The sequence below is a fragment of the Cyprinodon tularosa genome, unplaced genomic scaffold, assembly GCF_016077235.1.
Source record: "Cyprinodon tularosa strain WSP-4 unplaced genomic scaffold, ASM1607723v1 ctg497, whole genome shotgun sequence".
NCBI classification, from domain to species: Eukaryota; Metazoa; Chordata; class Actinopteri; order Cyprinodontiformes; family Cyprinodontidae; genus Cyprinodon; species Cyprinodon tularosa.
This window is the reverse complement of record NW_024039226.1, coordinates 9,016-240,012: the sequence shown is the minus strand read 5'-3', so window position 1 is coordinate 240,012 and position 230,997 is coordinate 9,016. Positions and strand designations below refer to the sequence as shown.

Sequence of the window (230,997 nt, the reverse complement as noted above, 5' to 3'; positions counted from 1 at the left end):
GAATAAAAAACAAAATTTATAAAATGTTTCAAAGGACTGGGTGCTGCATAAACAACAGGATCAAAGGATGGAAATAAATGGATAAATTAATCTCATGATTCACTGAGGGTCGTAGCAGATTGTGGACAGCAGTGGTTATGGTGAAAGACTGACAACAAAGAGCAATATTTTACACTTTCTTTGACATGAAATTACCTTAAGGCTACAATGTGTAATGATCCACAACATCTAATGGTCAGATTACAGTTACATGAACCGCTCCCCCACACTGCCTCACCCCTCCAAGGGCTTCTGCATCATAATGCAAAATCCTGCATTAAAGCTTGACGTGTTGTTTACCTGTTTGTATGGAGGGTCTGTTCCAATATGGGTTGTTCTTTGTTCCACTCCCTCTAGTGTTCTTAAGCACCACTATTTTTTAGAGAAACATTGCTGCTCTTATTGTCAGGACTTAGAATGTAGGACAAACATTTACTAAGAAGTTTTTTTAACACCCTCCTCCTGCTGATTCTCTCTCCTGAACAGCAGGCATACATTGTATGATATTTTCAATCTTTGTACTCAGCTACAGTTAAAAATGTAAGACGAAACTGAAGGGTTTAAAACCTTACAGCTCACGATTAATGTTCTCACACTGTAAGGCCCGATGCTTTGAAGTGATCTAACTGTTTACACTTTACGTCCAAAAACCACAAGAGATGCTGCTGGTTGGACTCGTCAATCTGGAAGAAGAAGAAGAATTCCCTTGTTTGCACATAAAAGTTCATGTAAATCACTGCCCCTGCCTCTTCATATTAAGAACCTGGGCTGCATGGAACAAGTATTTAAAAAGATGCAGCCCAACAATTTGTAAACTGGTGACTCTCTTCTTCTGCTCCTCTTTAATCACATCCCTATAAGCCTTTGGGAACCACAGCAGTTAAACCTGTCAGCCATGCCTGCAGCAAAGAGAACACAGGGATGCTCACATACATTCACAGGTTCTGCACTTAGTGCCACATTTCAACACAATCTACAATGTTTTTGTTAGAAATCTAGTTTGTGTGGGTTGTTTGTGTTTTTCTCTCTCCACCACCAGGTGTTGCCCTGTCCTCGTTGGGCCTCCCTGTACACCTGCGGCTCGTTAGACCATTATTGGAGGAGTATTTGAGCAGTCGACTGTCACTATTTCGACGCCAGAGTGTTAGCCAGTTTTGGGTACTCTAGCCAAGCTAAGATTAGCTGAGTCTAACCTAAGTTTGTTCCTCTGAGACTTATCAAGTTTTTGTCTTTGCTTTTTGGCAGGAAGCATTCCTGAGGAACTGGATACCTGGACCTTCTCCCCCTGGAAGGATTTACTGAGAACACACTGAGCAGGGGAAAACCTCCACATGATCCGTTCAAGTCCTCTTCGGAAATCCAAGAGACAGTCCGCTCCTTTACTCCTCTGGGTCCAACGCTTGTCTATCTGTCCGCCCTCCAACGAGTTCCCTCTTCTCTGGATTAACCCACACAAGCTGGATTCAAGGATTGACAAGAGCACCCTCATACGTGAGTCCCTCTTCTGTAATATTCAAGCCTCAGTCAAATTTCCTACGGTTCCTGAACTGTTGTTCATCTACATTTAGTAAATCTGTAAAACTTTTCCCCTTGGTCTCTGAGTGGTTCTCTGCATGTGGGTCAGATCGCTTAAACCAATCATGACAGTTTTAAGATAGACTTTTAGTTTAGGATTTGCAGATACAGTTTTCCTAAAACCTACAAACATCCTGCTCGTTCTAATTATGAGGCGCTGCTTATTTTGCAGGTGCTGCTCACACCTTCATTGCCTTAGTTCCCCTTAGGGCAAAAGCAAGGCTGCATTTGTTTTCATTTGCCGTTTTACAGGTTGTCAGTGAGATTACTCTGCTAACCCTAACTGTACTCTGCTATGAAGTCACACTCTATAAAATGTGTCCCCCTCAAAACAGTAATTAATGGCGTGTTATTCTCTTGACCCAGGCTGAAAGGTAAAAAAAGAAAACAGGGGCAAGAAAAATCTGGCTACATCCTGTTTAAATTCCCACCTATTGTTTCTCCAACACACATTCCGGATTTGTTAGGGGGAAAAAAAGTACTTAAAAAAGGCGTTAAATAAACTTTTTTTTTTTTTAAGCCCTGTAGATCTTTGCATCTGTTTTTGATTAAGAAAAAAATGTACTTGCATTTTCTTCTCATGCTTTCTTATGGAGGTAGATGCTGTAAAAGATCAAACCCTGCTATATTATCATTTTCGCCAAGCTAAATCCCCCAAAATGTGATCATGTGGTATATGTGGCCCAGGAGAGGTACACAACCAAAGAAAACATGTCAGTTTTTGTTTGACATTTGTGCATCTAAATAACAAACCTGACTGTTCTAGCTTGAACAGTTTATGGCCTCCAACAAAGTCTCATTATATAATAAAAAAGATTTATGCTTAAGGGCAGTGGCCACCAACTGGCACAGAAAGACAATACTTGTTAGACAATGAATATTTGTGACTGTTTGTGTGATTTATATAAAGGAGCCAATTAAAGCAGGTTTTAGTGGAGTGGCTGTATAACACTGTGCATGTTCCTTTTTTTTCTAGTTGTTCAAATGTTGGCTTCCCAGGTCTGTGTTGTTTTGTTCTCTTTTTACGTAACCCAAACACAAAGGCTTACAGTCTAAATGATGGTGTAGCGGTAAGCAATGTTACCTCACACTGGGTCTCAACTCCTGATTGTTGCCTTTCTGTGCAGAGTTCATACTTTCTGCTTATGCTAGTGTTTTTAAGAAATCAAAGATTTCTACTCCATTAGAGAAAAACACTTCCTAACTGGACAATGTAGTTTCTTATAACCTTACATTCCTACAATTCAATTTAATTAAATCAAATTCAGTTTATTTATATAGTGCCAATTCACAACATGTCATCTCAAGGCACTTTACAGTTCAACCAGACCATACAGTCAAATTGATTCAAAGTTTTTTGTCTAAGGAAAACCAGTTGATTCCATCGAATGCAATCCCTCACACTAAGCATGCTTGTAGCGTCAGTGGAGAGGAAAAACTCCCTTTTAACAGGAAGAAACCTACATCAGAACCAGGCTCAGTGTGAGCGGCCATCTGCTGAGGCTGACTGGGGTTCAAGGAGACAGAAGCAAAGATACAGAAGGCAACTGTAAAAGGCCAGCCAGGCAGACGAGCTCCGAGCCAGATCCCATGTCAGAGGATGAAGAGAGCGCATCCAGCCAGTCACGGTCAGAGAAACAGGACTACACTGGAAAAACAGGCTGATCTCCAGCATCTATAAACAACGGTGTTGATGGTAGCAGCACAGCTGATATTTCTCTCCAGGATGGCGTCACAGCCAAACAGGACCAGATGAGGCAAAGCTACTATGAGAAAAAGCATAGAGAGCATAACGTTAGAGATTAAACTAACAGATTCTGCAGAGCGGGAGAACAGAGATAGAATGAAGCAGAATGATGAAATGGGGGTCCCTATATCCTCCAGAAGTCTAAGCCTATAGCAGCATAACTATAGAGACAGCTCAGGATGACCTGAGCCACTCTAACTATGACCTATAACAATGAAATACCTCAATTTCTGTAGCTAGCCATTGAAAAAAAAAAGAAAAAAACAACACATTCTCTCTGGACTCATTAGAGGCTGCACATGTTGAATAGCTTTTTAATGATATGAGCAAATCAGCCAATATATGATGTAACTCAAGTTATTTATGAAGCACAGTAAAAGGGACCAGGTCATGTACTGTATTAGGTTTTAAAGGATTTCTACACCAGTAGTTTACACTTGTTCCATACAAATATTCTAATTTAATCCTCGCAGCTTGTTGTATCATTTTATTTGAATTCTGTTTTCTTTTTTAAAATGCTTTGTTTTTTGTAAACGTATATGATATGAATTCTGGTGTAATTAATGCAGACGTTAAAGCCATTAAAGCATTTTGATTTTGAACCAAGGGTCTTCAAAGTTTTCCAGGCCAAGAACCCCCAAACTGATGGCGAGATGGAGCGGTGACCCCCTAATTATATATATTGTATGAAATTGTGTCATATCAAACTGGTCCTATAGTCACTCTATTACAGATGGAGTAATGTAAGGAAAGTAATTCCCCCCTGGGATTCTAAAAGTATCTCTGATTCTGATTCCTTGTTGATGGGACAGGTGTTGCGAATGAAACGGTGCCCAACTTGAAAGAGCTCCTGTGTTTCGCTGAATGTGAGCATTGATGACTGAAAGACATCTTCTGCTCCATTTATCTGTTTACTACAATGTGTTGAATTCATGTTAATGTGTATTTAAAGACATTTCAATTAGTGGAAAAAATTGCAGGGGGAATATAAAAAAAACCCAATCAACCAAAGCTTTCGCAACCCCCATGCAGTACCTCCATTGACCCCCTAGGGGTTGCGGACCCCCTGTTGAAGACCTTCATGCTAAACTGATGATGCAGAAACACACTTATATACTAATACTGATACAGCTGATAGAAATAGACTCTTAGTTATAGTGACACACAGTATGCATAATATTTTCCATTGTTCATGTTTTAATTTTGGTAATATAAGAAGAAGGCTGATGGTGCTCAACTATATATATTTCTGCTGATCATGCCTGGTGCAAAAATTCTTCTGATGTTTTAAAAGGACTAAGTACACACTATCAATATATTGTTTTAATTGAAAGGGAATGCATGGTATTTAGTGATTTTCTGACAGCCATGATGTGATCAGGGCCTTTTAGGAATAAATGAAGCTGATTAAAGTGTTGAACAATTGTTTGGAAATCAAAAGCAAAAAGAATGACATTGCAGATTTAGGAGGTATGCATTTGTTTGTCTATATTTAGATCAATAAAAATAAATGCCATCTAATAATTTACTTCATATGAAGACTAAGATAAGGTACTGGCATCATCAGCATACAGATTTATCTGTATGTAAATCTGTGTCGGCATAATAATGAAATGTGAAGCATGGCTATCTAGACTTAGAAACCAAATGGAGCATATGGAGGGTGCGTTGATGATGACTTGCTAAAGTTCAAACCTGGCATCAGAATCGAGAAGAAAATGGATCTAAGTGACTTTTAAAGAGGTACATTTAATTATGCAAGACTGATCTGTGTATTTCAGAGACCACAGATCCGCTGAAATTCTAGGCACAAAGTCAGCTCTGGTTTAGAGAGAATTTTCAATAAGCTGTAACTGTGTGCAGAAAAGTTTGTTGATGTTTAGAGGAGAATGGATCGAGATGACAGAAAGGGATCATTAGTTCAAATAACAACTTTCTACCACCAAGTCATACATAATACTGTTTATAAACGCACAACACATCTAACCTTGATACAGATGAGACACAGCAGCAGAGGACCACACTGGATGCCACTGCTGGTAGCTAAGAACAGGACACAGAGTTTACAGAGGCTAACCAAAGTTAGACAACAGTTTGGAGAAATGTTAGCAGGTCCCATGGGTTTTCAGCTGAAACATTTACATGGCTGGATTGGAATTCATAAACAGCATGAAAGCATGATTTATCCTGCCAAGCAGCTTTCAATATTTCATTCTTTTGGGGATTCAATATTTTCTTTGCACACATTTGTTACCAAGCTAAGTGTAATTAAAAGATCCCAGCCCATCCACATTTATATGTCCATACATGTCCATCCCTTCATGAACACAGTATGCCCATCTCCTGCTGGAGTTGCCAGCAGGATAATATTTAATGCCACAAAGGCCAAAGTATATCAAGAAAGTTCTGGTTACTTAAATGTAGTAATTTTTGATTGCTTGAATTCACTATGCTCCTACAGTCACTATTCGGTTTATTAGAGCACCTTTAAAATATGGTGGAATTTAGCATCTCACATATGCAACTGACACATATGAGTCAATTAAATTATGCTGGCGTCTCAGTATGGACCAACATTTCCAAGAATGTTTCTGAAACTCTATCAAATCCATAAGATGAAGAATATAGGCAGTATAAAATGGGTCTAAGCCGATACTAGAAAGGTATTAATATCTGTAAGGTAGCCACTGTGTGTGTACAGTTTGACATCTTTGCTTTCTTTCATTTCTAAATTATAGGATTCTTGGTGGCCAAAACATGAAAGATAAGAACTTGCTGTAATCATTGAATTTGGGGACAGACTGGGGCACAGAAACACCTTATGAAAACAAGCTTCTGAACAGTTGCATTAGCTGAAATAGAGAAAAATAAATAAAAAAAATTGATAAAGAAAACTCATGGGAAAGTATCGCATTCAAAAAACAAATATTGGAAGATGATCAATGACTAAAGTAAAACCGTTGGAAAAAATAGTTTTTTTAAACACCAGTTTGTGATTAAAATACGCCGTTCTGGGATTCTGTGAGGTGCCTTGATTGAAAGCTCCTGTTAGTGAAGGACTTCTAATGACCAGCTAATCTAACGTCTCTTCTAAAGTGTTGGCTTCCTGCTTATAGTTACTTTTGTAAACATTTATTCCTTTTTCCTGCTAAACAGCTGAAATGCCCAAACACCGACTTTTAAATTCGTCAGCAACAACACTTCTCTCAGCACTACAGATAGCATTAAACGGGCTAAACAAAAGCAAATGAACACATTCATATTTCAGATCAGATTATTATTTGCTCCAAGCAGAAATCTGCGTAGACATGGAGTCCCCTAGATGTGTGAGGCATAGGAAGTGGGTGGAAAGGCACGAGTGTGACCTTTGCTGGCTCAAAGAAAAAGGATTACGCCTCACTTTTATCTACCTCTGCTGTCACTGCTAGCCCACCAATCCATACTCCCCATGAAATGAATAGAGAGTGCTTTGAAGATCTCAATTTTGTTGTGAGGGAAATCCCAAACTAATCATTCTTTTGCATTCCTGTTTTATTAAAGATATTCTAATATACTTTCTGCTGAGTAGAGCACAAATGTATCACCTTAAAGGCAGAATGGAGGCAGGGGTGGATTTACCATTAGACAAAATTAGGCCATTGCCTAGGGCCCCAAGTTCCTGGAGGGCCCGTAAAACTCCTTTTACATGTATGGTTAATACAGCTATTACTTATCTGTGCACATTAATTTTATCTTTGATTAAAATCCTTTTGTTAAAATGCCTCAGAATGCTTATAATATTAAATATGTCTCTGGGCCCCCCTTCAGTGTCCACCACATTGGATCAGTCAATTTGCTGCGCATGTGCAGAAAGGTCCAAACAAACAGCAGCAAATCATTTGAAAACAATCAACGGGAAAAGCAATGTTGTGAACTTAGCGCTTTTGTCGCTATATTTAGTGACTTTCCAGACCCCTCTAGAACTTTTATTACTAAAAAGCGCCTAACGCCAAATCTAGTGACTTTTTTCTGCTACTGGAGACTTAGGCGACAACATATAAAAGCACCGAACTCTGCTCTCCAGAGCGAGTAGATTGGTAACCCCGCCTCCTGCTCTCCTGTATCTTCTCTGCTCCCATGATTCATGCAGCTTTAGTTTCATCCAAATGAAAACTGGAGAACAGATAAGTAGATCATGGCTTGTCTACAGTGAAAACTGGATTATTTACTTTTGCGGTCGCCTTTTTGGAAACACATGAAGGAGCAATCAGTTAAGTGAGCTTAGTGCTTGGAAAAAAATCTTTCATTCCTTTTTTTTTAAGTTTCAAAAATTTGCGAAAATCCTCCACAATAAATTTAGGTGATATTGTTGAATAATGTTCTTGCCATTGAAAATGTATTATTCTGATAAGAGCTAAACACAGAAGGTATATTTTTCACAGTTATGATCTATTATGCCTAAAAGCCATGAAACACTTGTAGTTTTAAATATTTTGTTTGTTGTAGATGTTTAATTCGATCTACAAAAGTAAAAAATGCTGGTAGCTATTTAAGCTGCAGCTTTAATTGGTGAAATTGTGCTTGTTATTTTTTAATCAAGTCAACTTTAACATTACATTCAGCAATACTTTACACTATTTAACCCAATCCTTTGTTTTTTTGTTGTTGTTTTTTTCAAAATTGACTGATTCTTTGAACATGTGGGTAAAAAAATTTTTTCATGTTATACAGGTGCTGGTCATAAAATTAGAATATCATGAAAAAGTAGATTGATTTCAGTAATTCCATTTAAAAAGTGAAACTTGTATATTATATTCATACATTACATACAAACTCATATATTTCAGATGTTTATTTTGTTTAATTTTGATGATTACAAATGACAACAAATGAAAATCTCAAATTCATCATATCAGAAAATTAGAATATTACTGAAGACCAATAAAAACAAAGGATTTATAGAAATGTTGGCCAACTGAAAAGTATGAACATGAAAAGTATGAGCATGTACAGCACTCAGTATTTAGTTGGGCCTCCTTTGGCCTGTATTACTGCAGCAATGCGGCGTGGCATGGAGTCGATCAGTCTGTGGCACTGCTCAGGTGTTATGATAGCCCAGGTTGCTCTAATAGTGGCTTTTAGCTCTTCTGAATTGTTGGGTCTGGTGTATTGCATCTTCTTCTTCACAATACCCCATAGATTTTCTATGGGGTTAAGGTCAGGAGAGTTTGCTGGCCAATTAAGAACAGGGATACCATGGTCCTTCAACCAGGTACTGGTAGCTTTGGCACTGTGTGCAGGTGCCAAGTCCTGTTGGAAAATGAAATCTGCATCTCCAAAAAGTTGGTCAGCTGCAGGAAGCATGAAGTGCTCTAAAACTTCCTGGTATGTGGCTGCGTTGACCCTGGACCTCAGAAAACACAATGGACCAACACCAGCAGATGACATGGCACCCCAAACCATCACTGACTGTGGAAACTTTACACTGGACTTCAAGCAACGTGGATGAAGTGCCTCTCTTCTTTTCCTCCAGACTCTGGGACCTTGATTTCCAAAGGAAATGCAAAATTTACTTTCATCAGAGAACATGACTTTGGACCACTCACCAGCAGTCCAGTCCTGTTTCTCTTTAGCCCAGGCAAGACGCTTCTGACGCTGTCTGTGGTTCAAGAGTGGCTTGACACAAGGAATGCGACAGCAGAAACCCATGTCTTTCATACGTCTGTGTGTGGTGGTTCTTGAAGCACTCACTCCAGCTGCAGTCCACTCTTTGTGAATCTCCCCCACATTTTTGAATGGGTTTTGTTTCACAATCCTCTCCAGGGTGCGGTTATCTCTCTTGCTTGTACACTTTTTTCGACCACATCTTTTCCTTCCCTTCGCCTCTCTATTAATGTGCTTGGACACTGAGCTCTGTGAACAGCCAGCCTCTTTAGCGATGACCTTTTGTGTCTTGCCCTCCTTGTGCAAGGTGTCGATGGTCGTCTTTTGGACAACTGTCAATTCAGCAGTCTTCCCCATGATTGTGTAGCCTATAGAACTAGACTGAAAGACCATTTAAAGGCTTTTGCAGGTGGTTTGAGTTAATTAGCTGATTAGAGTGTGGCACCAGGGGCCATCAATTTTGAACCTTTTCACAATATTCTAATTTTCTGATATGATGAATTTGAGATTTTCATTTGTTGTCATTTGTAATCATCAAAATTAAACAAAATAAACATCTGAAATATATGAGTTTGTATGTAATGTATGAATATAATATACAAGTTTCACTTTTTAAATGGAATTACTGAAATCAATCTACTTTTTCATGATATTCTAATTTTATGACCAGCACCTGTATATAGTAGATGACTGCCTTCAACGTGTGAAATAATATCAATTGAAATAAACTACAAATTATATTCTCCTGTTGCAGCTCATCACCACAAACATGACATCAAAATATCTGTAGAACCTTGGAAAGAGCTTCCCAGTGGTTGAAATACAGAGTTTGATTATTGTAAAGCCAAGATTTCTCCTTTGTTTATTGGAAAAGCACACGTCCAAAACATTCACGTCCTTAAAGCCCCAGTTTGTAGGGTTCACTCACATCTAGTGGTGCCAAAATGAATCACAATCAACCAGAAGCTAGTTACAGTACCTCCCTTTTATGCTCATAATTACTAATGTTGTAGCTGTGTAGTGTTATAAATGGGATGATGTAAACATTATCCATGGATTAAAATATTCTGTCCGTTGATGAGGTACTGAACAATGTATAATTCTGTTGTCTAATTCACATATTTTGTAGCATAGTTTTTGTAGCAATAGTTCTTCTCTTGTGATTAAACGACAATGAGAAACTGGTATTATTTTGGTATATTCTTTTTGGATAGAGGGAAGACATCAACGCCTGTTACCCTCAACAAATCTGATAAAAGAAACTACGACACACATTGAAAATCTCTCAGAAAATACGTCTAAAAGTAGAGTATGGTTTCCTGCTGGTATGACTTCTGTGAGAAATAACAGCAACTGTTGCAACAGAGCTTGTCGTGTTCAGGCTAAAGAACTACTGTAGCCGTCCCTGCTTTGAGGGGAGAGTTGTGCTACAATGCTCTGTTTCTAACATAAAGCCAAAATAAGTTTAACTGTTTTTTTAATTAACTTACTTGTCATGCAAATATTGGAGATTTTGAATGCAGACTCATATTATGTTTCTTTTTATTCTTGTAATTAATGTATGTGTTACTTAGACCCTTATATCACATTTTTGTTAAGTATAGTAGATGCATTAAATAGTTTTCCTACCCATGGTTTAGCACTATACAGTATAAAGGTTAATTCTTAATAGAGAAAGCTCTTGCAGTATGCATTTGGATTGTCCTTGACCTAGAACACAGTGTATTATCTCATTATATCTGGAGCCAGTGATTGAATTCAATTCAATTTCTATAGCGCCAATTCACAACGCATGTCATCTCAAGGCACTTTACAGTTCACCAGATCATCCAGTCAAATTGATTTAAAGTTTTCTATCTAAGGAAAACCAGTTGATTGCATCGACTCATTGACTCGAATGCAATCCCTCACATTGTCCAATTATTTACAAATAAGGTTTATTATAAAATTAATTGTGATGTGATGATGTGGCAGGGTGTGACTCTGACCATGTATAAAAAGTTTCTTTAAACTGTTGTTCAGTACCGCCCCTTCTGACGAAGTAAGCCATTGTGTCCATGCAACTTATCTGGTTTGAGCAAGATCAAATTCTGTTAAACCTGCCATCATGTTTTATAGTCATTTGATATATATAGTGGAAGTTTTGGTTTGGGGTGATCTTTTCACCGAAAAAAAAAAGAGAGAATGAAAGCTTGTAGGTGTAAACACTATTCTGTTTTCATTTTGCAGCTAATAACAGATTGATTTTTGATAACAATATTGAAATCAGGATATCACTAACTTGAAGCAAACCCTCACTACTGATTTAAAGGCATTGTGGAGGAGCTTTATTAATTTGGATAGATCCGTCCTCTCCGCTTTAAAAAATGCACATGCACACCCCTGTACCTGCTCCCAAGAGAGAATGCTTATTAAATACATGCAAGAGCCCATTTTTACTTGTCCACGCTCAGTTTAAAAGTTGTTGCTCTCATAGCTCATAGAAGCTTACTGTGCCCGGACGTCTGCCCTAACCCCTAAATCCCCTAATCCCTATATAGAGCGAGGTCTATATAGTGGACTTTATAGTGAACTCAGTTAACTTTCCGTTTGGACAGTTGATCACTGCTTTTTGCTCTGTTGGTCACGTAACTCCTCCTCCTTCACGTGGTGCCTGCGCCATCTTTGTTATTAGTTGCTGCTGTCGGGTAGCGACAGCCTATGGCGACAGCAGACCCCTATGACAGCAAATCCCATAATGCTTTGCGAGGAGAGCTCTTCGGCAAAGCTTTTTGGGATATATCTGCCTCTTCTGAGGCCTTTCTTTTCTTCCCATACACTTCATAGACACTTTTTCTCTTAAGACCCTCTGCCATTTTCAAAGAACCGCGGTGAGAAAGGTGAGCTGCAATGACTGTCTAAAACCTTAGCTCACCACACATATATGCAAAGTGCACATCCGCAGAAAAAGGTAGCTAACGGGCACATAGGACGGCCTTACATAAACATATCACCAGAATAATTGACAATTAGCAGGACCACTTATTTAGATGATCCACCCGGAAATAAGAGATCGTCCTCTATTCCTTTAAACAGTACTATTTACTGCTACATAGAGCTGGATTAGTTCAGCTTTCTTGAGGAGCAGAAAGTCAGACTGCGTTGAAAGTACTATTTAAAGGCAATGCAGCTGATGAACTGTACTATTTTAACAGGTTCATGAACAAAGATGGTCATGGTCTTAATCTTTTTCTTTTAATTTAAAAGGAAACTATATTTTAGGCTGTATATGTTAGTGGTGGTGTGATGTTCCAAACATGGATACACAGCATCAAAATGACAATATCATAGTTGATTTTTATTCCAGTGTTGTTAAAAAGGAAAGCCTTTTAAATCATGAGGAGGGAGGAAGTGACTCGTGGGAGGAGGAGGTGTCGTGACCTGAAAAGGAGATCATAAGCCACTGATGTCCTTCACCCGACATCAAGGCTTCAAACCCTGCGGCCTCCCTTTAACACCTACTCTCACTGTACTCCTTTCATGACGGACACACTTGTGAGTCACATTTAGAGTGGGCCAGTGGTTTGTGCGCTGAAGAAATAAGATGCTTTATCTATTCCAGTTTTAGACATTAATTTGTGTTAGCAGAAGACAATTCCACCAAGTTCATAACTATAGAGACAAACTCTTCCACTCTTTAGGTGATTAATACTAAAAAAGTACTTTTGCTGCTCCACTATCACCCTCCGCTACACACTTGCATGTTCAGTGTTACATAAACCTTAAAAATTTCAAACAGCCAATCCCAGCCACTTCAACAATGAAGCCATTGAGAATATAATATAAACACTCGAAGGTGAAAAGGTTTTTGGAAAACCAACAAATAGCTAATTTATGGGACAATCTGAGGACCTTTTAAAATTCTACCGTAATACAAATTTTCTTTTAAGGAAACATTTGAATATGTAATCTTCATTTATATTTTGTCCACATGCTTTAACACATTAATTCAAATGAAAACACTGAATGTAATTATCTGTTGACCATATGAACAAACCATTAACCACTAACTTGAAAGACAAACATAGCTACAGCCTGTAAGTCTAGGCTTAAAGCTTAAAGCCATAAAAGACTACTTGTGTAAATTTACTTGAGGGTGAGTCCAAGGAATGTGACGCAAGACGTTGTACTAGGACGTCTGTATTTATGAGGTGTAACTGAAAAGTTCCTCTGGGCAATTTTTTCCCCCTATTCCCTAGTCAGAGATGGTTATTTCATAAACTTCAATCGCCTTATATAAGCCTTTCTTATGGAGTCTGCTTGGCAAACGTTATGAACTATTCGACATGGAGCTGGTTTTAGGATGACAACGCACACTTTAAAGAGTTCACTCAGACATCACAGAAATGCATGAGTTGTTTTAGGATATAATCATTACTCTATAATATTATTCCTGAGGATTATTTTAAAATATGTTCCATCAATAAAAATAAACTGACAGATTTATTATTTTGTAGCTACTATAATATAAAGCCGCTTTAATGTGTTTTCAAGGAAATTCTTATATCAGCTTATTGGAGAAGTCGGGACTAAGACTAAATCCTCCTAACAGATTAATATGTACTGATCAACACCTTTCATTTACTGCTCTTGCTGTATGGTTTAAGCTGTTGTCTTGCTAGAAAGTGGAACTCTGTTTAATCTAAAGTCTTTTTTCTGAAGGCTTTAAGCGTTTCTGTAGTCCTGCATGATACATTTTAGTAATGAAAAGAAATGAACCAGCAGGCAGTTATAATGTTTAATGGAAGAACCGAGTGGGGAGTAGAGAGAGGACGGTGGGTAGAAAGGCATAGAGGGCAAGTAAAGGCTGATTTATACTCAGAAACCAGGTTGTCTGCGTGTTTGTCGCAGTGAATGCAAATGTGCTCCTGCCCCTTTGGCAGACACGCTGGTTCACCTTTTCAAAATTGTAGGTAACAGCGGATAGGAGGCCTCTGATTGGTTAAATCTTAATTCGCTCTACACTACGCGTATTTCCTGCTTGGTACCTTACTGGCAATGGCGTAATGACAGAACAATAAGTAAGCAACATTATCTGGATGGGCCCCATATGAAGTACAACACCCCAAACAAACGACCCGAAATGTGCCCCATACATACACACTTCATCATTCTTCACCTTCACAAGACATGGATATACTATATTCTGCTTTAAAATTAGTCTTATCAGGCTATATCACTATATCACTATAGCAACAACGTCCACCTCTCCCTCTTCGGCTCTTTGAAAGAAAATGTTTATTTTGCGAAGTTTTAGCTGTTGTTCCAGCAGCTCTTCTTTGCTTTTTCTTTTCTGGAATCTGCTTAAGTACCTCTTTTTGGTATCCATCTTCGCTAACACATTGTACGTAAGGGTTATGGTTTTAATCTACGCTCTGGATTACCCATAATTCCAAGTCGTATTGTAAAAAATTCTTTTAAGATCTTTATTGCGGTTTGAAACATATTATATGTGTATATTTTTTATAGACAGTTATTAACATAGTAATTAAAAGTACCACTGTCTGCTTCCCTATTGGTGCCGTGTTTCAACGGCTCACCATTTATAAATATGGTCGGATCACTCAATCTAGTATCAGGTGGGTTTAAGAGGAATTTTTCACACCATTACTTCTGCAAAGAGACGTCTTAGTCCACAATTGAGTTGGGGGCCAACCAGGTGTCAGTGATGGAACCCCTATGTGGTCGGGGGCCCCTAAGCAACTGCAGTCTCTGCTTACCGATAGTTACAGCATTATTTACCGGGTTGTTTTTTTTGTATGACCGCCATTGTGGAAAATTACTCGTGAAGATGGACCAGCTAGTAGAGCGAGGTGTCTGAGAACGCATCGAAAAGTTCCTACCCTTTTTCCACCTGGATCCCCGCTATTTTTTGCCCTCATTGTCCCTCTGTTGTCGCAAGAACTTTTCCCCACAGCTAGTTCGTAATTGTCCCTCTTGCGTTGTGGTGTGGAATAACAAAGCGCAGACCTCGCTTCAATATTGGGCATAATTCAAAAACCCCTGCGACAAGCTCACTAAGACATACTACTGCAGGAGGATAACCAGCCCTAAAGGGGAATCAGATGAAAATGAGGAACAGCTTAGGATGAAAAATAGAAAAAATGAGGCGGGTAGACTAATTAACACTAGAGGAGCAGAACTCAATGAAGTAAACTTGAAACCTAAGCCTAGATGAACTGAATTGGCAAAAACTTGAACTTGAATGTAAACGAAATGAACGATGAGGCAGAATATATTTCTAAAAGAACACCTAAGGACACTCCAAACACACCAACACATCCACACACACAAAACAAAAGAGTGACCAGAATCAGATGGATGGTACCTCTGAAAGAGGAGAAAACAAAGTACAAAACAAACTACTGTTCATGTTGATGACCTGAAGGTTCTGACAGTGTGGGTTGGATCAATGCCTCCATTTTCTTTTTTTTTTTTTTTTTTTTTTTTTATTGGTACATCGAAAAGCATTTTCAATGTACAAATGCAAAGTGAGTATCACAAGATGACAATGATCCCAAATTCAATTCAATTCAATTCAGTTTATTTATATAGCGCCAAATTCACAACACATGTCATCTCAAGGCGCTTTACAGTTAAATAAACATAAAAACGGGTAAACAGAGAGTTAAATCAAGATAGCATCAAGTTTTGGTAACAGTCCCAACCTTGAACCAACTGTAAGTTTGTGCACCATGTTTACAGGCTGATTTTAACTGTGGAGCTCTAACATTTATATAGTATATTAATAGCTGTTGGTGGATTGTCAGATAAAATGCTAGGGACTACCACAATAAAAAAAAATACAATTTTGCTTTACAATTTAAGGATTTAATTTTCAAATACCACCAAATCTGATTAATATAATCATTTTAAGTGGCTCAAAGAAGATTTGGCATCAGTGTGTGCCATTGCTTTATATCTGTAGCTGAACAATAAAGGAAGGGAAAACCAATGTTTGGGCAGGTTTCCATCTCTGATGGGAGCATAATCTCCCATTCTGACCCACTTTCCGTGCCTCCATTGGCTCCCTGTCCAGCAATTGTCAAGATAGAGAAGGGTCACCAGCTGTCACTCAGCCATGTGTTCACTGGGATGAAGTTGAGATTATCAGCATGCTTATCTTAGTGAGTGAAGACGTGGTTTAGTCAGTATGGTGTGGATGAACCTGACTGGTTTGCACAGTGCCCATTAAAGAGCTTTAGGATCAGCTGGAATGCCAACCTAAGGTCAGTTATCTAATATGTGTTGATCAGATGGAGGTTTAGAGTTGAAAAGGCCCTCAGAGATACAAGCAAAATTGATAAACGGCTCTCAGAATCACGCTTTACATCCCTTGTCTTTAATTTCATTTAATAACTCTGGCACCTCATGGCTGCAGACATATTCAATTCAATTCAGTTTATTTATATAGAGCCAATTCAAAACACAAGTCATCTCAAGGCAATTTACAGTTCAATCAGATCATACAGTCAATGCTTACATATATCTTTTGTAACTAGAATGCAGATACAGTCAAAGGCTAAACATTTGTTCACAAATTCACACTTCCATGAATGCATTCTTTTGGTGATGTTTGGTTGATTAAGCAACCAACGGGAAACAATTATATTAAGAAGCATTACAGAATATTGGTGTTTTCAAATGATTTCTTTACAGCTTAGTCATTTTATCTGTCTAGTTCCTGGAAAGCGAAATGATGCAACAAGTAAAGGTAACATTAAAACAAAAGCATGCCAGAAAGTACATATTTATTTGCAACATTCAGACTTTTTAATGAAGCTTAAGCAAAAAAGCCAATCTGGAAAACAAAAAATATTTAGATTCCCTTTAATTAGCTCTTAGCCAAGATTCTTTACCGCAGGCCTGGTGACTTTCACCCACCTCTGCCCCATCTCTTCTCTCACTCCCCCTCTGGCTAATTCCACCACTGTGTCCAGGCCCCGGGGAAAATTCGATTCACAGCCTCAAAGTCTTCTGCTGGGGCTCATGCGCCAAAGAACTTTTTTCATTCATGTCAGTATCTGTTTTTGTGATTCTGTCTCCTTGAACCCCAGTCGACCTCTGCAGACGGCCGCTCACACTGAGCCTGGTTCTGCTCTGAGGTTGCTTCCTGTCAAAAGGGAGTTTTCCTCTACACCTTTGCTGCATGCATACTCGATGTGGCATTGCAGAAGAGTCAGTGAGTCTATGCAATCAGCTGGTTTTCCTCAGATAGAAAACTTTTGATTAATCTGACTATGATCTTCTCGGCTGATTGGGGCCTTTTTCTGTGTGAGTCAACAGGTTGAATTTATTTCAAAACCATTTCAGAAATTGTTTATTTGCACTAAAATGTATTTCCTTATTTGACTCACAGATGGAGAGAAACGGTAATAAAAAGGGTTTGGAAAAATATGTTCTAAACCTCCCATTTTTATGTTTTTTTATAATGCTTATATTTCATTTGCAAACTTTCTGAAGTATAGCATGTGTGCACCACAGTGCTGAAATAAAATAAAGTGTTTTTCCACATGTAATATAGTCCTTGGAGGTTCTGCAAGGGAAAATTAATACTTGGCTCACTTGGAGTATTTTGTGTTTAATAGCGGCAGGACGTAGGACCGCATGCAGTGTTCAGTGGGAGTATCCCTATGAAAAACACTATAGATAATCTGTTTCTTTTCATGTCCTGATGTTACTCAATGTCTTGCTCTTCTGTCTGAGTGTATGCTTGAACTTTCTCAGACATTTTTGCAAGCAACACAAGATAACAGACTGTATCTCTGAAGAGGGTGAAAAAGAGGAAAATGACTTTCAAGGCTTTTCGAAATAAAGGTCCCCATGTATGTCTTTAGCCGTCTTTATTCACCTTATTGATAAAGTCTAATGCAAACAAGAACAAGCAATATGAGAGAGAGCCTTAAAATTAGTACAATTAAAAATGTTAGAGGCTTCAAATATTTTTTAAAGAAAACATAAAGTTCTGCTCCAAGAAAAGATGACAAAAAAAGTACAGATGTAAAATAAATGTTGATTGATGGTACTAAATGTAATAAGAAAAGATTAATTTCAATTTCTTAGTTTTCAAAAATATTCTTACAGTAAGCATCAATTATATTCCTTAATTTGTTAACAAAAATGTAAAATATTGGTTTATCTATCATTTTAAATGTCAATCTTAATGTTATTTGGGTTTTGGCGGTAAAAAAAACCCCATCAGGAATTCAGTTTCTTACAGGAATTCAGTTTTTTACTTTTTTTAAAAGCCGACTTAAACAAGATATAAAAGCTCATATATAAAGCCAGAAAAAAAGAAAAACTTTATCAGACTGAAAAATGTTTAGTTTGTATTCATTAAGCAAAACACATTTCTGGTTCTTTTCTTTCTTTTTATCTTTTATCTTTTATTCTAGATTACACATAATAATGGAGAAAACTGAATCTTATTTTTCTCCCTTCCACAGCAGCCAGTTCGCCTTAAGGAAACATCAGCAAATAGCTTTTTACTTCTGTAATATACCAATTTAGTAATCAGTAAATACTAGTCTAAAGGAAAACGGATGATATAAAATGTGCATTCTACTTTACAAAAAAGCCAGCTGTTGAATATAAGAGAATTGTAAAGAAAGCATCAACCTCTTGTCTAATCCATTATACTCTACAGGTGCTGGTCATAAAATTAGAATATCATGAAAAAGTAGATTGATTTCAGTAATTCCATTTAAAAAGTGAAACTTGTATATTATATTCATACATTACATACAAACTCATATATTTCAGATGTTTATTTTGTTTAATTTTGATGATTACAAATGACAACAAATGAAAATCTCAAATTCATCATATCAGAAAATTAGAATATTGTGAAAAGGTTCAAAATTGATGGCCCCTGGTGCCACACTCTAATCAGCTAATTAACTCAAACCACCTGCAAAAGCCTTTAAATGGTCTTTCAGTCTAGTTCTATAGGCTACACAATCATGGGGAAGACTGCTGACTTGACAGTTGTCCAAAAGACGACCATCGACACCTTGCACAAGGAGGGCAAGACACAAAAGGTCATCGCTAAAGAGGCTGGCTGTTCACAGAGCTCAGTGTCCAAGCACATTAATAGAGAGGCGAAGGGAAGGAAAAGATGTGGTCGAAAAAAGTGTACAAGCAAGAGAGATAACCGCACCCTGGAGAGGATTGTGAAACAAAACCCATTCAAAAATGTGGGGGAGATTCACAAAGAGTGGACTGCAGCTGGAGTGAGTGCTTCAAGAACCACCACACACAGACGTATGAAAGACATGGGTTTCTGCTGTCGCATTCCTTGTGTCAAGCCACTCTTGAACCACAGACAGCGTCAGAAGCGTCTTGCCTGGGCTAAAGAGAAACAGGACTGGACTGCTGGTGAGTGGTCCAAAGTCATGTTCTCTGATGAAAGTAAATTTTGCATTTCCTTTGGAAATCAAGGTCCCAGAGTCTGGAGGAAAAGAAGAGAGGCACTTCATCCACGTTGCTTGAAGTCCAGTGTAAAGTTTCCACAGTCAGTGATGGTTTGGGGTGCCATGTCATCTGCTGGTGTTGGTCCATTGTGTTTTCTGAGGTCCAGGGTCAACGCAGCCACATACCAGGAAGTTTTAGAGCACTTCATGCTTCCTGCAGCTGACCAACTTTTTGGAGATGCAGATTTCATTTTCCAACAGGACTTGGCACCTGCACACAGTGCCAAAGCTACCAGTACCTGGTTGAAGGACCATGGTATCCCTGTTCTTAATTGGCCAGCAAACTCTCCTGACCTTAACCCCATAGAAAATCTATGGGGTATTGTGAAGAAGAAGATGCAATACACCAGACCCAACAATTCAGAAGAGCTAAAAGCCACTATTAGAGCAACCTGGGCTATCATAACACCTGAGCAGTGCCACAGACTGATCGACTCCATGCCACGCCGCATTGCTGCAGTAATACAGGCCAAAGGAGGCCCAACTAAATACTGAGTGCTGTACATGCTCATACTTTTCATGTTCATACTTTTCAGTTGGCCAACATTTCTATAAATCCTTTGTTTTTATTGGTCTTCAGTAATATTCTAATTTTCTGATATGATGAATTTGAGATTTTCATTTGTTGTCATTTGTAATCATCAAAATTAAACAAAATAAACATCTGAAATATATGAGTTTGTATGTAATGTATGAATATAATATACAAGTTTCACTTTTTAAATGGAATTACTGAAATCAATCTACTTTTTCATGATATTCTAATTTTATGACCAGCACCTGTATATTCAACCTTGAAAGACTCACACAGAAGACAAGCAACAATTATAGAGTTTTATTGGCCTGAGAAATACAGACTTCGCTGCTTAGGTCCTGGAAACCTAGTCATACAGAATTATAGATATGTTAAACAATAAAAGACAATAAAAATGATGTTTGAGATGGTGGGAGAGGGGCTGCAGCTCGACAGGAACCCAGGGAAAACCATGAGTGAAGAGGCTTTAAAAGCGGTCCTGGATGATGATTGGCTACACTGATAGGTTTACAGCAGGAGCATGGCCGATTCCAGACAGGGGCCAATGGGGGCCAGAGCCCCTGTAGATCATGTCCTGGCCCCTATTATGGCCTCTACGCTAAAACAGACATGGTTACTGATTGGTCCTCTGGATCTATTTCATTTTGTTTCTTTACAAATTCTGTTTTACTAATTATATAAAAACAATAAGGTGATAGCTTCAGAAGTATTGAGATATGTTCCCAGTTTTCAAAAAAGCTCTAATTCAGATTTTATACAAAATGGTAATTTCAACTTAAATTAAGTCAGAAATATGTAAAACTCCTAAATTATGAATGTATATTGACCTAATAAGAAATATAATTTTAATTAAACCTAGTTGAATTGAAATTTCCCTTCATGCAGCTATCTTAATATATTTGAATTCCTTGCCCTGTTTTTTATTTCATGCCATGAAAACACGCTGGCCCCCCTCCTGGCCCCCTGGTACATTTGGTCTAGAACCGCCACTGAGCAGGAGGTTGTCAGACCGGGACTGGATGAGATGTTAAATTGAATTAAGATTTTTTACATTGCATTTTTTCACACTTTATTTATGTTTCCCATTATATGTATGGAAGACGTTACATCGAGCTTATGCGTGTTCAAACTATAACATGGAAAACCAGAGAAATTTAATACTTTTTGTTCTCAGTCACCGAACTTATTATTAGAAGCAGAAAAAAGATATTTTATTGCATTTTATGCTTGCAGTCATTACAACAGTATATTCTAGTGACAAGGCTATATGGAAATAAATATAAGGAAAACAGCTGAGATGAACATTTATGACAGCAAGGCTTTAAAAATCAAGCAGCTATAGTGCACTGCAAAAACGTTAAAACCAAGTAAGCCAATTTTTCTTAATATAAGTCAACTTCTCTTTGAATTGAGCAGGAAAGTGAGATACTTTGCCAATGGAATAAGACAATTTACATTTAAAATAAAAAATAAATAAACTACCTACTCAAATTATGGGTAAATACACGTAATTTAAGACATTTTGACTTATTTCTAGGTTGTTTTTTTGCAGTGTGGATTTAAAAATCAATTTTGGACAGAGATCTCAGATCTTTCTTTTGAATTTACAAAGCATTCAGGTTGATTTATCTGATTTGGAACTCGAAAAGCCCAACTTCTAAATACAAACAAAGCAAAGCATTATGGGTTATCTTGGTTCCTCTTCACAATGAATTAGCAAAATGCTTTTCATTTATTAACTAATGTTTAACCATATCTGAAGGGTGTTTTTTTGTTGAAATTTACTGACCTAACATCTTTCCAAAAGCTCATATATAAAGCCAGAAAAAAAAAAAAAAAACTTTATCAGACTGAAAAGTGTGTAGTTTGTATTCATAAAGCAAAACATATTTCTGGTTCTTTTCTTTTTCTGCTTTATCTTTTATTCTAGATTACACATAATAATTGAGAAAAAAATGGATCTTATTTTTTATCCCTTCCACAGCAGCCAGTTCGCCTTAAGGAAACATTAGCAAATAGCTTTTTACTTCTGTAATATACCAATTAAGTAATCGGTACATACTAGTCTAAAGGAAAACGGATGGTATAAAATGTGCATTCTACTTTACAAAAAAGCCAGCTGTTGAATATAAGAGAATTGTAAAGAAAGCATCAACCTCATGTCTAATCCATGTGTTTTTTTGTTGAAATTTACTGACCTAACATCTTTCCAACAGCAAATTCATTTCATGCAAATTTACACTTGTTTAGTCTTCAGAGATGAAACACTTTGCATTTGCAGAATTTACTACTGTTACTGACATTTGCTTTAAACATACCCTCAAGCGAATAAAATTTGTTTCCCAAAAAGATTTTACATTAGGAGTGTTTGTTGATTCAGATATTGCAACATTGGAAAGTTGCGTGAGGCTAACTGGTATTAATCACATAGTTTTAGCTCAGGAGTCATATGACAGAATAAAGTCTAAACATTAACGAGCCAATCAGTATCAGAGGTCATGTGTGTTACAAGACGAGTTATGCAAATCACTTGGCATGAAGCTAGAATGTAGCTGGGTTTTGATTAGCTCGTGCGTTGATTTAAGAGGTCAAATGAGGCCCTCGTGGCTTCAGTCTGTGTTTAACAGCTTTCATCTGGTATTTGAGCTCTGCTGTTTGTATTTCAGTCTACAAGATGAGTCAGTATATAACAATTGTAATGTTTTACTTTATCATTTAAATAAACTATAATGGCAATATTTAATCCATCCTGGAATTACACCCATGAGATCAATGAAGCTTTTTCACTTTACAGGGTTGGATCATGTTCTAATTGTCTATATTTGAATAAACAGTACACAAGTTAATCTTTAATTATCTTTAAAAAAAAACCAATGATATCAACTGGGTTTCTAAAAATTTTAAGTCAACATTGACTCAAAAGGAAAGTTTTATTTTTTTTAAGGAGTCATTGCCTGGTACTTCAATTTTACAATCGTTCTGAAATAGTATTCAAATTCATTTTTTTATAATTTTTTGGAGGAAAAAAAAGTTTTAGAGCTAAGTAAGATTTCTTTTGATATACAGGTGCTGGTCATAAAATTAGAATATCATGAAAAAGTAGATTGATTTCAGTAATTCCATTTAAAAAGTGAAACTTGTATATTATATTCATACATTACATACAAACTCATATATTTCAGATGTTTATTTTGTTTAATTTTGATGATTACAAATGACAACAAATGAAAATCTCAAATTCATCATATCAGAAAATTAGAATATTACTGAAGACCAATAAAAACAAAGGATTTATAGAAATGTTGGCCAACTGAAAAGTATGAACATGAAAAGTATGAGCATGTACAGCACTCAGTATTTAGTTGGGCCTCCTTTGGCCTGTATTACTGCAGCAATGCGGCGTGGCATGGAGTCGATCAGTCTGTGGCACTGCTCAGGTGTTATGATAGCCCAGGTTGCTCTAATAGTGGCTTTTAGCTCTTCTGAATTGTTGGGTCTGGTGTATTGCATCTTCTTCTTCACAATACCCCATAGATTTTCTATGGGGTTAAGGTCAGGAGAGTTTGCTGGCCAATTAAGAACAGGGATACCATGGTCCTTCAACCAGGTACTGGTAGCTTTGGCACTGTGTGCAGGTGCCAAGTCCTGTTGGAAAATGAAATCTGCATCTCCAAAAAGTTGGTCAGCTGCAGGAAGCATGAAGTGCTCTAAAACTTCCTGGTATGTGGCTGCGTTGACCCTGGACCTCAGAAAACACAATGGACCAACACCAGCAGATGACATGGCACCCCAAACCATCACTGACTGTGGAAACTTTACACTGGACTTCAAGCAACGTGGATGAAGTGCCTCTCTTCTTTTCCTCCAGACTCTGGGACCTTGATTTCCAAAGGAAATGCAAAATTTACTTTCATCAGAGAACATGACTTTGGACCACTCACCAGCAGTCCAGTCCTGTTTCTCTTTAGACGCTTCTGACGCTGTCTGTGGTTCAAGAGTGGCTTGACACAAGGAATGCGACAGCAGAAACCCATGTCTTTCATACGTCTGTGTGTGGTGGTTCTTGAAGCACTCACTCCAGCTGCAGTCCACTCTTTGTGAATCTCCCCCACATTTTTGAATGGGTTTTGTTTCACAATCCTCTCCAGGGTGCGGTTATCTCTCTTGCTTGTACACTTTTTTCGACCACATCTTTTCCTTCCCTTCGCCTCTCTATTAATGTGCTTGGACACTGAGCTCTGTGAACAGCCAGCCTCTTTAGCGATGACCTTTTGTGTCTTGCCCTCCTTGTGCAAGGTGTCGATGGTCGTCTTTTGGACAACTGTCAAGTCAGCAGTCTTCCCCATGATTGTGTAGCCTATAGAACTAGACTGAAAGACCATTTAAAGGCTTTTGCAGGTGGTTTGAGTTAATTAGCTGATTAGAGTGTGGCACCAGGGGCCATCAATTTTGAACCTTTTCACAATATTCTAATTTTCTGATATGATGAATTTGAGATTTTCATTTGTTGTCATTTGTAATCATCAAAATTAAACTAAATAAACATCTGAAATATATGAGTTTGTATGTAATGTATGAATATAATATACAAGTTTCACTTTTTAAATGGAATTACTGAAATCAATCTACTTTTTCATGATATTCTAATTTTATGACCAGCACCTGTAGATCAACTGATCTGAAACTATGTTAAGGAAAGAGTGAAAAAAACACAGGGCAGTAATATTGGATGATTCAAAGAACCATTTGCAGCTTTGGATATATATATATCATATTTCAATACGACCCAAGCTGAAAGTGCAACACCTTAATTTTTTAATCATTAAAATCACTATAAAAAATATATATATTTTTATTGTACCGGTAAAAATCATCATATGTACTGCAAGAAATGTAGTTAGCATTATGTTTTCAGTGCAGGGGCCATAAAAGCGGCCAGGGTCAGTTCTTCAGGGACACCAGTCCCAGTGGGCCCCTGTTTAGAACCTTCCATACATAAAAATATATTTTAAATAAGATTAACTACCAAAGGAATAAGATAATGTGCACTTGAAATAAAAAAATTTCCTATTCTAATTCTACTTTATCGTATTTCATTTGCAAGATTTCTTACTTACCCGCTTAAAACAAGGAAAAATACTTTTATATTAAGAAAAATAAACGTACATTTCTTATATGTTAATTTTTACACACTAGTCCAATTTTGTAAGGGTAGACCCAAAATTAATGTGTGTGTTTATTAATGTGGATGTAACATTAGCAACATTAATGACTGCAATGGGTCATTTACCATAATTTAGGGTGACCAGACGTCCTCTTTTTCCCAAACATGTCCTACTTTTCATACCTAAAAAAAAAAAAAAGTGTCCTCCTTTTCAGAAACCCAAATCTGGTCACCCTACCATAATTTTCAAGTCTTCACAATAGGTAAAAAGTTATAGAGTCAGCAACACTTATTGCCTATCTGCAAGGTAACCCTCATTGTTGGAATTGGCCTTTATGGTGGAACGGAGAGAAGACAGGTTAATGTTAGCATTCCTCCAGAATTAACATCAATACAGAACGTGGAACAAAATCATCAGCTTTAGTTTTTCTGGTTGGACCAACAAACCCCCCGAAAAAAAGTTAGTTTCACACTATGGATTTTTTGTCAGGTTTTAACTGAAGCTCAACACCAACACACCTGTTATTGATGATTCATGATTAAAGTTATGCAAAAATGTTCAGGTTTATGTTTCTTCACATCTTTTAATGCATATAGAAACTTGGATTTGTGCTACATGTACATTAAAAAATATAAAAAAATAAAACCTTTAGAGTTTATTGTTAGGATAATTATCATTGATGAAGCGTGAGTTTATTACACCTTGGTATTGGCTGCCTGTTGTGTGTCAGAACTGATGTTGTCAACAATAGTTAATCTAATTAAGACAGTTCCTCTGTCTGGATATACAGTTATAATCTCCATTCTGTATGTGGCAAAGATTTGGAAATGGAATGAGAGTGGTGTTCTTCAGCTAAGTGTGATATTTTGATAAGGCTGGAGCCATGATGTCTACTGATCTGCTACGGTGTATGATGTAAAATAAGACGATGTGTATGTATAAAATGCCTTTTTTACTGTCAATCGGGGCCACTTCCTGAGAGGTGCCATTCTGTAAACTCTAACCAATTTATCTGATCCGAGTAAGATTACAATTTATATGAAAAATCTGTTGTCATGTCTCCTGGTTATTTAATACATATAAGTTATGAAGTGTTATTCAAAGATTTGTCCCGAGTGATCTCTTTTCAAGGGAAAAGAACCGGAGAGATAGAGCGTAAAGGTGCAGACACAGAGCCTTTAACATTATACAAAGCCAAAAAAAATTATAACAATGAAGAGGAGCCATTTCATTTGAATTGCAATGGTTGAATATTTTAAAAATGAAATTGGAATGGGATTCAGGGCATAAAAATGATCAAAGGGAAACAGAACTCTATAACCTAAAATAAACATTAAATCACTTCATTCTAAACAGCCTCCTTTGTTAACAAAGTTCTGCAAAAAAATAAAAAAATATCCATTTGGAGCCAATATGGCCATACAGATTGACCTGAGTCATTAACTAAAGGTGAACTAAAGACGGTAAAAATGACTGAGAAGCATCAAACATAGAAAACCAGGTGGTAACAGTGAGGTGCAGTCAAGTTTTGAAAATATTCTTGTGTTTGGCAAATATGCAAAAAGACGTTAAGTCATCTTAGGTCTTAGTGGTGGATACTGAACATAGGTTAACCTTTAACTTGAACTCTGAGTCCTGTCATCCAAGGTCCAACTGAATTCCAGACATATTCTTTCTTTGGTAATGAATTTTTCCTCTGGCTAGAAGCAGCTTCTGATTATCTGCACATCTAGACTTCCTTCATTTCTGACTGTATCGGCCTTCCATCTGCCATTTGGTTCTGGATGTTCATCATCATTATCTGTGTTTAAAACGCAGAAGGGATCCAAACAAAGATATAACTGAGGTGCTTTCAGACGTCTATGTTGTTTCTCAGATTATTCCACAGCTACCAGGCCAGCAGCTCCCCAGCCTGATACAACAAGGACAATAATACCTGCTTCAGCTGCCTTCTGTTTCAAAGCACCTACACTGCCTTTGCTAAACAGATAACACAAGCAACTCTGATGTTACAAATGAGAAACACCAGTCATTACAAGCAAGGAATGTGGCATATGATATAATCTCTGAAAGCAAAACACATCAAACCTTGAAGCAGATCAGCTCCAGCAGCGAAGGACTGTGGTGCTTCGCTGCTGTAGCCGATCTGTTTACACTGGATTTTAGCAACAACATCACCCAGTAGGGTCTGTATTTGGTGTATTAAACTGTATTAAAGCTTGAATCCATAGTACTTTGAATCAATGGTTTAGAATGGAGGTCTTCAATGGGGGTATGCAACCACTGGGGGGTCCACAGACGGTACTGCATGAGGGTCATGAAAGTTTTGGTTGATTAGACTACTGTCTTTAAATCCACATGAACATGAATTCAACACACTGTAGTAAACAGATAAATGGAGGCAGAAGATGTCTTTTAGTCATCAATGCACACATTCAGCGACAAACAGGAGCTCTTTCAAGCTGGGCACCGTTTCATTCACAACACCTGTCCCATCAACCAGGAATCGGAATTCAAATTAGAAATACTTTAATAATCCCAAGGCGAAATTGTTTTCGTTACATGACTCCATCAATGCGATGTATTGTGATGAACGGTTTGTTATGAAACTGAAATCTCGATTACAATGTAAATTGTAGTTGACAATAAAGATTGATTGATCTGTAATAGAGTGACTATAGGACCAGTTTGATAGAACACTATTTCAGACAATATACATAATTAGGGGGTCCCCGCTCCATCTCGCCATCACTTTGGGGGTCCTTGGCCTGGAAAACGTTGAAGACCCTTGGTTTAGAAGGTCGTGTACTATTGTGACTGATGGGATGTAATCAAATAACGGCAGACACATGTTGTTCTGTAAAAACACGCCCAACTGGCTGTGTGTTAGTAATACAAAGAAATTTGATTCAACCTAGAATCATGGTGAAAGGTCATTCTACACTCATATAAAACCTTACCACAACTTCCATTTAAAATGTGAGAATTTTATTAATAAAAATCATTTCTCTCCAAGTCAAAAATATTTTGGTTAAAAACTCTTGACCAAACTACTGAAAAAAACATAACATGGATTTTATGTACATCACAATGTACCTGTAACAATGTCTAACTTACATAAGAAATTCTATTAAAAATGTTTAGGGAATAAAATATTATTATGACACAGAGATAGAAAGAGGATGAGAAAGGGAGAGGATATTATTTAAGAGGAGAGAGAAAAAGATAGAGACAGGAAAAAGGGAGGAGAGGCAACAGAAAACAAAACATCCATCCATTTTTTTCTGTCACGCTAATCCCAAACGGCGTTGGCGAGGGGTGCTGGTGGCTATCTCCAGCTGTCTACGTGGCGAGAGGCGGGGTCCACCCTGGACAGATCACCAGTCCATCGAAGGGCAACACAGAGACAAACAGGACAAACAACCATTCACACACACACTCACACCTAAGGAAAATCAAGAGAAGTCAATTAACCTAACAGTCATCTTACTGTGGGAGGAAGCCGGAGTACCTGGAGCGAACCCACGCGTGCTCAGGGAGAACATGCAAATGCCATGCAGAAAGACCCTGGGCCAGGAATCAAACCCAGAGCCTTCTTGCTGCAAGGCAGCAGTGCTACCCACTGCTGCGCTGAGCAGACCAAAAACAACGCAAAATAGCTTAATAACACAGAATATATATATATAGGAACAGCAAGAAGCATGTTTCCACACCTGTATGAGGTGAGAGAGAAAGAAAACAGAACAAACCAAGAGCAAAGGTAATATAAAAGAAAACCAAAGTAAACATTGAAGTAGCTTCAGCAGCAGTGGGTATCCCTTAGATATCCAGTCAGAACTTGCTTGTAGAAAGCAAAACAAATTGCCATTACACAACTGTAATCAGGAATGCTTATTTCTATGCAACTTAGTATTTAGTATCAGTGTAACCGGATCTTTTCTGCGTTGTGCTGGTTTTATTAAGTGATCAGGCCGTGACACACTTTGTCTTTAAAAGGGCGATTATCGATTTATTGTAACTGACGAGAGCAAATGTCCAAGTTCTACACAAAACAGAAGTACATAACAAAAATTGATTTAATAGATCTATAAATAAACTGGATGTATTCAGATGAAAAAGAAATAGCACACACCTCTTCCGCAGGACAACATGACAGAAGGGGAGGGTCTAAGGGGTGCAAACAATGAAAGCCAATACCATAGAAGAAGAAATAAATAGGAGGTGCTTCCACAATTAAAGTAACACAGTTAAAAGAATGAGAGATTTTCTAGAGGTGTTTCAGCCAGGTGCATAACTATATACATAACCTAATAAAAATATTTTGTGTAATTATAACAAAAGAGAAATACAACCAGGTTACATCAGAATGGCCTGAAGTGGACTCCATCTTCCTCACACAGGCCCCATCCTGCTCGGATGTAGTGTCATTGCCTGTTGGGCTGCTGCATATTTAAAAACCTGAGTTAGGGATGGTCACCATATTTAACGGAGCACCTTTCAGACACAGAGTCACATTAGATATTTGGTGGAAACACATGAGCAGAGATTCTATTATCTTTGAGGAATATTTTGGACACATTATTGGATCTATGCTAAGCAGAAGTGTTTTCAGTAAAGCTTTATTCAAATTTAATGTGTCCTATTTTATCAGACTTTCCTGTCAGTCAGAGTCTCTTATGTTGATGCACACAAAATCAAATCTCCGACGTGTCTACACCCACACATTTCCCATGTTCATGCTGTGAGCCACACTGCAGACATAAACATTCTCACTATCAACAAATACAGCAATCACATCAAAACTAAATATTGCATTGTGTTGATCATTCATGTTATACTAGAGTAAACTAACACAAGAGGAGTTTCTGAATGCACTAAAGTGCAACGGTGACCTGCAATAGATTATTTCTGCCTCTGCTTCAAATGCATAGAGATAAATAATATTCCTCTCACACAAGCAGGGTACTCAAACTGCTGACTGGACTTTGAAAGAAAACACAACTTTCTCTTTCTCTCTCGCTCAATATTTTCTAGGTTGATGATGCTAAAAAAAAAAAAAAAAAACATTTTTCATCACCACAAGACCAAAATAAGCCTCAGGAGAAAAGGAGGATGGGTACATGAGGCTGAAAGGCCAAGGTGAGAGAGGCGGTATGAAAAAACTACTTTCTGGAATGTTCAGTAAAGGCAACTGGACGTGAAGTTTTCTAGAAGACGTTTTGCCTCTCATTCAAGAGACTACTTCAGTTCTAACTGGTGATGTGGATCACTGATGTTAATATACTGCAGGTGCAACAAAGAATTGGGGGGGAAACAAAAGGCGGCTCTGATCCCTCCTACTGGATTGGCAATGGAGGTCTCCTGTTAATGGCTCTTAGAGGTACTGATGGGTTGTTAGCGCCCTTGTTACCTCCCTAACCATGCCTCATTGAACAATGAGTTAGGTGAGGGCAGGTGAGAAGTGAATCTTCTGGGTATTGCTCCTCAAAGTGCTTTGTACTGTAAGTAGGTTAAAGCTTATGTCTAAGAGCACCCTACCCCTGCTAACGAAGAGGGCTTCCTTAACCCCTCGCTCAAACCATCTGACTTCCTTGTCCAGAATCTGGATGTTGTTGTCATAACAACAAAGTCATTCATAGTAGAGAGGAAGCCTCTTGGACGACGTCCTGTTACCTAAACGGAACTTTATAAGCCTGACCATGACCTGGAGGACTGAGGACATTCTGGTAGTTCCTGGTACAAACAGATAGTTGTGTGTTTTTTTAATTACATTAAACAGAGCAAAGTTGTTTTGTTTTTGTTTTTTATCTGGAAGATCTGTAAGGGTGAAGAAAAAATATGGAGACATTTCACTCTTTAATGGACTGTTACACTTCTTTAGGTTTTAAATGCATCAGAGAGGAAGAAGATCCTCCCAGCATGAAAAAATGAAAGCAAATCAGCATTCATCTTTATCTGAGCATAGAAGGAATTCAAACATTTAAGGCCCTTACTATCTTGGCTCACAAACTGGATTTCTGGTTTTAAATGCATTGAATAGAAGAACACATAGGGGATGAATGTAGGAGAGCCAGTATCTCCAACCTGACTGCTGAACTCTGTTTTCTGTCTTGGTCATAAAAAAATAAATAAATATTTGTTTTATTGTCAAAATGAATGAGGTTAAATACTGTGAAAAGCTATGCCACCTTTTTCAGACTCTTTACTAAAATGTAAAAAACTATTTTGTTATTAATCTACACTGTGTTGCTGGGTTACATAAAATCCCATTAATTGTGGTTGCAATGCACAAAGATGAACAGAGCTTCTGAAAAGAACTTCTATAAATAACCCCTAAAATATCTGTATAGTGATGCTCACACACTGCAAATCTAGAAAAGTAATCATTCTCATTTTTTAATGAATTCAGTTTATTTATATAACGCCAATTCACAACACACATCATCTCAAGGCACTTTACAGTTCAACCAGATCATACAGTCAGATTGATTCAAAGTTTTTTATCTAAGGAAAACCAGTTAATTGCATCGACTCATTGACTCAAATGCAATCCCTCACACTAAGCATGCTTGCAGCGACAGTGGAGAGGAAAAACTCATTTGTAACAGGAAGAAACCTCCAGTAGAACCAGGCTCAGTGTGAGCGGCCATCTGCTGAGGCCGACTGGGGTTCAAGGAGACAGAAGCAGAGATAAAAAAAGGCAACTGTAAAAGGCAGGAAACACACAGCCAGGTAGACAAGCTCCAAGCCAGCTCCCATGTCAGAGGATGAAGAGAGCAAATCCACTCAGTCACAGTCAGGGAAACAGGACTAAACTGTGAAACAGGCCGAGCTCAAACATCTATAAACAAAGGTATTGATGGCAGCAGCAGAGCTGATATTTCTCTCCAGGATGGAGTCACAGCCAAACAGGAACAGAAGAGGCAAAGCTACTATGAGAAAAAGCAGAGAGAGCAGGACATAGAGATTGAACTAACAGATTCAGCAGAGTGGGAGAATAGAGATAGAATGAAGCAAGATACAAGCCAGAGCAAGAATGATGAAAAAAAATGTTGGCCTTCTCCTAACCATGCCATGGTAAACAAGCTTTCCATCTCCTCTTCATCAGTCTAGCTTACCTTCCAGGTTATCACTGTCTTTGCAGCGTCATCACCAATAATTAGACAAGTAATTACATTATTCCTTCATTTTAACCTCATAATGAAACCTTCTGCATTTCACTTCTGTGTGTTCTTGGTTAAATCCTGTGATTTAACCATATAATGGGAAAAAGGAAAGGGTCTTTCACTGACATACTTTAGGGAGATAGCAGATGAATGGACGACCATCAAAACGACATAAACAATATTTCCTATTTGATTTTTACATTGTAGGGCTTTTTGATGGTGTTGCCATTTAGATTTTTTCAAATAAAATTAACATAATATCCTTTGAATAGAAAGCACATTTTTTGGCAGATGTACAAACGGTATACGATGTAATATTAAAACCACACGAATGCCTTATTGTGCTGGATATAAAATTTATATTCATTTATTTTAATTTGGCTGAGATTAATTTCAGCCTGTTTTTTTTTTTTAGGCAGCCCTCTGGTGTAACACAAAACACATGTTCATCAGTTCACTTTGATTTCTGTCCTCTTTTTACATCACAAAGGAGCCTTTTGCCTGCACTGGCGCTGAAATGAAAACAAGAGGATCTATGATGAGGATCAGCATTCTGTCAGGTGCTGCATGCACAACTGAAAAACTGAGGTCAGCATGACAGCGTGATAAATATAAAACCTCAAGAATAACCCCAAAGAGACAGATAAGGATTCGATATATACTTACTTCCACTGGCCACTATTGGCCAATCAATTCTCCTCCATCAGATGATATTTTGTTCTCATATTTCAACACCTCTGGAACAAGCAGCTCCTCTCTAAAACACAGGGTGGCAGCAGTGATGCTTACATGTGGAATGTTAGTGTGTAACCAAAAACTAACAATAAAAATACAGCAATTATTTATTCACAACAATACTACATATCAGGAGGACTAATACACAATGCATGCTTTTTGAAGCATGAGTTTGTATGTTTGGAATCTTTTGTGTGATAAAAGATTTAGGGAAACCACTGATAAAAACATGTGTGTAGCTTAATTTTACAGGACCTCATGAAAATATGATCTGTCTACAAAGATTTATTTGAAAGATATAGATTCTGTGTTTATTGGTTGGCCTGCTGGTTAACTGTGATCAATTGACTCTGAACTAGTTCTGGTGCATATTAGTTTTTGACCACCCCTCAGTGCACATTGGTCCCTACCTGTGCTTTTTTTTTCATCCCCTGATTGATACCTTTGTAAGATGAGATAATTCTAAACATTTTGACATTTAATCTGAAAAACTCACAGAGAGAGAAAGATGCAATTAGAAGAGTTTTATTGATACAATAGTTTGAACTTTGGCGCTCAGGCCTCGGCAGGAAACATAAACGCTGATTTATACTTTAATGCAGATAAACTGATGTATGAGAATAAGGATATTCCCCCCGGGCCTGAAACTGGTGGTGGAGTTTAGATGGATGAAGTTTGGTTAGTCCATAGAGGCTGGTATACAGGGTGATGCTTGAGTTAGATGTCACTGAATGAACAAAGTTTGCATAAACTGTCCATGAAGAGCAAGCATGAAGCGACTGTGGAGAGAAAAAAACTCCCCTTTGGGAAGAAATCTCTGGCAGAACCAGGATCAACATGGCGGTCTTCTGCCGGACCGTTTAAAGTGACAGGGAACTCCATGAAAGTCTGGAGCTTACTACAATGGTGGAGAAGGGGATGAAGGTGGGTTGTCTGAATCAAAGTCCGACATAGGTGCGACGGATCTTGCGCTTGTTGAAGAGCAGGCCTAGAGATGATTTGGAGTAGCTTTTAAGGTGAGTGCTGGAAGAGGATTTGGCATCGAGGAGATGTAGCTTGAAGCGGATTGGGTGCATCGGAGGCGGATCAGCCTCAGATTGAATGGAAGTAATCAGAGCTTCTTCAGTTAAATTTCCGCCTTAGCTTCATATCTGCAAACTGATGTTTTCACCAACCAATGCAGAGGTATAGAACTGAGTCCAACTGAGAAGCAGAACTTCCTTCCAGAATAATATGGTTTCATGTGATTGCTGGAAGGGAACGCAACAAGACTGAAGGCTAGAGCTAGAAAATGTGCTTTAAAATAATATTAGATTAAGGATTGTTAGCAGAATCAATGTTCAAACGTCACAGCATGAGACTCAGTTTGGCTTTTGTGTTGTTCCCTCTTTGTTTGAAGGACACACCTTTTATTGCACATGACTGTGTTCAATCAGACAGGTCACATGAGGTGATAATCCAATAGTAAAAATAAACAAAAAAAAATCAAATCAGAGCAACATGTCAACAAGGATGCACACTCATTTATGCAAAAAATGCATTGCAACTTTTTTTTTTTATTTCCTTTCTTTTTTCCTTAGTTGAAATGCCTAAAACTGATGCAACATTATAGGTTTTAATTGCTTTGAAATGATTTTCAGGGTTTCACTCTTTAAAGCTGCAGTCTGTTACATTGAGAAGAGAGCAGACTTCGACTGAAAATTTGAAGAAAAACAGGTTTCACGCCACTCCCCCACCCTCTCTGCTTCACTCATGCCCCACCTCCAAGCTCCACCCCTCTCACAGCATCTGCGCGGCTACCGCATGCGACCAGAAGCATCCAAGCAGCGTACGCGGCAGCTCTTCCATTGTCATCTTCTTTTTTGAAGTCTTTGCCGTGTAAGCAGTTGTCGGCAGGGGCAGTAAGGGCAGTTTCTCTTTCGCTGGTGGCTGTCGCTCCGCCATGACTTCCACGCGCGTCCTCCTGACTGCAGCAGCCGGGCGGCAACGGCAGGTTCAGCGGTGAGAGGGAGGGGGCGGGATTCAGCGTGTGTGAGCTGTGATTGACACTCCATCAGACGCTCCTCTGGCTGTGATTGGTTGTTTTGTCTCGTCCCGAAATATTCTTTCCAGATTGCAATACAGGCAGTAGGCGGGACCAATTGAAGCAGTTTTTTTCACAGGTTACATATCACATGTACTGCTGTCTGGGCATAGGGACAGTTTTAGCCAATATGACAAAAAAGTGATTTCTATAAACTTACAGACTTCAGCTTTAACATCAGCCTAACTTGGTACTTTATCATTTTTAGATCCTCTATGAATTCAGACAAGTGATACCTACAAAAAATAGATGAAATAAGAAATAATTGTACATTTTTTATTTAGTTCCACACCTATATTTAGCCATGGTAGAGTGGATTTTGAGGACTCAATGTAGAGATCAGGAGGCAGAGGTCTTGTAGATTTAATGAGGCAAAAACCAAAAATCCAAACACAAAATGCTAAGAAGCAAAACATCAACAGACTTCAGGAAAAAACTCAGCCAGAGATGAAGAAGCAAAAGGGGGCAACAGAGAGTAACTCAAGAACTAAATACCGCTAGAAAACAAATACAAAGAAACTAAAAATAAACTTAAGCAGAGGGCAGAACCCTGACAAATTTAGTATCAACTAGCATGAGAACAATGTGCTAAATTATGTTCCACCTTTTCTCTCACAATTTCTATATTTGTGCCTTTTCATCTTTCATGATGTGTTGAAATAATTGCAAACCATTTTTTAATGGCAATTGCATAAGGTATTTTATTATTTTTGAATAGACTTAGTTCAGATAAGGTTTCTAAACAGAGAAACAAGAATGTAAATGTTAACAGTTCAGAGGTTTAAATTACAGTTATAAATGGGTTTCATATTTTGTGGTCGCAGAACTTTTTCACCAGCATAAAGTGGCAGACCAGCTTCAAGTGTAAACACAGGCCATTGTGAGCTTTGGTGTACTTTTAAAGAATTCCCAAGAAGCAGGATGATTATAACCGCATGCTAAAAAAAAACTGGATTTGTGTTTGCTTAAAACTTGAGGGAGTAAATAAATGGAAAATGCCATTAGCAAACATCAATATTAGAAGGTACTTCTCTCTTGGGCATTAGAGGTGATGGAAAAATCCACAAGCTGGGAAAAGCATTAACAGGTGATCTGATGCCCTCTGGTGGCCACTGCAAAAACTGCTAGTGTAATTTGATTGATTTGGAACTTTAATGATTTCCGTAATTTCAATAAAAACTACAAAATTTGTCACTGTATACCTCCTTAAAGAAAACATATTTTAACATAAATTTTGAAATAGGATACTCAGGAAGAGAAGGTACATTTTTGCCTGGCTCAGGGATCGCTTTTTAAATTATCTTTAAAAAAATTAAAATAGAAACAAAATTTTCAGAAAACTAAGCAAATAAGCATTTTTCATCTATGGGAACATCAGGTTGCATGAGTATTTGGTCAAAACAGGGCTAAGAGAGCTACCACATGGAATTATGTTTTTTATTATTATTATTATTATTATTATTATTATTATTATTATTATTATTATTATTATTATTATTATTATTATTATCAGTAGCTGCAACCAGGACTTAATAAAGCATAGACCCCTTAACAAACTTGTTGACCAAGAAGTTTATCTTCTGATGAACAAATTAATGCTCATTCCCCAAGATAGGATAAACAAACGGAAATATGCTTACAGGACTGCTTCTTAAAATATATGGCAATGACATCCCACAACAAGCGACTAAAAAGTGGACTAACTATTGCACATATAAATATAAACAGTCTAAGAAACAAAACAAATGATATAGCTGAATTGTTAGAAGAACATAAGCTGAATATACTTGCTATTTCTGAGACTCATTTAGACTCCTCCTTTGAAGATAGTGAATTACATATAAAGGGTTACAACATTTATAGAAACGATAGAAATAAATATGGTGGTGGAGTAGCTTTTTACATTCAAGTTCATTTACCTGTGAAAATGTGTACTGACATGAAATATAATATTGAAATATTATGGTTACAAGTTTATTTTCCTCACAGAAAGCCTATACTAGTAGGCTGCTGTTACAGACCTCCAAGTTCTAACAATGAATATCTTGACACAATCTGTGAAATGTTAGCTAATATGAATGTGGGTCTGGATGTCTATTTACTTGGAGATTTTAACATTGACTGGTTTGCTCATAACTGTCCACTGAAGAATAAGATACAAATTGGAGCTAATGCAGGTGGATTTGATCAAATTATGAATAAGCCAACAAGAATATGTGTAAAAAAAGATGGCACTAAAACAGCTACATGTATTGATCACATTTTTACAAACTCTCCAGAAACAGTTAACAAGATATCATCGGTCCCTATTGGAAGCAGTGACCATAATCTGATTATAGTAGAAAAAAACAATAAGGTAGATAGGCAAGGACCTACAATAATTTTTAAGAGATCATATGCATCTTTCAATCCTTATTCTTTTGTTGACAATGTGAGAGAAATATGTTGGTCTAAAGTGTTGACTGAAAGAAATCCTGAGCTTGCACTGTCAAAGTTTGATGATTTATTTCTACCTGTGATTGAGAAACATGCACCTTTGAGAAGGTTTACCGTCAGAACATCGAAAACACCCTGGCTGGACAAAGAAATGAAAGAAGCTATGAAAATGAGAGACCAAATGAAAAAAACTGCAATTATAACTGGGAATAAGGAAGACTGGTGCCTCTATAGGAAAACAAGAAATGCTGTGACCAAGCTAAATAAAAAGAAAAAAAAAGAATTATTATGAAGATAGAGTAAAGAAGGCGGGGAATGATTGCAAAAAAATATGGAAGATAGTTAATGATTTGACAGGTAGGAAAAATAGAACGCATCCATTATTTCTTGAGACAAACGATGGCTTCATAACTGGACCTAGAGAAATTGCTAATTATTTAAATAATTATTTCATTAGTAAAATAGCAAAACTAAGAGAAAATATGCCTAACCTAAGTAATGAAATATCTCACTTATTAATAAGAAACGAAATAATGAAAGGGAAAAGGTCCAAGTTTAAATTAGAAATGGTTAACTTGCAGAGGGTAAAGGATTGCCTGAAAGAGTGCAAAGATAAACCACCGGGTGTTGATGAACTGGATGTCAGACTTCTCAAATTGGTTGCTGATGAAATCGCTCCTGTAATTACTCACATTATTAATTTAAGTTTTATGTCTTCAGTGTGTCCACAAGCCTGGAAAACAGTCAAAATAATCCCATTACAGAAAAATAAGAAACTGCCCTTTTCCAGCTCAAATAGTCGTCCGATAAGTCTACTACCTGTGTTAGGAAAAATAACAGAGACCATAGTATATGAACAAATTAATAATTATCTGTCGATTAATAACATAATTTGTCACTCTCAACATGCTTATAGAAAGGCTCATTCTACAGCAACAGCACTAATTAGTATGTCTGATGACTGGCTTAGGAGTATTGAAATGAAAGATATGGTGGGAGTTGTGTTTCTAGATTTTTCAGCTGCTTTTGATTTAATTGACCACCCTCTACTACTAGAAAAACTTTCCTGCTATGGTTTTGAACAATCTGCACTTACTTGGTTTTACAGTTATTTAACTAACCGGTCGCAAACGGTATATTTTAATGGTGCATTTTCTGAAAAACAAACTGTAACATGTGGTGTACCTCAAGGGAGCTGCCTGGGTCCTTTATTATTTTCAATATTTACTAATGACTTACCATACATACTCAAAAGAACTAAAATAATTATGTATGCAGATGATTCCACTATATATACATCAGCACGAACAAATAATGAATTAGAAATTATTATGAATAACGAACTAGTGGGAGTGGATAAATGGGTGAAAGCAAATAAGCTGGTATTGAATACAGCAAAAACTAACAGCATGATTGTGAGGTCAAATTACAACGTAAACAGTAATCATATATTGAATATTAATATCAATAACGTCTCGATAAGGAATGTGCATGAGTCCAAGCTTCTGGGAGTGACGGTGGATAACACGTTATTATGGAGAAAACATATTAATAACATGATTGCAAAGATGGGTAGAGGAATCACAGTCATAAGAAGACATGCAACCTTTATGTCCCCACATATTCTTAAAATGATAATCCAATCATTGATTTTTTCTCAAATGGATTACTGCCCAGTCGTTTGGTCAAATGCCCCTGGAGAGATGCTACATAAACTACAACGTGTACAAAATAGAGCTGCCCGAATAATATTGAAGTGTGATTTAAGGACAAATATCATAACAATGCATAAAAAGTTAAACTGGTTGTTGGTTAAAGACAGACTTTCATACTCATTGACTGTTATGATTAGAAACATATCTGTATTAAAAACACCTTATATGTTATTTACAAACCTTACTTTTAGTTCAGAGAATCACGAATACAGGACTAGGCATGCGACTGAAGGAAACTTTAGTTTGCCTAAAGTAAAGTCAAATGCCTTAAAAAGAACTGTTATGTATAGAGGTATGAAAGCATGGAATTTACTGCCGAATTACATTAAACTGATAACTGATTTAAGGAAATTTAAAAAATCATTGAAAGAACATTTATTAACTAGAAAATTTCTAAAGAAATTTTGAGGGGGGCCACCTACTGCCCGTCTGGGTAACTGGGCCAATACGGCCCTGGCAAGTGACATTGGGGCTCCCCAGACCAACTGCTTACGCCTTTGAGGGCTGCTGAGGGAAGGAAAGAGGGCTAGGTCATGGGCAAAGAGAGCTGTGTGCCACTTGTGCTGAAATCTGGGAAATAGACGTGCACAGCATATGATGCACAAGGGTAATATGGGTTGTCCATATTGAACCGCAGTGGGTAAAGCGCAGTTGGCGGGCGCTGCCCGCCTGCTAGGAGCCCTTGCAGCGATGAAAAGAAGCACCAATGGCGGGCTACGCCCGCCTGCTAAGAGCCATTGCAGTGATGAAATCACCATTGGCGGGCTTCGCCCGCCTTCTAAGAGCCATTGCAGTGATGAAATTACAAATGGCTATGAGCAATATGCCAGAATGTATGAGTGTGTATAAGGAAGAGGCTTTTATTCTGTAGAGTCCCTGTAGTGTTATTTTGAAAGTCTATCATGGATGTGCATCAAAAGATGGGTCATGCCCAGCAGTGATATAGAATCCATTTCCAAATGTTAAATCACTGGTTTTTCATGTTATTAGGTGAATAGCTGCTGTATTACAGAGTAAATGGGAGACTTTTATTGTGAAATTTGCTCTGGGGTGTGTTTTGAAAAGGTCACTAGAGTCTAATAAAAACAACCTGGAAGAGTTTGGTTGGTAATGTTGAGCCATTTGCATCAATTATTGCATTAGTATAATCTAGAGGCTTTTATTTTGTAGGGTCCCTGGAGTCTTATTTTGAAAGTCCAACAGAGTTGTGTTTAGAGAAAATGTTCAGACCCAGCAATGATAGTTGATGACTTTCCAATCGTTAAATCACTCTTTTTTCCATGTTATTAGGGCAGTAGATGAAGATGAAATGGGAGGCTTTTATTTTGAAATTTGCCATAGGGTGTGTTTTAAACAGTCTCCTAGAGTCTATTCTCTAAAATGGGGTTGAGTTTGGGTCATAATGTTGAGCCATATAGGGCAATAAATATATGTAAAAAATATAGAGGCTTTTATTTTGTAGGGTCCCTGGAGTCTTATTTTGAAAGTCTATCAGTGTTGAGTGGCAAGGGAAGTGTCATGGACAGCAGTCATATAGTATCCATTTCCCAACGTTAAATCAGTGCTTTCACCCTCCATTAGATTAATATGTGCTGTTTAAAACAGCAGAGGTAAAATCTGTTTGAAGCACGGTTACCTTGACAACGCTTAACGAGCCTGTCTGTGACAGAGAGAAAAGCGCAGCACTATGGTTCCTTCGCTCTCAGGCTTTTTTGAATGTGAGGAACAGCTCCGAACAAACGACTGCTTAGCAAAAACCGTATGAGTTATTCAAAAAATTTCTTCACCGTGAGCATCAGCAATACTTCGACTCCAACTATGCCAACTTTGGTGTATGTGTGTCATTCAGAACAATATTTATGACGAGTTAAATACACATAATGTCATTCGTTTTTCTCCCCAATGCTGCTCCAAAACCAATGGAAAAATGCTCTGATTGTCATCGACTTTAGGTCGGTCTGGAGGGTTTTTAAGGAAAAGTATTAATCCTACCGTAATTCCGAAGACATTGTGTGGGTCCCGACGTTTCAGCCTACAAACTGACCAAAAATGGTGACTGTAGCTCCAAATATGTGGCCGTGAGGCAAGAACAAAATGTTTTATCTTAAAAAAAACGGCCGCCTCACACTAAGATGTCAGCAGCTGCACTGAGGCAGGCTGCTGCAGAAGCTAACTGTCAGCTAGCTTCCAGGTGCTTAGCCTCCGAACAAACGACTGCTGAGCAAAAACCGTAAAAGGTATTTGAAAAATTCTTTCAGTGAAAGAAACATCTATCCTTTGTCTCAGACTGGGGTAACTTTCATGTCTGTAGGTCTTTCACAACCCAAAACGAAGCACAAACAAAATGGTTGATCCCACCTGCTCCTCCCTTTGTTTTAACTGCAGGACCTCACTCTCACTAACCTTTAAGCTGCTAAAGCACCCCTCCGAACAAACGACTGCTGAGTAAAAACCGTAAAAGGTATCTGAAAAATTATTTTTATCTAAGCGACAGCTATATCTTGTCTTCAATTGGAGTAACTTTCATGGCTGTAGGTCATCTACAACCTGAATGGGAAGAGAAAGAATAAGAAAAAACGGGTCCTCAGTCCTTAGATTCTAACTGCTAGCTGCAGCAGCTCACTGTCCCCTAGCTTTAAGGTGCTTAGAACACCCTCCGAACAAACGACTGCTGAGCAAAAACCGTATGAGTTATTCAAAAAAATTTTTCACCGTGAGCGTCAGCCATCCTTCGACTCCAACTGTGCCAACTTTGGTGTATGTGTGTCTTTCAGAACAATATTTATGACGATTTGAAAACACATAGTGTTGTTCGTTTTTCTCCCCTCTTCTGCTCCAAAACCAATGAAAAACGGCTCTGATTTTCATCGACTTTAGGTCGGTCTGGAGGGTTTTTAAGGAAAAGTATTAATCCTACCGTAATTCCGAAGACATTGTGTGGGTCCAGAGGTTTCAGTCTACAAACTGACCAAAAATGGTGACTCTAGCTATAAAAATGTGGCCGTGAGGGCGAGTTTAAAATGTTTTTGGGTCTTAAAAAAACGGCTGCCTCACACTCTAAATTTTCAGTTGCTCCACTCTAGGAGGCTGGATTTTGCTAAAACTTTGTGGCGCTTGAGGTCTGATTATACAAAAACCGTAGCAGTTATCAACATACCGTCTTCAGTTTTAAATAGACGAAGGATTTATCTACAAACTGAGCTTTAAACTGTTTTTCTACATGAATGTATGCCGACACAGTGAAGTGCTGTTTTTTATGCTTTTTTTTCCTCTCCCCATTCATTTCCTATGGGATTTTTTTTGCGACGTTTTCGCTAATAATTCGCGAACCTTCGGACTAATGAGAAAGTTTTATACAAGCACGCATCGCACCATTGGTCCCGACGCGTGTGCCAACTTTGGACCCGATCCGACGAATGGTGCGTGACTAGTTACGCGCCGAAGTTTTTGGTGGCGAGGAGAACTATAAGCTATAATAAAAATAATACGCGGAATAAATATGTGAGATAGTAGTAGGTGGGCCATGCCTTCGGCATGTGGCCCCCCTAACTAGAAAATTTCTAAAGAAATTTTGAGGGGGGCCACCTACTGCCCGTCTGGGTAACTGGGCCAATACGGCCCTGGCAAGTGACGTTGGGGCTCCCCAGACCAACTGCTTACGCCTTTGAGGGCTGCTGAGGGAAGGAAAGAGGGCTAGGTCATGGGCAAAGAGAGCTGTGTGCCACTTGTGCTGAAATCTGGGAAATAGACGTGCACAGCGTATGATGCACAAGGGTAATATGGTTTGTCCATATTGAACCGCAGTGGGTAAAGCGCAGTTGGCGGGCTCCGCCCGCCTGCTAGGAGCCCTTGCAGCGATGAAAAAAATCACCAATGGCGGGCTCCGCCCGCCTGCTAAGAGCCATTGCAGTGATGAAATCACCAATGGCGGGCTCCGCCCGCATGCTCAGAGCCATTGCAGTGATGAAATTACAAATGGCTATGAGCAATATGCCAGAATGTATGAGTGTGTATAAGGAAGAGGCTTTTATTCTGTAGAGTCCCTGTAGTCTTATTTTGAAAGTCTATCATGGATGTGCATCAAAAGATGGGTCATGCCCAGCAGTGATATAGAATCCATTTCCAAATGTTAAATCACTGGTTTTCCATGTTATTAGGTGAATAGCTGCTGTATTACAGAGTAAATGGGAGACTTTTATTGTGAAATTTGCTCTGGGGTGTGTTTTGAAAAGGTCACTAGAGTCTAATAAAAACAACCTGGAAGAGTTTGGGTCATAATGTTGAGCCATTTGCATCAATTATTGCATTAGTATAATCTAGAGGCTTTTATTTTGTAGGGTCCCTGGATTCTTATTTTGAAAGTCCAACAGAGTTGTGTTTAGAGAAAATGTTCAGACCCAGCAATGATAGTTGATGACTTTCCAATCGTTAAATCACTCTTTTTTCCATGTTATTAGGGCAGTAGATGAAGATGAAATGGGAGGCTTTTATTTTGAAATTTGCCTTAAGGTGTGTTTTAAACAGTCTCCTAGAGTCTATTCTCTAAAATGGGGTTGAGTTTGGGTCATAATGTTGAGCCATATAGGGCAATAAATATATGTAAAAAATATAGAGGCTTTTATTTTGTAGGGTCCCTGGAGTCTTATTTTGAAAGTCTATCAGTGTTGAGTGGCAAGGGAAGTGTCATGGACAGCAGTCATATAGTATCCATTTCCTAATGTTAAATCAGTGCTTTCACCCTCCATTAGATTAATACAGGTGCTGGTCATAAAATTAGAATATCATGAAAAAGTAGATTGATTTCAGTAATTCCATTTAAAAAGTGAAACTTGTATATTTTATTCATACATTACATACAAACTCATATATTTCAGATGTTTATTTTGTTTAATTTTGATGATTACAAATGACAACAAATGAAAATCTCAAATTCATCATATCAGAAAATTAGAATATTACTGAAGACCAATAAAAACAAAGGATTTATAGAAATGTTGGCCAACTGAAAAGTATGAACATGAAAAGTATGAGCATGTACAGCACTCAGTATTTAGTTGGGCCTCCTTTGGCCTGTATTACTGCAGCAATGCGGCGTGGCATGGAGTCGATCAGTCTGTGGCACTGCTCAGGTGTTATGATAGCCCAGGTTGCTCTAATAGTGGCTTTTAGCTCTTCTGAATTGTTGGGTCTGGTGTATTGCATCTTCTTCTTCACAATACCCCATAGATTTTCTATGGGGTTAAGGTCAGGAGAGTTTGCTGGCCAATTAAGAACAGGGATACCATGGTCCTTCAACCAGGTACTGGTAGCTTTGGCACTGTGTGCAGGTGCCAAGTCCTGTTGGAAAATGAAATCTGCATCTCCAAAAAGTTGGTCAGCTGCAGGAAGCATGAAGTGCTCTAAAACTTCCTGGTATGTGGCTGCGTTGACCCTGGACCTCAGAAAACACAATGGACCAACACCAGCAGATGACATGGCACCCCAAACCATCACTGACTGTGGAAACTTTACACTGGACTTCAAGCAACGTGGATGAAGTGCCTCTCTTCTTTTCCTCCAGACTCTGGGACCTTGATTTCCAAAGGAAATGCAAAATTTACTTTCATCAGAGAACATGACTTTGGACCACTCACCAGCAGTCCAGTCCTGTTTCTCTTTAGCCCAGGCAAGACGCTTCTGACGCTGTCTGTGGTTCAAGAGTGGCTTGACACAAGGAATGCGACAGCAGAAACCCATGTCTTTCATACGTCTGTGTGTGGTGGTTCTTGAAGCACTCACTCCAGCTGCAGTCCACTCTTTGTGAATCTCCCCCACATTTTTGAATGGGTTTTGTTTCACAATCCTCTCCAGGGTGCGGTTATCTCTCTTGCTTGTACACTTTTTTCGACCACATCTTTTCCTTCCCTTCGCCTCTCTATTAATGTGCTTGGACACTGAGCTCTGTGAACAGCCAGCCTCTTTAGCGATGACCTTTTGTGTCTTGCCCTCCTGGTGCAAGGTGTCGATGGTCGTCTTTTGGACAACTGTCAAGTCAGCAGTCTTCCCATGATTGTGTAGCCTATAGAACTAGACTGAAAGACCATTTAAAGGCTTTTGCAGGTGGTTTGAGTTAATTAGCTGATTAGAGTGTGGCACCAGGGGCCATCAATTTTGAACCTTTTCACAATATTCTAATTTTCTGATATGATGAATTTGAGATTTTCATTTGTTGTCATTTGTAATCATCAAAATTAAACAAAATAAACATCTGAAATATATGAGTTTGTATGTAATGTATGAATATAATATACAAGTTTCACTTTTTAAATGGAATTACTGAAATCAATCTACTTTTTCATGATATTCTAATTTTATGACCAGCACCTGTATGTGCTGTTTAAAACAGCAGAGGTAAAATCTCTTTGAAGCACGGTTACCTTGACAACGCTTAACGAGCCTGTCAGTGACAGAGAGAAAAGCGCAGCACTATCGTTCCTTAGCTCTCAGGCTTTTTTGAATGGGAGCAACAGCTCCGAACAAACGACTGCTTAGCAAAAATCGTATGAGTTATTCAAAAAATTTCTTCACCGTGAGCGTCAGCTTCCTTCGACTCCAACTATGCCAACTTTGGTGTATGTGTGTCATTCAGAAAAATATTTATGACGAGTTTAAAACACATAATGTCATTCGTTTTTCTCCCCACTGCTGCTCCAAAACCAATGGAGAAATGCTCTGATTCTCATCGACTTTAGGTCGGTCTGGAGCGTTTTTAAGGAAAAGTATTAATCCTACCGTAATTCTGAAGACATTGTGTGGGTCCAGAGGTTTCAGCCTACAAACTGACCAAAAATGGTGACTGTAGCTCCAAATATGTGGCCGTGAGGCAAGAACAAAATGTTTTATCTTAAAAAAACGACAGCCTGCTTCACTGCAGCAGGCTGCTGCAGAAGCTAACTGTCAGCTAGCTTCCAGGTGCTTACCCTCCAAACAAACGACTGCTGAGAAAAAAACGTAAAAGGTATTTGAGAAATTCTTTCAGTGAAAGCAACATCTATCCTTTGTCTCAGACTGGGGTAACTTTCATGTCTGTAGGTCTTTCACAACCCAAAACGAAGCACAAACAAAATGGCTAATCCCACCTGCTCCTCCCTTTGTTTTAACTGCAGAATCACACTCTCACTCACCTTTAAGCTGCTAAAGCACCCCTCCGAACAAACGACTGCTGAGTAAAAACCATAAATGATATCTGAAAAATTATTTTTATCTAAGCGACAGCTATATCTTGTCTTCAATTGGAGTAACTTTCATGGCTGTAGGTCATCTACAACCTGAATGGGAAGAGAAAGAATAAGAAAAAACGTTTTCTCAGACCTGATCTTTTAATTGAGCTAGCTGCAGCAGGTCCCTCTCACCCAGCTTTCTGGTGCTTAAAATGTCCTCCGAACAAACGACTGCTGAGCAAAAACCGTATGAGTTATTCAAAAAATTCTTTCACCGTGAGCGTCAGCCATCCTTCGACTCCAACTATGCCAACTTTGGTGTATGTGTGTCTTTCAGAAAAATATTTATGACGAGTTGAAAACACATAATGTCATTCGTTTTTCTCCCCACTGCTGCTCCAAAACCAATGAAAAACGGCTCTGATTTTGATCGACTTTAGGTCGGTCTGGAGGGTTTTTAAGGAAAAGTATTAATCCTACCGTAATTCCGAAGACATTGTGTGGGTCCAGAGATTTCAGTCTACAAACTGACCAAAAATGGTGACTCTAGCTATAAATATGTGGCCGTGAGGGCGAGTTTAAAATGTTTTTTGGTCTTAAAAAAACGGCTGCCTCACACTCTAGCTTTTCAGTCTCTCCACTCTAGAAGGGTGGATTTTGCTAAAACTTTGTGGCGCTTGAGGTCTGATTATACAAAAACCGTAGCAGTTATCAACATGCCGTCTTCAGTTTTAAATAGACGAAGGATTTATCTACAAACTGAGCTTTAAACTGTTTTTCTACATGAATGTATGCCGACACAGTGAAGTGCTGTTTTTTATGCTTTTTTTCCCTCTCCCCATTCATTTCCTATGGGATTTTTTTTGCGACGTTTTCGCTAATAATTCGCAAACCTTCGGACTAATGAGAAAGTTTTATACAAGCACGCATCGCACCATTGGTCCCTACGCGTGTGCCAACTTTGGGCCCGATCCGACGAATGGTGCGTGACTAGTTACACGCCGAAGTTTTTAGGGGACGAGGAGAACTATAAGCTATAACTAGAAAATTTCTAAAGAAATTTTGAGGGGGGCCACCTACTGCCCGTCTGGGTAACTGGGCCAATACGGCCCTGGCAAGTGACGTTGGGGCTGCTTACGCCTTTGAGGGGTGCTGAGGAAAAGCAACAGGAAGGGCCACATGGGAAAGGGCCGTGTGGGGGCCACTTGAAAAATGGGAAAAAACCCGGAAAAAAAAAGGGCGTGCACAGCATTGAAGCACCCAAGGGAAAAGGTTTGTCCCTATTGAACCGCAGTGGGTAAAGCCAGTTGGGGCCCCTGGGCCCCCCCCCCCCTTTTTAAAAACCCCTTGCGCAAAAAAGAAATCCCCCAATGGGCCCCCCCCCCCCCCCGGGCCTCCCCCCCCCCTCCCCCAAAGCCATTGCAGGAAAGAAACACCATTGGGGCGGGTTCGGGCCCGCCTTCTAAGAAGCCATTGCGTGATAAAAAAACCCCCAAAAAGGCCCCGGGGCCCCCCCCAAGCTCCCAGGCCCTTGGCCAATTATTAATTTACAAAGGGCTTGGAAACAATAAGCCAGAATGTAATTTTTAAATTTGTTAAGGGAAGGGGGCTTTTTTTCTGTAAGTTTCCCGTAGTTCCTTATTTTGGGGGAAAAAATCATGGGTGTCAAAACCCAAAAAAGGGGGCATGCCCCGCGTGATATAGAATCCATTTCCAAAAGTTAAATTACTGGTTTTTTCCCTGGTTTTTAGGTGAATTTGCTCTGTATTACCCCCGGTTTAAAAGGGAACTTTTTTTTGTGAAAATTTTGCTCTGGGGTTGGGGTTTTGAAAAAAGGGAAATAAGGTCCAAAAAAACAACCCCCCCCAAAATTTTTGGGGGCCCCAAAAGTTTAGCCTTTTCCCCCCCAAAATTGCATTTAGTAAAAAATTTGAGGGTTTATTTTGGGCCCCCGGGGGTCTTATTTCTTGAAAGGGGGAAAAAGGGGGTTTTTGGGGGGGTTTAAGGAAAAAGGGGTTTAGAAAATTTTTTGTTTTGATGGGAAAAAGGGTTTTAAAAATTTTTTATTTTAAATTGGGTTTTGGGAAAGGGGTTTTTTTTGGGGGGGTTTGGGAATTGGGGTGTGTTTTTTAAAAATTTGGGGGTTTTTTCTTGGGGGGAGTTTGGGTTTGTGAATTTGGGGCCTTTTAAAAAGGGAAAAAATATAGAGGCTTTTATTTTGTAGGGTCCCTGGAGTCTTATTTTGAAAGTCTATCAGTGTTGAGTGGCAAGGGAAGTGTCATGGACAGCAGTCATATAGTGTCCATTTTCCAATGTTAAATCAGTGCTTTCACCCTCCATTGGATTAATATGTGCTGTTTAAAACAGCAGAGGTAAAATCTCTTTGAAGCACGGTTACCTTGACAACGCTTAACGAGCCTGTCAGTGACAGAGAGAAAAGCGCAGCACTATCGTTCCTTAGCTCTCAGGCTTTTTTGAATGGGAGGAACAGCTGCTGAACAAACGACTGCTGAGCAAAAACCGTAATAGGTATTAGAAAAATTCTTTCAGTGAAAGCAACATCTATCCTTTGTCTCAGACTGGGGTAACCTTCATGTCTGTAGGTCTTTCACAACCCAAAACGAAGCACAAACAAAATGGCTGATCCCACCTGCTCCTCCCTTTGTTTAAACTGCAGCACCACACTCTGTCACCTTTAAGCTGCTATAGCACCCCTCCGAACAAACGACAGCTGAGTAAAAACCGTAAAAGGTATCTGAAAAATTATTTTTATCTAAGCTAAAGCTATATCTTGTCTTCAATTGGAGTAACTTTCATGGCTGTAGGTCATCTACAACCTGAATGGGAAGAGAAAGAATAAGAAAAAACGGGTCCTCAGTCCTTAGCTTCTAACTGAGCTAGCTGCAGCAACACACTCTCACTCACCTTTAAGCTGCTAAAGCCCCCCTCCGAACAAAGGACTGCTGAGTAAAAACCATAAATGATATCTGAAAAATTATTTTTATCTAAGCTACAGCTATATCTTTACTTCAATTAGAGTAACCTTCATGTCTGTAGGTCTTTCACAACCCAAAACGAAGCACAAACAAAATGGCTGATCCCACCTGCTCCTCCCTTTGTTTAAACTGCAGCACCACACTCTGTCACCTTTAAGCTGCTATAGCACCCCTCCGAACAAACGACTGCTGAGCAAAAACCGTAAAAGGTATTAGAAAAATTCTTTCAGTGAAAGAAACATCTATCCTTTGTCTCAGACTGGGGTAACCTTCATGTCTGTAGGTCTTTCACAACCCAAAACGAAGCACAAACAAAATGGCTGATCCCACCTGCTCCTCCCTTTGTTTAAACTGCAGCACCACACTCGGTCATCTTTAAGCTGCTATAGCACCCCTCCGAACAAACGACTGCTGAGTAAAAACCGTAAAAGGTATCTGAAAAATTATTTTTATCTAAGCTAAAGCTATATCTTGTCTTCAATTGGAGTAACTTTCATGGCTGTAGGTCATCTACAACCTGAATGGGAAGAGAAAGAATAAGAAAAACGGGTCCTCAGTCCTTAGCTTCTAACTGAGCTAGCTGCAGCAACACACTTTCACTCACCTTTAAGCTGCTAAAGCCCCCCTCCGAACAAATGACTGCTGAGTAAAAACCATAAATGATATCTGAAAAATTATTTTTATCTAAGCTACAGCTATATCTTTACTTCAATTAGAGTAACTTTCATGGCTGTAGGTCATCTACAACCTGAATGGGAAGAGAAAGAAAAAAAAAAACGTTTCCTCACACCTGAGCTTCTAATTGAGCTAGCTGCAGCAGGACACTGTCACCCAGCTTTCTGGTGCTTAAAATGTCCTCCGAACAAACGACTGCTGAGCAAAAACCGTATGAGTTATTCAAAAAATTCTTTCACCGTGAGCGTCAGCCATCCTTCGACTCCAACTATGCCAGCTTTGGTGTATGTGTGTCTTTCAGAACAATATTTATGACGAGTTTAAAACACATAATGTCATTCGTTTTTCTCCCCTCTGCTGTTCCAAAACCAATGAAAAACGGCTCTGATTTTCATCGACTTGAGGTCGGTCTGGAGGGTTTTTAAGGAAAAGTATTAATCCTACCGTAATTCCGAAGACATTGTGTGGGTCCAGAGATTTCAGTCTAAAAACTGACCAAAAATGGTGACTCTAGCTATAAATATGTGGCCGTGAGGGCGAGTTTAAAATGTTTTTGGGTCTTAAAAAAACGGCTGCCTCACACTCTAGCTTTTCAGTCTCTCCACTCTAGAAGGCTGGATTTTGCCAAAACTTTGTGGCGCTTGAGGTCTGATTATACAAAAACCGTAGCAGTTATCAACATGCCGTCTTCAGTTTTATGCAGACGAAGGATTTATCTACAAACTGAGCTTTAAACTGTTTTTCTACGTGAATGTATGCCAACACAGTGAAGCGCTGTTTTTTATGCTGTTTTTTTCCTCTCCCCATTCATTTCCTATGGGAATTTTTTGCGACGTTTTCGCTAATAATTCGCAAACCTTCGGACTAATGAGAAAGTTTTATACAAGCACGCATCGCCCCATTGGTCTCTACGCGTGTGCCAACTTTGGGCCCGATCCGACGAATGGTGCGTGACTAGTTACGCGCCGAAGTTTTTGGTGGCGAGGAGAACTATAAGCTATAATAAAAATAATACGCGGAATAAATATGTGAGATAGTAGTAGGTGGGCCATGCCTTCGGCATGTGGCCCCCCTAATAATACGCGGAATAAATATGTGCAATAGTAATAGGTGGGCCATGCCTTCGGCATGTGGCCCCCCTAATAATACGCGGAATAAATATGTGCAATAGTAGTAGGTGGGCCATGCCTTCGGCATGTGGCCCCCCTAATAATAATACGCGGAATAAATATGTGCAATAGTAGTAGGTGGGCCATGCCTTCGGCATGTGGCCCCCCTAATAATAATACGCGGAATAAATATGTGCAATAGTAATAGGTGGGCCATGCCTTCGGCATGTGGCCCCCCAATAAATATGTGCAATAGTAATAGGTGGGCCATGCCTTCGGCATGTGGCCCCCCTAAATATAGAGGTAAAACACGATTAGGACTGTCTTCTTCACTTGCTGTGCTTTGTAGTTTGTTTTGATTAGTTTGGATTGTTTCTGTTTATGTATATGGGTATGTATATGTATGTGTATATGTGTGTATGTATATATGTATATGTATAGATTATGGGAGATGTTGTTTTAATGTCCACATAATTTTATTTCATTTGTAATTTTTTTATTTTATTTCATGTTTTGTTGTTGGACCCCAGGAAGAATAGCTGTAGCTTGCTACAGCTAATGGGGATCCTAAATAAACTAAACTAAACTAAACTAAACTGGGAACAGTTTGGGGATGTTCCAAAAATGCTGCAAGAGGAGAAATCATGAGTTGGATGCTGTCTGATGGCTTCTGGAGATCTGTTTGGAAGTTGTTTTGCAGTTTCTCTCAGCTTGATTGTCACAGGGCTTTAGAACCTAAAAAAAAAATTACCCGGGATTTCTATTATAAAATTCCTTGTTCTTTAAATCCTGGGTCTTCCGGGGGAATAGGGGCTCATGACATCAACAGGTCTATAAAAGCATGATTCTGGTGTGGAGGAACTTGAATGAGTGGCACAAAGTCCTGACCTCTGCCTGAAAGAGCTCCTTCCAGGTTGAATTAAAGCTGAGATTACCAGCCCGACCTTCTTATTCAGCATTGTCAGTAAAGCGCTCCTAATGAATGGTAAAATAAAAAAAATCCCATAACACTTTAAGAAGAGCTGCACTGCTATGGCTGGGTTAGACGCCATGTTAAGGATTAAGACCGAAATGTATCTCAAGTTCCTGTTTCTGGAAAGGCTTTGAAAATATTAAGGAAAAACATAAATCCTATGCACATCATTTTAAACCAGCGCATCACCTCATGACTACACATTTACAAAGACTCAGTAGACCCTAAAATCACAAGAAAGGAGTGCCTGATAGCTTCTGCAAACAAAACATTACACACGCAATTATCAGGTTTGTTTTTTATCATCTACGAAGTTCATGAGGAAAATTGCTCCAGAACCATCCTATATAAATAATGAATTAGTTTTGCTGTCACCAGAGTTTGGGAGAGCAGATAGCAGGTTTGAAAGCTACATACGCAGAGAAGATTCAGAAAAATATGGCGAGAAAGGACTTTCCCTTTTTAAATTATAACAAACAACACGTATTATCAGGAGTTACCGCCTATAAGATGGCTTAAAGATTCACCTTGATCGTTTCAGCTGTTACAAACATTCATTGTTTTATACCAGAAATGTCACTTAGACACTCATTACATGATCATCCCAGACACATTTTCATCCCATTTTAATCAGAGCAAGTGGAAAAGTTTTTTGCAACAATGTGTGTTTTAATAACTGGAAAAGTTAAAGGAACAAAGATGCTATTTTTCCCTTAGAGGTTCAGAAAATGAAGCACATTATTGTTTTGTGGTTTTTATGTAAGTTTTGCTCAGACCTCAGAAAGCTCAGAATTTGTCCCTATCTGCCTATTTAATAACTGGCAATACATTTTCTTAAGGCAAACATTTTTAAACATGTGTTCCAACTTAGGTTGAACATAAACTGAATTATTTGGGCCACTGAGATTTTATGTCTCCTGAATGTATCAATCAGGTGATCAACAATTAAGTTTTACAACCAGGAGGATGATGACACTGCAGGTTTTTTAACTAATAACACAACAAATTTATTCATGTGTGATTTTAGTTGCATTTTTCATGGTGATTGCAAAATTGTTGGGTTTGACATTAATTGTATAGTGCTAATGTTTTGCACACATTTGTGCTGGAAACACAGCTGGTGAAATATTGTCTAAGAAAAAAAAATAGAAATTTTTGAACAGGCTACTTCTAGAAGCAAATCTGCACCTGCATTATATTGCATTGTTGAAGATAAGCAATTAAGTTCAATATTGGGTATGCTGTTCTGCTGATTTTAGTGGTCAAGAGGATCAGTCTTGTTCATGCTATTAGGTTTGCACAGCTTTTGTTTAACACTTTTACTGTAGAAGCAGTGGAAAAGAACTGAAACTGTTCATCGTCTTTACCCTCCATAGAAAGAACCAAACTTATATCTGCAACACAAAACCACAACCTAGGATTTGCTCAGAAACTATTCCATCTATTTTGAAAAAATGGTAAATGGTAAATGGCATGTACTTATATAGTGCCTTTATTCAAGTTAGGAGACTTGACCAAAGCGCTTTACACTACATTCATTCACCCATTCACACACACACTCACACACTGATGGTGGCAAGCTACATTGTAGCCACAGCTGCCCTGGGGCTCACTGACAGAAGCGAGGCTGCTGTACACTGGCGCCACCGGGCCCTCTGACCACCATCAGTAGACAATGCAGGTGAAGTGTCTTGCCCAAGGACACAACGACAATGAAAGTCGGAGTCGGGGCTTGAACCGTCAACCCTTCGATTACAGGGCAAACTCCTCCATCCAACGCCACTGTCGCCCCATTCAAAAAATAGATATGATAAAATTGCCAAATACATGGATTAGAGGATGTGCATTTCTGATGTCTAATCCAGTCATAGCTGAGAAAATAGAACCGGAAAGTCGCCTTAAAGGTACACTATGCAACCGGTGTTGATTTTCCAGCGAGACTCCCCCCAGAGGGCGAAAGTAAAAGTGCACTGTCGTAAATATGCACAGCTGTTCTCCTGGTTTCTCCGTCAAGCCAGGCGCGGTTGTTTTGAGCTTAGCAGACAGGCGAACGCAACGAATGACTAATGCTGCGTTCACACCGCAGCTGGCGCGACAGAAGCAGCGAGTTTACATGCAAAGTCAATGGTTGACGCGCGTCAAGGCGCAGCAAAAGGTCCCGCGGCGCGTTTTGAGCAGCAGGCCCAGCGCGTCTGAGCAGCTGAAGCAGGGAGAGAGACACAGCGCTGATGATCAGAGGCTATGATCTCTCCTCTTAAACAGTTTATTGACGCCTAAATTAACTTAAAATGCAGAAATCTGCCGACAGAATATGCAGTTTGGATTATTTAGATCAAAAACACCTACCAGCTGCCGCGGTGAACCGCGAGGACGTGACCTGGCCAGAGGCTGCTGATGAACAGAGATGACAAAAGTACTCACTTTCAGTACTTGAGTAAAAGTACAGATACTTTTACCAAAAATACTCTGGTAAAAGTGGAAGTACTGATTAAACTTCTTTACTCAAGTAAAAGTAACAAAGTACAGGCTTGTAAATTTACTTAAAGTATAAAAGTAAAAGTAGAAACCAATTTTTTCATGCCGTTGCCTACATTTTAAATGGATGTCTGCCAATAGGACTAGATCTCCGTTGTGTTCATTTTCAATCATCTCGTCGTCCATACTACTATGCTAACGCCACCGCCACCAAGCTGCAATGATTTGCCGCCAATGAATACCGCCGAATCTGTCGATTCACCTTGTAGTGGTGCGTCAAATGCAACGTAGATTCCCATCCAATTAGATTGAATTTGGTATTGATGAGGTGAAAAAAAATAACGGTAACTCCATTGAAATGATTCAAAACTAAAGTAACGAGACAATTTTTTAAAATGTAAGGAGTAGAAAGTACAGATATTTGTGTAAAAATGTAAGGAGTAGAAGTAAAAAGTCGCCATAAAAATAAGTAGTAAAGTAAAAATATTAGAAAAATCTACTTGAGTACAGCAACGAAGTATTTGTACTTCGTTACTTCCCATCTCTGCTGATGAAGGGGTTCCTTCTGTCGGCGCACCGCTGGTATGTGGGGGTCTGAGCGGCTCCTACAGAAAAAATATTGAAGGCAGGATAATAATCTGAATGAACTGACGGCACTGATTACGTTTTCAGGTGTATTTTCTCATTTAAACACATATTAAAACTACTTTATTCCAAATGATCACAGCAAATATAGCTGCAAGGCAGAGAAAGGATAGTGAAGCTCCGCCCAACGCGCGTCAGACACACTTTTGCACCGCACAGCCAGAGCAGCAAAGCTGCTTCAGCGCGTCAGAACTAACTGGTTCAAGCAGCAAAAATGAAGCAGCAGACACGATTTTGCTGCGTCCGATGTGAACGTAGCATAACTGCACAAAGATCGCCACTGTGCTAGCAACGAGCATGCTTTTAACTGGGGGGTGTAGCAGTTCTCGGCTGTAAAGCAAGACTGACTCTCACGAGACTTCTGAGCCTGTGGGTGCGGGTCGGTGCTCCTGCAATTGCAAGTGCGGTTTTTCCCCCCACAGACCACCAGGGCGGCCGAGAATACCTTTGTTCAACCTGAAATGACTCATTTAATCATCCAAAACGTTATGGAACACATTAATTAACTGAAAAATGTTGCATAGTGTGCCTTTAAGCAGCCGGAAAGTTCATTCAGAGATAAAAATAAATAAATAAATAAATCACTAGATGAGACAAAAAAATTTTTTGGTATTAATGATCTCTACATCAGTCCTGAAATCGAAGGTGTTGGTCAAACTAAAATGGAATACGTGTTTAAAATGTTGCTTTTGTGTTGTGAAAATTGGAATAATCCAGTTATTAAAGAATCAGACAAAAGTCAAACTAGAGTTTTGTTCAAAATTTTGACAAAAACAAGCACAAAATCAATTCAATTCAGTTTATTTATATAGCGCCAATTCACAACACAAGTCATCTTAAGGCACATTACAGCTAACCAGATCATACAGTCAAATTGATTCAAAATTTTCAATCTAAAAAAACCAGTCGATTGCATTGACTCAGTGACTCAAATACAATGCCTCATACTAAGCATGCTTGTAGCGACAGTGGAGAGGAAAAACTCGCTTTTAACAGGAAGAACCCTCCAGCAGAACCTGGCCTCTCCTAAATCCATCTGTAAAATGGCTATACTGTAATAATCAGTATTTGAAATGCATATTTTGCCATAAATTGTGACCATATGAAGCTATTCCAAACAGATATATCTTAGGATGATTATGTAGCTTTGTTGCACTACGGTCAGAGTCATAAACAAACTACAACACCCAAATAATTAAACTATGAGCCAATTAAACAACAAATAGAATGGATACATCCAATAATAACACAACAATAATATATGGACTGTCCTCACACACACAGACATGCATCCAATACCACTAACACGCACTTCTCTATAGCTATATCTAATCTGAAAATCTTTTATCTGCTCTTTTCTGTCATATATATATAACCCATATCCTAACTTTTATGTGTAATCTTTATATAGCTTCCATATTTATTTATTTTATAGCCTCTTACAATTAATCTCTGTGTATACATACCATTTATAGTCAATGCATACAGTTTCTCTACACATGTAAATAAATATTTGTATCCTGTGAAGCTATTCTAGATAGATGCAAACTACATTTTGTTGCTTTGTACTTGTGACAGTGTAATGACAATAAAGTTGAATTCTATTAACAGTAAGGGAACAAAATGTCTCTTCTGTGTGCAACCTTAGGATGAACATAAACAGTCTAAATATATTGCTGAAGATGCATGATAGTAATTGTGAGAGATACATTTCTGAAATCTTTAACGGTTTTCAGTTAACTAAATAAACATTACCTGTTAATATTTTTGTCTAGAGGTTTTTGCAGTGTTTTCTCCAGGTACTCCGGCTTCCTCCCACAGTCCAAAAACATGACTGTTAGGTTAATTGGCTTCTCTAAATTAAGATGTGAGTCTCTGTCTGCATGATTGTATGTCTTTGTGTGTCTCTGTGTTGCCCTGTGACAGACTAGCGATCTGTCCAGCCTGTACTCTTGCCAATGGACTGCTGTAGATAGCCCCACTGTGAGCGGAATAAGTGAGAGAAGATGGATGGGTTTTGCAGTTGGATTTCTAAGGTTAACATAGTACCATAAATGCGTTCCATGTAGTTTATTCATGTAAGCATTCCATAGCTTTACACCTAAGCTGATCTTTAAATGGGGATAAATGGATCAGACTTATTAGCAACCACACAAAACAAAGTATAGCAGACCATGACTTATAGAAAACAGATATAGCTTGAACTTTTTTTTCCCTTCCTTACTATCTGGAAAGGATCAAAGACAAGGTTTACTCTGTGGCGTTTTTATATCCCAAGTTTCCATTGAGATTAATAAACAGCTGTTATATGGTACTTGGCCAGAAGATGTCCGTGTTGCATAGTAGAAAACCTTTAATATTTTACAGCCTATTTTTCACCAAGAAAATATCAAATGACAGTTTAAATTGTTACAAATGTACTTTAGTTTTATTTTTATGCTAGTTTGTCACATCTACATATTGACATGTGCTAGAATTACTGTAATGTGTGTATTAGTGCAACATATGGGTGTGCTTTGGTGGTGCAGTGATTAGCCCCCATGTATGGAGGCCCTCGACTGGGCAACCGGGTTCGAATCTGGCCTTTGCTGCATGTCTCTCCCACTCTCTCATACCCCCTTTCCTGTCAACCTACTGTCCATACAAAAACGAGCCACTCGTGCTGTAAAAAAAAAAAAAAAAGTAAATTTATTTAAGAAGCTGAATGCATTACATGGAACATGTAATATAGATTATTTATGCTATTTCCAAGCTTGCACTTCTGTGGGTCTCAATTCTTTCCTGCCAATAGTTATTAAAACACATTAGTAAATGTGTTTTCCTGATATGCTAATACTGTGAGATAAGAATTTTGGGGGTTTCATGAGCTGTATGCCAAAAACATCCATATTAAGACAATAAAAGACCTGAAATATTTCAGTTAGTGTGCAATGAATTTAAATATATGAATGTTTCAGTTTTATCATTACATTGCGGAAAATAATGAACTTTATCACAATGTGCTAATATTTTGAGAAGGACCTGTACTTACAGGTTAATTATAATCAAATGAGCTTCATTAGAAAGTATATTCTTGTTCCTGAAATTGGCTGTATACTGGTTTAGGGGTTACATTTTTGAATGTATAGATGTTCTTAACTTGATTATCATTTTCCTTTTACTTTAATAACGTCAATAACTATCTGAGTGCTGTGCAGAGATTACTGTAATCCCATTTAATGTAATAGATTGCTTCCTAAAATGGCTGACAGAACACACACAAGAGAAAGCAAGAGGTTGTGGCATTGACAAGACGAAGACAAGAAAAGGAAACGTGTTGAAAGAATGTCTACAACATTAAGAGATATCAGGCAGGGAAGGTTCTGAGCACCTCCAGCTGCTGGATAACTGAGGGCCACATGTTCTGCCCAGTCTACTGACAGCTGCCATGCAATCACTTGTAATGGAGGATGGCTGCAAAGTTGTCCGCAGTTAGAAATACCATGTTTTATATGTGGTAACACTACAATAGAGTATACTACATTTATTTAACTGGGAGAGAACACCTAGGGAACTAATCAGGAACAAACAGGTAGTTAACCATTACTTACTGGGGAACACCTGGCCCTCATTATGGGACTGCTGCTTAGTTACCTGGTAGAAACAGAGCAACTAATCAGGAACTGATGTAGAGCTACCAAGGAATGAACCCTACACCTTTGAGGAAAACCAGTTTCCTGTCAATAACTTATTTCACTGGTTCTCATTTTTGTGAATCTGTTGATAAAAGACATGTTCAGTTGGTCATGCACTGCCCTCATCTTAACTATGTCTATAACTTACTGAATACCAAACTATTGCCAAGTTTATTTTATTGAATTAATGGAGTCAAGCATCATACCAATCACTATATGGCCATTAACTGATGATTTTGTGTACCTTTAATTAAAGTGAAAATAATAATTAGTTCCTAATAAGTTACTAGTTGTTTTCTTGGTAACTAATTAGTAGTCCCATGATAAGGCTAGGTGATTCCCTGTAAGTACTGGTTAAGTACCAATTAGTTCCTCATTAGTTTCCTAGGAATTCTCTAATATGCAACCAGAGATTTGTTTATGACCAATTTAATTAATGTTTTAAATATAACTGCAATCATGTTCTTTAAACAGTTCCTATATTTAGTCAGATTATAACAATCCATGTAAATGTATTTTACAAGCATTATTTAAAAAAGAACTTCATAAATAACAAATGGGTAAAACGCCAATAAGTAGACTGTATTTACTATTTTATTGACAAATTTATTGCAGTTGATATTTTTAGCTGTATAAGAGAAAGGGGAGCTGAATTAAACTTTCACAACAATAAACTAGTTTGTTGGCTGGTTCATCACATTAAATCTAAAAAATAATGTATTGTGGTTTGTTAATGTAAAAAGGGGCAGAAGTTCAATTATTTGAATCATTTGTTTTCTAACAACATGTTTATTTCCTTCAGTCTCAGTAATGACGGAGTTACAGATATTCAAATAGAACACACACAGATAATTCAGTCCTCCCATGATGCTCTAAGCTCTACCAACTGCTTTCAGTTTTGGTTTCTATTTGCATTGCAGGTGAAGTATCATACATTCCTTAGAACTGAGATAAAAAATAAAATCTCTAGAAACATTTTAGAGATCCCATATCGTCTGTGGGCTTTTGTTCTTTATCATGTGTTCAGGTTCAGGCAAGCTGCATGCTGGTGACTCACAGCCCAGAGATGATACATTCTCCTCCTCACAACCACATGGGTTCTGTTTAAAGCCTTTATTATGATGAGCTTCTGCAAACAATTCTACATGTAGATGACCTGTGCCGCCTTCTGAGTTGAGGAAAAAAAACATGAGAATTAAAATACGTTTGATCACTGTTATAATCTGTTTTTGAGCAAAATGTCACAGCAATAAAACTGCAGCAGAAAGAGTTGCCAGATACATTTTGGAAGGGCGCTATAATTAGAGAAGGAACCAAAAAAGTATCTAAATTGTTAAGTTTATATTATATGAGTTATCTTATTGACTTTTTTTCATAATTCTTTAACTTTAAATATCAACAGGAAGCTAGTTTTTAGCTTAGCTGCCGAACCCCATCTATTTTTTTTGATAACCTTTCAGTCTAATCTATGTTTGCAAATTAAATCATATATATATAGGGAGACGACAGTTGCAATGTGACATCTCTTGCATGTACCAACGCTCTTGGATCTCACTCACATTCTCCTGGACCTCTGGAGTACAGTCTGCAAAGCCCACTGAATCAAACCCTACAGGTCCATGCTGCCTCCCCTTCATCTCTCAAGTAAGCAAATCAATCAGTCATCAGTTCTCATTAACCAGCTCCGTCCTGATCAGTCAGTTTTCTCCCCTTAGAACAATCAGAAACTTCAACTGACTTCCTGCAGTTCTCTGCTTCAAGAATTGTTGTTGCTAGAACATTAAAAATTCACTGGTTCTCTGTGTGATTCTGCATGTGGTTAAAAAACTACAAACCAACATGGCAGAGTGTTGGCTTACTTCTTTCCATGTCACCTTGATTTTGGCTTCTAAACTTTTCTGTCATGGTGGATACAGTTGTGCTCTATAGGGGTTCTTCACTTTACTTTTGCAATGCAACATATACAGTATATACATATTATGCTATTAGAGAAATACCAAGGTCTCAGGAAAGAACTACAAAGAGACCAGAAGGCAACTGTAGTGCAACTGTAGTTCCCGTGGTTATGTAAGCCCTAGGGGCATTAATCCTCTTACTGGAGTAGCTCCAAAAGAAACATCAGACATTTCAGTCCAGAAATGCATAGTTTTAGGGAAGGCTATATTACTGTGAAGAACCCTTAACCACCTGGTAGAAAACCCAAGATTGAAATGAAGAAGCCACCTACCCCGCCCCAGAGTACAAGGGGTGGGTGAAAGGATTGGTTTTCGTATATTTTTCAATTTTTATTTATGTATTTTTATTTTTTCTGGCAGCAGGAATATAGAATCTGTCCAAAGTTGATTGGAGGATGATTCACTCTTGAAATGAGTTAGGACCATGAAGCAGTATGCTTCCTAGCGTCAATGCATTTAGCATACAGACGACCTGATGTCCTTAGCTGCCACCAGAACTATATGACTTCCCACAATCCTTTGCTCTACTAACAGAATAGACTCCTTACCTCACGGAGTTTATAAAAAGGACATAATTTTGTGAGATGTACTGTGTGTCGCACAGATGTAAACACCTTCACAGGTTTTAGTTTTTGTAAGAGAAAGCCTCTGCAATTCCCTACATTAATAACAATTTTTATTTTTATTTTCTCTAAGGCTGTAGTCAGTGGCGGCTGGTGAAAACTATTTTTGGTGGGGCTGATATAGCCTACAACTAGTCTCCAACTAATCCGGAATAAGAATTCAAATAAACAATTGGACAATACATACAATTTAACAGTAATGATTTAATTTACTATATAATAACAGTAACAGTAATGATTTAATTTACTATATAATAACAGTAACAGTGATGATTTGGGTCACTGTGACGGGGTTCTTTGGCCTCCAAGAATCCAGGCTCAGTCGGGTTACCGGTGTTGGTGATTTATTGTGCTCAAAAACTCAAAACAGGGTGCAAAAGGAACTAAACATATACAAGATACTCTGGGCCTCAGCCTCCCTCCAGTTACCAGCAATGTAACAAAGAAACAGAAAACAAAAATGGCCGCTCTTCTTCCCACAGCCCTCATTAAATAGTTTAAGCCCCTCACCTCAGGCGCTCTTATTTCTGATTTCTTCTCATAAATCTGTTTTGTCCATATATTACCTCCACAAACAATTGATATACAAAAACAAATAATTTTTACAGCTTAATTCTTTTACACAGATTCATTGACTTATTCAATTACACCAAACTGGGTTTGAACCCGGCAAAGACGCAGCCAGACTGAAGATGACAAGTCCCCGTAGCATAAACACGTACACACACACACACACACACACACACACACACACACACACACACACACACGGCTAACCCCACTGAAATATTACGTATGCACCCTCAATACGCCAGCAGGTAACCAGGAACAGCTTGTGTGTTTTAAGTTAATGGAGCTACTGGGCTCAGCGCGAGCGGATTGGTCCTCACAAGCATAGTATAACAGGAATGTGTGTGTGGCGCGCAGAGTTAGAGGATGTTTTAAGCGACGAGGTGGATTCGTCACAGTCACAATAACCATGACATGAAATTTTCATACCCTACAACAGGGATGTTCTTCTGGCAAACGGGTAGATAAATAAGGATCTCACCGAATTTGGTGGAAGCTGCATCTCGCTCGTTACGTTCGCCATCGTCCCTCTAATTGTCTGCACCTGCGCATTGGGTTCAGAAGCCTGTTAAAGCGCAGTATTTTCAGCGCCCCAAGACCATAAAGTTCTGAGACGCTGATTGGCCATTAAATTATTAAATTCACCTAGCAATAGTACATGATTGGCAGATTCTCTGCAAATGAGACGGTAGGAGTCTGTCTGTGGAAACCCACAAATGAATGACAGTAGATAGGGAAATGTAGTTTATATAATTAGTTTTGCTTATAGGTACACACTCTAGAGAGTAAAACGGAGATTTATGAGTTCATTTCTAAAAATATATTTTACGTTTCTCTCTTCTTATCAGGGAGGGCGGTGCCCCAGCGCCCCCTATGGGCCGGCCGCCACTGGCTGTAGTATTGATTTGACCATCATGCATGTACATGCCAACCTTTTATTAATGTCCATAAAACTGAAGGTTATCTGAATTTATCATAGCAGTTTTCCAACCTTGGATAGCGTGTTTACTGTTGATCCCACGAAAGGTGAAGGACAGGAGCTCAGAGCTTCAGTTAGAGATATTTCAATCAAGGCAGGTTTTTCTATCTTGCTAATGGTCTGATTATTTGACTCAGTTATGTTAAATCAGAGAATTACCTAAAAGGTGTAGAAAACGGGATCTCAAAGGCTGGAATACTTTCTCTAAATATAGAATCATCTTGGGAAAAAAGTTTCAGAAGACTTGAAATCCAGCCAGGCGCATTCACTCACTCATACACCTATATGAAGATTTTTTTAAGGCAACTTAGGGATAGAACTCTAAACACACAGTCAGATCTAAAGTATTATGGATTAAATGCAAACACAATTGGTTTCGACAAACATTCATGACTTAAATAAATGTGGAAATATATAATTTGGAATAAACAAATGTAAATTGTAAGAGGATGTTAGAGGAATAAAGAACAATAGTGCAATGTTTTGCAGAGGAAGAGAACCATGGCAGATAGTGGCGGGCGCTGCAGCTGGTATTTAGGCCTTCAGTATGCACCACTCTTCTTAACCCCTTGATGTCTGAATCTATATATAATGTATGAATATTTGTGTATATGTATATGGGTATATAATAATGTACACTTTGAGAGACAAGTTCTAAAAGAAACAATAACTTGACAAAGAGTTCTTTTCACTCAAAGTGCAATAACTGGCACTGAGGGAATGGACATGCTATTTTAGTAATACAAAGTGTTGCATATTTGCAAATTGCAACAATATGTGACACTTTTACATATTAATAAAAGAAACAAACAATATTATTTAAATATGAAATATAACAAGCGCAGGTATAACCAAGAGGAAAATTAGTGCGAGGGTAAATATTGAGGTCAATTAAGCGAGAAGCCCAGTTAAGACAACTGCAATTCTCTACTATATAACCACAGCTCCACCACAAATACAGGAGCAAGAGCTGTTCAGATTAAATAGGCATTGATTTACCAGATAGAATGGTGCATAAAGCATGGAAATACAATATATCACACTCACCAGAGTTGATAATTATTCATGAACAAGATCCATCCCTCTGTCTTTGTAGAAGTTCTTTAATGTACATGTTGACAACCCTGAAGACAAAGATGCAAAAGAGGACATATTTTGAACCTGGTCATTAATAAAGGTCTAAATATTTCTAATATTTCTGTAACTGATGTCGCCCTATCAGACCATTTTTTTCTGTTAACTTTTAAACCCTTTTCCAACTGCTTTAATTACCAAAAGAAATGTTATAAGAAGGTGTTTGTCATGGACAGTACAACAAAAACTTTACCCAGATTTACCCTTCCTCTTCCAGTCTACCCTGTAACTCAGTAGAAGAGCTGGTTGATCATTTTCTTTCTAAAGTTGCAGGCATCATTGATTCCATTACTCCAGTTAAAGTGAAAGTTGTCTCTGGGAAGATTAAACCTCTATGCGGAAATGCTCCAGCAGTGAGAAATTAAAAACCGAACAGATGTGAAGACAGAAAGGACTCAAAGTCCACAATGAAATCTATAAAGAGAAATCTTACACATTTAATTTACCACTAAAAGATGCAAGAGAATCTTTCTTCTCTGAGATTATCAACAAAAACATCAACAATGTCCATGCCTTATTTGCCAAAGTCGACAGGTTAACAAACCTTTCTATCACACAAGCTGATAAACTCATTAAAAAGAGCTGCAAAGACTTTGCAACTCTAAGTATGGTCCCTAGAAGCCAAGCTTTTTTAACTCTTATAAATGTACAATCTGCTGCCAGTTTTAGCTGAAAAAGGTCTGTATGTGTAATTAATGGATTTTTCGGTGGCATCTCTGATTTTTTTAACCAACCAGTCTCCTAACTTTTTTTTAAACATCGGAGTAGCTGCCAGTTAAAATTCACTGAGTGCTGCTGCGAATTTATGTTAAAAGGCTTGCCATAAAGGGTCAGATTAAATAGCCTGTATGTTAAACTGGCTTGCTATATCAGGTATCTCTTCTCATCCTTGTAGCTACTCTGTACGCAGTGAACGTCCCAAAGCGACAGATCTGATGATATTTCACCTAAAGGTGGGAATCGAGAGCAGCGGCAGAGCGAGGAGAAAACACGGACTGAAAACTCTCTGAACACAGACAGCTGCAATCAACCCTAGTTACTGCTGGCTGAAGCAAATCAGCGGAAAGGGGGAAAAAAGTGGAAATTATTGGTGGGGACTGTCCCCACCATGCCCAAAGTTGGTGGTCCACACCAGTCCTTCAGAAAGTTAGGCCAGTTCTCCGACTCTGGAAGATTCACAGCGCTGGTTTTATTGGACCTCAGTGCAGTGTTTGATACTGTTAATCGTTTGATTAACAGTATCAAACACTGGAAAACAGGCTGGAAAACAGGCTGATCTCAAACATCTAATAAACAAAAGTGTGATTGATTGATTGAAGAAAATATTCTTCAATATTGTTAAGGTAACATCAGCCAGGACTGCAAATTCTGAAGGCCCTGGGCAGATTTGATTGACATAGCAACACACTTATGCTGAAATCTGATTGGGCAAAAATATATATGAATGGAAGCAGTGCAGCCAAGAGAAAGTCTACAAATAAAGAGGACGGATTGTTTGGAACGGCTGCTCAGAGTCGCAAAAATCTAGTAGCTATATAAATATCTAAAAGATCATATAAAGCTATTATTTGGAATGAAAAAAAACATTTAGCACTGGGATCCTATCCCAAAACCACTGAAGCTATCACCTTATTGTTTTTAAATAATTAGTAAAACAGAAATTTTTAAAGAAAAAAAGTGGTATAGATCCAAAGGACCTATCAGTAACCATGTCGATTCGAGCGCATATTATCATAAGAATTTCTTTGAGTATAATGTCTTCAGAACAGGGGCCAGGACATGATCTACAGGGGCACTGGCCCCCGTTGGCTCCTGTCTAGAACCGCCCATGTTTATACCACCCTGGATATGATCACTGATATTAGGGGATTATGCCTAATTCTAGAGTGCTATTAACTACACCTCCTCCACCTCATCTGAAACAAAAAAGCTGCACACTTCTGAATGATTACCAAATAGGACAATTATTAAAGTTTATATAGTGATTCACTCAAAACTTAAGTAAAGAGTTACAAATTTCATAAAATAAAAGGGTTATTTTCTTCAAAATAAATGTAGCCAGGGGCGCCGTATTAGGGGGACAAGCTAGGAAGATTCTAAAGACCCTTGATTGAGGGAAAGGGAAACAAAGCATGAATAAATTCACCATTCAAGTTTTTTTTAAAGGTTTTATTTAACATATATCTAACGGTTTCTTGTTCTGATAATTTTCGTTTGTAGAAATTAAAAATTACATTGAACATGTAAATGATACTCTACAGTGCATCTTTACAGCAGTTTTAAAGCCTGCATACATTTTTTTTTGGGGGGGGGGGTATTAATGTGTTTCATGGGGCCACAAATTCCTGGCAGCGCCCCTGCATTTAGCAGAGGGGCCAGTTAGGTGTAAGTCTGTCCTTATTGGGTATGAGAAAGTTTGCAGCCCCTAGTTTACAGCCAGCAGACCTGCAGTTTGAGCCACCGGGTAGAGGGAGGGAGGGTGAATCTGCAAGACTGAGCTCACCACGCCTCAGCGGTGAGTTTGTCAGCCATATTGCCTGCCTCCTCTGCTGTCTTGGGAAACGGGTAGAGGAATTAGAGCGGCCGTGCTGTCACTGAGCTCTCGTCAGCGCTCCTCATCCAGTAAACAGCGCGGGGGGGCGGGGGGTTCTAACGGGAAAGCGAAGGCTCTATTTTTACCCGCCGAGGAAAGAATAAAGCAGCAGGAGGGGGTGACAGCGCCTTCCATCCTCCGCGGAGCCGGTTGGCGTGTAGAGGTGAGTTTGATCTGCTTACCGCCGCTGATATGAGCGGGGATTCAATGTTTGTTCTTTGAGGTTTTTACAAGTTGTTTGGCAGAATGTAACCGCTGCCTGTTTTAGTGGCGGCGGGTTTGGATGTGGGTTTTTTTTCCCGCCTCGGTGTCTGACCGGCTTTCTAACGGGGGGAGCGCAGCTTTAATCCCAGGTGGTGTCGCTTGTCTCTCAGGTGTCAGCAGACGTTATGCAACAGAGTAGCCTCGGTAATAGGATGCTGGAGGCTCCGCTCCTAATCACTAAACTCTGCTTCATTACAACACCGGTTCCTCTGGCTTTTATTATCTCTATAAACTTCTTTGGGCGTTTTTTTTTTGTTTTTTTTTTAATTATAGAAACTTTCTGTATTTGGTGTCATTGCGTTGTTTGAGTAGTTCAGAGAAGAATTCATGTTTTAGGCGTTTTTTGCAACTTTTGGAGAGAGGGGGAGTTACGCCCCCCGCCAATTGCGCAATTTAGATTCCGCTTCTTTTGAACTGTTTCCCCCTTTTATTATTTAAAGCCGAATATTCCATTTATGGGAAGTTTTAAATCGTGAGATTAAGGGGAGCTTACATAATTTTTTTTATTAAGCCTTTATTTTTATTTTTTTTACTGTCAGTCATGGAAACCCTATCCAGGCACTCGTTAGGATTTTGGACGTAAACCTCGGTCCTGAATACGGTTCCAGCAGCGCTGCTACACCTGAAAATCTCTCCGCCGCCGGCGCGAGATAAATAAGCAGCCGCTGATTGGCTGCATTCAGGGAGATGAGGCCATTTATTGGTTCGTTTCTCTGTAGGTGAAGTTTTTCCTCCTGCTGCCCCTGCTGGCAGTGGCGGTCCTAGACCAAATGTATGAGGGGGCCAGGACGGGGCCGGTGTTGTATTTTTTTATGGGGCGCAGAAAAGCATGAAATAATAGAGAAAACAGGGCAAGGGATTCTAATATATTAAGAGGGCTGCATTGAAGTAAAACAAAACATTTACATTCAATTAGGTTCAATTAAAATGATATGTCTTCCAACTGAAAATATTTATATTTGGCTTGAAAATGTTCATTTGGAGTATCGTTAAAATCAAAATCCAGTTGCTACATAAATATCTAAAAGATCAAATAAAGCTATTATTTGGAACGTTGGGTCAATATACATTCAGAACTTATACATTTTTCATATTTCTAACTTAATTTAAGCAAAAAATATAGTTTTTTTTTTATAAAATCAGAATGAGAACTAAAAAAAAGGATAAATTAGTCTGTAAAAGTTAGACTATTTGTTTTGAAAAAAAATTTAGCTAATGAAAACTGGGATCCTATCTCTTTTCATGGGGGCACAGAAAAGCATGAAATAATAGAAAACAGGGCAAGGGGTGAAATATATTAAGAGAGCTGCCTGAAGTGACATTTCTATTCAATTAGGTTTAATCACAATTCTGTTCTTATCAGGTCAATATGCATTCAGAATTTAGGAATTTTACATATTTTTGACTTAATTTAAGTTAAAAATGACAGTGTTTCTATAAAATTCTGAATTAGAACGGGAGAAAACTGATCAATTCAGCTGTAAAAATTATTTTTCATTTGTTTAAAAAAAAAATTAGCAGATGAAAACTTAATTTAAGTTAAAGTTAAAGAACTAAAAAAAACAGATAATTTCAGCTGTAAAAAGGAAAGTATTTGTTTTTGTTTTGAAAAAAACATTTAGGAGATGAAAATGTTATACATAGATGATCCTATCGCAATACCATTGAAGCTGTCGTCTTATTGTTTTAAATAATTAGTAAAACAGATTTTTTTTAAAGATAAGATGTCTGTTCCAGCGCATACCATCATAAGAATTTCTTTTAGTATTATGTCTTTAGAACAGGGGCCAAGACAGGATCTAAAGGGATACCAGCCCCTGTTGGCCCCTGTCTAGAACCGCCCATGCCTACTGGGACCGAATTACAGCCAATTCGATAAAGAGGCTCTGTGGGTGATGATTTGAGTTAGGCTACCTTTGATGGCTGGTTTTGGACCTCTAAAAGCTGCGCTATTTTTTTTATTTATTTTTTTTTCATTCCAAAAAAGAAAAAAAAAAACAATCCACTAGACTTTGTATTTTTTTCCCATTTTGGTTGATTTTTTGAATAACCCTGATGAAGAAAAGAAAAACCAGTTCTCCTTGGTCTGCTATTAAATTTCTTAATCCAAAAATAGTCCGTGATCCCTCATCCATACATCTCCACATTTAGATGCAGTGGCTTCTCTGGATTTTGTTTTGTCAGGGGGCAGAGAGGGGCACCGTCTTTGACTAAACGGCTTAAGACCTCCCTCAGCACATTATTTTTTGTTATACTGTACTGACAACCATAGGAGAAAAAGGATTAGATTATTTTCTTTTATTTGATTTGATCTAAAACCATGGCAATATTTTACGATTCAAGGATAACTCTTTTTCCATATTTAAAGGTCTGTAGAGTATCAACTTTGCTGCCTTGTGTTTTCCATGCTCATTCTTACATGCCTTGATTTGCAGAACCCACTGTGGCCCTGGCAACTGCTGCTCAGTCCCTCCCTGATTCTTTCCTTATGCTTACTGGCTGCATACAACACATTTTCTGTCACAAACAACTAATTAGATATAGAACTAGTGCTGCAACTAATGATTATTTTGCAAATCGATTAAACTGTTGATTAATTTTTTGAGTAATCGATTAATAATCAGATAGCCAAAGGTCCCTAATGAAATTATGAAATTAAATAAGGTGAAACTAAAACGTTTTCATTTAAGGAGTTCTCAATAGAGCACACTGACAGATGCAAAATTTTTTATTTTTATTTTTTTCTTAAATGCAAAATGCTTAATTTTTTTTTTTTAGCAATTTTGGTATAATTGCCATTCAAGATGCATTGCTCAACTAAAGCTACAAATTAGACTCTCTATTCTCCAGTTAACGATTAATCGGTTACTAAATGACTTGACGATTATTTCAATAATTGATTAATCATGATTCATCCGATTAATAGTTTCAGCCCTATATAAAACCTTTACTATTCTTTGGTAATTCGCAAGTCTGGTTTAAATGTCCCTAATTCAACACACCCGATTCAAATAAAAATGATCCCCTAACATTTGGGACAACAAGGAAATGTCTAAAACAAGGATCACCAGAGATGAACGTCCCTGTGATGCCTCTAAACATATCACACTCATGTACTAATGATACCTTAATACCTTCTGTGATACTTCTGATATTTTTTTGAAAACTCTGCTTTTCTTGTAAATCAAGTGTGCATGAAGTAAATAAAATGTATTTCCCTTTGGTCACTTTCCAAAAATATAAGAAAAAGTCAGGAAGACAGACAAAACGACATGCTATACATCTAGGGGAACACTAAATCCACATGGACCAAATATTTTGAAGTTCCATACAGCAGCTTATAACATGGATGTTATTTTCCTTTTCAAGCATATCATGGTAAACATTATTTTAGGTCACTTAAGGTTGGGTTGTGCTTGAGGCACGTGTAATCCAGTTGGAAAATCTTATGCTCATCTCAATGTCTGCAGCTTTTATTCTCTGTGCAGCTTTTCCACCATTCTGGCCGTGTCAGAACAGCATACACTGTCAGATCAGCATACGCTTAGTTTTTTTAAATCTAACTATCTGAATTAATCCAGAATCACAATATAAACCACAGCCAATGTTTTCTACGATTTTAAAATTAAAAACAACATGTAACGAAATTTAAAATCCTGCATTTATTTTACTACTAAAGTAACTTATTTTAAATTTACTGATATGATTTTATCTATAGAGGCTTCTTCTCTCAACATCCCCGAAACCTCAAATTATGTCTGGCCATTTCAACATCCTAGAAATAACAGTATAATTAAAGCTGATTTTCCCTTTTAAAAGTTAAAATAAGACATGTTTGCTGGTCGGTACACTGCTGCTAAAATTCAGTGTGGCAACAATTCTCTGTTGCGCATGTGTGTTAGAACAATATATGCTGATCTGACATCGTATGCTGTTCTGACACAATAACAAGCTGACAACACTAAACTACACAAGGTCGTAGAAAACACAGCTGATTACAACTTTTTCAAAGGTGGGTCTAGGTGGAGTAGTATTTTTATAAATAAAATCCAAAGTTTTGTAAGCCAAACATTTCCTAGACTGTGTTATTGGCTTGACTTGTTCCCATTATGTATTCTATTGCAAAGTTTTCCTCCAGGTAAGGCGTGCCCATTAGGGGTGGGTATTGCCAAAGGAGTCACGATTCGATTCGAATCACGATTCACAGGCCACGATGCGATTCTATCACGATGCATCACGATACTTGAATTATTGCGATGCATTGCAATATTTTCTCCTCCATGTTTTGTTTTTGAATGACACAACGCAGTAGAAATGCTTGTGACACAAGGCAGTGTGCATCAACACATCAGCAGTGACATCTACTGGACTGGAAGTTGTATTACACTTGTTTTTGGCTGATGTTCACCAACCATTCATGCAATTTTATTTACTCATTTTTTAAAATTAATAATCGATACTTGGCGTCAAGAATCGATGCAGTAGATCATGAAAATTAGAATCACGATGCATCATCATGACGATTATTTTGCACACCCCTAGTGCCCATGCACCTGACTCTGCTGTCATAATAAACATGATTGCTCAGACTAGGTCCAAATCTAACTACAATCCACAGTGGATTCTAAAGGCTGGTTTATACTCAGAAAACAAGTCGTCTGCGCGTGTCTCAGTGAACGCAGATACGCCCCCGCCCATTCCTCAGACACTCTGCTGCACCTCTCCAAAACTGTAGGTGACCTCGGACAGGAGGGCTCTGATTGGTCAAATCTACATAGGCTCTACACTATGCATATTTCCTGTTTGGTACCATACCGGCGAGATGCGCGAGAACACTGGGACCCTTTTTCCACCTGGATCCCCACTCTTTGTCGCCCTCATGTCCCTCCGTTGTCGCACAAACTTGCCCCCACTTCCTAACCGCCTAGGCCGTATCTAGACCCACAGCTAGTTGGTGATTGTCCCTCTTTCGTTGTGGCGTTGAATAACATAGTACAGACCACGCTTCAATATTGAGCATAAATCAAAAATGTCTGCATCATACCTGCGACACACTCCTGCGGGGAGTATAACCAGCCCTTAAAACCTTCTGATCAGAACCTTCATTATATCTTCAGTACCCTGAGCTACACTAGCCCATCTACTGACGGACGCATGCATCATAGAATCTGCTGTTTATTGTCTTATGCTTATGATATTATGCCTGATTGGTAACTGTTGTATATCCTCCCTGACATAATCCATGCAGAGTGGGAAGGAAAGGATATCATTTGTCTGCAGACTTCTTCTGTGAAGCTGACTGATTTTAGTCCTCACACACCAGCTGCCACTTTCTGAAGCTTCTCTTAGTGTTGGTTTTATTCTCAAAGTGGGTGAACGTTTGTCTTTGATCCTACTATTGTAAATTAGTGACTTCAGCTTTTGTTTTTTCATCATAAGATCTAGTCTTTCACAGGTTTGTGCCTTATGGTTCTGAATATACACAGAAACTTGTATTTTGTTTACACGCCATCCATGCTGATGAGCCATAAACTGGGGAAATGTTGGGCACAAAAGGAATTTATGCATCACTCAAAACCTTTTACCAGATTGCAAAAGGGAACCCATGCATAAGTAATAACACGAGGTCTAAGCTAAACCTGGATGTTGCTCTGCTCTACGGTCATTAGATAACTGAATAAAGTGTAAACCCTGGAGGCCTGTACCAGGTGGAACGAGGTTCATCTTTCAAAGTACAAAACATGCCACATTTAATGATTCATATTTCAGTTCTGAATGTGCTTATACCTTTATTTCTCAGATAATTTTAATTACCCTGTTGTTTAAGTTTAGACACTTTCAGATCACACCCTATTTGGGCCATTTGTGCTGCCGTACAAACACTCCATTCTTACTGTCAGGAATCAGTGGCGTTTTAGTGGTGCAGCTAAAGCTGCCAGGCATAACGTAGTAAAGCATCCTGCTGGATGAACAGCTGTTAGATGTCGACTGTCACAGATTTGTAAGAATAAGTATGATTTGAAAAGTCTTGAATTTTATTGTCTAATGTATTAAAGAGACATTATGTACATTTTTGCTGAAAGAAATCTTTTTATTTGACCTTTCACAACTAAAACATTGTTTGATAAGCAGACTGACACCTCAGTAGTTCAACGCTGATGTATCTGTAACCTCTTAGCCCATTTTCCTTCATTTACTGTGGAAGTAGGGCTGGGCGATATGACCTCAAATCAATATCACGATAAATTGGGCAGTTTTACCTCGATAACGATAAATGCACAGTATGCTCCTGCTCCTCTGTCAGAAATAATGGCATGTGCAGGAAATGCAACTGAGGTATCTATAATTCATTTATTGAAGAAATCACATCACACAGTACACATTACTTTCAATTGTTCGATGTCTCATCGAATAGGAGAATAATGTCTCTCTTGCAAACATTTTTGCACAAAGATAATGGAGCCTTTTGCACATCTTTGAACTCAACAGTGTGGTTGTGCTGTAGGTGGTGGAGGTTGGATGTGTTACTTTGGATAATACCCACAGTTTCTGTTCGCTCAGCTTAATCTCTGCTGTCTCTCAGCTTCACAGGGTTAACTGATGTGATTTCGGTTACAGGTGTGTTAAACGCTTCTTCACTGACCTCATCCGCCATTTTCTTTGTTTACCCCTCTGATTGGATCTGTGGATTCATGCTATTAGACACAATGCTGCAGTGTCTTAAAGAGAAAGAAAATACAAGCCACCCTCACACAGGCAAAACAGCAGAATTAAGTTAATTTATTTTAGCAACATGCGAAAATTGTTGCCGGTAATTGTAGTGAATGATGGTATGGGTAGAAATCTGGTTTATCGCAGAGGAAGTTCCTGCGCTGTTTGGCGCAGGAAGCATTTCTGTGTTAAATGGGTCAGATCTAGCAAACAATCTATATGTTTGGCTATTTGAATCCTGATGCATGTGCTTGTGTAATTTCTCTAAAATTGTGTTTCAAAGAGAACAGATTGCTTGAAAGAGGGATGAAGGAAGCCATCTTTTTTAAAAGGGAAAAGCCATTGCTTCCAAGCATCTACCATTCGGTCCTGAAACTCGTTTCAAAGAAATTACACAAGCACACTCATCATGATTCAAATGGCCAAGTATATAACCCATACACAACAAGAGACTTCAACAAGCCAGAGGAATAGTGCGTGGGTCTTTGCATCTCATTTGGGTTCAGGACATTTTAAAGATCAGGGCTAAAGTTCTCTTTTGAGATCAACCTATAAGACTGAAATGTCTTGTTCTAGTCTAGTCAAAAGTTTACAGTGAAATAAATAGTTGTTCTGTGTTTTAAGCTTAAACTTCTGTTTACATTAACTAGTCTCTAAGTGAACTGGCTCAAGTTAAATTCAAGTCTGGTCATTGGAAGAAAAGTCCAAAATGGAGCGGACAAATGGGTCCACCCCTTTGGAACAGGGGTTGTTTGGCTTCTTTTGTTTGCCTGCAATGCCCCATAGCCGTCTATGTATCTGAAAGGTCGGTCGTTAAAATTTGGCCTGGCTGAGGCTGGGGCTGCGATGATGTGGAAAGAGATTAACTCAATTGCTGCATTGTAGGTTCTCAAATGCTGAAATCTGTATTTGGTACTGGTCCCTAAGGTCTCTGAATATGGTGTGTATCATTGGTTGGACTGAAAATGGCATATTTGCTGTTCTATGAGCCCTAATGCAAGCCTGGTTATAAGCCTCAGAATGAAACGACAGGTTTGCTTCCTTTTATGGTATGCTCATGAATATTTAGATGTACTGTGCGCTGATTGGTTGGTTTACAATGAGCGAAGCTGCCGAGCAAAGACGCATCATAGCAGCAAGCACTCACTCACTGAAACATGAAATTGTTGATATGGTGGGGTGACCAGACGTTCTCTTTTTGCCGGACATGTCCTACTTTTCAACCCTAAAAAAATGTCCGGGGGGAATTTCTAAATCGTCGGGGTTTTGGTCGACTACAGTGCAGCACGTAGTCGAAACACACCAGGCATTGAACCAAGCCTTCAGCTCCGCGGCTTGTCGCTCCGGGACAAAGCGACAGAACCCGACCCTACACCAGTGACCCCATGCTACCTCCCGCATGCCTTACTGGGCAGGTGCGGTGAAGCATGCGCTGGGTAACATACCGTCCCCGGGTCGGGTTTGGTTGCTCCGTCCCAGCCTGGCTCCTTGCCCCCGTCCACCGGGGTTCCCGGACCAGCCCCGGAGCTGATGGCTTGGTCGAATGCCCGGTCCGGTCCAGTCAGCGGCCCAGCAACTCATTTTCAATAGAGAAACTGCCTGCTTTGTAATTCTTGTAGAAGTAAACTTAACTGTAGGCCAAACGGCTAAACTGGTGTCTTACATCTACCTCTATTCATGTTCTTGGGCCGTGAACCAGTGGGCTGGTCTGTATGCCAATTTCGGGGCTTGACAAAAGTACAGGCCAGAACCAAATAAGGCAACATACCCAACTTGATGTCAACTCGGTGCTTTGTTTGGATTCGCCCGTTTTATGGTGGAAGTTTAGAATTGTGAGATTTGCAGAGAAAGGAGGTGTTGATGGGGTTTGAACTTCTCTGTATGTCCATTTCACCCACTGAACTATTATTATTCATTTATGACAATGTAAACTCTGCTTTGCACTCCAAGACCCCTTTGAAGGTTGGTTTTTCTTCCTTAACATAGATGGCTTCCTTTATGTGCCTCTCAAACCACCGATTTTCTTTGTCCAAAATGTGCTGCAGAGCACTTGGAATAAGACAATGCAATTGTGTTTTCTTATTTTAAATGTAAATTTGAAAAATGTCTCTTTTACCTTCTCAATTCAAGAACAATGCACTTATTTTAAGAAAAAATTACTTATCTAGAATTGGATTTTTTCCAGTATAATACTCGCTCACCTGAAGTGACAGTTCTGGGTGGTTGTTTAGATTCAAGTGAAGTTTGTTTTTTGTCTGGTTATGCTCACTGTTAACAGAACCCCTCAATTGATAACTGAGCTCTTTAAAGCGTTGGAAAACTGTACAGCAAACTAGAGACGTCTGCCACATCATCAGAAATATGAACTCTCCACCCCGCTGACTGAAAACCCAGCAGGAGGGTTTTGAACTTCAACATTCTGTCTTATAACCCAGTATTCACTCATTAGTTCGGTCTGGCCTGCTTTAGAGAGTCGTTCCTTCTACTTGTTTTCTTTTGGGGATGCCTAATGAGTAATAAAAACCCATGCATCAATCTTTTCCTTGCAGTGTATACCTGCAGGTGACCTCTGTAACAAGACATCTCTGCAAGAACAGAACTTTTATTTAAATACTGAGATCACTTGATGCCATTGATCAATATGTCTATTTATTATTTGAGAACATTCACAATTCAACATTTCCTAAAAACTGAAGCAAACAATGTAAATGGGAAGAGGAAAGGGTGTAGATGGGACTGAGTAGACTGTAAATCAGAGAGGAACCAGAGTAAACCTGTGGGTGAAATGTTACAGTGATACCTTTGAGAAAACAGGATGAAAGAGCGCTGTGTGCTTAGAGTGCAGAGTTTCTTTCTACATGAATGGTAACCTGGAAGCTCGATCCACTGGGAGTGACCTCCTGGCCTCCCTCGCTGAACGAATAAACACACCCTGAAGGCTTGTGTGTCCAGGTTTATGGGATGGTTCATGAAATACAAGGAGCAAGCCTGTGCTCTTTTGAAACCTTTATGCTTTACAGAAATCATCTACCAGGCATAGCCAGGATGTCGCAATGTTTTTGCAAAAATACTTCACATTTTTTCAGATTTAGATTTGACTGATTTTGTCAAAATAAAATACAACTTTTACTAATTTTAATCATTGTGTGGAAGATGCATATAACCTAATTAGGAGATCTATTTATCTAATCTTTTATTAAATGAAGCCATTTTCCTCTTTGGACTCACTAAATTTCTTAGTATTAGTGCCTTAGTAAAGGAAAGCAATAGAATAAGTTTGAGTCATTTTACCTTTCAGGCCCTCTTCATATCTCCTGGCTGCAGGTATTTGGGTCAAGTCAAACTTTGAACACTTATATTATCCCTTCACTTAATTAGTGACAGACATTTTTCCATCTCTGCTCTTCCTGCTGTCTGTGATAATGAGAAAGGTGAATTAGGTAGAAGGACATTTTTGCCGACACTTTCGTGGCTGCGTGTATTTTAAAGTTTGGTGTGTGAGAGCAGCTGGTCCATCATCAGATTGGATCCTATAGTTTAAGATAGGGTTGTCACTAGGGCTGCAACTAACGATTATTTTGAAAATCGATGAATCGGCCGATTATTTTTTCGATTAATCGATGAATCGGACACAAAATATTTTTTTTATATTAACCTCTTTATTCCAAAATAAAAATTTTAGACAGAACAAACAAGCACACAAGTACAGGTTTCTCATTAACTGTACTGGTGCAATATGAAAAATAAATGTTTGTTTTAAAACTACGCAAACTTACATGAGAAATGTAGCTGTACATCCACAAAATATAGGGTACTTTGTTTCATAAAGCGCAAAAAGAGACAGGCATTTTTGTTTTTAAAAGCCCCTAAGGGGTTCAAACAATAGGTCCCCCCATTTCAACAAATTAGTTTTTTTTAGACTAGAAGAGTTCTGCCTTTTAAGACAGGAAAGTATAGCAGTTAAAGTTGCTACTTGAGAAAATACTGAACCATAGAGATAAAAATAGCCCTGTGATTCAAATTATAAATTGTATTTGGAATAAAAATGAGAGAACTAGGGGTGCTAAAAAACACATCCTCCAAAGACAGATATTTACATGGGAATGTGGCATATAATTAATTGACATATTACTGATCTTGCTGGATTTTATTCTGCTTTACTTCCATAAATTGCAGGATCTTCTTTACTTTATCTTTGCCAGAAGATTTAAACTTTAAAAGCATTGCCCTCATAATTTGCAAATTAATTTATTTATAAAGAAAATATAAACGCTGCTTAAGCTAATTCAAATGAAATTAAAAGTAAAATAAGAAGCCAACCTTATCACTGTCTGTAACCTACTAACAAGGTAAGGAAAGCATCAGATGAGCTACCTGAGAAACTAACGTTACGTTTCCCCACTTTAAAATGAAACAAACATGGTTACTCATCCTGCTGATCAGCTCTCTTCACTGCCATTGAAGGCTCCAACGTGTTTTCTTTTCAGGTGCTGCGTCATAACAGTGGTGCTTCCGTGCCATGTTCATTTGTTTTTTACAAAAGTTGCATGTTACGACTTTTTTCGCTTTACAAAGGGCAGGTTATTTTAATTATTGTGATCAATTTGCGCCGTCAATCCCGGGGCATGCGCGCTTCATTTGCAGTCTGGACGCTGAGGGTAAACTCCTCACTAAAATCCTGCGGCTCGGACTGCAGCGCTGGGAGGGATTCCTGAGGGAGAGGGAGAAAGGCGTTGGGATGGGGAGGCGCCCCACGGCAGGCAAATGCCGTTGGAGGACAAGAGTAGGAACGATACATGCTTTCACGTAAGAGTCTCCAAAAGCCGCCAGTGACACCGTAAAAAGTCGCCAGATTTGTCGCTAGTCGCTTTTTAAAAAAATAGTCGCTGGAGGGGTCTGAAAAGTCGCTGAGTTGGCAACACTGCAACTGCAGCGCTGACTCGCTCCGCCATATTTTTTTTTCTTCCCCGGGATGACGGCGGCGGCGGATGACGCATTAATCGCGCGACACAACTAATCGATGATTAAATTCGTTGCCAACGCTTTTAAAAGTCGATTTTTATCGATTTTATCGATTCGTTGTTGCAGCCCTAGTTGTCACGGTACTAAACTTTTCAACTCGATACCGATACTAAGGAAAATATTCGATACTCGATACCATTTTCGATACCACAAGGATAAAAACAAAGACTCCAAAATTCTACAGAAATATTTTCATTCATAAATAAAGTACAATAAATAAGTACAATAAAGGTTGTATGCTGTGCACAATATTAAGCAAGCTTGATGAAAAAACTTACAAAATTAAAATTAAGTGTTCCTTCCTCGGTTATGCTTTGCACACATAGCAATGACACTAGCCAAACCAGTTAAGAAACAAAAATAATTCTCAGCAGCTGCACCTCTTACAAAAAAAAAGTGTGAAACTGAAAAGTGCACAGAATTATTCAATCACACAGTGTTCAGAAAGTGCATTTTCCACTATTCTGCACTTTAGATGAATGACTGTTTAGGTGCCACTGGTGGTAGCACTGTATCGATACTTTTAAAAACGAGTATTTTATCCGGATACAGCATTTCAGTATCGATACTTTTTTGAGTATCGATACTTTTGACAACCCTAGTTTAAGAATTTAAGATGTCATCAAATCTCATGTCTTAATATAGTGTACGAGTATTTTGACTAATAGTGCATGAAACTGTAAACTATCTTAAATAAAACATGCTAAGTTATAAAAAGTAGCGATGCACAGCTGAAAGATTCAGGATCACTTCTTCATCTCCAGTGTTGTAAAGGCCAAATCAACTGATACTTTTTTATTTTTTTCCCTACAGAACCCAATTATATTGAACTTATTAACCGCATTTACAATTTTGTTTTTGGCCTTCCTGTCCTCTGTGGCTATTAATAAAATACCTCTCCAATGTTTGGAGGGGTATTTTAGAGTCAACTTTCTTGGGGGAGAAAATCTTATTTTTATTTTTATAAACCTTTAATTTGGAAATCATCTCTTTAGGATGCATGTCCTTTTTTTTTTTTTAAATTTCCTTAAAGTATGTATACCCTTAGTTTTAAAAATGGCTACCAACATTCCAAAATGGCTCGTCTTCAACAATGTTTAGATGTGTATAATGCAAACAAACTTGCATCCTTGTATCTGAAGGGCCGTCAATGGGTAAAGTTGACCTATGCCTTCAGCAAAAATAGTTCATGAAAATACAGATGCTGTAAGCAATGTTATCAGGATTGATTATAATTACTCTCTGATTTTAATATGCCACTTTTCTTTACTTCTCCACATTGTTCCCATGCTACTCATTAGCTCCAGCATCTCACACACCAATAAATACTCAGCCATTGAGAGAAGTTAAAGTCCATTCAGGTAGTCAAATGTATTTTAGCCGTGCAAAGTTGCAATAATACTGGAAATATTACCTCCTCCCAAATATTGCATCCAAACATTCCCTTGATTGCATACGCTGATATTAGGATCAGGGTTGGATGTATTGTTCAGCCCTAATTTGCTCCATGCACAATTAGACAAAACATGACCTACGTTGACGACAAAGTGACCAAAACCTAGTGTACAAAACGGCAAAAAAGCCAAATAGGCAAACACTGAAGTTTTAGCTCTCTGTGGTAGCAACATAAAAGAATGGCTAACATGTTGTAATTAAAAAAAAAAAAGTTTTTGCACATTAGTGCTTTTTCAGACTTAATTTTAAATATCCCAAACTGGACACAAGCTCATTTAGAAGTTTATCAGTAACAACTTACTCACTGAAGAGTGTTGTCTGCATGAACTAGTAGCCCTTACGTATGCTGCATTAACTGAACGAATGGAGATCTAGTTTTTGGCTTTTTGACTAGCAGTTTAAGCTGAACAGTGTCCAGGTCCTATAATCACCTTAAGTCCCAGCTTATTACAGTGTAAAAAAAAACAAAAAAAAAACTAAGAACTTGAGTGTCATGAAATACAATAATTATATGAAACATAAAGCTGAGAACGCTCTTTTTTTTAAGGTTTTGTTGTGTAAACTAAATAAAATACCAATACAGTATTGTGTTCTAAAGAGGAAAAAAATTAAACTGTATTACTGAAAAGACCACAGTAGCAGACCATAAATGCATTAACTGATGTTAATTTGTTGATTAGTGAGGAGAGCAAGAATAAAACAGCTGAAGTTAAAAAGAAACTACAGAGATTGGTATACATGAAAAGCTATTCAAAGATAGAACGCATTGCAGCTGTGCTTTAAAGCTCATTATTCCCAATGACCTACAGTACAGTTAGTCCATTAGGTCATGACAGAAGAGTTGATTGATTTTTTTTTATATGTGGAAGTTCATAGGGTAGTTCGGGTAAACTGTTCTACTTTAAACAGGGCAAGCTAAAGTTCAAACATTTTGCCTGGTCTGTGTCAAAATTTTCATTTATTCAAACTTTGTTTTTCCTTCACACTATGAGCAGGAGTTGAATTTAATAGATTATTTTGCCGTTGGTGTGTAACATCTGGAAAATGCTTTCTGGGATCATAGGAAAAAGGACGATCATTTAGTCAGTTTGACAGCTGCTAAATGGGTTCAGCTCATGCCGTTGTTAGTTACTTGGAACAGGGGTGCCCAAACCTGGTATTTATGGACCAGTACGCTGAAAGTTATAAATACATCTACCGGTAAATTAAATGTTTTCCTGTTGTGATTCAGGTGTGGTGCACCCTTGAATGATTTAAAGGAGGCTTGATGACTGCCTCGTATGACTGACTTTGTTCGACACTGATCCAAAATATATATTTTTCTTATCCCTACAAGGAAAAAGAGTATTTGGAAGCTCGGATATGGACTTGCAGTGCATGACCCTGAGTTATATTTTACTAAAGATTAATGCTATGCAGAAAGATTTTGATGACATTTATATTTGTTTTCAGTCAATGCATATTCAGCTTGTGTTTCCAACAGTCCAAAAATGCTCAGTCAATTTTTGTGTTTGTAAACCATTTTCCAAACTGATGCTATGGCAAGAAAATGGAAACCTTGAGGACAGTAAGAGGAGTTATTAAACCTGTGACCCCCTATTGAATCTAGTGACTATATGGATAATGTTAACACCTAGGTGATAGGTCTGGTATTCTGGTCTGGTATTAATCTTGATGATTCAAAGCCTTTTGATTCCCCACCTGGTAAAGCAGTGATTTCTAGGTACCACCTTACTTTTGCTTAAAAAGTGGGAAAACAAAACTGGAATGGCTTAAAAATGATGTGTGTTTAGAAGGCTTTACATCTTTGTTTGTTCTTTCTTTTATGTTTCGTTTTATTCAGGGATCAGCATGGACGTAATTTCATGGTGTTGGGGACATGTCCTTTGCACTTTTTCAAACGTCCGTTTTTGTCCCCTGCAGATTTACTGTCCAAAAACAATGTTACGCTACAGTACACAGACATTTGTCGAGCACTAGGACCAAGCGGAAAACTGCAGCCCTAGGTGTGTGAATAATAATCGTTTTGTATCGATGCATCGATCCAACAGCCGACGATCCGATGCCTCGACACGTCCGCAAGAGAATCAATTCATGTTTTATTTTTTCCCTCCGGTCTCTTTTTATCCTTTTGCTCCTGAACACCTTTGCTACGACTGTTCATTGCTGTTGTTTCTCAAATAACAAGCATAACGATATTACAGCTTTTATAGATTTATATCAAATTTGAAACATTGTCTAACCTTTAGGGTAAAAAAAAAAGTAACCAATTAATCGAATCGAAGTGTATTCTTGAGTATCAAAAATAATCGAGTCTTTGAGTCAGGATATTGACACTGAATCAAATCGCCATCATGTGTGTGATTTACACCCCTATGAAGCCCAAGCTGAAACCCGCCTCCCTGAGTTTAGACCGCCCTCAAGCACCTGATGGGCCCACCACATTTTCTTACGTGATTGGCTATCACCGCTGTCGCTCCTGAGAAGCTCACTCTGCAAACATCTGATGCGCCACTGAATTGGGTCTGTGATTGGATGGTCACGTCATTTAAGTTAGTTATATTTAAATATACTTGTGTCCCCCCATTTCTGAAATCAAAATTTCATCAATGGGATGAAGAGACGACTACTGGCATCATTGGCAATGCTTTGTGCACATGTGTTAGGAGAGGTTTCTGCAGTACAGCCAAAGCGAACCACCACGCCGGACCAACTTCCTTAAGAGGTCAGCCACCACACTGCAGCCGCCGTCACGCATTTTTGCGATTAAACAACGAGATTTTCAGACATTAAAACAACAGCAGCTCTCTTCCAATGCTTTTCTAGCAATTAGCTTCCATGCTAAACTAGATCCATAAAAAGTTTTGGACTTTTTGGGAGGTTGGCTTGATGAGTAAACACTATATCCCATGCACTATGCTGGTGAAGATTATCAGTCATCCAGGTCATAGTCATCCAAAAAAAAAAAAAAGAAATTAAAAACAATCCACTGGACTTTGTTTCCAAGTTTGAAGACGTTTCACTTCCTATCCTAACCTGGAACTCGAAGCTATTCCTGACAATTTGAATTAAAAAAAGCTTGGGATGGGAAGTAAAACGTCTTCAAACTTGGAACTTCATTACTGCCCCCTGCAGGTTATATTAGGTACATCCATTCAACTGCTGGGTTTAAATGTGAAGAGCTGACCCATTAATTTACTTGTATTGATTATAATTTTAGGTGTATGTGTATATATAGATATGATTGGACCAATAACCAACAAAAAAACTTGTGGTATGCACTAAAATGTTACTTATGCTGGACTAGGATTTTGCAGAAGTTATTTCAGCTTTTGAGATTTTAATCAACTGCTGCTGGTTGTTTCCTTTCTGCTTTACTGACTTTTGCATAGATCTGATTTTATATATATATTTTTAATGTATCCCTGTCAGTTACATAGATTGTTTTTTGTGGTTTTAATGTAACCCTATTAATCGCTGTATTGCTGGTACAGCTTTTAGTCCAAATGTTCAAGCAAAACACCAGATTTGATTGTTTGACTCGCCTGAAAGGGAACGAAAGCTGGTGACTGAGCCTGGTTTAATTCTCTGCACTGACACTTGAGAGACGTCTATTTCGGGCTCAGCACATTACAAAAGATCCGGCACCTTTGGGACACCTACTAACTCATCTCTTTATTTTATATACACCGTTTTAGGCATCTTGAAGGTCGAGATAAGGCTGCAGTGAAAGGCTTTTTTTTCTGTGTGTGAAAAGCAAATCAGAACAAAGGAGAGGTGTTTGTTTCCTTCTTTTCATGAAGCTGTTTCGGTTTCTTCCTGTGTGGTTTCTGCTACTACATTTGAGGTTTTCTCTTAGATACAAGCCACTTCCCTTGCCTCATTTTTGCCATCAACAAAACTTGGCAGGGAGTCTTAGAAGCTGCTTTCTCCTGGACGCCGTTCTCTCTTTTTTGGATGGACTGGAAGTTTTCTGCTGCAGCCAACAACACTAAGCAGCAGCTGAATGTTACAAGGGACTGTCCCTTTTCTGTGGTTGAATTTTAAAAAACACTTTCAAAGAGATTAGATCTGTTATTTCAAATTGCTATTTCCATTTTGTTCTCATCAGTAAAGCACTTTGCATTGTGGGTGGGAAAATAATTGGCCTTTTCTGTGTACTAGTCATTTGTTCAATAAATACTTTCCCCTGTTTTGCTGTTGTCTTACAATGCAAAGAACATATATCAGGAGATTCAAGTAAACTGATTACATTATCTAATTGACCCAAATTAAAACATGTCAGGACAATCCAACGAATCAGCTATTTTGGTAATATCACCAAAATTTATGTCGGTTTTGATAAACTAAAAGCATCATCGCATATCAGCTGGATTCAGTAAGATGATCGTTTTTAGCTACTTTTTATTTTATTTTATTGCACACCTACTATTAGGTTACAAATATTTCACTACATCAATAAGTTAATTGATTTATATAGTTCAGATTCTTACGCATTGTTCCAAGCTGTGAAAAAGTCTGTGAAACGAACATATCGCTGGTCAAAGTCAGCTTATTTTTTTTTTGTTTTCCTTCCTTGAAGCCTGACCTGTTGGGTTCCACTTTAGTTTATTCCGATTTTATCCTATGGATTATTACAGCTTTGCATTTATTTGTTTTAGCTATCAGTGCTGCAGATACTTTGAAAGTGGTTCCAGTCTGGAATAAAAAAAAGATAAACAAGATTATCCTTTTATTTTTCAAGCATCCACACATGTTGCTAAAATCTGTTTAATCTTTTCAAAACTTGAAACAGCATCCATCAGAGAATCTGCAGCCTTTTTACTGCACATCTATATATTAATTTTAGGAGAATAAGTGTTAGTTTATTTTGCTATTAGTCTTTTACCTTTGGACATGGCTAGGGATGCACGATATTGGGATTTTGGCCGATATCCGATATGCCGATATTTTAAAACTCATGTAGCCGATAACCGATACCGATGTTAAAGCTGGACAAAAAAATGGTAGTCATTGAAAATAGCAGTTTTGTTAGCCATTTCTGACACTTTGAAAAATAATATACTCAAATATATTTTCATGTGCTGACATCAAATCGATTTTTAAAAACGCGGTATCGATCTATTTTACTTTCAAAATCTCGTGAAATTTCATCGTTCTGTTACAAACTCTGGTGATATTTTGCAAATTCTTGTGAGATTTTGTTAGTGAAATAGATTGATACCGCATCAATATATGAACATATTAAAATATGGCAAAATTTCGTGAATTTTCGGGGGATTTCGTAGCATAACGATGACATATAGCAATATTTCATTAGTAAAAGAGATTGATATGGTGTTTTTAAATGGCAATATATCAGCATATGAAGATATTGTGATATTTTAATGTATCAATATTTTTTCCCTCGTCTTTAGAAGTTTTTAAGTCTGTAAAAAATAAGTTTTTGAGGAAGAAGAAGTAGTATTTTTTTTTTTTTTAAGACTTTAGAAACTCAGAAGCTGATCAAATATCGGGTTAAATATCGGTGGGGTGGCCGATGTCCGATATTCAGTTTTAAGGCCGATACAGGCCGATACCGATAGGGGGCCGATTATATCGTGCATCCCTAGACATGGCGGATTGAGGGAGATTTTTCTGGTTATATTCACGGGTTCAGTGATTGCATTTTAACCTATCTGTTTTATCAAACCTTTTTTCCTCCATGTGCAAAATCTAAACACGGTTTTCAAACAGTTCTGTACATGAGGGAAAACAATGCACATTTTATTTTATTTTTTTGCACACGAGAATTAAACTATCACTGCAGCCATGCCAAAATACTGCTGGGCAGCGGGGCTGGGATCTACATCCAGAGCATAGGGCCGCCAATAACTCAAATTTTTATTGTAGATTTTACATTATAAAAACAAATGACACACTGATTTAACATGATGTGCAAAACACTTTATTGATCTAAATGATTTAAAGTTTGTTTGATTTTATTTTATGCGCTGCATAGATTTTCCTGTGCGCTGAGAATGGGCAATCAGCTTAGAGGGAATAATAATGCCATCAGGCAGGTGCTGATCTACTGACAAACTGCAAACCCACACCTGTCAATCAGATTGCCATTTGGAAAAGCCTGTTTTTGTTTTCCCTTCTGCTGCTCTATAGCAGCAGAGGTTCCCAAACCTTTCAGCCTGTCATCGCTAAAATAACAATGCAACACATTGACAACCCCAAAAAACACATATAGGTACTTCACTCTATATTTATTATGTTTTTTTTGGACAGTTGTAAATTGAATTGCCCATTTTAATGTTTAAATTTATATTTAAATATTTAAAGGGATGGATTACAGTATATCTGTTTATCTAATCTTTTATGTATTGAAAAAACTAAATGTTAAATTTGCTTACTTCATGGTACATTTATTTGTTTGATGTAAGAGACACGTTTATGAATTTAATTGTATAATTTGGTCCTCCAGATACCTCAGGGATTGTTAAAACAATCTAATGGCACCCAGCTTGCTATGTGGTTATCTCCTGGGTGGGGGTGGGGGGGGGGTTAATTTAATTCAGTTTAATTTATTTATATAGCGCCAATTCACAACACATGTCATCTCAAGGCACTTTACAGTTCAACCAGATCATACAGTCAAATTCATTCAAAGTTTTCTATCTAAGGAAAACCAGTTGATTGCATCGACTCATTGACTAATGGAACCCCTCACACTAAGCATGCTTGTAGTGACAGTGGAGAGGAAAGACTGCCTTTTAACAGGACCTCCACTAAAGGAACCCCTGCTTTAGAGTCCTGTTGTGCTGTGCTTTTCACTACTACACCTAAAGTTTAACATCAACACGCTGCTTCTCAGCCATTAAAACCCGTTCAGTGAAGCTCTTACCCATTTACACTACCCTTGAAAAACCGATCCATGCCGAGACCGGTCTGAGCTCGGATCAGTTTACCAGGCCGAGCTCGGTTCTGATGTCCGTTTACACATCATGCTATCTTGGTTCCTCGACTCCTCGCCTCCTAGTGACGATCTGCGGTATTACTGCCAGTATTGAAGAAGGAAATCAAGCAGATGGTGGCGGTAATGCACCAAAAGTTTGCCAGCTGCCATGAAACACAAGAAGAAGAAGATGAAGAAGGAGGGAATCAAGCAAATCAAAATGGCGGCGCCCGTCACATTCAGAAAGTTATGCTTGATTATTATTGCTGTACTTTGGTGTTTTTTCTCTTTTGAAGCCATTATTTAAAATGTTGCGTGGAGAAGATTTCGATTGTTGTTTATAGTTGTTCTTCCTCTTCTGTTTTGTGTTGGTTGGCAAGCAACTTCTGGAGGGGGATTACCGCCAATTACTGGAATGGAGTGTGACTCTGGATGTGCAGCCAGACGGAGATGAGGCGTTCTGGTCATGCGCTCTTGTTATCAGAGAACCGAGCCAGGAAAAAACCGAGCCGAGCCCACCTCTGGAACTGGTCTGCAGTTAGCGCGGTTTGGTTGTGTCTAGCTTGGTTCAGTTCAGTTTGCTTTCCATTTACACACGATAAGTTATCTCAGTTACTGAGCTCGGACCGGTCCTGGCACGGTTTTTCAAGGGTAGTTTAAATGGGGTATCTGTTGGCATCCTGCTCCTCATGCTCGGATTTTCTGTTACCTACCTCTTTACTCTGAAGTTGGTAGGTTATTCCCATTCCTGGTGGTTTTCACTTGGTTATAATACTAGAATATACTACTTTAAAAAATACTACTTTAAAGTGGAATATTAACCATTCTTATTGCATCATGATGCCATGATAGGTTTTTTAAGCTCCTAAAAGTGACCCATTCTTTCAAAATGAAGAGGTCTGAATGATGACTTTTATACACCAGGATTGGAAGCTCTGAATGATTTGTGGAGGTGAGGGAGAGTTTTGCCAGTCTACGGTAGCCCTGAAGGAGAATGTATGCGTTTGTGAAAAGCGAAGACGAAAAAGGTTCATCCTTTTCGAAAAATTCATTGCGTTTGCTTGTGACCTTAACAGTAGTGACCGTGATCTTTCTACTGATATAGAATGGACCTAAATAAATGGCTTGTTTTTTCTGTGTTCACTGCAAAAACAATCCAGAAATAAGTAAAAAATGGCTTAAATTAAGTATATTTAGCCTTAATTTGAGCAGGTAAATAAGATGATTTGCCAATGGAATGAGTATTTTCACTCTTAAAATAAGATAGTTAGATAATATTTACTTGAAATAAGACGATAAAATAGTTTTTTCTTATTTTAAAAGGAAATTGTCTTGTTCCATTGGCAAAGTGTCTTACTTACCTCCTCAAATCAAGGAAAAACACACTTATTTTAAGAAAAAATAACTTATTGAGATTTATATTTTTTGCAGTGAGGTGGTGGAGCCCCAGAGAGCTGCAGGAAGACGGAGGACGACTTATTTGTGTTTCATCAGCAAGAAGGAAGTGGAGGAGAGAGAAAGATGCCCAAACCGGTTGGTACCTGATGTGCTGGGATTATTACAGAGATTAACTGATGCTCACAGGAAGCCCTTTGCACTACTGACATGTTAGAAATCCCTGCATACGCTGCTGTTCTCTTGCAGATAAAGTGGGGGGGCGTAATGATGTTTAGGATAATTGGATGCAGAAATCTACTGTCTGGAGAATAAAACACTGTAATTTTAAAATGATACTTCCACAGAATAGTTCAGCTAAATTCCGGATGGCTTTCCACATCCTGAAGGAAAAACCAAGAGAAACTATTCCAGCTGGTGTCATGTTAGGTTTTCAGATGGGAAGCAGTATTACATTGGGTTTTACTGGATGCTTGTTTTTATACATAATTTTTAGGGGTTAATCGTCATTTATCTATTTCAGACATCCTGATCCATGTGCACATATGCTTTTGTTCATTTCTGAATGAATTGTCCTCCTGAGGCTAAAGTATATTAGCAATGAAAATAATTGTTACACAGGATGAGCTGTAGGTTCTGAGATTAAAGATGGAAGTAATTATCTCCTGTTTATCTCCAAAGTGTACCATGAATTAGGTCACTGGTGCCATTCTTAAATGCTATGAGGTCTCAGTTTTATGCCAGTAATATAAGCCTTCCCAGTGGTAAGAAGAGTGTTGTTTGAGTGCAGAGTTTAGGGAAAACACACGGAGTCACTGAGAAGCAGACAGTGCAAACCTTTGTGGAGATCTCCTTTGAAAGGGACGAACACAAAGAGGCTTTCTCTGCTCTATTTTTAAGTTGAGGGACACTGAAAGCTTTCATGTGGCCGTGACACACACATTCTAAGACTGCACTGTAGCCCTGGATAACAGAATTTTACGCCGATGGTTCAAAAGTCAATTATACCTTTAAACAATTTAGTCCTGAATTTTCACCTGCTCAGCTGAAAACAGCTCAAGCAGACTGCATCTGAAATCGGCTTATTAAAGCCCCTGGCTCCTGTTCCTTCACCTTCATGAGGTGGGCAGTAAGGACTGCATCTTACTAGATTTCACGTCAGAGCACATAGACTATGCTCGTCTAATCCTGGACTACAAAAGCAAAAGTTACAGAAATGAGGTGAAAGGCTGAAGTTGTCCATTATACAAATCAGAATGCTTAAATTACATGCAAACACATTAGCATGTGTCACACACTGTACACATTAAAAACAACTCCCTGCTAAAATGGAGATGAATTGTTTTAATTAAACAATTCAATTCAGTTTATTTCTATAGCGCCAATTCACAACACGTCATCTCAAGGCACTTTACAGTTCAACCAGATCATACAGTCAGATTGAATCAATGTTTTCTATCTTAGAAAAACCAGCTGATTTCATTGACTCATTGACATGAATGCAATCCCTCACACTAAGCATGCTTGTGCGACAGTGGAGAGGAAAAACTCCCTTTTAACAGGAAGAAACCTCCAGCAGAACCAGGCTCAGTGTGAGCGGCCATCTGCAGAGGCGACTGGGGTTTGTGTTTATACCTAGCTTTAGGGGAAAAAAAGTAGCCTCAGTGGTGTCCAAGTATTAATAGCTCTAAAAGTTACATGTGGAACAGCAAATGTTCAGCTCTGAAAGCAAAGCTCTACTGTCATAGTTCTGCTTCTGTTTTCAGAAATTAAACTTTTCCATTTCTGTTTACAGCAAACATTAAGCTCTTAAGTTTGCCTTGTATGCCTTGTTGCTGTATATTTTTTATATGATATATAATTAATGTTCATGACCTTTCAGTTCTGCAGAAGTTGTTTTCCAAAGTAGATGCATTAAATATCAGGTTTTTTTTAAAAAAGTAAGTAAAAAACACAAAATAATGGATTTAAAATGATCAACAGAGTTTTTTATTAAAAAAAGTTGTTTTTCTTGCCATTATATGGTTTTCAATTAAAATACAATTAATCAAGATTAGTTAATTACAGAACCTGTAAGTAACTTTATTTAAAATTTAAATTAAGTCACACTACTAGTTAAAATATTATGGTTTTTCTTTTAATTTCTTAAAATGTTTAATGATGACTCTAGTTAAAAAAAATTATAGACAATTTTTTGGTGGTTCAGCGGTTACATGGCTAACGTCGTACTCAAGCATCACATGTACTTTCTTTTGCTATAAGGTTATTTTAGTTTAGTGTGTATTTGTGCATGTTTGTTTAAAACAGGGGGTGATGATGCCAAATGGTCTGTGACTGGATATTTGTTCATCGGTTATTTCTCACCTTGATGGATTTCAAGGGAAACGATCCCACTACAGAATTTTGCAGAACTGTTTCATACAGAAGTGGTCCTAGGAACGACGGAGTGAGGAGTACGTAACAGAGAAATGTGACTACCCCGGAGGAGGTGAATGGTGCGAGACTGAAAGCGAAAGTTGAAATGAAGAGCTTAAAGTGTAGATTATCTAAACATAACTTAGAAAAAAAACAAAGTGCACAAAGAGGATTTGGGAAGGACTGAGTGACAGGCACTTTGTTTGTAACCAGTCCAGAAAAACGATATCCCAGCTGCCCTCAGGGGGTGGGGGGGAAGCCCCACTCCGGTTACATCAAACTGCCCTTTGACATTAAGCTTTACATTTGGTTAGTGGAATCATTAGCACTTTTACTGTTTAGTTTGTGGACGGTGTGTTTGTTAAAACCTAAACATCACTTGACATTAAAGAAAGTGCGATGTTTGCTATGCAAGCTGCTTGGTCATCAAATTCTCCGTTTGCTTCATTAACTTGCAAAGGAGGATTAACAAAAGTAAACAAGAGCTGCAACATTAGTTCTACTTTATTGAGCTCTATATAAAGCTCTGCTGAGCACAGGGAAGCACTACAAGACGTTACGAGCATGCAAGCCTATAAAATTGAATTTACTCTGCACCTTAACCTGCCCCAGGGCTGTGTTTTAATGGTTTATGTGCACACTCACCTCTTTGAAGTGGGGTTTGTACAACTGGGTTTTATGTAAGTAACCATGAAAAGCTTGTTTTTGCAAAGAATTGATGATGGAATTGAAGGGAGGGGCTAATTATTATTATTTTTTATTTCCTACAATTTAATTATGTCGCACTATGCTCTGCTATAGTAATTAAAAATAATGCAACAATTGATGGATTGAAAGGATGGGAATAATAGGAGGGGAAAAATATCATGGGTTAGATTTTAAAATCACTGAAATAATACTGGAAGTTATACCTTATGTGTCTTATTATGATTAATGAAAATTATACTCCTATAGGAAATTTGCACTATCCTTATTTTTTGAATAGCTATTAATCCCTCTTTGCTGGAAGGATTTTCTTTTGTGTAAGAAAAACTACGGAAGCCATGGAGTGACATTCTATTTCTGAATCGAGGGGACAAATTGACTGCCATAACCGTTGTCAAATAAGCCAAAATAGAAGATGAAACCCATGAAACATTTCTATGAAATCCGGACTGAAATTCCGCGGGTAGGAATTGTGAAAAATAACAGCAGCTCTCTTAAAAGTTGCAAAGGAGCTTGTCCAGTATATTCTAGGAACTCACCGTTTTTATAGTTACGACAGAGGTGGCTTAATAACCTTTGTCATATCGCATAAAACAAATTATGAAACTTATGCAAGATCTCTTTGAAAACAGCTGAAAAAGCATACAGTCACACGCTTTTATGACTTTTATAGGAGCTCATCCAGTGTAGCATAGAAAACAAACCAGCCATATCTGCCAGTGGACAGACTAGTCGCTGGATCACACTGCCCAGTTTCTAAAATAATGCCCCAACTTCACTGATCTATTGAATCAACTCACCTGTCCAGTAGAAAGCTTAGAGCCCCCCTCCCTCATACATTGTCCCGCCTGGTAAAAGCTGCGCTGATGTCTGCAGGGATGTTGTTCGCTTCTCACTGCACAAAGAGCACAGATGATCCTCTGCTGCAGCAAAAACTAGATGATCTAGATATTTTGTGTCTTTTTACTTGTGCTTGAATTTTTCCTCTCAACACTTTTTCAAATAAAGTTAAAATGCATAAAGCTGACAAGTTTGTCCCCTTTCAGCTACTCTGATGGCAATCCAACATGGCGTGTCCCATTGGGTGCAACCCCCCATGTATGTGTAAACTAATTATTATAAACTATAAGAAAGCTTTTTTTTTTTTTTTTTTTTTTTTTATCTATACCTTCGAAGAATATATATTCATTAAAGCAATACTCGGTTTTTGCTAATAAAAAGCCAAATTTGCTGCACATTGTCCCTTAAAGAAAAGGTTTGTTGCATGGGGAAAATATGAGAAGCAAATCCATTGAAACTTTCAATAAATATTGTTGTTGTTCCTTTTTTCTTTTAGAGAGAAATTGATCAGATTATCTAGAGTGTTTGTTTCAGTGTATGTTTTTATCCTGCTTGTGTTTTAGCCTTTTTTTTTATCAGTGTGTGTCAGATCCTTTAATCGAGGGTGTGAGAGTTGATGGGGCATCGTGCATTATTGATTTATTGCTGCGTTTTGCACATGTTGCCCCTGTTGGCAATGGTGTCTGTGAGAGCCAGGGCTTATTTAGACCTGCGTGGGGGTAAAGCACTGAGGCTTTGCTGAATGGTTTAAATATTTCAGAGCTCCATTTTCATCAATATAATGGGAATTATCCAAGTCACTAATTCTAATTATAGGCAGGGTGAGAAATTCCCCATGACGCCTGTCTTCATTGAATTTCATTACATTCTCTCGTCGTTTGGTGGTATGTGTTTAAAAAATCAATGTAGGAAAGTATAGCCGAGAAACTGCTTTACTTGTATCACTGAACTGATTTTCTTAAAACAAAAAAGCAATGTGTGCAATAGAGTTGAAGTGACAAGGTCTGCTACGAAACTAGGTTTTCAAACCTGATACCAGTTCTATAAACTGGTATAAACTCTATAAACTAAAAATATAAGTCAGTGACACTACAGTATTTATACAGCAACACTGTTTAATGTTTCTGCTTCCTGGACTTTTGCATCGTATATCTTTGCCAGTCAGCTTCAAGGAGGGGAGATGGGTTTCATGGATTCTGTCTAGTTTCTGTTAAATTCACAGTGAGTCCAAATGTGAGTGTTTTTTAGGGTCATTAGCTACATCCAGGCTGAATTACAGTTTCACTTTGGGGTCTTTTTGGGTGGCGCCCAATTCTTAAAGTTGAAGGGAAATCATATTTAAATGTCAAATCTTTCTGGCTTAAACATGTATATAAATGCACTTTTTATCAGACCATATTGTCCCAAAATTTAGAAAATTTCTATTTAAAAAAAAATCCTGTCTTAAAATCTTTGGGGGTTTTTCTCTCGTTATTCTATGCAGGCCAAATTAGTTATAAGTCAGCTGTACACCTAAATTTGGCCAATCATATATCAACGGTCATCTGTCAATCAAATTTTTTCGGTCATAGCATCTTGATTCATATGTCGCAGCTAATATACGCAACTGTTGAAATAAGAAATAAGAATCATTTCCTTTCCCACTGAGTTCCGTCCCAGTGTTCACGGGGATGGACGTCTGTGTCTTCAGCAGGCGTAGAGCTAACAGAACTGTTAGCGTTGTGAAGCAAGGGCTCAAACATGTACGGCTGTAAGCCTTCTACACCAAACCAAGCTTCTGCCACCCTGGCGTCCTCTTCCACTACATCTTCATCCCCGCTTTCCTCCTCTAAATAAAAATTGTATGACGAAGGAGACTAATCCACAACCTCCGACACTAAACTCTCCTCCTCTTGCATGTTTCCTCTGTCCATAGCATTCCTTGACAGTGTCGTTTCTAAGTCACCAATTTAGTGCTACTTAGTCCCAATGGAATTTCCCATTCGGAACCTACTAGCACTAAGTTGCTAACTGATTAACAAGATGCTTCCGACAAATCGGCCACAATTAAACTTGCTTGCGAAGCTCCCGCCAGAACAATCCCGCCCCCTTGCTAATCGACCAATCACATTCACTTTATTCACTCGTGTAAAGTCGGGTACCGCTCTGGAGAATTCAGAAATGCAACGGTTTGAACAGCTGTTTCTCTGCGACTTTAAGATGTGCTCTAAGAGCTTACTTAAAGCTACAGTGTGTAATAACTACAGGGATATACAGTCAGAAATGTAATATATTATACATAACTATGTTATTTATCATCATCTACGAGCTCAGCCTCTTAACCTTAATATTTGCGTTGCCTTAGAATTCGTTATTTATAATTACATAGGAGCGGGTCTTGCAGCCATGGAGGCAGACATCTTTGCGCTACGGCAGCGCAGAGCCAACAAACTAGCGATTGCGAGATCGCCCATTACGCTCGACAGTAACTACGGCAAGTTGAGAGAGATGAACTGAGACGGTACTGAACAATAGATGGCAGTATTAAAATTATCTATGTAAACAAACCTCATCTCTTGAGAAGGTAGGTGATGCGGACGTCGTGGAAGACATTTTGTCCCGTAACGCTCGCCGTACTGTTGGGGGGGGGGGATGCGGTGGGGGGGAGATGTTCATGTTGCTGCGGTCTGCAGTCTGGACGTTAGATGTCGCTGAAAATTACACACTGTAGCTTTAATGTTTACGCTGGTATAGTGTTCTCTGAAAATACAGGTGGCAGTACACAACATAACCAGTGAAAAAGTAGTGAGAGAGAAGAAACTCTTAATACACACCAAAATAGCTGTATTCATTATTGCAACAGGATTTTTTAAATTGTATAAATTTATCTCGGTTTCTTGCAAAGTTTTAGACTCAGATTAAAACAATGAAAAGGGAAACAATAAAGAAATGATTTATGTGAAAGTCTGCTTATTTTTTTCTGAATGGACCATTGTATGTGTTCTACACCAAGTCAAGGCTGGTCCACACTGCCAGATTACTATGCTGATTTCTATCCTATCTTGTGTCTCCTAGAGCCCTGAATATTGGGAGCCTATTAGGACCAATAATCAGGGAGAAAATCCTGTGGTCTGTGGTGTCTTTAGAGGGATCGGGTCTGCTCTCCCAACAAGTTTGATTGTCTTGGCCCGATTCCCTGTGTCGTGTCATGTCCACAGAGCCCTTAAACAAATCAGCAGCATATATCTAGGATGGATTTGTCTGATGTCAAACATAATCTGCAACAACGTATTAAGCATTCCAGCTAACATTGGTTTGATTTTTATATTAGAATATTTAAAGCCTTGTAACACACTCCTGTATAAATCTCAGCTGAAGGATAAATTAAGACAAAAAGTGCCTAATTGTAAACCAATGGTCAGAAGGAAACATGAAAAATATATATAAAAGAGGTGGAAATTACCAACTCTAAATAAAAGGATTAATACATGTACTCATCACACTTCTGCAGTAAATTTATTCTCTGAAACTGTATCTGCCTTGCTCATTTTTCCAGTCAAAATCAGCCCACACAGCAGAGATGTTTCTTAGATATGCATCCATCCCAGGAGCTGGCATGATGTTAACTGCATCTTGCTACATGTGTTGTTGATGCCCATTGAAATGTTTAGCATACAAAGAGCTGTTTAGGCAAGCTGAAAGCCTTCATCAATAATGAGGGAGGGAACATGTGCTTTTTGCAGAGCAATAGATGTGGAATGGGAAAAAGTGTGTGGAAAAGAGGGCCAAAACAAACAGCATAGCAGATGTGTGGAAATGTTAATACAGTAATAGTGAAAAACTGATAACAGACAAGGTTAAGAAGGCTATGTGACTGTTTGGCATTAAAGCCTTTATAAAGCACCTCAGCCACCAACAGCTTTTAATTAGGGTTGTCTCTGCTTCTTCCATTCATTCTGAAACACAGTCAACAGGTGGGCTGTGCTGTGTGGGCGGCCTCAGCCTGTACAAACAAGCCTAGTATTTAGCTGTCACTACTTGTAAATAACATGGAGTTACCAAAGGATGCTGACAAACCCTGACAACTGCAAGCACACATTCTTCAGTTTTCTGTGAAGTTAAACAACTACAATTTCCGCATTACGGATCTCTGACAGAAAACTAACGTCACAAACAATCGGTGACAACAGGCCTCCCCGCTGCGCTACTTTAGGCTTATTGTTGCTGAGATGGAGAAAAAAAATGCACTCAATCAAACCCTAAAGAAGGCCTCCATCTGCCACCCCAGATTTACTCTGTTCCTGTACAGTGGGCTTGCTTTTGTGTTCCTTTTTGAAATGATTTTTATTCACATATTGAATTAACTCAGTGTTTGGAAACGTCATGTTTGGATATTTTCTTTCATCTGAAAGATTCACACCTCTGCCTTCAGTAGCTTCATAGAAATAAATAGTGCTGCATTTAAAAACACAGATTCAAACTAATAAATACTCATGTTGCACCATAATTCATTCTTATTTTTCAGTTTGTCTTCTAGTGCTTGGAGTACTTTCATTGTCCTGCCCTAAACATCTGTAACATAAAATGCTTGGGGGAAGGGTAGTTTGTTTAAGAATAATTTGTTTCCCTGAGTTTTGCATTGGAGTGCAAATTTAACCCTTACCACTGTGGTTGTGTCAATATGTGAGACTTCTGGACTATAACTCAAAATTTATTTTTACAAAAAGTTAAAGAAGAAAAGCCCAGAATCGCTAAAATCCTGCATTTGCTTAAACAAAAGCCATACATGTTTTTTTTTTCTTAAATGTTAATAAGAATAGGGTTACAAGAAGTGGGATTATAGCTGCCAAAACGATCTAGAAATAAGTAAAAATGTCTTAAATTAAGAGTATCTACCTTTAATCTGAGTAGGTAAAGGAGATAGTTTGCCAATGGAATGAGTATTTTTATTCTTAAAATAAGATAATTAGAAAATATGCACTTAAAATAAGACAAGCAATAAGGCAGCTGTGTTTTCTTATTTTAAATGTAAATTGTCTTGTTCCTTTGGCAAAATGTCTCCTCCTCAATCCAAGAACAAATGCACTTATTTTAAGAAAAAAATGACTTATCTAGATTTTGATTTTTTCCAGTGTACATGTGTTTGTAATAAAATCGCAATTTAATAAAATGCGATTTTCAAATCACTAAGTCCCAAAATTTTGGTCACATTACATTAAGGTAAAGCCCCTTTCACACCTTGACGATTTAGACCAGCATATGCCTGACGTACGAAAACATCTGGCAAAAATGCGGGTATACATTGGATAAGTTATGGGTCAGTTTTGTATAAGTTATGGACACGCTGAAACACGTTGGCACACGACGACATATGGCAAATACGTCAAAAATTTTGAGTATTTTCAAACTTTTGAGCATGCTCACAATTTGACTATACCAGCGTGTGCTCATATGTGGGTCATAAGTTACTGGTAAGTTATCTGATCGTTGACATACGTTAAATGTAGGTTACTTATAAGTGATGGCGTCTAGCTTATCTAAAACCTATGAGTAACTAGTGAATAACTTAGGTAACTTATCAAGAACTTATTTCCAACGTATATCAACGTATCTGATGTGTTCCAGACGACCGCTGAACGTGTTTCTAACTTACAGCTACTGTATAATGGTATATTGGCCGCGTTTACAGTTCACAGGAGGAAACCATCAGTTCTCCTCCAGGCTTCATCCCTGTCATAGGCTGAGCGAGAAAGTGAGTATAATGGATCTTTCCTGGGTTCACGTACACGACCAATAAATTTCCTAGCAGACATGACGCTGAATCTCCTGCAACTGTGGAGCTTCATTCTTTCTTTTTCTTTTTATTTATCCCTTTTTTTTTTTTTGGCAGGCGGTAAACAGCAGCTAGGTTAATAACGCAATCAAAGAAATCTTTGGGCACCACCTCGCACATTGCTGCCCCCCTCAGGACACTTACTTTTGAAATTTCATGGACATCAAGCTGCCGTGCGTTATGCATAAGTTAGGCTGTCGTTGGACACAGGTTCTGAACACGTTACGAATACGCTTTATGCCCAAAAATGGAAAAAAAAATACATAGAAAGTTCAGGCTGTGCCAGCATTTTATTTTTATTTTTATTTATTTTTTTACAGTGTCCTGTCTGGCAAGGTGGCAATAAGAATAATTGTCTTGATGCCAAAAGGAGCCCAACAGATTTTACTTTCACAAGTGTAGCGGTATGGCAATTGCCATACTGCTCCACTTGTTTCATGTATATAAATTGCTTTATTATAATTATGCAAGGAGTTTTACAGTTCATATGGACACTGCAATGTAAGTAGAGCAGAAAAACAGAAGAAGAAGAAGGAAAAAGAAAAAGAAAAAAAAAGGACAAAAGATGAAAGAAAGAGGAGATGGGAAGGAGACAATGACAAAACATTTTCAGTCTGCTTCATCACCTGCAATGAGATGAAAAAAAGAACAGCACAACCAAAAGACATGGTACGAGATATACAATAAAGCAACACCTTGAAACTATCGCTAAAGTAATATTATTAAGTCTGACATGTACTCTGTGTTACCTGAAGATATGAATGTGGGGTTTCTGTTTGGAAGTGAATCTCTAAGTACCTGAAGCCTAGCACCTGTAGTTGTTTGTGAGGGTGAACTTGTGCAGGTAAAGTTTTAACCATAGAAAAAATGCTCAATAGTGGTTGTGGAGAGCCGGAGAGGCACACCCCCCAGAGCACTGAGTCCAGCGCCGGGAGACCCAAAGCCCCAGGTGCCCAAAGGGACCCCAGAAGCGAAGGCACCAAGGAGGGGCCAGCCCCGGAAATCAGACCCCCACCGAGGGAGGAGGAGAGACAGCCACGAAGAAGCCCCCCAGCCACCACCATGCCGGCGCCCCGGGGAGCCGCGGGGACGAGTCCGCGGGCCCCGCCGGCAGCCGGCCACCCCGAAGTAGGGCCGGGCACCGAACACCAGCCCCCCCACGGCGCCGACCGAAACGCCCCAGCCCCACAGAGCACCGAAACACGCCCCGCCCCCCGGCACCAAGCCCCGGCAACCGGCCGCAACACCCACCGCGACCGCACCACCCAGGAAAAACACTCAGGCGGCCCCACCCACGGCCGGGGCCCACGCGCATCCACCGCGAACCGGCCGCGAGCACCGCGGGACCCCCCCCCAAAACGCCGCCCCCAACACGCGCTGGCCATAGCCACTCCAAGCCCCCACCCGCCCCGCAGCCCCACCCGCCGCGATCAGCGGGAACAGAGCAGCTCCGCCATGCCTCCAAGAGGGAAAACCCACCCGAATACCCAGCCAGCGCAGCCAGCCCGCCCACACCGGCCCCCCAACACCACCCCCGCCGGAGCCGCCCGGATCCCCACACACCAGCGGTGCGCCGCCAGCAGGACCCCCACCCAGCAGGCCCGCCCGCCCCCCGAGAAAACAGACATGCCAAACCCCCCCCCAAAAAAAAAAAAAGGAGCCCCCACAATGCGACACCAGACACCGACCCGTCCGCAACCGCTCCCCCCCACCGAGGAACAGAAAAAAAAAAACATAAATAAAAAATAAATAAATAAATAGGTTAATAAATTAATTAATTAATAAATTAATAATTACAATTAAAATAAATATGCAAGAGGAGAAGTGCGAGCGGAAAAACCGGAGCCCAAAACAGGACCCAAGACCCGCACCCCACCATGCCGTGCAGCCCCCCCCCCCCGGAACCGATACCACAGAACCGGCATAGGAAAGAAACACTGCCCAGGAACCGGCATCGTAGCGAAGGCACTGGCAGCGACCCCGAAAATCCCCCAACAACAGCCAGCCCCACCCCGAAGCGGATCCAGTCCCAGGCCCCAGGGATCCGAGGCCCCAAGGGCACCCGATCCCCAGACAGGAGCCCCAGCAAAGCCCCGGCCGGCCGGGGCCAGCGGAGAGGCCGCCAGGAATGAGCCAGCAGGGACATCAGGCATATGCTGGCTAGTGATCAAGGTGTGACCGAGGCTTAAGACACTGAGTTCCTCACTGCAGCCATTTAGGTGGTGGTAATGGGCTTAAAGAGGGTATGCTGCAGCTGCTACATTCAAGGAAAGAGAGAGTGGCAGCTAGCACACTGCAAATTTACCAGAAGATTTTTATTGTATTAAATAACTAGAACTGGGAGTTGTAGTTAATTAATAGGTCCTTAATAAACGGTAAAAGGAATTGATGGCTATTAGTTAAATGATTATAACTATATTTTGCTGCAACTATATTGGCTGTTAAAATCCAGGTGCCTTAACAGATTTAATAATTTAGACTATGGATATCGGTAGAGTTATTGATCACCAACCAAAGACTTTTTCTGTTCATTCAAATGTTACTCAAAGGAGGGTGGATCTGACATCACTGACTCGGTTTAAAATAAAACTGAGTCAATGATCAAAACAGGTTTAATAATTTTGTTATAAAACTTCCAAAATCAATAGTAACAGTATGTGGAATAGACTTAGACAAACTTCAATGTCATTTTGTATACACAGTGTATACAAAACAACTTTTTTATGCATCCAGCTTTTCAACAGGTTAAATTACAATAAACTTTTTACTGTAATATCGCTCAACCTCCAAATAACGGCAGACTCTGCAGATGGAAAATAACATTTAACCGAAGGGCCTTGAGTACAAAAAATAAACTTGTGAGGTGAACTTTAGATGAGCCTGAAACTATCCACTGTTTAATAGGACCTGGTCACATACCAGGCGGGTTTCCATCTGCTGTTTCTAATGAGCACTTTCAAGTATTGGATCCAAAAAGCTGGATGAAAATTATAAAATTTGAATTAATTGAAATTTGAAAAATATTTTTGGCTCATTTGAGGTGGTTTTTGATGGTCTTGAGGTTTTTGAGGCAACAAACTTTTACTCACATGGCCGATTAGCTGTTTGTTTCTTCGTGGATTTTCCTATTATCCTAAACATGGCTGTAAGCAGCCATTACTAACTGACAAGTCAGAACACTGCAAAAACAACCCAGAAATAAGTAAAAAATGGCTTAAATTAAGTATATTTAGCCTTAATTTGAGCAGGTAAATAAGATGATTTGCCAATGGAATGAGTATTTTCACTCTTAAAATAAGATAGTTAGATAATATTTACTTGAAATAAGACGATAAAATAGTTTTTTCTTATTTTAAAAGGAAATTGTCTTGTTCCATTGGCAAAGTGTCTTACTTACCTCCTCAAATCAAGGAAAAACACACTTATTTTAAGAAAAGATAACTTATTGAGATTTATATTTTTTGCAGTGAACAACTTCCCTGATCGCATCACATTTATTAAAACCTTCCTCCATTACTGACACGTAGTCCGTGCTAGATTACCGTCTCTACTTCCTGTTTACTAGGTGTGACGACGTTATATGAATGAAGACGAAGGACGACAATACCCTTTGTGGTGCTTGTTAATTCAATTCAAACCAAATGGAAACATCACAAATACCAATTTCTTTTTTGTCAAACTTTTAAAAGTTTGCTTAAAATTCCAATTTTTGTAAATGAAATCATGGCTATCGTGAACTAAAAAAACACTCTACAAAGAGCCTACAAAAAAAACCAAAAAAACATTTATTTACAGATTAATATAAAAAAACTATCTCCAGTATTGGTCCTGATGGTGTTTTCTAAGTCCTCCTTCAGACTTTTTGCACCAGTTCAGATTAGCAAACATAAATGGTTTTGTACACAGTTTATTTTGAAATTGGAAACTATACACTTAACTATACACGTAAACTTCTCTGTTACTATACATTAAAAACCTAATAAAAGTGTCTTATCACTAGTATTGATAAGATTGTGTAGTCAAACATTCATCAACATGGCGGCGAAATATAAATGCTTCGGCAGCTTTAGTTCCCGCTTCAGTCAACACTGTCGTATACCGTAATTTTCGGACTATTAGCCGCACCTGAATATAAGCCGCAGAAGCTAAATTGCATGATTTGTACATATACAAGCCACACCGGACTATAAGCCGCAGGTTTTTTATGTTTAATGTCCATCTTTCTGGCTGTCGTTCTGTCTCGTACCACTCGCGGTAGAAGTCTGCTTCCGGAGGACTTCCACATTCCGCCGCGCGCGGCTACCGTACTTGTGTGTTGAAGCAAATGTGATGTATACATGGTGGTTGGTAAAATCCATAGATTTAGGTATTACGCTAGTGGCTGTTAGCTGTAAAAGTCCATAGTTAAGCCACATTGTTCTATAAGCAGCAAGGTCGAAAAATGGGAAAAAGTCGCGGCTTATAGTCCGAAAATTAGATATTGTATTTTGAATCTGTTGACTTTGCTGCCTTTTTGTGAGTACAGCATGCTAAACGGCACAAAAGATTTGTATTTTTTTCAGCAATTCTTGTATCTGCAGCTGATCTGTGCAACCAGCAACTGTCTACATCAATAAGATATTCTGGTAAATTTCATGATTGTGGACAGTTTAAGTATTTATTTTGTGTCAGAAGGAATCTATCTGACCAAACGCCTCATCAATCACAGAACGCATACATAGCATAAGCTTATACAAGCAACACAGATCCACAAACACAATGTGTTTAACATTAATCTGGACGGATAACTAGATTTGGACATTCCTACGTATCATATCAATAATACCTCACAACAATCCATCAGCCTGATTTGGCCGCACTGAACGTCCAAATAAAAGCATGCAGTTACTGTAAATAATTTCTGACTAAGACAGAAAAGCACAGTTACTGCAGACCTTTGCGTTTCTCTGGGAATCCCAACCATTTCTTATTATGACACTGGTGATGTTTAGTAGTAACAGCTTATCCACCACATTTCTGCTCTGACCTGAACGGAGCAGGGATTCACTTGTTGATTGAATGACTCAGTGGTGTTGAAAATTTGCATAACTATGAGCACATATGAGCTGTGACTTGCTCTCGTTTTTTTTTCTTTTCTGCTTTACATTTTAATTCCAGTGAAAACAATCTTTGAGGGTAAACATTTGTTGGGCTCCTGTATCTTTTTGCATTAGTGCGACAGACCAATATTTGGGCTTCTTGTTTATGTTCTGAGGTGTTACTTATCATCTGAACATATCTTTGCAATTTTATTTAGTTTTGCAGAAACTCTGTTTTCTTTTAGTCTCTAGCTACTTTAATTGCTTAAAAATGTATTTAAGATTTGATTTTGAATTAGAAACTTGAATAAACAGATGGCTTTTGCTTCATTTTATGCCAAAAGCCATAATTAAATTGGTTAAAAACATGATAGTTTCTCTTGATCTCAGAGATATTTCACAGGTCCCTCAGTAACATTCTATCTCTGTGTGACATGAGCAAAACCTTTACTCTGTAGAAGTTATTCAGCAGTGACTATGGGCCTAGGCTGAACTTAAACCACCATCTTTATCTTTTAACGGAATTAGTTATCAGGGGGAAGACATTGCTCTGTTTCCTTATCTGTGCCGTCCTCAGCACAAGTTATGCTAAACATAACTTGTGCAAATGTCGGGACACGCTTGAATCCATCTTATTATCTATGCTTCAAATGGTTTTGTTACTTTGCTTTAGAAAAAGTTTTTCTTTCATTACAATTTCAATAATGTTCTTCAATTTTTCAAAATTAGCAGGTTAATGGCACAAACGACAAGCATTAGGTAACAAAGTGAAAGCATCCCAGAGGGCTTTGAGCCCTTTAATGTTTCCCCAAATCTGCCAATTTTAACTTATTTTAATTTGAACCCAAAGGTGCAGTACTTCTAAATTTAATCCTTTTATTGTCACAAGAGATCAGAAAAAAGCTTTCTACCGACTCTAAATGTTTCTATACTTTGTTGTCTATTCATTATCCACCTAGAATCAATGCTTCTGGTTTTCATCTGTATTCGGCTTGCTTTTAAAAGTAGAATGTTTCCCTCACCAAGTTGCAATCTGTTATCTGCCGTGCCCTCCTTCAGAACATTTTCTGCATGAAAATGAAATTTCTCCAGGCCAGCCTTCACAGTGTTAAAGGATGCCACGACGCTTTCTGGAAAATTACACTAAAATCAGTCCCAAGGACGTTGCTATGGAGATATTATGTCATACTTCAGAAACTCCACATGCAACACTGTGTGCATAAATTACTGAAACCCTGACTGTGTATGTTTTTCTGTGCTTGTAATTTAAAGCAACCGTATCGCTATGTGGGGGGCCAAACTTAAATAAGGACAAAAGGTGTTCAGAAATTTGGGGAAAAAAACACCTTTCATTTTAAAGTGTTAATTTATAAATAACATGGATTTGGGCCCAACTGAACTGAGGTCAACTGAACAGGAGCTAACTCAAACAAAAAACTGACCTACTGATAAAGAACAGATGCTGCTTAAATAAGGGTGGAATGACCTAAACTTGCCACATGAGGGAGGCACAATATAACAGAGAAGCAATAAATAAATAAAAAGTCAGTACAAAAGTAAAACGTAATAAATAAAACAACTCTTTAACTTGGCACAATCAATTGAATATTAGGGTGACAAAATAACTAAAGGCAACCTAAACAAAATTCCCCCCTCAGTTCTTGGGAAAGTGGTTTGTTCCTGGCTGCTTCCACCTCCAGCTGATCTGCATTTGCAGAACTATGAAATTACACAAACTTTGTGGTGGAGGTAGAAGGATCAACCACTCGCTATGCTGCACCAAACAGGTAAAGATTCATCAGTACCCCAACCCCATGTTGTTTCTATTGACTTCCACTCATACTGCATTGATTTCTATGGCTTTATTTAGACCCTTACCTGAAACCTTAGTCCTAAACCAAGCACCCACCACAAGAAGAGAATTTCTCCTCATGTGGGACCAGTCGTTGGTCCCCACAAGTCCCTATAACTCCCCAAAATGTAGCATGTTTCTGGGAAATTAACAGCAACATGGACACACAAACATATCCACACACTCATGCACTGCTGCCACCACCATATGGTTGTGGTCCCATACTTTCCTGACAGCTACTCAACTAGCAAACCCTCATACTCTTGGTTTGTGCATGTTGGGGCATATGCTTTAATCTGTCTCGGGTCACTGCATGGTTTCTTGTCCAATTCAATTCAGTTTATTTATATAGCGCCAAATTCACAACACATGTCATCTCAAGGCACTTTACAGTTCAACCAGATCATACAGTCAAATTGATACAAAGTTTTCTATCTAAGGAAAACCAGTTGATTGCATTGACTCATTGACTCAAATACAATCCCTCACACTAAGCATGCTTGTAGCGACAGTGGAGAGGAAAAACTCTATTTTAACAGGAAGAAACCTCCAGCAGAACCAGGCTCAGTGTGAGCGGCCATCTGCCAAGGCCGACTGGGGTTCAAGGAGACAGAAGCAGAGATACAAGCAGCTGTAAAAGGCGGCCCCGTCCAGGAAACACACAGCCAGGCAGACGAGCTCCAAGGCAGCTCCCATGCCAGAGGATGAAGAGAGCACATCCACCCAGCCACGGCCAGAGAAACAGCACCACACCTGAAGACAGGCCGATCTCCAACATCTACAAACAAGGGTGTTGATGGAAGCAGCACAGCTGATGTTTCTTTCCTGGATGACGTCACAGCCAAACAGGAACAGACGAGGCAAAGCTACTCTGAGGAAAAGCAGAGAGAGCAGAAGGTTAGAGATTGAACAAACAGATTCTGCAGAATAGGAGAACAGAGAGAGAATGAAGCAGAATGATGAAATGGGGGTCCCTATGTCCTCCAAAAGTCTAAGCCTATAGCAGCATAAATATAGAGAGAGAGCTCAGGATAACCTGAGCCACCCTAACTATAAGCTTTATCAAAAAGGAAAGTTTTAAGCCTAGTCTTAAAAGTAGACAGAGTGTCTGCCTCACGGACTAAAACTGGTAGTTGGTTCCACAGGAGAGGAGCCTGATAACTAAAAGATCTGCCTCCCATTCTACTTTTAGAAATTCTAGGAACCACTAGTAAACCTGCAGATTGAGAGCGAAGTGCTCTGTTAGGAACATAAGGAACAATCAGATCTCTGATATAAGATGGAGCTTGGCCATTTAAGCCTTTATATGTGAGAAGGAGGATTTTAAATTCTATTCTTGATTTAACAGGAAGCCAATGAAGAGAAGCCAGGATAGGAGAGATATGATCTCTCTTTTTAATTTTCATCAGAACTCTGGCTGCAGCATTTTGGATCAGCTGAAGGCTTTTAACTACAGTTTGTGGACTTCCTGATAGTAAAGAATTACAATAGTCCAGCCTTGAAGTAACAAATGCATGGACTAGTTTCTCAGCATCACCCCTGGACAGGAGATTTCTAATTTTTGCAATGTTCCTCAGATGAAAGAAGGAAATTCTAGAAACCTCTTTGATCTGGGATTTAAATGACAGGTCCTGATCAAAAATAACACCAAGATTTTTTACTTTATTATCTGAAATCAGTTTAATCCCATCCAAATGAAGTGACTGGCTAATCAGCTTCTTTTTCAGAGACTCTGGTCCAAAGACTATAACTTCTGTTTTGTCTGCATTCAGAAGCAGAAAGTTAAGAGTCATCCAGGTTTTTATGTCTTCAAGACATGCTTGTAATCTATGTAATGGGTTAGCTTCATCTGGATTTATAGACAGATATAGCTGGGTATCATCAGCATAACAGTGGAAATTAATCCCATGCTGTCTAATAACTCTACCAATTGGGAGCATGTATAAAGTAAAGAGAATTGGTCCTAGCACTGATCCCTGTGGTACTCCACAGGTAACCTTTGAGCGTGTTGAAGATCTATCATTAACATGAACAAACTGAATTCGATCAGATAGATAAGATTTAAACCAGTCTAGTGCTGTTCCTTTAATTCCAACAAAATATTCAAGTCTTTCTAAAAGAATATTATGGTCAACTGTATCAAATGCAGCACTAAGATCCAACAGGACGAGCACAGATACAAGTCCATTATCTGAGGCCATGAGAATATCATTAGTGACTTTCACAAGAGCTGTTTCAGTGCTATGATGAGCTCTAAAGCCAGACTGAAACTCTTCAAAAAGTTCATTATGGTGTAAGTGGTCGCAAAACTTGTTTGGCAACTACTTTCTCAAGAATTTTGGATAAGAAAGGAAGATTGGATATAGGTCTATAATTAACCAAGTCATCTGGGTCAAGAGACGGTTTCTTAAGCAGAGGTTTAATTACAGCAACCTAAAAGCTTTAGGTACATATCCCTGTAACAGAGATAGATTAATCACATCTAAAATGGAGGAGGAGATCAAAGGGAATACCTCCTTAAATAACCTGGTTGGAACTGGATCTAACATACAAGTTGAAGGCCTAGATGAAGACAATAATTTTGCTAATTCAGAAAGTTCAACTGGATCAAAGCAGTCTAAACCCGGTTCAGATTCCATGACTACCTCAGGTACAATCGCGGATAGAGGAGTGCTTATGATCTTATTTTTAATAAGATCAATCTTATTTATAAAGAATCCCATAAAATCATTGCTGTTAAGAGCAGGTGGAATGGACGGTTCAACAGAGCTATGGCTCTGGGTGAGTTTGGCAACTGTATTAAAAAGAAATCTAGGATTATTCTTATTCTCCTCTATTAATGAGGAGAAGTATGCTGCTCTTGCTTTACAAAGGGTCCTCTTATACAGCAGTAAACCATTTTTCCAGACTAGGAAGGACTCCTGCAGGCCTGTGGAGCGATATTTTCTCTCCAGTTTCCTAGCATTTTGCTTCAAAGTACGCAGCTCTGCATTAAACCAAGGAGCAAGCTTTCTATTTTTAACGGTTTTCATTTTCAAAGGAGCTGCGTTGTCTAAGGCAGTACGCAGAGAACTAGCAACCCCATCAACAAAATCATCAACCTGTGAAGGGGAATAAGCTATACTTTTGCACTCTGCAGCACTGCTCAGCGACACAGAGGAGAGAGAAAGTGAAGCCGCTTCATTAAAATTTATAACTGCACTATCTGATAAAGATCTACTAAAATTGAACCTTCTTTTGGGGGAGGAGAACTCTGTTAAAGTAATCCTGAAGGTTATTAGAAAGTGGTCAGAGAGGACAGGGTTGTGAGGAAACACTGTTATTTCTTCACATTCTATGCCGTATGTCAGCACAAGATCCAAAGTATGAAGATGAGAATGTGTGGGACTATTCACATTTTGAACAAAGCCAATAGTGTCTAAGATAGCATTAAAGGCTGCTCTTAAGCTATCGCCTTCAATGTCAGCATGGATGTTAAAATCTCCCACTATGATGACCCTGTCAGTATTTAATACCAAATCAGAAAGGAACTCTGAAAACTCATCTAAAAATTCAGAGTAAGGACCTGGCGGACGATACAAAGTTACAAAAAGAAGAGGTTTTCTTGCCTTGAAATTTTGGATGAGGGAAATTAAGGGTTAAATGTTCAAAAGAGTTGTAGGTATTAACTGTTTTGGGAGTAATCAGTAAGTCAGACTGGAAGATTGTTGCTACTCCTCCTCCTCGCCCAGAACTTCTGGGTATGTGAAAATTTAAATAGCTTGAAGGAGTTGCCTCGTTTATGCTCACATAATCCTCTTGCTGCAGCCAGGTTTCTGTAAGGCAAAACAGGTCAATGTGATTATCACAAATCAAGTCATTAACTAGCAGACTTTTAGAGGAAAGCGATCTTATGTTAAACAGACCGCATTTAATTGTTTTAACTTTTTCCCCACTTGGAGTTATTTTGATTTTAATTAGATTATCATGATTTACTCCTTTGGGAATCTTTGCTAATTTATTAGATTTTGGTCGTGGGCAAGACACTGTCTGGATGGAGTAAAGAGTGGGTAACAGTAGAGAAGCTGCAGAGATGTGTGTTAAACTACAACTCTGCTTCCTGGTCTGCACCCTGGGTGGTCAGGGTTTTGGAGGACTAATAAATGTGGCCAGATTCCTAGAAAGAAGAGCTGCACCATCCAAAGTGGGATGGATGCCGTCTCTCCGAATCAGACCAGGCTTTCCCCAAAAGGATTGCCAATTATTAATGTAGCCCACGTTGTTTTCAGGGCACCACCTAGACAACCAGCGGTTGAATGACGACATGCGGCTAAACATGTCATCACTGGTCAGATCAGGGAGGGGACCAGAGAAAATTACGGAGTCCGACATTTTTTTGGCAAACTTACACACCGAAGCAACACTAATTTTAGTGACCTCCGATCGGCGTAACCGGGTGTCATTACCACCAGCGTGAATAACAATCTTACGGTATTTAACCTTATCCTTAGCCAGTAGTTTCAGGTAGGATTTGATGTCGCCCGTTCTGGCCCCCGGCAAACATTTGACTATGGTCCCTGGTGTCTCTAATGCCACGTTTCTGACTATGGAGCTGCCAATCACCAGAGTGGGCTTCTCAGTGGGTGTGTCACTGAGTGGGGAAAACCGGTTAGAAACGTGAACGGGTTGGTGGTGACCAGTGGGCAGAGATCCACGACTACGCTTTCTGCGTACAGTTACCCAATCGCCTGGCTGCTCAGGCACTTTTGGAGGAGAGCTACGTGGGGGGCCTACTTTAACTCCTGGATGTTCAACAGCCTGAAGCCTGGATTCTAACTCTGACACCCTCGCCTCCAGAGCTACAAAAATACTACACTTATTACACATCCCATTATCACTAAAGGAGGCAGAGGAATAACTGAACATCTGACACAGAGAGCAGGAGAGAGGAGAGGAAGAAGGAAGAGTTGGAAAAGAGAGGGAGGGAGAGAGAGAAGCCATAGCAATGCTAAGCTAGCGCTAGCCTAGGCTAGCTACTCCTTGCTATCAGAAATAAAACCATGTGAAACTGACAAGTGCTCAGTAGAAAAGTGCAGCAGAAGGTGCTATGTTTTAAAGTAGTCAGTTAGAGTTACTTAGATACAGAGATATCACAGAGAAAATAACTTAACATCAGATGGAGTTCCTCTGGACAGCTGCAGCAGCTGCACACTCAGTTAATCCAAACAGGAAGTGAACAGGTAGTGATCACTGATCAGCCATAGGTGCAATTGATGCACTGAGTTCACCTCTGGCATTAGTCGTCCCTGTCTTACTCCCTCAACAACAAAGCTCACATATACTTCTGTGTACTACTTTGGTGTAGATTTTCCATAGCAGGGTATTTAAAACCTACCCCCAAACTTGGATGGTAAAAAAAATCACATCTGCATCATAAACATACAAGCACTATACTTTATTCCCTAAACTTCAACCTTTTTTGAAAACCTACGTTTTTTCCCCCCCTTAAATGCCTCAGAAGTATAGTAACTTCTATTTCTTTAATCAAAGGCACACACCCTAAGCAATTTTATGCCTAAGGCTGGTATATTTCTGTCTCTTGCATCTCTCAACTCGTTTGCTTCTCTCTAGGTCTTCTGCATTGTGCCAGGGTTACTTGAGGACAGTGCTGATTGGTTATACTGCAGAGGTTGGCTAGCATACTGCAGCACAGAAAAACCTGAAACATGCAATATTATACCCCCTGAGGGAAGCAAAAGATGTTCAGATGAACAGAGATGTGTGCAATCGTACATAATTTGGTGTGTTCGGTTCTTTACTCAGTCCAGGGTAATCGAATGAAACCTGCCTTAAGTTTTTAACTGTTAATGTAAATTTAAAGGAGGATAGTCACATTTTATGCTCATACAAAAAAGCAAAAACAATTTATGCTACAAAAAAACTATATAAACCAATAGTCTGTCCTTGTGATGTTTAGATGGTCCTTTTTGAGCTTAAATAGAATTCCAGCACCAGGCACATTTGGCAAACATTAACAGATTTGGCGCCATCTGCTGGCAGTACTATAGAGCTACCAGGAAGTCAGATGCGACTACTAAATGGTGCCTGACCATGCTGCAGTGCCTCACGATTAAAGAATAGCTCAGTGTGGTTTAGACCAACCAACATCAGCTAAATAAACTTTTCCCTTTCACAATGTAGGAAATAATCTGTCTATTTAAGAGGTTCTTGTCCAGATTTTTGGGGGGCTGGCTCTCTGTCTGCTGGCGGGGGTAGTAGCAAATGTAATTTTCCATCATTTATTGCCTTAATATAGAGCAGAGGTCTTCAATTTGGGAGTCACAACTAGGGATGCAAGTTCAATTAATTAATTAATTAATCTAAAGTCACTTTGTTAATTGACTAAGAAATGATTGAAAATAATACATTTTATTAAAAACTAATATTGAGTGGATATTTCCATAACATGAAGGACTAAATAATTTTATTTAAAAGGATGAATTAAAAGAGTAAATCATTTCCCTGTAATAATCTCACTAACATTAAGACATTGTGATGAATTAAAGTATAGTATACAATATCGACATATTTGTTTTCCACTGACAGATATTTTTGCCCTTTGCCTTGTAGAATCACTGGGAAACTATGGTCCAGCATAGACGATGTGTTTCCTCTTTTATGTTGATTCCTCTTATATTCAGAAAAGTTATGGTGAAGTATGGATTTCTATGGCATAATTTTTGTGCCACTGACTTGAGCACGCAGTTACCAGTCAGAATATGCAGTGTTTAAACCCACAAACCCTCACACTCTATGCTATGTCATAGCATATTTTAACAATCAGGGCTTTTTGGTCGGCTGTACTGAAAAAACAAATTTTGTTGACTAAACATTATTAAACTTATTAGTAAACATACATGTCTGTCAGTCCATTGTCCAGTGCCCTGATGCAGTTGAATGAATTCATAAAACTTTTTGGCCACTTGCCTGAACACTGAATAAAAGAAGGATTTAATAAATAATATATGTGTTAATAAATGTGTGGGTGTTTGTGTGTGTATTTAATGTACATATGGATTAAACAAGAATATCTAACAGTACAGATTAGATGAGTGTGTGTTACCCTGAAGCTGGACAAATAGCTCAAAAATCATAATGATTTCACTCACTTCTTGTATTTAATTTGATGTAGTCGTGGCATCAGTTTCCAGCTTTATTGTAGCTCATACATTATTGAATTAAAAAGTCCAAATAACCAGATGAAATTTTCTTTTCATGTTTTCTTTTATTTTTATCAGCTCCCAAGTCCTCTTCACTCACCTCGTACTTCTGTAAGATGAATTTTGTTCCTCACAGGAGAAATTCGGCGCTCTCCCTTGTGCGTTCCTGACTGATTGATGATTGGTCTGCTACCTTGAACCAGCCCATTTATACGTGCGCTTTCACAGATTCATGATCAGTTCAAGCTGAATTGAGTGTTTTGGCATTGTTGCGGATTGGTTAACTAGATAGAATGGAGCTAAACCTGCGAGGACCTGATCCAGCACTAAAATGATGGTATTGATATCGGCGAGTACCAACAAATAGGGCACTGATACCATTTTGAGAGCCAAAAATTTATTCAACTATTTTCACCCATTCCAGGTAGGCAATAAAAAGTTCTACTGGATTCACTTTGTATTAGTCTTTTTCCTGCTTCACAAAGGTAGGCAGCAGATGGTATCTGTATGGTATTGGTATCAGCCGATACCGCACAGCCAGGTATTGGTATCTAGGCCAAAAGATGTCATCGGCGAAACCAATATAAAGGGATGTAATTTTGAAACAGCAGAACAACCTTTTTTGGACAATTCTCCAAATAACCATCCACATTGAAATAATCAATTTTGCCCATATCTAAAGCTTAATGCAAAGAAAAAACTGCGCTAGATGTTATTTGTGAATTACTTTAGTCTACACTGTATAACACTGATGGCATATACTGAACTTTTAATGCTTTCTTACTCAATCAATAGATATGCTAAAATAATTGGAATTATCCTTTTTTTTGGCTCTGACTTATTTATTTTTAAACAAGAAGGCCAATGGTAGAGGTACTTAATCATAGGAAACTGCTTGAAAAAACAACAACTCGTTACTCTTAAGTTACTGGTAATGAGGGGAAAATGACGACAGGTGTTACTGCCTTAGATCCTCCTAATGACTTTTCCTCATTAGAGTGAAATGGAAGCAACTTCCCCTCAGCTGGCTGGTAGAGAGGAACTGTGTAATCATGCAGCCCCATATATGGATACTGGCTGTTACAGAGTATGTGTTCACTAGAGGTGAAGCATATTTATAGTAGCTGGACAGAAGAATCCACTCGTATACATGGCTAAGACTGCCCTACTGTGACAGAAACACGTTCAGTTAGTTAACTTGTCTGTTTTGTTTTGCTTTGCAGATTTTTTTTTCTGCTGTCACTGGTTTGTGCCATTGAATCCTTCTCTACATTACATTGAACCTAAACGTGATGTGTTCAGTTTAGTTCAGTCACAGGTAGGGCTGGACAATAATTCAACATCCAAACGTATATATATCTTGATATGATTTTATTCAGTGAAGTTGATATGACATTTGAATACAATTTTGGTATTTTGATGTACGCTGCAGTCTTTGGTTAAGTTTGTCACTGATTGACGTTCTGGGAGCAGGTGAATCAAGACCAACAACAAGAGCCTCATCAGATTGGCTATGTCACCAATGACGTTCACCTGTCTGGGGGCCATTGTCTGCTACTTAGATAGAGGCTATGTTCCCACTGCAGCCTGAAGTGACCAAGTCAGATTTTTTTGCCCATATACGACCCGGATCCGATCTTTTTATGACAGTCTGAACAACACAGAACCAAATTTTTTCCAATGCAACCCAGGCCACTTGGCTATGTGGTCCTGAATTTGATACGAATCTGATCTTTTCCAATGCGACCTGTGTGTGAACGGCCAGGTCGGATTCAATCGACCTAAACATCATTAATACCCGACATAGGTCACTGTTCTGCTTCTTGCTACGCAGAAGCGGCAAGAAAAACAACAACCATAGCCGATGATAATGCGGTGAGCAGTATTTATGTTTAACCATATTGAAAAGATTGAGTTTTTATGGTTGGAAAGACCGCTAGATGTGCGCCGGCACTACCATCCATGTTTACTTCTGTAAACATAGAGCAACTTCATCTTCTCCACGTTCAGGATCAGGCTGTTATCCTTGCACCAGTCCACCAGCTGCTCCACCTCCTCTTTGTAGTCCTGGTCGTTGTTGTCTCTGATGAGGCCCAGCACCGTGGCTGTGTCTTCAGAGTGAACAGGTGTAATATCACGATTATGTTTTTGGACGACTTGTACCCATCAGAAGTCGTCCTGACTTTAGCACCTGATGAATAAGAAATAGATTTTAGCTGCAGACCGTCTAGAAAGCAATTTGCTTATAAAGTATGAACTGGTCGCACAGCTTCACTTACTCAGGGTATAAGAGCTAAGTGCAGATTTTAAATGAGAGGCAAGCATGAGCTTATCACCACTGACTGTCACATTACGGGGTGTGTGAATTGTTTAATTCTGTTTTATCTGGACTGATCCTTGCAGAGTTTTGGTAACAACATTAGTAGTTTTGTCAACAGTCACTGTTCCCAGGTTTAAAGAAATAAAAAAATATAGGTTTGGGATCTGTTTTTAACTTTACTGAAGCTGAGAAACTGAGCTTCAGTAAAGAGACGAGACTTTTTCCTAGAAAAACAGCCAAGCCTAGAGGGGGGAATGATGCTGCTCATAGTGTCAACAAGGATTTATCAAAAGTTAGATTTTTGAGTATTATTGGGCAGCTTTAGTCAGTATTTTTAAACCTACTTATGAGTCATTTCCCTCTGTGAACATGGTCTTTCAGGCTTAGGTGGGTTTTTCTTCTTGAACATATTAAAGTTAATCACAAAAAATGAGCCAATGACGCTGGAAGAACTAGAAAGGCTTGGAGGAGGAAGAGATGATGTTTGTGACAGAATGTTTTTTATTGTTTCGATTTCTTTTTTTTTTTTTTTTTTTTTACAATTTCTTAAATGTTAAGTTAGAGTTTCTTGGACATTGCATTATAACATTCAGGACTCAGTGCAGGATTCTTTTGTGGGATTTCTTGGCATTTATACTGTTTAGAGGTTGTTGTATACGTTTTGAACATATTGTCCAGCTCTAGTCAAAGATGTATTTTCGTCTGGATTTACATAATTTCTCAAATTTTTTGAGCCAATGGAAACCTTTTTCCAAACCATAGATGCACTGTGTGGCGTATGCTCAGCTCAACAAGTTCAATGACTTTCTCGATTTACTCCATCTTATTATAACCTGTCATAAGCCAGACTGATACTTGTAGTTCAATCTTGAAAGCCTCCTGTAGAAAGTGTATGCAAAAGGCAGGTAAATTCGGTTCAATTCCTCCAGCTGATTTGGTATCTGCCTCTCATTGTGAGCTTTGAGCTAATAACAGCAGCATTAGAGGCTGTGATGTATCACATTCGTGATTTGTTTCACAACCGGTGGAATTAACTGATCAATCAAACTCTTACCAAATCCGGTCGGGAGTAATGTGCAAACATCTTTCCCATCCACAAAGGTAAGAAATTAGCCTAGTAAACTGGCCCCACCTGCCAGAGGCCAAAATAATTTTTGCCTGCGAGTGGTCTAGCCTTGATGAATGTCCCAGGTACTAGAACTGGCAGGCCAATCTCAACGCAGAGATGTGTTTTGAATTTTTGGATGCAAGGCGGGCAGAGTTTGGAGGGCTTGACAAAAAAGCTGTGTGACACTGGAAAAAGCACAACAAGCAAGATGGCAACAACTATTGAACAGTTCTCATTTGACTCCGATTTGGAATCAGATTTGGAAGGATTAGACTTGGGGTTTTCGTTGAAACGTGAGCCGGAAGAGGCTCTATGCTCATTCATTTTTAAGAAGGACTTATTCGCCGTTTTACTGACAGGCTGTTTGTTTGCACTCCCCCACCAGCTTTCTGTCACGCTTACTACGTCACAGTCAGTTGCGCTCATTGGTCAGAGCGTTAGCCAATAGGCACAGACATGGTTTGAAAGACAACAGGTTGTTCTTGTTGGGTTTAAATCCAGAGAAATGTGAGTTTAAAAGTTTAAGAGGACGAAATGATCAAACACAGACAGTGATTTGTAACCTCAGCCTCTGCACAGGGGAGAGAAGCTGCTGGCTCACAACCAGCACTTTTTCTTACAGATCCCTTCACAGCAAAGCCTTTTATTAAAAGTTTACTACATAATAGGGCAGGTCTTAAACAGAAAACCCAGTAATGATTATCTGGCAGGATGCAGGTCATAAGACAGTGTGAAATGACCATCTGGCTGGATGGAAGTCACACAACCGTGTGACTCTGCCTCATGACCTACTGGATGCAGGTCATAAACATTTATGACCCCCCTGATTGAATCACAGGACAGAAATGTAGCATAGTTTTTCTTAAATGTTTCATATGCCCACACAATAATTTTATAATTATCATTCAATAACTCTAACAGTTCTCATCAACAATCTTCCGATGTCTCATTCATCGGGGCCAGACTAAATTACACATTTAATCTCCCATTTAGTCTGGTTTATCAGGCTAGTAAAAATGCATGTTTTAAAAAAAAGAAACACAAGGTATTCCAGCTTAACCCAGTGCAGCCATTTTTGTTTTGCTGTCTTTCAACTATCGAGTTCTGGTAAGATGTATTTTCGGGAGTTTGTGAGTTCACATATCCTCTGATAATTCTCTTTGCTTCCAAATTTTGGCTTTAGTGACATTGGCAGATTGAATTAAGCTGTTGTCCTCGTGTGGATATGCAGTCGCATGAACAGCAGTGGGCCCAGCACACAGCCTTCATGGGTATCATTAGTTAACATAAGGACATTAGAAATATTCTTTTCAGTCCCTGCCCGCAGTGTTCTTGGTAAGGAGTTTTCAAAATTTATAAAGTTGACTGTGTTCTGCCTAATTAGATAACATGTCATAATTCATCATAATATAATGCTTATCTAAAAATCAATGTACGATTCACTTATATATGTCTTTACTTTTGAGATGTGTTTTGCATCTAATTTCAGGTAATAAAGTGTGTCTTTCCTTCATGCATTTATTCCTTTTTTTGGTGTGTTTTGCAGGTAAATGTACGCGTCACCACCATGGATGCTGAGCTGGAGTTTGCCATCCAGCCAAACACGACAGGAAAACAGCTCTTTGACCAGGTAACCGTGTTTTCCCTTTTACTTTTCCTTAAACATTCATGTAAAACCATCTACTTTTGATATAACACATTCCAAAACTGTACATATTAATTGAATTATACCTTTTATTTCTTTATAAGTTTAACCAAAAGGAAACGTGACAGCTCAGTCAAATCCACATATTCATCAGTCCTTCTCATCATGTTGCTTCCCACTAAGGGTGGGCGATACAGACTTTTAGTCTTATGATTATTTGTGGCTCTGTCGTGATTGCAATACAAGGGATGATAAACTTTTTATTACTTGCATACTGCAATGCTGCTCTTAAATGAATGTTACTTTATTCGATAAGTGATATGAATTTTAAGAGCATTTCCGGTGTTTTGATAAATGCTACAGTTTATGACGGCAGAATTTGCAACACATTGCAATACATTGGCTACATGAGCAATGACTATGTTAAGATGATTTTGGAACTGCTTCATTTTTGATGCTTTACACATTAAGGTTGCGCGTCATGAGCATCCTTGATGATTCTGAAGCGCGTCCAGTAAAATGTGTCCAGATGTGTCTGATGCTTCTGCTGCTCCTGTGTCCAATGACAGAGAGCGACTTTGCTATATTTGCTGTTATAAGTGGGTAAAAATTACTTCCTTTTGCTGCCACTTTATGCACGTCAACCATAGGGGTGTAAATAATAATTGTTTAGTACCGATCCAACAACCGACGATCCGATGCATTGACACGCCGCAAGAGTATCGATTCATGTTTTTTTTCTTCCCCTCTGGTCTATTTTTATCCATTTGCTCCTGGATGTAATTCTGACTCCTGTGCTGCGGTGGTGCTAGACCTATTTTGCCTTCCTACCTCGCTTCCTGATTATACTCCTGCAGCAGTGTGTCGCAGTGAGCTTGACACAGACATTTTTGATTTATGACCAATATTGAAGCGTGGGCTGTGCTATACGCTGTGGGTCTAGATACAACCGAGGCGGGAGGAAGTGGGGGCGAGTAGTCCGACAACGGAGAGACATGAGGGTGACAAATAGCGGGGATCCAGGTGGAAAACGGCTCCCAGCGTTCTCACGCACCTCGCTCTTCTAGCTGGTCCAACTTCACGAGTTGCTTCCACAATTTCAGTCATAAAAACAAAATAAGCCGGCCTCCTGTCTGCGGCACTGAGGTGCATCAGAGTGAATCGAATCACCATGATGGGTGTGATTTACGCCCCTAGTCAACCATTGACTTTGCATGTAAACCAGCTGCTTTGCCTGCGGTCTGAACTTAGCAGGAGAAGCGTTACTTGTGTTCTCAGTGTTTGCTTTTCCCAGTTAAACAGACGACAAAAAATGGGCTGGGATATGTTTTGTTGAGAGAAAAAAGCAAAATACACCAAAGATTTGTATACAAACTGAACAACAGCTTTGACATGAGTGAGAGATGGAGAGAAATCTTTACAGAAAGGGTTTAAAATGAAAATCTCAAAGTGTTGCTTAGTGCCAACAAGGGTTTGTCAGAAGTGCGACCATTCAGAAATATCCCGGGTTCCTACTTTACACTTTCAGAGCTATTCTGACCTTTTTTTTTTTGCTAATTTATTATAATGGTTGGTAAACATACCTTTCAGGCTTAAGTTTGTTTGTGCTCTTAAAATTATGAAAGTTAATCTGCCTGAGCAAATTCTCAAAACAACTGTTAACATCTTTATGAAATATAATCATAAAAATGAAGGACAGGAACTTTTAAAGAAGCCAAAACCCTTGGACTGAAATATGAGGAGGGAGAGGTGATTAAATGGTTAAACATACTGTACATTTAATCTTTTGAGCTTGTAGCTGCAATTAAAAATGAGTAGAATTGCTATTTTTTATCATTATTTATAGGGATGCAAGATATTGGGATTTTGGCCGATATCCGATATGCCGATATTTTAAAACTCATGTAGCCGATAACTGATATCGATACCAATGTTAAAGCTGGACAAAAATAAGTAGCCATTGAAAATAGCAGTTCTGTTATCCATTTCTGACACTTTGAAAAATAATATACTCAAATATACACTCACCTGCCACTTTATTAGGTACACTTGTCCAACTGCTCGTTAACACTTAATTTCTAAGCAGCCAATCACATGACGACAACTCAGTGCATTTAGGCATGTAGACATGGTCGAGACAATCTCCTGCAGTTCAAACGGAGCATCAGTATGGGGAAGAAAGGTGATTTGAGTGACTTTGAAGGTGGCATGATTGTTGGTGCCAGAAGGGCTGGTCTGAGTATTTCAGAAACTGCTGATCTACTGGGATTTTCACGCACAACCATCTCTAGGGTTTACAGTGAATGGTCCGAAAAAGAAAAAACATCCAGTGAGCGGCAGTTCTGTGGGTGGAAATGCCTTGTTGATGCCAGAGGTCAGAGGAGAATGGCCAGACTGGTTCGAGCTGATCGAAGGGCAACAGTGACTCAAATAACCACCCGTTACAACCAAGGTGGGCAGAAGAGCCTCTCTGAATGCACAGTACGTCGAACTTTGAGGCAGATGGGCTACAGCAGCAGAAGACCACACCGGGTGCCACTCCTTTCAGCTAAGAACAGGAAACCGAGGCTACAATTTGCACAAGCTCATGGAAATTGGACAATAGAAGATTGGAAAAACGTTGCCTGGTCTGATGAGTCTCGATTTCTGCTGCGACATTCGGATGGTAGGGTCAGAATTTGGAGTCTACAACATGAAAGCATGGATCCATCCTGCCTTGTATCAACGGTTCAGGCTGGTGGTGGTGGTGTCATGCTGTGGGGAATATTTTCTTGGCACTCTTTGGGCCCCTTGGTACCAATTGAGCATCGTTGCAACGCCACAGCCTACCTGAGTATTGTTGCTGACCATGTCCATCCCTTTATGACCACAATGTACCCAACTTCTGATGGCTACTTTCAGCAGGATAATGCGCCATGTCATAAAGCTGGAATCATCTCAGACTGGTTTCTTGAACATGTCAATGAGTTCACTGTACTCAAATGGCCTCCACAGTCACCAGATCTCAATCCAATAGAGCATCTTTGGGATGTGGTGGAATGGGAGATTCGCATCATGGATGTGCAGCCGACAAATCTGCCGCAACTGTGTGATGCCACGATGTCAATATGGACCAAACTCCCTGAGGAATGCTTCCAGCACCTTGTTGAATCTATGCCACCAAGAATTGAGGCAGTTCTGAAGGCAAAAGGGGGTCCAACCCGTTACTAGCATGGAGTACCTAATAAAGTGACCGGTGAGTGTATTTTCATATGCTGATATCAAACTGATTTTTAAAAACGCGGTATCGATCTATTTTACTTTCAAAATCTCGTGAAATTTCATCGTTCTGTTACAAACTCTCGTGATATTTTGCTAATTCTTGTGAGATTTTGTTAGTAAAATAGATCGATACCGCGTCAATAAATCAACATATAAAAATATGGAAAAATTTCGTGAATTTTCGGGGGATTTCATAGCATAACGATGACATATAGCAATATTTCATTAGTAAAAGAGATTGATATGGTGTTTTTAAATGGCAATATATCAGCATATGAAGATATTGGGATATTTTAATGTATCAATATTTTTTCCCTTGTCTTTAGAAGTTTTTAAGTCTGTAAAAAAGAAGTTTTTGAGGAAGAAGAAGTAGTATTTTTTTTTTTTAGACTTTAGAAACTCAGAAGCTGATCAAATATCGGGTTAAATATCGGTGGGGTGGCCGATGTCCGATATTCAGTTTTAAGGCCGATACCGATAGGGGGCCGATTATATCGTGCATCCCTAATTATTTATGCTACGTTGGAGGATCTTTCTAGAAAGGACAGAATTATTATCAGATTCAACGGGCATGCTGTAGGCATTCCTAGCTTTTATAAAGTTCATATCAATATCAGAATTAAATCGGGTTGACCAAAATTGACGGATATATTGTGATATAAGTTCTGGCCATATCATCCAGCCCTAATAATAATAACAAACGATAGGATGAGTGTCTAAAATAATCTACTTTTAGCATCTTCTAAAATACTCTGTTTTGCACTAAGAGACCTTTTAACAGGCAGAATAAATGAATAACAGGACATGCAAATATTTACATGTAATAAAGTATTTGTTGGCAGTTTTTGTGATACTATCGTAGCTCAGAGATACTGCAATGATGAGATATTACTGAAATATCGTGCAGCCCTGATTGTTGGTTGTTGCTGAGGGGTTGTACCATTTGGTGCTCGGTATTTTTTAGGTTGGTACTGGGTTTGCGGCGCCATAAACAACGAGCCTTTTGTTTTACCCCGGACTGTTAGGAGGCAGAAGATGGATGGAAGTGTTAGTTGTATTGTGTCCTCCTTTGCGTGTTTGTGGGTGTGTGTGTGTGTGTGTGACTGTCTGGGAAGTAAAAGGGCAGCTTTCAGTGTCGTTTCATGTCAGACTGTGCAGGGTTGTGGTGACATGGAGGAAGGAAGACAGAGAACAATTTCTTTGTTTTCTGCTTTTGTTGGTGCTCTTTTCTGACTTCTGCTTTATTTTATTTTGTTGTCAAATTACACATTAAGGCTGCTTGCTGCAAATATGTTCCCTTTTTTTTATTCAGATATACGTATCCATTTGTCTTTGTCAAAATTAAAATTTCATTGTAAACAAGCTGCTTCTGAATCTTTCTAAGGATAAGAATTAAATCAATTGGGTTGAATCTGAGTTTAAAGTTTAAGGGCAACAAGGCACCTATTTAATTGAATTCCTGGAAATTCTACTATTTGTGGATGTTACCAGGATGGATTAGCATCCAGGGTTAAGTCCCTGAACCCTCGTTTCACCCCGGCTGTTTCTCTTGTGCATTTCCATTGCTGGGGTTAATTTAATATGAATTACACCCACGACATGCAAAGGGTCTCAGTCTGTGGGGGAGGGAAATGGAAAGGCTGTTGGTATGTGTGTGGTTGGGGGATAGTGATATTCTGCAATAAAACTATAACCAAAGTTTTGTGGCAGCTGTTGCTTTTTATGATGCCAGTGGTGTCGTTCCAAACAGTTTGAAAAGCTGCAACTGTTGCAAAGTGTTTTTGTAGAACAAGCTTTCATAGCACAGGCAAGAAGAGTTAAAAAATTGGTTTAATCTTTATTTCTAAAAGAAGTCTTCTGATTATTCTACACTTTGAAACTAAATATAATAACTTTTAAAGAGAAGGAAAAAATAGAACATTTAACCTCAGATTTGCTAAATAGAAGTTGGCCGATTTCTTTCATACTTGGTTGGTTAATGATTCCGATTTTTTATGTGTTTTAATCGTTTTACTTGCATTTCAGAATATTAATGCAGTAATACTTTTCATATAACAAAGGTTTGGAACATCTTTTTCCCCTACATCCCCATAAATGCTACAATACAGAATGAAGCAGAGTGATGAAATAGGGGACCCTATGTCCTCCAGATGTCTAAGCCTATAGCAGCATAACCATAGAGATAGCTCAAGAGTAATCAATAACTTGCGTCCCTTGAGTAAAGTAAGGATCCTTAACTATTCTTTCTACAGTGTATTGTTAAATGAGGAAGTTATGTTCCCTAAAAAGCTGTTGTGCCTCGGGGGCTCCCTCACTGTTCTTTTCCTGGGAGCAAGTTATTTACTACTCTTAACTCAAACTGGGTAAAAACATGTAAAAAGGACTATAAAAACAGGAGTAAAAAAGTAAAGTTTATTCCAGATCAGGTCGTTACAGGACAGAGAAAATGCTTGGAGTTTGCACAGCTGTGGGCTCAAAAATCACGTCTGAGAGCGTCCGGCAAAGATTGAGCCCTAAACAAGGTCATCTTCTCCTTCTTATAGCTCATGAGTCTATGTGTTGCATCAGGTGGATGCTTAGCTGTCCGTATCAGAAACTGACACGCCATCAATGCCCTGACCTATAAGCATCTTGCCTCTATTCCTCAGGGTTGCAGATAGCTCTTCTCTATCAGACCGGCTCCAAGATGTGCCCATATCCTGTGTATTTTTAAAGACACAAAGGCTGTCCTGATTAGATGACCTCCGTACACACAGTGACATCCACCATGTTAAGGAAGGCCTTCCACTCTGTCTAATCTGGCTAACAGAATAACAATTCACATGATGTATAAAGAATAAATCTAACCGTATACTTGTATTAAGGTACTGCATCACCCATGAACCAGCCCTTAGTTTTGGCTAAAGATGGTCTCATTTTACCATATACCAGATTTCCATGAATGTGAAGGTCGCCCATTGATGAAAAAGGCTGAAGAGCTACATAAAGAGCCTAAGCTCTCTCAAACACGCACTCATGGAAATAAAAAAGGCCATTGTCATCAAACAGATCTAAGCTGGCCTGAACTCCGCCTCTTTGATTAGCAATAATTACAAACAGTGTTTTGTTTTTTATTCCTCCTCTGTGGTCCACTTTTCACTCATCCTTTCTTATCCTGAATTCATTCATCGCCTTTCATGCTCCAAATGCTTCACATTACATCGCCTGTTTCACGGGAGGATCTGTACGTAGGAGTGAACATGTTTCAGTAAATGTCAGCAGTATCCCTGCTAAATAGCAGATTTAAATAGGCTATTTGAGTAAATTGGGTGCTTATGTGATTATTTGATTTGCATGGATTTTTAATTTGTTGGTGTGCTTCTTTCTGACGCATAAAACAGAGTTGATTACACAGTAAGACTGTAAATTGTGTCCATATCCCCTCTGGGAAATGGGTTGAGGTTAGATGGTTGTGTGTTTGGAAAAAGAAAGGAAAAACATAACAAGTAAATATAAAGGAATGTTCAAGGGCTTTTTAACTTCTTTACCAAACTTTTAGTCATTGTCATAAACTTATATTTCCCAACTTTTATTATGCTACAGCAATAGTCTTAAGTGAATTTTATTGAGATTTTGATTTGATGTGGGAGATAAAAACAAAAAGTAGCACAGTAAATATGAAGTGAAAAGAAAATGTTACATAACATTAAGCTTTAAGGGGAGAAGCTGCAGAGCTCAGCTGAGGAACTATTTGCAGTTCGCTGGAAGTTAAACATGTAAAAGGAGTTCTGATTGGATCAGGCCGAAATCTAACCCTTTGGCTTACATGGAAAATACTGCGTGGCAGAAAACTCACTCTGAACACAACCACAAACACTTTTTACCCACAGCAAGCCATAGAGGAGGCAGTGTCATGCTGTGGGGCAAAGGTTCAACTTTCTCCAGGGATAACGACAGAGATGGTGCTACCTTGGAATGGTTACGATCAAAGTCTAATCATGTGAGAAAGACCCAGTAAAGGTGTAATTGCAGGAAATGGAGATTCTACAAAATATTGAATCAACTGTTTGCCACAATTTACAGATTTGTAAAAAAATAAAAATTATAAAAAACCCAAAAGGTCTCCATTCCATTTTCTTTCCTCTTTACAATTATGCACTACTTTTTTAGTCTGTTGCATTAATCAAGTTTTTGTTTGAGGTTTGGAATGTAACAAACGATGAGCCATATTTTTGGAAAGCATTGTCATTTTATTAAACTGTAATCATTTCGAAGGAACTCAGTTCTACATACCTGGATATGGATCTGACTGCTTTGCTTTGTTCTTTAAAATGTTTACAATTCCCAATTTTTATGAACTGGCATATTATGATTAAATCAAACTGAGATTATTTTTATATAAAAACTCCCAAAACACAGATTAAGAATATACACAGTGTTTTTGATTGCTTGTTGAGATAAAGCCAGTATCCTAGAGAAACCCTCCCCAGGCCTAATAAGCGATCTCTAATATGACTCAGGTGAGGTGTCTCTAACTGAACTAAAAGCATTTCTATTGTTTCAGGTGGTGAAGACTGTGGGTCTGAGGGAGGTCTGGTTCTTCGGCCTGCAGTATACAGACAGCAAAGGCTACGTGACGTGGCTCAAACTTAACAAAAAGGTGAGAAACCCCTCCCAGATACTCTACATCTATCTATCTATCTATCTATCTATCTATCTATCTATCTATCTATCTATCTATCTATCTATCTATCTATCTATCTATCTATCTATCTATCTATCTATCTATCTATCTATCTATCTATCTATCTATCTATCTATCTATCTATCTATCTATCTATCTTTGGGTACCCTTATTAATCCTATTTTTTTTTTATTTCTAAATATTTGGGTGTTTGCAGCAGCTATTGCAGTTTGATACATAAAATAACTGATGGACACAGTAATATTTCAGTATTTAATTGAGGTTAATTGGAATAACAGAAAATGGGCAGTATGAATTAAAACAAAATTTGACAGGCCCAAAAATATTAGACCTCAGCAAAAAAGAGATATTAATATTAAGTAGATCCTCCTTTTGCAAAAAACAACAGCCTCTAGTTACTTCCTGCAGAAATAGCTTCCTGGATCCTGGATGAAGGGATTTTTGACCATTCTTCTTTGCCAAACAATTTCAGTTCAGTTAAGTTTGATGGTCTCCAAGCATGGACAGCCTGCTTCAAATCATCCCAGAGATGTTCAATGATATTCAGGTCTGGGGATTGGGATGGCCATTCCAGAACATTTTAATTGTTCCTCTGCATGAATGCCTGGGTAGATTTGGAGCAGTGTTTAGATCTTTGTCTTGCTGAAATATCCATCCCCGGCGTAACTTCAACTTTAATTCAGACGGTCCTTTAAATGCAAATGGCCTTTTAATGTAGGGGACCCCAAAGATGCTTTTTTATTAATGGAAAAACAGAAGGTAAAACTATGGAGGACCAACTCTGCCATATTTAAAAATAAATACAGAAATAAATAAATGCTCAATAAATAAATAAGCATACAGTTAATTGCCACCAAAAATTCAATAAACAAATTAATGTAGGTAGAAATTAAATTATACAGTGAGACATAAATGTATATAACTCTTTTAATTAGCTTCTTTATTTATTTGTCTTTGTAATATTTACCTCATTTTTTTTCTGTCCTTTATAATCTTCAACTTTATTTTTTAATTACTTATATTTTTAAGTATTTATTTATGTGAATGTTATGTTTTTGTCTGTTTTATTCTTCCTTTGTATTTTTTTACCCTAGATATTTCTTCGCCGCTATTTATTTCTGCCTGCCCTTTTTACATTTCTGTCTGCATTTCTGCCTCATTATGCAAATGAGGAGGGGGCGTGTCCTAGAGAGTCTGTTATAAACCCCATCCAACCCCGAAAACCCGGCAAGTGCCGGCAAGTAGAAAAAAAATAAAATAAATAAATAAAATAATAAAAAAAAGAAGGGGGGGGGGGGGTTAGCCCGAAATGAACACTTTACATTGAGACTTGTTTACTAGTAAGAAGGGAGATTTGTAAGTTTGTCAAAATAACTCAATAGAGGGTCCCATACTTTCTTCATGAGGTTTTAAGTGACCCCGGAAGCATCTTCAGATGTAAAAGTTATTTTATATCATTTGCTCTTAAATCTGATTTTAACTAAACTTTATACATGATGGAGTGGTATGAGTGAATAATAAAATGTCTGCCTGTTTTATTTAGGTGACCCAACAGGATGTTAAAAAGGAGAATCCTCTGCAGTTTAAGTTCAGAGCAAAGTTTTTCCCAGAAGATGTTTCTGAGGAGCTAATCCAGGAGATCACACAGAAACTCTTCTTCCTTCAGGTACTCAACAACTTGGTTCTTGTTCTCATATCGAGAAATACTGCACCATGAAGCAGCTTTAGTGTGGATATTAATATGAATTAGATTAGTTTAAACTAGATTGAATTGTAGGGATCTGTGACTGAGATCACTCAATCAGCATGAAGATATATGATTTATCCAAACAATTTTCTTCATTACTTGTAGATTAACTCAGTTTAATGTGTCGTCTCTGGGGGGAAGCAGAAATGGTGTTTGGGTCGACACAAACTGGGACACAGAAACCACAGAAATTTGCTCACTTGGATGACATCGCAGGACTATTAACTTCACCTTTCATAATTCACAAAAACTCAGTAAAGCCATAATGAGTTGGTCCAATCAAGACATTTGTCAATGATGGTTCTTAGACTCAACACTAGTCAAGCTAAGGTTGCAACACTTATTTGTTTGCCTTAAGTTGGCCAATTATATGGTGGTTTCTTCCCTGGCAAATATTTGAAATCGTGGCCAGTTTATTATGGTAGGCCGTGCAAATGATCAAATTAACTTGATTTGGTTTTTCACTAATGCTTTAAGTGTTTCACAAGATTTATGACTATGAACAAAAAGAGTGAAGTGAGAGTTTCTGGAGTTTGGCTGCACCTCCTCGGGTGTGTTTCTGCACTCAGCCTCAGGTTTCCTCCAAACAGTGAACAAAGCGAAGCCATGCAGCACAGCGGCCAATAGAGCGATACTGTTAAATTCAGAGTGCAACGTTTATAAAGCAGCTGGCTAATGAAATGTGAGTTTCACCCAACGATCATTTACTGGAACCTCTACAGACTTACATATAAAAGATTGACAAGTGTTCTGTAAGAAGGTCATTGCGCAGATTTATTATCTTAAAGCATTTAGTGTCAACTCTCACAAAAAACACTAAATAAGACAAAATAAGGAGTTAATCTCAAATGAATGTATGCGTTGGTTTTTGCTTTCTGTGTTTCCATCAGAAAGGCCTAATCTACTTTGTAAGCATCCCTTTAATTAAGGAGATCTCACTGGCATTGAAGAAGCATGAGTAATACAACAGCACCGTCTGCTGGATGAATACACACTCTCAGTTTGAGCCGTACAACAAATTTTGTTCATGTGGATCATTTTCCCATCTTTTTTATCGGTGCTTAAAGTGCCTGTAAAAATATCTGTGAAATGTGATAAATCACTGCTGTCATCACCAGCCTCATAAGAAAGGCCCCACCCACCCAATGACACATTGCTGTTAAAAATAATACAACTATCTCAGCACATGTGAATACTGTTTTCATTTGATCTCATATATATTTTTTATTCTGTGTTTATTATCTGCATCTTGCTCCTGTTCTGCAAAAATAAATTCACTGTTCTTCTCTATTCTCATAACATGTCTATAGAGCTAGCATTTGTTTATCCCATATTATACATGGAGTATCAGATGTATTCATGCCAACTGTAGGTTTATAGCACCATGTCACCAAAGAAAACTTGTATCTTAAAAAAAAAACACTATAAGGCAGGGGTCTTCAAGGATTTCCAGGCCAAGGACCCCAAACTGATGGCGAGATGGAGCAGGGACCCCCTAATTATACATATTTTATGAAATTGTGTTATATCAAACTAGTCCTATAGTCACTCTATTACAGATGGAGGAATGTAACGATTCTGATTCCTGGTTGATGGGACAGGTGTTGTGATTGAAACGGTGCCCAGCTTGAAAGAGCCGGGTGTCGCTGAATGTGTGCATTGATGACTGAAAGACATCTTCTGCCTCCATTTATCTGTTTACTACAGTGTGTTGAATTCATGTTAATGTGGATTTAAAGACATTTCAATTAGTGGAAAAAATTGCCGGTGGGAATAAAAAAGAAAAGTCTAATCAGCAAAAACTTTGGTAACCTCCATGCAGTACCTCTGTGGACCCCCTAGGGGGCGTGGACCTCCTTTTAAAGACCTCAGCTATAAGGCAATCAAGCTTTTTCTGATTTTGATTCCTTTTTGATCACGTGTGTCCTCTCCAAAGGTCAAAGAGGCCATTTTAAATGATGAGAACTACTGCCCTCCTGAAACAGCTGTCTTACTCGCCTCCTATGCTGTTCAAGCCAAGTATGGAGATTATAGCAAAGATGTCCATAAGTCTGGCTACCTGGCAAACGACCGGCTGCTTCCACAGAGGTAAAGGAGATAAAGATATAAACTTAAAAGCCTTTTTTAATATCTATAACCAGTAGTGATGTAAACGTATAATAAACTTAAGATTGTCTGTTAATGGTGTATTATTGGATTGCAATTAGTTTCATCTGATTAATTGATAACATCTGCTTAGAAGTTTTTTGGTGTTGTAATCTTCCTCCTTCAATTATACCTTTGTGAATTTTGTCTTACCATGAGTAATCCCCCCCCCCCCCCCCCCCCCCAGGCAAAAGTATTAGTGATTGGCCAAATCAATAACTTCTTACAAAATAAAAACTATTTATTTAATATTTTAATTTGGGCATTTCAATTCTGAGGCATTTTATGCTTTCCATCTCAAATAATAAAAACATTAATATGTTGCCTGGAAGTTAGTAAGTAGTCAAAATAAGTACAAAATAAAATCATTATATAAACTTGTATTTATAAAACTGGAGCTCATGTTGGCACAATTGGTTTGCTTTGGCTTAAGGTGATACATCTTCTGCATTTTTCAAAAGCAGTTCATTGTCATATGCAAGTCTCAAAATCCTAATCTTAGGTCAGAAAAAAAAATGTAAAGGGGTGCAAAGTGGTGGAAGAAGGCCTTTAAATTGTAGAAGGGGATTCATGGTAGCAGAATGCTGCAGATTATTTGCCTTTATCAGTTTTCCTACTCTTGGAATGTTTTCCAAACTCTAAATGAAATGAAAGTTTTCCTTTTTATTTATTCAAATCTTTGCGTTCTGTAGAGTTCTGGAACAACACAAGTTAACAAAGGAGCAGTGGGAGGACAGAATACAGACTTGGCACGAGGAGCACAGAGGAATGCTCAGGTGAGTGTCCCATATGAAAGGAAATTTTAATCGCAGATTTAGTCCTGTTTCAACTTTACTTTTCAAATGTAGTTAAAATTCCAATTTTATTTCTATAATTCAAAGGATTATGGCTGAAGTGCATTCCATCGCTGGCACTAAATCTGTATTAAACCAAAGGAGTATTTCTGGTGATTTGTGATCATTTTCAGAGAGGATGCAATGATGGAGTACCTGAAGATTGCTCAGGACCTGGAGATGTACGGCGTTAACTACTTTGAAATAAAAAACAAGAAGGGCACAGAGTTGTGGCTGGGCGTCGACGCGCTGGGGCTCAACATTTACGAGCACGAAGACAAGTAAAGCTCTAAACTCACACGCATGCAATAACTAGATTAAAGAACAGGTTAGGTAACCTTTGAAGGCAATTGGTAAATGACTGTGAGGTTTGTGGTTATAAACCTGGCAGAATGTGGAAAGCGTCGCTTTTTTGTACTTTTGTATGAAACTGAAAGCTGACTTCAAAGAGGAGAAAAGCGACCACAGCAGAAAAGCTTAAAACACTTAAATTTTTTTTTTATACGACAAACCCAAATTTATTCAACCCCCTTTCGAATTGTCTCCTTAGACTGTCGCCAAAGATCGGCTTCCCGTGGAGCGAGATTAGAAACATTTCCTTCAACGACAAGAAGTTTGTCATCAAACCCATTGATAAGAAAGCTCCAGTATGTCCTCTCTGTAGATTGGTACTTTTCTCTCTTTTGATAAACAAGAATCATTCAAGGTGTAACCCGTGCTTCCTTTAGGATTTCGTCTTCTATGCCCCTCGGTTGCGCATCAACAAGCGGATCCTGGCGTTGTGTATGGGAAACCACGAGTTGTACATGAGAAGAAGGAAGCCGGACACCATCGAGGTGCAGCAGATGAAGGCTCAGGCAAGGGAGGAGAAACACCTCAAACAGATGGAGAGGTACAGTTCAGGCAACCAATTGAGACCTTTAATACGTCTTAGAGCCCAGGTTCAACCTATCCTAATAGGTTGATTTGGTTTTGTTTAGTTTTTCATATGATCCCCTTGTGAACAGTAGGGGGCAGTGTTGCAGCAGAGGAAAAAAAAAATCCTAGTCATGCGCTGCTTTCAAGGATAATAAGAAAAGAACCATTTTAATTTTTTTTCCTCTCTCTGTGTGAAACTTAACATCTGCAAATGAGTAAATAGGTGATTTCATTTGCAACAACCCCATCTATAAACGCAATAACAATCATTTCTACTGGAACCACTAAGCAGACAACAAAATAAAATCTAAATAAGCCCTTTTTTTTCTTAAAATAGGTGCATTTTTTCTTGAACTCAGGAGGAAAGTGAGACATTTTGCCAATGAACAAGACAATTTCAACATTTCAAATAAGAAAAAACAAATGCATTGACTTAATTCAAGTGCATATTATCTTATTATCTTATTTTAAGTGTAAAAATACTCATTCTGTTGGCAAATCATCTTATTTAACTATTCAAATTAAGACGAAATACAATTAGTTTAAGAAATTTTTCTTATATCTAGGTTTTGCAGTGTAGGCTGAAATTTGGAAACCTTTGTTTCCCTTTTGGTATTTTTCCTTCCATCTTAAAACTTATCCAACACTGATTTAATGCTGCCGTTTTCCCCTTAAAATGTTAAAATTGTTTTATTTTTAAACTTGGTTTCCATAGTATTGTGTTTTATTCTTTGATTGAAAAATTCATTTAGAATACATTAGGTGTAATGGTTGACTTAGAATTTGCATAAAAAATGTAGCGCTTCACCTATTTATTATTAAAGTAATTGATTAATCTTTTAATTACTTTTTTAAATTATTTTGAAAAGATACTTTTAGTAAATAAAAATTTCTAAATAAAAAACAATGGTTTCTATTTTTAGTTCTGCCTTAATTAGTCCTGTAAGTAGACTATTCTTCTAACAAATGGCATGTTTTGCAGTTTGTTTACCGCTTTTCAGGGTAACAATTTGAAGGTAATTTCCGTAATCAATCACTGATTCACATCATTGATCAGATTATTCATTTCGGCGCCACAACCATGTGTGTTTTTAATGTGATTCTAACAGATAAATGGATGTTTATGCGGGTGTGATTATTTGTTTTTCTGTCAGGGCGCAGCTGGAGAATGAGAAGAAAAAGCGTGAGCTTGCAGAGAAGGAGAAGGAGCGGATTGAAAGAGAGAAGGCTGAGCTGATTGAGAGGCTGAGGCAGATCGAAGAGCAGACGCAAAGAGCTCAGAAAGGTGCGGCTATAACAAACACCTTCAATCTCCTCTACTGTCTTTTTTTCTTCTTGTCATGTGACGTCTTTTGCAAGTAGAAAACAAAAAACATTTCATTTGACGAACTGAGTCATGGTCTTCTAAATATATAAAGTAGATATTCGTTAAAAATAATAAAAGTGCTTCTATAAAAAATTCCTGAAAAACACTCTGAGAGTGAATGAAACACATTTTTGGTACAACATAACCTTAGAGGCATTAATGCTGTTACTGGCACTTACAGTTTTTAGTTTATAATCCTAAATATAATTGTTAACTAGGCTTATTCACTTTTTAACTTTTCAATTAGCTTTTTACCTTTTTTTTTCTTGACTTTTTTCAGCTTAATTTACAGTAGGTAAATATCATTCAAGGGCTCATCTAATTGGTCAAATGCCAAAAATAGATGTACAGCCATGTAGCAGCATGTTTGCTGAATAGCTGGATAGATCTTGTGCTTCTAGATCTCACTGAGGGACGGGGGTGGGGGGACTCCATTTGTAAGGGGCAAGTGATCAAAAACGGTGACTTGCCCTATAAGAAGTTAAAAATCATTAAAGCTGCAGTCTGTAACATTGAGAAGAGAGTAGACTTCGACTGAAAATTTGAAGAAAAACAGGTTTCACGCCACTCCCCCACCCTCTCTGCTTCACTCATGTCCAAGCTCCACCCCTCTCACAGCATCTGCGCGGCTACCGCATGCGACCAGAAGCGTCCAAGCAGCGTACGCGGCATGGAGTGTGAACCGGTAAGAGAGATAACACTCACCTCCAAGCAGCTAGATATAAGATGCTGGTTATACCAAAGTTTGCCGTGTAAGCAGTTGTCGGCAGGGGCAGTAAGGGCAGTTTCTCTTTCGCTGGTGGCTGTCGCTCCGCCATGACTTCCACGCGCGTCCTCCTGACTGCAGCAGCCGGAAGGCAGTGGCAGGTTCAGCGGTGAGAGGGAGGGGGATTCAGCGTGTGTGAGCTGTGATTGACACTCCATCAGACGCTCCTCTGGCTGTGATTGGTTGTTTTGACTCGTCCCGAAATATTCTTTCCAGATTGAAATACAGGCAGTAGGCGGGACCAATTGAAGCAGTTTTTTTTCACAGGTTACATATCACATGTACTGCTGTCTGGGCATAGGGACAGTTTTAGCCAATATGACAAAAAAGTGATTTTTAAAACTTACAGACTTCAGCTTTAAGTCATTAAATTATTTTGTTTTAAATTAAGGCCTTAAAGGGCATTAAAATTAATTAAATGTGATTATAGTGGTGTTAAAAATGCTTTATTTACAAAAAAAAAAAAAACAATTATAAAAACAATTTCGTCAGATATATTGTATCGCAAAATATATTTGCGCAGAATTGCTTCCGGTTTATCGTATAGCCGTATGTTCGGAAAGAAGCTTGAGGCAGAGAAAAGGCTAGAGCAGAGGTCATAGATTAGCGGACCGGGGTCTGGATCCACCTGCTGGCTAATCTGGACCCAACCATGGGAAAGAAGTGGAAGACGATGAGAAAAAGAAAGCAGAATGCTAAAAAAGCTGCGGCGAACTGGTGGCAGAAAAGTGCTCAAGGTGACCCTGTATATTTTGATTATGTTTGGCTCAACCTGCTGCTGTGAAGCAGGATTCTCCACCATGAACATAAACAAAGATACATCTCCAGGTTCATGAGGCTTTCTGTATATATATATTATTTTAAAGTCAATGTAAAACTTGGATGCATAAACAGCATTTTATTCCAGTCTTAAATGCCGTCTACAGTAATGGATTATAATTAAAAATGTCTCCGGACCTTTACTGGTTATTGATATTCTTTATTCTGACCCCGCTGATTTTCAGTTGGTTACCCCTGAGCTAGAGAACAGGGGAAAGGGCTAATTCAACACAAGTGGTTGGAAAACGAGGAATTCGGGACATGGCTACAGCCTGTCCACGGTAAGATGAAGATTTTGAGAAAGGAGGTGTCGATGGGTTTGAACTTATCTTTACGTTCATTTCACCCACTGAACTATCGTTATTCATCTATGACAATGGAAACTCTGCTTTGCATTCTATGACCCCTTTAACAGCAGGCTTTTTAGCTTAGAGTTTTACCTTGTCTTTAATCTTGTATTTTGTCTGTACTTATTTATTGTACAGTTTATAAGGGGGTCTTATAAATCCATTTTCTATGTTGGATGGCCATGAGGTAATGTTTGTTATTATGGAAAGCACATTTTACTACATTAATCATATAAAAAGCCCTTAATAAATAAATAAAGTTTGACTTAATTTGATTTGTTATGATAAAGGCAGTGTTTTCCAAAGTTTGGGACACAGAACAGAAAAGGATCGACCTCCTCAACTGATAGCAGCTAGTTGGCTGATGTACAGGTTGTGAAGGTGAGATTACATGTGTTTGAAGATGACAGTTAAATTGAGGTTAAGGCTGATTTATACTTCGAAACTAGGTAGTCTGCGTAGGTGTGGCAGTTAACGCAGAAATGCCCCCGCCCCTTCCACAGACAGACGCTGCACCTCTCCCAAATTGTAGGTGACTGCAGAGAGGAGGCCTCTGATTGGTCAAATCTACATCCGCTCTACTCTATGCGTATCTCCTGTTTGGTATCTTACCGGCTTGTTTTGTTTGTATGACCACCATTGTGGAAAACGTCACGTGAAGATGGACCAGCTAGAAGAGCGAGGTGCGTGAGAACGCTGGGACCCTTTTTCCACTCGGATCCCCGCTCTTTTTCACCCTCATGTCCCTCTGTTGTCTGACAAACTTGCCCCCATAACCTCACCACCTCGGCCATATCTAGATCCAAAACTAGTTGGGGATTTTCTCCTCTTTCGTTGTGGCATGGAATAACATAGTGCAGACTAGGACTGGGCGATAATTCCATAACGATATATATCGATCGATAGACGTGTGGCGCAATAGAAAAAAAGGGAGTCGATAAAAGTTCGATAAAAAAACGCAGTTTTCCTTCCTTCTCATTGTAGCCTATCATGTAGGTTTATGCTAGTCACTGCTTCCTCCCAACCAATCGCAATCACGGACCCAGGCACGCCGTCACAAAGCGCCGCCCTCTCAAACCACAACACAGAGCACATGAAGATGTCGCAGCAAGGAGAGGCGGAGGAAATAGTTCCAAAGAAGGGTTTTTGTAGTTCGCCAGTTTGGCAGTATTTCGGTCATGGCAAGTCGGACAAAAAACAAACCACAGTCATCTGTAAAATGTGTCGGGAACCAGTGAAAACCAAGTCTGATAACACAACCAACTTTTTTTTTTTTTTAATCATCTCAGCCGCTCACACCTGCAGGAGTACGAGCTGTGTAGGCCCCGGCGCACATCTGCATCGTCCTCCGAGGAATCTTCAGGAATTTTGGGGGGGAAAGAAAAATGTATATAAAAAAATACATATATATATATATATATATATACATTCAGTTCTGGGCAGTTTCCCACGTAGTTCTAACAACTGAGAGGAAAAAATGCTGAGGGGCCAGGAACTTCAAAGTAATAACTCGGGTTAAAGCAGGAAACTCAGCTGAACCATAACGAGGTGCCAGCAGCACCTATAGAAGAATATGGGTGAGAAAAAATACCCCATAGAAATGCTAGACTAAAGGGTGAGTTGATTTGGGTTTTTGTTCTTGTTGAGTGGAGTTTACATGGTAACCTACTGTAGTCCTACAATCTTTTAATTACCACAAGCTGATGGTGTACTATTCCCTCCCATATAGGGTATTTATGTATTTGTTATATTTATTTTGGTCACTTTTCTGGTCAATTTAGTTTATTCTTTGTCAGTATTTAATAACATAACTCAGGTCTTTTAAGTTATTTTTCTTTAAAACAATTCTGTTATGGTTAAAAAAGTTGGTTAAATAAATATTTAATTGGAAGTCTGTGTTTGTGTTTTTTATTAAAATTAAATCATTTAGCAATATTATAAAATGTCCAGGCAGAGCTGCACATAAAATATGGTTTCAAATCTTTTCAATAATTATCGATATCGATCAATATGCATTTTTTTTTATCGATAAGCTTTTTTCTATATTGTCCAGCGCTAGTGCAGACGACGCTTCGATATTGAGCATGAATCAAAAATGTGTGCGTCATACCTGCGTCACACTGCTGTGGGAGGATAACCAGCCCTGGCTGCTTAAACGCTTATTAGCTAAAGAAATTCTATAATGTATATGGAATACATGTAATGAATTGGATGAATAGACTCCTGGATGGCTTAAATGTCTCTTCTTGCCAGTAAGAAAACAGCCAGCATGATAAACATGCTAAGGGTGTGGTAGAGATGTTTGCCGAATGCCATCAGTAATTGCTTCACTGTAATTTGTTTGCTTCATTCTCTCCAAGTCATGCCTGAACAAAACTGGCTCAAATTGGCCTATTTGCTTTTGTGTTATTTGTTTCTCTTTCCCTCTGTTAACATGCAAATCTGACATTCATTGATCGCTGATAGCACAGAGAGATGTCCTCTCCTGAAATATGAATTCAAACAGCTTTCTGAACAAAGCTAGTATGTTGAACTGTGATTTGTGCATATCTCTCTGCAGAACTGGAGGCACAGACCCGTCGGGCCTTGGAGTTAGAGCAGGAACGAAAGCGAGCGAAGGAAGAAGCCGAGCGGCTTGAGAGGGAGAGGCAGGCGGCAGAAGAGGCCAAGGCAGCGTTAGCTCAGCAGGCAGCCGACCAAATGAAGACCCAGGAACAGCTGGTATCTGTTCCCACACAACCAAAGACCTTTTTCCCAGCAGCATCATCTATATATGTTGACATTTGTTTATCAGTTTAGCAATATCGTGAAATGATTGAGTATAATAATAATAATTCTCTGTTGCGTTGACAGCCTAATGATTTCAATAATTGCTTATATATAATTGGTTATATTCTTAATGGTATGTTTTTCTTCATACAGGCTGCTGAGTTAGCAGAGTTTACAGCCAAAATCGCTTTACTTGAGGAGGCGAAAAGGAAAAAGGAGGAGGAAGCATCAGAGTGGCAACACAAAGTATTAAAACATGTCTTTTCTTGGGACTAGTTTGGTGGTTCCTTAGGATTGCCCTTAACTATTAGTGCAAATTTCCCTTATAGTGTTCACAATGTTGCATAATCAGTGTTAGCCTAAGGTGAGATGCCAATAGTTATCATATATTCAAATTATTTAATTAAGGTTAGCTCCAAACCCCACTGGAATGTACAAAAACATCTATCCTAGATTCCTTTTTTTATGTATATTTTTTTTCTCTAGGCCATTTCGGCACAAGAAGACCTGGAAAAGACAAAGGAAGAGCTAAAGACGGCCATATCCTCTCCACCAGCGCCTGAACACGACGAGCACGATGAAACCAACGCAGAGGAAAGCGTCGAGCTGCCAAGCGACGGCGGCAGCAGCCACCGCAGCGAAGTGGAACGCATCACTGAGGCGCAGAAGAACGACCGCGTGAAGAAACAGCTCCAGGTAGACGAATAGATGGTAGTTAAGAAAAAAAAGAAACATCTGTAAGTTTTGATAAGGTTTAGGGAACTCCAATCTTACCTCAAAACTAAATATATTTTATGTGATTACAGAGTTGCAGATAATTGTGATCAAAAACAATATTTTTTTGTTGCTCCCCTAAAAAAAAGTTGACAGACTGTTCTGAACCTGGTCGCCCCACCCCTGCTTTTAAAACTAACTCTATCTTGCGAAAGGGCAGTAGCGCATTTGTTCAACCTCCCTGCAAGCGCTCATGATGAACCAATGATAAATGATGAAATGGGTTTCAAAACATGTTTCTGTGAACGTAACATTCTTTAAAAGTCCTTTTATTGGCCTAATTTTTGTGTAGTTTTGACAACTTTCACAGGGTTCCCGCGGGTCCTTAAAAAGTCTTAAAAGGCATTGAATTCTTCAAAATAAAATTAAGGCCTTAATTGGTATTAAAATGTCTTAAATCAGTCTTTCATAGGTCTTAATTTTTAAAACATCATAAATAGGATTATTTTTATTACGATTTATTTTTACAATCTAAATAAAACATTAAAATTGACATTAAAAAAAAAAAAAAAAAAAAAAAACGGCTCGCCATTATTGGTTCCGTCCCGATAGCGGAACCAATAAAAGCGTTGTTGCGGCCAGGACATTTGGGAGATGCGCCATTAACATTTTCTTTGGAAAATATGAGCAAGTGTAAATGTAATGATAATTGGCTCCAGCCAAGAGTTTTCTCCAAGGCTAAAACCAGTAACAGAGGACATATATGAGGCTCAGTGGATTTTGTGCAAGAAGCGATTCAAGCTCAGAACGATGGGAATTAAGGCAGTGGAGTCGCACATGCGAAGCGCGAAACACAATGCGTCAAAATCGAGTTACCGAGAAACAGCCGGTATTTGTAGGTTTTGTTCCACCCTTGTCTCTGCAGGCCTCCACTTATCACCAAATCAAACATACTAAGAAAACGATACGAAGAAAAATAGCTGAAAAAAAGACTTAGCACTGGTTATGTTGTGGCTTTAAAACTAATTTGTTTTGTTCCCTGCTAAAACAAAGTTTATGAATTCAGTTAAATAATTGTTAAAATATATCTGTCATTTGTGTGTTTTTAGCTTTCTTCCTGTATGGGAAGCTTTTCAACATTTGAAACATTAGTGCAGTGGTTTATATTAAAATAAACCTTTGGGTTTAAGCGGGTTTTTCTTGTGTTTCTTGTGAATTTGGTCTTAAATTTTTATTTCAAGTGGCATTAAAAAGTCTTAAAAAGTCTTGAATTTAACTTTCCTTATGCTGTAGGAACCCTGTTTCAGCATAACCAGTGTTTGTGCTGAAATTTGCTGGAAAGATCCCTGGGGGAGGGAGTTCAGATGTCAGTCAAAGGGCTGATGCACGAAACAAGAAGCTTGAATTGTACTGTAGCGGTGACATATTTGAGTGTGCGGCCCGCTGCATTGAAATAATGGCTATTTCTCAATTTGCAAGAACGTGAGTACGGACCTGTGTCCTCACCAAGTATGTTCATGAGAAGAACACAGGAAAGTGTGGACTTGGGGAGAACGTATAAATATGGGTCAATAGGTACAGATGCGTACTCGTGACATCACCACATGCTCAGCTCGTCTAGAGCTGCATTTCTCCTCCTGTTATTAATGGTCTCTAAATAATAATAATAATAATAAATTATGACTTTTGTGTTAGTCACATTATTGTTATCGTTTTCTTTCATTAATCTCTAGATGTTGTAATCTGACTGGAATATGCATGTTTGCCTACTCCTGCTTTCTAAGTTCCCCTACCTGCAAATTTGCTTTGGTTTTATTTTTCTGCAGAAGTTCAATAAAAACTCTTTATAGATCATTTTAGATCAGCCATTTTATCGCTGCGTAGATGATATAGGCTAAATAAGAGAAACAACTGTTGTTATTTGATTTTACATCTTATCGGATTATTAAAATTGCGTTTAATTTTTTTTAATTTCTTTCACACAAATGTAGAGTTTGTAGCCAGTGTCTAAATAACTGTGTTTAACTATATAGATTTTTTTTTTACCTGTGTGTAAAGTCTTTTTTTTTTTTTTTTTTCTTTATGTTAGGAGCAAATGCTCATTGTGTTTGTGTGAGGGAAAGGTAGAAATTAACATCGGGAATTACTGGGTTAACATTTTGACCTATAAGTGGCATCTTGTGCAAGGTAGAATAGTGCTTAGCAAGTATGAGCATCAGTTTCTTGGCTCATTCATTAGAGTTTTTTTTTTTTTTTAAGTTGATTTCCAAAACAATAAATCAGTCTTTTGGTTGTATCCTTTTTGGCGCGTTTATAAATAGTAATCTGTAAAAGGATGTGGGCTTGTTCTCATCTTTGAGGAATTTTAGGCTGAATAACAAAGTACCAAAGACCCTTTCCTTTGTGAAATTGCATTTCTTGCACCATTTCTCCCTCTCTCAAAGATTTTAAACAACCTTTTTGGTTCTAGAGATGACCCAGTCCTTATGCTGTAAAGCATCCCCTCTAAAGAGTGTTTGAGATGGTAAAAAATTGCATTCCTTGATCAGTTGTTATTCATTTAAATTTAAAGTTTCCATATTTTTGGAAGGCATGAATACCTTTTGTAAATGGAAATGATAAAAAAAACATTCAATCCGGAAACTAAGATTTGGGAAAGCTTTATTTGTGATTAAAAGTATTGTGGAGGATTTTTGCGAATTCTTAAAAAGACCCACCCTCTACACAAAACGCATGTGCAAGAGCATGCACAATCCTATTTCTCCTTGTGCGCTTCTACTCAAAAGTTTCTGTTCTCATAGCTCATGCACGCTTACTGTGCCCCAACGTCCGTCCTAACTCCCTAAATCCCTCAATCACTATAAAGGGACTTTATAGTGAACTCAATTAACCGACCGTTTGGACAGAAGATCACTGCTTTTTGCTCCGTTGGTCAGGTAACTCCTCCTCCACCGCGCTGTGCCTGTCCCATCTTTATGAATCGTGAGTCGGGTAGTGACTGTGAAAGCAAAATCCCATAATGCGTTGTGAGGAGAGATCTCCGCGCAAAGCATTCTGGGATATATTTTCACCTTCTCTGAGACCTTTATTTTCTTCCAAACACTTTGTAGACACTTTTTCACTTACGACCCTGGGCCATTTTCAAAGAACCGCGGTGAGAAAGGTGAGCTTCAAAGACTGCCTGAAACCGTAGCTCACCACAGACATACGCCTGATAGTGAGCAGAAAAGATAGCTAACGGGACGAGCACATAGGACGGCCTTACGGAAACATATCAGCAGAATGATTCTCAATTAGGAGGACCACCTATTTAGACGATCCACCAGGAAATAAAAGATCCTCCTCTATACCTTTAATGGTTTCTTTTCTGGATTGCTTTTTTTTTTTATGTCCATTTACAGAACAGAACAAAATCCTCTGACTCTGTTATTTTTGTCTTGAATCTAATTTTCTTAAAATGTGTCTTCCCTCCAGGCTCTGACCTCAGAGTTGGCGGAAGCTCGAGACGATACCAAGAAAACGCAGAACGACATGCTCCACGCCGAGAACGTCAGGGCAGGAAGAGACAAGTACAAAACCTTGCGACAGATCCGCCAGGGCAACACTAAGCAGCGCATCGATGAGTTCGAGTCCATGTGAAGCGCCGACAACAGCAGACAGATAAAAGCTGAAAAGAGACGGTTTGTCTCATTGCCATGTCAGCGCCTCACTTTACTTCTAAAAGCCCAAAACCTGCTTACCACTTCAGGGCTGTTTTTTTTTTTTTCCTTCTGTTCAGGAGGAAGAGCAGCTGTGAGGCTTTTTGCAAGTTCAGCCTCATTAAGGCTCTGCCTGCAAGCAGCTGGCCTATTGCACTCCTTTCTGCTATCAGGGCTCCGCCCTCAACCTAACAAAGCAGTTTTTTTTTTTTTTATTGAGCTGAAAAAAAATTGCAATCAGCAGATGTCCTTTCCCTGTACATCTATGGCTACTATAACGCCTGCATGTGTTGTAACGGAATAATAACAAGAAGCCCTGAGAAAACTTGAGACTGGACTGATATGGATGTGCTTTTACTAAAATAGAAAATAAAAAGGCCATTTGTAGCTGTAGCTCGATAAAAATGGTGGTACGCTTTAATATATGTACTTTTATTTTTGTCTTCAACTTTACATGTATTTCGTTTTCCTTTTTTTATCGCCTTATTTGACCCTTTTTTCTTCTCTTCCATCTCAATTATATGTTTCACTTGTCTGTTATTGTTGCAAAATTGTATTTGTGAATCAGTTTGCAAAGGTCAATAATATGCAAACAAGATTAGCTTATTTTGCATTTTTGTCATTTGTGTTCATTTTGAAATTTGTTTAAAAGTGTATTTTGCCCCATAATAAAGAATGGCTTTATATTTCCAATTATGCAGCAAGAGTATGGTCTTAAACTGAAGTCGGAGCTTATAGAGCAACTTTTTTGTTGGGGTTAAAGCATGATATGGCAGAAACGCATGTTTTTGATGAGCAGAAATCTCAAACATTTTAGCTTGGATTAGCTGCTTTAAGCCAGTTTGCATTTTATGTTATCAAAAAAGTTCAACATGGTCAAATATAACACAGATATGGTACGTTGTGATTATTATTTTTTTTTTAATAAAGTGAGAAATTATTAATGGTTACATATTTTCTTTATATTACCATTTGTTCCCCAGCAGAGAAAATATAATACTTTACTTAAAGAGTTGTGTATAAGTCTGGCATTACGCTCTAGTATGAATGTTTATTCATTCAGCAAATTATGACACTTTTAATGCAAAATTATGACAAATTGACATTAACAGAACCAAAAAAAATTTTATGATCACATGGAATTGACCAAGAAATCATAACCCATCATAAATATATCAGAACAGGTCCAATAATAAACCTTTAAAAAGTGATTTAGATTACATGTTAACATGACTTTACACTGTCATGTCAATGTTTTCCCTTTCCTCAAGTAAAGTTAATCAAGAACTAGTTGCAATTATGTAATTTAGTATTTCAGACTTGCTTAATGTAAAGCCATAAGACATTTTAAACAATAACTTTCCAATTAAAGCGTCAGCTCTCCAAATGACACTCAATGACCACAGTCAAACATTTGTAGACTCCATCTTTATAACAGGTGTTGCATTACATTTATGACAGTGTAATGTTAGTTTTATGCGTACCTCCTTAACTACAGTGTTACTGATAAAATGTATGCTTTGTTCTGTAAATCAAAAACTTCACACTTCATTCAGATTTTTTTTTTTTTTTACCAAATTCAAGTTTATTGTGAAATTTAAATTCATTAAAGAAATCTATATCTGCATAAATGTTCTACCTCAAAATGAACAAAAAAAAAAAAAAAAAAAAATGTCTCTTGTAGAAAGAAGTTTCCTTTTTTATTTTTCAATAAGATGCAATGCTAAAATTCACTGAACAAACTCGACCAAACTTGTTAAAGTTTCAGTAAGGCTTTATGGGTCATGGTTAAGTCACATACACAAACAGCCTAATTTCCCAGAATCCATGTAAAAAAAACACATAACATGCACAATAATATTTCAAGCTTTAAAGGCTTTCAAGTTATTTGTTTTTGTCAATGACAAAACTGCATTAATTCAAATAAGATAAATCGAGCTTCAGCACTAAAGGTCATTTTGGGAAACATTACTTTTTTAAAAATGGGTATCCTTTTGGGCTGCACCGATTTTAAATTGCAACACTTTCAGATTTAATGTAGCATAACTGAATTATTTGTTTCTCATTACATTATTCTTTGTAGGAGCTATAAAACTTTTATATTATCTAACTTTATTGATCACAAACATTATCAGTTGCCACAGTAAATGCTTTTGTAGTATTCAGACAAAGCACCGGCACATCTTTTGCTATAAAAGCAGGGTTGTTGGTATTTGAACAATGGTAAATATATAAATCTTCCCTTTGAATTTATTTTGGTTTAATTTAAACACCTTTAGTCTGAGCATGAAGAAACACTTGAAAGCTGTAACCTATGTATTTATTTGGCTTGTGCTCCAAAAAATGTAAGCCCTCACTTATTTCCGCTGCAGAAAAAGTCTTGTTGAAGCAGGTTTGAAGTGGTTGTTTGACAAAAAACTGACAGCTGGCAAATACATACAACTATAAAAGACAATGTAGAAAATCACATTTGAGAAAGATTGACAGCCTACTGAGGGTAAAGATCAGTATGAACTCCCAGCCATGTGTGCTTTCTCCACAGAAAACCAACTATAAAGGATTGGAACTGTGGGAAAAAAAACAACTCCAAGCTGATATTTGATAAAAGATGATGATGCAAAGAAGCTTAAAGATCCTATTTTTTTCTACTTTTAAATTCTCATTTGGATCAACAGTACAAAATATCATTGCTTGACCAGGAATTAACTACCTTTTCAACAAACCTTCAAATAAGTTTTTTTTTTTTTCTGTAAAATGTGAACTCCATATTTATTCGTATTTGTATTTTGCTTAACTTTAATTTAACTTAATACTTGTTTGTTGCTTAATTTTAACTTATTTTAACTTCATACTTTTTTGCCCTGTAAGCTGCTGGTAACCATAATTTCCGGAGGGAGTCTTTCCAAGGGATCAATAAAATACTAAGTCTAAGTAGATAATCAGCAGGACCCTGCAGAGCTAAATGACATTGTAATGAAATTGAAGCAATGTATTGATTTCACCAGGTATATATCTGACAGCTCCAGAACAATCTGGCTCTTGATGACTTTGACTTTACCTCCATGTTTTGTTAAATCTGGGAGCACGTTTCTCATGTTACTCTGAAATATTAAGGTCTCTTCAATGGTAGGTGTTTAGCTTCATGCTTGCTTCACATCCCTTCCACTGTCCAGAACCTCTCACAGGCGGTAGAGTCTGCTCTGATCGAATCCCCTTTTAATTCAGGCCAGAAATTCATAATGCAAGCATTTAGTCGGGTAGCTAATCCTCATCTAGTCTAGGATAGAAAATTTAAAGGTATAGAGAACGATCTTTAATTTCTGAGTGAATCATTTAAGTAATTTGTCCTCCTAATCGTCAATCATTCTGGTGATACGTGAGGCCGTCTTATGTGCTCGTCCCATTAGCTATCTTTTTCTGCACATTTTCAGGCGTATGTCTGAAAAACTGTCTACGTGTATGAGAAGAAAAGAAAGGCCTCAGAAGAGGCAGGTGTATCCCAGATTTGCTGTCACAACCGCCTGCTGTTGCTACCCAACAGCGGCGACTGCAAACAAAGATGGTGCAGGCACTGTGTAGAGGAGGAGGAGTTATGTGACCAACAGAGCAAAAAGCAGTGATCATCTGTCCAAATGGTCAGTTAATGGAGTTCACTATATAGTTCCTCCTCTATATACTGATTGAGGGATTTAGGGGTTAAAGCGGACGTACGGACACAGTAAGCTTGCATGAGCTATGAGAATAGCAACATTTAAGCAGAGCGTGCATGAGGAGAAATGGGTTCGTGCACGCCCTCGCACACGTGGGCTGGTTATCCTCCCGCAGCAGTGTGTCGCAGTGAGCTTGTCACAGATATTTTTGACTTTTTGACTAATTTAAAGCGCGGCCTGCGCCATGTTATTCCACACCACAATGCAAGATGGACAATCAGGAACTAACTGTGGGTCTAGATACGGCCGAGGCGGTGAGGAAGTGGGGGTTTGTGCGACAACGGCGGGACACGAGGGCGAAAAAGAGCGGGGATCTAGGTGGAAAAACGATCCCAGCATTCTCGCACACCTCGCTCTTCTAGCTGGTCCATCTTCACGAGTTTTTTTCCACCAAACAGGAAGAACGCATAGTGTAGAGCAGATCAATCAGAGGTCTCCTGTCTGTGTTCACCTACAATTTTGGAGAGGTGCAGCATAGTGTCTACAGAAGGCGGGGGGCACATCTGCATAAACTGCGACACACACGCAGACGACCTAGTTTCTGACTATAAACCAGCCTTTAGTGTTCCCTCTGGGAGCAGGTACAGGGTTGTGCATGTGCATTTTTTTTTAAAGTTGAGAGGGCAGGTCTTTTCTAAAATTCATGAAAATCTTCCCCTACACCTTTAATTAATGTTGGTTAATTAATCTCAGTCCTCTTCTTTTTTGGTTTATTTAAATGTACGGTATTATTTAGTCATTTATCCTATTATGCTGACTGACTTCATTCACGCCTGTCTAGTATTTTAGGACAGAAAACTTCCTTACTGAAAAACTGACAACAGTGCCATTTAAGCAACTAGTTAAGTTTATTTCACAGAGTAACTGATATTCTTTGTTAATTTTTGAAACTAAATGAAGAAATTATAAATTTGTTTGCAACAGAAATTGACAGTTAATCCAGCTGTCACTTCAAAATAAAAGTACATATCTTCCTATTCGGTTTTATTTTTTTCTTCTTGACATGTATATGTTGATATGATCCTAAATAATTGAACGAGTTTAGCTTTGTAGGTTTAATGTGGAGAAAGCAACTTTTTTCACTGTTAACCTGCAACCTTGGTGCATATATTAAACCAAAATCCTGTTTATTCAATAGAAAAACATCTGTTTCAGTGATGTTTCAGTGAAGTACAAAAATAGAAATGCCAAAAACCTGATTTTCTTTTTTACTCAAAAGTACAGTAAGTTACAATTGACTAGTTTACAAACATGAGCTACACTTATGTTAGCCAATAATTCAAAATTCGATTTGTTTCAAGTTTAATCTGTAATTACTTGGTAAAGTAAAGCTTTTGGTGAAATCTTTAACCAGTCTTCAGTTAGCACAAGTAGAATCATTTGTTTTTATATCAAGCATCAGCTACACTAACAAAATGTATTCTGCAGGTAAAAGGCAGTAGAAAAATAGGTTTCTAGAAAGTCTTATGATTATAAAAAAATAACTTTGCTGCACATCAGAACATTTTTTACCGGTTAACAGGACATTCCCAGAGATGTGAAAAGATGAATCTGCAGCTAATCAAAGCACGTGGTGCACATTAGCAGGAGGCAGAACAGCTTCACGCCTGGAGGATAATATGTTTTCTATTAAACCCACTGTAGTGCTGGAGCACTACTTACTAGTTCAAGAGTTTCCAGGCAGTAAAGCGATACATTCTGCTGAGCAATTCAAGAAACAAAAGGTTAAAGGCCGGTTTGACTAATCTGACAAATACCGATTTCCTGTACAGATTCTTACAAGCTGTTTGTTTTCAGACCTTTTAAATAAGGAATGAGAAGATCAAAGCTTTATATACAACTCCAAAAGCCTTTTCCCATTCGATAACAAAGATAATTTCTTTATTAAGAACTACATTGTATTACAGTTTGAGTTCACAAACAAAAACTGCTCCCAAACACTTGACAGCTTGAACGTTGTTGCCAAAATGAAGGATTAAAAATTCCTCTCGGTAAAAGCCTCGGTCCCAAAAGGTGACACAAGTCAGCCAAACAATCGCAAATATTCAGCTCTAAATGTTGTCATTGTTTAAAGACTTAAGGATACAATTTGTATCAACAAAGAAAGGATTTATCTAGCTACTATAAATTATGCCAACAAGGCATGAGTTTTTTTTTCTTCTTTGAATCAAAATAACCTGACTTCGTGATAAATAGTATAACAGTTTCCTTTTTAAATTAAGTTACGTCATAAAAATTGAAGCAAAAATAACTCTAAAAGGGGATCAAACTAATAACAGAAATGTAACACTTGTTTTAATGAGTAAAGGCTTAGATGTTGGGATGTTGAATTAAAATACAATTTGCATAACTTTTCCCGTAATACTCTATTTAAATCTCTTGCAGGTTAGATTTAAACGGTTTAACTTTACTAACATTTTTGTTCTGAATTGCCATAAAACGTTGTCTGTATTAGATTAGAGTAATGCTAAAAAAGCCTTCCAATGTCGAAGATTTACAATAATGCAACTATTTATGGTGAAATTAGTCTGTTCGAAATGGACGCTTGAGCTGCTCTTATTTAGCTAAATCTATCTTACATTTGATCTGGTGCAGGTGGTCTTGCAGTTTGCAGACATCTGCTCCCTGCCTGCTGCCTCGTCCTACTGTGCTTTAATTAGGGGCCTTAAATGAACTTCTAAAACCAGAAAGTCTTGAATAAATACTGTAACTTCCGGGGTGACCAAATGATACAAATCTTATGTCAGAATATTGATATATTACAAAGATGAGACATGGTCCTTTTTTAAAAATCTGATCTTTTGGTCCAGGCCCCAAAAAGTAGGAGGAGGGAGTGGGAAAAGAGCAGCTTGATGACAGGAATGCAGGAGGGCAATGCTAAATATGTGGAGTTGATTCTTTGGAGTCAAATCAAACAAGTACAGATATTTTCTGTAAAGATTTACGAAATATCTCTAAGTAAGTTTTACTTAAAAAAAAACTGTAGACTGAACACATATCAAAAATAATCAGATGGTTAAAAATTATTTCCGTTCTGAGGAAGATTAAACTCTACTGGAGGATGCTACAGACCGAGACTGGGTGTTTATGCTTCACAGTCATCTAAAAAGTAATAAATTAACACAATTCATATAAAAAAAAGATAATTTAGATTCAAGATTTTGGCTCATTAATTTGATATTAGCTTAGATCTATTTTTATTAAAACAGGACTGTTGTTCTCTGAAAAAATAAAATCTGTGCTAAAAAACACGATGAACTGGGAAGTGAGCTGGTAGGGGTGTCTGAGCAGAGGAAATAACGATTCTTTTGTGGTGAAACACAGCTTGGGGTTTTCAAGTGGAGTTTTTGCTATCTTTTTTGTGGGTCCTGTTTAAGTTTCACTTCCCTGCAGGGGAAATCCGTAATATAACACAACGACCGATGAGACACCTGTCAGCAAGGACTGAAAAAAACTAGAACGGCAAGTTTAGCCGACTAAAGCAGAAATGCAATTAGAGCATAAATGCATTTCTGATGTAAAACTAAGAAAAATAACACAAATATATTATTTTATGCATGCTATGTTGTCATCTCAGATACAGTTTAATTTATACCCTGATATGATTGCCCCTATAAAATAAGCTGAGACAAAAAAAACAACAGAAAGTGCAAAGAAAATCAATTTAAAAACTATTTAGATAACTTAAATGTAACAAATAAATAAGAATAATTGTTTCCCCTTTTAAAGTTTCTTTAAAGCCACCAAATAAAACCAAGAGAAGAAAAAAGAAATAATCCCCACTTTTTCTCGTCTTAAGTGCTGAAAAAGAAGACATATTTTGACAGGGATGTCACAATTTTACATAAATTTGCAAGCAAATAACCTCAAAATTGGAGGAATTTTAAGTACTTTCCCCATTGTCTGCCTTTAAGACACGTGTTGCAATTTCTCCATCAAAATTGATGCTGCAAGCTCCTGTGCATCCATCACATGGGGGTTTTTGGTCATTACCTTCCTCACCAGATCTGGAGGGAAGATGGCACATAAGTTGACAAAAACCCTCTCCCTGAGGTCCTGGTATTGACCTGAAGAGAGATGCCCTGAGAAGTGGCGCTCATTCACCAGAGGGGCCTTGTGAGTACTGATGGGTCTGAAGGACTGCTGTGGGGGTGTTGGGACACTAGAATTTGAAAATCCATGGGTGGAAGACAGGGGTTGCTGCTCCCAAGAGTATTGCCAAACCTTACCATAAAGTGGGGGGAAACTCCTGTAGGAAAACAGATCATAGGAAGGCCACGTCGATGGCTCATGGTCAAAATCACAGTGTGTCTTAAGCTGAGGGTGTTGGGATAACCTTGAGTAGTTCTTTCTAGAACTAAGTGGTGATCCTTTGTATATTGCGGAGTCATCAAGCTCACCTTTCCATGAAGTCAACACATTTGGATGGATGGGTGAGTGTTGGGAATCAGGTTGACCAGTAGATGTTTGAGGTACATGATGCGGTTGTTCCCCTTGATAGCTGCTTAGCTGTGGATGTTGATGCTGTCTTAGCATGTTTGCTGATGCAGTCTTGCGGTGGCATGGAGATGCTTGAGAACTGACCAAACAAGGGTGTTCCTCACTGACAGACCCTTGCGTTCTTTGTGACCTTTGTTTACCAGAATAACCATATGGGGAATGCTGGCACATTTCAGACGAAACCTGGCCTGCTGTGTGTCCATATAATCCACCATAGTGATGATGGTAGTGTGGGACGTGATGCTGACATTTGGGGCTGTTGTCTGACATCGGGTCAGGGGAAAAAGAATCAGAGCTAATGTTGCCATCACTGCTACAATCAGATGGCAGTGAATTTGCTTGCAGAGCAGCTGGTAAGACAGTTTTGGGGGTCTGTGGCACAACAAGTTGGAGACCTGAATAGGCCTTCACCAGAGACCTGCAGTCCACTTCTGGAGAACTGCATCTGTTGAAACTTTTGACCAAATTTGAACCGTATGCTCCACTACTTTCCTCTGGTTGCGCCCACCTGTCTAGATGTCCTGACGAACGGGACACCCCAAATGAAGTATGTCCTCCAATAATGCTTCTTTCTTTAAACCCTTCTGGTTTGGAATACATTTGGAGTTTGTCTTCCATGAGACTGGAGGGCAAACTCTGAAGTCTCTGCTTTGTTAATTTACTGTCATGTCCTGATTCAGCTTCAGGGATCTCTTCAGGTTGACTGCTACTTTGGCTCTTCCCCATCAGGGCATGCTCCAGCAGGCCTCTGGAAGCTACCGATGAAACTCTGGCACTGGCACGGAGCTCGTCAGCCACTGACCGCTGGGGCTGACAACCTCTTTCTGGGTGGTAGAATTTACACTTGTGGCCGTATGTGCATTTCTTCCCTAGGGAACAAAAAATTTATATTTTCATATCAGTGTAATGGAATCTATAAAATCCATGAGATAAGATAACTGTCAATAAAAACATATCTGTAAGTGTCTAAATTTATAAATGTAAGTCAATAGCCAAGAAAAAAATAAAGATGTCAAAGTATGAATTACAAATTTTTAAATATTAAAACAAAGTAATAGAGAGCAAAAAACAAAAAAAAACAATGAGATTACTTTTTGTATAACCAGTTGCTCTGAGTGTAGACATGTTTACTATCCTGCATTTTGACTTGTTAACACTTGCAAAAGATTTTCTAATATGTCAGGCCTGAAAGGCATCGCTTGTCCATCACCTTCATCTGTGAACCAAAAGAAATTCTGTGGAGATCCAAACCTCACCTTAGATTAACCATATTTTCTGTAATTATTGTGAATGGAGGAAGAAAATATTCTGAAAATTCATCCAAAAGGAGATTCAACAAAGTATTTGTTTAAAGTTGGGCACATTTATGAAGATAGCTTATTGCAGCCTCTGATTTTCTATTACTTCTCTTGCATTCTTTAACTTTTTATTTAGAGGTGTTCTTAATGTATTTTGTATAACACATGGCTTATAATGCTTTTCATTTTGTGTGTGTATAAACTTTGAGTTTACCAACATATGCAAACTGAGAGTTTTCTAACTATTGGCACATTGCGCTCTCTTGCTTTCTCTTGTAAATTCCCTCCTACTCGTGTCTCTTTAGGCTCATGTCAACTTCTGTCCTTGTGAGGGTGGAACCAATCTGATAAATCATAACGTCTCTGATATGCTACTTCTCAAGAGATCCCACCTCAACTGTTTTCTTTCTAGTTGTAGCTAATAACGTTAGCAAAACATCTTCTGACTAACATATGAAAGATCTACAGGTGCACAAAAATGAAGACACAAGCTGAGAGAAGCAGCATGCACTCATGCTTCTGATATATTGAGGTTATGGTATTGTTTATAGATGTTGGAGATCTGCCTGTTTTTCAGTGTAGTCCTGTTTCTCTGACTGTGACGGGCTGGATGTGCTCTCATCATCCTCTGACATGAGAGCTGGCTCGGAGCTTGTCTGCCTGGCTGTGTGTTTCCTGGAAAGGGCCGCCTTTTTTTTGTATCTCTGCTTCTGTCTCCTTGAACCCCAGTCGGCCTCAGCAGATGGCCGCTCACACTGAGCCTGGTTCTGCTGGAGGTTTCTTCCTGTTAAAAGGGGGTTTTTCCTCTCCACTGTCGCTACAAGAACACTTAGTGTGAGGTATTGCCTTTGAGCCGATGAGTAAATTTAATCAGCAGCTTTTCCTTAGATAGAAAACTTTAAATTAATCAGACTGTATTATCTGGTGAACTGTAAAGTGCCTTGATATGAGATTTTGTGAATTGGCGCTATAGAAATAAACTGAATTGAATTGATAGTCATTGATATCGACTGGTATGAAAGGCTTATATCATGATACATTTCTCAACAATACACAGCCCAATGTTGGGCTCTTTGTATATATTTGTACATGAAGTACCATAAGGACAGGGTTGCTTCCTTGGTTCGGCAACAGGCTTCTTCCTCAGGAAATTTTCCAGGCTTGGTCCATGGCGTCCAAGTGGATCATCTGGAGGCATGAATCTAATAGCAAAATTCATAAAAGTTTATTCAAATTTCAAATACTTAAAACAAAGAAATGCCTAACTTCTCTTTTATTTTCAATGCCAAATAATTAAGAACTGTGAAACCCACGGCTCTGTTGTGGCTAAGATGCTCTTACCATTTCACAAATTTTGTACCCATGAGAACATAGACAACCTCCCAAATGTTGGCACTAATAGGTTCTCTTAAGCTGATTAGAAAAGCTTATTATTTTCGTTTTTCTGTCTCTGACTGGTTTCATTTGAAAAGAGATGCTTACTTGTCATTGACAAAGGAGTACATCAGCAGGCGCTCATCAATAAACTTCTTCCACTCTGGCTTTTCATTGGCTAAGTCTCGGTAGTTGTCATTGGAAACAATTATGCCATCTGATTCGTAGGCCAGTTTGACAATGAATCGGTCATCATAACAAACCACACGCCGTCCCTGCACACGCCGAGATGGAGTGAAAACTAGTATCTTTTCCTTCTCTAGTCGCCTCAGGATCTCTTGATCTACAAAAAGAGAAGCAGAAGCAAGTAAAGATAAAAGAACAGTGGAGTATGAAGTTAATCAGCCTTTGCCTCCGTCTTGTGGAAGAGGAAGTTTCCCTACAATATTGCAAACAAATCCTTTCATTCACGGGGTTGGAAATTCTAAGTGAAAGCTGTGGTAGCTGTTACCAGTGATAAGGGCATCAGGTCGTGACTGCTCCTTTCTCCATGCCGGGACAAAAACTGTGATGTCACGGTGACCTCGTTCCAAGAACCACTCAACAGCCAGCTGAATCCCTTGGCAGGAGAACACTTCTTTATTTCCATGACTGCAAGGGTAGAAAGAAATACGGAGTTCACCTAATTGTTGCCATATATTCATTCTACACTACTACAATTAATTAATTAGCTATGTTTTTGAACTGTGAGAATTAGAGCTGAAAGTTTCAAGAAAGTATAGTGCACCACTATTTTTTCAGCTTAGCATACCCATATTTAGACCCTAGACTGATGAAAACATCTGCATGAGACAATGTTCAATAAATCCTTTACAAATGGCCCACTTCTGAGTGCAAAGTTTTTGTATGGATTTGGACAGAGTAAAATTGATATTTTAGCACAGTTTGATTCTGTATAACTCTGTATCATAACCAAAAAGAGAAGGCATCTATGAATCTTTTGTAAACCACCAGTAGAGTCCAATTAGCTATTGTTCTATAAGACTGACAATTAAAAAAATAAATAAACAAACACTAGGATGTGCATAAAAATCAATACAATTAATGTCGATGTTTTTTAAAAATGATATATTATCATTATTGTGGCTTTCAATATCAATATACCTCCCGATCCCTAGCAGGCGCTATTACAGTGCGCCCTTATTGTTCACAGCAAGGAAGTGCAAGTGAGAAGAACTTGGGGAATAGCCGTCAGGATTTTAGAAGTGCCTTTCCTTCTAAAATCAGACGATTAGGAACATTATTGTTTTAAAGTCAGTGATAAGAGACAAGGACTTGACAAAACAAATGCGATATGCAGGTATTGTAATGATGCACTACGATATACTGGAAACACGATCAACTTGTGGGCTCGCCTACAGAGGCACCACGTTGACAAGCAAGCAGCACCAAAGACACAACAGAAACCTGGAAACCCAAAGCAAATAATCTTCACATAGACAAAGCAGCTAACATGACAATCACAGCTGAGCTAACTGGTATGTTGCATTTCAAGTGCTTTGCCAACACTCTTGAATACACCATCGTTTTTCATTGGATACCTGTGTAAACTACTGTGTTTTAAGGGTAGGCTTAAAACTTTCCCTTTTGATAAAGCTTATAGTTAGAGTGACTCATGTCATCCTGAGCTATCTCTATAGCTATGCTGCTATAGACTTAGACTGCAGGAGGACATAAGGACCCCTATTTCAACATTCTGCTCTCTCTAATCTCTATTCTCCTTTTCTGCAGAATCTGTTAGTTCAATCTCTAACGTTATGCTCTCTCTGCTTTTTCTCATAGTAGCTTTGCCTCGTCTTTTCCTGTTTGACTGTGACTCCATCCTGGAGAGAAATATCAGCTGTGCTGCTTCCATCAATACTTTTGTTTATAGATGTTGGAGATCTGCCTGTTTTTCAGTGTAGTCCTGTTTCACTGGCTGACCATGACTGGCTGGTTGTGCTCTCTTCATCCTCTGACATGGGAGCTGACCTGGAGCCAGGCTGTGTGTTTCCTGGATGGGGCCGCCTTTTACAGTTGCCTTTTGTATCTCTGCTTCTGTTTCCTTGAACCCCAGTCGGCCTCGGCAGATGGCCGCTCACACTGAGCCTGGTTCTACTGGAGGTTTCTTCCTGTTAAAAGGGAGTTTTTCCTCTCCACTGTCGCTACAAGCATGCTTAGTGTGAGGGATTGTATTTGAGTCAATGAGTCGATGCAATCAACTGGTTTTCCTTTGATAGAAAAGTTTGAATCAATTTGGCAGTATGATCTGGTAAACTGAAAAGTGCCTTGAGATGACATGTGTTGTGAATTGGCACTTTAAAAATGAACTGAAATGAATTGAATTGTAGATTATCAGTCACGTATATCATGAAAACCACAAAACAGGCAAATTGGAGGCAAGCAGGCTCAAATCAGTACTTTTGAAGATTTGACACCTATCCAGGAGTGTTTGTCAGCCCTGTTGGTTTGCAGCAGATCAATCTTTAGCTGGAGCGCATGATGTACTCAGGCAGCATATAGGTCATCCTCCTTAGCTTATTCAGATACAAATCTAAAACCCACCCACCATTCTTGCACGGGTGTGGGAAAAATCATTTTGGCGATATATCGTGATTTTCAGCTGCACCGACACTCTAGCATATAAAGCTGTGGAGCCCTTTTGCATGCATCAAGTCATCGTGTTAAGATTGCACCCAGTTTATGAGATGAATGGAGTCTGGTGTGCCATTGCTTGGTTAGAAAGAAAACCTGCAGCCACACGGCCCTTTCTGGAACTGGTTTGAGAACCCTTATCTAGAGGCTGTTCAGGTGTAGGCCAAAAAATGAAAAAGATTCCTGGACAGATTTTAAAACATCTTCAGAAAAACTGAATTATACCCTGACTGCTTCTAATTTAAGCCTCTTTTGTGTTTATTCTTGGATGGTTTGCTTGGTTTTGGGTCCAATTTCACATACAAGAGACCTATGACTCAGTTCAAGAACATGTAATGTAGGATATACAAATATACGTATGTATATGGGTTCTAAAAAAAACTTTAAATCCCTGCAATGCCTTGGCTTGGTGTCTATATACAGTAGCACCTTTTGGCTGCATTGTGTTTTCTCCTAAGCTTTCTTCTTAGTGCCATGGTATGTTGTGGTGTATTTCCTTCGCCTACAATGGTTGGAGGGTGGAAATGGCATGCAAAAGCATGATTTTACAGCAGATTGAAAAAGTCTTTAAACTTTAATAAACTTACAAATACTAAAATGAGACGCAACGAAAATTCTGATTTATAAATAAATAAAGAATACTATAAAGGAGAAAAGCTGCAATCACAGAAACTAAATATCAGCAAAGCAAACATAAACACAAGGAAAGATAAAATGCTGCAAACAGCTAAAAACAACTGCAAGGTAGGAACAGCTGCAAACTAGTGTCCCATGATGGCAGTGCTTTAGACCAGCGATCCCCAACCTTTTTTGCACCATGGACCGCTACATGTCAGACATTATTTTCACGGACCAGCCGAGGGGGGTGGGAGACAATGACACACGAAGTGTGCTCCTGATGTCCATTCTGCTCCGTAGCTTTGTTTTGGTCGCTGTAACCGCAGAAAATCCCGCTTCACAAAGATAGAATGTTATAGATAGGATGAGTCTTGACCTGAATTAACCTGTGTCAAGAGGCACAGATTCACCGACTGATGTAATTAGGAGAGAATACCGCAATTTTTTATATTTTTCAAAATAAAACATCACTCAGACTCTGATCGTCGATAAATTATATATATAGATATATACTTTTTTCTGTGCGGCCCTGTACCAAATGACCGACGGACCGGTACCGGTCCACGGCCCGGTGGTTGGGGACCGCTGCTTTAGACCACTAGGAGGGGTGATCATCAAATCATATTGGGAAACAACCCTCGGCAAAGGGATAAGCAGACGAGGGTTATGCGTTTTGCCTGTTTGGTACCTTACTGGCTTGTTTTGTTTGTATGGCCGCCATTGTGGAAAACGACTCCTGAAGATGGACCAGCTAGAAGAGCGAGGTGCACGAGAACGCGGGGACCCTTTTTCCACCTGGATCCCCGCTCTTTTTCGCCCCCATGTCCCTCCGTTGTCGCACAAACTTGCCCCTCGCATTTTTCCACTTCCTCGCCGCCTCATCCGTATGTAAACCCACAGCTGGTTCTTGCGTTGTGGCGTGGAATAAAAAGGCGCAGACCCCACTTCAAAACTGGGCATAAATCAAAAATATCTGCGTCAAGCTCACTGCGACACACTGCTGCGGGAGGATAACCAGCCTTTAGACATGAATTCTTAGTAGTCTGTGGTCTTGTATTACAGTGCCGTTGGATGTTGGAGTTTGCCCTGAAATCGAAGGGTTGACGGTACAAGCCCCGGCTCTGACTTTCATTGTTGTTGTGACCTTGGGCAAGACACTTCACCTGCATTGTCTACTGATGGTGGTCAGAGGGCCCGGTGGCCCCAGTGTACGGCAGCCCCGCTTCTGTCAGCCCCAGGACAGCTGTGGCTACAATGTAGCTTCCCACCATCAGTGTGTGTGTGAATGAGTGAATGAATGTAGTGTAAAGCGCTTTGGTCAAGTCTCTTGACTTGAAAAAAGGCGCTATATAAGTACGTGCCATTTACCATTTGTATTATACGTATTTCATCTCCCCTTAATGGTTTGGATCACTTCCGCCATGTAGATCTACCGCGCAGCTTCTCTTAACTTGCCATTATGATAACTGAATTGCAAAAAAACAAATGTTGGACAAAGTGCTTATGAGGGACAACGCAGGACACAAGCAACTTTTCCAGCTGGGGGTTTGCAATGCGACTCTTTTGAAGTGGTGCTTTACTTCTCACTTCCTTGCCTGTGTAAATTCTAAGTCATCCGGGTCATGGCAACCACAAGCAGCAGATTGGAAAGAAAACGTTGCTTTCTTACTTAAGTTGGTTTGTAATTGCCCTAACTTGTTTGTTAAATTTGGAAATAACTTTAATAAACCTTAGAAAAGGTTCTTTGATAATTACCTTTCGCTGGCCTCATCCAGTTATAAATACAATTTCTGTGGCTGGATTTAATTTTCTTTAAATGTAGTTTCCATTATATTCTGTATTAAAACCCTTTACCTGTTCTGTTATATTTCTGGTGCACAGGTTGTTCATGACGTGCGGCTTTGCTTTGTATTTTGACAAACAGCCGGAGCAATTGTGACAATGAGTGCAACTTGGCTTTCTTTATATTTAGGAAAAGCCCCCTGAAATAATTTTTTTTTACTTCAATTTGACCCAGTAAAATGTGAATTGTTTCAGTTCAAGTAAAAAATGCGGCACCGTACTGCAGAAAGAGATAAAAGAGGAATGTCTCGTCACCCTATTTGCAGCTGTTTTTCCTGTTTGCAGATTTTCTTCCTTTGCATGTGGTTTATGTTAGCATCATATAATTATCTTTAGCAGTTTTTTTCTGTTTGCAGGGTGTTTCCACTTTGCTGGTCTCTATTTTCTGTGATTGCAGCATTTCTTCATAGCAGCACATGTTTTCGTGTTTTCATGACTTTTTGAATTTACTTAAAATCATATATTTGCTCACCACTGTATCCACCATACCACTAGCTGACAGTATGTCCTTTGAAAATGAACAGCTCAAACACTTCCTGGTTACAAATTAGGGGGAAAAATAAGAACTTTGTTGGGAAACCATTGTTTTTGTTAGAGTAGCAAGCACCGTAGCTTATCTGAAATCTACCACTATTACTGTTGGTGTTCTGTGGGTTTCGAACTTGTGCAGGCATGTTGCACATGTATTCAATATTACCTACAGATTTTAGTTATACTGATTATAGAACTTTTACATTCTGGGACCCGTTTCTCAATTTGTGCTACTGTCAGAGGAAAAAATGTGAGGTTGTTGGGTAAACAAATAAGCCTAAAATAAAAATGCTTTGAATCAGTAAAATATCTTCCGGCATATAAAGTTAGCATCACATCAGAAAAAAGACCAGATATCAAATGTCGCATTATGATTGTATGGCTGCTGATTTGTAAGCGCATATATTGAGTTAGTTCCTTTCTTAGATCTTAGTACAGAAAACTGAATTTTTAAATAAATCTGTTATAACAGCTGTTTATCTGTTTTTAAAAAGGAAGAACTTTGTTCCTCACCTCATTGCTACATTGCTGCCATCTATGACAACAGGTCGAAAGTTGTGCTTGTCTTCCAGCAGTGGGGATGGGGACTGGAGCTGACAAGACTCCAGGGAAGAGTTAGACGTTAGGGAGGACAAAGAGGAGGATGAAGAATGGGACGCTGTTAGACCTTTCTGTTGTTCCATCTCTGTCTTGGTTCCCAGTTTGACCAGCTCTCCTAGGATGTCATTAATAAGTGCGTCTGGTCCCAGTTTCCTTAGGACTAACAGCACCAGCTCTTCTGAGTAGCCAAGCTTAAGAGCAAAGTCGACCTTGGTGCGACAGTCTGAAATGAACTCATCAGGAGCTAATGCGTCCGACTGTGGTGGTTCTCCTGTGGAAAGGTTTGGTGCCAGGTCCAGCCTGACCTGTTTACATTGTAAGGAGGAGTTTTGGTGAAAGTGAAGCGGATCTTGGTTGGAGATTTCAGGTCCAGAATCGAAGCCTGTCTGATGCTGTTCTTCATCGTTGTCGGAAAGAGCACTCTCCTCAGAAAAAGTACTGCAACTGCTGCTGTAACTCAAATTTGTACTATTTGTGCTCCCATCACTATTGTAACTGCTGCTGCTTTGGGCAGCACCTCTGACCTGGAGGATTTCAGAAGCCTTCAGATTATTTTGGGTCTGCTTCTTAGCACCATCGACACTGAGATAGTCCAGATCCAGCCCCAGGCTGAGCATGTGGCCAGTTCCATCGTCCAGATGGTCCCTTAGGCCCATGAAGCCTTCTCATACATCCAGCTCCTCTTCCTCCGTCAGCTCCAAAGCACCGTATCGAGCCCAACTCTTCTGCTCGTAGCAAACTGCTAAATTACAGACGCCCTATGAGGGAAGCTAGGAGGAAAAAACAACAAAACAATCTCTTGGTTAATTTCCAGAATTTGCATATGTTCAGTGCTTCAATATAATTCATGGAAGCTGAAACAACTTTTAGGGTGATGAAAACAAAGAAAACCTGAAAAGCAATAGGTTACTCCCTGATGAAAACTGCTATAGTGCACGCAATTTTTAAAATGTGCTATAAAATATCTATGTGCTCCTCTTAAAGTACCACAAAAGGTAGGTGTAGGTTCAGGTGGTGGTTGAAAAGGTGGCTGTGCAGGTAAACAAACATAAAAAAAAACAATTGCAGATGATGACAGATACATGGATGTCGCAATACGCCCCTTTGTGGTTATTTGGGTGTATTAAGACAAAGCCTCAGTACACAATCAACCTCATTTCCCTATTGGGATCTCAGGAAGCAATTTTTTTTTCCAGCTTCATGATGACTTATTCAGAAATTCTATCTTAGATGAAGAACTACCAAGTTAATTAGTAAAATCGAGAGTTGAGATGAAGACACTCAACACACACACACATAACCCCTGGCTTATTCTAAAAGAAATGATAAAAACACCTATACTTACATTAAGCCTCAGCTATCTAAAAGGTGATTCCTGGTCATCCTTACAAACTCTCCTACATAGTCTAGGTTTTTTCCCAGCCTTTGTAAACCATGCATAAATTAATGTTTGAATTACAGGCCTCTGTAATTCAAGAAAACCTTATACCTCTTACCAAGCATGGACCAAAGAAGTTGATAACTTGGTTTTGCTTGGAAGCAAACACCCCCATTATTTGCATGTAGCAGCCAGCCAGAGCTGCTCTTTTTATTAAATTATGAAGAGCCCCATGGGAGGACAACAGAATGACAATATGTGAGTCAATTTAATAGATATAATGATGCAAGCAGCAAAGAAACAGCCCTTAATGTCTTTAGTTTGTCAAATGTTTTCTTGTTGCATCTGACAATCCAGACTACATGTTGATCGTCTCTGAGTTGCAGGAACTCGTGCGAGTGCGTTATCATGTGAATCATGTGAGCACCATGGTTTGAATACAGAGAATCTTAAATACAAATTCCAGCATATTTATTTGACTTGTTAACCTGGTCTTTATCTGTAGTAATAGACAGGAAATGGGCAGAGAGATAAAAGCTGACTAGTCGTGTAGCTCTGATCCTGAATACCTGCATCAGGCACAGGAGGCCAGTGGTCTCATAGTAGTTGGACATTTCCAATCCTCACTAACAGGGACCACTGAAAATGTATCAATATTAACATAGAATTGAGTAAAATACAGCATACATTTGAAATCTAATAATAAAATTAATCATATCTTTGTCTTTTGTTTCGTTTTTGCAACAATAAAATTTTCCACTCCCAGAAAAGTGAACATCCTTACTGACTGAACACCCCCGTGTATATGCAAGACATGGTTGGTTCCTGTGTTCAGTAACAGTTATTAGATCAAAACAGTTTAAAAAACAAAACAAAAATTAGGATTGTAATTTTATTGCAATTTTCCTCTGCATTAACATCAAGCAAAAATACATGTTTCTCTTTGTGATTAGATTTTTTTCAATGTCCTTATACTCTCTTATCATGAGCCTGCTGTTGCTGGACTCTGTTGCTGAATGGTAAAGTGTTTGTTCCTAGTTTGTATGCATGGGGCTGTTCACTAGCTGCAGCTCCCTCTTACCTTCTGTGTGGCACTACAGCCACTTTAAGGGTAGTACCAGCACCTTAAAGGTGCAGTAGATCTTTCCTTACCATGTGGCATAAAGATCTCCCCACAGCCGCTTAGCAAGTAGGGAAATAAAAGGTCTGGAAGTGAAACTAAAATAAATGGTCCCAGCTATAGTGAGAAATCAATGAATAACCTCAATAACCTTGGGCCGCTGACTGGACCGGACCAACAGTATGCTTCCCCCCGCTTGCCTTAACGGCAGGTGAGGGGAAGCCAGAGGGTCCAGGGGGAGAATTTCAAAATCGTGTGGGATTTTGATCGACTACAGTGCAGCAGAACCGAGCCGTAAGCTCCAGGGCTGGGGACAGAGTCACCGGTTCGGGCTCGGTTGCTGTGTCTCCAGCCCCAGAGCTCTGAACCTTAGAGTGGTTTGCTTTTAGTTAGAATTAGCGGCATTCAGAGCCACCAGATTTAACAAAAGAGCAGCACATTTGACAAGATAGAACAGAAGTTAAAAACCAATTAAGAATTTAAAGATGAGAATATCTGATGTCTTGTTGGGCTATGCTGAGCAGTGAAGAGATGGAGGGGAACAAATGTTTTTGAATAACAAAGTGGCAACAGAGACCCATAAAAAGACTTAGTTCTTTGTTTGGAAGTTATTTTTTCTCTTCTCAATCTGTGCCATACAATCCACTGCCAGTGCATGACTGGCCAGGTCTAGACTTTGGGGCCAAATTAGGGCATACGTTTCCTCACTTTAACTGTTCCTTGACTGATCCCAGGACCAGGCCTGCAGTATTAAAGGCGCCCTATAGGACACGTTCATGGATCAATGATTCTTGTTGCAGATTAAAAGCATCTAGCTAAAAAAATGTTAGCCATTTGATTTTTTAAACTCTGGAAAGCAGGTATTATACTCCCATATATCCATGCCCCATATACATACTGTAGGTCATGCTTTGAATAATGTGTTTTTCAGTTATCATATTATTCCATATCTCTGGATTTTGGTCAGTCTGTTTACTGATTTAATGTCATAAAACCTGCCTCTGCACCAACAACCTTCTGTTTAGTGAATCCTGAATCTTTCATTTTGTGCTCAGTGTGAATCATGATGTTAACTCACAAAGGAGCTGGAAGTTACAGACCACTCATACAATAACTGCAACTATACAGACAATATAGCCTTTTTCTGCTGCTTTTTCACACCAAAAAAACAACATAAGCCTGTTTGCGTGTGGGTTTGTTGGTCTGTGGAAATACCCTTGCTTTATAGGGTACTTCCGAACCATCAAAGCACTTGAAGGCTTTCTAAAACATGCATCTGATTGTATCAGATGCTCACGGATGTGCTTTAAACTTGACAGAAAATAGGTTTTCAGATAAGGAAAGTAGGACTGAAAAAGAACATGAAAATAAAGCAGGAAGTAAATGTGCAAATGTATTTTACCATTTGATCTTTTATTTAAGGTTAACATCTGACTGTAGACTAGTTGAGTTTAATAATGTATATTCTAGATGATTTAAGTCTGTATTTAGGTTTATAAGGCTGTTTTCTTGGTTAAAAGTCTCAGATTTGTCCAACCTACTTTTTTAGAGCTTGAAGTACTTTTTTAATAATACCACAACACGTTCTTCGGTGCTTAACAAGTAAATTAACAAATAGCAGAAAATAGTGTTGCATTCCATTGGCCTTGGAAAGCATCAACCATTAAAGCCTGATCATAGCTGCAAACAGGAAAACGCAGTGGATTTAGCTGATTGTTGTGTTTCTGACTGCAACTAGCAATGCATGCAGATATGTACTATGTTGGTCTCTTGCTTCATAACAGATTAGTTACAAAGCGACAATATATATGTTATATTTACATCATTCACCAAAGGTTTATAAATCTAAGTGCCCAATTGGATTCTGATAACTGCTTGAAGTCCTCTGATTTTCCCAGTTGGAAATGTATTTATTTTTTTGTTGTATTTTCAAATTGGAATTTAACAATTTTTATGTCAAAATGTAAACAGAACTCACTCTGATAAAACTAAAGCTTCATCGATGCAAAAAAGTATGAAAAAATGATCCTTTTAGATTGACATCCTATCCCTATATTATGCTGTGGTCACCGTATCAAAGTGTGTGCCACCACTTTACATGAAACAAAGATCTGATATTAATGTGTATAGAGTGACAGGTCTGGTTGCTAGAATGTACCAACCCCTTCTGATTGCAGATCTGGCATTGTCTTGACCCGATACTCTATAGCAGAGGTCAAGGATTAATCAGGTTATGCCTGGCTAATCCAGGCATAACCTGATTTAAAACATTTATAATTTACCGCAGGATGCCCGATGACATTGTCTAAATTCACCTGCTCAGCTTCTCCTGTTAATACGGTAAAACGTTTGGAGCATCCGTGACGAGGCTGCACGTGATACAAATTAGCCAATGAGCTACTGTCAGTCTGGGTTGCTGCTGCTAGTTACGTTTTGACACAGCAAGACGATGAGAAAATGAAAGGAGGGAAAGTGTGGACTGCTGGAAGAAACAAAATGGTGAAACAAAAGTTAAATTGTGTGCTCGAAGATGACCCTGCACATTTTGAGTGTGTTTTGCTCAACCTGCTGCTGTGAAGCAGGATTCTCCACCATGAATATGATAAAAAATAAACATGGATCCAGGCTCAAAATGAGCACCATGATATGTGCTTTTTGTCACCATTCAAACTCAGGTTTAAAGTAGGGATGCACAATATAATCGGCCCCCTATCGGTATCGGCCTTAAAACTGAATATCGGACATCGGCCACCCCACCGATACTTAACCCGATATTTGATCAGCTTCTGAGTTTCTAAAGTCTAAAAAAAAAAAAAATACTACTTCTTTTTCCTCAAAAACATATTTTTTACAGACTTAAAAAACTTCTAAAGACGAGGGAAAAATATTGATACATTAAAATATCACAATATCTTCCTATGCTGATATATTGCCATTTAAAAACACCATATCAATCTCTTTTACTAATGAAATATTGCTATGTCATCGTTTTGCTAAGAAATCCCCAGAAAATTCACGAAATTTTGCCATATTTTTATAAGTTCATATATTGACTCGGTATCGACCTATTTTACTAACAAAATCTCACAAGAATTTGCAAAATATCACGAGAGTTTGTAACAGAACAATGAAATTTCATGAGATTTTGAAAGTAAAATAGATCGATACCGTGTTTTTAAAATTCAATTTGATATCAGCATATGAAAATATATTTGAGTATATTATTTTTCAAAGTGTCAGAAATAGATAACAAAACTGCTATTTTCAATGACTACTTATTTTTGTCCAGCTTTAACATCGGTATCGATATCGGTTATCGGCTAAATGAGTTTTAAAATATCAGCATATCGGATATCGGCCAAAATCCCAATATCGTGCATCCCTAATTTAAAGCCTTGCAGGTCAACCTTAAACCCACTTCTCTCATTGAAAGGCCATTAAAAAAAAAGAAAAGAAAATAACAAACGGTCAGTTCAGGTGTTTTATAAAACATTTGAATCTGGAACCGAAAGATTGTTGTTCTCTACTTCAAAAAACACAAAATGGAAACCTTTTCTATTTCTTTTTCTTTTTTTTGTAAAAAATGGAACCATAAATACCTCTTCTTATTTCAGTGTTAAGTGCTGTTTAAAGTAACGGATTATAATTAAAAATGTCTCTGGACCTTTACTGGTTGTTGATTTTCTTTATTTGGACCCAACTGATTTTTAATTGGTTACCCCTGCTCTATAGAGTGCTAGAAACAACACAGTTTATTATTCTTTCCTAATTTAACTTAAAATGTCAAAAGTTGCAGGTAAAAAATATTTTTTGTTACACCCTGATACTTATAGTTTTTACCACATAAAAATCAACAACTTTATATTCACTTCCAGCTTCTACTAACAGCAGTGGGAAATCCGTGGCTTAGGGAGCTGTCACTGGGGATCCCCAGCCTGCTGGTTTGCAGGCAGGGAAAAAAATATTTAAATATAACAAATATTTAAAGGTAAGGATCATAATCCCAATGAACTAACTGCACAGATGATGTTTTGAGCTGAACTTTGTCATTTAAAAACATCCTAAAGCGACCCTTTTCCCACTTATCACATGAAATAAATCCACTCCCTTGATTGCATCTGCCATTGTACACAAAGACCATCTGCAGACTCTTCACTCGATGCGCATTGAAAGCATCAGAATCGTCTGTAGTGACTGTGTGTGTGGCTGGAGAGATCACACCATACGACCCCTGATATTTAATCATGCGTTTTGAAAATCCATCAACAATTTTTAAATCTTTGCATGTAAACTAACCTTTTATATTTTCAACCTTATATATCATAAGTATGCCCTGCCACCACATTGAAAATCAAACTTGGACTTGCTGAAGAGTAAGTCTGCTTTATACGGAACAAACTGAACCAAAACAATGTTGTTGTTTTTTTTAAACAGACAAAAAGTCTGTTTTTCAAAACCTCTTTCCCAATGTTTCCACTAACATTATAATGGGGTAAACTGCTGTTGTGACCGAGAGCATTGCTATGCATGCTATGCCACTGAGAGCATTGCTATGCCACCCGTTTAACGTGGATCCCCTCAACAGCTTTTAGTTCACTTAGTACAAATCATTGGATTGTTGTTGATTGTAGAAGGCAGAGTACATTCCTGTGTTTTTCTGAGTTGTATGGTTCACCCACTATCCTCAGGGACTGATAGTAGACATAAACAATACCTAGGCCCATATTTTTGGCCAATATTAACGTCTTATTTTCTTGCAGTGGTATCAGCCGATGTGCTTATGTGTTGGTGGATTAAAGCCCATTCAGTAGCCATGCCTTGAGATCCCATTAGGTGCATGCATTGCCGCTCCCTCAATTATAATGTTAATGTTTTGTTGATTTTAATGAATGTTTCTTTTTGTTTAAACAAAAGTAACAGTAAAGATTTTACTGTGTCCTTTTTTAATCATGTAAATGGAGAAAGAAAAAGCAATATCAGTGTAGGAATCGGTCAAAAAATATCAGCAGCACACATCAAGGATCTGTTAGACTGATGTCATAATATTAGGTGTCAACATTGGATATAAAAACGCTGTATTGGTTGATCTCTGATTGATACTCGGTGTAACTTGATGTAGAAACAGAAATTTTCTGTGGATGAGAAATCGGTCAAAAATCTAAGTTGTGTAAATACAATTCTGTCCACCAACCTATTCAAACTAGTTCAAAAGATGAAAAAGGGCACTTTTGGTCCCATTCTCATTTGTGAGGAGTAATATTTGAAATCGCAGACCAAGGCACCGGAAAGCAGGGGCCCCTTTATGTCCCGACCCTGTCGTCTAATCTGCCGTACCGCTGTTTGTCATCCTGAATGCCACAAGAGAGCTGGAATAATTTAGTTCACCAACAACAAAAGCAGCACAAAAGGAGGGAGCGAGAGAGCGCTTGTGTGTATTGGGGTGGGTAGGGGGGAAGAAGTGTGTCTGGCTTGCTGTCCTTCAACAATGCAGCTGCCACCCAATCTGTCCCCCTGTGACGGCAGTATTGTTCTCTCGGGCCGGAGCAGCATGCACAGACGCAGGCGGGGTGTGGAGGGGGGTTTCAAATCACCCCCCCCCCCCCCCCCCCCCCCTTAAAAACACACACACACACATACACATGCAAGGATACATGCAAAACATTGCTGGTAATGCAGCAGACACACCAGCATCAGCTGCAGATAGTCTTTGAGGAGTCAGCAGAAATGAGAGTGCCATGGGAAACAAAAGCAAAAAGCAGCGACTGTGAGAGCAATGCCTACTGACCTAACAGGAAGAATAATTTTATTTAGTGGAATAAAAAAGTCTAATTCCTCACGGTTTCTAGATTTATAAATTGTGGAAAAAATCATTTAAAATGACTTTTATATCACATTTTTGGGAAGCATTATTTTAATGTTAAAGGCCTATTTGGAAGATTACCTCATAATTCCAAGTAAGGTGAACTTGTAATGAACTTGTTGGTAAAAAAAAAACAACCCTGCTGCTATTATGTTTATAAAAGAAATACAATAGTATAAATCCACCAATAATATTTCAATTGGAATGCCAGAGAAAAAAGGAGCTTAACATATTCAGTTATTCAGGCAGATTCTAATTTGCATAATAATAATTTTGCCAGACTTTGAAAGATTTCTGTCTGTTCTTTAGCTGCTCTCTGCACATCTAAATCACTAAACATTTTAATAATACTCTGTCATCTAGCATGATTTTAGGGATTTGTGTCAAAATTCTAAAATATTTCCATTAGTCTTTCACAGTTTAGTAATTTCCCAAGATCAGGAAACTTCTTAAGATATGGTGATAAGATCATTTCTGTTAAAACAGCAGAGTGGAAAAAAAGTCTGTTTTAATAGCTTACGGTACATCATATATAACGTGTTGCTTGTTTTATAGGATATTTTTTGTAACTATGTAAATCCTGTGCAAGTTCTTCCACAGAGAGCAGATGCTGCAGCCTCAACCTCAGGGACCCTTTCTGCCTGCAGTGCAAGTGCACTAAATGCCTCTCCATGTATGTGATGATCCAGGGTTACCCCCCTTGGGGGTTTGGGGTGTGGGGAAGGTGAGCTCCCCTGAGATCAGACCCTGACCAGTCCCTTAGGGCCCAGCGCCGGACGGCTGCCATTTGCCGGATGAGCCCGACGGAGAGCCACTCACGTAAAATCATGACCGGCTGGGTGGAGAGGATTGGGGAGGGGGTGAACAGATGCCTACTGAAGCCACAGGGGACCTCCCTGAAAGCATCCTCCTCCTCTTCTACCCACCTTTGCTTTTTCCTGCAACTGGTGGTGTCCAGATTCATCTTCCATGATACATATCACCACTGTCTGTCTGTTGTGTTGCCCCACAGGCGGGGGCTCAGCATAAACCCTAATATTCACCTCTTAATTTCACTGACTAAAGCGCCTAAGTTTGCCTTGATATTCAAATATAAAATCAAAGAATGACTTATTTAAAAGGTTTCCTTATTTAAATTATTCTAAAATTGTGCTGATGAAGATTATTAGTCATCCAGGTCATAGTCATTCCGTAAAGATTAAAAAAAAAAAAAATCCACTGGACTTGGTTTCCAAGGTTTGAAGACGTTTCGCCACCTTTACAGAAAGCTTTCTCAATTCAAATGAATTGAATTGAATTGAGAAAGCTTCCTGGAGAGGTGGCGAAACGTCTTCAAATCTTGGAAACCAAGTCCAGTGGATTTTTTTTTTTAACCTTAATGGAATTATAAAATTGTATTTGTTTTATGTGATAGCAAAGCAAAAACAATGCTTAGATCTAGAGTGGAACGTGATGAAATTCCTCTAAAATGTTTCCTTAAAACTGGTATGTTCCTTTAATTAACTTTCATGAAAGAAAAAAAAAACAATTAAATTTCACTGTTAGCAAAACAAATAGGTTTTCATTTATTAATATGATGGAAAATATCTAAATGTTAAATTCAGTACAAACTTACAAGTTGTAAGTTTTGAGCACACAAATGCTAGAAAACAGATCATATAACTATCAATAGTAAAGTTTTATCAGATACACAAATATTTAAGACACAGAGGCAAAATGTTTGCATGTACAGCAGAAAACTGATGCAACCTACGACAAAGTGTACCAAATGTGTACTGCATAATGTTAAAGACAACATGAGTACAACTTACCAAAAAGTTCCAGAAACCGAGCAGATAGAAGCTGACGAACCCTAAAACGTCTTTCATGAAATGCTGCCTTTGGACAGTTTAGGCTTAGAAGCTCAAATTCAAAGGAGGAGTTTCCCAGTTTTGCAAGAGTTGAAATCAGCCCAGTATGCAAAAATAGTGTTGGTTTCCCTTTTTTGTTTTTGTTTTAACAGAGGAGGGTATAACAGCATCCACCAAGAGAGTAAGGAAAAAACAAACCAGTCCAAGCAGAGTGACGCTTAAGGTGATTCCTTTTCAGCTAGAAGCAAAACCTATCAACCTTTTACATTCTTCTTTGATCAAAAGAGGCTCAATTTGATATCATGAGGCTGCAGGTTTATCAATGTGATTGACAGCAGATGGAGTGTAACTCAGCTACCATTCCCTCCTTGCACTAATGCTGCTCCATCAACCAATATGAAGGCAGATATCTAACAACTAACAAGCAACCATCTATCTACCAATAAAATAGGACCTTTAAGATACGGTAAAATGACTCCACCCCTTTGTAGCCCTCCCTCACACACACACACACACACACACACACACACACACACACACACACACACACACACACACACACACACACTGACAGCCCATTTGCTAGCTCAATCCATGAATGGACGAGAGGGTGTGAGTTGACAATGGGATGGATGGGGGGTGCAATGGAAAGCCCTCAGCAGGCAGCTGCACACAGACACACCATATTTAGAGGTATCAAACACATACACACACACCAACACACAACTATCTATCTATAAGTATATATGTCTGTGTGTGTGTGTTTATTTAAATCATCTACATGCAACATTTGGAACCACCACCAAACTGCAGTCATATAAGCTATATAATAGGGCTCGGGATCCACGTTGCATTGTGGGACGTCGCGGTCATATTGACGGCTACGCAAACGTAAACATAGCTCTGATACAACGTTGTTGTTGAAAGAAGAGACAGAAGTAGAGAGAAAAAAGATGTTAAAATCCCGAAAAGGATCTGGAATTTACCGGGACACATTAAATAGAGAAGCCAGGGACCGGTATGGTGACAAAATCAGCATTATTAATCATTTGGATCCATATAAAGTTCCAAACAATGAGTGGAGCACCGATGAGTGAGCGCCTATACTTCAAAACAGTTCAGAAGCTACAAGTCCTTGGAGTCTCATATGCAGTTCATCAATGGATGGGTTCAGGAGCTGCAGCTCATAAAGCCAGCAAACAGTGGGAACAGAGTAATTCGTACGAAGGTAAGCTGTGATCAGACGGGCTCTGGAACCTGCTAGTTTAGCAACTGCTAACCGCTAGTGCTAACAACCACTCATGCATGTAATATACTTTTAACTAGCTGCTATGTGTTTCAAAGGTGTAGTTAGTAACCTTAACTGCCAACCCTCCGGGTTTCTCACGTATTTGAGCCTTTTCCCGCTGCCGTTTTTATTATTTTCCCGTAAAAGATCCCAACTTTGAAGGAAAGAAACAAAGTAGGCTATAAAATAAAACCGTGCATCTTTAACTTACCAGAATGAAAATGCAGGGAACACACTCTCAATGACATTGGAATACTGTGGAAAGTTATGTTCGGTCGTCTTACAGCCGCGATCCAAGCAAGCCGACGACTCTTTATCTCTGACGCTTGGTCTCCATGGTTACGCGTCCATTCAGGAAAGCGGTGGAAAGTTAACCCATTTTCTATGTTTCCATGGTGATCATGCGTTGAGCTGTTACAGCCCACAATACAGCAACGGTTTACCATGGTTAAAATCAAGTTAAGGTGAAATTAATCAAATTAAAACACGGCTGAGAGGGAGTACAGTACCCGGTAGTCATAGGCAGTAGTCTGAGCAGCGGTAAAAGACGCATTCAACATGGCGGCGACGCGAAGTGCCTACGTCACGACGACCAAGCCCTATATTTCTATGGCAAGCCGTTTTAACATAAATTCGGTTTCGTCTGACTATCCATAATTACGTTCCAGATATCTTAAAATACTTTTTGACTAGACAAAACCACATTTTGACTATCCGGAACAGTAATTTAAGATATCTCTATTTACAATCTGATTAGGAAGAATAATAATTCAAGATATCTTCAATCACATTTTGACTAGTCAAAATTCCTTTCAAGATATCTCAAATTACGTCACCGGATTCCTCATTTAAAGCGTCACACATCGGTAATTATAATTTAAGATATCTCGAACGTAATTATGCCTAGTCAGTATTACAATTTTAGATATCTGAAGTAAGAGATTGCGTGTAAGCCTCTTATTGGCTGTACTAAGCTGTTCAAACAATTGCCTGAAGATTCAATGGTGCTGGCAGTTTTGGACAAAATTGTGAGAAAATGCCACAATATCGAAAGAGTTTTTCATTCTGGGTTATGTGGAGAGCGAGAAAAAAAGCATTCTTGAAGAATGCTTGCGGAATTTGCAAAGAATTTCTGATCAACTTTCTGCCGACACACACAACGCACTTAAAAACGGCTTAGAGGAGCTGAAAGTGTTAATATCGACCCATGTCCGATCTGGAAACAATGAATATTCGGCAGCCCAGGCCGGTGTAGGTACCAGATTGACTCGGGCTGCCAGATTGACTCGGGGGCCTGCGCCTTTTGAGATGCGTCAGAGCGTCCGCCATCTTAAATGTGGCAAATCTGCAGTTTCTCAGTCACTTAAACAGTATCAGAGGGACTTTAATCTCTGAATATACTTTGTATTCGTAGTATTTTTGGTTTTGTAATATTACAAGTTTATTTTTTGTATCCCTTTAGCTTCATTCTCCTGAATTTATTCTCGTTACAAATGCAGACCGCGGGCTCAATGTAGTTTGTTTGAGTGGCATTGCCATAATGTCACGTCATCGGGAGGCGCAAGGCCCATGGCGAATTCGGTGACGTCATCAGAAGGCGCAGGGACCATGGAGAATGTCTTCGTAAAATTGTCCGTTTACAAACAGCAATCCCGCTTTCGAATAAAACCTACACCCCGCTATAATTACTTTAGTAAGCTGTCCAGACCAATCAAAATGTTTTGCGCAAGTGACGTCATCAAAAGGCGCAGGCCCCCGAGTCAATCTGGCAGCCCGAGTCAATCTGGTACCTACACCGGTTCAGGTAATAACCAGATGCAGTTTTTAATTCCGTGGTAAAGCTTTCTGCCTCTTCGGAAATTATAGTAAAGCCTAGCTTTTGATTTTGACTTGCTAGACGGCACAAAGCATTACAGCACCCTCCTTCAGCTCCTCTGAAAATAAAAGCGCACCTCCGCTTCATGTCTGATTCACACTTAGATTTTATTTTATTTTATTGAAAAACAAATTCAAAATACTATTTCAAACAGCAGAAAGGTACAATTGAACAGATGCAACCCATAATGGTTTTTATAAGATAAAAAACTATAAACTTAAACAGACAAAAAATTTTAAAGAATCAAAAGGAAAAAATAGAAAAAAAGAAAAACAAAATAAAACAAGTAACACAGGTTTAGCTAAAGTATACTGCTATAAAATCTGAAGACCTGAAGGATTCTTTATTTTACAGTAACTTAAGTCATGAAAACGTTTTGCTTGGAAATTGGGAGACATTTTAAAGAATCTTCACTTGAGAATAAACCATTTTCCAATAATGAATATAATATTACATTAAAACACTTTTAGTAAGCTTGAAAAAATTCCTCTCCAGGTTATCATTCCAAAGTAGTCTTTTTCTGTAGAATTTCATCAATCCATCCAGTTCATGAAACACTCCTATAGCTTTAAAGAAACACTACAGAAAAAAGCATCTGTTGACACAAATTGTTTTCCTCCACTTTAGTAATGCAAAGATCCAGAGACAGAGCAGGGGGTCAGTGGGAATCCTACTGCTGCCACCTGGCCCTGGTTTGTCCTCATGGATGAGGTATTAGGACAGAGGCCCTCTGTTAAACCCACCTGTCCTAATTGCCTCCATCCCTGAGGACACAACAGGGCCAGGTGCTGCAGAGGCTGAGCAGCATCAGGGTGAAGATGAGGAAGAGAATGAGGATGAGAGAGGAGGGAAAGGAGGAAGAGAAGAAGGAGTGACGAGTTGGTTGATTTAATGAGGGAGGATATGAGATGGCAGAGGGAGGCGGGAAAGGATGGACAGATTATTTCATTTATTGGAGAGGATGGTGGACAGATGTTGATTTTTTGTTTTGTTTTGTCTTTTACAAGTGGAGGTTCTGTGTTGCTGTTATTGTTAAATTAAATTATTAAATTGTTTATAAAAGTTATTGTTATCGGTGTGTCTTTTAACCTTTTTACATTATCTGTTTCATCACTTCTTTACAATTTAACCCCTTGAACCCTACGGACCCACCGGCGGGTCCAGCTGCTACGTGACCTCGTAATTTTACCAAACCCCCAGTATTGATGTAAAAAACACATTTGGCACAGTTTGGTGACATTTTTGGATAAATGTGCCAAAATGGCCTCTCCGCCTAAGAAATTTCTCACTAATACCATTCTAAAATAAATATGATTCATCTGATTGAGTCCAAATTTGGTATATTTTTACACAACATTTAGATTTAAAAGTCTGTACTACTTTTTTGTGCTATAAATAATATTTTGGTAGTGTTTTGCAATGTTTATTTCAAAGAAAATTTTGGCGAGGTTCAAAAAATGCAAAATATTTTGTCCCTAATATTTCAGGCAGGGTCAAAGCTACAATGGTGCTGACACCAGAAAACCATTCTATGACATCTTACCTTTACAGAGGTACCAAAAGTTTCTTCTTAAATCTAATAGCTGTGAGGCTATAAGTGATTTACTTTTGTGTGTTTTTGTCAGGCGGAAATTTATTTATTCCCCCCGAGGGTGTAAGAAGTTAAGTAAACTTAGAACAACTTCTCAGTGACAACATCAGTTTATTTTTTAGAGAAGCAAGTATTTACAATAAACTATTAAAAACATTTTTAACTACATTAGATTTTAAAATTAACTACTACTATTTACGGAAGATATACAATAATTATTACTTGAGAACATATATATATATACACAATTGTCACTGAGCAGGAGTCCCTGGTGGTGCTGCTGGACTGGATGGGATGCGATGCCACACAGATGAGCTTGGAGTCTTCTGACTGCGAGTGGGACATCATCTGGGGGGTCACGGGCTCCCAGGCAGATGTTGTGCAGGACAGCACATGCCATTATGACCTGTAGAAAAAAGGAGACAAAATTTTTTATTTTTATTCAGTCATCTATCTTTTTTCATTATCTTTGCTACATGAATTATTAGAAATTTTATTTTACCTAATCTAGATCCACTATTTAACTTTTTTTTTTCTTTCGTTTTTAGATTTAGAATTTTTTTTTCCTGTTTTCTGTTTTTGTTATATAATTGCAAATAAAATCAGGCAGTAAGGGGATAATTTAGACAAATAATGATTTATTTCTCAATCTAACACCGTTTGGGTTCTCAACACAACATTAGTAATGGTGAAAGTAGTGATTTAAGTCAGTTATTTACAGGGTTTGTACACATTTAACTATGCAATTCAAATTACTAAAGTTACAAACAAGCTTATACCAAGTCATACAAATGAATCTAAAATTTGATAAACATATTCGTCAATCTGCTGACAAACGTTTGTTTAATAGCTGGTATATTCTGATCATTAGCAGGCCCCTGTGGGGGAAAATAATAACATGTAGCCTAGATGTTACCTCTCCACTGCGCTCTCCCAGCCTGAGAAAAATCCGTCGACGGTTTTGCTGCCGCCGAAGCCGTCAAAGCCGACTCTCCTCCTCCAATAATAAGTAAATAAAAAATAAAATAAAATAAAAATTTCCATATCACAGCCATCGGAGCCTTCGGAGCATCCTCCTGGGTCCTCCTAAGGCTGGGTAGGCTGGGTCCTTCGAAGAACACAGCCTGCAAATTGAGACGCAGCTATTGTGGACCACTGAATAGCACAATCAATTAGCTAGCAAGGCTAACACCTGTCCGCCAAAACGCTACGCAAATCTCTGACGTTTTTGATTTATGGCAAGATATCACTGATGTCATTTTGACTAGTCAGAATGTCAATTTAAGATATCTTTAATGGAAAAGCTGAATAATTCAAGATATCTTTAATTCATTTAGAGATATCTTAAAAGGAATTTCGAATAGTCGAAATTACAATTCAAGATATCTTTAAATTTGTTTTGTCTAGTCATTATTTGCTTTTAAGATATCTATAATTGAGTTTTCACTAGTCAAAACTGCATATCTCCTATCCCAAAATACATTTAAGATATCTTGAAATATGGTGGCATTTGAGATATCTTTAATTAGAATTATGACTAGTCAAAACTAAAATCGAGATATCTTCAATTTCCTTTATGACTAGTCGTAATTTAATTGTAGATATCTGAAATGTGTATTTCAGATAGTCAGTAATTAATTCTAGATATCTTAAATTGACGTCTCCATACAAGTTAATGGTAAATCTGACGTCATTTCGACTAGTCAGAATGTAATTAGAGATATCCCGAATAGGAATTTTGACTAGTCAAAATATATTTAGAGATATCTTAAATTACTAAAACGTCTAGTCATAAAACAATTTGAGATATCTTGAATGTAAAGGTGGAGCAGCCGAATTTATGTTAAAACGGCTTGCCATACTATTCCCCCCCATATTTTTTTATTTAATTTTATTTTTTTAATGATGACTCCGTTTTAATGCTCTTTCCTGATAAGGCAAATAACGCTGCTGCACCTGTGCTTTGGGTGTAATGCTATGACTCAGCCAGTAGGACTGGTCTAAACTAGGATTAAAGACTCTGGCCTGGGACTAAAGCATAATAAGTCATGTCCAATGATATAATCATGTTATGAGTCTATGTTGTTCTTCTATCAATGTTTCTCTAATTGCTCCCCATTATTTTACTATGTACATTTTGATTCGCTTTACCTCTCAAACCTTTACACTGCAGTACAAACACATACACCCAAACATCCACAATGCCAAAAAAAATTAAAATCAGGACTATTTCCTTTTTTTCAATTTCGTAATAATTAGGTGTGAGAGGGTGGATAGCACTCAGGCTCGAACTGGGAATGATATTCGGCCCTGTCAACTGATCTATCCTCAAGCATCACACGACAACCACCACCAAGACTTCTATAATGCGGTTTTACTGGCTTCGGTTGAATGCGACAGTGACTGCTGCTGCTGCGTAACGTCCACACTTGAAAAAAGCCAGCCAGACACCCACTCACAGATACTAGGTCTACAACGTAAGCCGAGTATTGGAAAAACACCAACATAAAACAATACAATATAGAGGCGAGTCTAGATGGCATCTGGGCAATGAAATGGAATACTGTAAACAAATCCAAAACTCCATCATGCACCGCAACATATTTTTGCAAAATATTTGAACTTCGCCAAATAAAAGAGGAACATCGTAGTTTGGTTTAAAGAAAGTATTTTAGTTTTAGTAAAATTTTGTTTGTTGTAAGGATTTTACAGTTTGAAGAAATAGGAAATGACACCATATGCCAACCGTCACAAAGATGTGCATGACAAGGAAGGGCTATATATACTGCGTGCATCATTTAGGTGGTTAAGATTCTATTACTTCTTGAGTTCCTTGAGTTATTCACTGCCACAGGCCGGAGAGTAAGTGTTGGGGCCAGCATGATCGAAGGAGGGCCAGTCCTAATTTCAGTGTGCGAGGACCAGCCCTCCTTCAATGCCGGGCCCCATCACTTACTCTCCAGCCGGGCAAATGCCCGGTATCACACATTACCAGTCAGAGTCTGGTAGCACTACTTCAATTTATTTTTTTAAAGTAAGAGTGAAAAGAAGTCATCCAAAAATTTTCTCAAGTCAGAGTAAAAAAGTATTTAACTTTTTACTAAATACTAAATACTAACGGTTGGATAATCAGACATACAAAATATTTTATGATGCAAGATTTTATGTGCAAGTTCTGTAATGAGCAAGTGGGAAGATTCTAAATGTTTATTAAAAAATAATCACGACACGGAGCTGTGGATCTGCAGCGGTTTCAGTGTGAGGCAGGGGGGACTGCCCATCACTGGCACTCTGCTTTCAACAGTTCAGTCGATCCTCTCAGAGGGAGGCAGGATCCAGCCGATGGACTGCAAAACGAGATGGGACACACAAGAACAAGGTACGATAACATGAAAACTGCAGTACTTTAAAACTCACTCCCTCCACTGAGCCAAAACAGGGATGCTCAGTGGTTAAGAGGCCGGGCATGGTCAGGAACACTACGAACTATGAAACGCTAAAACTTGACATGATCAAAAACACTTTGAACTACGGTACACAAAAACTTAACATGATCAGGAACTCTATGAAAAACTAAAACCCTTGAGAACATGAACTATGGAAACTGCATTGATCTCAAACTCCAAACTCAAACTCAATGATCTTGCAACGATGTCATTGATCAGGCCCCGATAGCTGGGACTGAGCCATATATAAAGCAGCAGTAGCAGGTGGATGAGATGAGGAATAATGGGTAACTGGGCAGAGTTAGACAGGTGAGTGAAATGAGCAATTAGGTCAGCTATCAGGATAGTGATCATGACAAGTTCTGGTATTTTTGTCATGATCTTGGCTCTGAAGGCTGGCCTAAGGTAGTTGCATCGTACTATCATGGCCAGATTATATTTTCCTCGGGCCAGTGGTGAGAGGGGTTTTTAGTGTATCATAGTGTTTCTAATTTCCTGATCCTGTTCTGCCTCTCAACCACTGAGCCTTTTCCTGGAACCACAAACCAGCCTGATCTGTTTCCCTGACCTGGCTCAGACTACGGCATGTTCCCCAGGGCTGCATCATCCTAGACACTCTGGGCGGTGCTCGCTGCATCTCGTTGGCATCCCTACAGCTGGATCCTACCTCGTTCTCGGGTCATGGACTGAATTATTAAACCCGGTTAGGGACTGACATGGATAATCATCCTCCATCAGATTCTCTAATGTGTTTTTCTCCATCAGAGTTTCCAGTCAGAGACGCTCTAGCGACTGATTCCATGGATCCACAGCCAGCTCAGTTTAAAAAAACACTTTTTAAGATATTCCTCTCTCAATCTAGACTGAATACTGGGTCGTTCTGTCCTGGATCATGACAATTTTAAAGAGTAAAACATATTAACAAAGAGGAAGAAAAAAATAAGAGCACAAAACCAGTCAAACTGATATTACATTAAAGATAAAACATTATCATTATATATATATATATATATATATATATATATATATATATATATATATATATATATATATATATATATATCGTGATAGCCTTCCTTATTCAGAATCCCTTTTACCCCGTACAAATCTCCCACCTTACCAGCACCAAAGCAGCCTCAGACCATCAGATTACGGTACCTCCACCATGCTTAACAGATGGCGTAAGGCATTCTTGCAGCATCTTTTAATTTGTTCTGCGTCCCAGAAATGTCCTTCTTTGTGATCCAAACACCTCAAACCTGGATTCATCCGTCCACAACACTTTTTTCCAGTCTTCCTCTGTCCAATGTCTGTGTTCTTTTGCCCATCTTAATTTTTTTCTTTTATTGGCCAGTCTCAGATATGGCTTTTTTTTTGCTACTCTGCCCTGAAGCCCAGAATCCCACAGCTCCCTCTTCACTGTAGATGTTGACACTGGTGTTTTGCGGGTATTATTTAATGAAGATGCCAGTTGGGGACCTGTGAGGCGTCTGTTTCTCAAACTAGAGACTCTAATGTACTTATCTTCTTGCTAAGTTGTGCAACGCGGCCTCCCACGTCTTTTCCTACTCTGGTTAGAGCGTGTTTGTGCCGTCCTCTGAAGGAAGTAGTACACACCATTGTAGGAAATCTTCAATTTCTTAGCAATTTCTCGCATGGAATAGCCATCATTTCTAAGAACAAGAATAGACTGTCGAGTTTCAGATTAAAGTTCTCTTCTTCTGGCCATTTTGAGCATTTAATTGACCCCACAATGTGATGCTCCAGAAACTCAATCTGCTCAAAGAAGGTCAGTTTTGTAGCTTCTGTAACGAGCTAAACTTTTTTCAGATGTGTGAACATGATTGCACAAGGGTTTTCTAATCATCAATTAGCCTTCTGAGCCAATGAGCAAACACATTGTACCATTAGAACACTGGAGTGATAGTTGCTGGAAATGGGCCTCTATACACCTATGTAGATATTGCACCAAAAACCAGACATTTGCAGCTAAAATAGTCATTTACCACATTAGCAATGTATAGAGTGTATTTCTTTAAACTTAAGACTAGTTTAAAGTTATCTTAATTGAAAAGTACAGTGCTTTTCCTTCAGAAATAAGGACATTTTAATGTGACGGTAGTGTATATATATATATATATATATATATATATATATATATATATATATATATATATATATATATATATATATATATATATAGATAGATAGATATATTACAGTAGGTAAATAACTTTCACTAAAATATCTACAGCTTAATTCAGCTGATCTCAGAATAGCTCAATTTGCTCACAGTGTACAGAATAATCAGAAATGTTACAAAAAAATATTTCTAGTAAATATTCTAAATGTAATTGTAAATTGTAATTGATTGGGTGCTGTGTTATTTACAGATCCCTGGTACAGTTCAGAGATGTGTCTTGCACTCAAGGAAAACCACAAGAACTGATAATTAATGAGATTACTGTTGAATAAATTGAGATCCTTTTAACAGTGAAATGCAGGCAAGCCTTTCCTGCCCAGGAAGCCCGGCTTATGCAAATCAGTAAGTCATACATAGTTGCACATAAGTCTAACACTGAAGTGTTTATCTTTTTTTGGCTGAGCGCCAAAAGTTAGAGTGAGAAGTTTTACTATGCAAATAAGACACATTGCATCACTTGGCACGAAAGACTTGCTCTGCCTTATAAAACAAAGCTCCAGAATCGTTTCAACTTGTTATAGTAAATGCAAAAATAATATCAAATACCGTACATAGATTTTTCTTTTCAAACTTACAACCTAATACTTATGTACTATTTTTACAGTTCAGCCTCCTCAAACTCCCAGATCTGGTAGAGTTTCAAATACCTCGGTTTATGTGTAAAGTTAGAAATAAAATACTACCAGAAAATAATCAAAAGCTGTTTTCTGATACAGTGGGGGCTATGACTACAGGGAAACCCTGACTTTAGAACCTTTAGGGTCTGAACCACCATGAAGAGAACGTGCATTTCAATCAGTAGTCTGAAGGTCTGGAATAAACTCCCAAAAGAGCTCAAGCAATGTCCAAGTATCCAAGTCCAGTCTGTTTAAAACAAGGCTCAAAGTGATGTATTTCAAGGTACAGCTGGAGGGACTGTGGTTTTTCATAACCTTCGAGCGAGGAGGCGACGCTGCCAGAGGCTGCTGATGAAGGGATTCCTACTGTCGGCGCACTGCTGGTATGTGGGGGTCTGAGCGGCTCCGACAGAAAAAATATTGGAAGGCAGGATGATAATCTGAATGAACTGACTGCACTGATTACGTTTTCAGGTGTATTTTCTCACTTAAAAACATATTAAAACTACTTTATTCCCACTGATCACAGCAAATATAGCTGCAAGGCAGAGAAAGGATAGTGAAGCTCCGCCCAACGCGCATCAGACACACTTTTGCACCGCGCAGCTAGAGCAGCAAAGCTGCTTCAGCTGCGCATCAGACTACCTGGTACAAGCAGTAAAAATGAAGCAGCAGACGCGATTTTGCTGCTTTTGCTGCGTCCGGTGTGAAAGCAGCACTGCACAAAGATCGCCACTGTGCTAGCAACGAGCATGCTTTTAACTGGGGGGTGTAGCAGTTCTCGCCGTAAAGCAAGACCGACTCTTGCGAGACTTTTGAGCCTGTGGGTGCGGGTCGGTGCTCCTGCAATTGCAAGTGCGGTATTTCCCCCACAGACCACCAGGGCGGCCGAGAATACCTTTGTTCAACCTGAAATGACTCATTTAATCATCCAAAACGTTATGGAACACATTAATTAACTGAAAAATGTTGCATAGTGTGCCTTTAAGCAGATCTTTTTTTTTTCTTTTTTTGTAATTAAATGTTTTCATTTAAACAAACAAATGAGGTACAAAGCTTGGATGGTATAATATAAGAAAATAAAAGCTTATAACACAAAAAGAAATAGTGGGAAATAATGTAAAAATAAGGTGCTCCTGAATGATGAAGAAGGAAACCAAAAAATGTAACAGCATATGAAAAATATGCGTCTAATATGTACACGTATCTTAACATACAAATACTATAATCACATGGTTCAAACTGTAATAGTCACATTCCTGCAAGTCTTATATTAAAGCAACTATTGAGAAGTCAGGTACACTTGAAGGAAATCCCAATTGTTTAACACCACCTGCCCTTTGCCTCTTAATCTAGTCAGTATTATCTCATATGATACAGTTTTAGTCCTTAACACTTTCCATTCCTGGAATGTAGGGTGTTTGGGTGCCTTTTGGGTGCCTTGCAGCTAAGGTTAACGCAACCACCAAAACTGAGTGTATCTCTTTTGTGAGCTGGGGTATTGCTGTTTTGTCTCCAAGAAGACATTGACACGGACATAGTGGTAGAGTTACGTCTATCTTTGTCTCTAGGAATTTTAGTTTTTTTTTCCAAAAATGGTTTGACCAAAGCACATTCCCATATAAGATGTAAAAAAGTACCTGATTCTTTTATATATTTACCATTATCGGCCAATATTTGTTTCCAAGTGTCCTTGTCTATATCACATTCAAGGTCTCTTTGCCAGATCACTCTTAAGTTTTCACATGAGCTACTGGTTGTGCAAACTGTTTTCAATATGCATTGTCTAATCTGCAAGTACTTCAAGAAGTCACCCTTTTCTTCCAGATTACACTGCTGAACAAGTTCAGCAAATGATTTAATAATACTCTCACTGAAAAGATCGCCAATTGTGTGGATTCCATTTTCTACCCACTTTCTCCAAAACACAGTGCGTTTACCTATTTTAATTTTGGGATTGTGCCACAGAGAGGAATACTGCTGTTTGTTATATGAGAGTTCGTATAACTTGTGGAACTTTGCCCACACTTCCGTAGAGTGTTGGATGACTGGATCTCTGTCCTCTTCTAAGCCAGTTACCTGTTGGGATAACACCGGTGTGTGGTGAAATGGTGTGGAAAGAGTCTGTTCTATATTGACCCAGTTAAAATCAGATGCAGCTCTACTCCAATGTTAAGCTATCTTGGCCATTTAAAAAAAAGACAGGTTGTACAATTTAACATTAGGTAAACTCAGCCCACCTTTATCCTTGGGTGCATAGAGTTAACTTAATTTAAACCTAGGCTTTCTCCCTGCCCAAAGGAGTTCCTTGATGAGATTGTCATATTGTTTAAATATTTTTTCAGGTATGCTGAGAGGAAGCATCATGGATATGTAGTTGAACTGTAGGGCAATCACCATTTTAATAACATAATACCAAATAAGGCCAGGTTAAGCTTTCCCCATTTACCTATGTTTGTCTTAGTTTTTTGAAGTAGTGTATCATAGTTCAAGGCAGTAATCTCACCAAGGTACATATATCAATTAAACCATCTTTTATTAACACCAGGATAGCTGCCCTATCCTTAGGCAAAGCCATTCCTGAAAATCTACTTTTATCTAACGCACCATCCAGAACCTGGTTAAAGTCTCCCGCCAACAATACCTCCCCATGTGTATTACCCAAAATGTTATTAACCTCAAGGAAAAAAGCTGACTCTTCTGGCATAGCTAGCATAAATATTACAAAGTTCCATTCATGCCATTTATGATAGTGTCAAGACAAATAATTCTACCATTACTATTTGCATATTCTGTGACTAGTGAAAAATGTAACCTTTTTTTGTACCAAAATAAGAACACAGTTTTTCTTGGTAGAAGACAAGCTAAAAAAAGCTTCCCCCATCGAATCTCTTTTAAACTTTCAGCCCTCATCATCTTTGAAGTGACTTTCTTGAATAAACGCTATGTCTGTTTGTTGCCGTTTGAGATATGAAAGCACCTTCTTCCGTTTCACTGAATTTCCACATCAATTAATGTTCCAGGATACAACCTTAACAAAAGAATTACTGGCCATTCAGGATATAACGAAAATAAAAAAGTACCTACTGGGAATTCAAAAGTAGTTGTAATGCGTCTGACCCTCATAAAATTGTTCCACGTTCAAAGCTGTTGTACCATCGTAAAGTAATTTCAAAGTGTCATTAACTTTTAAATGAACAAATATGACCAAACCGGTCAACATGATCCCCCCTCAAAAACAGGTGTAAACATATTCCCACTTTTATGAGACTCCTAGAAAATGGAGACTCTTCCTTAAAATGAGTCCAAGTGTGCAAAAGTAAAAAAAAAAAAAGAGAAAGAAAGAGAGAGAGAAAAAAAACTTGATTTGGTCTGCGGAACGTGCGACTAGTCCTGGTTTAAGACAGGTTCAAACCCCTTTTCAGACAATTTAGTTGCGTGATAAACCAGACTAAATGTGAGATTAAATGTGTAATTTAGTCTGGCCCCGATGAATGAGACATCGGAAGATTGTTGATGAGAACAACCCGTTGTTTTTCAAACCATGTCTGTGCCTATTGGCCAACACTCTGACCAATGAGTGCAACTGACTGTGACGTACTAGTAAGCAATATAAAGGTGGTGGGGGAGTGTAAACAAACAGCCTGTCGGTAAAACGGCGGGGCTAGTTTACTAGCCTAACAATTTATATTAATCGATGTCAGTTCTCTGGCTGCATATACCAACATGTTTATTTGGTGGAGGGTTTTGTTTCTATTCATGTTCAGGTGAATTTAGTTTGTTTGAAAAATGGAATTTGGTTTCGTATTTGGTTGTTTATTTTTTTGAAATATTTTTTTGAAGTTGATGTATTTATTGTTGTTTGTCATAATTGTCTGAAATAAATTCCTTTTCATTCATTAATTTTCCTTCACAAAACAGGCCTTTATATCTTTGAGATATTAAGCATAGTTTTTAAAACCCTGAAGTCTTTTTTTAATCCTAAGGGGGAAAAATCAACCAGCTAGTTTGTGAAAAAGCCAGCCGGCAGCAAGTTTACTTTTAATTAAAATCCCAAATGAAAATAATACAGATGCTGAAGGCTATTCTGCTTTGTTTGTGCCTTCAACGCTATCTGTGATAGATCTGGAATTATTTCTTTCATTTTACAAAAACATAGAATTATTTCTTGTCTTTTACTCTGTCTATATATTCTCCAAACAATGGATCTCGGGCAAGAAGTACAAATTTGTTCTTAAATCGATTGTAACTGATTTAGGAGAAAATGTCACGTTATCAGTTTTTTTCCTAATGTAATTCTAATCTCACTTAGTTTTTTACTAAATTACCACATTTGCTGTTTCTTAGAAACAGTTGTCCATTTTATCAGGCTGCATCAATATATATTATGTAACTCTACAATTAAAAATGACATCTTTATTGGCTGCTCAGTGGCGCAGTGGGTAGCACAAGAAGGTTCTGGGTTCAATTCCTGGCCCAGGGTCTTTCTGCATGGAGTTTGCATGTTCTCCCTGGGCATGCGTGGGTTCTCTCCGGGTACTCCGGCTTCCTCCCACGGTCCAAAAACATGACTGTTAGGTTAATTGGCTTCTCTAAATTGTCCTTAGGTGTGTGAATGGTTGTTTGTCCTGTGTGTCTCTGTGTTGCCCTGCGATGGACTGGCAACCTGTCCAGGGTGTACCTCGCCTCTCGCCCATTGACTGCTGGAGATAGGCACCAGCACCCCTCGTGACCCCAATTGGGACAAGCGTGTAAGATAATGGATGGATGGATGGATGGATCTTTATTCGCTGATGACAGAACTATAGGTCACTACACGTGCAGCTGGGGTGTCAGTATCCAGGGGACACTGGTTTAACTTATTGTCACTTAATTAAAAGAAAGAAAGGTCAGTTAACTCTACGTAAGATTGAGCTACTATTGAAATAACATCTGGAACACAAATTGGATTGAAAGTTCAGCAACTTCTCCTTGAAGCACCTCTAATGCTAAGACTTGAATTCATTTGTTATTATATAAAATGTGCAATGTTTGGGTTTGAGTCTGTCTGAATTTGTCATATTAGAGTTTTGCTGTCAACATTTTTATCTTTACTTGCTGCTCAGTGGCACAGTGGGTAGCATTGCTGCCTTGCAGCAAGAAGGTTGCCGGGTTAGATTCCCGGGCCCAGTCCTTTCTGCATGGAGTGTTGCCAGATAGAGTCAAGGTTTTCCAGCCCAGTGTGATGGTCACATGGTCAGTAACCCCACACACAACCACTTTTTCATAAGTTTTAATACACAGTAGCATAAATATATTGGTTTGTTTATTTTGACAATATTGAAGACATTAGTTCCAATTTTAGCGCGCACATTTGGTTAACTTTTGTATATTTAATTTTGTCAAATGCTTAATATATTTTGTGCTTTTTTTTCTGGTGTTGTGGGAGTGCCGTCAACTGGGAGAATGTTGCTGACATAATCATGTACTGATTGGGTGGTACCATCTGGATTTCCACTATGGGGGAAGACCATGGACTCCACATTTTAAATATGTTGCACAATTTCTTCTTCTTGCTTTTGTGATTTGCTCATTTTGTTAATTTGTTTAATGATTGTCATTTAAGTTTAATCCTTAAGCTAACTGTTTAGTTATTTTTGTGAAATTGGTGTAGATGTTCTCCCTATCTCTTCCTCAGTGTGTCAGTCTGGTCTGATCAGCCAGTATTTAAGCCCCCTTTGTTTACTGTGTGTCAGATCAGTTTTTGTTTGATCAGTTAGTTTGAGGTTTGATATGTTTGAACTTGATATTTTTTCCCTTAGTCTCTTCATTTGACCTCTTTTAAGGGGCCTGACATTTTTGTTTGGATTATTGTTACTTTGGGGAAATAAAACCCAGTTTTCTTGACAATCACCACTGTGTCCTCATGCTTGGCTGGCTCGGTCCCTCACACCAGACATCTGTTAAAACCCGCCACATCACATAAAAACTTGCCCAATTAATGTATTATATTTACTGTGTGAACATGAACACACTTTAGTACAACTTAATTTAACCATACATGTAAAAATGCTACAATCTAACAAAATCTGTCCAGAGTTGTTTTCCATAAGCAACTCTGACCCAGCCATCACAGTGATGTCAGATCCAGTGAGTGTCATGTGACACATCACATACTGGTACTAACATGCATGCAGAGGGATTCATAACCATGAAGACAACTCATATTTTTACATAGAAGACCAATTACGATCAGTGCGCACACACAAATAAGCTATGCTTATTTTGACATAACTAAAATAATTACATTTATGGTTGATTTTGAAATATTACCTTAAATGCTGATTGTTGGCAGGAACATTAAATGTCTGAACGCTGAACTTTTACTCTGAACTATAATACAATCCATTGGGATTTCTGATCAGTACATGGTTGAAATCTCCCCAAAAAATGTCGGAGAGGACGGAATGTTGCTGATGTCCATCCATTCTACATTAGTCCAGTTCGCACTTTAATCAAACTTGACAGGATCGGCAGGCCCATGCGATTTCTGGACTCGTCTTTCAGAAGAGCAACTTGAGAAAAATCTCTTTCAACTGGCGCATTTGATATAAGGAGGGTGAAAAGGAAATTGCACCAAGTGCTAAATCCCCAAATCAGTGGTTCCATCCGTCATCTTTAAAAGATTCCTCTTCCAACTAGAACGCATCAATCTGATGTGGTGTGTTCTCAAAAGCCACATCAGATTCGACAAGAATACAAAAATGTTGCATGAGGCCCAATGATCCTATGTGATGCTAGCGCTATTGCTAATACATCTGCTTTAAGTAAACACAAAATAAACCCACTCTGCTCTGCAAACTCTGCATAGTGACAGCCACTAGCACATTTGCAAACCTCATATAAAGGTCTACATATATCACACAAAATCAACTTTTTGAGGCTAATCTCACTGGAAAAACCTCCAATAAATCAAATCATTCACCAAAAAATTGGCCAAAAGTCACTTTCAACTATGAAAAACACCCAATGACAGTTATTACAAATGTTAAATGTTCCAATCATGACATATTTGTGAAGGCAGAACCACATTACTTACACAGAACCAGAGTAGTTACACAAATAGCTGTGGCATAAAGATGTTAACTGGTTGGTTACAAAGGCTATCTGGATACAGACAAGTACTTTTTAAATTTAGTTGAGACACATTACTGAAAGAGACTATAAGAGCCTTTCTGAATTTACTTTTAATGCTTTCTCACATCATTTCCCTATCAGGGTAATTTTCTGCTGAGCTATATCTAGAACCATTCACCACCATTACCAACCCCCAGCCGTTCCCTGACTCAGACTCCCTAATTGGGGCTCAGCTGACAGGTTTTCCCCTTGGGGAGCAGGAGCCATGTGGACCATCTGCTCCTAGTCACAGTATAAACAGGTGTCCCACTCTCAGCCGCCTTCCTGCTCCTTATCAGGCCAGTGGAACACAGTGTGGAGCAGAGCCTGGATGCTGTTTACACAGCATATAAGAGCAGTTTTTGGACAGCCAAATCTTTACTTCAAATGTGTCAAAAGTGTCAAAATTAAACCTTGTATTTTTTCCTGCCTCTGCTCACACTTTAACTGTGTTTTTATTCTGTTTAAATTTTTTTCACTTTATTCATCTTTATTCATCTCCTCACAGTTCTGTTTTTAATCACCATTACTGTTTTTGACTGGATATTGGCATAAAATTCTCTCTTTTGAACGATATTGTGTTTAGTAGGCTGACAGCAACATATTTCTTTTTATTCATTCAGGTGGAGTAAGGAATCTATAGCTTATCTCTTGCGAAACATTTGTTGAAGGTGGGCAGCTTTTTTAACATGCCAACAGGTTGTATTGATTACGAACATCACAGGTAAGTTGTGGCCATGCAAGTTATTTATGTAACTTTTCATAAATTAGTAGTATTTTCGTTTCTAATTAATCAATTGTCAACTTGACATACTCATTCTCCCACCTCCAGGACATTTGTATAAACTTTCATACCCTTCCAATATCCAAATTAGTTTCAAATCTAGAACTTGAGTTACCTTGGATTAAAATAATTATTTTTTTCCATACCACAGAGTGTGACTGTGGTCCTGAAACAGTGCGGACTTTCTGCAAAAAGCACCTTACACACTGAACGCTGCAACCAGCCTTGCCCAGCTACAGCTCTTACTGCTGAAACGACGTCAGTGAGCTCAGCTGTTAATGTGGGTTAAGTTGCTACATTGATTTTATTCTGAAATTCACTGAGACTCGTTTTTGTTTGGTACCTGAATTTTCCTGATGGCTTGTGTAGTCCCAGGTATTTTGGTATGGGACCACTTTGGCGTCCATCTAAAATCTCACATCTGCAGCATGGCTAATGTGTTTGTTCATACTGACTTTGATGACATTGGATTCCAATGCACCATAGTCAGTTTGAGCTCCCTTTCATGGCAGGCAACTCCGTTGTATTGTATCTTTCTTTAAAAATCGAAAATCTTCTTTGAGGAAAAAAATATCAGATAAATACAAGGAAACCCTGCAGAGTGTATAATATAGCATAAATTATTAAAATAGAAAATAAACCATAGTGGCAAAAATGATGCAAAAATTAAGAATAGCATCCAGGGATGCCTACTTTCTTGACACAGTAGGCTTTATCCATTCCTATGCTAACTACAGATCTGATTAATAATTGAATGGTGCTGGTAAGTGAGCGGACAGCACTGACATATGAGAAACCAGAGCCTGTAACTGAGAAAAAGAGTACTTACCTGCATTACGTTTAGAGAGCCTGGTGACTAGCAGTTTTTTTCTGGATTACCTAATTCCTCTGCTATCCTTGCAAGGTAAGGATAGCAGAGGAATTAGAATTGCCTTGAATAAGCTGCCATTGTAAATTCAATTCAATTCAGTTCATTAATATAATAATTCACAACACATTTCATCTCAAGAAACTTTACAGATACAATTCAACCAGATGATATACTCTGCTAGGTACAAATTATTCTATCTAAGGAAAACCAGCTGATTGCATCGACTCATTGACGTGAAAGTAATCCCTTACACATTAAAGGTGCAGCAGAAGATCTTTTTTGATGCATTTTTTACCATGTGGCTTAAAGATCTCCCTACAGCCGCTTAGCAAGCAGTGAAATAGAAGGTCTGGAAGTGGAACAAAAATAAATGGTCCCCGCTACAGTGAGAAATCAATGAATAACCTCAACCAATCACAAAAGACGGTCCGTTGTACACGATTGGTTCCAAGACAACAAGGCAGGAAGCTAGCCGCTGTTATGCTACTTTCACACCTAAAGCAGCAATAGCAGCAAAAACACGCGTGCTGCTTCATTTTTGATGCCTTTACAAATTTAGCCATGAGCCATAAGCCACCTGTCCTCAGCCGGAAGAAGGGGCTGTGGACCAGTAAGGCAGGGGAAGCACGGAGACACAGGTCGACCAAAATCCAGGTTGCTGCTCTGGCTGCGTGGTGGAAAAAGTGGGTCTGATGTAGGCTTGTCCCGATCCGATACGTGGATCGGATCGGGACGCCGATATTGGCAAAAAAATGCGTATCGGCAAAGCATGTAAAATGCCGATCCAGACTGCCGATCCAGTTTTAAAAAAAAAATCTGGTCCGTATTTTCCAGTTTCGCCGATTGAAACGATCCATTCCACTATTTTGCGCCAGTGTTCCCCTGTTTTGCATTTTTATTAAAACTTACAGTAATACTTGCACCTTTAACTGTTTACGGTTCTACTGCTCACTGTGCAATTTCAGATTGCTATTCGTAATTTTGTCCAGTTTGTGTTTATCTCTTAATAAACAGGTAAGTTTGTTGTTACCAAGCATTGTGTTTTATTCAATCTCACCTAATTTAGCTGGCTAGATGTTATCAAGAGTACTAAAACCCTTTTCAACATGAGTCTTACAACTAAGGCTAAATACTTTAACTTAAACTTAAATACATGCTCGGATAGGCTGGTATCGGTATCGGATCGGAAGTCCAAAAACAATATCGGTATCGGATTGGAAGTGCAAAAACCTGGATCGGGACATCTCTAGTCTGATGTGCATTTGGTGGAGCTACCCTATCCTTTCTTTGCCTGTAACAATGGCAGCTATATTTGCTGTGATCAGTGGGTAAAACATAGTTTGAATCTATTCTGAAGTGATAAAGTCCACCTGAAAACATGGTCAGTGCAGTCAGTTCATCCAGATTACCATCCTGCCTTTAAATATTATTTTTGTCGGAGCCGCTCAGACCCCTCTACACCAGCATTGTGTTGTCACTAGGAATCCCATTCAACAGCAGCCTCTGGCCCGGTCGCCTCCTCGCAGTTTGCCGCGGCGGAGGCCACAAACCTGCTGGCGTTGTGGAAAAGATCCTGGATTTTCTGGCTGTGGTTCTGGTTCGCTTTGCTTTTAGCAATCTCCCAACCTCCCCATTCATCCAGGTCTTTGGTTTGCTTTGTTCTTTGTGATGCTGACGTCCTTGATGCATTTGTTGATGTACCATAACACAGCCATGGCATACTCATCTATATATATTATTTTTTCATGGGTTGCTGCTTCCTTGAAGAAAGTCCAGTCAGAGCATTGAAAATAGTCTTTCTCCATGGCACCCTCAGACCACACTCAGACCTCTTTAACTGTTGGTTATATGTGCCTGGTCATGCTCTGCTAAGCATAAGAAATCCTTTATGTCTAACTATAAAGATTTTATTTATTTCAGCTCACAAGAGGTGAAGCAAATCCTTCTTTAATTTGTACCAAAAAGGAATCCCTAAATTATATCCAAGGCAAATATATAATTGTATACTGTTTATTTTTTGACATAGCCCCAAATGAAAAGGTTAATAGAATATTGCTCTCTCAGTTCTATTCAAATATGATGTACATTTTCTTGTACCGTCATTAAAATTTTTTTTCTGTTTCCTTTGAATTTTTCTACATGATAGTTAACATATTGAAATTTAAGTCTGGATTACCATGGTATCATAAGGCAATTATGTAGGTATTTTTTTTATATCAGAACCCTATGAATTTAATTCTACTTTGACCCATGAGCAGCGGTAACCAAGGGGTAAATTTTTAGAAATAAAGCCAAAACTGCCAAAGTAGAAAGATAAATGTTTTTGTTCTTTTCTTTTTGGGAATAATAAAGATTTTTTTTTATCTGTGTGTAATGCATAATTCATAGTAGATCAGGAAGTATTTGCTTTTCATAGAAACCTTGTATGTCTAAAACCATTCATTTATTGTAAAATGTGTTAGCTTGTCTGTCTGTTATATTAACCAATATGATCTGTTGAACTAGATCTCAGAATCAGAATCAGAATCAGAATCGGGTTTATTGCCATTGTTAGTGAAGAGGTTCACAACTAGGAAATTTCTGTGGTACAGTCGTGCAACATGAAACATATATGAAATAGTAAATAAAATTATAAAAATCTCTAAAAACACTAGGGTATAAGGCATGCAAAAAATATACTAATATATACACTTAAGATAAAAATATGGATAAATATAAAAAGTAAAATGTACAAGATAGTGCAAATAGAGCAGTGTGCAATACAGCAGTGTGAATGGCATGGGCAGGTTATGGAGTCTGACATATAGTGTTCATGAGTCTTATGGCAGAGGGGAAGAAGCTGTTTTTATGGCGGGAGGTTCTGGTCCGTATGGACCGTAGCCTCCTCCCTGAGGGGAGAGGTTCAAACAGTCTGTGTCCAGGGTGAGAAGGGTCGGCTGTGATGCGACCTGCACGTCTCCTGGTCCTGGAGACATACAGGTCCTGGAGTGATGGCAGCTTACAGCCGATCACCTTCTCAGCGGAGCGCACAATGCGCTGCAGTTGGTATCTGTCCCTGGCGGTGGCGCCAGTGTACCACACGGTGATGGAGGATGTGAGGATGGACTCACTGATGGAGGTGTAAAACTGCACCAACATCCGGGTTGGCAGCTTAAGTTTCCTCAGCTGCCGCAGAAAGAACATCCTCTGCTGGGCCTTCTTGACGAGGGAGCTGATGGTCGGCTCCCACTTGAGGTCCTGGGTGATGGTGGTGCCCAGGAAGCGGAAGGACTCCACCTTGGAGATGGGGGTGGGGCTGTCTGTGAGGGCAAGGGGGGACGGTGGGGCTGTGACCTTTCTAAAGTCCACAATCATCTCCACTGTCTTTTGGGTGTTCAGATCCAGGTTGTTGCTGCTGCACCAGGACACCAGCCGGTCCACCTCCCTCCTGTAGGCAGACTCATCACCGTGGGAGATGAGCCCGATGAGGGTGGTGTCGTCCGCAAACTTGATCAGTTTCACGGACTGATGGCTAGAGGTGCAGCAGTTGGTGTACAGGGAGAAAAGCCAGGGGGAAAGGACACAGCCCTGGGGGGATCCGATGTTGATGGTCCGTGTGTCAGAGACAGTTGTTCCCAGCCTCACGTGCTGTCTCCGGTCCGTCAGGAAGTCAGTAATCCACCTGCAGAGGGAGCTGGGCACGTTGAGCTGGTACAGCTTGTCCTGGAGCAGACCCGGGAGGATGGAGTTGAAGGCAGAGCTGAAGTCCACGAACAGGATCCTGGCGTAGGTTCCTGGGGAGTCCAGATGCTGCAGGATGAAGTGGAGGGCCAGGTTGACTGCGTCGTCTACGGACCTGTTGGCTCTGTAGGCGAACTGCAGCGGGTCCAGGAGGGGGGCGGTGATGGATTTTAGGTGTTGCAGAACCAATCGCTCAAAGGACTTCATGACCACAGACGTCAGCGCCACCGGCCTGTAGTCATTTAGTCCTGTGATCCTTGGTTTCTTCGGGACAGGAACAATGGTGGAGGATTTGAAGCAGCCCGGCACATGGCATGACTCCAAGGAGATGTTAAAAATGTCCGTGAAGACAGGAGACAGTTCGCTGGCACAGTGTTTCAGGGTGGAGGGAGAAACGCCGTCAGGGCCAGCAGCTTTACGGGTGTTCAGCTTCAGAAACTGTCTGTGCACGTCCTGCTCCAGGATGCAGAGGGCAGGGGGGGACAAGGGGTGGATTGAGGGGGCCTTTGATGGAGTGGCCTCAATTGTGTTGGGGGAGGAGGGGGTGGCTGGAGAGACCAGAGAGGTGCTAACGGCTCTGGGACAGTCGAAACGGCAGTAGTGTGTATTCAGTCTTTCACACAGTGCCCGGTCATTCAGAGCTCGGGGGGCTTTGGGCTTGTAGTTGGTAATAGCCCTGAGGCCCCTCCACACTGTGGCAGAGTCGTTGGCAGAGAACTGCTGCTGGAGGCGATTTGCATACACAGATTTAGCCTTCCTCATCTCCCTGCTAAACCTGTATTTCACCTCTTTGTAGCTGTCTCTGTCCCCGCTCTTGCGTGCTGCCTCCTTCTCTCGTCGAATCTGGCCGAGCTTAGGTGTGAACCAGGGCTTGTCGTTTGCATAACGCACCCTGGTGCGCGTTGGTAGGATGCGCTCCTCATTGTACTGTATGTAAGAGGTCACAATGTCAGTGTACTCGTCCAGATTATCTGTAGCAGCCCTGAACACCTCCCAGTCTGTGGTTTCCAGACACGTGCGGAGCTCCTCCACAGCCTCACTGGTCCAGATCTTAGTTGTGCTAACTACAGGCTTAGCTAGCTTCAGTTTTTGTCTATATGTGGGTATGAGATGGACCATCACGTGATCTGATAGTCCGAGGGCGGCACGGGGGACGGCGCGATAGGCGTTGTTTGCTGTTGTGTAACAGTGATCCAAAGTGTTCTGCTCTCTGGTGGGGCATTTAATAAACTGTCTGTATTTGGGTAGCTCCTGACTCAGATTTACTTTGTTAAAGTCACCAAGCACAATAACAAGAGAGTCAGGAAAAGTCCGCTCCACATGTAAGACATGGTCCGACAGCGCGCGCTGAGCCTCACGTGCGTCAGCGGCGGGTGGGATGTATACAGCCGCCAGGATGAATGAAACAAACTCACGGGGAGAATAAAATGGTTTACAGTTAATGAAGAGATATTCCAGAGAAGGAGAGCAGTGTTGTGAGATCACCGTCACATCGGTGCTCCAGCTGTTGTTGATGTAGAAGCAGACTCCGCCGCCTTTTGTTTTTCCGGAGAGCTCCGCGCTGCGATCCGCACGGAGGAGTTGAAATCCCTCCAGGTGTAGCGCGCTGTCCGGGATCTGTCCGCTGAGCCATGTCTCCGTGAAGCACAAAACACAAGAGGAGGAAAGGTCTTTGTTCCTTCTCATGAGCAGCGCCAGCTCATCCATCTTGTTGCTGAGAGCTCGGACATTAGAAAGAAATACGCCAGGTAAAGGCGTGCGTGTCCCCCGTCTGCGAAGGCGCACAAGAGCTCCGGCACGTTTGCCTCTCTTACGGCGTCTTCCTCTCTTGGCCAGAAATAGGACCGAGTCCACGGCAGAAACTAAAAAAACTGGTAATAAATCCTTAGGAGTGGTAGCTCTAATGTATAGAAGCTCTTCACGGGAGTAAGAGCACGCAGACGCACAATTAACTAACAAAAACAGACAAAACAGGGCGCACGAGAGGACCAGGGCGACCGTAGGTGGCGCCATCTTGGTTTTTGCTATTATCTGCTATTATCACAACATTTCTGAGACACTTTAGTATAAAATAGGGCATTAACTCATAAAAAGTTTATTTGCAATCTATAAATCTCTATAAAAAGTTTTCAACAGCAATGATGAACTGCATTGCTACATTATACCCAGCAATTGCAGTATCTAGGCAAGATCTGTCACTCTGGTATTCTGGCTGTTACTCAAAATTGTAAAGGTTAACTGTTTTTTGAAGTGCAACATAAAACTGACAAAAACTAGAGTAAAACCTTTTGAGTTTTAGTTAACTAAAACCGTCACATATAGTAATGACTAAAATGGGACTAAAATTAATAATAGTTTTTGTCCTAAAGATGAAAACTAAGAATAAATCTAAGATGATGGTAAAAAAAAAACAACCCTTAGTATAGAGTAATTTAATCTAGGTTAGAGGAATCTTAGTACTGTAATTTTTGATCTGAATCATTTCTGATTCAGTCCTGATGCAAAAAAGAATAAAAAAATAAGCACTCATTAAATATTTTGTACGTTTAGACCAGCCAAAGTATGGCCACTGCTAACACTTGCCCATGTATGGCCAAAGTCGGTCCTCGAGGGCCACTGTCCTGCAGGTTTTAGAGGTTTCCCTGCTCCTGCACAGCTGAGTTTCATTGATAGCTGATTAACATGCTGTTGCTGAGCTGCGATTATCAGAATCAGCTGTGCTAAAGTAGAGAAACCCTCTAACCAATTTTTGATAGGGAAACATCAGACAGGGAAATGTGACTGTGGGGAAGATGAGACTGTGGAACATGTCATTTTAAATTGTAGTAAATATTCGATACAGAGAAACAGGTTAATAAGGAAACTTAGTGACATGAAAATGAAACTTGACATTGTAGATTTATTGCAGAAAGAATCAGGAAGCAGAGGATATCGGGTTATATTTGAATTTTTGAAACAGATTAGGTTGTATAATAGGATATAGTTTTTTTTTTTTTTTTTTCTCTGCCATGTAGTCCACACTCCATACCAGTTGGTGGCGGTAATGCTCACCTAACGTTTTTTGCCAACCGCCAATAAAACTCAATAAGAAGAAGAAGAACCCTCTAACCAGCAGGAAAGTGGCCCTCGAGGACCAACTTTGGGCATGCCTGCAGTAGCCTTTTCCATAATAATACAAGCTTATCCAAAGCTAACCAGGATATTCATGCTAGTCACCAGCCTCTCCAAATCTCATGCAGGTAAAAACTCTCCTTGTCAATAAGAAGGTCTGGCTTCTCCTTTGCCAACTCTGTCTGCACAGTTACTGTACAAGTACCTGCCTGTCATTAATAAGATCAGTAATTGGCATTGGGATTAATGTGTCGACGAAGATGGCACCACTGTGTGTGCACTAGTGAAGTTTAATTAAAAAAGTGGATAAATGGCTTTTAGTTAAAGATTAAAAGGCAAATCGAAAAAATTATGCATTTGACACATTATTTTTAGCCCTCCAGATTTAACCGTATGTTGGGGTGTACCTGTTAGTTTCCAGGGGGGCGGAAAAACATGACTCTAACTGTTAGGTTCAGTACCGTAGGTGATAAATGTTTTGAGTTTTTCATTTTATACATTTGTTCTCTTAATTTTTATTTATTGTTTATTTAGTTTTAGTATCATATTGATTTCTTTCTAGTTTCCTTTTTTCCTGCCTCCCTAGTTAATTGTTTCTTTCTCAGCCAGACCCACCAGTCAATACGTTGATCCCTTTCACCTGCCTTTCTCCATTTAGCACATTTTCTGCACCAAGTACCTGGTCTTCTTAGGCCTTCAGCTTTCTTGACGCTAAGTATAAATTGGGCAAACCGGTTTAGCCAAAGCGGTCGCCATAATAAGTACTGTTCAAATAGTGCTGGCAATAAAGAAGGAGGTAGGAAAAGAATGCAGGATTTTCTTATTCATAGTTCATTTAGCATAAGGACCTCACAGTGATCCTATCTGCTACTTAGAAGCTATAGGATTATCTACAATCCGGTGTCCTCGCCATGCATTTTGTTGAAAAGAACATAGGAAAGTATGGAGTACGGGAGCACGCAACATAAATATGGGTTAATTGGAACAGAAGCGTACTCGTGACGTCACCACATGCTCTGCATGTCTGCAGCTGCATTTAACCTCCTGTTATTAATAGTCTCTGGATAATAATAAATTCTGACTTTTTTAATTTATTGTGGGAATAATAATTAACACAGTCAGATAAACACAAATGAAATGAACATTTTGCCAAATAAAACAAAAAAGTCCCCATCAGAGCCAGCGGTCCTTCACACACGGCTACGCAGAGAGAGGGCTGCTGCAGACGGACGGAGGTTAGCCCTGTCTGCCTTTACCCTCGGAGCTCCGCTGGTTGCCAAATTTTTATCGGTAAATGGGCCATATAGTGATGGTTAAAAGTATAATATTCTCGCCTCAAATGATCTTAAAATGTACTTTTATTGAACAATGGCAACAGAAAAGAGAACTTTTAACTTAATTCTCTGAGCTCTGTGACTGCTACATTGAAAGCTGCCGGAGTGCATGCTGGGACAGCTGTCTATCTAAAGAATGGACAAGTCAGCTCTGATGCATGCTGGGTAAATAGGGAGGGGCAAGAACAACATCCGGGGACTTTGTCTGTTCTCGGTCTGCTGTTCTTGTGAATTGCAACAGTACTAGGGCTGATGCTGATGACGTTTCATGAATACACGAGAACGTACAAATACACATATTGTGAAACAGCCAAAGTTTTAACAAAATGACATTATTTCTTCAACTGTACTCTGTGTGACATATTGGCTCAATCCAAATACCTCAAATTGTATCTCTAACCTCCTGTTACTCGCTTCTTTCGTAGGGTCAACAGTAAGAACAATGTACAGGGCAGAAAAGGCGCTCTGGACTGCTGAGTTAAATACAGACACCCTTCAGCCTTGCAGTAGCCTTGTGAGACCATCCTGATCTCGCAAGCTTTCAAGGTTTCACTCGCAGATCAGTCTGGCTATTTTCCGTTAAAGAAAATTTGGAGCAGTTCACCAAACGAACGTCCAATCAGCGTTGGCTTTGAGGCGGGTTGAGGTGTGACGCAACGAGAAGCGCGACAGTTCAGTCTAAAGAACATGGCGGCTTCAGCCGATGAAACTAGCGTTAGAGTGGCTATCGAGCAAGTTTTATCGGAATTACAGAGTATTTCTTCACTGAAAGAAGAGCAAAACACTGCTCTGGAGGCTTTTCTCAAAGAAAAAAGATGTTTTTACTCTTCTCCCGACTGGTTTCGGCTTGTGGTTGTGTTTTAGTCGTCGCTCTGTTAGTACGTTATATGCTTTGTTGATCTGATTGGTTTATTTGGCCCGTCTATCACCAACATAGGCCAATCAGCTAACCAGTATTTTCAACAACTTCAACAGAAGTTTTCCAGATTGATATGTGGAGCAAATCCAGCAAATCCATCTGGCGGAGTCAGGTTAGCCTTGCAGAGGTCGCGACAGATATGAACATGAATGACTGATCAAATTGGCACCAGAGCCTTCCCAAAAGAACTACAAAAAAGCATTGCAGAAATTTAGGCGAATAGCTTTAGGTTATGAAACAAAACATACGAAGATATTTACATTAGCATGTGTCTCCCAGTACATACACAAAATAATGTATTTTTGTTAAAAATCCCTGAAGTTGTCTGTCTATGCATTCTGTCAAGCAAAGGATTGTGAGCAACCATGAGTCAGCAGCTGCTAGGAACATGCAAAGGTCCTAATGCAAACAGCTTCCTGGTCCTCCTCATTCCTAACTGCCAGGCCTGTTTGGGTAACACTTATTATGGTGACTGCAGATGCTCTCCATATAGTTAGATTTTTTATACTTGATGACTTCAGCCATTGATGTAACACATTTTTTAATTGGAAGGGTAAAAACCTGGTTTTTAGTAGCATTATCTAGGTGTCGTCCATAAGGTTGACTCAAGAGCCCCTTTTCTAACTTTTGTATTGGTTTTACTGCTGACCCCATGAAAGCTGAAGGATAGGAGCTGGGAATAAGGGGTAAAAGCTTCATTTTGAGGTATTCAGAAGAAACCTTGATCTTCATAATCAAGCATATTCACTTATGCTTTGTAGCAAACATCTTAGCCCTTAACAGAACATCCCTTTTAACACAGTTGTACTCCATTTGCTTAAAGGTGACTCCTGAAAGCTGTACAATTTGTGTTGATTAAAAGAGACAGACTACAAACACCCCATGCCGCCTTTTAGATGTTCACATATAAAGATGTTGAAAATTATTTATAATTTCACAGAAGTTTTTGGAAATAAATCCGACATTATGCAGCTACTTGGACTGAGTAATTGATGATACAATACACCCTTGGTGAATCAATAAAGCAAACAGCAGAAGATGCAGCAGACCTTCTTTCCACCCACTGGATAAACATCAACCCAGCAGCAGGGATTACATTGTTGTCTTATCGATGCCTCAGGGGTGGACACGGGGAGAGGAAGATGCAGTCCAGCTGGTATTAGCCACACATGCACACACGTCACAGGCATAATACCATACTAACAGCTTCTACACATGCTCCTACCTATGAAGAGGGAAGCTAAACAAACCAGACCACAGGAGGCTGTGTGCTCCTGTGTGTAGAGGGGGATGGAACAGGGTCACTGAGGACTTTGAAGACACAAAAGTTTGGCTTTAGGGCCGGTGGCCTCTGGGTCACTTAAGAAGGCAGCATTAAAACATACAAACACACACACACACCACCTGCTGTGTCCTGCAGGCCTGTGTTTAGTGTAATGGAGATGGAGTGGCTCAACATCTAAACAATGAGAGACACATTGCTGAGATTTATCGCATAACTCAGACCAATTAATCCTCCACAGCAACTTGCTCGGAAGCCTTGGAATTGCAGTAAAAAAGCATTTTCTCAACAATCATTTAACAAGTAGTATATAACCAAATACCCGACACTAGATCATAGAGAAAGGAATTTATACAGCTGCTTTTTAAGAAATATTTAGTTTTGAACGTTATATTAAAAGCATTCTCAGTGAATATCTGACAAAATAAAGTCACGAACCTGTTGAAAAAAAATATCTTTCAAAAATCACACCTTGATCACATGGTCACTTTAAACCATGATTTAAAATGTTATAAGATTTCACAGTGATCTAATGTTTTGGTAAAATACAAACAAAACTCTAATAAAGGAAAAAAAATTACAGCCAGCATATTTGAAGCAAATCCTGGATGCTTCTCATCCTACTTGCCTGTGTTACTTCTTTGTACCAGGAAGGTTTAATCCCGGGCTTCAGGGGCCGGCGTCCTGAAAGCCCAGTTTCAACACACCCATACAAAAGGCAGAGTCATAACAAGTATCTTCAGGAGTCCATAGCAGGCTAAGCACGTAAATCCACCGTTTTAAATAAATGTCAAACAGAAGGGACAGAAGTGAATGTTAAAACTAAAGTTGAATGATATCTGAATCTGCTCAAATTGATAAATTACTATCAGTTGAAATGAAAATATCATGTGGATTAAAAAAATTACTGTGACTGGACAAAAAGTGGCAATTTCTAAGTAGCTAATCCAATCCGCTATTTGGTGACACCCAAGCTTTGCAATTAAAGGCAAAAGTTTATTTAGGGGTTTTCTTTAAGGTAGAAACAGAAAAATCCAGCCTCCCTGTTCTTGGTGTTAAGAAAAGAAAGAAATACGAAATATAAGTCATAATGATTATTTAATGGAGCCTAGGTGGAAGTTCAACTGAATAAACTGTTTATTCGCCTTCATTCGCCTGCGGCACACTCAATCAGCTTTGAACCACACCTTCATGAAATCCAAAGTTCATCTTAAAAGGCCTCTGATGCGCAACTTGTCTGGTCCTGTCGGCAGGCGATGGTTGCGTTGTGTGACTTCATTCAGATGACACCGTTTCAACCCACCTCCAGCCCCTTCTCCACCATTGTAGCTAAAGCTTCATCAGTCTCATTCCTCCCGGACTCTGACTGCATTCTGCGTCTCATTATAACCGGTCCGGCAGAAGACCGCCATGTTAAGCCTGGTTCTGTCTGAGGTTTCTTCCCAACGGGGAGTTTTTCCTCTCCACTGTCGCTTCATGCTTGCTCATCTTGGACAGGTTCTCTCACTCCTGTGTTATCCAACTGGACTTCCATCTTCGAGGTCCCTGAGTGAAGCTCTTGTATCAGCTCATGCAGTCCACTGGATCTCTCCATAAAGCTCAGCATACCGCCTCGCTAACCAGCAGTCTACAGACTGACCAACTTCATCTATCTCCACTTTACCACCAGTTTTTTATTATCAAAATTCAGAGCTATGTTTTCTGCTGAGGTCTGAGCAGCAAAGTAATTTATCAATAAATTTCCTCTAATTGTCTTTTCTCTCCGTGGGAGTTTTTCAGATTGAAATCTAAGTTGGGTTAACGGCACCAATGCAAAAGCTGATATAAGAATAAGTGAACGTTTCTTGTCCCCCTAATTTGAGCAGGTAAATAAGATAATCTACCAAAGGAAGTAGTAATTTTGTCATTAGAATAAGATGCCCAGATATTTTGCTCTTGAAATAAGATAATGTAGATGTTTTTTTCTTATTTTAAAAGTAAATCATTTTATTTGGTTGGCAAAATTCACGACTTAACGCCAGAATTCAAGGTAAAATACACACAGCAAAAAAAATACTATTTTTGCAGTGCACTTCTCGGTTTGCTTTCGGTTTGCTTTTAACTAGTGGTTTAATGTAGGAAAAGAAAAGATTATTTCATAATAAATTAACTTAAATTTAATTATACAAAGTAATAAAAAAAACCTTCCTGCTGTTTTATTAAGGAAGTTTCTTTTTTTTCCACATTATTAAGTCAGCTTCACACTTAAAATCACAGCTTTATGATTAAGTCATGACAGACCCTTCCACCCTCCCTGCGGGTGTGGCCTTTTGAACACGGTGTGGATATGCCACAAAGATCCACATTTACATATATGCTTGTGAATCCGCTGCACATGTGTGTCCTTGTGAGGTCATGTGTCTGCCTATACGCAGGTGTGTGAAAGTGTGTGTGTGTCATCGGGGCGAGTGCCGGGTCATGGGGTCAGAGGGAAACAATGGCGCGGAGGAGCTCCCAGCTGCCAGGCCAAACGTCATCCAGCCACCCTTCTGCCCCTCTCATCCCCCAACTTTTTCTTTAGGAGTGTGCCGTAAGTGCTGCTCACACTGATCACTGACAAACACACACGCACACATCCCAGACCTACCAGCAGCTTGCCAAAAATTAGGTAAAAGGGCACATGGGGACATATGCAGAGTATGCAGAGAATCAAATACATGGGAGAAAACCATGTATAGGGGTGAATTATATGGAAAACCACTGCATCATATAACATGCAGCATAAGATGATGATTAAAAGTTAAATTCATACGTCATATGTCGCTGACTTTTATGCTGGTTAAAAAACAACAAAAACACAAACTCTCCAAACTAGTACTAACACACAGGTAAAAATGATTCATCATAGTGGTAAACAAAGAATCATTGCTTGTAATGGGTAGACAATGCACAGACAAATTTGCATACAAGAAGCCTCAGCGTGCTTGAAAATGAACTGCATAGATACTAAATTGCTGCCCCTCCTGCGCCTGTACAAGGCTCCTAACACGCTATCTCCTCTTTTACAGAAAGCTGGCACTTTCTGTATAAATTCAATTAATTAGAATCCCCTTTCATTGAAAAGTTAATATATTTCATTGACTTATTTCCATTAATGAAACATTATTTAGATTTTATGCACAGACTAATGTTTTGAAACCTTTCTGTAAGGATTTTCTATGGGATTTAGAATAATCATTGTATATTAGCCTGCTCACTGAGGCTGCGCAGTGGGTAGCACTGCTGCCTTGTAGCAAGAAGGTTCTGGGTTTGATTCCTGCATGTTCTCCCTGAGCATGCGTGGGTTCTCTCCGGGTACTCCAGCTTCCTCCCAAATTGACAGCTGGAGATAGGCACTAGCACCCCTCGCGACCCCAATTGGGACAAGCGTGTCAGATAATGGATGGATGGATGCATATTAGCCAAAAAACAACAAAGATGTACTTGACAAATACAGATCATTGAGGATTTATGCAGTTTTGGGGTTTTAATAATATTTTATGTACTGTGTCAAGTGATTTTTAATTATTTGATTTTGTAAAAAAAATCAAAGTAATACAAAAGTCAAACATCTGACAAATAAGCCTCACTGAAATAGTTTTATTTATTGAAAATGACTGTATTTCCCATCCATAAAGTTACGGCTTCATTTGTTCTTGAAACCTGGTTTGAGCCAGGCCACCTCAGCACCATGTCTGACAGGTTAACCAGGCAACATCAGCTATTCTTTACACAACAAAGTGTAAACAGGTTCATCCACTCAAAAGGAAAAAGTACTAGTTGTTACAAGTGTGTTCATTGAGTCTAGCTTAGTTTTATAATTCAATGCAAAACAGTAAATATTTCTGGGGATAATTTAATTTAAATTATACAGGCTGCACTACTGCATGGATATTCCAGTTAACTAATATCAATGCAGCAGTGCAGCCTGTGTTGTGCACCATTTCATTTTTTTACCTGTTTTCAGGTAATTCTCTTTTCCTTTGAATTTTATTTTCAGCTCTGATTGCTACAGTAAAGTCAACTCTTCCATTGTTTAGAAAAATAGGAAGAGATATTCTGTCTTTTTTTTTTTTTTTTCCCAAGGAGTTTAACTGACTTAACTTTTGGATAAATAACTGGTTTTACTTACTTTAATGTGGCATCCAAGCTGTCTTGACTCAACTCTTCATCCATATTACTGATCTCCTCCGTAGCCTCACACACTGTAGTAATAAAGGCCAAGTAGAGAAAAATATCTGTCGCTCAAGATACTAACATTTAAATGCAAAGCTCTCTGCAAAAAAGAAAGCGTTGCTTCATTTTCTGCCTCAAAGTCTCCACCTAGTGGCCATTATCGGTAACAGACGCTGGAATGATGCATTATTTTAATATTATTGGGTAAATGTATTGAATTATTTACATATTTCCACCCTTAATTAAATCTACATATTAATCTGTTAAGCAATATTGTCACTACATAATTCATTTCACAACTGCTTTTTTTCTTTTCAGTATATGTTGGTATAATGAGATATTCTAGCTTGAAAAGTGTCCTTTAAAGTAAGGACTTATATATATATATATGATTAGAGGAGTAACTTTGATTAAATCTCTGTTTCTTTTAACCCTTTAAACCCAGAGGGTCTCAAATTCTGCCTGAAATTACACATGTAAATTAAAGCAAGTACAGCTTCCAAACTATAAATTGGGTAAAAAAAAATAGTTTGTATTTGTAAGACAGAAAGGCTTTGAGGAATATCTTTCAGGTGGAAACACTATTTTAAATGTCACCATGTTGGATTTACCGGCGATTAAACACAGAAAGAATAAAAAGATATTTAGCTATACCATTTTTTTTCATCCAAAATAAACACTGCAAAGGACAATAAAACCCCATTTGAAACTCCGGATGACATCACAGACTTTGTAGATCCACATCTTGACTATAACTCAAACAAATTTGAAATGAATAAATTGAAGCATGTTTGTTCCACAAAGGTTTTAGTAGGCAGTGTGCTAGGCGGAAATGTGATTTTCCATTCATAAAAGGGAATCTGGCCAAACAAATATGTTAATTTATATTTTTGGAGATCCTCTGCTTAAGACAAAGCCTTTGCTCCTAAGATTTAGTCCTTGTTTCATTGAAATTTACAATTGAACACACAATCATATCAACAAATTCAATAGAAAATAAAAATAACAGAGCAAGCATATTTAACAGATGCTAGTTACATCACCTGAAATAGTTACCCAATTACATCCAACCCCTCCCTGGAAATGTCTGAGCCTCTAGTTTCCAATGATGCCAACCATCAGGGGGTGTGGCTAAAAATGAATACCTGCTGTTGCATTACTCCTGCAGATTCACATATTTCAGGTGGAATTTCAAATCTCATTTTATTTGTTTACACAGCTATAAATCAAATAGTATTTGTAAAAAAAATCCTTTTGAAACATGTTTTAGAAATTTTTCAAGCCCTGATTGAAGCGCATGTAGATGAAACACCATGTGACAGTTTTTTGACCATTTCTATAAATAAATAAACATGAGCAGGTGTCAGATGGGCCCGGTACCCCATCTGGGTTCAAGGGGTTAAGTTAAAGCCACTCTCCTAAATTCTAAATATATTTTTGTTAAAAGGAAAAAATAAATTCCAATTTCTCAAAACATTTTGCCAAGAATATAAGTTACAAGAGCTTTAGCTCCATCTGGTGGATAAAGAAGAGAATTGCACTCAAAAACTGAGTCATTTTTTTTTATTATTTTTTAAAAGATAAAAAAGTAAAAAACAGTGAACAAAGAACAAAAGCAACCTATATATATATATATATATATATATATATATATATATATATATATATATATGTAAAACTTTGGTATATATTTATTTATATATTTTATAAGTTATTATAAGTAAGATGAACACAGTCAACTATTGAACAAAAAAATGAATAAAAAAATCACACAAAAAGGTTTATCAATTCTTCACAATGTATTAAGTGAATAAAAAACTAATTACTGTAAATTAACCAGCCTGAGCTGGAAAATTAATAAGATACAGTGGGGCAAAAAAGTATTTAGTCAGCCACCAATAGTGCAAGTTCTCCCACTCAAAAAGATGAGAGAGGCCGGTAATTTTCATCATAGATATACCTCAACTATGAGAGACAAAATGAGAAAAAAAAATCCAGAAAATCACATTGTCTGATTTTTAAAGAATTTATTTGCAAAATATGGTGGGAAATAAGTATTTGGTCAGTTACAAACAAGCAAGATTTCTGGCTCTCACAGACCTGTAACTTCTTCAGTAAGAGGCTCCTCTGTCCTCCACTCGTTACCTTCATTAATGGCACCTGTTTGAGCCCGTTATCAGTATAGAAGACACCTGTCCACAACCTCAAACAGTCACACTCTAAACTCCACCATGGCCAAAACTAGAGAGCTGTCAAAGGACACCCGAAACAAAATTATAGACCTGCACCAGGCTGGGAAGTCTGAATCTGCAATAGGTAAACAGCTTGGTGTGAAGAAATCAACTGTGGGATCAATTATTAGAAAATTGAAAACATACAAGACCACTGATAATCTTCCTCGATCTGGGGCTCCATGCAAGATCTCATCCCGTGGGGTCAAAATGATCACAAGAACGGTGAGTAAAAATCCCAGAACCACACGGGGGGACCTAGTGAATGACCTGCAGAGAGCTGGGACCAAAGTAACAAAGGCTACCATCAGTAACACACTACGCCGCCAGGGACTCAAATCCTGCAGTGCCAGACGTGTCCCCCTGCTTAAGCCAGTACATGTCAAGGCCCGTCTCAAGTTTGCTAGAGAGCATTTGGATGATCCAGACGATGACTGGGAGAATATCATATGGTCAGATGAAACCAAAATAGAACTTTTTGGTAAAAACTCTACTCTTCATGTTTGGAGGAAAGAGAATGTTGAGTTGCATCCAAATAACACCATACCTACAGTGAAGCATGGGGGTGGAGACATCATGCTTTGGGGCTGTTTTTCTGCTAAGGGAACCAGGACGACTGATCCGTGTGAAGGAAACAATGAATGGGGCCATGTATCGTCAAATTTTGAGTGAAAACCTCCTTCCATCAGCAAGGGCATTGAAGATGAAACGTGGCTGGGTCTTTCAGCATGACAATGATCCCAAACACACCGCCCGGGTAACGAAGGAGTGGCTTCGTAAGAAGCATTTCAAGGTCCTGGAGTGGCCTAGCCAGTCTCCAGATCTCAATCCCATAGAAAATCTTTGGAGGGAGTTGAAAGTCTGTGTTGCCCAGCGACAGCCCCAGAACATCACTGCTCTAGAGGAGATCTGCATGGAGGAATGGGCCAAAATACCAGCAACAGTGTGTGAAAACCTTGTGAAGACTTACAGAAAACGTTTGATCTCTGTCATTGCCAACAAAGGGTATATAACAAAGTATTGGGATGAACTTTTTTTATTGACCAAATACTTATTTTCCACCATATTTTGCAAATAAATTCTTTAAAAATCAGACAATGTGATTTTCTGGATTTTTTTTTTCTCATTTTGTCTCTCATAGTTGAGGTATATCTATGATGAAAATTACCGGCCTCTCTCATCTTTTTAAGTGGGAGAACTTGCACTATTGGTGGCTGACTAAATACTTTTTTGCCCCACTGTATAAAAACTACACCTACATCTTAGAAGAAGATTTACAAAGAATAACTAAATATTTCCAATCTTAGAGAAATAGCTAGGGAACTTCATTCAACATCAACAGCAAAATAAAGCATTCTGATACCAACCCAGAAGAATGGTGAATATCAGCAGGAGGTTTAAAGCTTTTACCTTTTTTCTCTTCTGTTTTATCTATATACAGAAATATTTTTTTTTTTTATTTGTGTTTTTCTATATTACATCCCAAAGTTCAGCAGCATTAGATAACAGCAGGTATATAATTCTTTTTGGCCGGTGTGGCAGGCATCAAGTATCGGACTCTCTTCCAGAACCTTGAGTTCCCTTCTGAGGCTTTCTTTGAGCTCTCTGACCACCTGAGGGGGGCGCTCTTACGGATCAGATGCTGCAGGCTTGGAGGAAGGTGTGCATAATCTTGTGGCCATGTCTCCCCAAGCTGGATCAGAATTACACTCATCTCGCTCTGCACCAGTGCATGGTGGAGCCCGACCTGGAAAATATGAAAAAACTTTAAGATCACCAGGATTGGAAAAAAAAAAAACAAACAACCATTGATTCACTATTTTGATCTCTCTGAACAGCACATAGAAAAGTGATTTAGTGCATTGCAAAGGAAACCCAAAGAATCAAAATCAAAATAATAGAAACTGAATTAACCCTTCATCCCCAGAATGCTACCTGCCAGTCCAATCCTCCGATGGCTGAGGTTTGGTCTGAGGCGTGACTTCTCATTTTTGATCCTGATCCTGGTGTGAGGATGATCATCAGCCTCTTGCTTTGCTTAATGCAGCTCTCCACCATCTCCACATGATCTGTTTAACCACAAAAATACATTTAAGTCTGGTTCGCACATCGAGATTTTAAAATTGTCTTGGATAGAACAGTTTCGGTTGTACAGTGTGTCTCAGGCCACACATCAAGTATTCATCTATTTTAGACAAAACTTTCAGTTATCAGGCAGTTCTTCTTGTTAAATCCAGAGTGAGTTTCGTTGCTTTGTACTTGTGACAATGTAATAATAATAAAGCTGAATTCTATTCTATTTCTAGTTAACAAAAATGGTGGATGAGGCAGACGTGATGGTGATAGTGGGTGTGTTTGATTTCACCGGCTGCGTTCTCCAGAGGACCCGGTCTACCTGGACTCAGGATACGCTCAGTCGCTTAGCAACCATGACACAGGCAAAAACATCAATTGCAAATTCTCACTACTGATCTGTATGCTAACTACATTTTCATGGAGTTTCAGCAGCAGAACCATCGTCGCAGAAATCAGATTTGTAATCCCCACACTGCAGAGATACTGGATTCCCTGCTTACATGTCAGCCAAACCCATTTGCACAGAGACAGATAAAACCTTTCCATAAACCAAACATTAACCCCCACATATCTGGCTCAAAAACTATTTCAATTAACTATTCTCATTCATTTCTGGAGAAACTATTCACATACTTGTATTATATTAAACTAAACTTACAATATTCTCCACTGTTCTGCACCATTTTCCTTTTTCCTCTGAGCACAGAGCAGCCGGCTTGCTTGGACTCGCAATGAGTCATGGGATATCCAAGACCACATAGGATACACTGGATCTGTCGTTCAGAACCAGCATAAAGAAAGTAGCATTTGTTGACCGCATAACAAGGAGTCTTCCAATTTGAACAGGCCACGGCGCCAAACTATGACGTAATCGGCAGACGAATCTGGCCTTCAGAGGATGCAGCCCTTGAATTCAAACTCAGTGAGTGTGTGGGCCTCCTTTATGAAAAAAGCATTAAACAAGGCTACACACAGGATAGGATATTGGGCCAAGACAATCCAACATGTCGGATTTCTTTGATTTACGATCCTTGCGGTCCTGTCGTTCTTTCGAGTAGATCCGATCCCTCCTTTAACACTACGGCAAAGATTTCTGCCTGATCTTTTTCTTTTCAGGAAAATCAGGGAGAAATCAGCAGGAATATTTTGCTATTTGACCCCAATTGAGGTCATGTGCTTTTCATCCTGTGAGGTGCACTAACTCCAAACATTGGTCTTCCTTTCCTGTGCCTTGCAAAAGTATACAAATCCCTTTGTATTAAAAAACTTTTGTTTTTTTATGTGATAGACCAACTAAACAAAATGCAGAATTGTGAAGTTGAAGTCACACGAATAAATACCTAAATATTATGTTCTGTCTGTCTGTCTGTCTGTTTGTCTATCTATCTATTATATATATCTATATAAATGAGGTCATGCCTAAAAGTATAGATTCTTAATTAACCTTTTCTGTATGAAAGAAAAATATGGATACAAGAGGTAAGTAAATAGATAAAAAAAAAGGATAAAACAAATTATTAATTTAATGCATGGTCCCCAAGTCGGATTGACATTTTTAATTTTACAAATAGAAACCTTAAGACTTCTGCTTGTGTCACATGTTTAGAGTACAAAATGTTACAGTCAAAATCTTTCTTAGAAGTTGAGGCTGTAGAACCGGATTTATTCACCTTCACCGCAGCATCTGCCTGCTCCTATAGGTGATAAGCAACTGGTAGTCATATCAGTTAAAATCAAAACTCTGCAACTTCTAAAAATACCTTTAGGTCTGGTCTTGATTACAGCTTCATCTAGCAAGATAGACGAGAAATCCTTGACAGAAACCGCTGAGTTTTTTTTTTTTTTTTTACATCCGGCAGCTTACAAGCTGTACAACCTGCACAAAGATCAGATTTTCTGGAGGCAATCATAGTTTCTGTATTTGTCTCTACCAGTACAGCAAAGGGCCTTATGTATAGCAGCTTGATCAACTTTACAGCCCAATTATCCACTGCAGGTTTGGGGAACTGCAGTGGATAATTGGAAGACATCTTTTATGTATGTTAAGAATAAAGCAGTATTTTTTTTTCAACCATATTGAATAAAAATTGCCCACAAATGCTCTTTATCCTGTCTCATTGATCTATGTAAAATGGGCAAATGTGGAAGGCTGGTAGACATGAGGTAGACATGTACCACAAAAGGCTTGTAGTTGTAATTGCAGGAGGATGCATTTTTTTTAAAACGGTACTGAGAAAACCTTGATCATCAACATTGTAGCTGTGCAACACTTTGTTTTTCTCTATTACATAAAATCACAACCAAATTCACAGAAACTTTATAATCGTAATAAAACAAAAAATGTTCAAGATGTATGAATGCTTCAGCAGAGTGATGTATGTTTTTGTTAGAAGTTTTTCTGCTGCAGATACTTGCTCTATAAGCCTAACTGGAGGAATAAATGGATGCAATGCTAACCTTCCCCAGGGATGTCATCTCTCCCGTGGATGAAGAGTCTGTATCCACACTGATCCTCAAGCACTGAGGGCAGAATCTTTGTGACAAAAGTGGAAAGTGTTTCCTCTGTCTCCTCATCTAAGCTCTCCGTCTGGTAAACAACATAGGCATCGTACATTCTGGTGTCTGGGGAAAACAACAATGAAAAGGAATTTGTTTTCTCAGTCATTAAATATAATTCAGTGCATGATAGCACAAGATCTGTGTAAGTATTTTTTTTTTTTTAAACAATGCTACCAACAATAAAAGAAAAACACAACTTGGTGTATGTCAGTATAGGCCATTTACCATGGCAACACTTAAATCAATGTTGCTGGAAAATTTTAATGTAATCCTCCTTTTATTTGTTAAAGGGATTAAAAAACAACCTCAGCCTGAACTTTTTGGCACAGGCAAGAAACTCATATTTATATATATATATATATATATATATATATATATATATATATATATATATATATATATATATATATATATATATATATATATATATATATATATATATATATATATATATATATATATATATATATATATATATATATATACATACATATATATACATACATACACACTACCGTTCAAAGGTTTGGGGTCACCCAAACAATTTTGTGTTTTCCTGAAAAGTCACTCTTATTCACCACCATACGTTGTGAAATGAATAGAAAATAGAGTCAAGACATTGACAAGGTTAGAAATAATGATTTGTATTTGAAATAAGATTTTTATGACATCAAACTTTGCTTTCATCAAAGAATCCTTCATTTGCAGCAATTACAGCATTGCAGACCTTTTAAAGTTAAGACTAGTTTAAAGTTATCTTCATTGAAAAGTACAGCGCTTTTTCTTTAAAAATAAGGACATTTCAATGTGATCCCAAAATTTTGAACGGTAGTGTATATATTTCCAAAAACGGCTACAAGATGGCAAATATGCATCTATATCTAGCGTGAATGAGATGTCGTGTTCGGAGAGGAAAGCACAAACCCTTATTTTTAACCAGCCATTCCAGTCGCCATTTATGTTTGATACCTTTATCTATGGTGGTTACATCTTCCCCAGAGTTCATGAACTGCATTGTGGTCACTCCATGCAATTCTGTTCTCTCTATCGTCTTTCTTTCCAAACACAAAGTTGGAGCTGTAAATGGCGCAATGTGACTTTCTGTGTAAAACTTCAGCACTGTACCACAATCTACAGTATCTGGCAACTTGAGCAAGTTGCCGGATAGATTGTTTGGCTAATACCGTTAGTTACAGGGTTTTTTTTTTTTGCTACCATTGGCTGACAAATGAAAGAGGAATTTCAATTGTCTTTTTCTTTTTATTTACCGTCAATTTATTTCAAGTGATTTTTTTTTTTTTAACCATCGGCAATCGCTACAAGCCGGAAATCCAGCCTGGGGCTGGAATACTTTAATCCCTTTTATTACAAACTCTAATTATTTATAAATAGTTTAAGGCCAATATTTTCCTTTTTTGTTTATAAAACAGAGAAGATTTTTATTTTTTTCGCTTGCAAAAAGTAACTGGGTACAGTAAAGTCAAATTTTGCTTGGGCAATTTTTCCTTTTATTCAAGTAATTTTACTTGTATTTGAGTAAGATGTTTCTCTAAATCCCTACATTTTTAATTTCTTTTCCACCCCGTCCACCTCTGCACAGCACTATGTGCTGTGCAGGAGATGATGTGGTGATTTGACATGTCAATCATCAAACCTTACATTATTTAAAAGTTTTTTTAATTTACTGCTACAGTGTTGTTGATCATGCTGGGTTATACACACATTTAATGTACACACATATTTTTTATGTTGAATAATTTTAAATGCTCAAAAATAAAGGGAACATTGAAATAACATACAAGATCAGAATGAATTGAATTTTATCATTGAATACTTTGTTCTGTACAAAGTTGAATGTGCTAACAAAAAAATCACAAGAAAATCATTAATGGAAATCAAATTTATTAACCAAAGGAGACCTGGAATTGGAGTCAAACACTAAATTAAAGTGGAACAAAATACACTACAGGCTTATTCAACCTGTATGTCCTTAAAAACTGGTCAAAATGAGGCTCAGAATTGTGTTTGGCCTTAAGTTCCCGACAATGCTTGGGCATGCTCCTGATGAGGTGGCAGATGGTCTCCTAAGGAGGCTCCTCCCAGATCTGGACCAAAGCATCCGCCAGCTCTTGGACAGTCTGTGGTGCAATGTGAAACTGGTGGATGGATCAAGACATGATGTCCCAGATGTACTCAATTGGATTTAGGTCAAGGGAAAGGGCGGGCCTGTACATTACTTCAATGCCTTCAACTTGCAGGAACTGCTGACACAATCTACCCAAATTAGTTTGAACATTTTTCTACCTTAGAATGAACCCAGGTAAAACCATACCACCATATGGTCTCACCAGCGGTCTGAGGAACTCATCTCGGTAACTTATGCCAGTTATGCTAACTCTGTCGCGCACCTGTAGTAGTCAAGACCACACCAAACGAGACTGAGGAGTATGGAGACAAGATAAAGACCTTCAGAGACCAAGACAAAGACCACATAAGCTCTTGATCTAGGTCTCTGCCTCTACATGTCTTACTCTTGTCTTAGTCTCAACCTTTAAAGGTCTTGGCCTTGTCTCAGTCTCGGTACTCCTTGGTCTCGGTTGCTGTGGTCTTGACTACAGCCCTACATTGAGGGCTGTGTGGCGCTCCAAAGAATACCACCCCACATCCTCCCTGGCCCACTGCCAAACCGGTCAGCTGAAGGATGACCGGTTTTGTCTAGATGAAGGACAGCAGACTCTGGCACTCCTCTGACGTGCTTAGTATTAACCTGCTTTCATCTGTGAAGAGCACAGAGTGCCAGTGGCGAATTTAACCATCCTGTTGTTTTCCGGCAAATGCAAAATATTGTGTTTGGCTGTGACCACAACTCCCATTTGTGGACGTCGGGTCCTTATAACATCCTCATGGAGAAGGTTTCTAACTGGTTGTTCAGACACATGCACATTTGTGGCCTGCTGAAAGTAATTTTGAAGGGCTGTGGCTCTGCTCCTCCTGTTCCTCCTTGGACAAAAGGGCAGGTAGCAGTCCTGCTGCTCAGTTGTTTCCCTCCTATGACCTCCTCCATGCCTCCTAGTGTACTGGCCTGTCTCCTGGTAGCTCCTCCAGCCTCTGGACACTAAGCTGACAGACACACCTTCTTTGCACACCTCGCATTGATGTTCCATCCTGGATGAGTTGCACTACCTGAGCAACTTACGCAGTTTGTAGAGTCCGTCTCATGCTACCACAAGTGTGAAAGCGCCACCAACATTCAAAACATAAGCCAGAAAGCATAGGTATTGAAAACACTCTGTTTTATTGAGTGTTTTGCTAATTGCAAAAAAAATGTCCACCTGTTCCATTTGCACAGCAGCATGTTTGTAGCAAACTGACTGTCAATCAGTGTTGCATCCTAAGAAGACAGTTTGATTTCACAGAAGTTTGATTGTAATTGTATTGTGTGGTTTACATGTTCCCTTTATTTTCTTGAGAGTTGTAATAGAAATGCACCGATGCAATATATGGCTTAAATATTGACTAATTGGCTGGATCAGATATCCGTGATTTAATATCAGCAAAATCACTTTACAGAGCACTTATTCATTTCTCTTTATCTGTTAAAAATATTATAAAGTACAGTTATATCTATGCTTATTTATTACTTTTTTTATGTTTATCTCGAGGCTAAAGCTCTCACTCACATCGGATTGCTATCTGATATCGGCCAATAGGCTCAGCCCAGGTATCTGTATCAGCTAAAACTGGATTTGTGCATCTCTACTAACTGGTATAGCAAAATTGCCCATTTACACACAAAAAAAATATAGAATATGATTCTGTGTTGTACACAGATGAGGAGAGATGAAACAGCATCACTTTCTAGACACTGATTAGACAATCCATTAATATTACCAAAGGTCAGATAGATGCATATTGACCAAAAAGGTAGACCACAGCTGTCTGCATACACAGCTCAGGTAATAATTGTAAGACATACATAACAGTGTTCCTCTTGCTATCTGACAATGCAGACTTGTATTTTATTATTATAGACAAGTACTGTTGGATCGTGTTAGACAAAACAATTATGCTATTTAACATTTTTTTATCATCAATAATTTACAGTTGGTACAAGAGGTGTTGAAATAATGCATTCTGTCTTTTTTTTTAACAGCTTTCCCTTTTGATTTATAGCAAGCTTCAGATTCTCTTTTTCCTTTCAAATAAAATATTAGATATAAATAGTACCTTTTTTGTGTCTTGTTGATGTGAAGTAGGGCCTGAACAACAGAACCAGGTCAGTGGCAAAATATTTCACCAGAGCAGTGGTGAACACACCGATTAGTGACACACACATTATTTTGATAATGAGGGTAGTGACTGTCTCTGGAAGAGAGAAAACAATTCCCATAACAAAACCAACAAAACAGCAAATAATTGTGCAAATGTAACCAGATATTCCCCAAACTGAGAGTTCAGAGTGCCTCCTACAGGAATATTAACATAGTATCAGCAGCCAGATGATCAACAGCCAAACTCAATTATAATAAAACTGGTTTATTTAAACCAAACTACGATGTTCCTCTTATATTGGGCAAATTTATGTTTGAATATTTTGCAAAAATATGTTGCTGTGCATGATGGGATTTTGCATCTGTTTACATTATTCCATTTCATTGGCCACATGCCAGCTAGACTAGCAGTGAATGCTTAAACACTGCTGACCTGCCTTAAGTGGGTGTAGATCGAAAAATAAAAAGGGCCGAAAATCATTCCCAGTCCGAGCCTGTTCAGCTGTATCTGTTTAAAAATATAGATGAAACTAATCAGTTATATAGATTACAGGGCTGTTTTGAAGTAAAAAAACTAGGTTACTCTTGACTTTCTGCTTCTGCATGCTGAAAAAACAGAAGTTATAGTCTTTGGATCGGAGTCTTCAAAAAAGAAGCGGATTAGTAAGTAATTTCATTTGGATGGGATTAAATTGATCTCAAGTAATAAAGTAAAAAAATCTTGGTCTTATTTTTTTTTTCCTTTTTTTCCTTTTTTAAATCCTATATCAAAGAGGTTTCTGGAATGTCCTTCTTTGATCTGCTGAAATATTGTTAAAATCAGAAATATCCTTTCTAGGGGTGATGCTGAGAAACTAGTCAAAGGATTTGTTATTTCAAGGCTTGACTATTGTAATTCTTTAATATCAGGAGCCCAAAAACCTTAATTAAAAAGGGAGATCGTATTTATCCTATAGTAGCTTCTCTTGATGGCTTCCTGTGTAAATTCAGAATAGAATTTAAAATTCTCCTTCTCACATATGAGGCACATAAGCCTAATTTCTAAAAGTAGAATGGGATGCAGTACTATTAGTTATTAGTGGAACCAACTACCAGTTTTAGCCCATGAGGCAGATACTCTATAGATAAGCTGTTATAGGCTTAGACAGCTGGAGGACATGGGGACCCCTTTTCATCATTCTGCTTCATTCTATCTCTATTTTCCAACTCTGCAGTATTTGCTAATTCAACCTCTAATGTTAAGCTCTCTTTACTTTTTTCTAATGATAGTAGCTTCATCTGGTCCTGTTTGGCTGTGACACCATCCTTGAGCGAAATATCAGTTGATTTTCCTTAGGAGAATTAAAACCAATCAGATTGTATGATCTGGTTGTATGTCTCTGTAAAATGCCTTGAGATTACATGTGTTGTGAATTGGTGTTATATAAATAAACTGAATTGAATTTAAAAGAGCAGTGCTTCAATCATTTCAAATTCGGACATTGTCCAACAACATGGAAGATCATGCATAAAAGAGGTTAAACAATCTGGGCTCACCAAGGAGTGGGTATTACAACACTAACCTGTTTTTATGAGAGTCACATTTTTATATGCTCCGCCATAATATCCTAAGCCTCTACACCTAAACTCATGAGTGAAATCTTCTTTTGAAACCTTTTCAATGGTCAGGGTCGCAGTGAAGAAGGTTTCCCCTGAAGGTTGTTCGGTCAGCCTAAGAAAGGAAACATTGTTTGCTTCATCAACACTTTCTAAAAACATAATAGTAAATAATGACAGAAAAACAGTTCCCTGTCAAATTCTTGCTTAGATAATGCTTATACATTGACTGATACTGACGCACAATAGGTACAATACTGTTTAAACTTACAATTTGGTTTCGTTGTATCCCTCCATCTGGTTTACTGGTTTTCCATTAATGTGCCAATTGGCGTCGCAGCCCCGTTTTGCATTAATCCCACAAAAAACTGTGCAGTTCAGCACGGTGCTAGCACCTGGTTAACATAAAGGCATAAAGGCTTATTGCATGAAAACGCATTTTCATTTACCACTTGATGCTTGATTATCATTTCAAACATGCAATAAACCCTTTGTATTAAGTAGTACATAGCCAATAGCATGTCCATTCCCCCAGTGCCAATTGTTACATATTTTGTGGACCATCTTTGGTAAGCTCTTGTTGCCATTGCAATTAGACTCAAACTGTTTATTTTATCATTGACCTTTATAAATGTTTTCACAAATTTGTCATATACATACATTTCTATTTATCTTTAGAATATACAGAATGTTTAAAACGGTCAATTTGGTAGCTACCTAAAACTCTTCGAATATATATATGTTTAATTATACTGATATGGACTGGGTGATGTGTTAGGAACTAAAGGATGCCACATCAATTGATGGAAATGAAAATGATCAACTTACAGAGGGCTGAATTTAAAGACACCCTAATAATTGTATGCATGCCTGACATTGTCGGGGTATGCTTCTAATGAGACGACGGATGGCGTCCTGGGCTATCTACTCCCAGATGTTCTATTGCATTCAGGTCAAGCGAGCATGGGGGCCAATCAATCAATCAATCAATCAATCAATTCCTTCATCCTCCAGGAACTGCCTGCAAACTCTCGCCCCATGAGGCCGGGCATTGTCGTGCACCAGGAGAACCCCAGGACCCACTGCACCAGCATAGGGTCTAACAATGGGTGCATGGATTTCCTCCTGATACCTAATGGCAGTCAGGGTGCCATTGTCTAGCCTGTATAGGTCTGTACGTCCCTCCATGGATATGCCTTCCCAGACCATCACTGACCCACCACCAGACCGGTTATCCTGAACAATGTTACAGGTAGCATAACGTTCTCCACGGCTTCTCCAGATCCTTTCAGGTCTGTCACATGTGCTCAGGGTGCACCTGCTCTCATCTGTGAAAAGCACAGGGCGCCAGTGGCTGACTTGCCAATTCCAGTGTTCTGTGGCAAATGCAAATCAAGCTCCATGGTGCCAGGCTATGAGCACAGGGCCAACTAGAGGACATCGTCCCTCAGGCCACCCTTGTGAGGTCTGTTTCTGATTGTCTGGTCAGAGACATTCACAACACTGGCCTGCTGGAGGTCATTTTGTAGGGCTCTGGCAGTACTCCTCCTGCTCCTCCTTGCACAAAGGAGAAGATACCAGTCCTGCTGATGGGTTGTAGACGTTCTACTGCCCTGTCCAGCTCTCCTGGAGTAACTGCCTGTCTCCTGGAATCTCCTCCATGCTCTTGAGATTGTGCTGGGAGACACAGCAAACCTTCTGGCAATGGCACCTATTGATGTGCCATCCTGGAAGAGTTGGACTGCCTGTGCAACCTCTGCAGGGTCCAGGTACTGCCTCATGCTAACAGAAGTGACAGTGAACCTAGCCACATGCAAAACTGGTGAAAAATAGTCAGAAAAGATGAGGGGGGGGGGGAAATGTCAGGGGCCTCCACCTGTAAAACCATTCCGTCTCGTTGTTGCCCTTCTAGTGCACCTGTTGTTAATTTCATTAACACCAAAGCAGCTGAAACTGATTAACAACCCACTCTGCTACTTACCTGACCAAATCAATATCCCAGAAGTTTAATTAACTTGATATTATACTCTGATTACAAAGTGTTCCTTTAATTTTTTTGAGCAGTGTATATATATAATTCATGCATCAAGGGGTTAAATGTGCCTGTATTTTTTCTTAATCACTAAGGAAAAGGGGGTTTATAAGAAAATAGACACATACTAGCACTGAAGGGTTAATATAACTAAATTGTTGACAAAACCTGAAAAGTATATCACCATACTTGCATGGGAACGCCCTCTATTACAAATGTATACATTTACAGCCCCCTCCCTCCCCCAAACCCTTTTTTTTTTTTTTTTTTTTTTTTTTTTTTTTACATACATTTCCTGCCCATTTAGCCAGTTTTGCTTGAAACCTCCCCTCCCATACCCTCGACAGCTATAAAACTATAAATGTCACTTCCGTTTTCCTGGTTTCAGCCATTGCTCCTCTCTAGGAGGATCATCTCTTTGCCAATACCTTGTTCTAGCTTTCCTAGGTATCTATCCTTGCTCAGTTTGTTCTTGTCAGATTCCCCAGGTATAATGATAATGAGCCAAAGTGGCTCCTCCTGCTTTGGTAACAACTGATGTAAGACAAGATATATATATATATATATATATATATATATATATATATATATATATATATATATATATGCAGCATTCCTAGATTAAGGGTGATAAGTTTCAAATTGCAATCTTGCAATCTCTGTAGGATCTTATGTAATGCCTACTTGCTTAACATTATTTAATAATCAGAAATGAACACACAAATTATAATATATTGTTAAAATGTGAAATTGTGTTCAGCATTTTGTATCAGTAGTTATCCCAAATAATTGGGCTACTGCAGTTTTTTAACGTGTATATCCCTGGGGATGTAAATGCATATCTGAACTGTGGGACATTTAAAATGCTGTCAATGTCATCAAGACCTATAATTAACCTGACAAACAGGACGAAAGTTCAACATGTTGAAACGGAGCAATTTTTCTACATTGTGTTCAGTGTTCTTGTTATCCGATGAAATTCCCCTTTTTTTTCTGAATATATTTCAAACATCTCATAGTCTCTAAAAATACAAATCTATGGAGGGGTACCAGAACGATAGTCTTAATCAATCAAATTATTTTGTATATTCTTGTGATTTTATGACATAAACTCAGACCAGGACTTAACTTTAATGTAACAATCAGTTTTCTTACCTATTTCAACCAGCTGCTCCTTCTCGCTTGGAGAAATGATTTCTACAACAGGATAAATAATAGGATCTGAAAAGAGCAAAGGTGCAAGGTGGTCACAATATTGTCCTTATTAGCCTTTGTTATCATGAGAAACAGGATGACAAAGTGTGTGTCAAGAGAACTACACTAAACAAAAAGTATTTGAACACCGTGCTATTTTCCCGCCAAGTTCTCCTACTTTGAAATATTGGAGGGGTCTGAAATTGTCATCATAGGAGATATGAGCCACTCCTTGGTTATCCTGGGTTTCTGCCTCAGGTTATTATCATGTTGGAAGACCCAGCCTCAAACCTCTCCTTAATACAAAGCATGATGCTACCAGCCTCATGCTTCACATTAGTGATGGTGTTCTTGGGATGGTACACATCATTGTACTTCCTCCAAACATTGTTAGTGGAATTGTGACCAAAAAGTCCTATTTTGTTCTCATCTGACCACATGACTCTCTCACATGACTCCTCTGGATCATCCAAATGATGATCCAGAGGCATACTTGGCTTAAGCAGGGAAACCTTCTGTGCCATGCATGATTTCAAATGATGATAGTGTATTACTAACAGTAACCATGGAAACTGTGGTCCCAGCTCCTTTCAAGTCATTGACCACCTCCTCTCATGTAGTTCTGGGTGGATTTCTCACCTTTCTTAGGATCATTGAGACCCCACAAGGTGAGATCTTGTATGGAGCCCCAGTCCAAGTGAAATTGACAGTCATGTTTAGCTTCTTCCATTTTCTAAGGATTGCTCCAACAGTGGAGCTTTTTTTACCAAGCTGCTTGGAAATTTCCCCATAGCCCTTTCCAGCCTTTTGAAGGTGTACAATTTTGCTTCTAGTGTCTTTGGACAGTTATTAGTTTTGGCCATGTCAGTGGCTGGATTCTTACTGATGGTATGGGGTGGACAGGAGTCTTTATGCAGCTAATGACTTCAAACAGGTGCATCTAATTTAGGATAATAAATGGAGTTGAGGCGGACATTTTAAAGGCAGACTAACTAGTCTTTGAGGGTCAGAATTGTAGCTGCTAGACAGGTGTTCAAATACTTATTTACAGCTGCATCATACGCGTAAATAGTAAAAAAAAAATCATATATTGTGATCTTTGGATTTTTCTAAGTGGGAGAACTTGCAAAATGGGAGGGTGTTCAAATACTTATTTTCCACACAGTGTAAGCATTTCAAGCTGCCATACATTACTGCTATTTGTACTCGTACATTTTTTTAAAGAGTTTTAGGCTCTTGCAACTTTTTTCACCGTTTTAAAAAAGGAAATGTGTAGATATGATCATTTTGTCTGAAAACTTAATTTGATGAAAAACTGAAGCGTAACCTAGAAGCAAAACAAAGCTATAAATCTGTTTTTTTGCCTCTCTTAATTTATAGAATCATAAAAACCTTTCCTCAATATAGTATTTATTAAAGGGGAACGCACGTTTTTTTTTTTACATTGGGCCCTTGATTTTACATTATTACATCATGTTCTACTCACCCATATTAGTTTTGTTACATTTGAAGCTGTTCTGAAGATATTCGGTTTTGTAATCCAAGTAATGTCTTCCTATGGGCAACGACTTGAAGGTACAAACTAAACTGTTCATAATGTATTCTTTATGGTAAGACAGCATTCATAATATGTAGGTGAATCACTGTCCCCCAGACATCCGCGGTTATATATTTTATATTTATATTTTTTTTAAAACAAAGCGGAGTGTGAATGACATGTGGATATATCCTAACCGAATATCTCCAGAACAGCTCCAAATGACACAAAACTCATATGTGTGAGTAGAACATGATGTAATAACATAAAATCAAGGGCCCAATGTAAAAAAAAACAGCGTTCCCCTTTAAGGGAAAGCATATTCCAGGTTCAATGTAAAAAACACTCACCTGGAACAAAAAGTTTCCTGGAACCTGACGATTTGTACTCCTTGTGATTGTGTTTCCAGGTACATACACAGGTGTAGGTATCTTCATCTTTTTTTGTTGCCTTATCCATCCGCAATTCATTTTTATGATGACCAGATAGAAAATTGTTGCCCTGCAGCAAAAAACGGGAAAGATTTCAGAATGGTTGGGCGAAACACTAAGAAAGAAATTAACTATTAACCTTTTGGAAATTGTCTGGTCTTATGATATTTATACCAAATAAAACATGATCAAATATCCATCTCTTGCAAAGAAAAAAACAAGAACCTTGAAAATTATCCTCAGATGTATTACAGTGGTAGTAATATGTAATAATGATTGTTATAGTCATGTTTGCCTGTACCTTAAACCAGGTAAACGTTCCATTAAACGCTGTGCAAGTTTTCACAACGGGATCTGGACAGGTAACGCGTTTATTCCAGTCAGAGATCTTGTTATCTCCATAGTTGAGATTCTCTCGACTGCTTCCGTTGTAGACCGCAATTTTTAGATGGTAGAGGTAACATCCACCTGGAGTAATTTCCCTGTAAGAGAAATTATATTTACAGATAATCTGATCTCAAACTTCAAATAAGAAATACAGTTTTAAGCATATTATGATAAAACAGCAAACTAAACATTCTAAGGATCATGTGACTCTCTTAACACAGTCAATTTAACAATAGATTAAAACTAGGGGATTATCTTAAAACATCTCATGTGTCCAAGGACTATAAACTACTGCAAAGTATAAATTTACTTTTTTATGGTTTCAACGAAGCAGAATTCCATCATATTAAATAAAAACACAGAGATAGTGTCAAAGTGACCAGCAGCACCCTCTCCTACCATATGCTGTGTTTCTGCACGTTCCCCTCACTAACCATAAAATCTATTTAAAAGTATCTCTGTTTACGTATAAAAAAAACCCAGAGTTAGTTGTTATGATTCTGGCCTGTCTGCCTGCTCTGGTCTCCCTGTGTGCAATCATCTCCAGCTAATCACTAAATGGAAGCATTGCTGTGCCGCTGTGTAGCCCCTTATTGCAGCTGCAGGGGGGATCAGAGCAGTGCTCCTTGTCAGTCTGAGAGTCAGTATATTAATGGAAAACATGAAAATATCACGTACAACAAAGATAAAGATTGAACCAAAAAATGGCTGGCATATTTAGAAAAGAGACAATCCTGGTGAGAACCCTAAAAGCAGCTAAAGAGACAAACTAGTTGAACCAAGATTTTTGCAACAGGCAAATATTCCTACCTGGCAGTGTAATGACCTGAATCATTTACACTGATGTTTAAGAATAGGAGCGCTCCACCATGGTAATGTATCATCTGTGTCTCATCTGTGGTAATATTCTGTATCTCCTGCCCACTTTTGTACCAGGTCATATTTTCATCAGGTAGGTTGGGTTCGACCTCGTCAGGCACATAGTAAAATGCTTCCCCTTCCAGAAGTTTGTAAGACTCCGTGTCCAGATGAATACATGAAGAATCTAATGAATGAAAATGAAAGAGAAGAGGATAAGATATCAAAAACAATAACTTTTAAAAGTTAATTTGTCTTTAAAAATGTTGTTATATGCTTAAACCTGTACTTATTTTCTTACAGAAAGATTCTGTATGATTTGACCCAAGTCTTAGCTTAGTTTGATATTTATTCAATGATTTTCCTGCTCTCAGCACATAACTATGCTCTTCTAAAAAACAAACTTACTTAAAATTAGAGACTTGATTCCATCGAATGATTGATGTGACCTGTAACGCTCCTTTACGGCTACATGAGCCCTCCTTCAACTTCAAAACTAAACCCTAAAAAGTTTTACAGCTCTAGCACCCCTAGTGGCTAAAAGTTACACAGCGCTGTCTAATTAGTTGGCTTGATTTAGTTAAAGAAATGATTTTATTAGGGGTTTAAATAGATGGGGTTTGGAGAATGCTTCCAGAATTACTCCTTATTTCTCTGTAATTTGTAAACTAAGTCAAATCAAAAAGATATGAAAGTGTTTCCTTTAAATTTATTTAAGCTGTGGGGTCACATCACATAACTTCTCTTACATCTTCCATTAAGTATCTTACAAGGACATCATTTATGAAGGTTTTTTAAAAATATATTATATTAAAAGATATTTAAAAAAATCACAAGTACAATTTTTTTAAATTAATTTGAACAGGTGTAAAAAAATTGTTACTTGTGATATTTTTTATTCTACAAATACAAAACTAAGACTGTAACTCTCTTTACAACTTCCAATTCACACAATGCACACATAGTTTTGAAACAAAATAACCTTCATAATCATTACTTGTGTTCATGTGGAGCATGATAACATCCATTTGCAGTGCAATTTGCAAAAGCAATATCACTTAAGCTCATCTCTGTTCTTTCATTTATGCTATTTGTGCAAACACTACCTGAATACGCTCCAGGTGTGGCGATCACCAAGATGAAGGATACGAGAAGCCTCGAGACGTCCATTAGCTGAAAGAGACAAAGCGCATTCTCAAACTCTAAGGTTGTGTTCTTGCCTTCTTCTCATATAAGCAGAATGTCCTGATTTGCCTTCTGCTTTGCAGGTATTTTTCTCAAACAGTGTAAAGAGAGTTAGTTTGTCAGGCAACGTCAGCAGAAGATTATGATCTGAACAGTTATGAAATCCTTTTTTTCTAGAAGGTATCAGAGGTAAAATCAGCAATAGTTTTATAAAGGCAATAAGCTGCCTCTTTTCTCTATAATGTAACCAGGCTACATTAATCCTATTAGCAGAGCTGCTTAAATTCCTGATTTTATCCGAAATTTTTAAATGTGATAGTCATTAAAATCTTTAACAGGTAATATGAAAAAAGTAAACTTAGACCAATGAATGAACTAATTAACCATGTAGATTTCCTTTCTTTAATGGAAATCAGGAATGTTTCAAATGCACTTTCACCCAGTGCCCTAACAGAGTCTGGAAAACTGCCATAGATAAAATCTGTTCTCTTCTTAGGATGTTAGCTGCAAGGTTTCTGAGTAAAAGTGTCTTCTTCACATCAATTCAGATTGTTGTTGATATTATGAATTCCCCACATAACGTTTTGCGTAACAATCCAGCAACAGTAGTAGATTCAAAATATTCACTACTGAGATATTTATCTTAGCAGGAATTATAAATTTTTTTCCTACAGGTGTCGAGGAAATCAAATGCACAAAATAAGAGTAGTTGACCCTTAATTTGCCAATGAAATTAGATTTTTTTACTCTTAAAATAAGATAATTAAATAACATGCACTTGAAATAAGACAATATAATTGTCTTTTTCTTATTTTAAATGTAAATTGTCTCACTTGATTCCTCAATTCAAGAAAAAAATGCACTTATTTTAAGAAAAAAATACTTATTTAAATCTACTTTTTTTGCAGTGGGGTTAGAGATTTTTTTTTGCAATACGAGAATAAAGTCATAAAATTATGAGAATAAAGTCATAAAATTACAAGAAACAAGTTGTATTTTATGACAACTCTCACAAGAAGCACTTTCTTCCCTAAAATGATGAATATCGAGCATCATGTGAAGTTATACTTTAGCTCTGGTTTGACAAATAAGGAAATCTTTTAGCATTAAATTGGGCAGGATGTCAAAGTGGACTCAGGTTGCTGTTTGGTGGAGCCGGTCTATGAGGTTCCCCCAGGGAGATAAATCAGAATGAACTTCCATATACACATATTAAATTAAACTATTTCATATAATATACTGAAAAACGTGCATAAACAGTAGTGAAAAGCTCTCACATAAACTAGTGAAAACATTTAACCCTTATATAACCAACAAAAGCTCTCATACAAAGTAGTGAGAAGTGTTCATATAAACTGGTGAAAAGCTTTACATTTCATACATACAACTAAAAAGTTTTCATTCTGAAAAGCTTTCATACATACTGCAGAGCTATTCACTACTGTTAATGCAAAATGTTTTGTCATTGTCTCCTTTCTATCTCTTCTTTCTTTCATCTTTTCTCTTTTTTCCCCCTTTTTTCCCCTTTCTTCTTCTGTTTTTCTGCTCTATTTGCATTGCAGTGTCCATATAAACTGTAAAACTCCCTGCATAATTATTATAAAGCAATTTATATGCATGAAACAAGTGAAGCAATATAGCAATTGCTACGTATACTGCTACACTTGTAAAAGTAAAATATGTTGGGCTCTTTTTGGCATCAAGACAATTATTCTTATTGCCACATTGCCAGACAGGACACTGTTAAAAAAAAAAACAAAAAAAAAATTAATATGTGTATATGGAAGTTAATTCTGATTTATGTCCCTGGGGCAACATCATACTGGTCAGCTGTCATATGCTGGTCGGAGCTCCTTGGGTCGATTTTACAGCTGAATTTATCATTTTTTCTTGATTTCTAATTCTGATTTTATGGAAAACTATAATTTTAACCTTAAATTAAATTAAAATAAATTATTTCCTAAATGATGAATGTATATTGACCTAATATTCCAAATAATAGCCTTATTTGATCCTTTTTTATATATTTATATAGCTATAATTTCTTGAGTTGCTTATTTGCTATGCTAAAGCAGGACGTACACTGTGCAATTTTCGGGGCGATTTTCCGTGCGAGAATCTTTCGGTCAGTCCGACTTTCAGCCTGATCGTGCGTCATGAGTCGTGTATTGTAGAGGGGTTACGAGAGGCGATAAGCCTCTAACGACCACCTCCTGATCGGGAATCGTGAGGTCGGGAGAAAATCAGACATGTTTGATTTTCTCCCGACAGTCGTGGGGAAATTTTTCAGTGCGCATGTGCGAACAAGGATTCTTCTGTAAACACGGCAGCATGGCGGGGATGCAATGAGTGAAATGCAGTTCTGTCTGTAAACTTGACAGATCGTAGTATCAACGTTTGCTCATCCATGTCTTTTTTCTAAATACATCGTCCCCTTTTCTTTTTAGGGCTTTCAGCACAAAATTGCACAAATTGCCAAGGCATCGCGGTTCACTATAGTGAGCCTAATATTCCCCTTCTATTTGCTTGTCTTCCAGACAGATGAGTCAGAGCAGCTCCATCTCACTGCGGAGCTGAGTCTGACTTGGTTTTTAGTCATGCAGTGTAAGCAATTAGATCACATGAGAGCGTTGGGCTGAACATAAATCGTAAGCTAAACTGTGTGCCCTGCTTTGCAATCCGTGTGCACACAGCTGCTCCGGAACCTTTAGAGTTTGATGAAAGTTCAAACTCCTAATGCTCATTAAAGCATCGCACTACACTAAGTCTATGCTTTATATATATAAACTTACCTTGTAGGTGCGACCCATGCATCGAACTCTGAACGTTCCGGAGCAGCTGTGTGCGCACGGAATGCAAAGCAGGGCACACAGTTCCTAGCGCACGGATCAATACACTGAGAGCACAGTTTCTGAATCCATGGGCACGGATTAATAAACCGAGAACACAGTTTCTGAATCCATGGGCACGGATTAAAAAACCGAGAGCACAGTTTCTGAATCCATGGGCACGGATTAATAAACCGAGAGCACAGTTTCTGAATCCATGGGCACGGATTAATAAACCGAGAGCACAGTTTCTGAATCCATGGGCACGGATTAATAAACCGAGAGCACAGTTTCTGAATCCATGGGCACGGATTAATAAACCGACAGCAGTTTCTTAATCCATGGGCACGGATTAATAAATCGAGAGCACAGTTTCTTAATCCATGGGCACGGATTAATAAACCGACAGCAGTTTCTTAATCCATTGGCACGGATTAATAAATCAAGAGCACAGTTTCTTAATCCAGGGGCACGGATTAATAAACCGAGAGCACAGTTTCTGAATCCATGGGCACGGATTAATAAACCGACAGCAGTTTCTTAATCCATGGGCACGGATTAATAAATCGAGAGCACAGTTTCTTAATCCATGGGCACGGATTAATAAATCGAGAGCACAGTTTCTTAATCCAGGGGCACGGATTAATAAACCGACAGCAGTTTCTCAATCCATGGGCACGGATTAATAAACCGAGACCACAGTTTTGAATCCATGGGCACGGATTAATAAACCGAGAACACAGTTTCTGAATCCATGGGCACGGATTAAAAAACCGAGAGCACAGTTTCTGAATCCATGGGCACGGATTAATAAACCGAGAGCACAGTTTCTGAATCCATGGGCACGGATTAATAAACCGAGAGCACAGTTTCTGAATCCATGGGCACGGATTAATAAACCGAGAGCACAGTTTCTGAATCCATGGGCACGGATTAATAAACCGACAGCAGTTTCTTAATCCATGGGCACGGATTAATAAATCGAGAGCACAGTTTCTTAATCCATGGGCACGGATTAATAAACCGACAGCAGTTTCTTAATCCATTGGCACGGATTAATAAATCAAGAGCACAGTTTCCTAATCCAGGGGCACGGATTAATAAACCGAGAGCACAGTTTCTGAATCCATGGGCACGGATTAATAAACCGACAGCAGTTTCTTAATCCATGGGCACGGATTAATAAATCGAGAGCACAGTTTCTTAATCCATGGGCACGGATTAATAAATCGAGAGCACAGTTTCTTAATCCAGGGGCACCGATTAATAAACCGACAGCAGTTTCTTAATCCATGGGCACGGATTAATAAACCGAGACCACAGTTTTGAATCCATGGGCACGGATTAATAAACCGAGAGCACAGTTTCTTAATCCATGAACACGGATTAATAAATCGACAGCAGTTTCTTAATCCATGGGCACGGATTAATAAACCGAGACCACAGTTTTGAATCCATGGGCACGGATTAATAAACCGAGAGCACAGTTTCTGAATCCATGGGCACGGATTAATAAACCAAGAGCACAGTTTCTTAATCCATGGGCACGGATTAATAAACCGACAGCAGTTTTTTAATCCATGGGCACGGATTAATAAATCGAGAGCACAGTTTCTTAATCCATGGGCACGGATTAATAAATCAAGAGCACAGTTTCTTAATCCAGGGGCACGGATTAATATACTGAGAGCACAGTTTCTGAATCCATGGGCACGGATTAATAAACCGACAGCAGTTTCTTAATCCATGGGCACGGATTAATAAATCGAGAGCACAGTTTCTTAATCCATGGGCACGGATTAATAAATCGAGAGTACAGTTTCTTAATCCAGGGGCACGGATTAATAAACCGACAGCAGTTTCTTAATCCATGGGCACGGATTAATAAACCGACAGCAGTTTCTTAATCCAGGGGCATGGATTAATAAACCGACAGCAGTTTCTGAATCCATGGGCACGAAAATAATAAACCGAGAGCACAGTTTCTTAATCCAGGGGCACGGATTAATAAACCGACAGCAGTTTCTTAATCCATGGGCACGGATTAATAAACCAAGAGCACAGTTTCTGAATCCATGGGCACGGATTAATAAACCGACAGCACAGTTTCTTAATCCAGGGGCACAGATTAATAAACCGACAGCAGTTTCTTAATCCATGGGCATGGATTAATAAACCGACAGCACAGTTTCTTAATCCAGGGGCACAGATTAATAAACCGACAGCAGTTTCTTAATCCATGGGCATGGATTAATAAACCGAGAGCACAGTTTCTTAATCCAGGGGCACGGATTAATAAACCGACAGCAGTTTCTTAATCCATGGGCACGGATTAATAAACCAAGAGCACAGTTTCTGAATCCATGGGCACGGATTAATAAACCGACAGCACAGTTTCTTAATCCAGGGGCACAGATTAATAAACCGACAGCAGTTTCTTAATCCATGGGCATGGATTAATAAACCGACAGCACAGTTTCTTAATCCAGGGGCACAGATTAATAAACCGACAGCAGTTTCTTAATCCATGGGCATGGATTAATAAACCGACAGCACAGTTTCTTAATCCAGGGGCACAGATTAATAAACCGACAGCAGTTTCTTAATCCATGGGCATGGATTAATAATTCGACAGCAGTTTCTTAATCCATGGGCATGGATTAATAAACCGACAGCACAGTTTCTTAATCCAGGGGCACAGATTAATAAACCGACAGCAGTTTCTTAATCCATGGGCACGGATTAATATACCAAGAGCAGTTTCTTAATCCATGGGCACGGATTTATAAACCCAGAGCACAGTTTCTGAATCAGCGTGCACAGATTGGAAAACCGTGCGCTCAGTTTATCAGTCCGTTTCCACCAGCCTTTTTTTTTTTTTTACCCTGACAACCAGGGGGCTCCATTTCATATATTTAAATACCTTGCGCGAGGTTCTTTTGCTTCATGCTTTTCTGTGCCCCCATGAACCCCCCCCCCCGCCCCGTGGAACATCTGGCCTCGAACCGCCCCTGCGCTCTGTATTCCAGCAGGGTTTGCTGAAGTCAATCAGAGCGCACATAAACTCCATTCATTTCCCTGCTTACCTCGTTTGCTCAGGTTGACCGTCTTCTGCGTAAAACTTGCGGGTTGATCGCACTCGATTTCCACCCTCGTATTAGAAAAGAAAAAACGAAATCAGCAGATTTCAGATGATCCACCTGCAAAAGCAGATCAATGAGCAAAAAGCAGAACAGTTGCAAACAGCGCTGGATGCGGAGCTATTAATTATTACTATGGGAGCTGTGCTTCAAAAACTGAAGATCATTGTCTGTCTCTCCTCTTTATATACTGTACCTCCCAGTCCTCCAATAACGGGCTGAGTGCTTCTTCATATTATGTAAAGTGGATAACTCGGAAATTAATGCAATGAAAAAAAGCCCACGTGAGTTAGAAATTCCGCCAATCTATGACTAAGTGCACCTGAGTGAAGACAGAGAGACTGTACATCCACTAAACGCTTCTCCCAGCTACTAAATATAGATTGCTTTTCCTGGTAACATCACAATTTAATACAAAGATGAAAACATATAGAGGTTCTGCAAAATGTATTTTTTATATTCTATTCATTTATGTGGATGCCAGACTGCTGGTATCCCGGAAACATTTGTTTTGATGGAATCTAGGATTATTGTGGAAATGTTAAGAATTACCCAAGACTTATTATTAATTCATATTTTACTTATAAAAGGACAATGAATAATAAAAAAATATAGAAAATCTGCCTTAATATTAATTTATTTGGGGAGCAGGAAAAATTATGAAAATCACATGTGTTGATGCTCTGATTAATCCCTTCAATAGAATTTTTTTTGTATGTGTCTTTTAAGTTGTTTAGAGTTTCTATAAGCTTTTATCTTAAAATGTATGGTTGCCCGTGTGGGGCCCGTGTGAAACCCAGCCTTAGCCCATGTGGGCTTGCCCACAAGGGGCCACCATGGAACCCATGGAAAAATAGCATGTGGGCTGGTGAGTGGGCCCCAGCTATATATCCTATATATATGAAAAAAAAAAAAAACTCAAACTTGAATACAATAATTTAAACATACTTTTGTCTAATGGTATTTTGTTCACACCCACGGGCTCCATAGACAAACCTATCTGAGTGCCTATTATATTTGGCTGTAGTCAGGCGCCTAGCCTTAATTAGCGTTACATTATGCCTATAACAGGTATAAGATGTATTAACCCCCAAAATGAGCCAAGATTAAAGATTTTCATTAAAA

At 38.7% G+C, this 230,997-nt stretch overlaps 3 protein-coding genes across 4 annotated transcripts; 1 reads left to right on the top strand and 2 right to left on the bottom strand.

The window, feature by feature from the left end:
- The first annotated feature begins 66,887 nt into the window (after window positions 1-66,887).
- On the top strand, window positions 66,888-142,012 carry LOC119794900 (radixin). The gene is made up of 15 exons (XM_038302666.1): window positions 66,888-67,113; window positions 88,781-88,878; window positions 117,616-117,699; window positions 125,519-125,614; window positions 127,203-127,325; window positions 129,343-129,494; window positions 130,244-130,327; window positions 130,519-130,665; window positions 130,935-131,031; window positions 131,113-131,276; window positions 132,457-132,587; window positions 137,161-137,321; window positions 137,523-137,615; window positions 137,856-138,065; window positions 141,558-142,012. Exons 2-15 carry the CDS (start codon window positions 88,867-88,869, stop codon window positions 141,720-141,722), a joined length of 1,719 nt encoding a protein of 572 aa, XP_038158594.1. The 5' UTR covers window positions 66,888-67,113; window positions 88,781-88,866; the 3' UTR covers window positions 141,723-142,012.
- A 5,342-nt stretch (window positions 142,013-147,354) lies between these two features.
- Window positions 147,355-203,606, bottom strand: LOC119794902 (probable ribonuclease ZC3H12C). 2 transcript variants are annotated; one of them, XM_038302668.1, is made up of 6 exons: window positions 203,504-203,606; window positions 158,862-159,718; window positions 153,175-153,314; window positions 152,772-153,006; window positions 152,388-152,491; window positions 147,355-150,860 (listed from the first exon to the last, which is right to left on the bottom strand). In XM_038302668.1, the coding sequence occupies exons 2-6, from the start codon at window positions 159,602-159,604 to the stop codon at window positions 149,401-149,403; spliced, it is 2,682 nt and encodes an 893-aa protein (XP_038158596.1). In that variant the 5' UTR covers window positions 159,605-159,718; window positions 203,504-203,606; the 3' UTR covers window positions 147,355-149,400. The 2 variants fall into 2 exon arrangements, with proteins under 2 accessions (XP_038158596.1, XP_038158595.1); XM_038302667.1 differs by lacking the exon at window positions 203,504-203,606 and adding an exon at window positions 169,118-169,587.
- Window positions 203,607-207,266: 3,660 nt separating this feature from the next.
- Window positions 207,267-230,013, bottom strand: LOC119794899 (interleukin-1 receptor-like 1). The gene is made up of 12 exons (XM_038302665.1): window positions 229,819-230,013; window positions 223,826-223,892; window positions 222,672-222,906; window positions 221,776-221,956; window positions 221,394-221,544; window positions 219,468-219,533; window positions 216,552-216,675; window positions 216,247-216,395; window positions 214,641-214,778; window positions 210,312-210,476; window positions 207,714-207,847; window positions 207,267-207,525 (listed from the first exon to the last, which is right to left on the bottom strand). The coding sequence occupies exons 2-12, from the start codon at window positions 223,887-223,889 to the stop codon at window positions 207,277-207,279; spliced, it is 1,656 nt and encodes a 551-aa protein (XP_038158593.1). The 5' UTR covers window positions 223,890-223,892; window positions 229,819-230,013; the 3' UTR covers window positions 207,267-207,276.
- Window positions 230,014-230,997: the final 984 nt, after the last annotated feature.

Bases quoted from the DNA above. Each gene is read 5' to 3' on its own strand.
- LOC119794899 (XM_038302665.1), bottom strand. From the start codon at position 223,889: ATGGACGTCTCGAGGCTTCTCGTATCCTTCATCTTGGTGATCGCCACA. The intron at 219,534-221,393 runs GTGAGTGTTTTT...TGCTCTTTTCAG, and splicing joins CAGGAAACTTTTTGTTCCAG to ATCCTATTATTTATCCTGTT. The intron at 207,526-207,713 runs GTAGCATTCTGG...CATATTTTCCAG, and splicing joins TCGGAGGATTGGACTGGCAG to GTCGGGCTCCACCATGCACT.
- LOC119794902 (XM_038302668.1), bottom strand. From the start codon at position 159,604: ATGGGCCTAAGGGACCATCTGGACGATGGAACTGGCCACATGCTCAGC. The intron at 153,315-158,861 runs GTGAGGAACAAA...CTACCCTTGCAG, and splicing joins GGCAGCAATGTAGCAATGAG to TCATGGAAATAAAGAAGTGT. The intron at 153,007-153,174 runs GTAACAGCTACC...CTCTTTTTGTAG, and splicing joins ACCTGATGCCCTTATCACTG to ATCAAGAGATCCTGAGGCGA.
- LOC119794900 (XM_038302666.1), top strand. The intron at 125,615-127,202 runs GTGAGAAACCCC...TGTTTTATTTAG, and splicing joins GGCTCAAACTTAACAAAAAG to GTGACCCAACAGGATGTTAA. The intron at 130,666-130,934 runs GTAAAGCTCTAA...TTGTCTCCTTAG, and splicing joins ATTTACGAGCACGAAGACAA to ACTGTCGCCAAAGATCGGCT.